Raw genomic sequence first — 261,821 nt, forward strand, 5'->3', positions numbered from 1 at the left:
TGCATCTGTACTCAAAGCTTCCACATTAACACTTCAGATGCGTATAGATTTCAGTGCTGGAGAACTTGTGGGTGAGGATGCATGTAGGTTTTGAAGTCAGAGAATACAGGCACAAGAGAAGTTGGCTCCTAAGGGAGAAGACACACTAACAGGGGAATGGATTGTCAGAGATTATTTTCTCCTGTTACTTGTAGAAATATTTTATAGAGGCAAAGACTGTTGGTAATTATCTATTTCTCACTTGTGAGCCAATAGGCTGCTGAGCATGAAGCATGTCTGCGTTCTGTGCTAGATCATTTGTTTTCCTGACTCTGTGTTGATTCTTTTAAGTACTATGGGAATTCAACATTTCCAGTCTATTTACCCTTTGTAAGAACACTGTATGTCTGTCTGTTAATCAGCAGTATGTAGTCAATTTGTAGACAACAAGATAATGCCCTATCCAAAGGAAATCAGATCATTCAGCCAATGAGCAAAGGGCAGTGCTGAAATGTGAAGTTTCTTGACGCAGCCCCTTGCACAGTGGCAAAGCGTGGAGGAATACTGAATCAAAATGTTACTTTGCAAGGCAGGGGGCCAGCGGCTGCTGAAAACGTGATGGTTTTTCAGATGTCTTAGCTTAAGGGAACTTGGAGACTTGCAGATTTAAAACCTGAAAATGTATAACTCGAAAGTGCAGTAGTGCTCCAGAAAAGGCAGAATGCCTAATAGAGGTAGAGCAACAGTCATAAATGTTAAGCACACCAAACAGGAAAGATCAAGGCACTATTACTTTTATCTGGAGACCACATAGTTTCAAAGAAATAACAATAATGTACTTTCATAAGATATATACACTTTGCCATGCAAAAATTGAAAAACTGATACCCCACATAACAAGACTGTAATTTGTCCAGGTATTGTAATAATTTGACTAATAAAACCAAACTTAACAGTAATGCATGTATCCAGAAGCGTATAGGCATCTGCCCATTATAATTAATTTATATTATTAATTAATTAATTATAAATATTATAAATAAAAATATTGCTATAATAATTATTATTAAATAATTAATACATTATTAAATAACAGAGTTTGGAGATTGCAAGGTCAAATCAGAGCAAAAGATGTGAGGCTGATGGTTTTGGAGCAAATGATCTCATTTCATTCCCAGAAGGGTGGAGGTCTAAACAGTCTGGAAGTGGATATAAATGTTACAAAATATACTGAAGGCAAATGCATTCTTGTACTGAAAGAACAGCATGCTTAAAACATAAGATCTGCAATAGCTATGTGGGTGATGTCAGAGAGACAACTTAGATTTGGCTACATGTGTAATTATCAGTATGTATCTCAAACATTCATTTCTAGATCCCTGTGGCTGCAGTTGTAGCAGAATTTGACAGGCACCATAAGGAAACTAGAAAGCTGCTCGATTTATCTAGAGTCAGTCAAAACAACTAGCAGGAGCTCTGGTGGTGCCCCATCCGCACAAGCCTGTAAGACCATCCTGGGCACGTAGGAAGGAGCAGATTTTCTGGAATACCACAGGTGACGTTTTTGAATGGCAATGCACTTTTGATAAGATACCAAAGCTTATTCCAGCACAGCTGTGCAATACTATGAGGAAGTGCCATGCACCCCTTCCCTTTTAAATAGTGACATTCTTAGCAAGCTCGCCTTAGAATTACAGCTAATAACCTCAAGTGAGCAGTTGCACTAGACCCTGCCTGGTTCAAAATCTCTGGCTGACCACACAGAACCTTCACTTCACTCAGTCCATTTCAGATGTTACATGCAGTGAACCATGACAGGTTACCATTTTAGACAGTCCATTTGAAGAGTCTTTGATGTGAGTTTCACTTCACTGTCAGAAAGCAAAAAGACATTTTATATTCAAATACATGTTATGTGTGCTGCGTCTCAGCAATCCTACTGTAGCCTCTCCTTCCAATGCAATAGGACCCTAACTTAGTGGTCAAATCTGGAAAGACTATGACCCTACTGCAGTTCATGAGCTTGAAAGTAAATTGAAACAGAAGAAATGAACTCTTCAAACGCTTTTGATTTCTTTCTCTTTGATCATCCATTCTACTTCCTTTTCCGTTGGGTCCTCTGATTGTTAATCTTACAGGTCATGGAACCTTTTTTAAATAATACAGCAGGAAGATGCTACTAATGATTAATAAAGTCTTTATATATTTCTTTTCAATAATTTAAGTTCACTATGGTCAATGCTATTACACTAAATACCAGATTAATTAGTAAAGATAGGATTGCTGACAGGAAATTGTCACTGTAATGTTATCCTGCCTTGGAAGTTGCCCATTAATTAACACTTAAAACCCAACTTGGAATCGTAATAGACTTTATTATAGTTCTTGCCATTCTCACATATACTGATTAATTATCTCTCATTAACAATGTTACTGGAAGGAGTGTTGCAGAGCAGATGACCCAGTGCTCCCCACACACAGACTTTTTATCAGCCCTCGCAGGAGGGGTCACAAGCTCCTCTAACCCCTGCCCCGTCTCCCTGCAGCATCCTGCAGTGCTAGGCTCCAGCGCCTGCCCGTCATTTGCACCCAAAGGCTATCTCTTGCTGGGCTGGGTGGCAGAGTCAGGCTGCAGTTGAGCCTGAGGACCTCAGTGCCCCAGACAGCAAGAGCACCAAGGCAGGGTTTAGACAGCTCAGGGAACCTTTTCCTCATGCTGTTTTTCTTTGACTTAAATCAGCATTTTCCATCAGAAGTAAAGATCTCCTGAGCTCCTTACAGAGACCATAAACTCGCCCTGAAGGAAAGCTTGGAGTCCTGACAAAGCTCACAGCGGGCTTGCTCTGAGTCTCTCGGTGATGGACTTCACAGTTAGAAGAGGTCTCAGAGCGCTTCCAAACAGAGTAACGCGGGCTTATCGAAGCAAACCTTAATGTCACATTCACTGCCATCCAGGCTAGCCATCAAGAATTGCTTTTTTTTCCTCTGCCTTTCCCACTGGAGAAATCACTTGCATGGCTTTTGTGGCCAAACTGAAATCCTCTACAATTAATTGGCCACTGCACTGGATGCACAGGCAGGGAATGAATCCGAGTGTGCATGGCAGCTCAAGAGCTGCTCTGACATTTAAATTCACGTTCTAGACATGAGCCAGAAAAATGTTGCCATACAAGAAATTATCGAGCAACTGGGGCCCTGCAGATAAAACCCATTACTACCATGGAATGTGATTATTCCTTAACCACAGTTAACCTCGACGTCAAAGAACCTGTTGTATTTATAATTTCTTTCAGCAAGCATCCAGAACTGTTAAAAACAGGTAATCCTATTGAAAATGGGAGAGGCATCTTCTTTTAACAAGCCCCACTTGTTGAATCAGTGACTTTACAATATCACCTTTTCCAAAGTCTATGGACATAGTGAAATCTCACATGAGAAAAATATTTCCAGTATGTTACAGTCCTAAATTATTTTTAGAGCTGTATTTTATGTATTCTTGTCAGATAATGGCAGATATTGATCTATTAACTCAATAATATTTGGCTTGTAAAGCAGAGTTTCATTTGAACAATGGCAGCTTAACTCTGGACAAATCTGTGCCATTTCTTTGCTGCAGAATCAGCTGCGGTGGAAGACATCACACCCTAGACACACAGGCTCATTCTTAGGCTTGACTGAAATTAATGGCAAAATTCAGGTTGATTCCTGAAAGCAAATATACCATTTTGGCCTGTGCAGCAGCCAGGTGGGGTCTGGAACTGTCCTGCATTATATCAAGAAACAGTGCAACGTTTTGAGCCTCAGAAATGCATTATAGATCACATTGTTACTCTACTGTATTAAGGTTCTTTTTTCACTCGCTCACGTGCTGATTGCTTTAGAAGGCCGCTGAGGAGGAAAGAGTTTAACAAAGCAGAGTAATTTCTCCCGAGCTGTGATCCGCCCCTGAGTGCTCGTGCTGTGCTGGTCCGGGGTCCCACTCATGCAGCAGCCGACCCACGAGCTGGGGCTGCCGGGGAGGAAGAGCCACCCTTCGGAGATCCACTGCCAGGGCGCAGGCTGCACTGCAGTTACAGCTCTGGTGTCGTACCAGCAAATGCTCCAGAAGTGCTGGTAAGGGATGAAAGGAGGAGGGAAGCTGCTGTAACCAAATCTTGCTGGAGTGAAGGACTGCAGAGCCATCAGCCTTGGGCAGCCTTTGCACACAATTCTGGTCATCCGACGGGGATGGGGTGGATGCGGGCGCGGGCAGCCTTGGAGATGCTCTCCTTTGCCCAGCCACAGGGCAGCTGCCAGCTCGTTGGAATGATCCCAGGCTGTGAGGGGCCTGCCGGTGCACAGACCTGCGGCACTCTGGGGGTGGATGCTCTGTTTGGAGCCAAGTGTTTCTGCCTGGTGACAGAACAAGCAAGCAAACAAAAAACATTTTGCATGCCCTGTACTCTGAATAGTTTGGTTGGTTTCGTCACTTCAGAGCTGCGTGGCCCAAACTAGCTCTAAAGCTGTTCAGTTATTGCCACACTTGACCCAAGCCTAGCACCTGCAGTGACCCGCAGGCAGCTGCAGTGACACCCACGCAGCTGGAGTGACCCACAAGCACACAGGGCTGACCCAGCCCAGCCCAGGACAGCCTGCCTGCCGCACAGGGATGCTTCGGCTAGTGTCAGTGCAGCAGCTGGCCCCTGCGCCAGCAGCAGTGGAAGGCAGCAGTAACACCCATGTCCTGGCTGGTATCTTGTCTTAGCTCACATCACTGGGTGGGACTGCCGATGTATTTCATACTATCGCTAAAGCACTGGCAACTGAAAACTGGAACCAAAAGATTAATTGAGACAGTCCTTCTCTGGACTTCAAGGGAATGGTGTTTCTTTTAGTATTTTCCTTCAAAATGCTTTAGTCATTCACCAAAGGAATGATGTCCCTACCATTTATTACCATTTTCCAGTAGTATCTTTCCTGGTGACTCACGCACTGTGTCTTTATAATCCAATTAATTGTTTTCAGTTTCCCCATTGTGTCAGAATTATTTATATCTCTGGTATTTAATCCAGTGATTTAACTCCTTCTCTTTGGAATCTCTATTTTCATTACTTAGAGGCAGATTTAGATGTGCAATGTGCATCATAGGTCTTTAATATTGAAGGAAATATCCATTATTTTTTATTTAGGGCTTCCTAATAAGCAGTCAGGCTGTGGATGTCAGCCAGAATTACAAGTTTCTCCTTACCATATCAGCTGACATGCTATTAGGAAGTTTGGTGGGTTTGTGTGTTGGGAATATACCCTTAATTGTCCGTATGACCTTGTATTTACTAGTCCAAACTAGATGGATCAAAACACCTCTTTGCTGATTGTTCATAACATCTTGCTCTTTTTTCTGTAGGATAAAAATAGTTTTGTATTAGTCTGAACCATATTGGTAGTCTCTCAGGGATTCTGGTAAAATAAAGATACTTTGAGAGCTTGTGAACAGCAAGGAAGGTACTCCTGGAAAAGATACAATGCATCTGTTGATGCAGAAGACTTACAGGCACAACTACAGACAAGGTGGCTGATTTCCATTGCTTTTCAATGGAGATATAGGCTGCTGTCTTTGGGAATTCCTAAAAAAATACTCTGTTTTAGACAGAAAACTTAAGATTCAACTCAGAGTTGTCTGGAACTCAGATGATGATGATCAAAACATTTGTAAACCCATAGGAACCCTGTTGTTTCAGTTTCTAAGAAAATCAGTATCACCTGATTTTGCAATTAAAATGTCTTGCAGCTGCTCTGACTTATTAAATAGATAGGTTGCAGCATAGGTCTTCTGGGAGCTGTCATGTGTCCTTCAAGTTCTTTTTGGGTCCTTGAGGGAACAGGTGGTTGGTAAAGGAAACTTCAGAAATCTTACGTTAATGGAGAGAGTCAGAGTTAGATAAAATACCAGCCTAATGCTTAAATGAAGCTGCAAGTTTCTTAGCAGTTTGTGGAGATTTAGGAGCTTCTCCTTTTAGAAGAAAAAAAACCTTTTCTTCCTATGTTCCCTGTTTTCAGTCTTTCTAGGAAGTAGAAATCCTATGGAAACATGCAGATGTGCTTTTCTTGTGACCTTGCCAGCTTCTGAGTCTAATGGGAAGCCTATATAGGTAATGGGATGCTTTATCAACTCTTGGGATCTCTGCATCCCCAGCAGAGGCTAAATAAGCAGAGAAACATATTTGGGCAGGCTATAGCAGCCCTTCTGATGCCTAGTAAGAGTTGGGGTGTTAACAGTAGTGGACTGACAAAGGGTAAATAAAGGGTAGATCTTGCCCATTTGTATTGCTGCAGTATGTGTTCTGGGTCAAGTGTCTGCGGAGCAGCTCTGCTGCTTTGTGATCCCCTGTCACTGATGCACCAGCAGCTTGTCCTAATCAACTTGCTTCTAGTGTGCATAAGGAGCTCCTGTGTTGTATCAGGGATATAAATCCAAGAAACCCTGCACAAATGCAGAGAGAAAAGACCTTGTTCCCTGTTGGGGGCAGGCACAGCACTGGGAAGCTGCTTGGCAGTGTGTCACTCTTCCCTGGGTGACATGAGGGGTAGAGCAAGAATGCTGATTTCTACATGCTAATTAGCTACAGCAGCCTGGGCTTATGGGCTGCAGACAATAGTGCTGTTGTGAATGAATCCAGCACACACTAATGCGCTTTTCTCAGCATGCGAGATAACTTAGCAGCCTTTGCTCATCAACGGCCCCTCTCGGGCTGGAAGGCTGTTATCAGCATTGGGGGGGGGCACTCTGCTCTCTGTGCAGGAGGGACCAAAGCAGCTCTGTGCTGCCAGCTTTCTCACATCAGGCTTCCCGTTACTTTCAAGAATTAACTATTTATATACCTGCCAGTCTTATACCATGAGATGAGAGAAGCAACACACTCTGTGCCTGGTAAAAGTGCTTCAGTGATGAAGCCCTGGGAACTTGTGGGTGCAGTGGCCAAGTGCTAGGTCTGTCCCTGGGGCGAGCCACAGCCTCGGGGCTTCCAGCCCTGCAGAGCTGTGGCAGGAGGAGCAGTGCTACCCCAGCACCGGGTCTGTGCTCCAAAGAGTGTCTGCAGATAGCTGAGTGGAGCTCAGGTCTCCCAGACAAGCACCACCGCTGATCAGGCTAAAATTCATCTGTTTCAGTCTGGCTTCCCTAGCTGCATACCTGTACCTGCTGGAGTTTGGGCACAGTCAGGGGACTCAGCCACATGCAGGAGTAAGAAATCCCAGGGTGTTGTGCTAGACTAGGGAGGGCTGACTTTGAGGACAGTTTCTTCTCCTGGCTCTGCCATACATACGCTTGTCACCTGAAATCAGATTTTTCTCTGTGCAACTACTTTCTTCACTTACCAGTACATGCTGAAACTCCCCTCCTTTTCTTGGCAGTGTTAAGCACCTTTGACTTACTTGTGTCCCAACAGCTCTAAGAACAAGTTAAAGGATCCATCTCTGTGCTGACACAGAAGACACTGGAGGAGGATATTCACCCAGATCCATCAAGAAAGACTAGACCCTCAGTGTTCTGTTAACACAGTCTAAAACTCCTCCAAGTCTCTATACATTTATAAAAGAGGACTGTTTGGGGGAAGAATCTGTTTCCATGTATACAGATGCATACACTAATTCATTTACAGGCTTGGGACTGTGAAAATCCCAGACATCAATATTGATGCTCAGTAATAGAAGATAGTGATACATAATGAGGAGCAAGGAATTAATTTACCTCTCAGGTGTTCTTAATAATGGGATATTAATAGTTACAGGGCATTTGTTGGTATAGATGCCCTCTCCTTTCCTATAGGTATGGTCTTGCCTTTTCTGTAGCAGACATAATTGCTCTTATTTTTCTGAGATGTGACTATTCCCTGTAGTAAGATCCTGATGACAAGAGTAATGAGTGAGTTACGTACATAGGATGTAAACATATTTTGTGAGGAAGCTAATTTACTCCTAGATACCCTGACTATCCAGAAATCACCCCAACAGGAAAACAGACCTCCTGTGGAGATGGGCAGGCAGCCAAGGACACAGGTTACTAATGCAGGCTGGCAAGAAGCACCCATTCCTCCACGGCCCTGCAATTATTGCAGTTAGTCATGGGAGTGTGGGATCCAGAAGCAGCTGCTCTGCCAGTTCTTGCACCTGTGCTTTGCCTCAGTCACTTGAGTCATCCCTCTGGTGACCCCCAGCCCAGGGATCCATGCAGCCTTGGTGTCAGACCTCATATTTCCCAGGACATACCCTCCTCCAGTGGGGCATTGCCTACTGGTGCATGGACACCTGCATCCTTCCTCGGAAGCTGCAGCTCCTATGATGGGGCGCCATCCTTGCAGAAGCAGCTGGTGCAGAGCTCTCCTGGGAGAGACCTGGGCTTTTAAGAGAATTATCAAGTTACCACTCTCAGGAGCAGAATGTTTTCTGTCATGATCCAGACTGAAGGGGCTGTCTGTCCGAGTCAGCTAGCTGCTTATCATACCCCATGGTTGTGGAATGCTTTTTTAGGCAGGGCACCTGCACTGGCAGTGTTGCTCATTAATTTTTCTGCAGGCACTAATTAGAGGCCTAAAGTCCTCCTTGCTTGCTGTGTCTTTCATGTGTCAGTTCCAGTTCTTCCATCTGCTTGTTTTTGCTTCTCTCTTTTCTGTGCTGACTCATCTGCTGAAGACAGCCTGCGCGTGTCAGGAGAGTCCTCGGGTGGCCAGTGGCCGTTGTCCTGCCATGAGCTCTGCAGGCAGCCGTTCCTTCTGTTCTGTGCCTGTGAGTTGAAGATTTGCTCCATGCCAGAATCGGGAGGCAAGGTGTGAAGCTGGCATCCAGGCAGCCTAGAGGGAGCGGAGGGTTCACACCACATAAGCTAGAGCCAGCTTTCACAAGGTCCAGCACTCCCAGTTGACCAAGAACTCTCTAGGCTGTGATTTAGACCAGAAGCTAGCTTTGGCGATTTGAGTCATTCTTTTGGGGAACCTGATTGTTGTGGTTTCAGCCCAGCTGGCAACAAATTACCAGGAGGCTGCCCATTCACTCCTCCTGCCCCTGTGGGATGGGGAGGAGAAAATAGAAAGAAAAGCTCCGGGGTTGAGACAAAGACAGAGAGAGATCACTCACCAGTTACGGTCACAGGCAAAAAACAGACTCAGGAAAAAAAAAAAAATCAATTTAATTTGTTACCAATCAAATCAAAACAGGATCATGAGAAGTAAACCCAAATCTTAGAACACCTTCCCCCCACCCCTCCCTTCTTCCCAGGCTCAACTCCGCTCCCGATTTTCTCCACCTCCTCCAGCACACCTCCTCCCCCTCCTTCTTCACTGGCCTTGCTGTCTGCACAGGGGTTTCTCTCACATCCCACTCCCCTCCCCTACTACAGGTTTCCCCTCTTAAATACATTCTCCCAGAGGCACTACCACTGTTGCTGATGGGCTTGGCCTTGGCCAGTGGCAGGTCCGACTTGTAGCTGGGGAAGCTCCTAGCAGCTTCTCACAGGAGCCACCCCTGCAGCCCCTCCCCACTACCCAAACCCCACCACACAAACCCAAAACACTGATTCCCTCTGTTGAAGATGCTGCAGTCTAGGGTATCTGGTCTCCTAAGCTAACCCCCATCCCCACTTGACCGTAAGATCGCCCAGCTTGCAGTCAGCACGGTTCCTGCCCTCCTCACACGGTCTGGATCCATCTTTTGCACTTGGATGAAGGTGGGAAGATCCATGCCTTCCATGCGTCTGTAAGGTAGCATGCACTGAGGTTAGGTCCCTGTGCATTTCTCCTGGCTGCAGAAGCTGAGAATTAGAATCCCACACTGTGGCATCCAACTGCTCTGTGCAGCTGGTGCACCAGGTTGTCATTGCTTACAGAATTACCGGGTGCTTTTTAGCAGAGATGCAGTACCTGGCACTCTGACTGCTAAGTGGTGAGGGCCACTGTTACATCCCGTGCACAGATGTATTGTTGCCTTTTATTTATTCCAAAATTACCTGCCATTAACTTCAGCAGCTTCCTTGGAGCTGTTCCCATGATGAAAAGGGGAAAAAAAACCCCAAACCATTTTCATTGTCCACTTTTCCATCTACTCCCTTACAAATATATATATAAAAAAGAAATCTTCCAAACTGCTCCCAGGCAGGCTGCTGGCTTGGTTTGGAGGAGTAGGGACCCAACAATGGTTTTATTTGGTCTGTTCTGTGTCTGTGGTTCTCCTTTCCTCCTTCAGATTTTTTTTTTTTTTTTTGCCTTTTCTCTACTTCTTTTGATTTTGCTTCCTGTTTTATCTTGTTTATTCCTCTGCAGAGAAGGAGAGCGAGGGAGAGGGACTCCTTTGAAAAGTCTGGTTAAATGAACCACTGTGGGAGTCCAAATACTCTTTATAGTCAAGCAAGCTGGTGGAGAAGTAAGTGCCAGAATACTAAGCTACATGCTGAATGGTGACTGCAAAGAGTAGCCCTCGCAGTCCTCTTAGGAGGGGGAGAGAAAGGGATGGGGACACTCATTTGCCCAGAATTCAATCCCACTCTGAAGTTACAAGCCCAAGCCTTCAAAGAAGGCTTCAAAGAGTTGATGTCTGGGTTTTATATGAGTGTGGCAGATGCATGTTTTGGGTTCAGTTCAGCCATGGCAGCCATCTACATTTTGGTTTTCATTAGCTTCTAGCGGGCTGTACATTTCCATATCTAGCTCCGCTCTGGCAAGATCTGCATCTGACCTCTAGTCCTGCTCACTCTGGCAGAATGCACATTTTTTGGCTGCTACATGTTTTTTCATTTTAGTCTTTTTTTGGCTGTTCTAGAAGCAGCTGGGCACAAATTACTTTCATTCCAATATCATTATTTTCATACCACAGGCTTCCAGCTTGTTAGAGCTATACTGGGGGGGGGGGGGTGGGGGGATAGCAATGACATTTCCCTTCAGTACAGAAAATAAACAAATTCACAAAACCAGAACCAGAAGCTTTCAAGAAAGATCCTGACACTTTTTGTAACCTCAAACACCAGCTGCTTTTCTGGCACTGCAGCTTCACCTGCAGTGCCAAGTGCTGAATATGCCTGGGAGATGTCACCTGAACGTGTCTTGTGGAAAGCAGAGGGAAGACCATATATAATACAGCTGCCTGAATTTTGAGTTTCATGTCCTCCTTCCCTTACCTGGGGGGATCTTGTGAGAGTGGGCACTGTGATTGCTCTGACTGTAACAAACCTTGCTCATGCAGCCCACTACTTCTGAGCTGCAAGTCTTGAGCAACACATTTGTTCTGTTTTCTCTGGTCTTGACAGCACTGTAAGCCAGCATACCTACACCAGCACAGCAGCATTCAACACAGTAGAAACAGCTCCGTAAATTGAAACAGGTGATGCTGAGGCCCCCACATCTCCCTTAAGGTGTGCTTTGGGAGGTTCACTTTGGGAGGTTTAGTCTGGTGTGCTGCACAAATGCAAGTGGTTAAAGCTTTTGGGGAGGGGAAGCTGCCCTGCACAGCTCTGCTCTCACAGCTGTGGCCCCTCAGGACAGATCCTGGGGAAGTGTCATGCTGTCCCTTTGTCTGTCTCTCAGCTCACAAGGGATGCCAATACATCCTCATCCCTGCCAGAGCCCCACCACTGCTTCCAACATGTGGAAGTAAGCCTGTATTTGTTCCTGCTCAGGCTGCTTTGGAGCAGTGCCGTGGTGGCCCTTGCTCCCTCCCGCCCTGTCCAAGACAAGGCAAAGCACAGGGGCAAGAGCTGTATGGACAACCAGCAAGATTAATCCCCCCTGTCCAGTTTAACTTATTCAGGCACTTGCCCATACAACCTTTGCAGTGCTCTAAAAACATGGTGCCTGCAGACAACAGCAGCACTGAGGGAGTTAAGGGGCTCAGGCTCCCAGGTAAATGCCCTGTAAATGCTCTCTTGCCTGATCGCCCCTCCTCTACAGCTCCACGTTTCTCCTCTCTGATCCCTCTCACTTTAGAGGGCAAATAGGCACTAGATACACTGTAGAGGAAGTAGCAGAGTATTGACTGCTTGCCACTAGGTCGGAAGGACCATCAGCATCCTTCGTTCTCTGCATTTCTCAGTGACTGTGAAAAGACAGGCTGCAGCGTGAAAGCTGTGATTACCGCCGGCTCTCACTGCCCTCTGCCCCCCCCCAGCCCCATTGCTGAGTCACAGAGGTCAGGCTCTTTCCTGCCTTGTGCTTTTATCTATAAAGCTTTGCTTGTCAGCAGTGACCCAGCCACATGTCTGCGCACTTCCAGTACGCTGGGGAGCCCTTCATGAATATCAGTTTGCATTTGGTCCTGGGCCTGTTAACCTTGACCCCTGGCCCCAGCGTGGGCTATGGCCTTTAAACCCAGTTGTCCGCGGTTTCATCACCATGTGGATTGTTTCCGCAGCACTCTGGTGCTCGTGGCTTTCTGCTGGCGGGATGGCTGGGGCCATGCAGGTCTGCACAGCAGCCGTGCGTGTGCTGGACAGGCCCACTGGCACCACAAACCCACCTGAGCGCCTGTTCCCCAGGCACCGCTCACCTTCGGGTGTCGCTTTCTCCCCGCAGCCTGTGCTGCGGCTAGCTTTTTCTGAGCCCAGAGCTTTCACAGTGCCTTTTGGCAGCTCACCTCACCGAGCAGGGTGCATCTTTCTCTTCTCTCATGGCTTCCAGTTCACGTATCGCTGGGAATCCTTAGGCTGTAGTAGTAGCTTTCTCTGGCTTTGCCAGTGGCAGCCTCCTGCCCCTCCACATCTGTCAGCTGGGAGTGTGTCAGGCTGTGCCCTCTAAGGCAGGCGTGAAGAAAGCCCTGGTCCCACATTAAGATGCTCCCAGCAGCACATGGCAAATGCCCCAAGTGTTTAGAGAGATGTTGGGTACCGTGCAGAGGCAGGTGGATGTAGTAAATGCACTGACACAACAGGACTGCAATGCTCCATCTTCCTGGAAATGACTTCCTTAGAGGTCAGCACCCTAAAACACCTTCGGCTGTCCTGGGTTCTGTACTTGGGCTACGAGCAACAGCAGAAATGCTCACGTGCCTGCAAGAAACAAGCCTGCTGATGGAAACTGAGGATGTAAGAGCTTAGGCCCATGGGCTTTAACATCTTTACTTCACCCTGGCCAAGGATCCAGCTCAGATATTTCATGATAAATGGTCTTGGAGGCTGTTTCACTTGCCTTAGTCTCTTGAGAGGTTTTGGTTGCCATTAATTCTGACTGGTTCTTCCAGAGCTGCTGCTGAGACGTGTCTTTACACTGCCACAATCCATCCCGGAGGGCCATTTGAGCAGCAAGAGCCTGGGAAGTTCAGTGTACAAAAAGAAAATCACGAGCAGCAGCAAGGGAAGTGTTGCTGTGGTCACAGCAGAGCTAACAGCCAGGGCCACTGGGGGCCCAGTTATCTTTCCGCACCAATGACCCAAGAAAACAGGACAGCATTGCAGGGAGCTGCCAGGCAGCTCAAGCCTGTCTCCTTTGAGGACCAGCTCTGCACAAAGGGCAGCACAGCACCGTCAGCAGCTGCGTCTCCTCCCGAAGTGAGGAAGGGGAAGGTGCTGCTGCTGCAGCCCCTGGCCGGGGATGGAAAGCAGCCAGCACCTGGCACTTCAATCCTGCTGCTTCCCAGATCACTGTGCAGGTAAATGGGGTATTCTCTCTCCTGCCAAACTCGTGTGTTTGGTCCGTCACACAATTCAGCCATCGCCCCTTCTGCTTATCTCCACTCTGGTTGAACAGCCTGACACCTGCAGTGCCTCTGCAAGCTTTGCTGGTTTTTTTTTGCATGTCTCCGGATCTCTCTGCAGGAGTTGGAGGGGAACAGGCACCCAGCTGACATCTCAGCGAGGCTTACAGCCACCTCCTGTAGCAACAGCCCATTCCTTCACGCACCTATACTCGACACAGCTAAGGTTTGACAATTGCTGCCCATTACTGGAGATTTGCTTATAGGGTGAACTAACAAGTTAACATAGAGCCACTGGGAGTTTAAACTAATTAGTGGACCAGAAACTGCATTTGTAGAGACTGCCAGATTAAATTCAAAAGCCTAAAAGATGCTAGATGACAGAAAAAGGGAGATGTGCTTGCCAAATACTGCTATGCTTACGTGGAAAGAAGGAAGACACAGTGATTATATTACACGAGGATGATGAGAAGAAATGCACACAGGTTACCAGGACTTGGTAGTGACACTTGTGAGCCACTGATTGCTACTGTTCAAGCAGGGACATGGTTTTGATCACTGATGTTCGCAAAGGCTCTGGGGACCCTGCAGAGTAAGAGAAAAGCATCGTGCCGCTGAAGGCTGTTCTTGGCATGGTGCCTTGCTCAGTTTCTTTCCTCCCAGGCTGCAGATGGGCATTTTCATGCTCTTGCAACCTGCACCCAGCACAACAGCATTCAGTCATTGCTTGAGCTTTCCTTGTGCTGGTAATTCAGCTGCTCCAAGTCCCCGAATAGCCTTCCTGATGCAGCTGAAGTCTAAGACCTGGGTGGGAGAGCGGACACAAAATATTAAGTCAAAAGCTATCTTCACTTGCAGCTATTGATACAATGAGGACAAGGGCAGCTCGTGTCAGCTTGGACTGGTAGATCGGGCATAGACAACCTGCAAATGCTCCACAGTATTTAAGGATTCAGGACGGAGTGAGAAGTTATTCAAGGCAAGTGTTTCAGCTCCAAAATGAATACATGTAACTAAAAGTCCTCTGCGTTTTTCACTCAAGTGTATGTGTGAGTGTATTTCAAGAGCTAGAGAGATACATTAGGACACAAATAGAAGTTAGGCAGTAAGACATTTTGAGAGGATGCCTGGTTTGAGGCATCAGCACTCAATGATGATGTGACAGAGACTCAATGACACATGAACGGAGTCAAGCACTATGCATTTTCCAATGATGTTTATTTGTTTTCTGTAGCCCACTGACACAGCTGGATCTGGCAATGGAGCAGATTCTTTTTTCCTTAAAGTGTCTGTGACATTAAGTCAAGGCTAACACTGTAGTCAAAGGCATTTAGAGAGGGCAGCAGCAGAAGCAATGAGAGGTGTTGGGAGGAGGCTGTACAGCAGGGCAAGAGGGGCAGGGAGCACCTTCCCTCCACTGCCACAGTGGAGACAGGGTGCAGATACACATATAATCTTTTTGGTTATCTGTACCAGACAAACACAGCACCATGCAACACAATCTGCAGCTGGAAATGGGTGGAGAGCAGGATATGGATAGTTATTGCAGTCTGCTTTTTCGGAAGCCATGTGCCTCGGAAGCACAGCTGCCCGTGGCAGGGAGCAGTCTGATGAGTAACCAGGCTGTCAGCAGCTGGGACACAAGCTCCCAAGTGGCATTTGCTTGCTGAAGGAAACCACAATTCTCAGGATGCATCTACTGGCATAGACCTCTCCCTTGGAGCCAGATCCACTCTGCTGCATTTCAAATGGAGTTCAAGTATCTAAAATACCATGTAAGGAGCCACCTATCTATTTTCTTCACAGGAGGTGGACTACCGTGATGTCTCGACAGGTTAAGGTTCCTTCCCAGGGTGCCTTCCCTCCCAGCTCTGGCCCAGACCTGCACCTTCCATGGCAACTTGCTGTCCAGCCTAGCTGAAGGCAGCACCACCTCAAACATCATTTCTCTTCCAAAGGAAGATTGGAAGAATACCTTCTCCTGATTGCACTCTGCTGCTAGCAACTCCACCCACCTCCCACCTTCCAGCCCAGGTCCCACAGAGCCCACTGCCCCACACTGTGTGTTCTGTATAGCTGCACACAGGCACAGAGGCTGGGCCATGGGTACAGGAGGGTGGCACACACACAGGATCGCTCCCTTTTACTTTGTTTCACCCAGTCACAGACCTTCCAGCACCCGAATACTCCTCTGCCAAGTGGTTCCTTCACCCCAAGCAATCCGCACAGCAGCAGCCAACCCAGAAGTCTCCACGGTGGGGGGGCGACTCGGCACCCCGGTTTGCAGCTGGGACCTTTGCTCAGCCCTAAAGACTGAGCGAAAGGCTTTGGAAAGGAGGGCTGGCTCCTGCAGCCAGCACCATGCCCTTGTCTCAGCCAGTTACTGTACAAAATGGACAACACACACACATTATTTACAGCCTGTTTTTCACATGATGGAGCAGCTCTTGGCTCGGTCTTTCCTGATCTCTGTGTCATTCAGTAAGTCCGTCCTGCCAGGCATCTGTGATGCCCGCTTCAGTCCCCGTTTGGAGTTGCTGCGCTTCAAGTTCTTGTGCACCCTGTTGATGGAGGCAAGTGTGGTCACATGAAACACATCCCGTACGCTGTTCTCCGAGACCTTGGAGGAGCACTCTGCATAGGCCACCGCGCCAATCTGCCGTGCCAGCGCACTGCCCTGCAGTCCAGAGAGAGTGGGAGGAAGAGGGAAGAAGGTTAAAACACCAGCGCTCTGCAAGGAGCATCCCTTCACATCACCATCAGCCCTGTCTGTGCTGGCAGCCGTGTCAGAAGCACCGTGGCACAGCCAGGAGCAGCTCTCTCACAGTGTTTACTCATCAGTTCTGTAAATAAAGTGCAAGCATCTGTGAGAGCACCACACATGAGCATGGCCTCCCAAGCAGACAGTGCTACCGGGCACTGGACCCTGAATCACTTGCACCTTCTCAGTAACGTGGTGCCATCCCTGCAGCTGAGGGCCTGGACAACTCCTCTCACCGGGACAGTCATCTGGGACCTGCTCTGCACAATACGGAGCCAGGCACAGAGCAACCCAGAGTGCAGCCACCCCTGCACTGCACCACAGAGTCTGGGTCTCCAGGCCAGCGTGGAGACACTGCTGTGTTCACTGGTGGCTGCAGCAGCCTGGCAGCAGACCCTCAGACCCCCCCAGCTGTGGCTTGCCCCCCCGGCAGTGTTGTCCCAACACAGAACCTGACCAGAAGAGTCACTCGGAGCAGAAAGCTGCACTGAACTAGGAGATGCAGAAGCACAACACTCTCCTTCGGCCAGTCCAACTTGTCAAATCAGGCATGTCCGCCACCTTTGAGGAAAGACTTTTCAGCTACTAACCAGGAGGCTGTTCAACAGAGCATCAGGAATAAGTTAAGGTCTGCCAAAGCTGGGGAAAAAAGAGTGCTGTAAGCAGGAGCAGCTCAGAGTCCATGAGCCAAGATCAAACCAGCTTCAGACCAAGACCTGGGCACAGTGGGTCATTTGCTGCTGAGCTTCCTTGTACTAGTAGGTCCTGCAGAAAAGTGCCCACCTCACCTCCCTGAGCCCTATGGGGACGGCTGCTGAAACACACCTGCTCGTGCGTCACAGGGATAAGGCGCTGCTTGGAAAGCTCCCGGAGCGTGTTTAAGTCTGTCCGCATGTCCAGCTTGCAGCCAACCAGCACAATCTTCGCGTTGGGGCAGAACTCCTGAGTTTCCCCTTGCCACTGCAGAGGAGACAAGAAGGAGAAGACGCTCAGGGGCTGCTGGTGTACAAGACACTGCAAGAGGCCCGATGGCACCTCCATGTCAGTTAATTTGGGCAGCCTGCGAAAGGGCCAAGGTTGGAACAACAAAGGAAATCACAGGGTCTCAGCTTGTTGCTCCCAGCCCCTCTCCAACCAGGCCAAGAGCCCTGTCCAAGATTCCCCAGCCCTGGAGGGAAGGACAGGCCAGGAGACTCATGCCATCAGTTCCTACCAGACAGCATCATCCAGCCAAAATCCTCTGTGCCTCAGCGCCACAGCAGAGCCCATGAGTCTGGTCCGTAGCTTCCCCTGCTCTCACCAGCAAATGGCACTTCCCTCTCCCACAGAGGAATGATGACTGTGGCAGCCCGGGGTCCCAGCACCTCCTGACCACCATCACACGCTGCCAAGCCATCCCGGCATGGCTTGTCTCTGCACAGGACCCGGAACTGGACCAGTCAGGGCAGCAGGACTGCTACTGGTAGCCACTGCAATGCTGCTTTTAGGTCTCTTGCCTTGGACCTGTGGTGCCTGGCACCAGCACTGAGGCTGGTTTTGGCCCCGCTGCAGACTGCACGCCCCAGATTTCAGGAAGAGGGGAAGGGGCACAGGCAATGGTGGTCACCATGATCGGCGGGGGCTCTCAGTGAGGACGCAGGCCAGGAGTGGCTCTGGAGACTGTGCTGAAGACGGGACACACAGGGACAGCCAGCTTTCAGTGTTCTGAATGTAACATGAGGCTCTGATGGGATTGGGTTTGGAAAGCAGACTTCAGAGGCCAAGACCATGCACTCTGGTGTGTGTGGCTTTTCCAAACGGGGGTCACAGCTGTTCAGAGACTGATTAGCCTCATCAGGGCACTTTAATGACTGCCACAGGCAAGGACGGGAATGGTCAGAGTGCCTCTCGGATAACATTATGCTCGCTTGTTCCAGATATGCCCTGCAAACCCGTTAAATCTAAGCTGCAGTTCCCTGTGCTAGGTCATGGGAGACCACTCGTGGGTATGAATGTGGAAAAATAATGACCACACAGTCTGGTACATAGATCTGAGACTCCAAAGGTCAACCTTGCTGGACCTTTTGAACCATGGCTGGCGGGGAGGTCTTTTCACAACACACTCATTATTTGTTTATTATTGGGAGCCACATGTTAAAGACATTAAGACATTCAGAGTGTAGCTACAGCCAGGGAAATAAAGAATTGAAGCAATGGAAGGAGAAGGCCAGGGCAAACATCCACTTCCTTGGCACTAACGATCCCTTTCAGAGCTCCAAAAATGAATGCCCAGTGTGCAGCTAAGTGTCCACAGCAGTAAATAAAACAATCACCTGTGACCTCACCCAGGGGAAATTTGTACAGCCCCATCAGCATGTCAACACCTTGGTTACTTATCTAGTGTTTCTGAAGTAGGTGGCAGATGATAAATAGAGATTACCCCCCGCCCCCCCCCCAACTAAAGATGTCACTTGGAATTAGCAATTTCCTGCTTAACTGATGGTTAAGCATATACCCTAGGCAATTAGAAGGGGAAAGAAAACCAAGCCCACAACCCAGTGTTTATAACCTGGTGGGGAAAGGAAGTGCCAAGAATGACCCAAGTTTCATTCAACCAATATCAGACCAAACCAACTGCAAAATATGGAAAAATCTTATCTTCCACCAGGAGATGGGCTCAAGTATCTTCACCATGAAATCCCCTTCCCTGCCGCCAGGGACATTTGTCCACCAGGACTCACACACATCCCCAGCAGCTGGGCAGCACTCCAGGCTGCACAGCATCTGGGACATTTCTGGTGTCACAGCCACACAGCATCAAGGGCTAGCATACCCAAAAGAGGAAGATGATGCAGTTCTTTTGGAGCTGGAATTCAAGCACCCTAATTTACCTGAAGGATGAAAATCCCCAAAGGGATTGAGCTATAGGGTCTGTTCTTACCAAGCAGAGGTCATGGCTGGCTGTAATGACATAAGGCTCCCTGGTCTATGGACAGAGGTGCAACCCTCTTCTTACATGACTGACACCTTAAGGAGCCTAAGATTTGCTGCGCTATCAAGACTTGTCAGAATGAAGGCACCACCCCATGAAAACCTGCTTTGTATGAAATGAAGAGCTACTTGTGTCGTGGTTTAACCCCAGCCAGCAACTAAGCACCACACAGCCGCTCACTCACTCCCCCCCCCACCCAGTGGGATGGGTGAGAAAATCGGGAAAAAGAAGCAAAACCCACGGGTTGAGATAAGAACGGTTTAATAGAACAGAAAAGAAGAAACGAATAATGATAATGATAACACTAATAAAATGACAACAGCAATAATGAAAGGATTGGAATGTACAAATGATGCACAGTGCAATTGCTCATCACCCGCCGACCGGCACCCAGCTAGTCCCCCAGCTAGTCCCCGAGTGGCGATTCCCCGCCCCCACTTCCCAGTTCCTATACTTGATGGGATGTCCCACGGTATGGAATACCCTGTTGGCCAGTTTGGGTCAGGTGCCCTGGCTGTGTCCTGTGCCAACTTCTTGTGCCCCTCCAGCTTTCTTGCTGGCTGGGCATGAGAAGCTGAAAAATCCTTGACATTAGTCTAAACACTACTAGCAACAACTGAAAACATCAGTGTTATCAACATTCTTCACATACTGAACTCAAAACATAGCACGGTACCAGCTACTAGGAAGACAGTTAACTCTATCCCAGCTGAAACTAGGACAACTTGTTTGCATTCTCTCAGATGGCTCCTTCCCTTCAACTGTACATGCTGTACCGGCAGCCCAGGCATCAGAAGGGCAGCAATAATAAAGATTTCCTCTGCTGAATTAGCATTTTTGCCTGAGGCTTGAATAGGGTGTGTTAGTTTCCTTATCTGCCTGATATCAAAAGCTGAAACCCATTTCAACTTCATGGTGTCTTAGGAATTTTCCTCACCTCCATAGGCTGCAAGCCTGCACCAAAGGAAACAAGGCATCTACTCAGAGGCACTTAAGAAATCCCCTGTGATTTAGGGTTTATTTTAAGTCACCATATCAAAAAGACATTGCTTAGCAGTACTCAAAGCATCTGTGAGGCTGCACAGGGAAGACCGCGCACTGAGCAGTGTGGACTCACATGAAGAGTGTGCAGAGAGACATAAATAAATCCCAACCCCAGCTAATTATTGATGGGTTTGCATCTTATTAAGGTATAAGTGATTTGCTTGCATTATTATTCTGCTGACTCCCAAGCTGAGCAGTGAATTCTTTCAGTCCACATGAAACACGCCTCCCTCCACCCAGCACGCTTGGTACCCGGGACCTGCTTTAGAAACGAACACTGAGCCATTGACCGAGTTATCTGAAGGGTCTTTGTCCCCTCACCAGGACACTTCTGAGACACAGACCCACTTCTCAGCCCTCCTAGCAGCTGAGTAAGAGGCACTTGCTTCAGCACAACATTTGGCAAAATGTGGAGAGGCCAAGAGGGCAGTCAGTACAATGTGACTTGTTCAGACAGTGGCCAGTCCAGCCCCGGCAGCTTGGGGCTCACTGGGAAGAACAGCTACAGGAATCACTATTCTGTAGTGCTTTTCATGCCTCAGTGTCTCAGAGAGCTTCACAAATGAGACGCCAGCCAAGACTCGCCTCTGGGACAGGATGCAGCCGCCAGTGAGCTCTCTGCAGCTTTGCTGCACAGCGGTGAGAGCTCACTGAAACCACAGCTGCCTGAATTTCATGGAAGGAAACAGGGTATGGCCAGGACCAAGGGATGCGAGTGGCCAGGAGGCAATTTACCCTCTCCCCTGAGCAGCATCCTTAGTTGCTGGACTTCATGCCATCTCAGAGGAAAGCCTTGCATGGGGACCTCTCCCTGGGTGCCACCTACTAGCCCAGAGCGTGGCAGGCAGGGACCTGCTGGGACACCAGCCAGCGGTGCTCCACAGCAGATCCCCAGCCCTGTGGGGCTCTCTGGGACCTGCCAGACCTGCCAGCTGGAAATATCTGTTTTGCTGAAAGGCACTAACCCGCAGGTAGAAAACTCTTGGCTGCTAACGCAGAGCATGGCCAGTCAGCTCTGCCAGGGCAGACAGTGTTCAGGGCCCTGCATGCTATCCAGTCCAGTGGCATTGTGCCATCTCATTTTATTCATTCAGAGGCTTGAAATTCAGTGCCACAGCTCATTATTCTTGTTGTCAAGCTATAGGGAACTGATTGCTGTCTTTCTTACTGTGCAGATGCTGAACTGAGGGGACAGCCAAAAAACTGAGCTCTCTACTTGCATGGAAACAGGCACCAGGGGCCACTTCTCAACTGCTGCAAGCAATCCACAGCACACACCCTGGTGGTTACACTAACGAGATGCACAACGCTTTCCAAGGTCTTCATGAAAAACAGAACAAATGCCCTACATTTCTCTCTGTCCCCACATTTGTATGTGTGCATACACACAGACCCCCACACATGCTGCAAGCTACCACCATTCATTGGGCTCCTTTCAAATGGAAATATCTTGCTTTCTGCACAGACCATGTAGGGATCAGCAGCAGTCGACCATCCTCATCTAAGCACACAGACTCCAGCCAAGGCTTGGCCACAGGGCCAGAGCTTTTAGCCCAAGGAGCAGAGACCCCAGGGCGGCTCCATGTGCTGCTGCAGAGGACCCATCTCACCAGCCAGAAGGCACACCGGGCACTCACCTTCTTGAGCACACTGTCCAGGGTCTCCGGGCGGCTGATGTCAAAGCAGATGAGCACAGCGTCTGAGTCCGGGTAGGCCAAGGGACGGACGTTATCATAATACGCTGAGCCTGCAGAGAGGAGCGGGAGGAGACTGGTGAGCAGGAAGTCTCATCCCACTGACTGCTTATTACCCAAACGGGCAGACTAGGACCCCCAGCCCTCTCTGCCAGGCAAAGAGATCTTTAATTCCAGCAAGAAATGGAGACCTTGCCACATGATGCAAACTGCTCTGTCAGAGATAAAGGATGTTGACCCAAGCTTTTGACCAGTGACCAGACACCATTAGGTTCAGCAGAGTTTGGTTTGCAGAGGATATGGTCCCTTTGTTTAAGCGTGGAAGTCAGAGGTTTTTGTCCTTGTGCTCTTACATGTATCCCTTTGCAGAGTGGAAATAAATGCAACTTTTGCATCCCTCTCCCTCCCTAGTAAGCATCTGGCACGTAAGAGGCGGTGGAGCTGTGCTGCCAGGGCATGCTGGCTCACTGCAGAAAAGGAAGCTTGGAAGGGCTGTGATACTGTAGAGCAGCACATGCCTCTTTGCACCACTTGCATATGTATCCTATTACTTGTCATGCAGTTGCCGTACCACTAACGGTGGAAAGGTGTGGCTGAGAGAAGACAAGGAATGCTGCTGCTGTTTTTTATCCTCTCTTGCTATCTTTATATAGGAGAGCTTGCTCACACAGACTGTGAGAATTTAAGACAGGCAAAAAAAAGAATTGCCTTTTGCTCTGGATTTGTACTGGAAAAAGTCAGACAGATTCTTTTTGGTACATAAAACATGTGACAGGATTTGGTGAACAGGCTATAAATTGGAGGGGATGAGTCTGTATTCTGCAGGATTTCTCAGTGAGCAGGCAGAGAGCCCAGCCTGAATCCTGCACTTCTGCCACGCACACACACGCATGCACATGCACACACCTTCGATGCAAATTTCAGGCATTAAAGTTATAGTCCCACAATGTTTTTATTTTAAGTGCATTCGGTGTGTGATCGTAGATACCTCAGTAAACAGTAATGGAGCAATCAGCTCATTGCTACTTAAAAACACTGTTTGGGTTTTATATTTGGCTTTACAATGGCTGAAACTTCCTGGAGGGATGAGAAGCAGATGTTTATTTATGAAAAGGGGAAGCGGAGACACCAGAGTCCTTGTTGAATCTGCCTCCTCCGAAAGAAGGATCACCCACCCCGAGGCCGAAGAAACCGGACGCGCTTCCTGCCGTGGCCCCTCGGGACACCCAGACCCAGCACTTTCCCACCCTGGGAGGAGGGTGGAGCACCCAGCCCGGGTGTCAGGTGGCTCCTTGATGAAGTTCAGCACCTGATGAATTATGGATGATGGTGGCTTATGTTTCCGGGAGGATGGGAATCTGCCTGGGATAAGCATGAGAGGAGAATAGGCTGATTCTCCTCAGGGGCTCTGACCCTGGCTCTTGTCTGCATGGGGGCTCACAACTGATGTACGGCACAGAGCGGGTATGGCCCCTCCAGCACAGCTCTGCAGGCCAGGTGCTTTGCCAACACCCCAGATCCCTCTGCAAGGCTCAGCCAGGAGAGCAGACCTGGCTGTGACTGCTCCTTCCTCCGCCCAGAGCCCACACAGGGCAGGCTGAGGGCTGAGATGTGTTGACTTCCCAAACCCTGCCCGGCTCCAGAGACTGGCCACCCACTCTCCCCTTGACGCCAGCTCACAGCGAGATACCAGTGGCAGCCCCCACTGGGACCTCCACAGCACAGAGCTCAGGGCACGCTCCAACCAGCGCAGCCCCAGCCATGCCCGCGCAGCCCCCGCTGCTCTCACGGAGCCTCCCAGGCAGGCACCCTGGGATTCAATGCGCATTTGGATTCTCAGCAAAATCCGCTACAGGTATCTCCAGCTCCTACAGACAGCCACGCTACTGCCAGCCCGCAGGAGCAAAGGCACCTGCACCCCCTGCTCCCATCAGTGAGAGAAGCCGCAGCCTGGGTCTCTGTCCCTGCAAAGTCACCAGGAAGAGAAGCCGTTGGGATCCAGCACAGCAGAAACAGACCCTGATCTCTGCAGAGCCCAGCCCTCTTCCTAGAGGTAAAGTCATGTTCCCTGCATGGAAAGGAGCCAGTCCCTGTGGTGCCTTGGCCAGCTCTGGGGACAGGGGATGCAGGCTGGTGCATAGGGAGGTACAGTGAGCCAGGGCAGCCCTGCATCCCAGGCGTGGAGGTTTCTGACCTCACTTCAGGCTCAAGCTGCTTCAGTTCACGACTGGCAGAGCTGGCACCAGTGAACCACTCCCTCCCATGCTCCTGCAGCGCAGCAAGGTGACCGACCCAGTTCCCGCTGAGGATGAGGCCGCATTCGAAGGCGGCACCGAGCTTAGTAGCGCTGAGCTCCCCTTTGAACTGAGTTTTCAGCCTCGTGCCTGGTGTGGGTGTACCGGATGGGATGTGAGCTCCAGCACTGGTCTGCATGCTTGGATTTGCTGGGTCCTTTATCCGAGCCATGCCCTCTCCCTCATGCACATAAGGGTATCTGCCTCCAGACAGGGGCCCCCAGCACATGCTGGAGGAAAGCGTTCCCACACACATCCTCTCCCTGCTGGTCCTCAGCTTTACATAAACACTGCAGATAAATCTGCCCCCTCCCAGCCCAGGAATGCTCCTTTTGTAGAGGTGGTTTTGGCTCCATTCATCACAGACATTGCCACAGCAAACTGTATCATAGCAACCTGCTGCTCCTCTCAGCAGCCAGCCAGCTCCTCAGCGAGAGCCTGCAGCGGCAGTGCGCAGTGGAGCATGGCCCCTTGGTTATCCTGCAGAACCACCACCGTCCCCACCCCAGTGCCAGGAATCGTGGTCTCACCACCTGGGACCACGGGAGGAAAGACCCTTGTGCTGGCAGGAGGAGCTGAGGGAAGGGATGCACTAGGTCAAGAACCTCATTTTCTTAATGAGATCAAAATTGCGTTCGTATTCATTAACTTTCTGCTCCAACTCCAGAGCGCAGGAGCAGCCCCTGGCACCTTCACTGGTAGTTCTGCTCACCAGCTGCTCTGGCAGTGGGTAACAGCCAGTGCTCACAGCCTCAGCTGCAGAAGCCTCTGCCCTACCCCAGGAGCCTAATGGAGACCAATGGTCAGCACTGCCCAGCAGGGCAGGAGAGCTGCTGTGCTCCAAACTTAGCTAATCTCCAGGTTTCTTTGGAGATGTCTCTACTGAATCAGGAAATTCTGTTTGGGGGATTATTCTTCTAGTTTTTGCATCTATTACTTTTTCATTGAGTATGACAATTAAAAAAAAAAAAAACAAAACACAAAAGCCTCAGTTCCCTCAACTCCAGGTCTTCAGTTTTATCAATTCTGAGCACTCAACACCTTTCAGATACTCCAGCAAGACACCCCAGAGACCCACAGTCTGGCACTTCTGAACACACGCACATGCACCCAAGGCTTGTGTGTCTGCAGATCCAGCCTTCCTTCACTGCATGAGTCATTCTCCCACTTGGCACCCAGGTTTGCAAGAAACAGGACCTATGTGCATCTGTTCATGACTACAGAGAGAAAATTGGAGCTAGCCAAAAACCAGCTTAAAAATAAAAGCCACACGGTTGTCTGAAATGCAGGGGTGGATACAGCCATGAGTAGCTCCTCTTTCTTATCAGCTAGCAGCCCCTCAAAATGCCTGCCACCGTGACTCAGAGATGTCACTCTCGGGCAGGGGACTGAAATATGCTGTTTCATCTATACCAACATAGTGTTAATCTTCATTTGTTCCTTATTAGCTGTTCTGAGAGATAATGAGCATCCTCACATGGGCACCCTCCATCCAACAATAGCACATTACAAACCAGGAAAGAAAATATGCATGCAGAGCCATGATCTGCTCTGCAAGGGGCTCCTGCAACCCCAGCCAGCTCTGGCTTGAAACAGAGATGAGCACTGCCAAGACCTAAATTTTTCAGCACTTGTCTCAGAGGGCTCACTGTAAACTCTCCCCATAGAGCCAGCAACGCTGCGGCGCATGCTGCTTTCTGCAGGGACAGCCAAGAACATCCTTCACAGAATGAAGCAGAAATTCATCCCAGCTTTCTGGAGTGCTGCATCCACAAGCCCAAAGAGCTTCAGGTTACTTCCCCGTACAGCAGTGCCAGACAAGCAGCGGCCTTCAGAGACTACAGAGGATGTCTTCTTCGCTAGACAAATCCCACCGCCAGTTCAGCCAAGCCGTTGTCCACAGAACAAAGCTGTCAAAGCAGGACCAAGGTGCAGCTGTCTCAGCATCCTCTCCCCATGCGTGGCAAGAAGCCTGTACCACCTCTCAGCCAGCATCAGACATGAGGAGACTATCCCCTCTGCTGCCACAGGTCCAAATCCCCCTTCACTGAGCTTCACCAGCTGCGTGGCCCTCCAGCACTTCTCAAGATGGGGGCTCAAACCGTTCGGGGCTGCTGTGTACCAGCACACGTGCTCGGCGTTTCCTGAGGTTAAGCAGGGCTTTCTGGAGCTGAATTCACAGATCCAAGTGGCCTTTTTGTTGCAGAGCAATTTATCTGAGTGACTGCTTACTAGAGGCAAAGGCCCTGCATGCAGAGGCATGGCTCTGAGCCCCATTCTCACCTCCCCAGGCCAGGCAGGGATTCCTCAGCACAGCTGCAGCAGAGGTCTGGCGTGGGAGCAGGATGCTCCCATTCAATCACCGCATGCCTTCCCCACGTGAGGGCTCCAGACCCGGTTAATATTACATGAGGTGCCAGTGAATGCAACGGCTTTCATGGTTAGTCGTTCCTCTGCCAGGGCAGATGATGATGAAGGTGTTAATAATAATATATTTTATTTATACCACACCTTTCAGACCGAACACGAAATCTCTGCACCATTCACAGCCGTGCCGGGCAGGAACAACCCACCCAGCTGCTCCTGGGTCGGACTGCAGCGGTGCAGAGAGCTGCTGCTGGGCAAGGGGACTGCAACAGCCGCGCCGGCCGGGTGCCCCCCACCCCTCCTCCGGCCCCTCACCCAGCTCCGCCGGCGAGGCTGAGCTCCGGGCTGAGGCTTTGAAGGGGGTCTCCCCGTGCGGGCAGCCATTTGCATGAGAAAGGCACGCATCCCCTGTAACAGCCCGGCTATTGTCTCCTCCCAGGGCCCATCAAGGGGAAAGCACAAAAATGCTGGGTTGAAAACCTGGCCGTGAATGAAAGGCCAGAAGTGGCAGCTCTCCCAGACACCCCAGTACAGAGAGGCGAGGCCAGTCCCCATGGTGAGCCCGCAAAAATCTCGGCTGGTTTTCTGAGGACGCTCCAGAGCTGCCACTTCCTCTGCAGATGCAACAAGAGGGCACGGAGTCACCCTAAAATATTTCCCACTGCTAGAAAAGGGGAAATCGGCCCAGAGAAACAATGGCAGAGTTTACGGTGGCGGGTGAAGAGGAATTCAGCCTCGGGGAATACTGCAGAGCAGCAGTTAAACAGCCCCAAAGGTCATGCCCAGTCCCTTTATCCTACTGGAGACAGACTAGGAAGGAAATTTGTCTTCCGTGCTCCTCTTACTCAACTTTTAGCTCGACCATACAACGGCCCAGCCAGCACCTGTGGGACCAGGGAGGTCCTGGACCCAGCACAGGAGCTCCCTGACTGAGCACACAACGGGCTCAGATCTCTGCGAGGATGAAGCCACCCATACTGACATGTCGCTCGTGTTCACTGGCAGCCGCCATGCCCACAGCCACCTCCATCCACCTCCTGCATGGCCCACGACAAGGCTCCAGCAGCAGTCTCCCTGGGGTTTCTGCAGGTGTATCCTGCTTGCAAGGTCCCCCAAGACATCTCCTGCAAGGCAGGAGCCAGGGCGATGGGCCTCCCAGAGCCCTGGAACAGTCATCTCCACAACAAAGGGCTTCTCAGAGATGATCTCTCACTTAGGAGGAACCACGAGCATGGTAAACTCTGCATACACAGGTCCCTGCCCTGAAGATTTTAGCTGCCTTTATAAAGGCAGAAGGCAATGTTTGAAGAGCAGTAGCTCAGTGTGCCTGGCATACAACAGACCAGAATATGCAAATGCCCTCCTCATTCCCTGTATCATTAGTGCTGATGGGCTTTATAAACAGAAGACCAGGAAATGAGCCACTGCAGCCTCCCAGACTGCAAAAGCTGCACATCAGGGAGACAATGATCTGAACCATCAGGAGTTCAGAGACTGACTTCATCCTCCCAGTGTGAAATCAGACCCTCTCTCCTGAAAGAAAATCAGAGGACTTTTTTGTTTGAAGATTGATAAACTGCAGCAATATTCCTGAGCACCCTGCAGGTCCCTGCTCAGCCAGGGCTCAAAGACAGGTTAAGGATCCCTGACCCTGCCTGGCTGATTATTGTCTGGAAGGGCAGGACAATGCAGATCCCACTCATACAAAAAACATGTTTCTGACACTAATACAGTGCTCATTAGAGTCCAGCCCAGAAGAGTGACAAGTGGCAGAGACAGGAATTAAAGCACTGGTGACAGACTCAGAGATACTGGTAACGACGGGCTCTGGCAGTACCACGGTCTGAAGCCCAGACCTGACAACTCTGGGGTCACAATTACAAAAGAAGCAGCAATTAGTGACATTAGACATTAAAGTGAGTGGCACTAAGAGCAAAGCAGACTGGTGAAATAGAGTCAAACAGAGCCGCCATCATGCCAAGTTGCACTCCGCAGCAAAGACCTGTCTGTCTGCATGCGAAATGCCAAGCTGATAAACACGTACTGCTACCCCTGCCAGCACCAAGGTGCTGCAGCAACACCACAGCCAGGCAAAGCCAGCTGCGGTTTCTCTCCGAGTGGCCATCCCCATCACAGCCCAAAGGGCAGAGCTTTTACCAGTACATCCCCTACAACTTCTCACAGAAACCCCTCCAATGGCAGGCTTTGCCACAAAAGGAGATCCCACCATCCTTCCAGGCAAGGCCTCAGAAAGGTTTTACCCAAGTGAAGGTCAGTTTGTTCTTCAGAAGTTAGGGTATGACAGAGCCTCAGGATGGGAAGGGCCCCACCTCCCTGACCTTGACGGGCAGCAAGGTCAGGGTCAGAGAGTTGTCTTGAAATGACACAAAGCCCTGCCTGCCAGAGAGAAAGTGGGCAAAACAAGGAGAGATGAAGCATCCCACCAAAGCTGGAGGGAGACAGAAAGCAGCAGAGGGAACTGCAGGTCACAACTGCAACTACCCCTAGTCCAGCCCTCCAAGGGACACTGAATGTGGTACAGCCACCAGCCCCAGGACTTTTACAAGCTTCTCTCATGGCTGGACCATGACATTTCTCTTGCTTGTGCAACACCACTGCAAACCCCCAAAGCGTAGGAAAGAAGGAAACTGTTCTGTGACATGGAACAAGCAATCGTCTGGAAAGCGCATGACAGAAACAACAGCTAATCAGCTTGGACAATTAACCTCTGCTCCTAATTCTTACAATACACATACAAAAATGAGTAAATTACTAAACAGCCCAGCTGGCATACCTTCAGGACCAACATGATCAGGATGAAGGGAATGGTATTTGCACAGGCTGAGGTGGCATTTCTGGGCCCCTCTCCAGATCTTTATTACCAGAAACCTGTCACTCAGGAGGAGGCTGTTCTGCTGGATTTACCAGCAGAGGAACCCCCAGCTCAAGCAGGCACAAGGTGCTTCTGCCTTACCTAGATCCTGTGCCCTATCTCACACATGCAGCTCACAGAGGTTCAGAGGAGCTTGCTCAGATGCAAACATCACTCTGGCAATCGGGAGACAGCTCTGGAAGCTTCTTGCAGAAGTCACTGCTGGCATCTCGGGGGGAGCATCACTGAGTGTCTGGGGTGGGAGGGCTGAGGCTGCAGAGGCAGCCCGAGTAGCTCGTCCAGGCTTCTCACAAGCATGCTGGAAATCACACCTGTAGCAGCTGACAAGGGAGAAAAATGGGAGCCAGAACTCCCTTCCTGGCACTCTTGCCGTGTCACAAGGGGAGTTGGCATTGGCACAACCTGCCTGTCATCCTTTCTATGGCATACAACAAGGACTAGGAGTGGCAACAGGTTCCCACAGCACAGCCAGTGCATGCTCTGGCTTTGGGGAACATGTCCGAGGGCTGAACGAACACAATTATCTTTATGCAATGTTACACATTTCAGGTTTGCTGTGCATAAGCAGCAGATCCCTCCCTGACTGCTTGGCTACCAGATAAGGTTTCTCCCCACAGGGAAGGCTGGGCCTGTACACTTGTGAAGTTTAATCGAGTGGAGATTTTATCTTCAGAATCTGGGGAAAAAGGAAAGCTGCATCCATGTCCTCACTGCACGCATGGGGCCCAGGGTGCGTGACAACCGGCTCGTTCAGAGCTCTCCCTCCCACAATGCCTCCTGTTGTCCCACATCAGCTGTCCCAAAGCATACTAGCACTGTTTGGTGGGGCAAAAGGGGCATCCTTGGCACCACGCTCAGTGAGGGCTATTAGAAAGGCAAGCCATCACAGGCAGAGGATGGGGCGTGACTGCCCTGCTCCAGGGAGTTTCTGCAGGTCTGTTTATGTGACCGCCTCGATAAGGAACTTCTGCTTGCCCTAAACATGCGTTACATCGGCATTAAAGCAGCATCGGGAGGTGCCACGGGTGCCACAGAGCAGCCAGAGTGAAGAATAAACAGGGAGAGCACAGCGCTGCTGTCCTTGCCCACAGGAGAGAGCGGATCACCTCCATCCTGTGGGAAAGGGGTCTGCATCAGAGCTGGGAACAAACCCACCCCACAGAAAGCCCTTCCTTGCCTACAAGGTCACAGCAGCCAACAGGGTCAGCTGGTTGTTGCTAATGGCACCATTCCTACTCAGCGCCCCCCATGACTGCCAGGACACCCCACAACCGCACAGAGGCTAAGCCTCCCAGGACTGTAGGGGCGAAAGGACAGATGCTGCCACAGGGCATGCTGCCCATGCTGCGGAGAAGTGCAAGAGAATCAACCTCCATCCCTGAGTCACACAGCATCACAGCATCCCCACACCATGCCCAGCCCAGTGAGACAATCCTCACAGGGATTGTCATGTCATGTCATGTCATGTCATGTCATGTCATGTCCATCCTCCACCTACTCCAGCATAAGCATTTCTGCTGCTGTTTCTGCTGCAACTCTTTAAAGTTCTGTCCGACTGGTTACTGACATGCCTGAGAATGTGACCCAGCTGCACATATTTTTAGGCTTAACTTTGTATTTGCGCAGAGACAGAACACAAGTATGCTGGTTTCAGGCTCCCAGCCTCAACAGGGAGCATGAGAGAAGCTATTTTGGTATGGAAAGGGCAGCTCCACGGTTTTTCTCTGCCTCAGAGTACAAGCGGCATTGAACTCTTCCCAAGACAGAACTGGCTTTTGCACTTTGGAAGAGGCAGCCACGGTAATCCTGGAGCCGCACGCTGGGAATCCAGGCACAGACAGCCTCAGCATCCATGGAGATGCCATCGCTAAACTCGGCCCCTTTCAGCTCTCTAATCTCATCAACATTCCTCAGTAGCTCCCCTAAAGAAGGATCTGTTACCGCAGCCTGTAGGTTCCCACACAGGCCATACCAAGGCAGACTGTTTGCTGAGCACAGGCAAAGAGGGAGGTGGAGGGGGATTTTCAACTTACAATGTTATTCTTGTCTTGAAAGCACATCTGCCTAAGAGACAGAAGCCCCAGCAAAGGACTGGCAGCTATGCAACTCCCCTGTTGTGAGCTGCAGCATGGAGGGGGACAAAGTGGCACTGCTGAACCTGTGGGCACTGATCTATGCAACGTTGCAGGCTGTGGTAGATACTGCAGCTCTCAGCAGCAGTGCATCTTGCTGGGCCACAAAGGACAGAAAAGTCCTCTCCAGCAGCGTTCCAAGATGGCAATGATCATGTGCAAGGCACAGTGCCAGGCCTGGGCCTCCCCCTGAGCCGCTGGCACAGATGCCTGTCCAGAAACAGGCAGCTCTACTCTGCACCGGGTTCTGCATCAGCAAAAGATGCACCATGCAGATAAATGGCCTCAGGTCACATCACTGCTCTGCCTGCCTGCACTTAAGAGGCCACAGACACAGAAGGCTGACAGAGCCTCCCAGCATAAAGGGGGTGTGAACCAAAAGCAAGGAACTGAGCCCAGGCCGCCATGCACAGAGTAGCTTCCTCCCCATTATTATTGGAAACAAAACAAAAACCCCACCTAGGTACAGGGCAAAGCCTTGAGCCTGCCAGCACTGATGCTGTAGCACCCTGGCCTTGCTGAGGCATTGGGCAGCAGCACTGCCTGAGCCCTTCTTTCCTCCTGCTGGTACCCAGCCCTGAGAAAAGGGCTCTGTGGGGCTGCCAGTGCGGCAGGCGGCAACGTTGGGCCAGTCCGGAGGTGTGGGCAGCAAGTCCACCGGCAATGCCTGAGTCACCGCAGGAATGCACTGAGGTGCGACACCTCCCAGAGCAGGACAGACCCACGGACACTCCCTGATCCCACAGGCAACACAGCTATCGCATCGCTGAGGGAAACCTACCTGCCTAGTGCATACCTGGTGGAAACTGACTCCCTTTCACACCTCTGAAGCATGGAAATGAAACCCGCCTACTCTTTGCAAAGCGTTGCTAGTGATCACAAAACCATCTGTCTTTCCTCCACCTGGCCGCAAGGAAGAAAGCTCTTCCTGACGGGTCTGGGGCACCGGCACTGCGGGTCTGGGAGGCACCCAGCCCTTTGGGAACAGCACTCCCAAGCCATCAGGCATCCCGTCAAACAGGAGTTTCCTTCCGCCACAAGATACCGCTGCCATGCAGAGGAGTTGTTTCTGTGCCGAGCACATTCAGCCAACAGAGAGCAAAAAAAGAATTTGCCAGAATGGGAGCACGAAGAGCAGCAAAGCACCGTGTCCTCTGTAAGGCTCACGAGCAGAGGTGCCAGAGCACGGCAGCTTGCTGGAGCCAGAGCCCTGTCCACCCGGTACAGCAGGCAGGCTCCACACCTCTTCCCTCACACACAAGGATGTCAAACTGCGTTTTAATGGAGGCTTTAGAAAACAGCATGTAGCGCAGGCTTTCAGGGGGATGGGAGGGATGGGACATCCCTCCTGTGCTATAAAATGACACCTGAAGCAATTTCATTCTCACAGTGTGCCCGGAGCTGGGACTAACTTAAAAAGAAACAAACATGAAATGCAACCAGCACCTGCAGATGACAGGCAAGGGGTCAAGCTCAAACTTGGTTCACTTTTCTCCCCAGTAGGTTCCTAGATCTGAGGCACTTCAGATGGTGCAGAGTCCTCACATTTGCCCTGTCTGAGTGGCACAGATTTCATCCTCATGACGGATTCTCAGTGCTGGAAACTCTGGAGAGTCACCCTCCAGCCTTGGAGAAACTAATCAATGGACAAAGGGTTAAAAGACATTTAAAGGAAATCAGAGGTCCCAATACAATTTGGGAGCCGTTCAGTTCTCCATGACTTCTGTCCACCCTATGGCAATATTTCTCTAACTAGAATTACTGCCTGCCTGCCAGCTGCTAATGCCATAGCCTGCATTCGCCACTTAGCAGGAGGGGCAAATTCAGCCTGAAAGGCTGCATTTTCCAACGCACTTATATCAGCCAGTACTACAAGCCCCAGGAAGCAGGCAACATCCCAGTTTGTACAGAGATTATCAATGGGACTTGTGAGCGGCCAGGTAGGCTGTGGCCACACTGAGTCGCAATAAAAGGAGTTTTCCAGGCAGACTGCTCTTGCCCCAACACCCATTGCTGAAAGACGCTCAGCTCACCCTGCGCAGCTTCCAGAGTCTCCAACCACTTTTCACAACTAACTATGGGGTGGGGGGGAACTAAAAAAAGAAAAATAATAATAATAAAAAAAAATCAATAGTCAGCTCCTCTGTTCAGGTCTCTTTTCTGATTTCTGAAGGAGACCTTCAGTTCCCATTACTTATCTAAGAGATGGCGAGTGTTTAAAATATAAAGGGTGATCTTGACAGGAGGAGGGGAGCAGTTTCTCAGCACCTCCCTTCCTGCTCTTGCTAGGATGGAATTTATCATGAACAGTAAGCCCCTGCGTGCAAAGCTGCTTAAAACAGACAGGAGGTAGCACAGGGACAAGGGAAACTGCACCCCAGTGCCTGTCATTCTGCATGAGGAGGGCAATTAGCCACTCTCAATCCCTTCAGCTCAGCTGGTTCAATTCACTATTGTGCAAAACTTCTTTTACCAAAGCTCCTGTTTACAAGTGTCTCTGAAGGGTAGTGGAAACTCAACAGCAACTTCCAGTCTACAGCTAAAAATATCAGTTTGATTACTAGGGAAAATTGCTGTGTATTGCTTTGCAGGACTGTTTATTGATGAACTAGCTCCTGTGTATTTCAAATCAAAGCTGCAACAGAAGGGAAACTATCTAGCGAACTCTATCTACATCAAAGCTGTTAAAAAGGTCTTATATTTTTCATAAGGAGAAGGGAGAAAGAATCAAAGTCCATTTCCTCTTGACTATAGAGATAAACATTAGACAAACTTATATCTTTGGTTGAAAAGGATAAAAATTAACGCATGACAGCATCAGATGCAGGCATCAGATACGTACACACAGCTTTAAAGACTTTTTATCATGTCCTTTTCTTTTAACGTTTGTAAGATCAAAGCCAAACATTCTGGAGAATTCCTAAAAAGCCAACAATGCATCAAATGTGCTCCCGCACCCTCAAAAGGTGAAGTTTCTCATGTCAAATACAGACACTCAGAGCAAAGCCATTCAGTGCCTAACAAAGATACTCCACCCAGTCCCTTTTCACAGGCTGCAGAAGTCCACAGTTTGGAAACCCCCACAGCCACAGGGGTGACCAAGCTGCAGGTGTATGTGCAAGCGCGCCCGGGTGACAGGAGAGGTTGGCCACCACTCACTCCCAGCACACCTCGATCTGGACTCACCCTGCTGGAGCAGCTCCAGGGAAACCTCTGCAGGGAAGGCCCCCGGGTCGACCAGGATGGCTTCGCCATTACCACATCTGAGGGACTTCGTGCAGACACATCAGCCTGGCACCATCCACTGTGCAGTGAATTCCACGGTGTAGCTCCCATTCTGTCCTTCAAGCACAGCTCCCAGTCAAATGCTGAGAGCCAACGCTTCATTCACAGCTCCAGTACCAAGAGCTGCCCTAACAGCCAGCATCCTTGTGGCTCACATCACAGCACACATCATGCGGGCAAAGCAAAAGACCCCTTTTTGTCTCAGGGAACAAAAAGCAGCAAAAGCAAGGTCTCCTGGGTCAGGAAGCTCCAGAGCAGACTTGATAAACACATTTTACACGTTAGAGCTAGTCCAAGACTCAGTAAAGCCACTACTGTAGGTAGAGCTGTGCTGATGCTACAGCTGTAATTTGATGGATGTAAAATTACAGCAAGGAATCAGAGCGTACAAGAGCAAAGAAAGTCCTAGGTCTTCCTCCTAGGTCATGTTTTAATTTACTATTGCTCTTGGACACCAAGAGGACTTCATCTGCCATAAGGACTCCAGAAATTATGAGAAAAGAGCATCAGCAAGCCTGTGATGTACGTACACCGACAGAGCACAGCATTCAGCTGCACCATGTGTACACAGCGGTCCAAAAAGGCTGTCAGAGGTAAATTAAAAGGTGCACATGAACTTTGCTGGATGCCAATATTTTGATTAGCTCTGCATCAAGCACGTCACTTGCAATTTGCGCCTCCACAGAAAGACAGCATGAAGTTTGGGAAGGGTCTCGGTGGGCTGCGACAGGGGTGCCTACGGCTTCATGCAGAATCACAACTGAGGACACAAAGAGGCAAAACCAAACCAAAAAAACCCCAAAGGACCCCAGACGCGCTCTCGCAGAGAGCGATGAAAGGACAGCACAATCCCTCAGCGCATTCCTCTCCAAGGTGAGGTCTCCCTCCTCGACCTGCGCCTCGCCTCTTCCCCGCTCCTCCCCGGCCTCACCTCGCAGCCCGGCGCTGGTCCGCTCGATACTCGGCCGCGTCCCTACCCGGGCACGGATGGAGCCTCTCCCACGCGAAGGCGGCACCAGAGCCGGAGCTGGGAGCCCGCACCGCGGGCTGCAGGAGAAGAGACCGGAACGCCCGGCGCGGCGATACCGGGCAGTCACCCCGGAGCGGCGGCGGAGCTGCCCGGCGGCGGCCCGGGAGCCGGCCGGGAGCTCGCAGGCTGCTGGACCGCGGGGCGCAGCCGCAGGGCGCGGGGCCGCTGCTCCAGCCCCGGCCCCGGTCCCGACCCGGCAGCCCCGGGGAAGGGGAGACCCTCGACCGGAGGGACGATCCCGGCGCCGCCGCCCCCCGCGCAGCCCCCCGGCCCACCTGAGGTGTCCCACATGTTGAGCTCGGTGCGCTGCTTGTCGATCTCGAAGCTGGCCGTGTAGTTCTCGAAGACGGTGGGCACGTAGCTCTGGGGGGACGGAAGGGAGAGCAGAGGTGAGCCCAGCCCAGCCCGGCCCGGCCCGGCCCGGCCCGGCCCGGCCGCCCCCGCCCGCCGCCCGCCGCACCTCGGGGTAGCAGTCCTTGGCGAAGACGTGCAGCAGCGCCGTCTTGCCGCACTGCGTGTCCCCCACCACCACGATCTTGCAGCGCGCCAGGTGCCCCTCCATGGTGCGGGGCCGCGCCGCCCGCGCCGCCGCTTTACCGGGACGGCCCCGGCCTGGCCGCGCCCCCGGCCCCGACGGCACCAACCAGGCGCGGAGCGGAGCCGGCGCTGGGCAGGGCCGCGCCGCCACGGCCGCCCCCGGCCGCCTCCCGCCGGCCGCGGCCCCGGGAGCCGCCCCCCCGCCGCCCCCCTCGGGGCGTCCCCCCGGCGGCAGCCGCGGCTTGTCGTGAGTCCCGCGGACGCGGCGTGGGGGCCGGAGCGGGGCTTCTGCCGGGACCGGGCGGCGGCCCCGCCGCGGGCTGCCCCCGCCCGGCCGCGGCACCCCCCCCGGCACCCCCTCCCCGGCCCGGCTCCCGCCCCGCCGCCCCCGCCCGCTGCCCCCCGCCCGGCGCCTCCCACCGCATCGCGGCCCAGAGGACCCGGTCCGGAGGCCCGGGGCGGCCGGAGCCCGCACCCCGCCGGCGCCCCCCAGCACCTGCCCTCCGGCACGCGGGCGGGAGAGAACGACCCGCAAGGACGGGTTCCTGCCCTGCGTGGGGGATGCCCCCTGCCCACCGGGGTCTTCCAGGCCTGGCACTGCTGAGGGAACGGGGCTCGTTCCCCTGAGGAATTTCGCAGAAATGGGAACACCCAGCGTTTTAGCCAGCTCTGCGCGAGTTTTAAGAATCCTGTACCTCCGACGCCCACCGCCAGGTTACATCGGCGAGGGCAGGAGACCTGTCTGTTGTAGAGGCTGCACCACCCCAGGCCTGGCTGCGCAGCCTCCTGCAAAGAGGGCAGCGATTTCTGCTTTCCATTCCTCCCCGAGTACAGACAGTGCATCTAGAAAGTACAGGCAGTGATTTTAATTAGCAGAATTATTGAAAAAGGAGAGGCTTCTCTACTGCTAGTATTTTGCTGGCCACACTGCAGAAAGATTTACCATAATGGCAAACTTTCATTTGTCACAGACAAGCTGGCTGTGACAAAATGCAGCAAAAATAGAGACAATGAAGACAAAGCAAGTCTGAAGAAGTGGAAATTAAAATGTTTTGGCAGTGAAACAGGATTTATTAATGGACTGAGGGGGCAGTTTGTTTTTGCTGAAATCACAGTCATTTTTCACATATAAATATTGGTGCTGTGCAGGAAGTCGGGATGAGTAACGAACAGAGACGTGGTGCAAGGCATGGTGCCATACAGGTACCCAGTGGTACCTCGGGATGCACCCTCAGGGAAGGGGCCAAGTGCAAGCCAGGCTGAAGGTGTGTCCTTAGCACATTCAGCTGGTCAAATGAGAATTCAGGTCCCCCCTCATCTTATCATCAAGTACCAGACAACACCCCAGAGCCAAGGCGATGAGGCTGTCCTGGAATCACAGTAGCGTAGCTCACGTCCTCACCTGGTCTGACTCCTGCATTATATAGGCCAGGAAACTGTTGTCAGTCAGTTCCTCATTCTGTAGCTTTGCGATGTGTATTGCTGCAGCATCTCTGTGCCTCCCAGTCTTGCCTTAAGCAATGTGATGAGTAACTGTCACACGCTTGTTTCCTTCCAGCCTCCCCAGGGAAAGGAGCTTGTGTAGCACTGTGTCATGTTTTGTAAGCCCTGTAGGGTTTTTTGGCCTTCTTATATGTGTGCATGTTGCCCAGCTTTTATGTGGAGGAACAGAAAGAAAAGTTCCTTGTGCTTGTGACTGCAGGTAAAGGAGTGCTGGGTGGCCATAGCTGTCACCTGGAGCAAGCTGCTCCCCTGGCCAATACCCTTTCTTCTGAAAGCTTTTCACCATATTTCTCAACAGGAATTAGTTTTTGCCTCCAACCAACAGATTATTGTGCCCCTGCTTCAGAGGAAGCCGGCAACTTTCTGTACTGAATACTCAAGACCCGCGTTTCACTTCCCCCGGGGAGGGAAAGCAGCTGAGAGTGCCTTTTGCTCAGAGCCACTTGGGGCACTGTCACTGCTGAGCCTTGTGTCCCATTTGGTGCAATGCACCTTTTGGCAGGCAACACTTGCAAAATATGTTAGGCAACCTACAGTCACGGTGTAAATTTTCAGAATAGGATGCAGAGAGAGACATGCTGTGACTATCACCACGTATGGTGAGGCAACAGATGGCTCCCACACATTTGCTCCTGAAAATGCTTCTCCAGTGGCTAGATCCTCCCTCACTGATCCATGCTCTCAGGGCTTTTGATTGCTATTATGAATGAACTTTATTGTGTTATATTTGTGTTATTTCCTGTACAAAGAAACTAGAAGACATCCTCAGGACCTGTACTAGGGAAATGTACCGGGAGAAACCAACCTTTACCGAAGGACCCACAGCCTGAAACCTGGAATCTGTGACATCTTTCTTGTGCCTGCACAGAGCCTCAAAGTCTGGTCCCCTACAGCCAGTCACAGGCTCTGGAGCTAATTTTAGACCTCCTGAAACAGGTGAATGTAACGAGTGAGGAATCTCCTGTACTCTGTCATATGGCCATGCCCGCCGCAACATGCACGCATGTAACTAATGAGAGGTGCATGCGTGTCACCCCTGAGGACACAGACAGAGCTCATGCCCATCACATTATGCAGTGACACTTTCTCTGGATTTTTACGGTGTGTGCATTGTTAACTTCGTACCTATCTTTTCTGTGCCATTTATCTCAGTCTGCAACATCTTATTTCCACTGGTAGGCCTCTAAACTGGGACAGAAGTAAGGGACACACTTTAATTTCTCATCAGATCTAGTCTTAAGTATCTTCTTGGACTTGTCAAATATGTGAAAGAGCTAGAAACCTGCCAGGCAAAACTGCACAGTATTGCTAACTGTTAACACTGAGCAGTTAAATCATTCAGTCCTGAATGGCGTGTTATTTGATGGTTTCTCCTAGAAGATGAAGAGGTGGAGAAGCAGTAGAGTTTGAACACACGCAGCAAAAAGATACAAATCAACAGCAATTAGGAAGGTTAAAAGAAAGAGAAAAAAAATCCCAGCCAAATCCCCTTTCATGTGTCCAGCCGGTTTACATTCTGTGCTAGAATAACGCTGATCTGACTCACTGCTGGCATTAATGAAGTTTGCACCTCTGGGTGAGCAATTTAATTTATCTCAGCAAGCCAAAGCTCATTATAACAGTCCATAAATGCTATCAGATGAGAGCAGCATCCTTCAGCAATCTCGGGGATTAAAGCAAGGAGGCACTCAACTGACAAGGCTTCTGCTGGAAAGACTGCAGTCGGAGCATGTGTGTTACAGGCTGAGGAGGCACAATACCTCAATTACTGCTGCGGATTTCTCTGTATCAAGAAAGTGATCTGGAGCCTCTGCAACACTCCTCAGGAGGCGAGCAGCTCCATTTTTTCCCCTCTCTCTCAGGACAACTCTCCTTAGGATTTATCAGGCCCAGCACCAGCTGGCGAGACATGTGGGCGGCTGGGGGGACTCCACAGGTTGGCTGCAGGCTGATCGCTCTCCTGCAGGGAACAAGAGGCTCTTCGGAGGGGCAGGGACTTGCAGCACTGAAGGCACACAAAGAGGGTCAGGGTGGGAGGAGGAAAATGGCTGGCTCTCTGATTCTGTCCCCTTGGGTGTGGAAACCTCCTCGCCACACACATCCCCTCCCACACCGGATCCAGCTACTTGAAATGCAGCTTCCACTGCTGCGCTGGCCTTCCCCTCGCCTCGCTCCGGGTGGAGACAGTGCAGCACACACACCGTCGGTCCCATCGCACCCTTTCTGCCAGGGCTGCCAGCGCCAGCATGGCCGCAGCTCCGGCACACAGCACCAGCTGTTGGAGCGACTGAGCGAGCCCAGCTGGACGCTCCCTGGCAGAGGTTCTCAATGGAAATAGTTTCTCCAGCAGTAGGAGTGATCTCCACCACCTTCATGTTTGAAATCACTCATCAAAATGAAGTATTTTCAGTTTTGCAATTCTTTTTCATGCGGAGAGGGGTGGAGATGGGACAGGCAGGGAATGAACAGAAATGAACCCTTAAAACTTCAGCTTCTTTTCCATTTAATTTCCAACATGAATTGCGTATCCCAAACACAAATTGGGGAAAAAAATGGTTTTCTTTTTAAAGTCTTCCTTTAAGCAAGCCCAACACAGTGAGGCAGCATCCTATGGGCTGTGTGTGCCCAGGCTGGGTTGGGTCCCTCCCTTACACCCAGTGGGGCCGCAGGCCAGTGGGAAGGTCCCTGCTGCAGTCTGAGGGATGGGGCTTCCCTCGGGGGCTGCTCCAGCTGGGCTGGGTGCAGGTGAAGGTCTCGGCCTCAGCTGCCCCACTGCTGCACCCTGCTGCGTTTCAGTACCGTGCTTGCTTTTCCTTGCAAAGCAGCTTACGTGCCAGGGGTGAGCCGGGTGAATGACGAGCTGCTGGCACTGTTGGTGCGCAGCAGTGCAGGGACTTGCCAGGAACTGGGACCCTTGAGCAGCAGCAGAGTTTTCAATGGTGCAGAGAAAACCATCTCCCATTGCAATACACACACACACACACACACACACACACACGATGCTACCTGGTCCTGCATGTCATATGGTTACTTAGTCCCTTGAAATCCACGATGAGCACACTGAAGGGAAGTTTGTGCGTTTTCAGTGAGATAAGACATGCTGAACAAATAATCGGCTTCTAATGGATGCACAGCATGTGGATGTGCTAAGCCGGTTATTTTGGGACAGTAATTGTCAGTAAATTATTGATGCTGTGGTGGAAGGTTGAAGTTAAGGAGAAAGATTCTCATTTCACAGGATTTCTCCAAGGACCCGCAGTAGAGAAGGTGCCTGCCTCCAGAGGGGCACATGGTGGGATGCTGTTCTGTGCGCACCTGGAATCTGGCCTCGCATTAACTGTGCTGCTTGCTTGTGCTGCGCTTCCGCAGCCTCTGCTGTTTGGGTTTGTGCAAGGAGAAGATGCTGGAGCAGTCTTAGCCCAGCTAAGGCAGTGTTCTTTGTGGGAATGATACTCTGTGCTGGGAGGATTTCTTCAGTCTGCTGTCACTATGAGAAGTGAACTGACGTTCGCTGAGCATCAGTTACCACTTGACAATCGCCTCCATTGTTACTGTGATCAAAACAGCAGCGCAGGGAACTATGGCTGTGAGTGGCAGGTATGTCTGAGGCGTTGTGTCAGATCTCTTCCACCTGCTGTTCTACCTGTCAAATCTAAATGTAATTTACTGTGATACAGGCACGGTGTCATCCAGGAGGCACAGCATTCCTGGTACATGTGATGCGGCTGGGAGATCTCATCTGTGTCTACCTCTGCGTGCAATCCAACACTCCGCAGACACAGGTGAGAAAAAGTCAGAACAGAGGCAGGAGGAATCTTTCTCTCGAGTTCCCAACAAACCCAGATAGATGGATTGAGGTCAACACTTGCTGTAGATCCAGGATGCCAAAATATACAGCCCTGAAAACATCACCGTGGGCCCTGGCACCCTGGGGTCTTACCACAGCCCCCTCCAGAGCCAACCCCCTGCGCTGGTCTGCAGCTGGGGGTGGCCTGGGAGCGGGTGGTCTCAGGGAACGTGGGCAGCACCAGCAGAGCAGAAGCAGGGAGATGGTGGCATCAGGTCAAGGCCTGAGTGGGAAATGGCTCCGAGCACTTCGCCTGCGGCCCGGTGTGGAGACGTCCCACGGCAGGCAGTCAGCCGCCGGCCCCGAGCAGGGTCGCAGGCAGCCTCACAGGGTGAGGGAAGGCTTTTGTGGGCCTGGTCCTGCCGGGGTCCATCCTTAATAAGCCCTGGGGTCAAAGCCGAGCTCCCACAGGCAGCTGACTGCTGACCGGCAAACCACAGCCAGGCTTTCTTATCTCCTGCCTCTTTGTTGTTCCAGTGTCTTGGGGAGCGGAGGAGAGGGAGGTAGAACAAAGAGCTGCGCAGGGCAGGCTGGCACTGCTCCTGCTGTGGGCACATCCTCCTCACCGCCCTGCCAGAGGCTCAGAAGGAGCAGCAGGAGGCTGCAAAAAAAGCAGGCAGGGAGCTCAGGGTGAGGTGCAGGGCTATTGGAAAGCTGAGCATCTGGGGGAGAGATAATGAGAACAGTTTCCTCGGTGGCCTGTGCCTACCTCTGGCTGTAAATCACAAGTCACCACCATTCAGAAGGCCCCAGCGCCTCAGCTGTGTGCTCCTGTGCAGCGAAAGCCCACATCTGGGGAGCTTGCTGAAAAATCGGCTGGAGGAGTGAGCACCAATTCCACTGGGAAAATTTATTGTTTTCTCTGGCTAATGCTTCCCTTGCTAGCCCACGCCAGTGACCCATACCCAGTAAGCAGCAGCCAGCTGCCATGCTGTGCTGGGGATCGCAGATCTGCAAGCTCAGAGTGTGCCAGCTGCGAATGCCCAGCCCAAGCACGCGCAATGGCACATCCCCATCAGCTCCCCGCAAATGGCAGCGCTTCACTCGCACTGACGCTCCAGAGCAGTGACTAGCCAGAACTGTCCCTCTTAAATCTGCAGCTTAAGTACAGTGGAAAAAGTACCAGAGCAGAACACAAACTGAACTGGGTAAAGTAAGATTTACAGGGAAAATGTTACTAAACTGAGCTGATAAGGAAAGATTGACTCAGAAGCACAAAAGAGACAAAGGCAGCAAGAGCAGCTTGCCCAATCAGACAGACTTGCCACTATGCAAAAATACCCCTATCTAATCTGCTTTAGAGCTGCATACAGCTGGAGCAGTCTAGCAGAAGAGGACTCTGACTCCCCAAACCCACTGCCTTCATCTACCACTCTCTGAGCCTTTGGGAGTTATCCTCTTACCTCAGGTGTCTATAGCGGCTACCTCCTGGCCAGCACGTTTCATCCACCACAAGAGCCCTGGCAACTGTGAAAATAAACCACTGAAAGGACAAATGCTAGGAAAGCTCCTAGGAAGAGCAGTGGGAGACAGAGGATTGTGATTTGACTGCTTCTTCCTAATTTGGGGCATGGGAGATGCCCAGACATCAGAAAGGCACATCTGTATTTCTCAGAGTTGAGCAACAGCAAACAAAGGTGTAAAGTAACTGTCCAAGCCAGACTGCGGTCCTGTCGTGCAACTGGACATGCACCTCCTCCTTTTCCCACTGCAGCCATCCAAACACCCATAAACATGCCACATTGCAGAGCCAGATGATGTGCAGCCTGCTCCAGGCCTCTGCCCTCCTGGCTGCTTTCCTGCCTTTGTGCTCCACTTCCTGAGCAGCCCCAGCCCGCGCCCGGCTGACACGGCTCCAGGGCCAGCCCAGCCTGGAGAGCAGCCCTGCAGGACAAGGCCACATTCATGCAAAACTCCTGCTGGCCTCGGCCACATTCATGCAAAACTCCTGCTGGCCTCGGTCAGCAGACTGCATTTGCGTAATGAGCGGGACTGCTGTCGCAAACAAAGCCCCTGGAAACGCTGGGGTTTGCGAATCTGCCGGCTGGCCAGAGCCTTACATCAAATGCTGTCAGCAGTGTTGGGAGTGCCCTGCCCAAAGCAGGCACTGTGCCGGGTTTTGCTTGGCTTGGGAATTCTGGAGCACTGGACTGACACAGACACTTCCCCAGTACATGTTTTGATTATCCTTCAGGTGGTCTTTGCTTTTTTGGGGTGGATGTTTTTCAGGGGCTTTTTGACTTGTGTGCTGGAGCAGTCACCCTGCAACAGCTGTGGGTTATTAGGGATGTGTCCACCAAGCAGCGGACAAGCGAGGTGTGGATCCAACTGCGCTTGTCACACGCAAAACTGCACTGAATCAGCAGTCTTGATGGCAAGCGTGATACAGGGGAGCTGGACACAGATCCGAGCAGTGAATTCATGGAGAAGGCTGCTGTCTGCTGGCAGATGCGTCACGAGCAGGAAGGGAGGCTGGTTCCATCAGTCTGTCTAACGCACCCTCCCTTCTTTATTTGTTTTTAGTTACAGGACTAGAGCTCTACTCCTCCCTCTTGTCTGTGAGCCAGTCCATGCCTCATCTCCGCTACATGCAGCCATTTCAGGGCTACGAGCAGAGAGATGTTTATTAAACCTCCCTGCAAGTGACATCCGTTACTCACAATAAATTGTAGAAGTAATTCAGCGAGATGACGCTCCAGCAAAACAGCCACTTCAATCGTCTCCAGAAAAGGTGCAAGCAGATTGCTTGAAAGGGAATCATTTAGCCAAAAAAAAAAAAAAAAAAAGAAAAAAAAAAGGCGGTGCGGAGGACGAGAGATGCTGCGTGCACGACCCGCGGCCGGCTGGGCCCCACCGAGCCGCAGCCGCCGCCGCAGCGCAGATGCCGAGGGCTGCGGCCTAAGGAGCCTTCGGGAACTACCGCCCCAGCGGGGGGTGTACGGGCAAATCTCCCCCTGCTCCCTTCTCCCCCGGCATCGGCTTCAGACCCGCCGGGGGAAGCGTCCCCGCGGCGGCGGGGCCGGGCAGCTCCCTCGGGGCCGGCCGCCCGGAGGGAGCGGCGGCGGCGGGGCCCCGGCGGCACGGGGCGGGGCGGGGCGGGGCGTCCCCCGGGACGCCGGGCTGCGGAGGGGCGGCGGCCGCCGGGCCGGGCCCGGCAGCGGGAGGCGGACCGGGGGACAGCGCCGCCCCGCCCGCCGCGGCGCCGCTCGCCCGGCCCGCCCCCGGTGTCCCCCCCCCCCCTCCCCGGCCGCGCCCCGCGCCCCGGCTATTCCCCGCCCGCCGCCGCCCCGCGCCCGCAGCCGCTCCCGCCGCTCCGCTCCGTTCCGCTCCGCCATGTCCGCCGAGCCGGCCCCGGCCGCCGCCGCCCCCGCCCCCGAGCAGGCCCCCGGCCCCGCGCCGCCGGCGGGCGGCGGGGAGGCGGCCGAGCACCGGGCGCTGGTGCTGACGGGCTTCGGCGGCTACGAGAAGGTGAAGGTGCAGGCGCGGCGCGGCGGCGGCCCGCGGCCCGGCGAGGTCTCGGTGCGCGTCCGCGCCTGCGGCCTCAACTTCGCCGACCTGATGGCGCGGCAGGGGCTGTACGACCGGCTGCCGCCGCCGCCCGTCTGCCCCGGCATGGAGTGCGCCGGCACTGTCCGCGCCCTCGGCGACGGCGTCCGCGACCGACAGGTGAGGGGCGGCGCGGCCCGGTTCGGTTCGGCTCGGCCCGGCCCGGCCCCGCCGCACTGCGGTGGCCGCGCCCCGCCGCCCAGCAGGTGCGGACCCGCCCGGGCCCCCTCCGCCGGCCTCCGGGCCGCGCCACCGGCGGGAGGCGGCGGCGCGCTGGTGACCGTCCCTCCGCCGGGGCAGGGGCGGCCCGGCGCCGGCAGAGCCGCGCTCCGTGCCCGGGGCCGCGCGGGAAGCGTCCTCCGGGATCCCGCCCGCGGGGGATCCCGCGGCGGACGAAGCCCTTGACAAAGGGGCTGCGCGGGCAGGACGGCCCCGGCGCGTCCCTGCCCGGCCCCGGCCGCCGGGGGCCCTGGCTGCCCTCGCCCTGCCGATGCCGCGCCGGCCCCCGGGACGGCAAGAGCATCGCTGCCTGCCTGCCCTGAGGACCGGGGTCTTGCTCTGGAGTCGTGGGGCAGGGCTGGAGGCGGTCGTGTGCTTGGGGACCGCCAGCTGTATTTGCACCCACAGAATTTTCTCGTTAGGGGCGACCGCTAGTAGGATGTTGGGCTGAAGCATGACTGTGCTCTTTCTGAACACGTTTGTGACCATCCCCTTAAACTCCACGAACGTGGCAGTTCCAGCTGCTGCAGAGTTGTGCGGAGCCGTCTGAGTGAGGGTGGTGAGGTGTGGGCACGAGTTGGTTAGTTGCTCTTGGTGCTGGGTTTGTGGCCCGCCAGCGTGCGGCTGCTGCGTTTCTAGCAACTCGGGGGACAGAGGAGTTGGCTCCGCATGTCCTAGACCTTTGCACCTCAGGGCTGTTGCAGTTATGGTGCTTTAAGATGATTCTTGGGCGTGCAACTAGCAAAACACAGCGTCTCAAAAAAACCCCAGTGTGTCAAAGATGATTCCCTCCGCTCCAGGAAAACATCTTGATTTATTTAAGTGTAAATGCTGAACCCACACACTGAGGAGCCTTTCTGCTCACTGCCTTGGCTCTGCCTCATCTCTGCTTGCTGATATGACCACTTGGTGTTTTGCCGTCTCTTTCCCATTGCATAGCGAGCAGATGTTTCTTGCCCAGTGGGATAAGAGCAGATTTTGGGGGATGCCTCAGACTTCAGGCCTGATGCTTAGACCTGGGAGGTTTTCCTAAGGTTTTTCTGGGGCTGATCCTATTAAGCATTGCCCCGAGCCTCCTGCCTGTTGGCAGAATGATCCTTATGAGGGGCAGCGGTAATATTTCACGGTGTTCAGACTCCGTCTCCCAGCTTGGGCAGGGAAGGCAGGACATGGCCCCCATCCCTCTTACCTCGTTGGGGGTCCGTTGGTTTGGGCGGCTGGCAGTCAGGCAGCACGCTGGGTGCAAGCCAGAGCCTGGGGCGCCTGCTGTCCCTCGGAGGCTCGTGGCCTGTGCCCAGCTCTGTGGTGAGAGGTGCTGTTGTGCGGTTTGCCTGACAAGTGGAGCGCAGGCTGCAGGCTCCCGCCCAAGCCCAGGGGTGCCATAGTCCCTGCAGACTCTGCACAGAGAATGGCACACGTGTACCCAGTTCTGGCATACGGAGGGCAAGGGTGTGATGACTTCTGCTAGCCTGGGGCTTGTTTCAGACCGCCTTGTCCTCTATTTGATTTTAGGTTGGTGACAAGGTAATGGTCCTGGCTAGGTCAGGGCTCTGGCAAGAAGTCGTGAACGTGCCAGCCAGTCAGACTTTCCTGATGCCTGAGGGGATGAGCTTTGAGGAAGCAGCTGCTCTTCTTGTCAACTACATCACTGCCTACATGATCCTGTTTGACTTTGGAAACCTGAGACCCAACCAGAGTGTCCTCATCCACATGGCTGCAGGTAAATAGTTCTTGCCAGCCCATGCTGAGACTCTTGGCCTCAGCGTGCAGCTTCTGAATGGGTGGCATGGGTGAGGAAGCGATCAGAACAGGGCTGGACTGACAAAACATCGCCTGCCAGAGATGCAGGCTTCACGCTGACCCAAGTGCTGGCAAATGCTGAACCCATTTCTCAGCAGCCAGGGTTGGTGTCCCCTAGCATGTTACAGGCATCAGCCTGCCCCAGGCAAAACCTTTATTCCAAACCCTCCTGGCGCTGTGCAATCGGTACAAGCAGGGATAATTTACCTATCCAGAGGCTTTCCTGACTGCTGGGGCTGTCTGCTTCTAAGTCTTTCTCACTGCTGGTTTTCAGGTGGTGTGGGAACTGCTGCCATCCAGCTGTGCAAGACCGTAGAAAACGTCACCATTTTTGGCACAGCATCTGCTTCCAAGCATGATTCACTCAAGGAGAGCGGAGTTGCTTATCCCATTGACTACAGAACGATGGATTATGCAGAGGAAGTCCGGAAAATCTCTCCCAAAGGTACCGTGTGGTGGAGGACTTCTACAACTGTCCTGCATTTGTTTCAAGTGCAAGGAAACTTCTAGTTACTTTCAATTCCCTCTAGGTGTTGACATTGTCCTGGACCCCCTGGGAGGATCTGATACATCCAAAGCATTTAACCTCTTGAAGCCGATGGGCAAACTCATCACTTATGGTAAGTGTGAGCAGTGTGCCCAAACCCCAGCTCCGGCGTAGGAGGGACTGTGCGATGGCAGGGTGGGTGTGGATCTGCGTGGGAATGCTGCACGCTGCTCCGTGCCTGGATGCACAGCTGTGAGGGAGCATTGCTGCTGCTGACTGCTGTGTGTGTTGTAGTTCTGTTATTTCATGACGGTCTTTAGGATGCTTCGACTGGGTGAGGCACTGAGGGGAGTGAGATTTGTGCCTTGTCCCAAGAGCTCTGGTCACAGGCTTCAAGGCTTTTCCCTCCCATGGTGAGATCTCTTCGAGTACAAGCCGGTGCCTGCAGGGGAAGCTGGAATGTCCTCATGGAGGAACGCTGGCACAGCTGCTTTGTCTGGGCTGACTTAATGCACAGCACTAATAGAGCCTTGCTTTTCTTCTAGAGGATGTGTGGGTGATGAGGTTTGAGGCTACTGAATACTTATCTCTCCATTCCCCAGCCCTGAAACACTGTGATTTTTGTCTCGTAGACAAAGCCCTCACACAGCCCCCAGTGGGATTCCAGATACTTGCACCAGTGTGCTGCTTCTGTTGTCCCAGCCATTGCAGCATGTGGCTCCCCTGAAGAAGCCTGGCTGTAGGAGAAGGGGAGTGCTGTCCTGCCAGCCTGGCTGGATGTGACTTGTAACCCTCTCTTGCCTCTGCCTGCACTCCAGTCTAGCTGTGCTTCTGCTGCCCTCCTAAAAGAGGAGTTGTTCTATACTTTTGCAATATATGGGTGCTGATAATCCAAATTCTGCATATCTTGAGGCCGAGGCAGGTACTTGTTTCCATTGAAGGTTGGCTGGGCAGATCCTGATGTGATCCAGCTCTTACCTCTGTCCTCCATCACTGTGTGAGCGGCTGTTACCCTGCGTATTGTCTGAGCTGTTACATGGGATGCTTACTGCCTCTCGTGTTGATTCCAGCTCACCTGAGGATTGCCTTCTTTTTAGGGGTAGCAAACCTTCTCACTGGACAGAAGAAGAACCTCATGGCTATGGCTAAAACCTGGTGGAACCAGTTCAGCATCAATGCCTTGCAGCTCCTACACCATAACAAGGCTGTGTGTGGCTACCACCTTGGATATATGGATGAAGAATTTGAGCTTGTCGGAGGTGTTGTAGCCAAGCTGGTTAACCTGTACAGTCAAGGAAAAATCAAGCCCAAAATAGACTCTGTATGGCCCTTTGATCAGGTGAGTCTGAGCTAACATGTAGGCTGGCAGCACCCAGAAGTTACTGGGTGATTGTTTCCTGCACAGTGAGCTCTGGTTCAGTGTGAGCACCTTGTTCAGGGGAGCTGAGCCGTTGCAGATGTTTAATAACCATCTATTCTCAGACATTCAGTGCCTTTTCCCTTTTAAGTTATTAAAGGGGAGTAAAGTGGCTGGGCTCCTCTGCTCCAGTGCACAGAGCTGGGCAATGCCAGACAGCATCCCTGTGGAATAGGGCAGGTGCTCAGCTGTGCTCGGTGGGCAGCAGCAGCAGCAGCAGCCCATGGAGGGGCTGGGTTATGCATCAGACTGGAGTCTGCCCTGCATCTGCACCCTGTAATTAAGCAGAGAGCTGGGAAGGTTGCTGCTACCCTTCCGCGAGTGAAAAAGAGCCCAGGCAGTGAAGCAGAACGAGGATGTTGGAAGGGAGCGGCAGGCTTTTCAGCAGCTCTGCTGTGCTCAGTGTTGTTGCATTGATGTGTCCAGGCAGAGTCAGGTTCTTGCCTTGAAAATCCTTTGCTGGGGTAGGACTTACTGCAGGGGAGCAAAGGACTTGGTAATGATCAGTTGGTGTTAATACCTGAGAATGAGTCTGATGCAAATGCTTAAGGAAAACTCTGTTGATTCCAGCCTGGCCCAGGTGCTGTTTTGCTTAAAAATAATAATAAAAATCTGTGCATGTATTGTTCTGTGGTTGTGTAGATGGTAGAAGCATTGTCATTCTGGCTGTTAGCTGGGTTTCTGCAGTGCTGCCCTCTGTTTGGAAAGGAAGCTGTGGTGGCACACACTTCACTCTTCCACAGTTCGCGTAGCAGAGCATCCTTGTGTATGTTACAGTTGGTCTGTCTGAATTCTTGAGGATGGTTTCCTATGGGCAGGCTGGGGTAGCTGCCCAACTCTGTCCAAAGCGCGTCTGTGCAGAGGCACCTGAATGCTTGGCACTTGCTTGGACTGCCGGGAAAGCTACCTCCTGGGTGGCCCTCCAACTAGTCTGGGTGGACCAAGGGGCCCACGAAGGGCATGACTGCACTGCAGGGTGGGTGTGGGTCTCACGAGATTCCTGTTGCTTCCAGGTGGCAGATGCCATGAGGCAGATGCAAGAGAAGAAGAATGTTGGAAAGGTCATCCTGGTTCCTGAAGCACCCAAGGAAGAATCCAAAAAAGAAGAGAACTAAGGAGAAAAGATGTGTGCAGATTGTGAATTCATGGTTTAACTCCCTGATCTCTTTGGGACCTGGAAATGGACAGATCAGTAGCTTCCGTCTTCACCAGTACAAGAACATTGTGGTTAAAGTTCAGATGAGGTTTGCATGCTCTTGTTGTGACTGACCCTTTGCCAGATATGCCTCCTGCCCTAGCTCTCTGTTTTGAAGCCTGTTTATTTCGTACACTTTTTCTAATCACTTGCTTCTCTACTGAATTTCCAAACTAACCTTATTTTTCTCCAGCAGTGCAGCTGAAGCTTCCAGGCAGTTAACAACTGAATAGCCTGTCACTGTAAAGTCAAGATGTAACATACTGTGGCAACTGCCAAGTATCTCCACAGAAACTGGGCCCTGCTGAAGCATTTGCACTGTCACCTTTGAGAAGCTTGTTCAGCAGGAGAATGGGTGAAACTTAGGATGTTTCCTCAACAGCCAGAGGAAGAGCATGGCTGGCCTAGTTTAATTCTAGCACGGGCTACTCTTCTGTTTACAGTAACCCCGTTCTTTCCCCTCTGCTTCCATAGGCTGCTAACACCAGTCAGATGGCAACAGGTCATGTTGCCTTTGCCTTGTAAATAACAGTCCTGGCATTTTGGAGTCTATGGCATATTGCACTTAATTTGCAGTCGCTTCTCTGTGCAGTCGGCAAATAACTTGACAGGCTGGACTGGGCTGATCTGTGTCTGAATACAGAAGAAAAAGTTTCAATTAGGTAACTTAATCTTGTCTATTTTCTGATTCCAAACTGTATAGGGAGATCTAAACTGTGTCTGATTTTTAGAGACCATAAGGACTCAACTGTGTCTCAAATGACTGGAACAATTGATGTTGGCTCTGTGCTTTATTAATGTTGGGCTCCAAGTTGGTATTAAGGCTAAACTTCACCCTCGTGTTTGTATTTCCAAGGGCTGCAGTGTTAAATCGGACTTCAACAAGACGGGAACAAAATAAGCTCCGGTTAATGCTTGCTTTGTGCTGTGCCCTGTGTGCTGGGGAGGTGTTGCAGTTTGGGAAGTAACTTGCAAGAACCAGTGCTGTAAGCCTGCTTCCCAGGAGCCTGGGCTGGCTCTTTCTGTGGCACACCACTCAGTAAAGCTATTGCCAAGTTACCAGTGTAGACAGTAAACTGCCCAGCTCTGGGTCAGGCCTCTTGGCCTGGGCATTGTGAGCAGTTTAAATTGTGCTTTCCATTCTCTTCTAGCTAGCTTATTAGATATCCACTCAAACCAGCTCTCAGCTCGTGGTTCAGTGCTGCAGTAGGACTTGGCTCTTCCTCCCCTGAAACTGCAAGTCTTGGGACCCTTGGGCTCTCTTCCAGCACCGGGGGTTTAAGAGCTGCCTGGGGTGCTCCTCCCAGACCAGAACTCAGTTTCTCTTCCTCTTTTCTTTTTTCTGTGCACTTGAAAATGGACCCGTGCAGAGACCCAAGCCTAGTTCTGTGAGCACTTAATGAGTGGTGTCCACCTTCCTGCTGGACCCTGTTTTCAGCCCTGAGTGACTGTGGTGCTGTTTGTGCTTGCTTTGAGGCTTTGCCATGGATTGTAGGTGCTGCAGGCTTTTAGGCTTCATTTTGCATTTGAAAAGGTAAACCTGAGGGCACCAAGAAGAGCTGCCCATCGTGGCAGAGCTCAGGCTCCAGGAGCAAAGCCTTGCTTAACCAAACCCTGAGGAGGGAAGGCGCCTGCTGGGCAAAGGCCCCTCTGTGCGAAGCCCCTCTGCCACTTGAGAGCAGCCAAGCATGGCACAGGGCTGGGGGTTCCTGTGCAGGTGAGGAGTGTGGCTTCTTCCTTGGCGAGCTCTATCCTCCAGTGGGCTCCTATCTATCAGTGCAGCTTGTATTTCAGGTGCTTGGGCTCAGACCCTAGTTCTTTAGAAACGTGTGGCCACAGCCTCCAGGGGACTTGCCTTGGCTAACTTTAAGTATTAAAACAACCCCGTTCCCTAGAACCTCAGAGGAGGGCTGGAGCCTTGTCACAGATCCTTGTCAGTCTGTCTCTTGCACTTGATATGTGAACTTCATAAACATGGTCTGATGAAACTCACAAGCACAACTTTTAACCTTTCTGAATCCAAAATCTTGCTGCTTCTCTTTTCAACCTGCCCTGTCATGCTAATTTAGATTAAATCCAACAGTCTCTAATGCTGCTTTACCAGGTCTGACAACAGAAGGACTGTCTAAATTGCTGAAATGGGAAGTCTGGACCCGTTCCTTCAAGAAACGGGACTTCGGCATGCTCAAACGTCACATAACCCCACGCATCTTCAGGTTCTGCACACTTGTAAAGGGGAAAACTATCAAATTGTGTTTCACAGTAACATCCTCTCCTTGCTTTACTCTCGGCTAAGCGCATGCTCAGTGCCTTACTTGGATGGCCTTGGATTAGGCAGCGTAGCGAGGCTCTCGCAGTCTGTCCCTCCCAATGCAGCGTAAAGGAGGAAAGTGGGAGTCTTGCAGCTTCCCGTAGGACACCTCTGACATGCTGCCTTGTCGTATGCCACAGAAAACAGTATCTCAGTGCCTTCTTCTGTATGCCTGTAAGGACTAGGAAGTCACTGGAGCCTTTTCCATTCTGGCCTTTCAAAGTGTTGCCAAAAACCTGTCTTGCTAGCTCTGTTTTTGAACACTGGTGATGTAGTCTGACTTACTGTGAATAAGATGCTCCCTTTCCATGTATTACAGCCTTTCCAGGGCTGTCCTGGTGATTCTGTGCTCCCCAGTCCAGAAGAGCTATTGTAAAGCCCTTGTCTCCCCCAGGGCAGCTGTTTGGCTCCAGCCAGACCCTGAGTGAGGCTTTATCTGCTGCCCCAGCCTTGGCTCTCTGGAAACAATCCCAGCACCTGACTCTGTTCGGGTAGCTGCTCATGTATCTTCTACCTACAAATTCCTGAAGCCCTTATCAGGGCAGGAGTGCTAAGCAGTTACTATCTGTAGAGTTTAGCAGTGACTGTTTTATGTCCCTTGGTAGCAACAATGTTTTTTAGAGAAAGACCAAGATTAAATGTAATCTTGCTTTCTACTGCCTCACTGATCAGTGCTCTGCTCCAGGTGGTTGTGGTTGGTTGTTTTTTTGGTTTTGTTTTTATACTCTTTCTTTTTTTTTATGGACAAACATTTTATGGGCCAATAAGTATAGAACCTATGTAAAACAACTTCAAGTGTCTTAACTCAAAGTTAACCAGCAGGTTTGTATACTAAGGACCAAAGCAAAAAAAACAAACAAAAACCCTAGGATAAAAATCATTCCACTCAATGTTGCTTAACTGTTTAGGGCGAAGTCATGCTATTGAGGAAATGGGAGATTCCTGTGCTTAAATTGCATGTGCCATTCCAGCTATCAGAAGTGCAATTTATTGTTTATTTTACTGATTGTCTGACCCAAAGGTTGTGCCGTGAGGAGTCCAAGTGGAAAACGTGAGTAAGGAGTTCATGAGCAGAGGAGAGGCATCCCTGGCCCTGCCTGCTGCCATGGGGGGGCTGCCCAGCACAGGGGAGCCTGTGCGAGTGCCACTCCTGTGTCATTACTGCAGTCGCCTTCCCAGGCTGGTACTGCTGGTCTTGGACAAAACGCAACTCCTCTGCTATCACCAGGCAGCTTTTGTCATGTTTTTCTCTTTGGTTTCTCTCAAGCTCACTTGTGTTGCACGCTAACTGCAGAAGGAGGAGGGAGTGGAAGCAGCCTTGGCTTGTGCAGAGGAGCATGGCCCCTGCCAAGTACTTTGAGACGGGGGAAGGAGTTTAGCTGTACATTTCATTTTGGACGCCTGTATTAAACTAGAATTGATTGACCAGGGAGAAGTAAGAAGCATTGGGGGCCTCAGGCTTTAATCAGTGCAGGATCCTGGCCCACTTACAGCTGCTGTCATAGGTGTAAAACCACTCTTGTTGCCTAATGAAGTCTCTAGTGTGCTAAGCCCTGGTGCTGGCAAAGCGTGACTGGCAAGTAGTACATGAGCGTGATGTGAAATGCATTAGACTGAGCCTCTTACAACATATGGTCTGGTCTGTACTGTCTGAGTTGTTGATTTACAGGTATGTGACATGAGTGATACTCATCCTACAGACACACGGAAAATCTTTGTTTAAAAAATATATTCTGCTTTGTGCATGTAACCAAGCTGGACAGAAAGCAAGTGTGCCAATGCTGTTTACATGACTATGATGTGTAATGCTCCTCTGTCTAATGTTACCATATGCCTTATGTGTTTCAAATGTTAATTAAAAGCATAACAAAACCCTCAGTGGTGTGCTGCTCAATCATCTGTTAGAATGAACGCTCTGCTCCCAGCTCAGCCTCTGGGGCACTTTTATTGCTTCTCCAGGCAGTCAGCAGGTGGACGCATTCAGTTTATAAATTCTAACTTTCCCAGGGTGAGAAGATGCCTCTGCTCTCAAGGACAACTGTTAATTGTTGCCTCAATTGTTCCCCTGTTCTGCAGGGCAGCTATGGTGATTTTGTTTGCAAAACCCTTAGCTGTCTTCTGCACTTTACTCTCTGTCTGGGTGTCTCTGTAGCCAGTTGGGATTGAAATGGGGGCCTGGGGTGATGGTAAGACAAGGCGTGAACAACCACTACTAAAAATGCAGGATAAATTTTATTTGTGTTTCTCTGCTTAGAGACTGCCTCCATGCCTGTATATTCTCATGGGAGGCAGCTGTCCTGGACGCTGAAAGCTGTTAATGCTCTCCCCAAGAGAGCATTGGGTTGCCTGCTGGCTCCAGAGCAGGTGGTGGGGAGGGGCTGTAGCTCAGGGCTGTCTGCTCAAGGACTGAAATGTGTGACCGAACAGCTGAAATTAGACAGCTCGGCTCTGGCAAAGGCTCTGGTGGTGGCTGAGCTGGAACCTGCCTGTAGCGGCGAGAGGTGCAAGAGGCTTCCAGAAGCTGGGGCTGGACTACATGCAGGCTCCCACCCAGGTTTGGGTTATGCTGCTGAAAGCCACACCAGGGCTCAGCCAGGAGCTGTTGTTGAAACAAGCTGCATAACTGGCTGGTGAGGGCACACAGCCAGGAGGAGCTGGAGTTTCAGGGAAGCTCTGCTCCATGCTGAGGCTTGTGGGGGGCAGGGGTGGAGGTGCTGCTGTCACTAATGAGCAGATTTCTGGCTACCTCTGGGAACACAGGAGCTCCTTGGACAAACACCTGCTTTTTCCTGAGCTGTCTGTGTTAAGCTGCAGTTTTGTCAGCTGGAAAGGAAGGGGAAGCGAAGGCATGGGCTGTGGCCGCTCAGGCACGGAGTCTCACGCAATGCCCAGTTTCTTCAGTACTGTGCAAACCTCACGGAGATACTGGGCATCTGGATAGCCATTCCTGTGGGGCAGAGAGGGAAGTGGTGTAAATCCTTCTGATGGTACTAAAACCACTGAGGGGAGCAGCAGTTTATTTTTGCCCCATCCCTCCAACAGGGGCCGAGGGTGGAAGTGCTGCTCCCTGGGAGCTGCTGCTGTCCCCAGGCACAGCTTGCACCCCGCACTGGCTGCAGAATGCTGTCACAGGAAAAGCTAGGAAAGCTGTAAGTGAACAGGGCCCAGAATTCTTGTCCATGGGGAACTTATGGGTGTGGGATGGGCAAGGGCTTTATCTCCAGCTGGAGTCTGCCAGGACTGGCCTGCCACACCACAGCTGCCCTGCAGACTGGAGCAAAGGGAGGCACCAACTCTGCCACTGTGGGAGCCTGGAAGAGCCACCCATGCCAGGATATGTTGAACTGGAGCCCATGGTTCTCCTCCTCTGATTGCTAAAAAAAACCCCCACACCTGGGAGCGTGGGATGAGCTGGGCCATACCTGGCTTTGCCTCCATCCCAGGAGGTTTTGTGTGGGATAAGGCCCCATGTCACTCTTTCCTCCCCATTGCAGGACTTGATCTGGAATGTCAGCCCATGCTCAAATGCTTTCTTCAGCAGCATTGCTGTCTTCTGCCCTTCCCTGTTGTCAGGCAGGAAGGCATAGAAATCCCCCCCTTTGTAAGGCTGTCCTGGGCGGGGGTCACCAACCTTAGAACAGGGAGAAAGCATTTTATTTTAAACAACCACCCAAGTCCTGTGCCTCAGAGCTGGCTTCGGAGATTCTGTCCAGCTTGAACATACACAGACGACTGTGGCCCCCATGGGCTGCTAGTCACTTTGAACTAAAACAGGAGGTCACATACTCTTCAAAAGCAGCGAGCTGCTCCCAGACTTGGTGTGGAGCTTTTTGCATTCCACAAGTCAATACCTCTGCTGCTTTGCATGTGGGCCATGGAACTGTAACTACCCTCTCCCCTCCCCGCCCCAAACACACGCTCCCCCCGAACCCCAGCCACACTGACAGAACCCATTGCATGACCTGCAGTGGGATGGGGAAGCCCCCGTGGTGGGTACCTACCCCTTGCAAGCCATCAGGGATGTTGTAGGCAATCTGGAGCGTTAGGTCTCGATAGTAGCCAGGCAGACTCTGAGACAGGGAGGAGATCTTGAATGTCCCTGAGATCTTGCGGCTCGGGGAACCCAAGGAGGAGCTGCAGCAAGCTGGCTGCATACTGTCCGCTGCAAAACATGTCCTGCACAAGGCATGACCGCAGGGAGCCTGGCAGGTCACACCTGAGCCCTGGCAAGCATCACACTGGCCCAGAGGGGCCTTGCCACTTTCCTGTCCAAGGCTGGGGCCTCTTGTCTGCTGTGACGAGAGGTCAGGCTCCTCCTGCACATTGCTCCTGCCGGTTGAGAGCAGGGCCCTTTCCTGGCCCCTGGGCTCTGCTGCAGGTGATTGTTTGGCTGCAGCCTCAGGTGGGTCAGCAGCCGTAGCCCTGTACAGCCAGGTGGGCAGGGAACGAGGAGCACCGTCTGCTGCAGGAGCTGCTGAGCGCAGCTGTCCCATCGCTTCATTGTGGCCTCCTTTGTTTTTGTCTCTTGCAAACTGGAATCTGTCTGGCAAAACCTGCTTTAGCCGTGCAACGTCAAGGTCCCCGCCAGGCAGTTTTGTCTTTGGCTGCTCCTGGGACTCCCTCAGACCGGCAGGACTTGGCTTATCCGATACACTAGGGCTCAGAAGGCAGCTTCCTCCTTGCACAGCCCCAGAATCAACATGGTTATTGGCCTCCTCCTGCCCCAGTGCCTGCTGGAACCTCCAAGGACTGGGGGACCTCTTTTCCTCAGCCTCTGGCAGCCGGAAAGCCCTGAGCACATCTGCGTGGTCTGCTTTATCGCTTATGTTCAGGTGCTGCATGGACTCCAGGCTGCCAGGAAGGGCTGCACCCAGCACCGTGTCCTGGCTTCTGCTTGGCTGGATGACACTTGAGGGCCCTGTACTCTCTGGTCCTGGAGACAAGGATGAAGACTTCAGGGCATGGAGCCTCCTGGAAGAAAACACGTGGAAGGCCTCAGTCACTCCCGGCAGCATCTCCTTGGGGCAGGCAAGATAGAGCTTGTACTTGTCTTTGCTGAGTCCAACCTGAGGGGAGTTTCCTCGCAAGAGGCTGCACAGTTCACTCAGGGCACTGTCATCTGGACCATCTACAGCGAGCTCTGAGTAGTTCATACTCTGACACACCAGGTCAGGACACTTCTGCACAAGAGCTTCCACCTTCCATTTAGCCTGGAAAAGCTTGCTCCTCTCCGCTGCCTGTAGCGTCAGCACAGTGCAGTCCCCAGTACGATGCTCTGAGATCTGCACACCTCCATGCCTGCACAGTTCATCAATAGCAGCACGGCAAACGTCTTTCAGGTAAGACCACTGCAGAGAGTCCAGGCTCATTTCTTCACTCACCTTACTGCCTCCACTGTCTACCCTGCCAGTGTCTTGGGACTTGTCGCTTTCCTTTGACCTTGGCAGGGAGAAGCTGTTGGAACGTCGCAGCAGAGGCCTAGATTCAGAGGGTTTAGGGTCTAAAGCAGAAGAGGTCCTTGTCGTGTCAAAGGTACTAGTTGTGCTAGCGAGGGGGTGGTGCTTGATGGGACCTGAGCCTTTAGAGTCCCCAGGATGCTGCAAAGTGCTGTTTTCTTTGTCCCCAAAGGGAGACAGAGTCTTGTGTCTTGTAAGCCTGACACCTCCTTTCACATGGTCCCATTCTTTGGGATCCTTCTGCCTAGACTCTGCTGCTGACCCCAAAACCACATCTGTTGTAGAGACATAAGGCTGGTACTGCTGGGTCAGTGCTGTTGGGTCACTTGGACCTAGAGCCTCTGTCTCTGATAAGTGTTTTCCAGAAAGCTGCGCCTGTCCCACTGGTGGAGAGTCCTGATTCAGCAAGAGGCCCCAGCTGGCCTGAGACCTGTCAGCTTTCAGAGGGCTGAAGTTGGCAGCTAGCTTGAGCTCACCCTTCAGCTCTGGCCTGCCTGGGCTGAGCCTTGAGGTTGAGGTGTCCACAAGCGCTTTGGGCTTGTGCAGTGCAGCCTCGGTGGTGCAGGAGGTTGCTGGGTGTGAGGGCAGGGACCTGCTGAGCATGTCAACTGTGTGTGTGGCACCTCTTCTGGTGCTGAAATCCTGAAGGTACTGCTTGGCCTGGGACACATCAACAAGGTTTCCAATAAGATAAAGCTGCTTCTCATCCTCATGGCAGAGCAACTGGGGATACAGTTTCTGCAGCTCACGTGTCAGAGCCCTGAGTGCCTGGCTGTCCATATCCAGTCCTCCCTTGGTGATCTTTTCCTTGCGCAAGCTCACCTCCAGCTGCTGGTAAAGCTCCTGCAGGGCCAGGCGGGCCTGTTGCAAGGCGTCCATGTCCCCAGACATACCTGCAGATGGTTGGAGGTACAGTATGACGATGCCATCGCTGCTAACATCTACCACATCCACACAATGCTGGCGTAGCACACCTTGGTACTCGGCAGCACAGAACCGCTGCAAGTACAAGTAAATGTCTGAGTCCATCACTAGGGAAAAGTCCTCCAGCTGTTCCACAGCTTCCCCATCCTCTGGGTCCTGAGGTGATGGGACTTTAACTGCCTTTTCACACACCTGGTCCCAATTCGGCAGCTTTGCTGTCTCTCGTGCTGACTTAGTGGAGTCAGGCACTTGCTGATGATCATGCCTTCTGGTCTCTTTGGCCACATGGCTGGAATCTGGAAGGAGGATCTCTCCAACGGCTTGGCTCTTGAGGTTCAGGCTGCCCAGCAGGTCTCTGCTGAAGGCCTGCAGCTCAGTGAATTGTCCCTTGACTATGCAGTGTGTGTTCTTGGAGTCGAAGTCGAACTGCACATTGCTGTAGCCTTTATGCAAGTTCCTCAGGAGGGTTTTGCCAGCAGGAAGCTTGCCATAGTCAACTATCATGCAAGCACGTATGAAGATCTGCAAGTAGACAGCAAGGGAGTGAGAGAGCAAGGACCAAAAATAAACCCCCTTCCAAGGCACAGGGGCAGCAAATGCACCTGACGCCACAGCCCCTGCATTATTATGACAGAAGAGACAACATGACCCACCACCTCTCTCTCTCTTAGCATCCTGCTTTCAAATGAGATGGGAGCATAACACAGGCAGGACTGAAAGACCCAGCCAGCCCAAGCAACTCTTGGACCTTGTACACGAGTCAAAAGCTTTCTGCAAACAAGGAACGGAAGGGGCAAATTGCACAGAGATGCAGCCCCACTTCTACATCCTGAGAGCTCTGCAAACAGCCCAAACCCAAAAAATCCACACTAGCCCTTCTGCACCTGAAATGCAGTTGCCCTCTTCCTCTCCCAGAGCTTCAGCTGCAGACCTTCAAGCAGTCTGGCACTGCAGGCTTGCAGAAAGGTCTGCAATGCCAGGCTAACTCCCATGTCCTTGTTTTCAGTGCTCAGACATGAAAACGTGAGACATGGCTACTGCAAACTGGAGGAAGAGGCAAGAACTCTCCAGTGCCTCCTAGACACCAGCATGTCAGTCTCCTAAGCTCTCCTGAGAAGGAGCGTGTCCAGCTAATGACATGGTGTCCAGCTAATGACACGGCAGCGGCATTAACAGGATCCCCTGTGTGTCACCAGATGGGCTGGGGAAAAGTGCCCCTTCCCTCCAGTCTGACTATTCTTCCTTGCTTTGACAGGCACAAACACCAAACAGCCAAGTGCACAGCCTGCCTGGCTGTCCCTGTGCTATTAGCACATAAAAAAAAAAAATTCCTCATTTGAATATGAATAAAAGTGGATTTGCTTTAAGTCTAATTAAAATTAAAGGAGAGAGTGAAGTCTCCCTTCCCGAGCGTGTCTGCCAGGCACAGAGCCGGTCTGGGAGCCAGCTGGGGCTGTCACGGCCGCATAGCCAGGAGCCGTCTGCTCCTTGCTACCTCATCGGGGCTCAGCTCCGCAACATGCGCCGTCACTTCCAGCGGGTACTTCTTCCCTCCGATCGACAAGACGTGATTCTTCGCCTTCAGGATCCTCTGGGCCACTGGGTGGGAAAAGCCATCAGGCACCCGCGCCAGCCCAGCCCCGTGCCGGGGAGCAGCAGCTCCGACCCTGCCCTGAGCATGCGGGGACACGGGGTGGGAGGGCAGGGGAGGCCGGGGCAGGGTGCTCGGGAGCGGGCAGAGCCCACGGGCCGTGCCCAGCCGCGGCGGCAGGCGTGGCCCTTCGCGGCCATTACCTTCCAGCGCCTCGAAGGTGATGAGGGCGCAGGCCTGGGAGCCGGCCAGCACCTGGACGTCGGCGATCTCGCCGCCGCCGTTGCGGGAGCGCAGGAAGTGGATGGTCAGCTTGTCGGCCACCCTGTCGGGAGGCAGGTCGGCGGGGAGGCCCCCCACCCGCACCGTGCGGCCCGCCATGCCTGCGCAGAGAGGCCGCGGGTAGCCGGGCCCCACGCCGCCGCGCCGGGGTGCGCCGGAGCCCCGGCAGCAGCTTCCCCCGCCCCGCGGGGCTGGGCCGCGGCCCGGGTGCCCCTCGCCGCGCCGGACCCTCACCCGCCCCGGCCGAGGCCCCGGCGCAGCCCCTTCCCCCGCCCGCCGAGCCTCGGCCCCAGCGCCGGGCAGCCCCCGGCACCGCGGCCCGGCCCGGCCCGGCCTCGCTACCTGCGCCCCGCTCCGGCCCCACCCGCCGCCACCGCCGCCGCCGCCGCGGGGAAACGAAAGCGAAACCGGGGCCGCCCTGCCTCGGCCGGCACCGCCCCCGGCCCGGCCGAGCGCCGGGCCCTGCCCGCCCCGCGCCCCCGCTCAGCGCCGCGGGACGGCCAGGCCCGGCCCCGGTGCCCACAGAGCCCGGCTCAGGGGCCCGGCGCCCCGCCGCCCCCGTGCCCGTGCAGGGCCCAGCCTCGCCCACCGCCCTTGCACGCCGGACCCATCCTCTCCTCCCCGTCCCATCCCCGGCATGACAGACACGGCGCTCCCTGTAGATACTTTAATTCTCACTGTGCCCAGGGGCCAGCGACCACGCGGAGTTCTGCTCCATCAGGCTGGCGGGGCTGGCCAGCGCTAGCCCGCGTCCTCTGTGAAAACGGCCACCCCGTATTGTCCCACTGGGACGTAGGCGAGGGCATCCACCTCTCCCCCGCCGCGGCTGGCCTTCTGGAAGTGGATCTCCAGGGCATCCCTCATGGGCTCCTCACCCAGCACGTCCGGGATCCCCGAGAGCAGGACGGTCCTGGGGCAGCGGGAGGGCTGGAACTGGGCAGAGCCGGCGGTGAGCTGCAGCAGGCCCCGTGCTGCACGGGGCGCCGGGAGGGCACGCAGGGAAGGGGTCCCCTCGGGGCACTTGCTGAGCAGGGTGGACTGCCGCTCTGCTCAGGGCCGCTCGCAGGAACCGCACCTCGGGCTACATGGCAGTGCGGGGAGTGGGTCTTCAGGAACCCCCACCCGTGCTGCGTCACCCTGGGCTGGCAGGTGCTGCTTGGCACCAGGGTTCCTGCCCTTACCTGCAGGTTAGTGATGTCTCCACTCACACACGGTGATATTTTGAGCTCGTATCTTCCTTTCCCAATAAGCACCTGGATGTGTCCTCTTGCAATTAGCGGCTCTGCCACTGCAGATGAAGGGGAAAGCCCTGAGCCACCCAGGCCCCTGCTGAGCTCCAGGGGAGGTTATGTCCCTGGCACAGACACCAAGGCTGGCACTGCCCAGCTCCAGCTCACCTGCACCCACACAGTCTCAGGGGAGACAAGACAGTCTGGGCTCACTCTGCCTTCCCCGCTCCCCACAGACACAGCTCCATCTGCTCTTGGGAGACAACCTGTGTCTCCCCCGGAGCCAGCAGCCTGACCTCAGTACACCCCACGCACCTCCGTCCTCCGCAAAGGTCAGAACCACCTGGCCAGAGTCGTCTAGGAACTCCCTGCTCTCCACCTCGCCACCCCCATTCTTCGTCTTGCTAAAGAAGAGCTCCAGCTTGTCCAGCAGTGCTTCCTCGGGGATGGCCAGGCTGGGCAGGTCAGACACAAGGATAGTCCTGCTGCTCCGAGTCAGCCCGATCTGCGGGTGGCACAGGCTGGTCAGTGCCAGGACAGGGCAGGGCCGGGCCCACAGCTCGGCAGAGCTGCGGCACTAATGCGCTGAGCTGGGCTGCTACCAGTCACCTGGCAGAGGCAAGCTTGGGTAGTGGCGGAGCAGGGCACAGCAAAGCTGGTGCGTGCCCAGGGCAGCTCTACGGTTCTCTGCAGTGCAGGGAGCAGTGGGCCCTCGGGACCTACCTCCAGGGCAGATGGCAGCAGTATATCCACTGGTGCTGCCTGCACTCGCACTCTGCACCGGTCGAGCTCCTCCAGGTCCTCCCCGTAGCTCAGCTCAACCACGTGTTCCTTCGCCTCTATGATCCTCTGGGCCACTGCAAGCAGGGAGAGCCCCCAGCACAGGGGATCAATTGCCTGCTCCATACGCACTGTGGGACAGGACACGGGGCAGCTAATGCCCAGGGGACAGGGGCATAAGACCCGTGCAATGCCAGCAGAGGGGGCAGACCTCCGAGCCCTGGCCCAGGGAGGGGATACAGGGCAGGCCCCAAAGCCGATCGAGCAGGACACCTGGCTGTGGCAGTACTCTTCTCACTCTTACCTTCTGCCTTCTCAAAGGTGATGAGAGCTGAGCCCCCCAGCAGAGGGTAGCGGATCAGTGGGGTGAGCATCAGCTTGTTCATGTTGTCCTTGTTTGTCACAAGTCCCTTAAACACCATTTTTTTCTCTGGCAAGGCAGGCAGCATCTAGGTTTGAGTACACAGACAACACCTGTAGGAGACTGGACCCCGCACAGGGCCTGTCCCTGCCAATCCACAGACTAGAAACAAGCTCATGGCTCAAAATAAACAGCTGGAGAGCCTCAGCAGAGTCTCTCCTAGGATCTGGCTGCGCCTGGAGTCCCAAAGCCATGACTGGAGCTTCTGGCCCTGGCAGAGGAGACACCCACTAGCAGGAGATGTGTCAGTTGTCACACAGTGCCCAGCTGCATTCACCTGCAGCCTCTCCAGCGAGGCTCGCACCCCTTGCCAGTGGACCCAAGCGCCCACACACACTCTGTTACCATCACTGGATCCTCCCAGAGGACCCTCTTCTTCACTTCTTCCAGTTCCTTTTTCAGCACCTGCTTCTCCTGCCTCAGTCTGTTCATCTCATCCTTTGCTAAAAAAATGCCCACCTGGAAGGAAAGAAGGAGGGGGCAGTAAGGGAACCACCAGCCTGCGAGGGGCTGCAGCACACTCTCTGTTTTAAGCACAGCAATGCTCTTGGACACGGCTCCACCCACACCATTTTTCTGCTCTTGACTGCCTGCAGCCCTGCCCTGGCTCCTCGTGTTCGATTACAGCCCTTCCTCCTCCGCTGTGGCACTAGCTCACTCCTCAGCACAGGCCTGATGTATGTGACATCCTGTGAAACCTCCACCGGGTCCAGAGCAAAGTGATCTCAGGGCAGGGAGCAGAGTGATGCAGCCCCACCACCCACCGCCACCATTCCAAGCCCAAGACGAGTCCTCCGACCACCAACCTGGCAGGATCTGTCTTCATCTCTGTTTAAAGACATTTGTTGCTCAATATTTTTATGAAGAAGTTCTCCCTCTTTCCTCAGCTCTCGTGTCCTTTGCTCTACAGCTTCCTTGGCCATTTGTAGCTTCGCATGCTCTTGCTCCAGAGCACTACAAAGTTCCTGTGAGAGATGCCATCAGACGGTGAGACCCTGCAGACTTTGCGCCCTCCCCCATTGGCTCTCCAGCCCCAGCACATGCAGCTCAGTTGGGAAGGAGGGCGGCTGCTCCCCGTGCAGAGCCCCGGACCCCGGTACAGGGTCTCTCAACCGTGGCATACCCCCTTTGCCGCCGCTCCTGGTCCAAGAAAAACCAAGGCACTCAAGCTCACAGCCTGGCCCGGCCAGGGCAGGTCCCGGGTCCCGGGGTGGTTCGGACCCGACCCCACCCGCCTCGCACGGATGCAGCAGGACCCACCTTGTAACACTCGATCTGCTGCTGGACTTGCTCGGGGGTCACCTCCGGGAAGCCGTCCTCCAGGCTGCCGGGGCTGGGCAGCCGGATGAAGGAGTCCTAAAGGCAGGAGGGGTCCTCAGCCACGCTGCGCCGAGCCCCTCCGCTCCCGCCCCCCAGGTCCCAGGGGCTCGGCTCCTCACCTCCTCCGCATCCATCCCCGCGGCGCTGGTGGCAGAACGGCGGCGGTGTCGGGCGGCGGCAGCGGCGGAAGCCCTGTCCGTGGGGAGGGCCGAGCACCGGGGCTGCCCTGCCTGCCTGCGTCTCCGCGCCCCCTCCCGCCCTTCGCTTCGCCTTTCCCTTTCCCTTTCGCTTTCACGGCCCCGCCCCGGCCCGCCCCGGCCCCGCGTTGGGGGGCAGCAGCCCCAACCGAGACAGCCCGCGGGCGGGGCTGACCCGAGAGCCCCATCTTCCCACCCGTTCCCCGCGGGGCCGCCGCCGGCCCAGCCACCCCGCGCTCACCCACACCCTCTTTCCCGTGGAACTCGCTTCCCCGCAGCGGCTCAGCCGCCTTTTCCCTGTATCCCCCGGGACGTGACAGCCCGAGCCATCCTCGACCCCCACCCCGTCCCTGCTGCAGCAGAGAAGGCTGGCGAGGGTGACCAGACATTGAACAGCCACTGCCAAGTCACCGCACAAGTCACCCTCTGTCTGGCTGCATGTCTCAGCTGGAGAGGAGAGCAGGAGGCACCTGGGACGAACCATTCACCTTCCCTCTCCCAGGGAGCACCGGCGTTTTGGGAATGAGCAGTTTCCAGCAGGGGCTGGAATGACGGAGATCACCTTGGGCAGCAGGGAGGGGAAAGAACGAGGGTGCCTGAGGACAGTCCCACAGAGGCGGCAGGCTCACCCACAGCTTGGGCCCTACAATGCTCCACAGACGCTCTGAAGCTCGCCTGGGCTGCAACGGCTTTCCCAGCTCTTATGGACACGCAGAGCAAGAGCATCCATGCCAAAGAGAAAAAGGCCTAGCAATGCTTTTTTTTATACAACAAAACAAAATGGTTTTTCATAAACATTTATTGATGCAACCTTGTTACACCTTTAGAACCGCAGCTTCTGGAAGAACCACTTATTCTTGCCCGTCTTGTATCTGAAAGAAGGGGAACACAACAGTTAAGAGAACGCTCCGTACCAGCGGGCAGCAGCACAAGACCTGCACCTGAGCTGTCCGTATCCTCCCACATGGGCAGGATGCAGCGCCTGGCTTACCCGGAGTAATGTGCCTGGTCTCTTCAGCTTGGGCTGCAACTAGACCCGCTCTAAACCTTTACACTGTCAAGGGAAGGAAACACCAGCTTCCAGATTTTCTCATGAATCCACCTCGTGAAGGACACCCACGCTACGGTGGCTTCCACCCCAAGAGATAAGAGGGCAGCACACAGCAGTCCCGCTAGACATCTCATGTGGGGGGCAGCCATCAGGAGATGCCCTTGGAGAACAGCCTATGATCACGGGCAGAGCGCTTTCTAACAGCCAACACCTTGGGCTGCCCGCGAGACACCCTGTGTCCCGCTGAGGCCGCGCAGCTCCTTCTACTAAAGGAGTTTCTGAACAGAAAACTGAAAAGGACTCTTAACCTGGAACACTCCTGGGCAAAGCCTCAGCGCTGCCCTGTCCCACTACGCCCAGCAATGGACAGCCAATGAACTCGTAGCGGGATGCCAAGTGATCTGTCACCTGGCACCCAAAAGGCCCCACTCGTGCTGGCATGAGGCTGCAGCATCATCATAAATGTCAGCCTGGGTCTACGGCTGTTGGTAAACTGTTCCCCATCTCAACCCACCAGCTCCCTGAACAGACAGTTGTGTCAAGACACACACAGAAGGTGAGGAGGAATGTACTCAACCAAAAATATATTCAAGGAGGTTGGGGCAGAAGGGTCCAACCTGGGACTCCCCCAGGCTGTGGCACAACCACGCCAAGTCCTCGCCCCAGGGACAGGTGCTCACACCACTGAAGAGATGAGCTTCCAACTCACCTCTCCTCAAATTTCACCTTTGCTTCACGTCTCGCTTTGCGTTTTAGAGCGGGGTCCCTGAACACGTCCTTATTGACGACTGTTTTGTCCAGAGGAATATCAACGGAATACCTGGGTGAGAGAGCGGCAAGGTTCAAAAGAGTCACGGTACCTAGCACAGGGATGAAAGCACAGCAGGCAGCCCGAACCGGTCAAATGCACGTACTAGTGCCAGGTTAAGGGACTACAGCTCTTAAAGTCGTCTCAGTTCAGGAAATCACCAAACCACCACAGCATCCAATGACATTTAATTCAGCCTACACAGGAAACAGCTACACACTTCCCAAGAGATGAGCAGCTCTATCCAGCACATTGTATTTGGCAGCCTGCACCAACAGGAGCTCCAAGGGGACGGGAAGAAATGTCACTGGGCCACACCAGCTCTGCCAGCACCCCAGACCCTTATGACTGTCTCAAAGGCTCACCCACTGACACCCTGTCATCAAGAGGAAAGCGAGTGTGGCTGAAATAAGAGCCAGGTGCCTTATTTCAGAAGTTCACTAATATTTCCCCTCAGCTTCACACCCCCCAAGTCCCTGTTTTTGCAGAGCACATGCCCCGCGTTCGTTCAGCCGCCTAATTAAGAATCTCAGTGACTCCCAGTGTTCACCGGGGAGAACACTGCAGAACTATGATCACTGAAAGCAGACGAGACTTCTCTGGCCCTGCCAGCAGCAGGCTGCAGCCCCGCTGGCGGCACTCCTGTGGCCCCACTCACCGGGTGGGCATCAGGTGGTTGTAGTTGTAAACCTTCACGAAGGACTTGATCTTGGACCTCTTTGCGATCTTCTTCTTGCCCATGGCGGCAGTCACCTTCCGCGGGTAGCGGTCAATGCCGGCCACCAAGGCGTGGCTGTACGGCCGGTCGGAAGTGCCATCGTCGATGTTCTGAAACACACCGACCACAGCCGGCGATGGCACCGCGGAGTGCCAGCCGCCGCCGCGAAAGCCCAGCAGGGACCCCCGTTTTGTGCGGACGCCTCCAGAAACTGAGAGCAGCGGCAACGCTCCGGCCTCTTGCCCGCTCTGCAGGGCGGCCCCGCGCTCACCTTCACGATGACGGCCTTGCGCCCCGAGTAGCGGCCGGCCAGCACCAGCACCACCTTCCCCGGCTTCATGAACTTCCCCATCTCTGCGGAGACAGCGCGCGGCAGTCACAGCCGGGCCCCCGACACTCCCCCGGCCCGCCGCCCCCGCGGATGGCGGCGGATCTCGCGGCCGGCCCCGCACTCACCAAGACTCCCGCCGCGATGGCTCCCAGACCGGAAAAGAAAGCGGCCGCCGCGCCGCCGACCTCTCACCTCGTGTCACTGCGTCACTTCCGCTTCGCCGTCCGGGAGAAGGCCGCGCATGCGCCGGACGACGCCACCGTTGCCGGGCAACAGGCGGCGGTGCCGGGTGTCCGCCTCCGCCCCCCCCCCCCCGGTCCCCGCCGGTCCCGTCCCCTCCCCTCCCCTCCGGTCCCCCGGCCACGCGGCCTTCCCCGGTGGCCGCGGCAAGGCGGGTGCCGCCCCGGGCCCGCTGCTGCAGCCAGCAGAGAGCAAATCCCCATTCCAACAGGAACCGCGGATCATTTAAACTCCGATTATAAATATTACAAACCAAGCGAGCTAGCACAGCCGCAGCACAAAGGCTAGTAACGAACGCGAATTAAGACACAGTCACTGCAGGTGGATTCTCCACACACAAACACTTGCTAAAGCCATTTAATGCCTCCCTTATAAAACACCGGGCTGCCGGTGCGCTGACCATTGCACAAAAGCTTCAAAAAAGGAGCTCGGGGACTGCTGGACAACACCGCGGGTGCCAGCCCCTCGCCCGGCAGCTTGGAAGAACATGGCCACTTCTGTGCACTGGGGAGCCACCGGAGGGTCGCAGCCCCCCACACCTGCGGCCCAGCAGATCTGTCCCAGTTTTCTCATACGTTCACACTGGGGAGGGCAAGTCGCTCACCACTGGGTGACCCCCGAGGCAACTAAACACCTGCCAGCCTGCCTCTCTCTTCCCGTGAGAGGTGTCTCATAGGGGCATCATTTAGAGCACAAACTTTGAGAAATAACCATGCGGACGCAGCACAGGAGCTAAGCTGCACCTTCAAAAGGGCTTTCCCCCACCTGCAGGCTCCATGGCCAGGCCTCTACCACACTCAGGGCAGCCAGCCCCACACACTGAATGCTCACCGGCATCTGCTTGCCAGCAAAGCAGTTTTGCTCTTCAGAGCTGCATAAAAGGGGCAGGGTGAGGTGCTGTAGAGCGCACAACCTCCAGCAGCTTTGCAGTGGCAGCCTTGTAAGACACAGATTTCCAGCATCAAGACACAGTAAGATTTCCCCAAAAGCAAATACCAATTTCAAAGAGCTAAACTTGGTCTTAAAAAAGCCAGGCTTCTTGAGCCCAACAGCTGCCTACTTGTGGAAAATGGATGATCTACAATAAAAATACATCAAAAAGCATCTTTGATGTTTTTCAGCTGCCGGACAGCCAGGTCAACTGGGAGGTTGAATTTCAAGTTGCTCAGGCGACTGAGAATGTTCAGCGCGCTCTCAAAGCCCGTGTTTGCCATGTAGCTCCATGGCTGGTAGTGGGACTGTACCAGAGCTCCAGATTTGCAGATCAGATTTACCCAGGAGACCAGGCGCTGCTCGTTTAGTGCCATACACACCAGAGCTTTCAGTTCAGAGTCTGCACTGCGCTTGAAGGGGTCGTGCTCCGTGAGGACAGTGTGAATCGCTGTCAGCAGGCTCTGTTTGGGGGTAATGGCCACTCCTCCTGTCACAGGCAAGGCAAAGGACTGGGAGAGCTTGCGAGCCGGGGATTCCACAAAGGCTTGTCCGTTCTTAGTGTTGTAATACTTCACAAAGAGCTCCCAAGGGTGCATGGTCTGCGGTGACGAGGTGAACGCAGGAATCAAGCACGCAATGGGTGCCAATACCAGGCTCATTCCTTGAGAGGAGGCATAGAGCCCGTGAGCCATCAGGTCTCGCAAAGCAATGGTCAACTCCTTCCGCACAGCTAGAGTCAGCTCATCTCTGCCTCCTAAGGGAATGTCCTGCAGATCGGAGGAACTGGTAATGTGGTCTTCCTGCTGGTGTTTCACAGCTAGCTGCCTCACCCGCTCTACTGACAACTCCAGTTTCTTAATTAAGGGGGAATAGTCCTTGTTGGCTTGGTCCTTCTGCCAGAGGGTGCGAGGAATCTGACCAGTAGCACAACCAAACTGACTCACAGCAAATATTTGTAGCACAGCAAGCATGCGACGCATGAGGTGCAGGCCCGTTTCTCGCATCTTTCTGGCATCTTCTGGGTTCACTGATCAGGTTAGAAAAGAGAAAAAAATACTCTCATTAAGGAATCAACAGATCTGCTCTTCCATACACACAAAGGGAGAGCAAATGTCTGCTCGCCCTCTGCCAAGGACTCTCCTCCTCCTTGGGAGCTTTTGTCACCAAGACTGATGCTACTTTTTCTAGTTTCAAAGCACTGAAGACAACCAGAAAAGCAAATATTTGCATGGCCTGTTCTTGACAATCAGGTCATCTTACAGAGAAGAAATCCTACAACAGCTTTCCTAGTGGGCATATACACAGCGAGGAAAGATCATTCTTTAGACACGACGACATCACACGGGTAATTAGGAGATACCAAAACCTTTGCTGAAGAAGATCACTGCCTAATTTCAAGAAGCATCTTGTCTCAGCAGGCTAACATACACTGCTTACTCCTGACGCCACTACTAAATTCAATTTACAAGAGTAAGACCCAAATTCCATCTGGGCCAGTATTCTATCTCTGACTAGCAGCAGATGCCTCAGATTACAAAAGGTAAAGGTCTTGTAGTATTTTCTCTAGTATATTATTCTAGCTCCAATAAATTCATGTGGTAAGTAGGTAAGTCTCAAATTATAAAGAACACTGGATCCATCCAGCTCACTGCACCTGCTCGCAGAGCTAAGAACTCAAAGAGCATTAATTACAGTCCAGCCCAACAGCATGTACAAGACAAGGCTGCTCAGTCTGTCTGCATTTTGCACTAAGTATCCAAAGTCCCTTCTATTCCTGATCTCCGCTGAGGACCAATCCCACCCTCTAGGCCGCACGTTCAGGTTCTGTGACTACTCTAACGAACCCATGGAGGTAACTGGACACAGGCCTTCTGTCAGTGGGAGCAGGAAAGCACAGAAACCAACTGCCAGGAAAAAAGCAAAGCAGCCTAGCATGACTGGATGCTGGTTCACCCTTGCTGAACCTCAAGTAAGAGACGGCAAGAGCATTGCCAGAAGCTCTGAGCCAAGCAGTGCCCACCTCTATTTCCAGAAGGCCGTGTATTTGGTTTGTAGGAGCCACCGCCATCTTTTCTGCCTGCACATTCACAGTGTCCGTCTTCCGCCTTACCAGAGCTTCCAACTTCATCTAGAACAAGAATTTCATGTCACACTATTATTTCACACTTGTGAATTTAAGCTGCATATCCCAAGTATTAAGGTCAATATTCCTTAGACCTCTCTGCACCGTTTTTGTCAGTCTCTCATTCTCCCCACCATCAGTTCAGAGAGACCTGTACCTCCCTGTGACCCAGAAACTCTTCCTGCATCCTCTGACATCTGTGACCTCCCTCCTCATGACTTTTGTCAGGGAATTACAAAGCAATTCAATCTGCTCATCTAAAAACTCAGCACTGACCCTGAATGAAGTTGATGAACATTTCGAGGTCCCTTATCTGTGTCTTAAGTTGCTCCACCAGCTGCTCCTTCACCCTGGCTGGATTAACAATCTGTGCTATGGCAGCATCCACACGCTGTCGCAATTCCTCTGGAGAGAGCGTTGCAATATCTTCACTCAAGTCCATGTCCAGCTTCTTTATCAACTCATTTATAATCATCTGCAAAACACAAGTTAGTAGCATGATCTCACCATGTGGCGCTGCTGCCCATGAGCTTCAAAATACTCCTTTACCCACTCATTGCCTTGGAGACAGGCCACCTTTGCTGCACATAGAAAACTGCAAAAGACGACAGGTTTACACATGCAGACGAACTACTGATACTCTACTACAGCCACTGGTGAGAATTAAGGACTGACCAACTCCCACAGTCAGTAAGAGGCTCACAAATGCTAAGAAGAACAGGCAGAAGGACTTTGCGAGCCTTACCCGTTGTCTTTCCATAACCACAGACTGTGGCAGAGAATCATAGCTGCCCTCTTGGTAAGCAAACGTCTCCAGGTCATCCAGCTGTGTCTTGAGCTGCAGGATCAGCTCTCTCTGCTTCTCCTTCTGGACCTCAATTTGCTCCTGCTTCTCTCGCTCGCTCTGAAAAAAAGTTACCAGTAAATAAAATTGAAGATTTATTGTCATAGCCAAACCCCAGAGAACAGGATCATGGTATGAGGAGTGTTTCCCTCAGTTCATACACTTAACTAGCGAACACTGCCTACCAGTCTGAGAGAAAGATGTGCCTGAACATCAAGGAGAGGTACCAGCCGCACCACCTCATCTGACAAAGGAAAAGCCTCTCCAGACCTCCCGCACCCGAGCCCCGTCTCACAAGGCTGGGATCCAGAAGCACTGTTGCAAGTCGCCAAATAACGTGTACGTATCAAAGATCCTCTGAGTCACCACCGTGCCTGGGAGCGGAGCAGTGACACCCAAAGCAGAGCTTTAACGCACGTCCACGCCAGCCGGCTCCAAGTCGTCAGGGACCCACACACTCCCGTGACTGAGCTTCGTGCAAACCTGCCAGCCCGGCCTCTCCCCAGAGCCGGCCGCAACCCGCAGTGGAGCATGAGGTCCCTCCGGATGGCACGGCGTTAGGTGGCCGCAACGGCTGCCGCTCGCCTCGGCCACCGAGCTCCCCCTCTGCGCGTCCCTGCCGCGAACAGCGGCACGGCCACCGCCAACGGGCTCCAGCCCGCCGGACGCACGCACTGACCCCGGGGCGGGCAGCATGGAACAGAAAACCGCCCCATGCCGCCGCCCCAGAGGAGACGGTAATCTCCTCGCCCCGGCAAAAGCCGTCGCTCTGCCGGCACCGGGGCCGCAGAGCCGGCTCGGCACGGCCCGCGCCCCCCCGCCCCGGCAGCGGGTCACGGCGGGTGCACTCACCGGGGCGTCGCCGAGGCCGTGGGCCAGCGGCGCGGGGCAGCCGCGGAAGGCGAAGTCCTCCAGGTCGCGGAGCAGGCGCTGCTGCTCGGCCGGCCCGGCCCGCGCCACCTGCCGCAGCCGGAACTGCACCTGGGCGAAGTGCGAGGCCAGCGCCAGCAGCGCGGCGTGCAGGCGCCGCCGCTCGGCCCGCAGCCGCGGCACCGACTGCGGCGACTCGCCCGCCGCCGCCGCCGCCGCCTCCTCCTCGTCCTCGTCGTCCTCCTCCGTCGCCGCCGACACGGCGCCCACCGGCGCCCAGCGCTCCCCCGGGCCCAGCGGGCCACCCTCCGCCTCCATGGCTGCCGCTACCAGCGCCTCGACGCCGCCGCCGCCATCTTGCCGCCGCGACACGGCGCGGGGTGGGGCCTAGCGAGGGCGGGGCGGAAGCGGGGCGGGGCCTGCGCGGCGCCAGCGCGCCCCCCGGCGGCCTGGCGGGACGGCTGCGGCGGGGCCGGGGGTCCCGGGGGTCCTGGGAGTCGCGGGGGTCCCGGGGCGCGTGGCCCGGCGCGGTGCGCGCCCACCGCGGGGCGGCGCTGGGCCGGCGACCGGGCCGCGAGGTGGCCGCGCCACGCCAGGTCCGGCCCGGCCCGGCCGATCCCCGCTCCCGGCCCCCGCTCCCGGCCCCGCCGACAGCCGCGCCCCCGGCCCGAAATAGCGCGGGGCGGGGCCGGCACCGCCATGGCGAGGTGAGCGCGGTCGGGCCGGACGGGACGGGCAGCGCCCGGCACCCCCGCGCGGCGCCCGGTCCCCGGGACAGTGTCCGGTCGGGGTCTCGGGGACCCGCCCAGGTCCCGGAGCCTGAGGCAGCACCGGGCAGGGCCCAGCGCCGCGGGGCCCCGGCCGGGACCCTCCAGCAATGGCAGGGGAGAGCGAGGGCAGGCCGGCCTGCCGGGCCTCGCTGGCTGCTGAGGCGAGGGGCCGTCTGGGGGGTGAGAGGGGAGAGCTGCGTGCCCACCACCCGGGCCCTGCACCCACCTCACTCTTGCTGCCAGCCCCGGAGCTCGGCCCAGGCAGGGTACATGTTTGGGGCACTTTCCTTGCCCCAATTCCCACCCCATGCCTTGCGTGGTCCCTGTGGAGTGCTGCTGGGCACCGCAGAAAAACCTGCTGGTCTGCTCTTTCCCAAGGCAACCGGCAAAGACACTGTGGTACGACCGCCCACGGTACGTCTACCTGGAGTTCTGTGTCGAGGACAGCACGGATGTTAAGGTCATCATTGAGGACCAGCGGCTGGTGTTCAGGTGAGCTGCCACTGCCCTGCCGACCAGGGACGTGGCCCTGAACTGGTGGTGGTCTGGGGGATGGGGCACGCGTGGCCTCAGCCCTCTCCTAAGCCAGGCTGTTACGGTGTTTTGGCAGTTGCAAAAATGTGGATGGTGTGGAGTTCTACAACGAGATCAACCTGTATGCCAGGGTCAACTCCAAGGTGAGGCTTCCGCCCAGCAAACTGTTCTCTGACAGCCTGCATCGGGCTCAGAATTAAATCCAGCCTGTGCAGTCTTGAGCAACGTTGCTTAGCATTGAATCCTGCCCCTTTCCCAAGAGCCTGAGCGGGGTCAGCACAAGCCTGTGAGCCCTGACCCTGGGCCGGGCACTCGCAGTGCTACCTGGGGCCAAAAACAACCTGTCTCTGTGGTTCTGTGTCCCCCACAGCCTGAATGTGGCTGAGCTTTAATCCTGTGTGTGTCTGCAGTGGATTACAGAGAGGACTCCGGCAGACACTGAGGTGTGGCACCCCCAATCTCTTGGCAGGACTCACGGGAGAAGCGCTCCGCCCGCTCCATCACGTGTTTTATGAGGAAGTGGAAGGAGAAAGTGGCCTGGCCCCGTATCACCAAGGAGAACATCAAGGTGTGTGTGGCCCCTGGCAGCCAGGACCAGCCTCAGTGCATGTGCTGTCCCCACACAGCACTTCATGGCTCCTGGGGACCAACCTGCCCCCAGGACAGACACCAAGGGCCCCACGCGGGCATCCCAACAAAGAGCTCCCAAAGAGCCCAACCTCACGGTCACTGCCAGTCCATGGACCTCTGCCGTCCAGGAAGGACGCAGCACCCCTTTCCCTCGACACAGGCGGAGTCAGGACCAGCACCCGCAGATGAAGGGACACACTCCCCTTCCTGCCCTGCCCCAGCCTGCCCAGTCCCCTCGCCTGAGCAGGAGCAGTCTGCGCTCACCCCACAGAGCAATGCCTGGGCTGTGAGGACGGGGCTGCCCGGTCCCCTCCGTGCTGCTCCCTCCCTCAGGCGATGTTCTCTCTGCCCACAGCCAGCCTGGCTCTCCGTGGACTTTGACAACTGGCGAGACTGGGAAGGGGACGAGGAGGTGGAGAGGGCCATGGTGGAGCAGTATGCAGAGGTGAGCCGGGCTGCAGGCCTCGGTGTCCCGGGGCGCGTGTGGGGTGGGTGCTCGGGATGGGGGTGGAGCTAGGGATTCGGAGTTCCCACAGCCGTTTTTTTCCCATCCAGCTCCTGGAGAAGGTGACGGACAAAGGTCCCCCTCCGGCCATGGACGACCTGGATGTAAGCATTGCCCGCGAGCTGCTTCCCCCAGGCGCTGCTACACGCTGCAGCCGCCCCTGCTGCGCCGAGCCTCTGGCCCTCCGCTCGCTCCGGGACACCGGCAGCCGCTCCAGCTGCTCTCCTCGGGCAGCCCGTCCCGGGGCCCGCCGGGGACATGCTCCCCAGGGCTGCCGGGGGCTGCCCAGCCGGTACCGGCCGCTGTGGCCGGGGGCTGGCCCCTTCCCTGGCACCTCGCTTCTCCCTCCCGCAGGACGACCTCTGAAGCCCAGGCCCCCGGGGACGCCGCGGCCGCGGGAGGCTTCCCGGTGCGCCGGCAGCACGCGCCGACGAGCAGCGCGGGCAGGGCTCTCCAAGGAAGCGGAGCCGCCCCGGCCGGTTCCCCGCCGAGCGCAGCGGACCCCGACCCAGGGCGGCGGGAGCCGACCGGTCTCCCCGTGCCGGTTACCCGCGGGGGGCACAGGGCAATAAACGTGAGCTGCCGCCGCCGTCTGCTGTCCGCTCGGGCCGCCGCCGCCGCGTCCTACCCCGCCGCCGGCACCGGCAGCGCGCGCCGCGCGTCACCCTGCAGGCCCCGCCCACCTGCGGCACGGCGGCCGCCAGCCACGTGTCCCTGCTCGGCCGCCGTCGCCGCCAGGCCCCGTGTCCCTCCCCGGCCGCCGTCAGCCCCGTGTCCCGGCCGCCGCTCCGCTGCCGCCATGGTGTTCCAGTGCCAGCGGGACAGCTGGGCCCGGCAGGTAGCGGCGGGACGGGGGGGGCGCGGGGCGGGCGAGGCGCGGGCCGGCCCTCACGGCGCCGCCGCCTCTGTCGCAGTTCGCCACCAGGGTGGTGTCGTGCCGGGCGGCGGAGCTGCGGCCCGAAGGCGGCGGGGAGCCGGTGCGCGGGTTCCAGGTGGTGCTGGAGGACACCATCCTCTTCCCCGAGGGCGGCGGGCAGGTACGGGCCGGGCGCGGGGCCGGGGCCGGGGCTGGGGCCGGGTCGGCGGCGCTGACGCCCCTCGTGTCCGCAGCCGGACGACCGCGGCCTCATCGGCGATGTGCCGGTGCTGCGCGTCACCCGGCGGGGCCCCGAGGCCGTCCACTTCGTGCAGGAGGCGCTGGAACCGGGCGCCGAGGTGCTGCTGTCGCTGGACTGGGACCGCCGCTTCGACCACATGCAGCAGCATTCAGGTCCGTGCCCCGGCCCAACCGAGGGGCGTCCGGTAACACCGCGCTGCGGGGGCGGCCTCGCCTGGCTTCACCCGGGCCCCGGGCGGGGGGGCCCTCAGTGCCCAGCTTGCCCTTACCCTGGTCGGGGATGGGGGAAGCCTGACAGCTCTGCACGCCCAGTCCATCCCGGGGCTCTCCTCGGCCTGGAAGCAAACCCGCCACGAACAGGTTTGGAAGGAAGAGTTCAACCTGCTTCGAAGTCTTCAGTGCGCGCCTTGGTGCTCTCAGGGTCCCAAGGCCCACGAGGCAATGGCTGACTCTTCTGTCTGCTCCTAAGCAGTAGCATAAGCCCCACAGAACCGAGCATGTGGCTGGGCATTTGCAAATATCAGGGGGAATGTCAGCAGAAAAAATACAGTCTGACTGAAAATCTCTTTTCCTGCGTCTGGTGGCACTCGAAGCTGTTGCTTGCACCTCTCTTCCAGGACAACATCTCATCACTGCCATCGCAGAACATATGTTTGGATTCAAGACAACTTCATGGTGAGCAGGAAAAAGGCTTCTTGTTTGGCCTGTGCCACTGTGCTGGTCTGCAAGGAGCTGAACATTGATAAATCAAAAGCAGTTTGCCCTTGGACATTTCACTCGAGCTCAGAGGGCCTGGGAGAGGTGACTGAACTGGAGAGAAGCTGTGCAAAGTATTTGCTCTGTCTTGTCCTCCTCCAAGCATATGCATCTGGTGATCTGTAAAAAACAGGGAGAGGAGTGAAGTATGTTTTGTTTCAGTCACCACGTTCCCAGCAGTGGGATGGCACTTAGGGCTGCACAGAGGGACCTTCCAGCTGGCCTTAGCTACAGCAGCGGATGTTCTTCATCGCTGCAGGGAGCTGGGCCGTCAGCGAAGTGTCATTGAGCTGGACACCCCCTCGATGACAGCAGAGCAAATAGAGGCCCTGGAGAGGAGTGTGAATGAGAAAATCCGGGAGAGGGTACCTGTGGTGGTGAGGGAACTGGCTGCAGATGACCCTGAAATTGAAAGAGTGAGTGGTGGGGAGAGAACGGATGATATCTGTGGGACTGAAATAACTGTGGCATGAATGTCACCTTGTTTGCCACTGTCCTCCTTTTGCTAGGTGAGAAGCCGTGGTTTGCCAGATGACCACGCGGGGCCAGTGCGAGTTGTTGACATCGAAGGCATAGACTCCAACATGTGCTGTGGGACGCATGTGTCCAACCTGAGTGACTTGCAGGTGGGGGGCTGCAGCTGAGCTGCCTTTGGGAGCCTCGCTCCGCACATTCAGACCTAGCACAGCAGCAGTCCCTGAGATCCAGGGTCTGCTGGAAATTGTCCTGATGGGGAAGCCCTGTGCTGGGTGAGCCCCAATAGGGCCTCACACAGGTCAGCAGCCTTTGTCCAATCAGGCTCCTTTCTTTCTTTGTAAAAGAACTCAGCCCTTGTCTGTAGCGATGATATTTTCTGAACTGCCAGTGCCTCTGCAGAGGGCATATGGTATATTGCCAGTTTGGCGGTGCATTGCTGGGTTGCTAGCCATTTGTTCCCTCTGCTTAAAACTCTGATATTTTTGAGTGTTTGTCATGAATGAGAAATCCTCTGTGCAGAGAGGTGGAGATAAAATTCTAGAGCTGCCTTTAAGTGCTTCTGTCTTTTCAGTCGTTTGTTGGAGTCTGTATCCCAGCAGAGACGTCCAGATACACTGCAGAGTGCAGCCCATGACTAGCAAATTGTATTAATTCCACTGTATTGCCATCCTTTTTTTTGTGCGTATGTTGATCTTATGGCTGATTTTAATCAGTTTATTTTCACTGGCAGAGAGCCAATATGCACAACAAGGCATAGTCTAGTAGGAACTGACCACCTGTGTGAGTACAAGCAAAGTACAGTCCTTTTCTGAACAGGGTGATTTTCTTTTTAAGGTTATTAAACTCCTTGGCACAGAAAAAGGGAAAAAGAACAAAACCAACTTGGTTTTCCTGGCAGGAAACAGAGTGCTGAAGTCAATCGAACAAAGTCACAGTACTGAGAAGGCTCTAACGTCACTGCTCAAGTAATATCCTTTCCACTTTGATTATTTCATCTTTACTATTCCGTCTGACAAATACCACATAAGACTTGGGGTACATCTACGCGGTGGTTTTTATGATGTTACTTGCTTTTGCTCCTTTAAGAAATCCTTTCTTTGTCCTCCAGAGTGGCGATCCAAATTCTCCTTTTTCTTTCAGAAATGGACCAGGTGAGCACATAGAGGCTGTGAAGAGACTGCAGAGTTCTGTGAAACTGCTTCAGAAGGTATGAGGATGGCTGAGAAAAGCAGATGGTGGCTGCTTCCTGTAGACTTGCGCTTTAGTCGTGATAACTGGGAATTGAATCGTAGACATCAGTTTTTGTCGATATTATGAAAACTGCTCCCATCTCTGGGAACACAACTCAGTGTTCACACTGACTTCTCCATCTGCAGTACAATTTACTTGCTTTTCTTTCAGAATAACTTGAACCTGCTTAGAGACATTGCTGTTTTGATAGCCCGGGACTTCAAGAGCAAACCTGTTCAAAGTCAGCTGTTCGTGTTACACAGGTATGTGGGAGTTCAGGGAAAAGGGTAAAATGGTATCTTACACATTTATGGCAGTTGCATCTCTCTGACACCTATTCAGGCTTGTTTCTCAAGAAAGAATATAAACAAGGTGAATAGAATATTAAACTGTCTCACCCTGCTGGAAGGTTGTGTAATTAAAGGAATGAGTTAGTAATTCAGTCACTGAATTCTTCTGGTTTTATAGCTAAGAAATAACTGTGTCTATCTGATTTCTCTCTGCCCTTGATATTTTCAAATAAAGCTAAGGAGCTTTATTTCTTAAAGATAAACACTTAAATAATTTCTAATATGTCCACAGGAACACACAATGACAATTTAGATATATAGAAAAAACCTAATCTGCATCCTAACAGCAAGAGGCCAAAATCCCAGGCCTGATCAGGCTTTTGGTTTCTGATTGATGTTTTGGACTCTAGAGGGGATTTTTGCTTCTTTATGAAGTGTTGTTTTTACCCATTCATACAGGAAAGAGGGTGACTCTGAATTTATGAATATCATCGCTAATGAGATTGGATCAGAGGTGAGTCACTGATGAAGACTAACCTGACACCACTGGCTTTTTCGTTCAAGCTGTAGCACAGGCAGGGCTCGGCTTCTGTTTGAACTATAGTCAGAAGGTACAGGTCTGTTTCCTTTTAAAAGTTACATGAGGTTATTGTCCCCAGCAGCCTCAGTCTGCAGGAGAATCCTCAACAGTCAAGAAATACAACAGTGAAAATTCAGAGCACTGTGGAAGAGCCTGTCCCTCAAAGAGCTGTACAGAACCTCATCAGCTGTTTTAGAATAGAATAGAATAGAATAGACTATTTCAGTTGGAAGAGACCTACAACAATCATCTAGTGCAACTGCCAACCATATCCTTTTAACTTAGGATACCCCAGTACCCATTCTGTCCCCTCCAATATATGATTGACCACAAAAGGTTCAAAAGCCCCCCTCCCTTTTACTTTCTTCAAATTGAGTCTCTGTCTCAGTAACACACAAAAACTTCTGAATTGTTTGCATGCTTGGATGGGTCCTGTGGCCAGTGTCTCTGTCCTCTTCCCAGACAAAGGCGGCACTGGTTATTCTGGAACAAGGTCCATCTCTCTGTCCACAGGAAACCCTGCTGTTCCTGACTGTGGGAGATGAAAAAGAAGCAGGACTGTTTCTTCTAGCTGGACCTGTTGAAGCAGTTGAGAATTTAGGTCCCAGGTAACATGTTCTATGGTTTCTTTAAAATTAGTAAGAATTCTAATGTTGCAGACTAAGCAGCCGAGCAGTATAATTAGGGCATGGATCCTTGTTTGCTCTCTGGAGCACATTCATAGAATCATAGAATGGTTTGGGTTGGAAGTGACCTTAAAGATCATCTACTTCCAACCCCCCTGCCAAGGGGCACCTTCCACTAGACCAGGTTACGCCAGGTCACTCTCTTCTCTGCAAGTAAGTGGCCTTCAGCCTGTACTGTTGTTACTGCAGGGTGGCAGAGCTGCTGGGAGGCAAAGGAGCTGGGAAGCGAGGCCGCTTTCAGGGCAAGGCAACCAAGATGAGTCAGCGAGGAGAAGTGCAAGCTCTGCTCCAGGAATTCATCAGCCGTCGAAGCCCTGAAGCATAAGAAACAATGCTCAAAGTAGGGTTGTCTTCCCTGCTTTGCATAAGCTCCACTAACTTCTCTTCCAGAGAATAAAGACATAAAAACAACAGCTGGTGTGCATATGCTCTGTGTGAGCTGATTTGGTGCTCATGGAAAGTTGGGGGAGGGGATCTGCTGTCCACACTTTGCTGCAAGGGTTCTTTCATTTCCCCAGGCAAATGGTACCCATTCTAAAAGTAGTCATTATTTAACCATTTTGTAGGCTTCCTAAAACCAAGAGAGGGGCCCTCCTATTTGCAGTACACTGTGGCTTTTTACTTTGTACCAGTTGCTGAGGAGTAATTGATTTGTGAGCGTATTTATTTATAATAAGCTGGATGCATTTTAAAAAATCGGAATACTGGTAAGAAGCAGAGGGTTTGAGTATGATGTTTGCCAACAAGTGCAGAGAAAATGAATCAAGCTTTTGCTGCTGAAATTTTGTAGGGAGGAGAAGGAATGAAATGTGGCAGGAATTGGAAGGATGCTCAGATCAGTAAATCCCCCTTAAAAGACCAAACTAAGCTGGTCACCAGTTATGGCTGCCTGAGATAGAATGGGGAGGCAAGAAGACAAGATGCTGTTCTCAAGCCTGTGAGCAAGGAAAGGAGGGGGCACCAAAGGACAAGTCTCTGTGAGCCCTTTTTTAAAAAAAAAAGATCTGACCTTTTTTCCTGGCTACTCAGAAATCTGTAGGTGCTGGAGGTCTGAAGATGTTTGCGCTAATGCCATTGCCAGGGCCCCTCACTGCTGGCCAACACACAGGGCTGCTGCTGACCTCTGGACTTGGCGGTTCCCTCGGGCAGCAATTGCTATTGACCCAGCTGTGACATTGATGGGAGCAGCTGTCAGGTAACTCCGGCTTCATCGCTGCAGTCCCAGAGCTCTGCTGCGGTAGCATCAAGTACATTACTGCAAAAGGGAATTTCATCCATTTGTAGTTGGCCTGGCAGAACAATGTTAACACACACATGCTGACTCTTTGTATATGAGAATGAAAGGCGGATAGAAGCAGCCACCTAGTGCTTTGTTTTGCAGGCAGACGGAAAACCATATTAAAGTCATTTGTCTGAGCTGTACATTGGGCATTTCTTGTAGGTGTGTGCCTGAACACTTCCTTCACTTCTGTTGCCACAAGCTTGAGCTTTCATTACCATTCTTTTCTGCCCAGCAGTGGCCTTTCCCCTGCCTCTGCAATAGTATCTTGTTTGGCTCTTTTACATGATAAGAAATAGCTCTACAGAAAAGCAGTCGTCTGGCCTGAGCATTACTCTGAACAAGGCCGGCTAGGTTGTACGGTTTCAACTGTCAATGCCAGATTGGGTCTTGGCATACAGCTGACTCGTGGTGCTTTCTGTGCTAGTCTGCAAAATGTGACATCGTCCAAGCTCAGGCCTAGAGCTCCTGAGCATTCGCCTTTGGAACAGCAGCTGTTTCTGAAGTCCCCTAAGTAAAGACAGCAGCTTTCTGTGCATGGGTACATTGGCACCAGGCTGGCGTCTTCCTGGTCCACTACAGCACTACACCTGGTCTACTACTACACCTGGACTTTGCTGTGGGGTAATGGCAGAGGAACTGAGCCCTGAGCTGTCCTCCAGCAGGGCAGCCCTCAAAGAGAAGAGCAAGGTCACGATCATCCCCACTCTCATCTCCCATCCCTCTGCAGCTCTGTCAGTTCCCGTCCTCCTCTCGACGTCCCATCACAAGAACAGTACCCGAGTTTGGGAGTCTCCAGCAACCAAACTCATTTACAAGTGAGTATCATCACGAATGCTCAGCAAAAGGAAGCTGTTCCCCACCTGACATCTCGGCCTGGATAGTGGCAAGCTTTCCTCAGGCTTGATCAAGCACAGCAAAGGATACAGTCTGGAATCAGCTGGGGCAGAGAGCAGCTGGAAGGGGGAATGGGTGCCCCACAGGCAGGAAATCATTCAACTTCGTGTATCAGTCCTTTCCCTTGTTGGGGTGCAGTTGTTACTGGTCCATTTTTGAACATCAGAAGTTTCTCCTGCTAATGCAGATGTAAACTCCCTTGGGATCAGGCAGAGCTACTCCCCACTGTTTTTCAGCTTGCCTCTTCTGCCAGGGTGGGTCCGGGAGCTGTTGCAATCTCAGCTGCAGAAACTAAAGGGCGCTGTGGAGTCACGGTGTGAAAAAGCACGGCAGGTAATTTGGGAATTTTTTTTCCCCTTCTTGCTGGAAATGGCATGACAGGTTTGGTTCAGATGTTGGTAATAAACCGAGAAATAGAAGAAAAGAAACCTCTATCCTAAGGAGGTTTATCTATCATGAACACAGACGATAGTAGCAGCTCCAGCACACAGGGTTTCCATACACAGCTGATGCAGGTACCATTCAGCCGAGAGACCTTTGCCAGCTGTTGGTGAGCAGCAGCAGCAGGCACAGGGTCACGACTGCGGCACCCATCAGCGCCTGTTGGGACTCTGCTGCTGGGGGGGACCAGCAGCCCTTGTTCCCACCGCGCACAGCAGGCTCCCAGAGAGGAGCTTTCTGCACTTGCCTCCGTGGGGTCTGGCTGCCCCATCCTGATCCTTCCGGGTTGGAATAACCACTGGGCCAAGCCTGCCCACTCCCCAGCTGGAGGAAACTTGGGGGGGGGGGGGGGGGGATGTCTGTGTGTGTGCGCACACATGCGTGTGCATCTAGGTAAACTTTCTACAAAGAATTAGGTCCACGGCTGAGCTCTGTACTGAGCAAGCTTTACAGCAAACTTTGCCGTGGAAGGCATTCTAGCGTGGATGGGTTTTAGCATGGGGTTCTGCTGATGTGCAGTTTGGTCAGAAGGCAGGTGCTCTCTCACCTGATGGCTCTCAGTGTTTTGGCAGTGGGAGGGCTCCCATCAGATGGCTGGGAAAGGCTGCAAAGCCTCACACTCTGCTGCCACATGTGGTAAAGGCCATCAAAACCACAGCAAGACAAGGGACATTACCATGGCTCTGCTGGACACCGTCTCCTGAAGGCATTGCAAGATCTGGGCAGGGGAGATGGCATTTCTCAGATGCACCACACCAGAGAACACTGCTGATGCTTATAGCTGGGTATGGGGTAAATGCTGCAGGAACTGGTGTTTTGGGGGAGATACTGCACATGCACATGTAGAGTCTGGCAGGAAGAAAGTATCTGTACCTTCGTATCTATTTTAAACTATATCTCAGACTGAGAGAGGATGTTTACTAACTGAGTTAATTGGCTGGCTGTACAGCCTGTACGGCTTTGAAGTCAGCAGGGCAAGCCCACAGCCGACTTCCTGCTAACGAGCACGGCGCCAAGGCAGGGACGAGTCCGCCGAGCCGGCAGCAGCGAAGCAGCTTGACCCCACGTTGACGCAGCCGCTTCCTGCGCCCTGGGCAGACCCGGCGTTCAGGCGAGCAGTGCCGGGAGGCCGAGCCAGCACTGACCACCGGGTCCTGACCCCGCAATGCAGCCAGCAGCCAAATGGCAGCTCTGTCCCCGCAGCCTGGGGGCTCAGCACAGCCCCAGCCGAGCCGGTTGGTCTCAAAGCCATGCTTGTTTCTGTAACCAGTGAGGTGACGCGAGTGTGTCCCTGTTCCTGGCACAAGGTGCATCCAGAAACCCTGGATAAACAGTGCAAAAAGCAGCTCGTCCCCCCGCACTGTGCTGGCCATGTCCAACTGCACCTGAGGGTGAAAGGTGACGAGGACTGGGGGAGCCTGGCGCTGCCTTTCCCAGTGGTTTGCCCATGCCTTGCAGGTGATGGTAGGAGCAGGACCCCATGGGAGATGTCCTTCCTCCAACACCACCAGCAGCGTCCACCGCAGTCCCTGCACGTGGGAGCCAATCCCCCATCCCACCTCACTGGCCAGCGAGATGTCCAAACTCACCAGCTAAACACACCTTCAGGTTTAATAAAATACCTCGTTTACAGATACACCCATATGTATATGTGTATATAGCTATGCATTATGTATGTGTACACACATATGCAGATATGTACACCATGCCACTTCACACGGCAGTGAATACTGAACACCTCAGGACTGGGATGGGGCTCCCACAAGCCGGTGCTTTACCTCCAAATCACAGTGTCTGCCCATTGCTGTAACAGAGCTGCCTCGCCAGCAGACCCCGAGCACCCATGGGTGAGCACCCTGCTCCCAGTGCTGCTGTCCCCAGCCCTGCAGCATGGAGGTGGCGCATCCCCATGAGCTGCAGGGGAGCGCAGGGTCTTCCCTCTGCTGCCACTGGGTCCCAGGCTGATGAACCCCACCTGTGGGTGCGGGAAGGGCGGCAGGAGAGCCCTGGGAGCACAGGGCTCACTGTGCCATTGGCTGGCCACAGACTGCCCCAGCTTACAGCATGACCAGCATTGCGGGTCCACGCCACGGGAGCCATCTGGCAGCACAGCCAGCCCAGCCTTCACAGTCTGCTCCCAGTGTGGAGTCAGTCTGTGCAGATTTAGCGGGGAGCAAACTGTGGCTGGGGTGCACCTAGGGTCCAGTGACTGTCCCTGAGCCCAGAGCTGGGGGGGGCCGCCTGCCCGGGCACACCATTACCTGCAGGGACGCCCCTAGACAGCCTTCTTGTCCTGTGTGGCCCGGAGCTGGGAGATGCAGTAGGGGATGAGGCTGACAGTGGCCAGCGGCACGGCTGCGCTCTTGCAGAAGGAGAGGACGTAGAAGAGCAGCTGCATGTGGGAGGGCGGCTTGAAGGCGTCGAAGAGGTGTAGGATGAGGAGGGACGTGGCGATGCAGCCCAGGCGGAAGGGCAGCTGCTGGCCCTGCTTCCCCCGGCAGCTCTCCAGGTACATGTGGGAGTTGAGGGCCAGCCCCAGCCCGAAGAGGATGCCCAGGTTACGGAGGAGGCTGGCAAAGGGGGTGGTGTCAATGTGGACCCACTCGGGGTGGGTGCACCACCTCCGCGCCCTCTCCAGCGTCCAGAGCAGGTCCACGCCGAGCACCCGCAGCAGCAGGTAGAAGCCCAGGGCAAAGCTGAAGAGGAAGAAGGTGATGCCCAGGTACCGGCGGAGGCTGGCGTGGTAGATGCAGCGGACATGCTGGAAAGTCTTGGCCACAGCCATCCCTGCCAGTAATGAAGCAGGAGAGGAGGCGGTGCTGATCAGTGAGTGATTGCCTGCCTCAGGGTGGTGGAGCTAAGCAGATCCCACAGCCCTGGGTGCTCTGGCGGGGGACACGTGCTGGGGGCTACCCAGTTGCTCCCATGCAGTGCTGACTGCCCCGACGGCCACCACTGTGCCCTGTTGCTCACAGACAATTGATCCTGCTCTGTTGCCCAGTGACAACCCTTCCACACCCCAGGCCTGCCCTGCCTGTGCCTTTGGGCCACATTCACTGTCCCTCAGAGCCCAGCAGTGGCTGGCAGCGCCCTGTCTGCCTGGGACTCATGCCTCAAATGGGATAGGGACAAAGGCATGTCCTGGTGGGCATCCTGCCCGTGACGATGAGGGCAGTAACTGCAGAGCCACAGATACAGCTTTGTCACAACCCTACACACTTCTGTCAGGCTGTGCACTCTTCCTGGCCGGTGCTGCAGACCAGCACGGCGGTGCTGTGGGGAAGGGGATGGGGGGGTCTGATGCACTCACCTGAAATGACCCCCGCAATGACCTGATGGGGGAAGTGGGCAGCAATGAAGACTCGGGACAGGCAGACGCAGACCTGAACTGCCCAGAACCCTGTCCAAAGCACCATCCACAGCACCCTGCAAGGGGCAGGCGGCCACATCAGTGCCAGGGCCAGCTCTCGCTGCCTGGAGCGCTGCGGTCGCACCCTGAGCAGTGCCTGGCTGCCCACCGAGCACGTCCTGGTGCACACCCCACCTGGGGTGCCATGGCCTGGCTGTCTGCCCACAGCCTTGTGCCTCAATGGGCTCAGCTGCAAGCCCATCGGCTCTGGAGCACCCTCTGCCCAGCACAGGTGATTTTGGCAAACAACTTACCAGTATTTGAGCGTCCTCAACTGCTTCTTCCCCATGGCAGTGGAGAGGAGGGCTGTCACCATGACATAGTACACACCTGCTGCGCCCATGGCGTGGCCAGAGGGGCTCCCTGGGCAAGAAGAGAGACCCAGGTCAGACTCCCCTTCAGAGCAGGCTGTGCCCTCATGCCTGGGGGGCTCCCAGACAGCAGCCCAGGCTCCAGGGGCTGCGGCACTGGGTGGCACTGCACCCAGCACCTGTCCCCCAGCGGCTGCGGTGTCACCTCTAAGGCAGGCGCCCAGTTCCGTCCCTAGGTGCAGGCAAGGCTGGAGCAGGAGACAGCACAGCAGGGGCAGTGTGGGAGCATGGCTCTGGCTCTGAGGCCCATCCGCCAGGCAAGACTGTGCAGAGGGCACTGACCATTCCCGACGGCTTGTGCTGTGTGCCAGGGACACCTGAAGCCCTTCCCTGGCTCTGGTAGAAAACCCCAGGCAAAGTACAGACAGAGCTGCTCTGGAACCAGGCAAGCCCCTTCCCCATGGAGTGGCTGCCCGCAACTGGGGCTGGAGGGCAGAGCACACCCCCAGCACGGGCCAAGGCTGTGGCCGAGCACAGGCAGGGGTTTGTGCTGAACCGCCACGTCTGTACCGAGGGTCAAGGTCTGCTCCATGCAGGGGCTGCCCTGCCTCCACCCGCTGCAGGCACAGCCGGCGTCCCCGGGGACCAAGGCAGGGGCCAATGCTGCGGCTCAGTGATAACAGCCCTCTCTCAAGAGCTAGCTAGGGGTGTGTGCTGCTGGTGGGCTGCCAGCTGCGGCCCCAGTCATGCCAGCACCCTCCTCCCTGCAGGGACCAAGACCCGGAGTGGGGAGCTGAGTGTGCAGGTCCCCTGGGCAAGCGCCTGCTGCCTCTGCCAGGGCTGGGGGGTCCCTACCAGGGCCGGTCTCGCAGGTGAGTGGAAACTGCTGGATCTCTGGGGCGGAGGTGTTGCTGTAATAGTCCGTCTCGTGGACCCACCAGTATGGTCTCTCCCCAAAGAGGATCCTGAAAAGAAAGGAGAACGGGGGCTCTAGGGGTCCTGGGCACTAGAGCAGGTGGGCACCGCTGTGGTTTCTGCTCTGGCCCAGGAGCTGGAAGAGGCAAAGGACCCATGAGCCATCCAGGGCATCCTGACAGACACAGCATCCAGCTGGTCGCTTGGTCCCAACAGCTGACACTGCCTGTCCGTGTCCCCATCCCTGGCCCCTGAAGGGGAAGAGCAAGAACTTCCTGGGAGCAAGTCAACACGCTGAGAAAGAGGAGCGGTGTCTGCTCCCTCTCACTCTTTTTCAGGCCAAGAGCAACTGTCTCATGGTGGCATCAGAGGCAGAGGCCACCTGCCCCTGTCACATGTGCAGGCAGCGTGAGCATTCCGGGTTATTCGAGCTGCGGGGCAGACGCAGAGCCGGGGCAGCCAGCACAACCCCCCCGACCACCCTGTTGGGTTCTGCTGCAGGGACGTGGGGCACAGCCCACGCACATGGGTGCATGCAGCCCCAAAACCTTGGGACGCTGAAACGCAGCGGCAAGGATGGCACTGTGCTGGTCCACTGCCCCTGCAGCCACTGGTACCACAGCCCACCACCCACAGGGATGGCACCCATGGCTACCAGCTGACACTGAACCCTGCTGGGCTGTGATGCCAGCGTGGATCGGCCCCATGGTACAATTGACACTGCTGACAAGGCCATCTCGTGCCTGGAGCAGTGTCTGGGTTCCTTGCGTGCTCCTTACCATGACTACCTTTGCATCAGCGTTATCAGCCGTGGAAAGGAAGGGGATATCAGTGTCCTGGCTTACCCATGGGAAATGCTCGCCTAAAAGATCAGGGGAGCACCAAGCCCTGACCCCGCATATCAGAGCCGTGCCAGGCCATCCCAGCGGCCTCCCGTGGTGAGGGGCTCCGTGCAGCCCCCACGCAGAACTGCAGCCCCAGCTGACAGCAAAGGGATCTGTTTGCAGGAGGGTCCATCTCTCTGCCTGGCTTCTGGGAAGTGGGGAGACCTGCTGCTGCACGGTTCAGGAAGGAGTGACTGTTACCACTGGCAAGCTGGGGGCCAAACTCTGGTCTTTGTTTTACACCAGTGTCAAGGTTGAGAGCGCACATCTGGCCTGCATCAGTCCAGCTGTGCCAACATGCCCAGAGGGAGCCGTGGCGCAGGGCCACTCACCACTTGAAGACGAGGTTGAGCCAGTCACCGATCACGGCCACCCAGATGAGCCTGATGCCTACTGACTCGCTGAAGTGGAACCAGATAGGGAAGAGGACGAAGAAAGTGTTCCTGAGGTCGGCGGCAAAGGAGATGAAGAGGAACCAGTCCTGGGAGCCCTGGAAATGTTCCTGCAGCCAGTGGGTCGCCTGGATGCCCATGTCATGCAGGAGGTTCATGCCAGTCTCCATCTTCCTCTGCAGCCACTGCCCTTCAGCGCAGCTCAGGCTGTCCCACGCTCCCCTGTGCCGCTGGGGTTTTATACTCTGTGGGCTCTTGTTTGCCACAGGCAGGTCGCTTGTCCCAGCACTGATCTTTGGACCCAAAAACACTTTTGCCAAAGGTGCATCACCGGGGGGTTGTTACAAACATGTTTGGAACAACTTACGTAAAAGGGAAAAACAGGCTTCGAGGGCGCGTGGACCGTGGGGTGCTCCAGCACCAGCACTTTAACCCTTCCCCGCAGGGTCCAGCATGCGGGCAGCTGCCTCACTCGGGGGGGGGGATCCTGCAGCCCCTGCTCCTCCTGCTACCCAACACAACAGTTCAGCTGCTCCTACTGAACCTCAGTGTTTGCTCTGTTATGAGGAAGGAGATTCAAGCACCCACACTCTGCATGAACAGCACTGCAGAGCTGCCGCAGCCCCAAACTGTGACATTTCTCCCATCCCTCTGCCATCACCCCAAGCACCACTGGAGCATCACAGGGATGCCTGGGAGCATGGACTGGGTCGTGCATGGCGTGGGGGCCAGGCTGCCCACCACTCCCTTGTCAGCTGAAACCTCCAGCTGACGAAAAAACACCTCTCTGCCATGGTGTTTGCCAGGCTGATTTAATGAGGACTCTGCGTAATGGGAAACTTTCCAAGCCATTTCTGGAGCTCCCTGCAGCCTCAGACAGCGAGGCTTGGGGAGCTCCTGGCTGCCATCGATGTTTTTCTGATCTCTGGTGTGGGGTTAAAGGACCTTTGCAAATGACATTCCCAGTGAGGGAAGACATTCCTCCCAGCACAGCTCCCCTGGGTTAACCCCCTCCTGCACAAAACTGCCCTGTCAGACCCCGGCTCTGGGATAGAGCCGAACACACCACTCATCCAGCCGGTGCCAGGTCCCTGCCTGTGGCCTTTCCCCATCCCAGCCACACCACGCTGTTGCTGGCAGCAGTGCCGGCACCGCAGCTTTATCCTCCTGTTCGTCCCCAGGAGGTAACGGTGAATGAGCAACATGGAGAGCTATTTCCAGGAGCCTGAGGACACAGGATCAGCCTGGCAGGAGAAACCTCCTTCCCCAGCTCTGGCTGACCATCATAGGTGCTGGTGCACAGACATGCAGCCCCATGGCAGTGGTGTGGCTTGCCCAGCCAGAGCCCGCCGCAGCAAAACAGGCAGCTGCCCTTTCATGGGGGAACAGGCAACAAGGCGTTAATGATTAGCAGCCAGTGAAAATGCATCACTTATCTCTCTCCTCGAGAAAGTTCAGGTCAAGATCCTTGAACTGCCCATGTGCCGTTTGCTGGTGCAGAGCAGGCAGAGGTCGTGTCCAGTGCGGAGTCCTGCCTGCAAAGAGGGGGCTCTGTGCAGCATCCTGCCTTCTTGCCTGCACAACATCTGGGGAGCCACAGGATCTAACAGGCAAACACAGCAAACCTTCCTCCCTGGGATACAGGCATAGACTGCTCTTGGAGCTGCCAGGCCAAGGAAAAGGGACCATATTCACAAATGCCCGTGCTCTGAAGGCAGTTGGATGATTAGAGCTCTGCCTCAATCTGCCTCGCAAGGCTGGGACTGCCAGGGCAGATCTGCAGTTGCAGACCAGCGATGCCTGTGCTCTGCAGGCAGCTTGTCCTTGGCCCCAAGGACCTGCCTGTCGGGTGGCAGCAGCCAGGATCCCTCCCGGTGTCCTCGCTTCACACCAGGGCTGACGCTCCTGGGCAAAGGGAAACATGGGCACAGCCAAAGCCTGACCCTGCGCTCAGCATCCTTGGCCCAGGCTGGCCTGATCCAACCCTGTTCCCGGGGACAGAGCACAGCCAGAGCAGCCTCACCGTGCTGGGGAGTGGGGCCAGGGGAGTTCCAGGGTGGCCAGGGCCATGCACGGGGCGGGGAGGCAGCACCAAGGGCTCACGCCGGTCCTGCCGAGCGGCAATTTCCCAGCTGCCTGCCGTCAGTGAACTGGAAATGCATGTGAAGGAGAGGAAAGTTGAGTGCCCGAGAGAGAAATGGTGCAAATGCTGCAGGATCAGCCCCAGCCGCAGGCGCATCCCTGCCCAAGGCTGCTCCTCCGCGTCCCTCCCAGCCCAGGCTTGCTGCGCCCAGGGGAGATGGACGCAGCTGCTCCAGCCTCCAGACTGAGCTCCCAACCTACAAAAAAAAACCAACAAAGCAGAAGTTTGCACAGAAATGGAATTACTCTTGCAAAACAAATTCCCCAACAGCTCATTCTATGGTCCTTAACAGAGAGTGGCTTTGGGCCAGTGTGAAGGAATGCAACAGACTTGGCTTCTGCATTGAAAATGTTTTGAAACAGTCAGCAATAAATTCTCCCTAAGAGATTTCACAGCAGAAAATGGGGGCAAAAGGTGCTGGGGGATGGGGACTAGCATGCTCCAGTCCCCTTGGAAAGGGTCACTGCAGGAAAACTGGGGCCGCAGCAGGGACATGCTGGGAAACGGGACGGGAGCAGCCACCTCCTCCTTCCCAGCACAGTGAGGGCTGGAGCAGCGCGGGAGCGCACATGAAGCGCTGTCGATGGAGCTGTGCTGCTGACAGCACCTGGGGTTTTGCATCCTGGCCGGGTTGGCCGTTGGTTCTGGGAGCGCCATGCCAGGCTCTTGCTCGTCCCTTACACTGGGCAGGCACGCTGGCAGCCCTGCTAGCCAGCGATGTGCATTGCAAACTGACCAGGGTGGCTTTCCCAGGGGAGGAATAGGGCCAGGCTGGGGGTGCTTTATTTCTGCACTGGGGTCTGTGTGCAATGAGCCCAGGATCAGCTGGCAGCCCAGAAGCTGTGTGCCTGCAGTGGCAGTGGCTGGCTCCAGAACACAGTGTCCCTGCGGTTCCAAGGCACCAGATGCAGCTGCGAGAGGTGCAGCGCGCGTGGGTGCTGTAACGTAATGTGCCACACACGGTGCCAATGTTTCATCCAGAAAGTTCCCAGCCTGCTGCAAGGTCTGGGGACAGGCAGTGGGCAGCAAGCTGGGTCGCTGCCAGCATGGAAGCACATCTGGTCTCACCTGCGTCAGCACACGGCCAGAGTCCAGGCAGCACTGGCGAACACATGGGCAAACAGCGGCAGGCAGGGAGCCAGCTTGCTGCTACCTTCGCCTTGCAGGAAGCATCCCACCTGCTCCCCCCGAGCCCCGGGAGGTGCCTTTGGGGCAGGGCCCATCCTGGCACCCTGGGACCACTGCAGCCTCACACTGAGCCATCCCTCCAAGCTGCCCACTCCTGCCCAGCATCCCTTCCCTGCACTGCCAGCGTGGCCCTGGGCAGACCCAGCACCCAGGCGAGGGGTCAGAAGGGATGGACACCCACCATGCCCCTGGGGATATGTTGGCCAGCGCTTGGCATCTGCAGCCACGTGCCAAGGCCAGGCTGTGAGGCTGGAGCTGAACTGTCCTCACTAAGCTCCTCAGTGTCCCCAAGCCCAGCCTGGCACAGGGGGAATGGGCTCCGGAGGCTGCGGGATCCTGCAGCCCAGGGCTGTGCACGCAGCTGGGGGCGTGGGAGCAAGGGTCCCCGTGGTGGTGGGGGCTGAGTGTGCTGGGCAGCAGCCAAGGCCAGAACTGATTAATGTGGCTCAGTACAGCCGTTACACATTAACTCCCTTGTTTGTCCCATATTCCCTGGCAGGAGCCTCCTGCCAGCCCCCCGCGGGTCCAAAAGCACAGCCGCTGCACGCTTGCGCTGCTGTGCTGGGCGCTGTACCAGTCCCTTGGACCCCCGTGAGCACCACAGAGCTGAGCCAGGACTGTCCGTTACAGGGCACCAGCACCCACAGCATCAACAGTGCCGGGGCTCTGGCCACCAACCGCAGAAGCCGCAACAGCATTCATGAGCTACACAACATCTTGGTCAGAAAAAGCACCTGAGTGCCTGTTTATTGGGGAAGGGCAGACAAGGGGCAGCTCACCCCAGGGTGTGCCTGTTCCGCTGCCCTGCAGTGTCTCCTGCAGGCTCCCGGTGCAGCCCAGTACGCTGTCCCTGTCCCCAGAGCTTGGCACTACTGCACCAGCCAGAGCTCAGCATCGCCTGGGCCTCAGCAGCCCTGGAGCTGCAGCGGCCACAGGGCTGGGGTGGATGTTTCAGGCATCCTGGAGCTGCTGGCTCCCCATGGGCCAATGCCCCCGGGATGCAGCTGGGCCACAGCAGCCACCATGCTGCCCGCTCCTGCCAGCCTGGGCAAAACCTTGGCATGGACCACAGCTCCAAGGGGAGCTGCGGCTTTGTGTAGTGCTCAGCCCTGGCCGGCACCATCGCCTTGCGTGCACTGACCTACCTTGGGGAGGCAGCGGGAGCCCTGGTCCCAGAGGACGAGAGCAGCTGTGGGGTGCCCACAGCACTTTGGGTAGCATCCTGATGGAGTCTCCAAAAATCACTCCTAGGGGCTGTTTTCCAGAGGCTTTGAGTCTGCCTTCGGCAGCATTGCGGTGCTGAAATGAGAGCTGAGCTCCTCCAAAAACCTGACCCTGAGCACAAGACGTCCCAGGCATGAGGAGGGCAGGTCCTGGTGTGGCTGCAGAGCCCTTCCAAATACGCACTCGATGGCCGGACACAGACTGCCTGCACTGGTGGGGACGGGGGCAGCGGCAGCCCTGTCCCCATCAGAGCCCACCGGGTGGCAGCGCCAGGCTGAGGTTGAGGAAGCCCCCGTAGCGGAAGGGGGGCAGGTGGGGGGCGCAAGCGGCGGCGGGGGGCAGGCAGGCGAGGGGGTTGGCCCCGCATGCCCTGGCATCCTGCTCGCTGCTGAAATAGATGCTGTCGGGCGAGTCCACCGAGGGGTCCTCGTCGAAGTAGTTGTAGGGCCTCAGGAAAAAGCCAACACCGTTCCCCACGGTCACCGTATTGGGGACATCTTCAGCATGGGGGACGTGCAGGAACCCCACAGAGATCCAGGCAACCAGGTCCTGGGCAGGAGGGGAGCCAGGCACCCTGTCAGGCTGAGCAGGACCTTTCCAGCCTGGCAGCCGCCCGGTTTGGCCACAGGACGGGTGAAGCCTCTGGCTGGGGCAGGAGCCGGGGTGGTACCCACGGCATTCAGCTCCCCTCCGCCCAGGGGAGCCCGGCTCACCTCGTTGGTGATGGTCTCGTTGTCGATGAAGTCAGCGAAGGCGACGGTGGGCGTCCAGGGGTCGTTCTGGTTGTAGATGCTGGTGCTGGTGGGCTCCTCCTCCTTCCGCCGGGTGACAGCCAGCTGGTACCTGCCAGCACAGAGAGCAGAGGGGCTCGTCTGTGCCGGCGTGGGGCAGGGCAGCCATGGCATTGCCACCGAGGGATGCACTGGCAAACTGGGGCTGGATGCATCCCCGGTGTGTGCCAGGGGACCTGGCCTGCCCTGGGTCAGGCAGGGAAGGGGCTGGCAGGGACCAGTGTGGCAGTAACAGGCAGCAGCCCTGGAGCCTTCAGGCTCACTGCCTGCGGCTGCTCCAGCATGGCCGGGAAACACGAACGCGTCCAGGCGCAGACGCTGCTGCTCGCTGCCCAGCACGCTCACTTCAGCCACAGCCACTTTTAACTCCTACAGCCTCCCCCAGAACGTGAGTTGTTAAATTTCACCCTGGCAGTGAGCCAGTTCCGTGTTTATCCCAAGCATTTCAGGACATGGTTTAGTGGGCATGGTGGTGTTGGGTTGACAGTTGGGCTCGATGATCTTAAAGGTCTTTTCCAACCTAAAAGATTCTATGACTCCATGATTTTCCAAAAGACATTCTGTCCTCACGTGAAGACGTCAAGACCTGGGGATGCCCGTGCTTCCCCTGGAAGTTCGTCCTACAGCCTGGTTATCCTCACAGGGAAAAACACATGTGATTGCTCTAAATTAATCTTATCTGGGGTCAGATTCCTGCCTGTGGAACTAATGTCATTGAGCAACTTTTCAAGGGATTTTCAGAGCCAAAAAAATATGCATGGTCGCTGTTTAACCCTTCCCTGCAGCCTGTCACAGGCTTGCTGGGAGGCAGCAGCCCCGGCTCCGTCAAGAGGCAGGGGTAGCCGGGGACGTGGTGGCAGGGTGGGAGGAGAGCGGGTGGGGGCCGTGTGTACCCCAGTCCTGGCACCCACCTGCCCCAGCTGATGGACCTCTCCATGGAACTGCTGGCGGGCAGGTGCTCCCCGGCGAAGCTGGTGATCTGGATCCGGTAGCTGCGCGGATGCCCCCACTTATTGGGATTGGGAGAGGCAAAGGAGAGGTAGCGGGGCATGGGGGTGTTGAGCAGGAATGCTGCCTTGTCCTCCCTCTCCAGCCTTTCCCTGCGGAGGTAGAGCCGTTCAATGGTGTTCTGCATGCTCCAGGGTTCTTTCACGATCTTGTACGCCATGTCCTGGGTCTCCAGGGAGTTCAGCTGTCCTGTGAAGCAGAAGGGAAAACCCTCTTGAGCTCCACGCCCCGGGCAGAGCCGCAGCCCAGAGTGAACCATAGCCATGCACAAAGGCACCCAGACCTACCGTCAACATCCAGGTCCACCTTGTAGTGGATGTGGTGGAGGTGCATCGTCCCCAGCGTGTGGGGCCCAACCCTGTTGCCGTAGTCAGTGCCTTGGCCGTGGAGGAAGGAGGAGCTGATGTAGCCAGTGGCATGAACCCGGACCTCCACGGCCCCACTGCCATGGAACATGAAGTCCCAGATGTAGTCGTAGTTGATGAGAGTGGAGATGGCACGGATGACCAGCGTGTTTTTCCGCAGCCCTCCGTAGTACAAGGACTGCGAGTCAGAGAAGTGGCGCCGCAGAGGGAGGGCAGCGTCATGCTCAAAAATGCAGAGTGAATTTTGGTTGGTTTTGGGGGTCTCTGACTCTGCCAGGTAGTGCCGGTCCACGTAGGTTGCTGTGTAGGGGCAGTCGAGGCCCCGGACAAGCTCATAGGCAAACCTGCCGATGCCAAAGCTCCCATCGAGGTAGCGGGTCAACATGCCCCCGGGGCAGTTGGAGCCGTACAGGGCTAAGGCTTCCTGGAGACTCAGCTCATAGACAATCCTCTCCCCACGGTACCTGATGTCAAAGAGGCGCGGGCCAGAGTTGGGGTTCATGCCAAAGGCAATGCTCCAGCCCTGGAAGGTGACACGGTTGCCCCTGATGCTATAGCGGGGACCCTGGGGCTCATACTGCAGTGGACCTGGGGAGCCGGGTGGGCGCTGGGGTCTCATCGAGCCCAGCACTGCTTCAGTCTGGGGCTTCGGGATCCTGACGACTTCCAGCAAGCTGGCCACAAATGCCTCCTCTAGAACTCCCATGCTGGCAAAGTACCGACCATTGTAGAAGACTTGGCGCAGCTGCCAGTGGGAGACACGGAGGTCCCTGTGCTCCACCAGCACCTCCAGCCCCACCGGCAAGAGGTAGTAGCCGGTGCCGGCCATGCTGTGGAAGAGGACAAACCAGGTGGCACGGTCACCGGACTTGAAGCCCCGCGGGGCCGTTGTGAGGATGGCCAGGTCGGTCCCGTCAGACTCACAGCATGTGGCGAGGAAGCGTGGTGCCTTTCTCAGCTCCTGCTGGATGAGGGCATTGATATCCATGTACTCCTTGCCAGTAACAGGTCTGCGGTGGTACGGCACCTTCCCCCTGTATTTCTGCACCGTGACGTCCCGGTGATATGCTGGCGTCGGCAGCGGACCCACCACGTACTCGGTGATGTTGGGGTCTGGCTGGTTCCCAAAGTACAGCACAGCCAGTGCCTCTCGGGGGGGGCGAGCCCCTCCACCATCCAGGAACCGCAGCACCTCCGCCTTGGCAGGGACCTGCAGGTCAACGGAGGCGATGCAGTTGTCGGAGGGTTTTGCACGCGAGGCATCAACCAGCTGCACCCCAAGGTTTCCCTGCAGGTACCGCACCACTTGCGCCATCTCTTCGGGCGTCAGATCGGCAAAGACCAGGCTCTGGCCATCATCGGTGTCCTCCTGCTCCGGGGGCTGGTCCTGGCAGGTGCTGGGGGCCCTTCCTCTTATCAGCAACACACAGACTAAAGCAAATATCGTGGCTAAAGCCAGAATGAGGAGGATAAGCGCAGTTTTCACGTTCATGTCTGCTGAGCCACTGAGAGTTCCCACAGTCTGGCAGGGTGGGTTTCCAGCTGCAGGATCCTCCCAGTGACTCGCTGACAGAAGGGGCTGGGTTTGGTTGGGTTTGTTTTTTTCCCCCGTTTTCTCAATAGGGAACAGTCCAGAGAAGCTCTCAGGGAGGGTGCAGAGGGATGTTCTCAGATATGCTCAGGATTTGCTGGGAACCATAAAAGGCAACTTTGCTCTGCTTCCCCAGTGGGTCATAATTTTAAGTAAACTTAATGCTTCTGCATCTGTCCTTCCCCTCTTCTCCCACATGCTACCCTGCAGACCTTGGAGAGGACAGATCCGGTCACTTGGAGGAAATAAATGCATCTCTCTGCACCTCCTTCTCTTAACCCCACAGAGGAAAAAAGCTGGGCAGGCAGCAGACACCGCAAGGACAACGCTCCTCCATGTGGAGCAGCACCAAGCACAGCACCACGGCCCCACGTGCCACAGCTCCGCCATCATCAGCAATGCCTCGACAGCCTGTGCAAGAGACATCGAAGCATCGCAAGCTGCTGCCAATGACCCCACACCCCACGTATGGGAAGGCACCAGTCCCGCAGCCAGGAGGGAGGGAGGGGACAGCTGCTCGTCACCCCCCCCCAAGGGCTACGTCCTAGCATAGACAGGGCTGCGAGGAGGGGGACAAGGGCTCCAGAGCCCACCCAGCATCCTGGCAAATGGGCAGTGGCACTGGCCATGCAGCACCACCAGCAGCAGCGCGGCTCCCGCACCCTGGCCCAAGCCCAGAGGAGGGCTCTCATGTGAACCTGGCCAGCATCGGGCTGCGAGGGGCCGAGCTGGTCCACGTGCTGCCTGTGGGGCTGAGGTTCAGCTGATTCCCACAGAGACACCTGTGGGGACGGTGCTGGCACAGGGGTGGCGAGACCCATCCCTGCAATAATCCCCTCCGCTCCCCTCACCTGCACCCAGCGGCAGGTGCCCAAGAGCTGCAGCCCAAGCGGCTCCTGGCTCTGTCCCCAGCCTCACCCTGAGCACCCGCAGAGCTTGGTGCCAACACCTGCCTCGGTCCTCCTCCCAGAGCCCTGGGACTCCCCAGTCCATCCCTCCTGCCCTCCAGCTGGACCATCCCTGGGCATGGATGGGTGCCCAGAGCCTTGCTGCTGGGCTGGTTTGTGGATGCAGGAATCACAGCAGAGACCCAGCATCATCCCCCCAGCAGACGTTGCTGTAAGTCGTAAGAACGAGACACTCGAGAGAGCACTGGACCAGAGAACCATTTTCATTTTTTTAACCTGAGATAAACACTACACAGCGCTTGCTTCTACAGCAGAGGAACAGGATTTTCTCCTCACTTTCCTCCTGCAACAGACTCAAATTCAGCAATTAACAGAGATAATGTAGATTCCCATCTGGCATCATGCCAGGAAGATTATGCTTCCCTTTTAAAGAGCACTATTTTAAAAAGCAATGATAAAAAGTGAAGGCATTGCACAATGGGAAATTGAGACAACTTCACTAAAAAACTGAAAATCTGAGAACAGTCAACCTGGTGTCTCTGACTGTGTCTCCTAACACTGTCCTGTAGCGTTAAAGCCTGCTTATATTTTGGAAACCATCAAAGGTGAACGGGGGGAAGTTTGGCAAACAAGAGGCAGTTTTGGGCAGGCATGCAATAGGGTTGATTTCACATGCCGTGAAGTCTTGCTCACTGGTGAAAAACACGCCATCATGTGAGTATATGGAGGGGTCCAAGTCATAGTAGTTGTAGGGTCTCAGGAGAAAGCCAACCGAGTTTCCCACCGTCACAGTGTTGGGAATATCCTCAGAGTGCGGGATGTGAAGGAAACCAGTGGTTATCCAGGCAACCAGGTCCTAGGCAGGGAAGAGCCACAAGACTGCGGTTATTTCAGAAGCCTGCAGTGGCAGCGACTGAAATCTGCACAGGGGCCATGGAAAGTTACAGGAGAGCAGGAGGGGACCTCCACAGGCACCAGCCTGGCCACATTCCCACACGCCAAGCTTCCTGCTCCTGGGAAAGATCCCCTCCCTTCCCCAAAGACCTGCCTGCAGCCCCAGCCGCAGATGTCCACCCAGCGGAAGGGCCCTTGCCCTGACCCCCACAGCCAAGCTCTGGCCTCGCAGAGATTTTCCTGACGTTTTGCCAGCATTTCTCCACAGGGAGAAACGAGCTCCTGCTCTGCACTCTGACCAAAGCACCAAGCAGATACACAGAAAAGGGGATGCTCAAACCCGCTTTCCTCGCTCCCCGGGGCTGCTGCTCTCCCAGCTGAGCCCGCTGTCCTGCAGGGGATGCTGGGGTCGCTCAGCCCCTGGGGCAGCCCCAGGGGTCCCGCTCAGCCTGGGGCTGGGTATTACAGCTCCAGCCCAGGGGAGCCCAGCCCACCTCGTTGGTGATGGTCTCGTTGTTGATGAAGTCAGCGAAGGCGACGGTGGGCGTCCAGGGGTCGTTCTGGTTGTAGATGCTGGTGCTGGTGGGCTCCTCCTCCTTCCGCCGGGTGACAGCCAGCTGGTACCTGAGGACAAGAAAAGAGATGGGAGCGGTCCCCTGGGGCAGGGCAGAACTAAAAACCAGCTCCCCAGAGAGTCTGCAGAGCACAAGCCTGCTCCTACGTATTAACCCCAGCCCAGGAGGGCGTTTGCCCTGTGCCTCCCCGTCAAGGAACATCCAAGCGATGAGTCTGCAGCCGGTGGGGCTGGGGGTGTCTCTGAGAATGTGCCATCCCAGCCAGAGCAGCCTGACCTTGCCCAGCTGATGGCCCTCTCCATGGAGCTGGCTTCGGGGACATGGTCCCCTGCAAAACTGGTGATCTGGATCCTGTAACCACGCTGGTGGCCCCACTTGTTTTTGCTGGTGGCTGCGAAGTAGATGTATCTGGGCGTCTTCGACTGGAGCCGGAAGGCAGCCTGGTCCTCCGTGTCCAGGACTTTCTTGGTGAGTCGTGGCCGCTCTATCTGCTGCTCCGGGCTCCAGGGAGCCCGCACCATCTCAAATGCCATGTCATGGGCCACCAGGGAGTTTTTCACCCCTGTGAAGCAAAAGCAAAGTCAATGAGGAGTGTCCCTGCAGTCCCCAGTTCCCCACGGACATCAGTGCAGCCAGAGCTCGCTCTCCCCACCCTCTCTTCCTGCACTCCAGGCTCCGAACCCTGGCTCCTGCCCATGAGAGCAGTTACCGCTCTGCAGCTCCACTGCACTGTGACTGTACATGGTGTATGTTTATCTATGGCTGTACGACTGTACGATTGTCTGACCCAGGCAACACCATGCTGTGGCAGACACCACCACTATCCACGCGGACTCTGTCCCTCTGCAAGGGACAGGAGGGGAGCCTCATCCCAGTGCAGAAGAACAGGTTTGCATCCCAGTGCAAGCACAGTCTAATTAACTCAAGCGCCTGATGGCCCAGGCACTGTGTGCTCATCAGCATGCATCCTGCGAGCTGGAAAGCACTAGGAAGAGCCCCGGCTCTGAGCACATTTGCACATCACAGAACTGGAGCAGTGCTGCGCAGTTCAGGTCTTTCCACAAACAGGAGTCATGAGCCAGAGGCTCAGTGCAACAGGAGGGGCACAAGAGCAAATAAATCCAGGGACAAGATGGCAAAGAGCTGGCCGAGAGTGCTCGATGGCCAGCGCCAGCACAGCTCTGGTAGAGGGGCCAGTGCTTATCACCCGCTGCCTGTCCCGGCCAGAGCGCATGGCATAACACCCTCCTGGGCTCCACTCCCCTCAGTCCCATGCAAGTTTCCAGGTTGTGTAAAGGGCATTTCAGAGCTGAAGCTCTGGCCATGCTGGAAGGTTTGAGCAGCATCTTGGGCCTGAGCCCTGGGGCTGCCATCGAGGCCAGCACCAGAGCCAGAGCCCCATGGAAGAGGAGCCATGCCCAACAACTGCCACTGTGCTCATTTTCTTCCCTTTTCTCTTGTGAACAAAACTTGTAACCCCACACCTCCCCTTCCAGTAACAGCAGTGAGTCTGATTTCATCTGCCTTTTCCCTGTTCCTGCAGTTTTGCAATCCCCCATTTTTACCTAAGCACTCAAAACTCATCCTAAAACCACATGGACAGCCTTTAAATTTCTGTCTCCCAATTAAAAGGAAATGGGAAAATTTTTAATAGATGGCAGAAGCGTGCAGCAAATGCAATTTCAGCAGGAGTGCAAGGACAGATTTGTGGCATAAATGGTAGGGGAATACTAAGAAAACTGCAGCCGATGCTCCAGTTGCTGCTGTGAGCTAAGGATCCCTTGTACCCCCAGCAAAATGCAGCACAGCCGTAAGCTCAGAGCTGGCTGCCTGCCCAGCATCTGCCTGCTGTGCCCACAGCCCCATGGAGGGGGCAGCTGCCTGTTCCACTCGCACACGAGCAGTGGGAACAGCTCGACAAAGCTGTAGGAAGTAGGAATGCAAGCTGGAAACCACATCCCAACAAACCAGCCTGATCGACTCTAACTATCATTTGGGACTCAGGACAGGGGAAGGGGGCCAGAGGGAAAAATCCCAACTTCTGCAGAGCCCCGGAGGCATTAAGGCTGACGGGGCAAGGGCAGGGCTGGGTCTGCCTGCGCAGGCAGGAGGGGAAGGACCCCTGCCCATTAGGGGCAGGGGCTGGGCACACGGCGGAATTGGCATTACCCAGCCCAGGAAGCCACAGCTCTGCATGGCGCTCAGGGGTAACTGCATGGGACAGAGGGGGAACCTATCCCTGTACCACAACAGCTTTTCGCTGCTCTAAAAACAGAAGGGAGGCAGCTCTGTGTGAGCACACCATCCTACCCCACATGTGAAAAGAAAAATCTGTATAAGGACAAAAAACCATCAAGTTTTGGGAGTCTACAAGTACTCAGGGAGGGCACAAAGGAGTGACAAGACCCAGACCTACCTCCCACATCCAAGTCCACTTTATAGTTGATGGAATGGGTGCGTATCGTACCCAGCGTGTGCTCCCAAACCCTATTGCCGTATCTCAGACCGTCCCCATGGAGAAAGGACGAGCTCGCATACCCCGTGGCCTGCACCTTGCCTTCAATGGCCCCGTTCTGGTAGAAGATGAAGTCCCACACGTAGTTGTGGTTGCCAACAGTCGCAATGGACCGAACGACCAGAGCAGAGTTGACCAGCCCCCCGTAGTAGAGCGACTGCAAGTTGGAGTAGTGGCGCCTCAGAGGGGAGCCCAGGTTCTGCTCAAAGATGCAGAGGGAAGCCTTTCTCTTGCTGGGCCTCAGGGTCTCAGACAGAGAGTGTGTGTCAATGTAGGTGGCCGAGTACGGGCAGTCAACCCCTTGCACCAAGGGGGAGGTGTAGCGCCCAATGCCAAAGCTCCCATCCATGTACCTCGTTGACATCCCTCCAGGGCAGTTGGAGCCGTACACCGACAATGCCTCTTGGATGCTGATTTCATAGGCAACCCTCTCCCCCTTGTGTCGGACGTCAAACAGGCGCAGGCCTGTGTTCACGCTCATCCCAAAGGCAAAGCTCCAGGCCTGGAAGAGGACGTGGTTGCTCCTGACGCTGTAGCGGGGACCCTGGGGCTCGTACTGCAAAGGGAACAGCACAGCCGAAGGTGCTCGGGGCTTCATGGACGAGAAGTCCCCATCCCGCGGTGCTTTCCTCACCTTCTGCACGCTGATGCGACCCTGCACGTAGGCGCTCTCCAGCTGAACCATGTCCCTGTAGTACTGCCCGTTGTAGAAGACCCTGCTCACAGCCCACTGGGAGATGTCCAGGCTGCTGTGGTCCACCAGCACCTCCAGCCCCACTGGGTGCACAAAGAACCCGCTCACGTTCTGAAACACGACAAACCAGGACTTACGGTCTCCAGACCGTAACCCATGAGGGGCTGTGGTCTGAAATGCCACGTTGGTGCTGTCATACTCAAAGACTTCTTTCAGGAAGGTTGGGGCTGCAGCAAACGCCACGTTCTCTAAGAATGCTTCCACCTGCTCGTACTCACTCCCCAGCATCGGTCTGCGGTGGTACGGTACCTTCCCCCTGTACTTCTGCACCGTGACGTCCCGGTGATATGCCAGCATCGGCAGCGGACCCACCACGTACTCGGTGATGTTGGGGTCTGGCTGGTTCCCAAAGTACAGCACAGCCAGTGCCTCTCGGGGGGGGCGAGCCCCTCCACCATCCAGGAACCGCAGCACCTCCGCCTTGGCAGGGATCTGCAGGTCAACAGAGGCGATGCAGTTGTCGGAGGGTTTTGCACGCGAGGCATCAACCAGCTGCACCCCAAGGTTTCCCTGCAGGTACCGCACCACTTGCACCATCTCTTCAGGCGTCAGATCGGCAAAGACCAGGCTCTGGCTCGTGGATCCCGTCTTCTCCACGATGCGGGGCTGGGATTCACAGCTGGGTGATCGCCTCCCCCTGCTCAGCAGCATGCAGGAAAGAATGAAGATTATCACTGCAGCCCCAACCAGGAGAACATAGGGAAGTTTGGGGTTCATCTCTCCAAGTGCAGAGACAGCGTGCAGTGTTTGGCTGCAGCATCTAGAATACGTCCCTCACCTGCAGACGAGGCTCTTAATTCATTTGCTGACTGTGGGCGTAAAGGCGTTTCTTGCGAGGTGGGGAGGGAGCCTGGAGCTCGCATGGGAGTCCGAGTGGAGATCACAGGTCCCAGCCAGTTCAGCCTGTTTCCTCCCCACCCCAGACACACCGAGGAAGCCAGCTGGGGAGCCTGTGCCTGACTCACTCCCCAAGCTACTGATGGGTTTCTCCGCTGCAGGGTGACACCACAAAGAGCCCCAGCCTCAGTCTGCCCAAGGGGCCTTTGCTTCTCCCAGGACACCCCATCCCGTCTCATGTGGAGTTCAGCGATGCTGCAGGGGCAGGCTCAGCTGGCCTGGTCCTTCTGCACCCTGGTGCCCTGGGACCAGCCCTGCTCCCCTGAAGGGCCGGTCTAGGCTGGCTCTCCAGGAGCGCCCAAGACCAGCCGGCTCCCCAGCACCTCCACATGCCAGTTCTCCCTGTCCCCATCATCTGTTGCCTCCAAGTCCCTCCCAACCCTGAGGGAAGGGACATGGCAGCTCCAGCCTGGCTCCAGCTGTGGGCAGACTAGCTGAGACAGGAGGAAGCTCCCTGGTAAGAACAGGCAGATGCTCTCTGAACCCCTGGCAGCAACTGCAAGTGACAGGCAGCACCCAGAGTGGCTGCACCAGGAAGAGCAGAGGCTGCAGGACGACTAACAGGACACATCTGTCCCCATTCAGGCATTCCCAACCCCACTCCAGCAGACATGATCCTTGGACAAGAGCTGTCACAGACAGAAATGGTCACTGTCAGGAAACTGTTCAGTACTCCTGACTGTACAACAGACCTTCCCTGGCAAGGAGAGCAGCGAGCAGCCCTTCGGAGGCAGTGAGCAGGGGGCTGGGGCCACCCCACCATGTTGTGAGGCGGCTGCTCCTGCATGGCCACCAGCTTCTGCAAGGCTGGCCCCACTGCACCCAGCCCCGTGCGAGGCAGCAGCGATACATCACCGACAGCCAAGGATGGCTTTCCTGAGATTGTGGTCGACTTCACACCATTCTGGTAGAGATGGTTTGCAGTGCAGGCAGAGAGGCTGGGCAGGGGCTGAAACCACTGCAGCACTGGATCAATTTACCGCTCTTGTGATCATGTTAATTTAGGAACTTATGTTTTCATTCTCACTTCCAGCCAGGGAACAATGGCCCTTTTTCCCTGCAGGTCCCCCACCAGCCTCAGATCAGGATCCAAGAAACCTGTGTGGGAGATGACCCATTTTTTCTGTGCTGCAGTTTTGCCTTCCCTGCGCTCGAAGGTGGGGATCCCGCAGGGCGCCTCTCGAGCACCCGGCACGGCCCCAAGCCCTGCTGCTTGGGACAGGGCTCCCCTCCCTTGCTAAGGGGAACAAGTCTGGGATTTTATACAACTCTTCTCAAGAGCATTTTGCAGCAGCCAGGGCTCACTGTCTGTAAACAGAGCAGGGAACTGAGGTGCACAGCAGTCACAGAAAAGGACCTTGCCACCACTATGCAGGAACTGTATTTTAGCACGTTTCTGAGGCTTGCTTACAGGAAGGGAACCAGTATCAGTCCTGTTTTCGACTGTAATGACAGCAGCAGCACCTTTCAAGGCCACACAAACCACTGCTGCATCACAGGCAGGTACAAGAGAGGATACATGCCAGGACTGAATGCTTGCACTGGAGTCAGCTGCAGCTTGACATACGTAGCTCTCCGATTACTCCCTGCAATCCAGGAGACAGCACGGGTTCCTGGAGCTGCATTTATTTCTCCTCGGGCTGGTACAGATGCAGTCCACTGCCCACCAGCAATCTGTTTGGTCCTGTGGAGGTGTGACACATTTTTTTCCCCTACCTTTTACGGGAGCAGGTTTCAATAACAGACACCTAATGCTGCCAGCCTGTGGCCACAGCACCACCACTGCCCTTGCACCTTCTGGGACTGCAGTTACTGGAACGGCCTTTAAGGGGAAGCAAAGCTGTCCTTTCAGGCTGAGCATCCTTGCGCCTCCCAGGGTGGAAGCCAGCACTTCACTGCTCAGCCCGCCAGACGGTGCAGCAAGAGGCTGCTCCTGGACTCAAATAACCCTCCGCAGGGAACCGCCGCCAAAAACCGTGACTCCGTGCAGGAGCAGGGGAATTCACTGGCTGACTGCAGCGGCTTTGCAGCCCGAGACGCAGGATCCAGCTTCCAAGCGTTTCCTCAAAAGAGAAGCGGGGATAAAGCTGCACAAACTCAGCCCTGCAGAGCACCAGTCCAGCTGCCCTGCTTTACGCTGGGCAGTCGAGATACAAAAAGCACTTTTCCAAGTTACAAGAAGTGCCAGGACCAGCATCAGGTGCAGCAACAGCAGGCTCAGACCTTCAGTCCTGCAGACAGGGCTGTGTCTCCCCGTCTGCCTGGCCTTGCCTATGGCAACACGCACCGTGCCAGACGTGAGGCCTCAAGGAAACACAAACATTTTTCAGCTGCTACCTTTCATACTTTCCCTGGGCTGAACACAGAGCTCCCAGACAATTCCCACTGCCTTCAACTCCATGACCTTGACAAACTATCTTGTACACAGAAAAATAATTTTGCAATGAAAGAAGAGGTTAGGAGAGTGAAAAAGCAGAGTTCTGATGTCAGTTATTAGGGACTCTACAGATGAGGAAGCAATCCCCCCAAAGCTCTGGGGTTTACCAGTATAATAGAAAACATTAAACGAAGACCCAGACCTACCTCCCACATCCAAGTCCACTTTATAGTTGATGGAATGGGTGTGTATCGTACCCAGCGTGTGCTCCCAAACCCTATTGCCGTATCTCAGACCGTCCCCATGGAGAAAGGACGAGCTCGCATACCCCGTGGCCTGGACCTTGCCTTCAATGGCCCCGTTCTGGTAGAAGATGAAGTCCCACACGTAGTCGTAGTTGCCCACGGTCGCAATGGACCGAACGACCAGAGCAGAGTTGACCAGCCCCCCGTAGTAGAGCGACTGCAAGTTGGAGTAGTGGCGCCTCAGAGGGGAGCCCAGGTTCTGCTCAAAGATGCAGATGGCACTTTTACTAATTCTGGAGACCTGGGAATGAGCAAGGTAGTGCACATCCAAGTATGTTGCTAAATAGGGGCAGTCGACCCCTCGCACCAAGGGGGAGGTGTAGCGCCCAATGCCAAAGCTCCCATCCATGTACCTCGTTGACATCCCTCCAGGGCAGTTGGAGCCGTACACCGACAATGCCTCTTGGACGCTGATTTCATAGGCAACCCTCTCCCCCTTGTGTCGGACGTCAAACAGGCGCAGGCCTGTGTTCACGCTCATCCCAAAGGCAAAGCTCCAGGCCTGGAAGAGGACGTGGTTGCTCCTGACGCTGTAGCGGGGACCCTGGGGCTCGTACTGCAAAGGGAACAGCACAGCCGAAGGTGCTCGGGGCTTCATGGACGAGAAGTCCCCATCCCGCGGTGCTTTCCTCACCTTCTGCACGCTGATGCGACCCTGCACGTAGGCGCTCTCCAGCTGAACCATGTCCCTGTAGTACTGCCCGTTGTAGAAGACCCTGCTCACAGCCCACTGGGAGATGTCCAGGCTGCTGTGGTCCACCAGCACCTCCAGCCCCACTGGGTGCACAAAGAACCCGCTCACGTTCTGAAATAAAACAAACCAGGTGATCCGATCTCCAGACTGGAATCCACGGGGAGCAGCTGTCAGGGCTGCTAGACTGGCTCCATCATACTCCATTACTTGACGCATGAAAGATGGAGCTGTGGGGAACACTTGGCTTTTTAAAAACCCTGCAATCTGTTTGTATTCAACAGCCAGTGTTGGTCTGCGGTGATACGGCACCTTCCCCCCATACTTCTGTACCGTGACGTCCCGGTGATATGCCAGCATCGGCAGCGGACCCACCACGTACTCGGTGATGTTGGGGTCTGGCTGGTTCCCAAAGTACAGCACAGCCAGTGCCTCTCGGGGGGGGGCGAGCCCCTCCACCATCCAGGAACCGCAGCACCTCCGCCTTGGCAGGGACCTGCAGGTCAACGGAGGCGATGCAGTTGTCGGAGGGTTTTGCACGCGAGGCATCAACCAGCTGCACCCCAAGGTTTCCCTGCAGGTACCGCACCACTTGCACCATCTCTTCGGGCGTCAGATCGGCAAAGACCAGGCTCTGGCCATCATCGGTGTCCTCCTGCTCCGGGGGCTGGTCCTGGCAGGTGCTGGGGGCCCTTCCTCTTGTCAGCAACACACAGACTAAAGCAAATATCGTGGCTAAAGCCAGAACGAGGAGGATGAGCAGGGTTTTCATGTGCATGCCTGCTGCTGGTCCTGAGGCATTCACAGCAGCTTTCAGAGCAGGCTTTCTAGCTGCTGCCTCTGTCAGTTTACGCTGCACTGGATGGATTAGCACGGAAAGTACAAAAGACTGGGAGAGGCTAGGGGAGGAGATCTGAAATTCGTGGTGACCAGAAAGGGCAGATCTCCTCTCTCAGCTGCAGCCTCCTCTGTCCTCTGCCACGAGCAGTGCCCTGAAAGAACTAGCGGAGATGCAGGGTCAGTGACTCAGACAAGTTTCACGTAATTCTGTTACTTTTTCAGTCCAACCTAGCTTCCTGAGGCTGCCTGTAAAAACGAAGATCCTGTAGCCAGCCTGAGGTGGCTGGGACCACTGTGAGGCTCTGACAAGCTGGGAATTGTTGCCACACTGTAGAATTTCACCTCTTTGCAACTCACCAAATTTCCTTGTTTATCAGGCTGCTTCCTTGTAAACATTCTCCCTGGCAGCATGATTCCAAGCTTGGAGTTACTTTTTATTTTATTTTTTTAAATCTTCCACATGGAAGCCTTTGCTGAAAACACATCCATCTGTGTAGTAGTAGAAAAACTTTGGTGGGCATGAAGAGATGTAGTTCAGGATGAGACTCAGGCCCCAATGTGCTGTGAACAACTAGCTCTTAGTTTGCACCTCTGAACAGCTATGAACTAATTAATCCCCCAGCATTCTACTGAAACAAGATCACACAGCTTTTGTCTCTGCCTCCAGTTCAAAGATAAACTGAGGTGCAGCTTCTGAGAAGTTCCCTCAAGGACAAAACCACCCCCAACCTGCGTCATCCAAGCAGGCAGCTGATGGCCAGTGCCTGCTATCACTGTGCTGCCAGGCTACCACTGCCCAGGCTGAGCAGCCACCTCCAGGATTTCTACCAAAGGTTGAGATAACTGCCCTCTGCCACCCCCACCGAAGGTCTCTCTGCTGGTCTCACAGCACTGTTGAAAGGCCTTGGCAGGATGAGGCAGCCAGACACCAGGACTCGGGGCTCCATCCTGCCACGCAGCAGATGCTTGGGGTAGACAAGATGTACCACTTTAGATACTTTATCCCTGCCTGTCCCTGAGCTGGTGCTGAGAAGCACAAGGCATCCAAGAGAACCAGGGCTGGAGATTCAACCCAACATTTCCACTCCTGCTGCCAGCCTCACCTCGCCTCACCCTGGCCTTCTCCTCCCGTCAGAGTTTCCTGGTGCGAGACGGCCCCCCTCAGCCTCAGCACTGCCTCCAGTTCTTCCTCTGCAGCAGCTCTTGCCCTGGACTCAGTCCCTCTGCGGTCCTCCGGCCGTGCTTACCAGACACCACACTGGTAAGCAGAAGGCCACGTGGCCATAGGACTCGCTCCATTATCCTCACCACCACTGGCAGCCTCGGCCTTCTTTAGCCCAGGCTGCAGCTGTGCAGGCCAGGGACACGCACATCCACTCTGTGCCAGCACGCGTCATCTCTGCCTCACCGGCTGTTGCGCCAGCAAAGCCTGCAGAGCCACAGCAGTCAATTCACATGGCCACTGTGCCAGAAGAGGGGCTCACTCTGTGGCACGGACACAAGCAAAGGGGAGAGACAGGACAGATGAGAGGAGAGCCTTAGCTACAGGGGATGCAACAGCTACAGGTTTCAGAGGTACCCTGCTCTCATCGACTTTCAATTGGCCTCCAGTGGCAGAATCAGATGCCCCTGAGTAGCCCCAAATTAAGCAAAGCAGCACCAACTTCCAAGTCAGTCTTTCAATCCATGAAGTCAACAAGGCTTCGAGGATTACCTGAGTTTAGGCTTGAAAGAAAAATTCCCTTTTGGTGTAAGCCTAGAGCATGCTATCCATTTCACTCAGTGCAGAGAGGAAGCACTGTTACCCCAGTTAAGGTTTAGAGCAGAGCCAGGACCTACCTCCTGCCTCCCAGGAATTTAACAAGTGTTCTGTTGCACCACGCACCTACGCAGCTGAGCCGAGACTACTGCACGACCCTGCGAGGCTGCATGCAAAATGCTCACATTGACATTTCCTTAAAAAAAGTACAAAAAGAGCAGATCGTTCAGTTTTGACTTCGCCTCTTGGTTTTGCATCCCAAGTCCCTAAAAGTCGAGGCACAGGCTGCAATTACAGACGGTCATTTTCTAAGCAGCACAGCAGCAGTTTAAGAGAACTGGATAAACTCCACAGGCCTTGCTGCCCCACAAATCACAACTCAATCCTGCAGCTTTGCCTGGGAGATGTCTGAAAATAAAGTGTGGGAACACTCTTAGTTCTGTGCACATCGGGTGTTTCAAAAAAAAGAGAAACCCTAACCTGTAATGACATCCCCATGACAAACCAACCCACAGCCCACACCCCAGGTCTGCAGGATACAGATGAGGCAAACGAAGCTTTGTGCACTGCCTTTGCCCCACTACAGGATACGCGCCATGGATGCCATGTCTAATACCACGTTATTTAATACTGCCCATTTCTGCTGTACTTTTCAAGCTGAGGACTTTTAAAGCCTATGACAAGCAACACAAGAATCAGCCTGCACTTTCTGGGAGCTCTGTTTCAGAATAAACAGAACAGCCCTAAATCCATCTCCATCTTGCAGTAGAAATTTCAGGAAGCAGAGTAATTAACTGAGCCTGCAGACCCAGGAAACCTGTGTCAATACCTTACTGATGAGAAGCAATCGGGGATCTTTAAGGGCCACACATACCACTGAACTGCTTGTGTACCTTCTCCAAAAGAAGCCTGCAGCAGCTTAAAGCTAACCTAGAATTTAAAAAATTACATGTCTCACTAACAGCAGTGTAACTTGTTTATGACCTGTTTAGTGCACATACCTCTTCCCACAACTCAGCTCCCAAGCCTGATTAGCCCATCACCCTGCCCCACACCTAACATGGAGAATTCACATCCTACCAATGTTTATTTTGGCTACACAGTTGCTTTTAGGTACTGCCCACCAGCACATCTTATATTTGCTAAATTGCCCATGTCTCCCAAACAAAGCAAGGAAGAGAGGAGTTTGCTGGTTTTTGCTCGGACAGAAAGGTAGAGGTGGCAAAAAATAGTCTCTGAAATTTATAGAAACCAAAACCAGAGACAGACAGCTTTTGGCTCAAGGAAACTTGGAGTCAGTGACTGCCAGACAGCTGGGTAAAGAGTACGGTACAGAAACCCCCTTGCCAACAATCCTGACACAGGCAAGTCTTAAGCATACCCCAAGCCAGACCTCAGACTCTGGAAAACCCCCACTCCCATTCTCTCATCTCATAGGGTCAGCTTGTATAAAACAGAACAGTGGAAATTGCTTGACCCTTACCCATGCCAGCTGCGTTTCTGGCAGTGTTTGCGTCTGCACACAACTGCTGTGCCTTTATTCTCCTCTCAAGGTTTTAACAGTCACTGCATATAAGCTGGGATGTCTCAAGAACCTGTGAATTAGAGCCGTGGCGGCACGCTGCCACTTCTCCCGGAGAGCAAAGCAGAAACCATTGCACTGAGACTGAGGGGTGAAGATCACAGACAATAAACCCTCCCCTGGCTCCTGCAGATGAACCACGCTCCCTGCCAACACCCGCTGAGACAACTGTCCTGGATGCTCCGTCCTTCAGCAGGACCGCTGGCACAAGCCTCCGGGGAGTTCAGTTTCTTCTGGTTGCAGCGAAGAGGAACCCCTCGTGCTGCACCACATCAAGCCCTGCCAGCAACAGCCCTTCCTTTGAGCTCTGGCTCCAGCTGCCTCAGCCCCCAGTGACCCATTTCCAGCTCAACTCCCACCTTGCCCGGAGTGGCTGGGGCACCTGCAGGACTTTCCCACACGGCAGGCAGCACCGTGGGGCAGACGGCCCTGCGGGGGGCAGGAATCGTCTGTCCGCAAGCAGCTGCTCCTGCTTCTCAGCAGCTGAAGATTTCAAGGCTGGATGTGCCAGCCAGGAGCCCCAGCCTGTGGTGGCTGCTCCGGGGCCAGGCACTGGCCCCACCTAGCGGCACCCTGCCTGGGAGGGGTGGCTCGGGGACAGAACACTTAGGGAACAGGAGTGCCACTGGAGAGCCCTCTGCACCCCGGGCTGCGGTGCAGCGGACACGGGCGGGGGGGGAGCGCAACAAGAACGAGGACGATCCCCCGGGGAGAGCAGAGGATGCGTTGGCTGGGGGATTGCTGGGCGGCCGGAGTTTTCCTTTGGTACCAAGAGCATAGCGGACCACGCGCTGAACACACGCACCAGTTGTGGCCTCCAGCCGCCTGTCCCAGGACAGCGCTGCAGGCACCTGCTTGGCAGAGGTGCAAGAGCAGCCACGGAACAGGCTGCAGACCCTTCGAGAAACACCACGCAAATCTCTTGCGCCTGTTTTAACTGAGACGGCCTGAGTCCCACACACTGGGTTGAGATGGGATGGATCACATTAAACCCAAGACCATGGGCCCAATGTAAGGCATGCTAAAGGAACAGAAACAACCGACAAAGTAGTGCACAGCAGTTTACAACACAGTCGAAGAGAGGAATGAGGAGAACGCAGGGAAGGAGCAACTGGATGCGAGAAAGGCAGGACCAGAACAGACGTTAACACTGCGCAGCCTAAGAGCTCAGTATCACACACAAGGGGCTACCTTAAAAGAATTCCAAGTACCTTATTTTAATTTCTTGACATGGTAAAAGTTTACATACTTTCATCTGGCAAAGAGAGCCGAACAAATTAAAAGGAATCAATACAAAGAAACACAGGGGGAAGTGCTGCTCCCAGACAGCAGCTAGAACGCAGTTGGTTTGTTACTGAATATTTATTAGCGGGAAGACTAAGAGTTGACTTACTACAAACAACAACAGAAGAGTCTATAGCAAGGGCCAGCAGCCCTCCACACTCTGGGCAAATCCCTGGGAAACCAGCAAGAGACAACATGGCTCTTAGATGTGGAAGCAGAAGAAACAAAAACAAAGTAAAAAAAGAAGGGGAGAAAGTTCATTCCATTTGTCACTGTTGTTACAATGAGGTTAACACAACTATTAAGGCTACTGCACAATAAGAATATACAGGTGTAACAGCGAGACCCAGGAAACAGCGAGGTTCCTGAAACAAATGATTTAACGTTCCCTGAATAGGGGACTTAAGTAGAAATACTATAAATAAGAAAATTCTGGAGCCTGCAGCGTTATGGGCCCACTTGCCACACACAAAAACTGACGCAACACAACCAGTCATTTCCAAAGGGGTTTGTAATGGACCATGAAACGTTCCGGCAGCTTAGGGGAGTCAACAGGCACACAAGCGTGCCCTTTTCAGGGGAAAGGCTACAAGGTCTGCCATGGTACCAGGTGGGTATCGGCCACCCTCACCCCCAAGCCCCAGCTGTCGCAGCTGGCCTGCTCTGCCCGGGCAGCGGGGAGCACTGCCAGGAGACAGCAGGTCTCAGTCTGACCATGTGCGGAAACTATCAGGACTTTAGTATCGGACCTCCGGCCCCTCCCTTCTCTCAGCCTGGGCAAAAGCATCTCATGCTGAAGGGGCACTAGGACATATGTGAAGTAACATTGGTGGTAGCCAAGAAAGTGGCTCTAGTCAAATCGCAAACAGGAGCACAAGTCACCTGAGCTCACGACCAGCCAGGACAGCAACCAGCCCTAGTTTTCAAGCACCACTTCGTGCTCTGCACTGATCTAGCCAGAACTGACAAGGCAGAGACAGATGGGGCAGGCTCTGCTGAGTCAGAAGAGAGCCAGAAAAGGAGTGCAGACCGCTCAGCAGCACTGGAGCGTGGCTGCTGCCACCAGCCCAGAAGGGGCAGGTTCCCCTGTCTTTGCAATGGGTCAGTGCAGAGCACTGGCGGCAGAGGGGCCCAGCTACAGCCAGCAGTGGAGAGCGAGCTTCTCTGCCACTGCACCACCACCTGAGCTTGCTCTCATGCTGAAGACTGTCTGCCCCATTCCCAGAGAAGCCTCCAGCCAAGAGATGGGACAGGACAAGGGCTTGGTCTCTAATGTGGTTCCTACTCAGGTAGGAAGAAAGGCATGAAGGAATGTTCCTGCCTGGCTGGTGCTCTCACTCTGCAGTAGCCTCTAGGGCACCCCAAAGCAGCACAGCCTTCTCGTTACCAGTTACTAGAGGGAGGGAGAGCTCCTGAGACCTGAACAAAACCAATCACAAAACTAGGTGAGAATTTCTTTAGAGTTTAACTAAGAATGCGATACTATTTCCAGCCAGTTTCCCATCTCGATAGTCACGTAACAAACCAAGGCAATGACGGTCTTTAGTTGACTGAACAGTTCTCAAGTTCAAATGTTGACACTTAATAGAGGGTCTCAGCGTTGCTGCTCCGAGGCCTCTTTATCTTCTCAATGTTTTTAAGGATCATGTCATGCAAAGTGACCTGCAAAAAGGGAGAACAGGACTCAGACAAGAAGGGTGAAGTCATCCAGTGTTCAGCTTTCACAGTGAGCACTGGTTAAAACAGCAGTACAGCTCACCTTGGCACTACCCTCAACCCCTGCATGCAATCACACACCTAGTTAAGATAAGGGCTTCTTTCAGCCAGACTTTACAGAAGCCACTGCATGTAACACCACAGAGAGACTTCTTTACAGACCCCAGGAATGGCTTACACTGCATGAAGAGTTTAGGATCACAGGTTCCCACAGAGGTGGAAGGAATATTTTGTGCTAGACTCCTGTGAACACTCAGTTGGAAACACCTGAACCTCTAGGAGGTGGTGGAGGGGCAACAATCGGCTCTTCTCATTGGAGCTGGAGTGGGGACAAGAGGCTTCTTGCCAGGACCAGGCGTGCTCACAGGGAAAGGGGGGAGCAGCAGCAGGATCAAAAGGGCTCTCCACTGCTGTGCAAGGAGCCAGTGCGAGCTCTGGTGTTTCACTTACATATTGATTCCTCAGCTCTGAAATGATCAGGCGCAGACTAATGTACTCCTTCTCATCGATCTCTGTCACTGTGCGGCGGTAGTCCTCCTACAGAGAGCAGACGCATAGCTGAGCGGCCTGAGCTCAGCTGTGCCTCCCATACACCAAGTGAAGATCCTACCTTTTACAAAGGAATCCCCCCTTCAGCTTGCTCTCCTCTAATGCAGATGTCCTGCATCCTTGTATGATCCCCTCTTTTCCCCCCCAGGACCCTCAGCTCAAAAAGGACAGCGATGAAGCGCCCCAAAGAGTCCCAAAAAGCAGCAGCACTTAACATGTAAACCTCCACTTCCCTGTTTACTTACCACATGAGGGTACTTAGCTATTTTGGAAACCAACTTTGCTCTTGTGATATAATATCTGGTAGGAAAAGGGAGAGACCAAAGGTCAGATAAATAGCAGCAAGATTTTTTTTCAGGCCCAACCTGCCCTAGAAAAGCTGGGGGACCTTCCCCAAGCACTTTACTTTTCCCAAGGGGATTCTGAAAAAAGAGGTCTGTTCTTGCACGCCTACCTAGAAATCTGGTCCAGGTAGGATGCTGCCTCACTCTCCACAGTTCGAAGCTCAGCAACTGTTTCCTCCTGCAGGGAAGACAAGGAAGCCATTAGCTTCATAAGACTGCAGCTGGCCTTCAGGGCTCTGAAAGCAACACATCTCAGCAGTGCCATGTCAATTTCAGGTTTAGGTTTTAAAACCTAAACCAACCCCATGACTGCAGCTGCTGGATACCATCACATGAAAGATTCAGAGGAACCCGAGAGATCCATGTCCCTGAAGCACAGCTCTCTCCTACAGCAGGGCACAGAGCCAGTGGTGCCTTACCTGAATAGAAACACCAAAGTTGTTTCCATCTTCTATCCTGGGGATGAGAAGCTGCACCCACATTTTGACCTGTGGTGGAGCAATCACAACACTGATCAATGCCAACATCTCCACAGACACCTCTCTCAAAAGTTTTACCAAAAGCCCCCCGGGACCCTGCCTTTGCCATGCAGTTCATGATAAACTCCTGCAGGTCCTTCACGCTCATGCAACACTTCTGAGGAGATCGTTTCCCACATGGCTGGGATGCCACACAAGCCAGCACAAGCACAGCTTCTCATGGGAAGCTCTCCTGACTGTGCCACAGAAGCTCTCAGCAGGGGTCTGTGACTGTGCAAAAGGAGGGTGAAGAAAAGCCTCAAGTAAGGAGCTGGTATAACAGACAAGATCCTCCTTCAGGAGGTGAACTGCAGAGCTCCTCAAGGACTCGGAAAAACATTATTTCCCTACACCTAACTCCCAGCCACTTTTAGATGCTGCAGTACGAATCCTGCCTTTCCTCATCTACAGAATACAGAGGGGCCTGCTCCTTCCACTCAGAGCAGCTTTGCCTCTCCAGGAGCAAAAGCATCCTACTGTCTGTCTCCACTTGCTCCAGCGCGCATACCCACCGTATTACACTTCTCAATAAGCAGCCTGATTTCTGGTTTCACTTTCTCAATGATGTCCACCAACTGCTGGTTGCTCTTCAGCATCCCATTGGGCATCACAAACACTTTGGTACCTAGCAGCAGAGGAGAAAAACACCTTGCATCAGCGACACGTAGGAACAGCTGCGCCAGAGGATCAGACCGAAGGTCCACCTGAGCGTCTTATCTCCCGCAAAGGCTAGTAGTGAACACTGAGCCAGGCTATAGCTAACCTGTGGGGAAGGGGAAATTTGACATGGGATAACAGCAGTTACCACAAAGGAAGGAAGGAAAAGAGAAAACACAGAGCGGAGACGAGAGCTGAAGAACTCTAGGCTGCTGAGGCTGGGCACAAAGGATTTTCCTGATGCACGTGTATGAGCCGTTTCTTTCTGCCTCAGCTTAATCCAAAGCCTGGTATCTTCCTCCAGACAAGGAGAGCTTTCAGCACAGAGCCACAGGGAGATCAGCTGTCTCTGTCAGCAGGCCAAGCTCAACCCATTACTACTTATGTCTATCAGAGTAGTCCTAATTATGCTTCTAAGAGCTGGAACCTGACTCCTCCACAACAGAACATCCATAGCTCAGGCTCTGAGAGGTTGTGGGGAGAGGCCTGCGTGAGCAGCAGCTGCTGTCAGGACAGGGCAAGTGGGGTTCATGTGAATTCATAACCCTAAGGCATGGTGCACTGGTTCAGGGGGCAGGCAGCAACACAAGAGACTTGGGGACTCTTACCCTGAAAGGTCTCTTCGCGGTCTTCCAGCTTCCTCTTTTTCATATTTGGCTAAAATATACAAAATGTTTTACTCACAAACTAGTCGTAAGCTTTAACAGTGTTGCAAAGGAAATAAGGAAAACTTTAGAGCCTCTGCCACGCTCCTGGTTTCTAAGCATCCTTCTTTAAAAACAAAGGAGGACTGCAGAGCACAGCATTACCTCCAGCAGACTTCCCAGGCCTGAGAGACCAATTCCTAAAAGCCTTTGGGAGAGCCATAGCCTGTTATTAAATAAGAATATCCTACTCCAGCACAGAGCAAGCCATGCAGCTTTAATTAACAGAAATAGGGATCACAGCCAAGAGAGTAACCTTACCCCATCCAGTCCATCATGGCTGTTCGTGAGAAGAATTGGGTCAGGCACTGGGAGGTTCATGTCCGAATGGATCTGAGTGAGATCATGAATATTCAGGATGGGCTCCTGGAAAATAAAGCAGATTTGTTATTTAATTATGAACTAACAAATTCTGTCACACCAAACACAATGAAAAGACAAAAGATTCAGACCTCCCTCTTCTCCAACTATAAAATAAGGACGGATGAAAAAAAAGTCTAACAATAGGCCTGTGACGAGACCTCCCTCCACCCAAGAACAGTGTGCCAGCTCCAGACTGTGATCAAAGCTATCAACTGTCTGCAACGCTGGAGTCCCTGTGAGACTACAGCATTACGAAGGACAGCCCAAAGTTGCCAAATACGTAAGAAAGATAAATGCGACACTCACGCAAAGAAAACTGAAAAGGAAGCACCCCCTTCTAGAGCTAACAGCACTCAAATGCATGCAAGCGACTGAGCCACTCCTTTGTGTCTTTGTAACGAGATGAAATACAGAAGAAAATACACAGGACGAGACCCGCCACGTCACTTTCAACACGTGGCTTGAAAATGAAAGAGGATACAGAGGACAACATACAACTTACCTTAAGGAACCCATCAAGTTCTAACAGCTTCTTTGGGAAAAAGTTTGCCACCAGGTCTTCAGCCTGAGAGAGAAAGAAAGAACAGATGATGACGCGAAACAACGCCGCGAGGTTACCACTAGCAGGCAAGAACACCAGGAAAATCAACTGTCCAAAGGCGGGAGACAGGAGAGAACAAAAGTTCTGCCTGCTGCCAACTGTCACACTAAGCCACGGTGAGAAGATGTCAGGAGAGCCACGAGGCTACGTAACCTCACTCCAGTTGGTGACTGATGCCCTGAGCGCTGCTAAGCTTCCAGGAGAGGCTCAAATCGCAACCAGGTCTATCAGAAAGATACGGCCAAACGGCCTCTTTCCCGTCCTATAACGTTCTGGGCCAGCGGCAGAGGGATACTCACCTCGCTCGTGATCCGCTCCCTGAAGGAGTCAACCTGCGGAAGGAAAAAAGCAACAGTTCAGACTCACTCTCAAAAAGCAGGGCTCTGTGCAAGCCAAGCGCTGCACCCCGCAGCTGTGGAGTTCAGCTACGGCCTGAACGCAGGCTCTCTCCGGGAACAGCTCCCATCCTCGCAGGAAACGCCCGAGGGCTGGAAGAGCCTACAAACACCGAGTGGCAGCCGCCCGTCCGCCTCGCCTGCAGGCGCCGGACTCGGAAGGACGCTCCGGAAGCGCGAGGGAAGGCGCAGAGCGATGGCGGGGAACGGCGAGCCGAGCGGCTCCTGCCGGGCCAGCGGCGGCACGGGGCGCGGGGAGGAAGAGCCACTGGGCCGCACACGCCCAGCCCGCGCCGGGGCCAGCGGCCACCCTTCGCCAGGGAGCCGGCCGCCCCGGGGGCGGCCCCGTCCCCGCCCTCCCGGCGCTCCTGCGGAGCCGCGGCGGCCGGGCCCGCGGGGGCGGCGGCGCCGGGGGGTGGGGGGGTGGGGGCAGAGCCCGGCGGTTGGACCGCGCGGGCGGGCGGGCGGCCCGCAGCTCGGCGGCCGCCGCCGCGACCAACGGCCGGGGCGAAACGGCCGGGCGGCGCCCCGGGGCGGCCCCGAGCCCGCCCCGCCCCGAGGCCCGGGCCGGGCCAGCCCGACGGGGCCGCGAGGCGACGGGCCGCTGAGGCGGCGGCGGCGGGGCAGGGCGGGCCGCGCGGAGGGCGCACCTTGAGCTTCACCTCCGGGTCCACCTTGAGCAGCGAGGCCATGGCGGCAGCGGGCGGGTCCGGGTCTCGCTCTGGCGCGGGGCCGCGCTGCCGCCTGCCCCACCACCGGCGTCGCCGCCACCGGAACTGACCTCACGCGGCGCGCCCGCCAATGCCGCGCGCGCCCCGCCGCCCGCGTGACCCTCCCGCCGCGCGCACGCGCCGCCGGGGTCCTGGCCGCTCACACGGCCGGGCGGGGCGGGGCGGAGAGAAAATGGCCGCCGCGGCCCCTACACCCCTGCCAGGACCGTGCCCTGCCGCTCGCGTCACATCCGTCGCGCGGCGATGGCGGAGCGGAGCCCGGCGGCGCGGCGGGGCTGAGCGGCGGCATGGAGGGGAGCCGGCCGCCCGCCTGCACCACGCAGGTCAGCTTCGTCTGCCAGCGCTGCAGCCAGCCGCTGAAGCTCGACACCTCCTTCAAGATCCTCGACCGCCTCACCATCCAGGAGCTCACCGGTACCGGCGGGGCGGGGGGGCGGGGGCCCGGCACCGGGGCGGGGGCCCAGGCCCGGGCCCGGGTGACGCCTCCTCTCCCGCAGCCCCGCTGCTGTCCGCCGCCCCTGCCCGGCCCGGGGACGCGCACGAAGAGGAGAGCGCGCTGACGGAGGTACGGCAGGGATGGGCGCGGCGGCGGGCCCCCCAGCAACCCCTCCCCGGCCCCGGCGCCGGTGACCGCGTCCCCTTGCCCCGCAGGAAGCCTTCGCCGAGAACCGGCAGGATGGCGTCTCCAGGAGGTTCATCCCGCCTGCCAGGTACGGCCGCCGCCGCGCTCCCGCCAGGCCGAGCCGGCGCCGAGGGGCTGCCCGGGGAAGGGCCCCCCCCCCTGCCCCGCGGGGCACCGCCGCTGCCGGCAGAGCGCTCGTCAGCGCTGCACTTCGCGACCCGTTTGCGTGACCACCTTAGAGATTCCCCCGAGGGATCCCCCTCCGCGGGCGGCCGGCGCAGCACGTAAATGCACGATATTTGGGACGCTGGTTATTAGCTGCGGGTTAACCCCAAGGGCTGTCCCCATAGAGCTCCTCTCAAACGCAGGCTCCCCCGCCCGTCTGCAAGTACGTCTTGCGTGTTCTTCCTTTCCGACTCTTGAGCTAGTCTCAAATTGAAGTCTAGCGCTAGACCCGGCTCCCCGAGGCCCTCGGCACTCAACTCTCAATAAAATTCTTTCCAAGAATGATGTCAACAGAAAGCGCCAATAGTTTCACACTGATCGGAGAGGCGTCAGATGGCGGCACGATGGAAAACCTCAGCCGGAGACTGAAGGCAAGTTTTACGTGAGCTGGTAAACTCACTAGATGCTCTCCAAGATTAAACTGCAAATTTCCCCGTAGCACTGGCCTCCCAGTATTTTTGTGGGTGAGTAGTTCAGTAAAGCTTGCTTATTTTAAATCAAGATTTGACCTGCAAAAAATACTGTGCCAATTGAAGAAGCACAAGCCTGTCTGTTGGAAACCAGCCGGCAGCTGCCCGTGGCTTCACCTGAGCTAATGGCGAGCTCTTCCTGCAGGTCACCGGCGACCTCTTTGACATTATGTCTGGGCAGACAGATGTGGATCACCCTCTGTGTGAGGAATGCACAGACACTCTGCTAGACCAACTAGACACCCAGCTTAACATCACAGAGAACGAGTGCCAGAACTACAAGTGAGTGATCTGCAGGTGATCTGAGACTGAGTTGCTTTAGCTTGAAGCCTAGGGAAAGAATACAGCCTTCATCCAGCTTTCCGTGATCAGTAAGAGACGTCCCTGAGTTCAGCACTTGGGGTTTTCTTTGTCTGAATGAGATGAAAAATTTTGAGGGTCCTGTGGTACACAGCTTTGCCAGCTGAAGTCTGTGAGCCCATCAGAATGACTGATACCACCTGCCCGCAGCGCCTGCGTGGCAGCGTTCCCGCGCAATCGAGGGCTTCACAGAGATGGTTACTGACAGGCAGCAACAGACCCTGGGTCACCATCGCGCTCCCCTGTTCTCCTGGGTGTGTTCCTGACTCACAGTGCAGGATCAACGCGGAGAGCTCGGGATTAACGAGAGGTGCATGTGAGATCAGAGCCACTGTTTGCATTTCTGTGCACGCCCGCAGGCTGTCGCGGAACTGGGGACTGTTGGCGGGGGGTTTCCCAGGATCCCTGTTTTGGTAATCCTGTCACTCTCCTTTAGGAGATGTCTGGAGATACTGGAACAAATGAACGAGGACGATAAGGAGAAACTGCAAACAGAACTGAAAGAACTTGCACTGGAGGAAGAGCAACTGATTCAGGAGCTAGAGGACGTTGAGAAGAACCGCAAGATTGTGGCTGAAGACTTCGAGAGAGTCAGAGCAGAGGCAGAGCGGCTGGAGCAGGAAGAAGCTCAGTGAGTGAACTACAACTGCAGGTTATGCCCGGGTTTTTAGGTAACAGATAAATGAGATTATAATGTGGAGAAACCTGTAAATAATGCCCAAATATGAGTGGCTTGTTCTTTGCAAAATTGAAGTTGGCTAGACCGAAGAAACCTAGTATACCGTGTGAGCAATCACTTCTCTGTAAAAGGCTGCACTTAGCAGTTCTCGACTTGCTTTTATTAAAAGGTATCAGAAAGAATACTGTGAATTCAAGAGGCAACAATTGGAGCTAGATGATGAGCTGAAAAGTGTGGACAACCAAATGCGCTATGCCCAGATGCAGTTGGATAAATTAAAGAAAACCAACGTGTTCAATGCAACCTTTCACATCTGGTAACGTAGACGCTGGAATGTTGTGTTAGTTTGCTAAGAATCTGTAACGTAGGGCCGTTAAAGTAATACTGCGTTTGAGAGGAAAGGTGCTAGTCAAGTTATAGTTACGCCACAACAAAGCAACTGGTCACGGCTCCCAACAGCATCAGCTGAGAGGTTTGTGACGCTGTGCAGATGTCAGAGTAGACTGTGAAATGGCTCTTTCACTAACCCTGTTAACAAGCTGGGATCTACTCTGCTAGCCAACGGTAATGCTCTAATGTCAGGTGTTACAGAACAGGTAGCTCAGGGGGTTTGGGTATTTGGTTGGGGATTTTTGGTGTGGGTTTTTTTTTTTTTTTTTTATTAACTCTGTCATAAGAAGAGAACAAGTGGTTGTTATTTATATACGCTTTTTAACTAGAGCCCCCAAACCCTCCTTTTGCTTGGCTAGCAGTGTGCATTCTGCAACTGTTAGGTTTGCATGCTAGAAGCTGTTCCTGCCCCAGTGTGCTTATTTATAATTCCTTTTATCGCAGGCACAGTGGTCAGTTTGGCACGATAAATAACTTCAGACTTGGCCGTCTCCCCAGCGTTCCTGTAGAATGGAATGAGATCAATGCTGCCTGGGGGCAGACTGTGCTGTTGCTACATGCCCTTGCTAACAAAATGGGCCTGAAGTTTCAAAGGTATATGCAATATAATACACATTTCATTTATGGCTCGGATAAAGGCAGTTAGACTCACCTGCCTGTGAATCATATCTCCTTTCAGATACCGTCTTGTACCATATGGCAACCACTCGTATTTAGAGTCCCTCACAGACAAATCAAAGGTAAGAGATCCTACACAAATTGGAGGACACTGACCTTGAATGCCACAGTGCCCTGGTCACGCTGGGGGATGCAGAAGACAAGCTCAGCTCTTAACGAATTTATGGTACAGGAGAGCTAGCTGCCCTGACTTCTCCAACATAATAATCTCACTCCATATCCTATATCAAGCCACTTGTTCTGCTGTCCAGTAGCATTAAAACCAACAGGACTCTTGAACTCTACACTGCAGCTGGCCAGAGGACGATAGCACGATTTGGATGATTGTTGGTGATTAGGAACCCAAGCCTGCATGCGGTAGGCACTTACCACAAAACAAGTCAGGCTTATGTGCCACAAACCGTTTCTAAGCATCCTGTGACAAAGTTAAGCCTCACACAACACTGAAGAGCTGCAGTGACCATATTTAAAATGGAGTGCCTGCGGTGCCTGAAATGAATCTCTTTTCCAGGAGCTCCCCTTGTACTGTTCTGGAGGCCTAAGGTTCTTCTGGGACAATAAGTTTGATCATGCAATGGTGGCTTTCCTGGACTGTGTGCAGCAATTTAAAGAGGAAGTGGAAAAAGGCGAAACTCGGTTTTGCTTGCCGTATAGGTGAGTGTTGCTATGTCACATGTCAAATTAACACCTCATACGCTGTCCCGAACAGCGCTAACTGACCTCTGGACCTGTCTACAGCACTGCTTGCTGTTTCAGTCCTGTCTTTCTGAAATCATCCGGTGTTCTCTATAATATGCAGGATTACCACATTTGCTCTTAGTTTAACTGAAATCTAAAACTAGTTCCTCAGGTGAAGACCTGAGGCTTGCTAGATTTCCTTTAAAAACAAAGTATTCTTACACAGAATAATATGAATGTCAGATTTCAATTTTAGTACTTGACATCATACTGAGATTAAACGCTTGCAATAGTAATGCACTAATAAAACTTTGTGTGTGATACAGGATGGACGTGGAGAAAGGAAAGATTGAAGATACAGGTGGCAGTGGTGGATCTTACTCTATTAAAACACAATTTAACTCTGAGGAGCAATGGACAAAAGCACTAAAATTCATGTTAACTAACCTGAAGTGGGGTCTTGCCTGGGTCTCATCCCAATTCTATAACAAGTAACCGTGTAAAGAACTTGTCCTGGCAGCTGTAGAGTGTCTGCATTTCATTGGAGAAAGTCAAATTAAGATGTCTCTTAATATTAACCAGTACAAAATGTTTACAATACCAAAAATCCACAAGACACTTTATTTAGAATATCATTATTACAAGTAGTATATAGAAAAGCAATATGTAAAGTTATATCATTGAGCTGAACAGAATAAAAAAAAATTAGCTATTAAATAGATGCTAAACTGGTACTTTTGGGGTTTGTAGATACGCATATAAATTACTGTTGAACTTCAAAACACCAGTGAGTTTGATACAACTCTGTTACAGCTTAACACATAGGTTAGAAAAACAAAATGTTACAAACACAGGGAATAACAAGAAAGAACTCACTGAAGCTCTGCTTGGTCATTAAAGAGTAACTACAGTTTGAAATAAAGTATTTTCTAAGTCATATCAGCACTTCTGTGTGTCACTAACTTAAGGTTTGATCCTGTTTAGAATACTGTTAGCTATGATGATATTAACTACTTGTAATACTTCCTGCAGCCTGTTCTTGCACAGAGGTGCACTGAATAAATAATAAAACACTATTCTACACAAAGAGTGCTTTCATCTAGCATATGCCAGGCACAGCATAAACAGCCCCAGGCACTTACAGGGACATGCTGAACAGGCACCTGCTGTCACAACAATTGCATTGCTTTCAAAACTGGTGGGATTCTGTCCTTTTCACAGCACTGGTCAACTAGCTGGCTGTCATAAGGTAAGAGCAAACAGGCTCTGAGCCCTGGCAAAGAGGGAACACAGTAACAAGCAGCCTGGCTGCAGCAGGCTGCCCGACACAGTAATTTCTTAAAAAGCAGTAAGTGGAGAAATAAAGTACAGCCCTGTTTGTAATGATTGAGCGTGCAAGCTGCTTCTAGCCAAACTGATTACCAAGCAGAATACCACGCACATTAACACCTTTTCAAAACATGACACTTCTTAGAGTTATCTCTTTATTCAAAGGAAACTTCTATTCATAACTTAGAAGATGTAGCCCTTACAATAATTTTTTTGGTGCTGAAAGAGGTATTTCTAAGTGCTGCTTTCCTCCTATGTGCCTCCCATCACAGCACTAGCCTGAAAGGACAGGCTTTTCTAGTTAACACGTAACATACAAAATGTTACAGAACACCTGGTGTTCAAAACTGAAAGTAAACCCAAATTGCGTTGGGTTCCCTGTGCAGTATTGCAGAAGATGGACTATTACCAGCAGCGTAACAGTTTGCTACTGATATGCTAGCGACTGGCCGTAGGAGATGATAGTTCTATTTAAGAGGCATAATTCTGTTCTCTGGAGCTTTTGTTCCACAGTTCCTGTAGTGCTGCTTTGGAATGGTACTGCCAATGATGTGTTTCAGTACTGCGTAAGAAAATTCTAAGATACTTTGTGAAGTAATGCCAGTGATACAGTTTAAATGCTCCACAACCTTAAAAAAAAACCAACCAACAACTTACTTACAGTGCCTTAAGAGACATTAGTTTACAGACATACTTCTTCATCCTCCAAATCTAATGAGAATAATAGTGCTCCATGGGTGCACTTCAACAAAAGTTGAAGCCTCAGTATGTTTTTTTATTTGGTTGTTTTTTTGTTTACTTGCTTGCTTTGCGGTGGGTTTTTTCTGTTTCGTTCTTTTTTTTTTTTTTTAATTTAATTGCTTCTACTAAAGAAGTAAAATGAAAAAGCTACTATCTGTAATAGGTTATTTATTACAGTATTCAGTAGCAGTTTGGGCAGAAAGTTGCCCCATGGGATTGCTTCTCCAGCTGTCAACGAAACGATGTCTGTGGGGATTTGTTCTGGCTATAAAGAAGCTGAAGCGTGAGGATACGCTCACACTAGCACAAGCACAAGCCTTCTTGCAGAATTGCCCATGTACCCTCGTAATGCTTTTACAAAAGTACACATGCTTCCTGCTAAAAAACCTGAAAGGTGTCACCTCCCTCATGCTATTCCCAGTAGAGTCCACCTGTCTTCTTGCTGTGCTTAAACATATAAACAACCTTTGCATTTTTTTCATGTAGAGCCAATGCGTTTAGAAGTGACTGTACCTGCTTCCAATGCCCAGGGTTTAGTATGAACACGCTTGTGCTGATGATTCCAACAGCCAAGAGCATGAAATCTTCCTTTACTGTCAAAAACTTTGCTCTGCAGAATTAAAACCGTCTTCTGGTGTAAAATGATGCTAGCGTTAAGTTCAAAAGCACCTACTTCTGTAATCGCTGTACAACCTACAGACATGTTGGCTTATTCAGCCTTTCAGTCCAAGTAAAGCCTGATACTTTTAATTTTAATTGGCAGTGCTAAAGCACTACGATTTCTACTAAAGATTTCTATGATTAAGTTAAACACTTTCCTAGCTTGCCCCTAAAGCAAATGTGGTGAAACATGTTGCTTTGAAGTGGCATATTAAGATCAATAAAGCTGAAAGCCCCCAAAATTAAAATTTTTTCAAACATGCCCAAAAAATGGCATAATGGAAATTATGCTACTATTTCGTAGGTTTTTTTAGGGTTTTAATTTCAAACAGTTATTTTAAGCAATAGTCACGCAAGCTACTTACACCTGCAGTTTGCTCGGTGTTGAATTTTCAATGGCAATCTTCAACAAAGTGTCATAGATGGTATCTCTTGTGAGATAGGAGAAGTCTAGTAGTTGCATACACATCTGATGTAATGGTTTTGCAGGAAGCAGGCAGCCGTTGTGTCCTAGCACAGAGATCGTAGATAATCAGCCATGCATTTTGAGTCATTAAACTGAATTAGAAAGAAGTGCTAGTTACTGTTAAGCGAGGGATGAAGATTTCTGGTGACAACTGCCCTTTGTTTCTGAATGCCACAGGCCTTCTCATGCCATAGGCTTTCTCAATCTCAGTATAATTTCACTCATTCCGAAATTGAGGTTGTCAGACCTGGGCCAAAAAAATGGTAAGTCATTGGAGAAAATGTGGCCTTACACTAGGTTTTGGGGGTTTTACACTCTTAATCTTTTACTGAATAAGTCACGACTGGCTGTCCAACAACATTCATCAGATTCTACCAAGGACAAAGTTCTCATCCAAAAAGTAAAGTCCTGGACAATCTGAAATGTTTCACTTGCCATCACAGTATGCAAAAATCTGTAGTATGAGACATTTTGGTTCAGATCAGTAATAGCTCTATTATGCTTTTAAAAAAATTCTTTCCCATTCTGTCCTATTAATACTTTTACCTAAAACCTCTAAAAGCAATTCCATGTAAGCCAAAGGAGTTGACATGTTGATCTGGAAGTGCAGAGTTTTTAAAACAGCAAGCTCCGACTCAAGCAATTCCTGTTTAGTGTATGAGTATTTTAAGGATTGCAGGAATTTTAAAGCTGTGTCACTGTTAACTATCTGAAGAGGAAAAAAAAAGACAAGTTATTTTCTAGGCAAGAAGGCACTTGCTAAGAACAAAGGACTTTCTTGTTTTACTCCTCCCACTGAATTTAAGCATAAGCCACTGCAGTGGTGATGCTGCCCACTAACCCAGGTCTCTTAACTTGTCTTTTAAGCTGGCACGAGAAATCCAGCTCAGACCTTCTTTCCTGCAGGTTTCCTCTACTCCACAAACCTTCCCCACACAGGGGTGAACCCTCTGTAGCCATACAATTTTCGACAACCACAGGCCGAGTTTTCCCACTACCTGTACTTTTTTCCCCTAGTACTGGGAACATTTCCTGGCAAATTGTTTGATGAGTGACAACTAACATGCCCTAAATGGAAGGGATTTAGGTCTCCAACATCCTTTGCATTTCATTATCGCTATTGTCTTTAAAAGAGGAAATCTATTTTTTTAAGAGAAATTAATATACTACATATTTTACTACACTGCTAAAAAATGGTATAAGAAAAGGTTTAGCTGGCTTACATTATAGTGTAAGGAAAGTTTGCTTGCAAGCTGGATGCACGACACAAGTCGCAGGACAAACGTGTCGTATATCTGATCTTTCAGAGAGCTCCAGCTGCTCCCTTGTCCTTGTTCACGACCTTTAACGTTCTCTCTGGAGGACTTACAGATGTGTTCTACTTGCTTGATCATAAACCTACAAAACCCACAATTGCTCAGAAAACAGTTCTCTGCTGCTAAGAAAATCAATTCTGCATGTACTCAGAATATACGGATAGCTATTAATTTGAAATAAATGAGTCAAGAGCCAAAGCTCTAGACATGCTAAAAACATTATGCACGGTTTGAACGAGTGGTATGGAACACGCACAGCGTAACCACGTGAGAGAAATGAGAAATGCACCAAGCATTCAGGACATTTATTACCTTTCAAGTAACTCCACCGCTTGGTACCTTGCCGATTGGTCCAAGTGCCATTTTTCAGACAAAAGGAATATAAATTCTGCAAAAAAGTGCAACAGTCGTTCATTTCAGTCAACTGAAGCTAATCATATGGCTACTAACCACCTCAAGAGTTAGCTGTAGTGGAGAAGAGGAGCCTCACCCACAACCTGGGTCTCTTTGAAGCATCCAGCCCGATCTGACAGTTTGCTCAAGTACTGTTCGTTTTCCGTGGCCAAATGGATCAGCGTATCCTCGATAACCTCAGGAGTGACCTCGCCAAAGACGGGGCCTGGGTCACGGCACCAGGATGCCACTTGCGCCTGGGACCCCATCCAGCGGTTCAGCTCAGGAGCCTTAAGGACAACAATTAACTTCAGCGGCACCCCAGCGATTCGTCATCGCCAGCGGGGAGGGGCCCCAGAGCCCAAGAGGCGCAGCCGGACAGCCGTGGCCCCTCGGCAGTGAGGCCGCTCCCGGGACGAGGCCGCCACGGCCACACCTCGGCGCCTTCCTGGTCACGGGGCCCCGGCTGGCCAATCAGAGTGCGCCTCCGCCGCGCGCCGGGCCTCATAGCCAACTGCTCGACGCCCCGCTCCCGCCGCCGCCGCTGCGCTAGCGAGCCTGCGTCGCCCGCGCCCTTCCGATTGGATGCGCCCTCCCGCCCCGCCCCTTTGCCGGATGTGGCGTCGCCGCGCCGTGCGGAAGCGGCGGCGGGGAAGATGGCGGCGCCGGGGGAGCCGGGCCGGGAGGCGGCGTTCGCGCGGCGCATCGACCCGGTGCGGGAGCCGGGGCTCAGCTCCGAGCAGCGCCTTTTCATGGCGCAGGTGGAGCGCGCCCAGCGCCAGCGGGCTCTGCAGCGGCGGCTCCGCAGCCGCAACGCGCTGCTGGCGCTCGGCATCGGCGCGGTGGCGTTTGGCATCTGTATCCTCCGGGGCCGGGGCGGGGCGGGGCCGGGGGAGGGCCGCGCCGGGGCTGCGCCCGCTCTTTTCCTTAACACCCCCCCCCCCCCCCAGACGGCTACACCTTCTACTCGGTGTCGCAGGAACGGTTCCTGGACGATCTGGAGCAGGAGGCGGAGGCGGCGCGGGCGCGGGCCCAGGCGCGGGCCGAGAGCGCAGCGAGCTGAGCACGGAGGGCCCAGCCCAGCCCCGGTAAACCCCGTGAGTGCACTGCAGCCCCCGCGGGGCAGGACAGGCCTCGAGCACAGGGGATGCGCCTGGCCCTGAGCATGGGGCAGCTGCCTTTACGGGGGTCTGGGCCTGCACGGCGCTCAGTGCACTGGGGTGGCTCCCCTGCAGGCAGGGCTTCCTCCCCTGCAGGCAGCCGCCTTTGTCCTGGAGAGCAGACAGGGTCTTTGCCAGGAACTTGTTCCTGGGAAGGGCAGGGGTGCCCAGGTGCCCGTCACTTTCCACAATAAATACCCTGTCTGGAGACTGCGTCAGCGCCTGTTGTTAAAGCAGCTCGTGGCCAGAGTCCAGCTCAGGATCTTAATACCCACTCAGGTGTCTGCTGAGATAAAGCAACTTTCTATTTTGCTCTTTATCATCTTACTCAGTTTGCACTCTTATCGCGAGCCAACAGCAAGGACAGTGTCTACGAGTCCCGCCAGACAGACACAGAGAGACCCCATTTGTATTTAATTCATATTTATGAAAACACCTTCCAGACATCAGTTTGTAACAAAGTGCACCCACTGCCATTCCTGGTGCACCAGCTCTATCGCCTTACGGGGCTGAGGGAAGCTTCTTCCTACTCCGCAGCCAGGTCGTTCTGGGCTGTGCAGAATGAGATGAGGGTGGCAGCAAGCAGGGCAGCCCCAGGGCAGTGGGCTCAGCCCCCGCGTATGTTGTCCCATGCAGGGAGCAGGCCTGGAGCAGCCCCAGGGCAGAGCTGGAGGGTGGCGTGGTGGCCGGGATGGGGATGTATCATGGCTGGGACGCGGTGGGGGGAGGTGGTTCTGCTCAGGGCAGGGCACCAGCGGGGCCCGGTTCTGCCTGCGTGGGTTCAGCTCAGAATAAAGCCATGAAGGATGGCGGCGCCTTGCATGTGTCCTGCAGCTGGGGCCGAGCTTGAGCAAACGGGCTGGGAACGGCAGGGAGGGGGCCAGGGGGCACAAGGAGGGAGGAGATGGGAGGACAAGCATGGGACAGGCCTGCCCTCCCTCTGATACAGAGGCAGCAGGTATCCTGCCGCGGGCGCATAGCCAAGGGGCACAGGGGCCAAGGCAGGGGCCAGGCACCCAGCTGGCTCAGCCCGAGGGCGCTGGTTGCCCCCAGGGCCGGTGCTGTCCTCCCAGGAGGCACAGAGGCTCTCACCCACCCCTTGGGCAGCAGGCACTTGGTTGAGGTAGTTCATGAGGTCACTCCTGGCCAGCTGGCTACTGGGGAGAGAAGCAGTGGTGAGCCGGGGCCCGTCGGGAGCGGCACGGGGCCACCAGCAGCGGGATCAGCCCTCCACCTCTTCCTTACCATCCGGCCGAAGTCATCAGCGAAGGTCACCCCCTTGCTCAGCCGCTGCTCCTGCGAGCCGGTGCTGCTGCCGCTCAGCGAGTTACGGCGCATGATGCCTGCTGGGACAGACCGGCCCTGAGCAGGGGCACCAGCAGGGGTGCAGACACGCACCCCTCGTGGGCCTGACCCCCGGCCCCGGGGGTCCCCATCCCACAGCCCCCACCCAGCCTGCAGGGGCCCCGGAAGGGAGCTGGGGGACAGGGGCTGGCACCTGGGGGCTGCGCCAGCTCCAGGCGCTGCAGGCTGTTGCGGCGGGAGGGGTTGAAGCTGCCCTTGGAGAGGCGTCGCTGGCGGCTGGAGAGCATGGCAGCAGGGGAGACGATGCCCAGCGGCGGCTGCTTCCCCATCCGCAGGTACAGCTCCTCGATCTCCTTCTTCTGGGCACTCTGCAGCAGCTGCACCTCAGCCAGGTGCCTGGGGAGGAGATGGGGGCTGACAGCTGAGCCCTGCAAGCCCTGCGCTGCACTGCGCCAGGCCAAGCCAGGGCCTCCAGGGAGGGCTGTCATCCTCCCACCTGGGGAGGGTGGGAAGACCTGTCCCCTCCTGCAGCCCCTGCTCTGCCTCCCAGGTGCAGCCCACCACCCCGCTCCCCCTCGTGCCGTGGGGCTGCTCACTTCTGGCGCAGGTTCTGCAGCTCCTCCCAGATCTCCTCGTCCTCGCTCTCCGTGTCATCGCTGCTCAGGTAGGACAAGCTGCGGGAGTAGCTCAGCCACACCTGGCTCAGCACCGCCTGCGGCGCGCTCTCTGCGCCCTCCTCCCCGGGGCCCTCCCGGTCGCTCTCCGCCGGCACCACCGTGCCCTCCTTGGCCAGCGCCTCCTCAGCCTCGGGGTCCTGCTCTGCCATCTCCAGTGCCAAGTCCGAGTCGCTGCTTGAGCTGCCCCCTGTGTCAGGGGCTGCGGGCAGTGGGGAGCTGCTCACCGCCGGCTCCGTGCCACACTGCTCACCCTCACCGGTGCCCTCGCTGCTGCCTGGCAGCGGGGAGGTCGCGTCCGGGTCCTTGGTCGGTGTCACCTGGAACCGGCCCAGGATCTGGGGCTTGGCTTCTGCTGGGGACAGGGGACAGTTGGTGGGGTTCAGGGCCCATGGGCTAGCAGGGACATCGCGGTGCCCCAGCACAGACAGGGGCCATATGGCGCAGCCTTGGCCCTTCCCCACCTCACCTTCGTTGATGGGCGAGAGCCGGGCCTTGGGCACGCCAGAGGCTGGCGACTCTGAGACAATGAGCGAGTGGCTGGGCTTGGGGGAGCCAGGCTGCACCTGCAGGCACCCGAGCGCTGTCAGCTTCCCCGCCCCGGGTCCTCCCACGTCACCTGCTCCCCCCACTGTTGCTCCCCATGCCATGGGGCTCCCTGTCCCATCCCAGGGCAGCATCTGCAGCAACAACCTGGCCCCCCCCAGTGCTGAGCCCCACCTCAAATGGCCCCAGGGAGCCCCTGTCACCCTCACACTCACCGCACTACCCTCCGGGCTCCCCGGCGTAGATGTGCTCAGTGATGGCAGGAGACTCCTTGCAGCCTCGCTGCCTGCGGGGCATGGCGAGGCTGGTGCCGGGGGAGGGAATGGCATGGGCACCCCAGCAGTGGGGACATCAGCCCCCGCTGACTCCTGGGTCCCACCACGGGCCGGGGCTGACTTGGCCATGCTGGCAGGGTCAGGGTAGACGAAGCGCGGGGGCCCCAGGACAAGGCTCTGTGGCCGTGGCAGCAGTGGGGGGTAGAGGTGCCCGCCGGAGCCAGCAATGGAGGAGACGGTGGGCAGCAGCGTGTGGGCCACGCTCATCACTGCCAGGGAGAAGACGTTGGCCAGGGACAGGAGGGGGGTGGTGGGGGACCAGCACGTGCTGGTCCCAGCTGGGCTCAGGGGGTTGCTGGGCCCACTGGGGACAGGGGATGTGGGGAGTGGCAGTGGGGACAGAAGGGCTTGGGACAGGGCTGGTGGGACAGGCCCCCCCGGGGTGCTTGGGGGGGTCTGCGGGAATGCCGGTGAAGCCGTCAGCCAGGAGGGAGCCGTTGAGACGAGGGGCCAGGTCTGCATGGAGCCTGCAGAGAGAGGAGCACCAGGAGTGGCCCCTGGCCCTATGAGCCCCCTCCACCCGCTGCCCAGGCAGCTCTGAGCCCCACGCTGGCAAGGGACCGGTCAAGGCACAGCGGCTGCATGGGCTGCGGGATGGACATGCCTGGCCCCACCAGGGCTGGTACCTGTGGGGGAGCCCATCAGCGTCTGCTGCAGCTCATGCGCTGGGGCTGCCGGCAGCTCTGTGGGGCTGACAAGGTCATTCTCCAATGGGGAGCTGCTCAGCGACGGCAGGATGGGGGACTGGACCGAGAGGCTGGGACTGGTGCAGCCCAGGTCTGTGGCACAGGGGTGACAGCCGATGTTCAGCCCAGGCAGGACGTGCTCTGCGGGACCCCCTGGGCTCAGCCAGGGCCATCACCCGCCCGGCACGGGGCTGGGGGGGGGGCAGGAAGGGCCCGCACAGGGGCAGAGACGTACCACTGAGCGAGGACGAGGAGGAGATGGAACGCGAGAGCTCCAGCAGCTGCAGGTCCGCCTGCCAAGGGGGATGTGGCTGAGCCCAGCACCAAGGCAGAGATCCCAGAGAGGCTAAGCCAAGCCCCCGCTGGCCCCCACCCCAGCCCCACTGCGTGCAGGGACAGGAGCCGGCGGCTCCGCTGGGCAGGGGGGCACCACGACCCATCGCAGAAGCGGGCAAGTGACCCAGAGCTGCAGGCACAGAGCTGCTTCTGCCCGGGGCTGGAAGAACGCTGCACCCCAGTCCCCTCCCCACTGGACTCCCTGTGGCCAGGCAGCACCCCCAGCCGTGCTCAGCATCAGCAGCTTCCCCAGTGCTGGTGGGGCCAGGCTGGGCACTCACGGGGCTGCCCGCGCCACGGTCAGCCTCAGGGCTCTCGGGCAGCTCGGTGGTGCTGCGCCCGTCCTTGCGGAGCAGGGTCTCCACGCGGTGGATGATGTCCCGTATGCGGTGGATGAAGCCGTCCCGCTCCGACTTGAGGATGAACTCGTTGTGGACCTGGAGGCGGAGGGGGCCGGTCAGTGCCCGGCACGGCCAGGCAGTCCCTCACCCCTGCTCTGCACTCACCATGACGGCCGCGATTTCCTCCGGATTGTCCCCATCCAGGTCAAACTTGAAGGTCACCATCTTGTTGTTGTAGGTCTGCAGCTGGCACTCCACCACCCGGTCGTTCTTGTCGGAGATCTGCAAGCGGCAGGGCCAGCTTCAGCCTGGGAAGCGCCCGCCCGCCCGCCTGGCACTCATGGTACTCACGTTGGTGATGCGCAGCCTGGACCGGGCTCGGCGCCGCAGCAGCTTTCCTGAAGCCCGCTTGGGCGGCAGCTTGGCGCTCCGCTCACCAGCCGAGAGCCCCTCGCAGCTGTCGCTCATGCCAGATGCCACATCTGAGGCATAGCTGCAGGAAGCCCCAGCGCTGGAGCATCAGCATGGCTGTTCCCAGCTGCTGTACTCCCTGTCTGGCCCCCACCCGGACCCCTGCAGCCTCACCTGTCCACTGGGGAGGAGAAGCCGCTGGCTGGGGGCAGGCGCTCGGTGGGCAGCTGCACCGCGATGCTCTGTGGGGAGAGGATGGCATGAGCTGGTGCCACAGCTGCCCTGACCCCCGGCCCGTGGGGCCCCGCTCACCGTGGGGAAGCAGCGTATGGGGCGGGTGGGCGGCGGGCTGGCAGGATCCCCCACCGAGAAGCTGTGATGGGCCAGGTCCGGGGAGTCCAGGAAGCCAGAAGAGCTCAGGTAGCCATCCGTCTCGCAGTCAGCTGTGGAGGAGCGCTCACATGAGCGTGGCCAGAGCAAGCCCCCCTCCCTGGTTTGTGCCTTTGGGAAATGGCTGTGGGGCTGGGTGCACGGCACAGCTGGAGGTGGGGAGGGACCCGCTTCCTGCCCCAGGTCACCCCACTGTCCCCCCTGTTGTCCCCCCACCCCAGTTCGCCCTGCTGTCCCCCTGCCTGACGCCTACTCACAGGTGGCCGAGGAGTAGCTGGTGTGCCGGTAGGCGAAGTGCTGGTGCTGGTCAGCCTCGGGCTCCTCGGGCTCCGGGGGGAAGGTGCTGCTGAAGACAGAGTCCCCAGAGCCGGGGGTGGCTGGGGCAGGCACAGGGACGCCAGGCGGCAGCGGGGACTTGAGCTCCTCCAGCAGCTGCAGGACACCCGGCGGCTGCTCTGGCTCTGCAGGCGACAGCATGTCCTGGGCACGCTTCAGCTTCTCTCGCTTGCGCTTGATGGCGACCACACGGTCCCGCACCGCCTTGGCCACCAGCTTGTAGTCAGCCTCGCAGACGAAGCCCAGGACCACCTGCACGGGAGAGGGCTCATTGAGTCAGGGCACAGGGACCCCCGTGGTGCCCAGGGTCCCTCCATCCCTGTACCCACCATCTCCTGGGCCACCTCCTCTGCCACATCCTTGTAGAGCTCAAAGAGGAACTCGATGGCGTTGTTGTCTTTGTACTTGCCATGCAGCTTCTTCGTGTCATCCATGCGCAGCCAGAGTTTGAGCCCAGACTTGACGCCGTCATCCTCCTCAGCCAGTTCCACATGCACTCCCGTGTCCTCCTGGAAGAAGGAGTGCTCCAGCAGGTCCTGGATGGTGTACCTGCAGGGAGCACAGCTCAGTGTGGGGCTGGGACCTGGGGGGGGCTCTGCCACCCAAGCCCCCGCTCACCCCCCACCTCTCGTTCTTGTCCATGCGGATGCAGCCCTCGATGATCTCCTTCAGCTCTGGCACCTTCACCTTGTAGAAGCTGCTGGGCTTCAGGCCCTGGGGGTGATGGGCGTCAGTGCCTCCTGTGCCAGACCCTGCCACAGCGCCGGGTTTCCAGGGCTTGGGGCTGAACCCAGGCTCTGCGGGGCCATGGTGCTGCTGGATGCTCCCCAGGCAGCCGCAGCCCCGCAGTCCCCGGTGCCCCCAAGCACAGCCTCACCGGCAGCAGGGGACATGTGGGGACAGGGCTCCCAGCCCGGGGCCCCACCAGCCCAGCAGTGGCTCCCGCAGCTGGGCCACGTGTGCCTGCATGGGCGGCCGGGGCCAGGATGCCCCGCGGCTCCAAGTTTCCACCCCAGCAGGCAGGAGCAGGCAGGAACCAGCCAGGACCAGCTGGGGCAGCCATGGTGCCCCAGGCAGGGGGTGCCCAAGCAGACCCGCTCCTGTTCCACCTCATTAATGTGCTGGCAGCGCCTGGCGCAGGGCAAGGGACACGGGGTCTGGCCAAGCCACGGTCCCCCCGCCCCCCACGGGCCCCAGCACAGCACCCTCTCACCGCCCAGACTATTTTTAGCTGCTTGCACAACCTGCACGGTGACACATTTCAGGGAGCAGCGAGGCACAACAGCTCCATCTGACCGCCCCCCCCCCCCCCCCCCCCCCAGCCCCGGTCCCCTCACCCCAGCTCCCGTGCCCATGGCACCAGCCAGCAGCATTGCCCCCAGCCCAGGGGCTGACGCCGCTCACCGAGGTGACCTTGCGGTAGATCTGGGCGGCGTTCTGGCACTCGGAGTAGGGGTACTCCGAGGTGGCCATCTCCAGCATGCACATCCCGAAGGCGTAGACGTCCACCGCCTCGTCATACTTCTCCTCGTACATCTCTGGCGCCATGAACTCGGGGGTGCCTGGAGGTGGCAGCGGGGCTCAGCACCCCTGGGGAGCCAACCCACCCACAGCCCCCGCAGGGCAGCCGCAAGCCCGGCCCCACTGGTGCCGTACCAGTACCCCACCTATGACACTCTTGGCGAAGGAGGCTCGCTTGAGCGTGGCCAGGCCCAGGTCCCCGATCTTGACCGAGCCGGTGGGGCCCGTGATGAAGATGTTGTCGCACTTGAGGTCGCGGTGGATGATGGGGGGGGAGCGGGTGTGCAGGAAATGCAGCCCCTTGAGGATCTGCCGGCTCCAGCGCTGCAGCACCTTCAGCTTCATCTCCTTGAACCGCTTCAGATAGCTGCCAGGAGACCCACGGGGCTCGGACCCATGGGCCTTAGCCCTCTGCTCCAGCCCCGGCCCCATCCCCAGCCCACCCGCCTCCCGCTGCCACGCCAAGCCCGTACGGATGCAGGTGCCCGTGCAGGGTGAGCAGCAAAGAGCGTCTTGGAGTCAGGGGCTCCCAGTTCCCTCCCCGGCTGGGCTCTGCAGAGGCAGCACAGAAAATGCAGCCCAGGAGGAGCCGAGCTCCCTGAGCCACCAGTGCTGCCACCCCAAATGGCATGAGGGCGCCTGGGCCACACTGTCCCCACGCAGGACGGTGCCAGTGAAGCTCCTGGGTCTCCAAACATCCAGCAGCAACCCCTGATTTCTGTCTCCAGCTCCCAGCCCTGCCCTGTCATCTGCCCAGATCCCACCACAGCCTGTCATCCCCACCCAAATGCCCATGTCAAGTGCCCAGCCGGGGGGTGCCAGCCTGTCCCTCGCCTCCCTGTCACCGCAGAGACCCCGTCCCCTCCCCTGCACACCCCAACCTGGCAGACCCTGCTCACGTTTTCAGGGTGCCAGACGTCATGAGCTCTGTGACGAGCACGATGCAGATCTGGCCTTTGATGGATGACTTCCAGGAGTCATAGAAGCGGACGATGTTGGGATGCTGCAGCCCCTTCAGCATCTCCACCTCCTCGCTGAACCGCTGCCGCTCTGTCTTCGACAGCTTCCGCGTCTGCAGGAGCCGGTGGGGAGGTGAGGGGGACACGCAGGGTCCATAGCGAGCACAGGGGGATGCCCTGGCTTACAAGGGACCCTCACATCCTCGTCCCCACACCCTATGTATGAGGCAGTGGGGGCTGCTGTGGCCCCAGCGCAGAGCCAGGGTCAGACCTGCTTTCTCCCAGCACAGGGGCTCATGCGGGGCTGGGGCTGTCCCAGACCATGGTCTCACCCCACCTGGCCATTCCCCACACCCCAGCCCTCCGCAGCGCTGCTCTGGATGGAGCCACTCTCCCCTGGTTTGGGGAGGGATGGCCAAAGTCTCCCATGACAGCTGGTGCATCGAGAAGCCCATGTTGCTTCCCTGCCATGAAAGCTGCCCTGTGCCAGGGCTGCCTGTCCCCGCTCCCATTGCTCTTAGCCCCCAGCTGGTGCCCACCACCCCACTGCAGGACAGGGAGCCCCAGCCTGCAGCCACTCAGCGGAGAGGACACGGGGGGGCTCTGCAATGGCTGCTGCCCACCGTGCAGACCTGACGGCCGTGGCCCCTCTGCCCCCCAGGACAGTCCTGCCCCCCCACCGGGGCACCACCGGCTCCCAGCACTGGGCACCGGCATGGCAGGGTGCCGGGCCAGCCTCAATGAGGCCTTTGTTGGGGAAAGCAGGCGGGGGAGGCTCCAGCCCAGGTTTTTCCATGTTCCTCCTGCTCGAGTTAATTAAAGTGGAAACCAAAGCCGAGCACTGACACGGGCACTGAGCAGAGCTGGAGCCAGCAGGGAGGACACAGACCCCTCGTCCTGGAGGGACACAGCCCCGAAGTGCAGGAAGGGGGGAGCCGGCCGGCCGGACCCAAGAAGGAGCTGGGTCCTGCCCCAAGCCTGGGCAACTGCGAGCGCTGAGCCCCGGGCAGGAGCAGGAGCAGAGCAGTGAAAACTCCACCACAGCCTGGGATCCCAAAGGGCCCGGCCGCTGCAGAGCCTGGGGGCCTCCCAGCCGGGACCCCCGTCCAGCCCACGCTTGCGGAGCTGAGGAAACCCGAGCTGCTGCAGGCAGCCACTGCGCTGCCAGAGCCCTGCTCAGCTCCTTGGCCTGTGGCCGCCATCCATCAGCCCAAGCAGCTTTCGTAATATTTTCATTGCATCACAGCCGGCCCCACGGCCAGGCTGGAGCCGCTCCATAATCCCCTCTGCTTTTAACACACGCTCAGGGACCCGGCTCAGCCCAGATGAGAACCTGAGCCCTGCTGCAGCGGGATGAATGGGATCTTTCATACCCAAGGAGGAAAACAGCGACCAAAGCCCCTGTGCAGCCCGGCGGCACACCGGCTGCCCTGCCCAGCGCCAAAGCTGCCCTCGGACCTCCTGGCCCCCCCACTACCCACCGAGGAGCCTGGAGGCTTCACAGCATCCCACAAACCTGCAAGGGCATGGGGAAGCCGACAGGCTACGAACACGGGCAGAGAGGGAGTCATGGGTGGCCACGGCTCTCCCAGCTTGGCGAGAGGGGACCCCACTTGGAGCAGTTGTGCCAGCGCAGCCCCCACTGTGCCACCCCCAACCCCAGGCAGGACCCCTGGCACAAGGCCACCTCTCCCAGGGCGCCTGGAGCAAGGCCTGGGGGAGCCAAGCTCGTCCCCTAAGCCTGTGCCAGGACTGCTGGGCTCACCCAGCACCATTCCTCCCACACGACCAAAGCAGCGGCCGGTCCCAGGTCCAGGCATCCTGAAGCTCTCCCCACTGAGCACTGGCAGCGGGGAGCAGAGCCCAGCCCAGCCCAGCCCAACCAGAGGAGCTGCTCAGCCCGGCACTGGGCACCAGGGAGGGGAGGGCAGGGCAGGCAGGACTGCCAGCAGAGCCCCGTCACCCTGCACAGTGCGCGGGGACACCGTGTCCTCTCCTAGCAGCACCTCGTGCAGGGCAGAGGAGGACGCTGGGGATGGCAGCGCGGGGCCGCGTAAGAAGCTGGGTGGCAGCGGTCCAGCCCCATCCCACGAGCCAGGAGCTGGCTGCTGGGGAGCCCAGCATGGCCAATGGCAGGAGCCAAGGCCAGCGTGGGAGGAGGTAGGGCCAGGCTCGGTGGCAGAGGACAACTCTCGCCTCTGCGGCAGGAGGCTCTCCCCAGTGTGAGGAAGCGCCAGTGCTCTGCGGAGAGTCCACAGCCCTCACAGGGTTCTTCCACTCCTGCAGCCCTCACAGGACCCTGGCTCTGTGATGCCCCAGGCAGTGGGTCCCAGCGGCCTGCGAAAGCCCCATTGTGCAGGACTGAGAGTCATGCCTGGAAAGGGGGGCACTCGCGCTGGAGGGATGTTCATAGCGACGCCATGGCAGGGCATGGAGCACGCGCTGGAGACCACCCAGCACCCTCCCTCTGGCCACGGCCACAGCACCTCCAGCCGCAGGAGGCTCCAAGCCCAACGACCCCCCAGCAGAGGAGCTGGCACTACGGCAGCAGCGAGTGCCTGCGCCCCACTGCTCCTCCCCACAGGTCTGCCCCTCACTGCTTGGCGAGAGGTGACCTCATGCACGCTCCCAGGCACACAAGCATGCACACACTCAAGTACCCAAGCCTGCAGGACCCCCGTGAGCAAATCCGCCCAGTCTCCTCTGTTCATCTCCCAGACAGGCACAGCTCCTGGCCCCATGCAGGGCTGAGTCCCAGGTGCTGCCCCAGGGCCTCGCCAGGCTCAGTCGAGGCTAAATTCCCAGCCACAGCGCAGGCAGGATGGGCTGGGCATGCGATGGACAGGATTTTGAGAAGATGCAGGAATTTGGGAAGAAAGATGCCCTGCAGGCCCTGGGGCAGCCAGCCGAGGTTACCTGCCCGACCTGGGCGTGGGAGCTGGGGGAGGCATGGCAGTGCCCACCACCCAGGCTGCTTTTGCCTGCAGGGAGCCTGAGGGGACCCACAGGAAAACCGCTCACGGCCAGGTATTTACAGCTCGATCCTGCTCTGGGCCTCTGGTTTCCTCCCTGCTTCCTCCTGCCCTACTGCCCGCAGCACCTATCAACAGAAATAGTCCCCAGTCTAAAGCTGGAAAGCACAAACAGGTCACAACAGAGCTGCAGGACGTGGGCAGGAGGCAAAGACAGACACTGCGTTCAGGACTGGGGGGACTGGGACGGGCAGGTCCCCAGAGGGGTCCCACAGGAAGGCAGGGAACAGGCAAAAACGACCTCCAGGTTGCCAGGCAGTGGGGAGGGAAGGGCAGGGCAAGAACGGCACGGAGAGCTAGGATTTGGGACTGGGAGCCATCACAGCAGCTGGACAAGGCTCTCTGGACCGGAACAGGTCAGGGCTGAGGTTAGGTATTCATTTAGAGTTGAAAGGCAATACAAGGAGAACTGTGAAAGACACAGGACAAAGCTATTTTTAAAAGGGCAGAACCACAACCATTTTTATTTGCGGTTCCAAATCCCGTATTTGTGTCACAGTGTCTGATTCTTTGCATGATTGCTGAAAAAAACCAAACTTTTTAAAGTCTGCTTCTGTGCTCTCAGCCCCTCATGGGACGTGGATTTTGGGACAAGAGACACTGGATAAAGAGCAGTCAGGGGGATGCAGCTGAATACTGGGTGGGGAAGGGAGAGGGTTGGGGGGAGGGATAGAGAGCAGCGCAGGCGTCGGGGCTGCGCAGGACTGGAGTGGGGCCATGGCTGCCCATGCCATCCGGCCCTTGAGAGGCTCTCAGCTACAACCAGGCTGCGCTCCTCTAGGAGGGTGATGGCAGGCAGCAGAGGGGAGCCAGGTCTGCCAGACACCATGGGATGCTCATGGGATGGTCCCTGGCAGGAGCTCAGCCTCTCCGCAATGTCCCCTGCCAGCTCCCCGTGGGCCAAGTGAGTGGCTCCTGCAGCTCCAGCCCACGCCGGCCTGGCAGGCTCACAGGGCAGGCAGCGGGGCCAGCATGTGCCTGCTGGACTTGGGGCACAGGAACATTTTTCTTCCCAACTCCCTTTCCTCCACCTGGGACGGTGCCGCCTTGTTCCCCCAGCAGCCACCTTACAGGACACCAGAGCTGCCCGCACGCAGCCGCAGGCACGCCCTGCCCGCACCGCTGCCAGACCGTGGCCAGCTCTTTGCCAGAGCCCCATGTGCACACGGACCCTGCCCTGGGCTGCAGGATGGGTGCCAGGGGCTGCATCCAGCCCCAGTGGACATGTGGGAGCCACTCTGACAGCAGGGTGGGGACTGGGGTCCTGCAGAGCAGCGCAGCCCGGCCGCAGGGACAAGCAGGAGGGCAGGGAGCAAGCTGTGCTGCCAGCCCCGCCACACATGCCGGCTGCCAGCACAGGGGAGCTGGGGCACATCTGTGATGAGGGGTTGAGGCCTGGAGGGAGGGACACGGAGCCAGCCAGGCGGGAAGTGCCGGGCACGGCTGACTCATCCAGAGAAGGTCCTGGGCTCACCAAGGAGAGCCCTTCCCTGCCAGCCATAGACTGGCGCTTCCCTCACTGCCCAAAAGGGACGCGGGACCCAAATGGATCTCAGGAGCGTTCGGACAGAGCCACAGGGCCACACAAGGGAGGGAGCCCTAAGCCAGTTCTCAGCAGCCAGCTGAAGCAATTGTGCAATCCACGAAGGCAGGCAGAGGCCCAAGACCTCACCTTCTTTGCTAAGAGGCCACAGTCAGCCTCTCCAGAAATCACCCACCGCTATCTCAGGATCTCTTCTTGCACTACTGGGCTGCAGCCGCTCCAAGGACCCAGCCCAGGCAGCCACCTGCAGCTGCACCAAGGTTTTAGGAACAAGACAACAAACTCGCAAGACACGTTTTTCTGTGTAAACAAGGACTTGGACCTTCCAGCCGCAGCAGCCACCCCAGGGTGAGGAGCCTGTTGGAGACTATGGACTTTGCCGAAGCCCCTCCCCAGGGGCTCCAATGAGAAAAGGGAGCCCCATAGGACAGCTCTCCATCTGCATTTCCCTGGACACGATCAGGCCCATCAAAAGCAACAAGCAGGAGAAGGCATTGCAGAGGCAACACCTTCACCACTGCCCTCAGCGTCCTGCTGTTAGCGTCCTGCTGCAGGCAGCGAAGGGGATGGAGAGTGCGGCAACAGAGAGGAGATGCGGATGCTGCTCAGAGACCTGGAAAACCACAGGTCCAGGCACTCCCAGCAGAGAGCCCGTGGCAGCATCATAGAAACCACACACAGGTGCCCACAGACACCACTTCAGCCAAGGTCAAGCGGCCAAAGCGCACCAAGGTCGCACCGTACCCTGCTCCCAACTGATGCCCAGCCCCAGGCTCGCCACAGGCACGTGCTCCAGAGCACGTTGAGGGCTATCAGAGCAAACCTCAGAGCCAACTCCAGTGCTGGCACAGGCACACGTGCAGAGGCTGGCACCAGAGAGGGCACCACTGCCCTCGCCGCCCTTCCAAAGGGAACGCTGCAAGCTGGTGGGCACTGAAAGGGCAGCGGGGTGCTCAGCCCCAGCAGCTGGTCCTGGATCCACCTGTAAGCTCCCAGAGCGGGGACTGGCACCCGGAGTGCGGGCATCCCGGTGTGCTCCGAAGCACAGGCAGCGAGAAGGCAAATGGAAAACAGCACGTGATGGGCAGGCGGGCCGGGAGCAGCAGCGTTAAGCCGGAGCCTGGGCCCGGGCCAAGAGCCCCGCGCAGCGCCGAGGCACCAGCAGAGACGGGCGCAGCGCGGGGAGACTGAGACCGAGCCCGGCGGCCGGTGCCTGGCCCTGCTCTGCCGCTGCAGCCCGACTGCAGAAGGGGACCGACGTCCCTGGCAGAAATGGGGGATCGTGGGTCCCTGCCCTCTCTGGGACGGGCTCCAGCCCCGGGGAGATGCCCCGAGGCTCCCGCACGGCAGCGGCGGGCAGAGGGGCTCCGGGCCGGAGGGGGGGGGGGGGGGGGAGGGCTGCCCACGCCAGGGGAACGGGACGGAGAAGGGTCCAGCTGCCCCTGCCGACACCCCCTCCCCCGGGGCGGGGGTCTGCGGGAACTGGCAGGGCGCGGGCAGAGGCACGGGCGGCCGGCCGGCCGCCCGCCCACCCGCCCCCGGCAGCGCGGCCCCGCGGGCGGCCGTACCTGCAGCTCGCACCAGGCCACCTCCACGGTGGTCTCCGTGTCCAGCCCCTTGTAGACGGTCTTGAAGGAGCCGCGGCCGATCTCGATGTCGAACTTGAGGAACCGGCCGTCGGGGGAGGTGGCGACCGCGCGCGTCTCCACCTCCTCGCTCTCCGTCTCCTCCGGTTCCCGGTGCCCCGCGGCGCCCGGCGGCGGCGGCGGCGACCCCCCGCGCCCCCCGCCCGGCGCCGGGTAGCCCAGCAGCTCCAGCTCGGCCGAGCTCCGCCGGTTGAAGCGGGAGGAGGCGCGGCGGGAGTCGCGCCCCGAGGGCCGCCGGCCGCGGCTGCGGTGGGGGGCCCGCGCGGGGAGCCCCGGCCCCGGCCCCGGCCCCGGCCCCCGGCTCCGGCTCCGGAGCGGAGCCGCCGCCCGCCCGCTCCGCCTCGGGCTGGGACATGGCTCCGGCGGCGGCGGGCTCGGCCGCCGGCATCGGCTCGGCCCGGTCCGGGGCGGCCGCTCCCGCGGAGCTTCGCCACCTGGTGCCGCCGCGGCCCCGCAGCCAGGAGCGACCCACGGGCACGGGCACGGGCACCGGCCCCGGCACCGGCCCCGCCGCGGCCCCGCCCGGCGGCACCTCCCCCGCCCCGCCCGGGCCCGCCCCCGCGCGGCCACCGCCCCCCGCCTGCGCTGCGCCACCGGCCCCGCCGCCGGGCACGGGCACGGGCACCGGCACCGGCACCGGCCGCGGCACCGGGACGGGCACCCAGCACTGCGGCAGCAGACACGGGCTGCGCGCAGCGGGCAGAGCGCTCCGCACCCTGGCACCGGGCACGGCGGGCCCGCCGCCCCGGCTCGGCCAGCGGGGACGGTGGGCATCCCCCCCCCGCCCCGTCCTCCCCGCGAGGCCCTGGCCGGGGGGGACACGGCCCGGCTACCACCCGGGGCCGCGCTGCCGTGGCGCGGCCCCGAGGGCTCCGAGCCCTCCCCTCCCCGCAGGGCAGCCCCTTCCCCGCCCGCCGACCCCCGCGGGGCTCCGGGCGACGGGGCCGCCGTGAGTGAAGCCCCCGGCGGGGCGAGGCAGCCTAAGTGGAGCCGTAGGAAAGCGCCTCGTTCAGACAATTCCTCGGCGGTTCTGGCGCGGGGTTCCGGAGCGGCGTGTCCAGGAGAAGCCCCGTCCCGCTCCCCAGGCTGCGGGACCAGCCCCCGCGCTGCCTGCGCCGTCCCAGGCAGCCGTTCCTCTCCGGGTTTACTGCGGTCCGAAATCCTCACATGAGGGTCATGCAAATAGGAAGGATACGAACGTGTGTGTCAGCCCCGCGCGAGCCAAAAGCCCGGACAAGAGCTTGTTGTCTCTCTGGGTTAAACGAGGAGGTTGTTCTGCCCGGTGAGGCTGTTTACACAAAACACAAAGCAATTGAGGCCGGCGCTAATTTCTGTTCCCTAAGGTCTGATTGTTTCTACTCAGCGATACCGGAAACATTAAGGAGGGGATCAACACGGGACCACAGCCACGTCCTACTCAAACGCTAACCTGGCACACACAGGGTGACGCCGGGTGATCCGGGGCTGCTGGAGCCACAGTACAGCTGCAGGCCACGTCTCGCACAGCTGCAGCCCCACAAATCCCCATCCGGCGGGAGAAACATTTAACGAAACGTTGTTCCTACAGTAGCTCTGGCTAGGCTGAGTGTCACAGTGCTGATCTCCCGCGCAGGCAGGCTCTGCTCCCTCCGCATGACCCCACTCGTCCAGCCCTGCTCTCCAGCTCACCGGAGGAGCCAGGTACCACCTCCCCGGGAAGGGGTTTGACCGACGTCTCCCTGCCGAGAGCCGCTCGCCTGCAGCACAGGCGGGTGAGCAGAGAGCAGTGACTGCATCCTCACCCAGCACTGTGCTCCTTGGAGCGTGCATGGGGCACGGTCCCCGGGGGAAAAACCACCGCTGGCTGAAAGACACGTGTTCAGCACTGCCCGCCCCCCCCCCAGGACTCTGCCTACTGTCTGCGGGAGAGGTGGCCCCTCTGCCAGAGCACTGGGCACCCATCGCTGCCAGAGGCATAAGGCCAGGACAGATGCGCTGATGGGCACAGTACTTGCGCTGGCCCTGGCCTGGGACACTCTCATGTTGTAAGATGCGACATGGTTTGACTCAGCTCTGCCAAACAATGCGTTTTGTTCAGATGAACCCTGCTCCAGACCTGCTGAGAACCTGCCCGCTTCTCACTGGCTCCATTGCCCGAAAGGGGTGCACCCCTGCTCCTGTCACAGCTGCCTCCAACACTGCATCTCTCGGGCTTTCCTGCTCCTGTTGAACTCTCTTCTTGAGCACCTCGCCGGCTGCACAAAGTAAGGAGCCCACGCAGGAGCCAGGTGATCGCTGTGCCGGCCCGGGAGGGCAGGAGAAGGCATGCGAAGAGCCGTCTGTCAGGCCCCTTCAGCCTCTGCCTCTCCTCTGGAGCCCATCACAGGACATGAGACTGTGGCTTTTACTCATGTAACATATGTCAGGTTTAAAAACCTCCCTTCTTAAAAAATAATTGATTTTATTTTTATCCTGTCCTGACTACAGCTTCCAGCAGAGATGGAGATTTCAGTCCTTCCCAGCTGAAAATCCCCGGCCTGATCCACAGGACAGGCTGCGCCGCACCTTGTTCTGCAGCTGCCGGACCAGAGGCAAATCTGGCAGCTCAGGAAGCAGTGGGGCCTGCTGGAGGATTGATCCCAGCACCGGCCAGCACACGCTGATGGCTTCCTAAATTAAACAGGACAGCAGATTTGTCCTCAGAGAGAAAGAGTGCTGGGTGGGGTGGGAGCTCCCACTGCCCCACGACAGGCGTGTGCTCCAAGCACGTCCAGCTCGGCTGTCCCCAGCCTGCGGAGCCCAAAGACAGAAAACCAGTCCCAGCTCCTTGCTCCCTCCGCACAGCATGGAGCAGGGTGGCCACAGGACAGACCCGGCACATCCACGACAGGAGCCCAAGGGTGGCCAGCCCCAAGCTGGGCAGGGAGAATGAACCGGTGAAGCTTCGAGCAGCGGCATGGCTCCTGACCATGGCCAGCTGAAATGCTGCCTGAGCCCCTGAGGGTTGGCTCTGCAGCCAACCCCACCCGGGGGTCCCTGCCAGGGGCCCTGCACTGCCCAGGCACCGGGACACGGCCCAGGCTGGCAGGGAGCCCCAGCTCTTCAGAGACACGGAGCCAGGCAGGGATGTCGGCTTAGTCTCTGGTAGGCTCACGTCACCTAATCAAGTGTTTTCATCGTGAAATGAGATGCCTCGGAAGATCCCAGAGGAGCAGAGGAGTGTCCCGGTCCTGGTGAGGCCCCTGCAGACAGGAAAGGAAATTAGGGCTGAAGTTCACTCCCACTGCTGCCCTCCCACACGTCCCTGGTGAATGGCCTGAGAAGTTCCCCAGCCACCGCCCCAAATGCCATCCCACACCGTGAGCTTGGCAGGGGGGAGGGCAGCTCGGGCAGGGGAACAGATCGCCTACTGACCTGGCCCAGGACACCAAGCCAGAGCCAACTTGGCCCGAAATCAGAAGGTTCCTGCTCAGCAATCAGCTGCCCATCGTAAGCACTCTGATGGTGCCCACAGCTCCCCAGCCGTTATCAGGGTGACATTTCTGGGCTCCGGGTGCCAGCGCCAGCCCTCCGCTTTGAGGAACCGCTGCAATCAGGCAACGTAAACTATTTCTCACTTGCATTTGGCTGCCAGGAAGAGAACAGGGGACTCTAATCGCTCTCCTCAGGATTAGATCATGAATCAAAGTCCTGCTCAGCTCCTTGCTGCAGCAAGCCCTGCCAGGAATTGTCCATTCTGATCCCAGAGCTCAGGGCAGGATCACAGAGGGGCCAGGATGGGTCTGAATGCAGGCATCCCCCGCAGATGGGGGATGCACAGCTCGGGCTACGAGGCATGGGGTGCCCATCCTGGGAAGGGTCAGTGCAGAGGAGGGCTCTGCAGCAACCCAGGGCTTGTTTCATGGTTGGTTTCAGCACCCCGTGCCCACAGGAGCCCCCAGCCTCCTCCTGCCATGTCCCTCCTTGCCCTAACGCACATGAGTTCAGGGAGGAGGAGATGTCACCCAAACCTCAGTTGTGGCTTTAACCCCAGGCAGATAACTTTGGAGGATTTCCTTAGCCCAGAGTTACAGATGTAACCCGCCTGCAAGTTTATCCCAACATATAAATTTATCAAACTGAAACAACTCTTGCTCCTAACCAGTCACATTAAATAAAACCCCTCTTGGCGTTTTTCCTTCCCTGACCAGCGGGATCCAAGTATGCATCAGCCTGATAGCGCCTTATCTCAGCACCAGCCCCCTGAGCTCTGCCTCGCCCTGGCCAGCAAGCCCTAATCACCGTGGCCAGACGTGGCAACCGCCTCAGAGCAGCCATGGGCCGGAGGCAGGGGCCTGCGCCCCCCCCCCCCCCCCCCATGGAAATGCCACCATCTCTGGCGAGCCCCTCGGCAGGGCTGCGTGGCCAGGCTTGAAAGCACCGGAGCCTGAGCCGTGCCCATGATGGTATGCCTGGGAGTGTAGAGAGGTTTGGGTTTGGTTTTTAAACTCTGTAATGCCAAACCCACGTGAGGAGGGATCGGCCCTGCTGCAGCGATGGGGCAGGGGTCCCCTGCCACAGGCAGCGCCAGGCAGCACGGCGGAGGCAGAGAAGCGGTAGGCGAGGGAGCCGCCCGGATGGGCTTCAGCCATACTCCTGCGTGAACACAGGCCTCCCCTGCCCCTCGCTTTGCTCCGGGAGTGCCTGCAGCTCTCGCGCTGTGCCTGAAGCATTGGGAAGAGGCGTGACTGCTCCGGTTCACGGGAACATCATGGCTGGAGGCTGCCACGCTCTCTCCCTCTGAGCAGTCTAATTATGTCTCCTCCATCTCTACTCGGCACCCGAGGGCTTCTGCACCAGAGCAGCCTCATGCAGCATCTCTGGGCTGGCTCTGGTGTCCCAATCCCATGATTACATCATCAAACATTATGAAGCACTGAATAAAGATAAGGAAGCCGGTTTCATAGGACACTTAAAAGGCTCTGTTTTACCTGCTGACAGGAGCTTACATCACCAAGAGCTACAAATTGCCACCATCCCCCACGCAGAAGGAACAGCCAGGGAGTATCTGCTCCCTCCAGGGTGGCAGCACCAGCTGGCAGTGGGTCTTCCAGCCCCAGGACCCATCCCATGGCTCTGGGGCAATTGCTGGCAGACAGCTGCTGCTGCTGCCGCGCTGCCATAGTGCCCGGCACAGGGAGTCGGTCCCACAAGGACCTCACAGGCACAGCTGGATGCAACCTTTCATAACTGGCCGAGAGGGTGCGGAAAAAGGAATTTTACACCATGTCCATTCTGAAGGGGGGGACATACTCTTCCTCCTCCTCTCACTAAGTAAGCAACTAAATAGGAAGCTGAAAAAGAGCAGTGAATTGCTGCCCGGAGTGCCTTGGAAAGAAAAAGGCTGTTTTAGGCTTATCTAATGTCACATCAGCCATTTCCTTAGAAGGGAGCAAATTTAATTAAGAACACAGACTCACTCAAGGACAGCCAGGTTACATACAGCACATGTACCTCAGAACACAATGCTGAAAGGTCGGCATCACACATATGGAGAGCAAGAAATACAAACATCCTGCGCCCAGCTGCTAAAGGCTCATTATTTGGGATCAAACGCAGATGCCATCAGGCACAGAATAGCCAGCATAGAAACACGGCTCACTGCAGGGGTACAAAAGCAGCAAGAGGGGACAGCGCAGCAACCAGAGAGAGAAGGAGTCAATGTGCGTGGCACGAAGAGGGAGGAAGAGGAAGATCTTGGACATCAAAACAAGCCCAGGGCAGACACCGGTAGCAGACAATTCCTACACAGAGACTTTCCTGGCTGCAAACACAGAGGGAGGACCCCCGTCCAACCAGTGAGCCCTGGTTTGAGCAGAGCCTGTAACAGTTGTGGGGACACATGTTCTGCCTCTGCCAGGACATGCTGTGGGGCTGCCGGCACATGGCACGGCACAGTCTTTGCTTCTGCAAATGTGGCTGGCAGCGGCTGCGGGGAGCTGGGCTTGCTCAGCCACCATCAGACATTCCCCAGCAACTCAGTGCATGGTGGTACCAAAACAGGTCTTTGCATCCCCAGCGTGTCCGTCCCCAAGGGCTGCCACATCCATCCGCTGCCCTCAAACCTCACAGCTCAGGTGAGGACTGAGCCTAGGCTGTCAGAACAGGCACCTGAGAGCAGGGCACGTGAACCCAGCCTGGGCTGCCCCCAGACTGCTGTAGCACCGGGGGGCAGGTATGCTCACTGCAGGCTGCGCCATCCCATTCGCTCAGGTAAGTCATCTCAATGCTCACAGGGATGATGGTCTCCAGAAAGTGTTGGAGACCACAGTAGCCCAGTGTGTCAGTGACTCGGCATGAGTGCTGCAAGTGCCCTTCTCCAGCAGAGGAGTCCTGGCACACAGCAATCCCTCCACAGCACTGCTGTCACCAGCACAGAGAGGAACCCTAGGCACCAGCCTCCAGCCACAGCTCCAGAGTGACATGGCCAGATCAAGCCAGCACATCCCACTGAGTTCAGGTCAATGGGCTCCTGCTACAAAAGGTACATTTTTAAGTTTCACAGCCCCACAAACTCAGCCTGGACTCCAGCATCCTGTCTACACTGAAAATTACCTACTATCGATGATGGCTGTCAGCAGCACTGCAGCTGAACCAGTGCCAAGTCATCCTCCAAGGGCAGGGCAGGCAGGACAAGCTGTTCAGCACTGGCTGGGGACAGACAGCTAAAGCATGCCGGGAAGCAGGCACCGTCTGCTCCGTCAGATCCTGAGAACGACCACACTGGGTCTGATCAAAGGTCGCTCCAGCGCAGCACCCCACCTCTGCATGCAACAAGCACTGAATACTCGGGCAAAGAATGGGAAAGGTGAGCGTGATCCTTCCCCAGCACAGCGGTCCAGCTTCCCCTGGTCAACAATTAAGGATTTACTGGGTCAAAGACTGTACCTGGGTCGTGTTTTCTGACCAGCTGGGTACTTTGTTATCAGCACTGAGAATCTAAAAAATTAGTCATACCCTCTACCAGCCACTGTTGCATAGCGCTTACCCCACCACCTCTGCAACAAACCCATTAGCTTTCAGTGGACTGCACGTGGAAAATGAAAGTAAATGTTGCCCTGAAGACAGGCAGCAAGGACCCACATGGTCTGTAGCTCTGGCATGTGGAAAAAAGCACTTGTGCTGCCTGCTTCCCACTGGGGTGGGTGGGGTGGCTTGGCAGGCCCACCCTCCCCACAGCACACTGCTGTGTTCATCTGGTGCAGTAAGGAAACGTGGCTGAAGGGCAAGAATCTGGTACGTTGCTCTGTTTTGTTTCTGATGGAAAAATAAAGATAGACGAAAACACCCAGGGTGCTCTATAAATACATCTCATTTTAATTACTTCAAATTAGTTCCTTGGCATCCACTCCCACCCTGCTGCACAGCCTGCTTTGCAGCAAGCCCATATCATTCTGCCGTTGAGGTCTTCTACAACACAGCAGCGACAGCGAGCTCCTTGTGCTTGCTTTCACCCCACGTGGCAACGCAGCGGGGACTGCAGAGCCCAAGCACATGGTTGGCAGGAGGGAAGGAGTTGCCCTTCGAGGCCAAGCTCGACCAGCCAGCTGAAGAGACCGCTCCGTGGCCTTCACAGGAACAGGGATCAGCAACAGGAGCAGTCCCATTATCTAACTTCTGGGTGGTCCCTCTCAGAACTGCCTAGAGCAGCTTTAGCCTCTCAAACACCGTCAACAGGGAGAAAAGACAGAGGATCTCTGAATACTTCTAAGAAGTCACGTCTTTGGAAGGCTTTGCAGATTCTCCTTGCCCCAAGAAATCCCGAGTATGCAGCTGCTTGCAGTCACAGCTTGAAACCAGGCCAGGAAAACAAACCTTCACAGCGAGAACTGCTTCAGCAGCCAGGGAAGAGGGGAGGGGGCTCCTATCAGAAGAACTTGACGCCTCGGCCATCATCCAGCGTGATAATTTCAGCCTTGTGCTCTTGTTGCAAGGCTTGCAGGGCACGGAGCAGCATAGTCTCATCTAAGCCGTGGAACTCTAGGGAAGGACAGAGATCCCCATCAACAGGAAAAAAAAAAAAAAATCACATCAGGAAACAAACAGGCTTACAAAGTCCAGGGACTGCTGACAGTGAAGCAGAGGGCTCTGAAGAGCACCTTTCAGACTCCAGCGCCGTAACGCTACGACAAATCCAGAGTCACGGCTACACTGACAGACTCATCACTACATTGCTGCATCAGGAACAAAGCCTGAAGGTCAACAGACAGAAGGGAATGAGTCACAGCAGTCTCAAAGGCAGAGCAGAAGCTAGGCACAAAACCAAAACACCCCACACCTCACGCCAGATAAAGAGCTGGGTGCTAGGGAGGCTTGTGGAGTGGGGGGGAGGTTTAAAAAGCAAACAGTGATAACAAAGGGAGATGTTCCTGCAAAGTGGTAAAAAAGCCTTCAGAGTGGCGTTTGCCAGTGGTCACCAGTGTGAACTTGCATAAGCAATTTTAAAACATTTAATCTACAAAACTATAATCTGACAATCAACTGTTTATGCACTCAAATCAAGTGTGCTCTGAAAACCTGTGCCAGAACATTACACACAACATTACCTTCATTCTCTGTATCATCTCCACTGGCTAATTCGTACAGCGTGAATACGGAGTTAGTCAAGCCGTTCTTTGACACCTGGAAACATAAGAGCAATATAGCAAATCTTGTCCATGTGATTTAACATCCTTGGCAAGATCTTCTCGTACATCTCAGCGCAAATGAAATGGAATGCGGACAGCACTTGATGAGGAAAAATACCCTGGAAATGCTCTAGGGGCACTGGAGAGTCAAGAAATGACGCCTAAGGAAACTAACACGGTTCTTTTCCCTGCCCTTCTGCTCTTTCTGCCCGTGTGTTTCGCAATAAGGACTTGTGCCAAACGAAGGCAACGCTGCTCTGTCCTCACTACAGAACAGCCAACTGCAGTGGGAGCAGACGACTGCATCTGCTGCTCAAACTGCATCTTACAGCAAGTAAAAAGCTGTTAACATCTCTACGCTTCTCTGCCACAGAGAAAAATGGAAGAAGAAACGCAAAAGCAGTGAAGAAGCAAGAGAAAAATATCACAGTGGTCTTTTTCACAAATCGCGGCCAATACCACCTGTCCTCCCGGGCACAGAAAGCCTGGTCTGTGGGGTGAGACAGCTTCTACGTTCTCACCCACTGATAGATGAGCTTTCCCCATTCTTCTGGTCTCCTCCACATGATCAGAAAACTGGTTTTGTTCTTATCTAACCATTCCAGGTTCCCTAAAATCAACAGGGAAAAGGTATTTAATCAGAGCACAAGTCTACAGTAACGATCAAACCTGCAGATTTCAGGACACATGCTGGACATTACACCCACAGGTACCTTCAGGTACCTGCCTCTCCCCGCCCCGTGACCGCTCGTGCTAACTCCCTAACTATCTCTACCTGTACAGAAATTAATTTCTCCTTCAAGCCCCATCTTCCTCCCACAACTTCACCCACCCCGGAAAGGCAAGGTCCGGCTCCCACGCGTGGGCGATGCCAGGGGGCCGTGGTGGGCAGGGAGGGCCCCGGGACCCCGCTCAGGCAGAGCGAGGGTCCACGGCAGCAGGGCGAGCCCCGGGTCCAGCTCCCGGCAGCAGGACGGGGCCTGCCCAGCTGCTGCCACCCTTCCTGCCCCGCTAACTACGGGTCGGGCACCGGCCGCAGGCGGGACGGACGGACGGATGGCACCCACCGTTCTTGCGGAGCTCCTCCAGCACCACCTGGATGGACTCCAGCGGGAGCTTCCCTGGGTGGGGGTTAAGGAGACGCTCACCGACCGCGGAAGGCAGGGAGGGAAGGGGGCGGCAGGCGGGGGCACGGGCCCCGCAAAGGATACGCTGGAGGCGGCGGTTAGCGAAGAGCGGGCTGTCCTGGGCCTCCCGCACCGTCATGGCGGGCAGCCGGTGCCGCCGGCTGTAGGCGAGTGCCAGCGCGCACCAGGCCGAGAGCTGCTTCTGCCGCGTCTCCCCGTTGGGCTGCAGCCTGCGGGGCTCCGCTCAGCGGCCGGGCCGGGGCCGGGACCGGGGCCAGGCGGCTCCGCGGGGCACCCGGCGCTCCCGGCCCGGCCTAACGCCAGCCGCGGCTCGGCTCGGCTCGGCTCGGCTCGGCCCGGCCCGGCCCGGCCCGCCCGCCCCCCCCCCCCGCAGCTCCCGCACCCCCCGGTCCCCCCGCCCCACCCCACCCCGGCCCCGCTCCCCCGGCCCCGGCCCCGGCCCGCGCTCACGTGAAGAACGGCGGGAAGCTGTACTGCCAGGGCCACGCGAAGCTCATCGCCGCCACCGGAACCGCCGCCGCCTTCCGGCCCGCCCCGCCCCGCTTCCGGCCCGCTGCGCGGTGCCCCGCCCTCCCCGCGAGGCTCCGCCCCCGCTGAACCCCGCCCCCCACAGACCCGCCCCCCGGAGCCCCGCCTCTCCATGACGACGACGGCGGCGGCGGCGGCCCGCCCCCTGCCCGGTGCCCCGCCGGTCGCGTTCCCCGCGGAGGGGTGCGGGCTCCGTCCGCGCCCAGAGCTGCCCGCTGCCGCCCCGCGGCGAGAAGCTGCCGGCGAGGCCGTGACGGGTCGGTGCTGGCGGCAGGAGCGGGCCCGGGGGGCCGCGGCGGGAACGAGCGGCGGAAGAACCAGCGCCACGCGTGGGGGAAGAAGCGTTTAATCCCCAGCCGCGGGGCCGGCGGTGGAGCGGGGAACGGGGCGGGTAGGCGCCGCCGGCGGCACACCGGGAACCGGCCGCCCCGGCAGCGTGTGCCGGTAACCCCGGGACCCCCCCCGGGGCTGCTGAAGCGACCGGTGGCCCCGCAGGCCGGGGCGGGGTGGGGGGGGAAGCGTGGGACAGCGCCCGGGCGCAGGACCTGCAGGGCCACCGCTGCCCGCTTTCTGCCCGCCGCAGGCAGCAGAGCGGGGCGGCTGCGGGTGCCCGGGCAGCGGCGCTAGGGCTGGGCTTTGCCGTCCTTGCTGCGCCAGATGACCAGGGTGACCAGGAAGGGGATGAGGCAGATGGGGGCGATGATCATGGCCAGCAGCACGTCCTCGGGCGGGTCAAAGTAGACCTGGTGCTCCAGGGTGCAGTTGTGGAAGTAGCGGTGGTGGCTCTGGAAGATGTACCGCTCCGCCAGCGCATTGGGGTAGCCGTAGTGCAGGTGGTCAGCCCAGGTCTCCAGGCAGGTCTGCAGGAAGCTGTAGGGCCTGGGAAGAGAGCCGCGGCGTGCTGGGAGAGAACGAGGATGCGCGGGGGCACGGGGTGGCTGCGGGACACCAGAGGCACAGACCCCCCCCCAGGTGCCCCCGAGCCCCCTGCCCTGGCCCAGCAGCACCCCTCCGGACTGCCCGGGGCTTGCCCTGCGCCCCTCTGCCTGCGCCAGCCAGCCCTGCGCAGGCAGGAGCTGCTGGAGGGGAATGTGGCCCTGGGTCCCTCAGGCCAGGAGCTGGTGGCCCGTCGACACAGCCCGGGGGCTCTGCCCCAACCGAACACTTTCTGCTGCCTCAGGAGCTGCTCCACTCGTGTGGACCTGGGGATGGAGCAGCCACAGGGAATGCCCCCACCAAAGGGTCCCCATGTGCGGCTTCCCCAGCCAGGGACGTCCCCGGAGCTGGTCAGAGCCCCCTGCACCCCCTGCACCCCTGCAGCGCTGCCCGGGAGGGCTCTCCGGCCATCCCACCGCCCTGTACCTGCTGATGACTTTCCACTCGCACAGCTCCGACGCTGTCACGTTCTTCATCAGGTCAACGAAGAACTCCCAGCACTTCTGCGTGATGTTGGTGTACGTCTCTTCTGCAGGGGAAAGGCACTGAGCGTGGGCAGCACGCCCCCGCCAGAGCCCGTCCCTGCCCACGGCTGCTGGCAGGTGACACCCGGCACCCGGACCCGCGCCCAGGCTGGCAGGGAAGACACGGGCACGGTGTGGGGCTGCATCCCGCAGCAGCCCCGGGGCGATGCCTGGGAGCATGGCAGGAGGACACGCTGCTGCTGGCTGCCCCCACCGTGGCCAGTGCCGGGGAGGGCTCCGTGGCACAGGCTGGCTATTTTGGGGATGGACAGAGATCACACGGCCAGGGGAAAGGGGGTGTCACCCTGCGGTGCAGAGCTGGCCCCGGCTAGGGCACCACCGGCCCCGGCTAGGGCACTGTCGCCCCGTAGTGCTGCCCAGCCCTCACCGAGCCCCGGCACTCACCAACGAGCTGGGCCGTCCAGTTGAACACGGCCACAGGTGGGCTCGTCCTGGCATCCTGGCCAAAGCCCTCCACCTCAGCGCCTGTGTGGCAGAGCCCGGTCCCCAGGAGCGCTGCGGAGGGGAGGGGACAGGGTCAGCAGGGGACGGGCGCTGGCAGGGGTCCATGCACGGGAGCTGCCCTGACAGAGGCTGGGTCTGCAGGAGGGAACTGGTTTCGGGTGTCCCTTGGGGGCCGCTGGAGCCGGTGGTCAGGGCACAGGGAAGTGTGCTGTCCGGAGCCCAGCACGCACCTGGGGCCAGGGTGTCCAGCCCCCTTACAGGCAGGGGCTGTGGGGATGGGGCCAGGCTGCGGGCAGCTGCCCGACAGCTTGGAGGGACTGTCTAGGGCCTCTGGGCCCTGGGCTGTGGGCCACAGCATAGGGGCGAGCAGTGCTCCCCACCCATGGGGAGCCGGCGCGGGGGCCGCCCCATCGCCCCAGGCAGCTGCATTGCAGCCGGACGGGGCTGGGGCAGGAAGAGGAAGCGCTGGCCACAGCACAGCACTGCCAGAGAGCCCCTCTGCCTGCCATCCGCCCCACACCCAGCACAGCCCACCATGGCCGTGGGGCACGTCCCGCCTGGCCCACTGGAGCCCCACAGCCCGAGGAAACCGCCCTGTCCATCTTCTGCCCTCAGCTGAGGGCCCACGGCGTGGGGCAGCGATGCCGGTCATGTGGTGAACCGCACCGGTGGGCTCTGCCTGGGCCGCTCGTGGGGAGCTCCGGCACGGCCGGGAACTGGCCACGGGGTGCTCCCAGGCTGGCACGGTGGCTGCAGCGAGGGCAGCCTGCCCTGTCCCGGTCTCTGTCCCCGACGGCCCCGTCCAGCCCCTCTCCGCACGGGCACGTGTGGTGCCGTGGCTCCCGGCCTGGGGCTTCGCAGGGCTCCCCAGCCACTCTCTTGTGGGTCATTTGCAAAAAGATTGGGGACGAGCGTGGTGGGGGACGCCCCGCAGCGCCCGTTGCCCGCCTGCCACCGGCCCCCGGCCACGCAGACGACGGCCACCATGGCCGCCCTCGGTTCTGCCCGGCTGGCCCCGTGCCGGGGTGGGCGGTGGGCCGGGCTGAGCCAAGACCCCGGCCCCGGGCCCCACGCGCGGGAGGGCGGCCGCGTGCGGGGTGGTGCGAGGCACGGAGCCTCCCGCCGCCGGTGGCCCCGGGGCCGCCCCCCGCGCACTTACCCCAGAGCAGCAGGAGCCCTCGGGAGAGGCGGTCGGAGCCCGTCTGCGTGCACGGTGCCATCCTGCAAAAGCCTGCCGGCTAACGACCGGGACAAGTATTTCAATGGAAATAACAGGAAGCAACTCCTTTCCTCTGACAGGGGCAGTTTGACTACAGGAGACGTGTGAAAAATGAGATTGCTTAGCTCTGCTTTAAAGCGGCTCTCCCGGCGGGACCCCGCCGCCGTGCGGCGCGGTGCCGGCCCCCGTGGGCATCGCTCCCGCGCCCCGGCACCCGGGCAGCCCGCGCCTCACCCAGCGGCCCAGAGGCTCCGCTCCCCGCGCAGCACGTCCAGTTTTACGAGGCCGCTATTTGTTTACTTGTGTATTTCTCTTTAATCCTGTCTGGGCTGGGTTGTGAAATCCCTCGTCTCCTGCGTGGAGGGCAGGCAGCCCGACAGCCGGGGGGGGGAGTGGACGGGGAAGCGTAATGTCCCCGGACAGGCGCTGCCGCCCGGGCGCTGGGGCGGCAGGGGGACCCACAGTCCCGGCACCCACAGCTTCTGGCTCACAGGGCCACCTGCCCCGTGGTGGGCATCGCCAGAGCAGCCCCCTGGCCCCTGCCTGCAGCCGGGAAGGGAAGGGCGATGGTGCGACCTGCCCACGGGTGTGAGGCCCACGCAGGCGGGGAGATGGGGAGAGGGCAGAGACTTGGCTGACGTTGCCAGTCCTCCGCCCCGACGCCTTCCTCCCGCACCGCCCAGCCCGGTGCCTGCCCGGCTCTGCTGGAGCCCCTCGGTCCTGGCGCAGCTCCCGCCTGCGGGGCCTGCATCCCCCCGCAGAGCAGCGCCACCGAGGACGAGCCCAGCCCCGTGGGTCTGCAGCGTTCCCACCTGAGGACCAGGCTGAGGCTGGTTGAGCTCATTTCACCTCTGGCCCCAGGGCAGAGCACGAGCCCAAAGCTGCCCCTTTAACAGCCTGCCCGCGGGACGCACAGAGCATGAATCGGAGCATGATGAAGCGCAGCTCGGAGGGAGCCTCCCTACTGCAGAAAGACGATCTCGCTGGGCTTCATGCTCCCCGGCAAACATCCTGGCAGAGCCACCCGACCCTCCCCAGGCAGCGGCAGCCACCGCTCCAGGGCACTGTGGGACCTTTTGCGGGCGAGTGACCGCATCTGGAAACCATCAGGCCATAGCGTCCTGGGGGCAGAAGGGTTGGAGCCCCTGGTCCCGCTCTTTGTTGGAGCCACTGGAGCCTCCAGCCGGACGGCAGCAGCCTCTGCCAGGGAGACACCCAATGATCTCAGCACGGCCCTGGGGCTGGGATGGCCGCCCCCCTCCTGGGGCGTCCAGAGGGGACGGGCAGGGACAGGACAGGCAGGGATGAGACAGTGGCTGCCAGCCAAGGCCTGGGGCTCCCGCCCCCCTAGCCAGGCATCCCTGGCGCTCCCTGCCAGCCCCCATCCGGGGGTGCCAAGGAAGGGGCTTGGCCCATGCAGGGTCAGGACCCCAGCGGCGCCTGGGACCCTTCTCCCGACGCTCCCTGCCCTGGGGCAGATGCAGGCATCCGGAGCCCTGGGCCCAGCCTCCCCTGGTGCCACGGGACCCACTCCATCCCCAGGGATGCCCAGACTCCCCTACCTGCTCTGCCCTGTCCCCCTCACCCTTGGCCCACTCGTCCTGCTCATTAGTTCCCAGGGCTGGGAGGGAAGGGGGCTGTTGCCAGCCCCTCGCAGGCACAGAGGCAGGCAGGGGCTGGGCAGCTGCCCACTGGGGTTTGAGCCCCTTTCCGGGCTCTGGTGAGCGTCAGGGCGGCTGCAAGGGGCACGAGGCAGCTGAGCCCCACAGCCACAGCCACAGCCATCCTGGGGGGCAGCCCTCCCAGCCTGGGGGGCCTGGCCCCGGTGCAGTTGGTGAAGTATTCGGCGTGGACCTGCAGGAAGAAGGTGTCGAGGATGGCGCTGGGCCACGGGCAGGAGAGCAGCTGGGCTAGCAGCTGGGTGCAGCTGGAGAGCTCGCTGTAGGTGCTGTGGAGGGGACGGCATGAGGCCGGCCTGCTGGGACGGGGACACGTGCACCACGGTGGCCCCACAAAGGCCCCGCTCCGAGCATGCATTTGGCACCGCTGGGGCTGATGCCGACCCACCTGCTGATCTGGTCCCAGCAGCAGCGGCTGCCCTCGGGGGTGGCCATGAGGGCAGCGTGGAAGGGGGCCCAGCAGTAGAGGGAGATCCAGTCCTGGTAGGTGTCCTGGCAGCGGCCCGGCCCCCCCAGGACCTCCAGTGGTCCTGCAGAGCACCGGCCAGACCCTGGGATGCCACCCCACCCCTAGCTCTCCCCCCCAAGCCCGCTTTCAGGAGGGCTGTTTGGGGTCACCCCTGGGGAACACTCCCAGCTCTCCCCAGCATGGGCCAGGCACCCCATTTGCCATGTGGGAGTTCAACACATGACCTTGGGGGTCTCCACGCTGGGGCTGCCTGTGGCCGCAGGGGCCCCATGGGCTCAGCCAAGCCGGGACCTGGGCTCTTGTGAGCCCCTGCACAGACCACACGGGGCCCACTGAGGTCTGTGGGTGGATGGGGAGGACAGCCAGGATGGCAGGAGGGCAGGTCTACTCACCATCCTCATCCAGGTACAGGTAGTGACCTGGAAGGACAGATGGTGCTATTGGTGCCAGCAGGACCCGCGGGGCCATGTAAGGGCAGGGCCCCGTCCACCAGGGGTGCGGACACCACCTCCACCAGCAGCAGAGCCCATGGCCATGGCGATGCTGCTGCAGCCGGGGCCAGAGCCACACTTGGACGATGGCACCAGGGTCTTACCTTCGTCCTCGAGGTCCCCGTACTCAGCGTCCCCACGCCCTGCAGCAAGGACACACAGGGTACCAGGGCTCCACAGCCAGGGAGTGCCCAGCCGGCTGTGGGGCACAAGCCAGGGTGGTCCCAGCACACTGGAGATCCCTCCTCCTCCCTGGCCAAGCTAAGCACAGCAGAGGTGACTGGGCCGAGGGGAGGGAAGGGGAGCAGGAGGCTCCTGGCTCTGCCTCGGCCTTTGCAACCGGGGCAGGGCAGCTTCTGAGCAAACACTGACCCCGTGGGCAGGGAAGTGCGTGGCAAACCCTGTCCAGAGCATCCTCCAAGAGGAGACCAGGAGGGGCCAGGGGAGCTGCCACCCAGCATGGACATGTTGGGACGGAGGGGAGAAACAGGCCAGGGACCCTGTGGGGACTCGTTGCCTGGCCAGACCCTGTGCCTGATCCCCCAGGCGCCTCCATGCAGCCCCCCCCCCCGGCTGCCACCCCCACGCCGCACCGCGCAGCAGCAGCCCCGGCGGCTGCGGGTCCGGGCTGCCCTTACCCCGCTGGAGCAGAGAAAGGAGCAGGCAGCAGAGCAGCCGAACCCCGGGACGCATCCTCCCACCACCGTGCCCGCTGCGGCCCGGCTGGGGCTGGGGCTGGGGCTGTGCCCGGGCATTTATCCCGGTCCCCGGCCCGGCCCAGCGCTGCCTGCCTGCTCCCGAGCCAATGCCCGGGAAGGTCGGGGGGACGCCGGGCTCCCGCCCCGCCTGACTCAGCGAAGCTCCAGAGGGATCAGATGCGGGGCTGCGGGTACGGACCGGCCCTGCTTGTCCCTCGCGGTCACCCTGGCGGGGCCGCCCGCCTCCCTATCCCCCCCGCCGGGAAGAGGCGCCCCGGAGCCCGGACGGCCCGGGGGCGCGGACCTGCCTTCCCGGGGCAGCCCCCGGCCCCCGTCCGGCGGGGCCGGGGCAGCCGTCGCCCCGCACCGCGGCGTGCGGCGGGGAAGGACGGGGCCCCCGCCGGGGCAGGACCCAGCACCGCCCGCTCCCCGCCGCCGGGGCCCCCAGAGCAGGAAGGCCGCCGCCAACAGCCGCTTCCTGCCCGGCGCCGCCGCAGGAAGCCCGGGGCCCGCCCGGCCGCGGGGACCGGCCCCGCCACCGTCCCGCGGCGAGGCGGCACCCGCGTCCCCCGGGGCGCCGGGCCCGTCCCCGCCCGCTCTGCGGCCCCGGCGGCGGGGCCCAGAAGGGCCGCGACCGCCGGAGCCGGGGCCGCCGGGGCGCCCCGTCGGGGAGCGCGGCACCGCCGGCCCAGGCTGCCCCCGGGCCCGGACGGCGGCAAAGCCGGGGCGGGGACGGGCGCTGCCCCGCCAAGCGCTTCCCGCGGGACCGGGCTGGGCTGAGCAGCAGGGTCGGGCCGGGGAGAACCCGCGGGGAGAGACGGGGCCGGGCGCACCCGAGCGTGGGCGAGCACCGGGGCGGGCTGGGCACCGGGCTCGGAGCCGCCGGGCGAGGCCCGTTCCCCGCGGCCGGTGGCGGGGTTGCTCTGGACTGAAACGGGCCCGCCCCGCGGGGCTCCGCCCGGGTCCTGCCGGTGCGGGTCCGGGTCCGGGTCCGGGTCCGGGTCCGGAGCGCTCCGACGCCCGCGCTCCCCGCCCCGCCGGGGGAGCCCCGTGCGCCCCCGCCCCGCCCGGCACCGGCGGGAGCGGGGCGGGGCCGCGGGGCGGGGGCGGGGCCATGAGGCGGTGCGGAGGCGGGGCCGCAGGCGACGGGGGCGGGGCTGTCCCGGGGCGGGGTCGGGCGCGGCGCAGGCGCGGCTGCGCAGGGGCGCGCGGCCTGCCCCCGGCGCGATGGCCGAGGAGTGAGTGCGGGGCGGGGCCCGGGCCGGCGGTGCGGAGCGGGGCTGGGGGGGGACACGGACACACACGGGCCGCCGGGGGCTCCCCCGGAGGACAGCGGGGTTCCCGTGGTACCGGCTGGGGCCCGCGGCCGCCTGGGGCAGTGGCCGCGCCGGGCGGCGGGGCCGGGACCCGCTCCCCCGCTCCAGCGGCGCCGGCCGGCCTTGGCCCGCTCCGGTGCGTGTCACCGGCGCAGCCGGGCTGCGGGCCCTTGCTCGGCGTTGCCGCCGCCTCCGCCGCCGCCGTGCGGCCCCGCGGGGAGGCGCTCGGGCCCCGGGGCCGGGGCGGCGGTTCGGAGCCCCCAGCGCCGTCGCGGTCCGAGGCCGGGGCGCCCCGGGGCCGGGCGGGGGGAGCGGCCCTTGGAGCGGGGGCCGGGCCAGGCCGGGGCTGCACCGCGGCCCGCTCCCGGCCCGGCCGGGGCGGGGACCCGGGAGCTGCCGCTGCTCCCTCCCCCGGCCCCCGGGCTCTCCAGCGGCGTGTGCCTGGGGAAGGCGGGGAACCCAGCGGCCCCCCCCCGGGGCCTCTCGGGGCTGCAGCGGGGCGCCGGGGCCGCCGTCCGTTGCGCTGCCCGCGGAGGGGTCGCGGGGGTTCCGGGGGGCAGGAGAGGCCGGACCCCAGCCAGGCTTGGTTCCCCGCTGTGGCCGACGTCCGCGAGCTCCACGGGCTCTTCAGTGCGCTTTGTGCCATGGTTGTTCCCTAGCCAGGGCTGGTGTGGATTTACGCCGTTATTTTTTCCTCGTTAGTGTCTGTGATGCGTTTAAAATCCACAGGGATTTTTTATCCTAATAGCACTTGTTTACAGGATTAAGCTCTCCATCGTTTGGTAATTTATTCCTTCTGTACTTTTATAGAAAAATGGAAATCGCCACTCCTCCAACATCAAAGTGTATTATATACTGGAAAAGAAAAGTCAAGTCTGAATATATGCGTCTCCGGCAGCTCAAGAGGTTTCAGGCGAACATGGGAGCTAAGGTAAAGACATATCGGTGGTAGCTCTAGCTGAAAGGGTATCTCCTAAATGCTTCGCTTTAGCTTATAGTATTTGGGCAGCTATCAGATGGGTGCTTCATCCTGTGGATTGATAAGCTATGTGTTAGTTGCAAGCTGGATAAGTTGGAAGAGAGATTACTTCTCCTCACGCTCCATTATTAGCCTCAAGCCGTGCAGTCAGTGTCTGTTGTACGCAGAAGTCTGTTGCCTGAGTGCTTGCATAACTGCAGCAAGAGGATTCACTTCCACTTGTTCTTTAAAGTATCTCCCTGCTTGAACCCTCTCTGTGCTGGTGGGTTTCAGATGACTTACTCTGATACTCCTCTCCTTGGCAGGCAGGATTTTAGAAGAGGTCAGCTGGGATCAGGAGTTATCAAAAGCTACTGGCTCTTGGGTAGATTTTCAACACAGCTTTGTACCAATACTGAGTTTAATTAGAATTCCATCTAATGAGCATCATCAATTTGAAATGCTCTGCCTTGCATACATTTTGATGCTTGAAACAAAATCTCAGGAGGGGTTTTAGTGTTCTCCACATGATTTCTTAAATGTTGAGTGCTGCTTTCTCTCATTTCAGGCTCTGTTTGTGGCCAACTTTGCGAAGGTTCATGAAAAGACTCAGATTCTGAATGAGGACTGGAAGAAGCTTCGAGTCCAGCCGGTGCAATTGATGAAGCCAGTCAGCGGGCATCCATTCCTAAAACAGGTGTGGAGAGGAAAAGGGGCACAGCAGCAGCAAGTGTGAACTAGAACCAGGGCTTTGCAGGGAGCTGTGAGGATACGGGACTAGTTTTTGTGTGTGCTATCCTATGTCAGTGTCAGGCCGTGCCTCGCACTCTTCTGGGATGCAGAAATGGGCAGAAAAACCCTCCAAAGGCTTTTCCTGTGAAGGAGTCCCAAAGAGTGAACGAGGGGCTTCATTGTGTTTGTCCTGAAGTGCAATTTCCCTCTGGCTGTGAGTGCCTCCCAGGGGCGGTTTCCTCACTGCCCTTCTCTTTACTTGTATTCCAGTGTACTGTTGAGAGCATTTTCCCGGGATTTCCAAGCCAGACGCTGTACATGAGGACCCTGAACACAGTGGCACTGGTGCCCATTATGTACTCCTGGTCCCCTCTTCAGCAGAATTTCATGGTATGTAGGAAGGCTGTGGAGCGTGAGGTCTTGGTGCAGTTAGTGTGTAAGCATTACGTGGTTGTGGAGTGATTATGCCTTCTTCAACCCACTTGTTTCAAGCAGTGTCTGCTCAAGAGATGACGGAAGGTATCGTTTTAGTTGCTTGTTTTGTTGAATCCCATAGAACAGCCTTGTATCCACAGCGTCTTGCCCAGCTAGTCTCTCCTTTATACCTGACTCCTTGATAGGGTCACCATTATTTCACAGGATTCAAAGACTAAATATGTTTTTGGGGGTTTTTGTTTTTGTTTTGGGTTTTTTCTTAAGATTTTTCTTCCCATTTAAATGAAGAATTTTATTTCTTAGGCAGGTCCTTTCCTTTGTGACTGGATTACCCTGCTGGTCTCATTGTAAGGATGCTACTGAGGATTAGTTCCTCTGTCATAGGAGTGAGGGGAGTGATTTAAATGCAGATTTTGGTGTGGCATAGTTAAGATTATTTGTTAAACAAACAGGTGGTCTGTGGCTAGCCTGGCTCGTTGCCTGGTGTGGGGTGTGGATATGTTCCTGCAGCCTGCAGGGCTCTCTGAAGCCTCCGGTAGCAGACTGGGGGAGTAGTGTGACACCAGTGGCTGTAATGCAAAGAGTCGGTCGGTGGTGCCATGGCAATGAAGGTCTAATGTCCTTGCTCCTGTGGTTAACGGGATAATGCTCCTCAGCTTTGGCTGTGTTCCTCTGGGGAGTGAGTTACCGGTTTGCCTTTCACTGTTCCAGTTCTACTCTGTCTTGAACACAATCTCACTGACATTTTTTGGCTGTTTATTATTCTTGGCAATGTGTGTGTTTCTGAGTTTCTGTAAGCCTTGAAGGCACTGCTCTTCTTTTTCAGAGCAAATTGCACTTTCAGGGGTCGGTCAGAGTTATGCTGCTGGCATGGGATAATGAAATATCAGTGATGAGACATCTGAAACTGCAGCCAGGGAGGCTGAACCTTTGCTTTGCACTGTGCTGTCTGCAGGTCTGAATGGACAGGAGCAACCTCAGACACACAGCCTGGCTGGGGATTGGCAAGGACTGGTTTGCTGAGTTGTCTCTGATCTCTTTTCAGGTGGAGGATGAAACTGTTCTGTGCAATATCCCTTACATGGGAGATGAGGTGAAGGAAGAAGATGAAACTTTCATTGAAGAACTTATTAATAACTATGATGGGAAAGTTCACGGAGAGGAAGGTAACCTGGGAGCAGGCAGCCCTGTCCATTCAGTCTCTTGCAAATAACATATCAAAGTAGTTAAGAAGTCAAAAGGTGGCAGCAGTAACCAGCTTTTCTGTGGGAGCTCTTAGAGCAGAAAAACAGGATCATGCCTGCTGTTCTAGTTTGCAAGGACACAGTCCTGCCTTTTGATATCCCACTCCGTTCTAGGCCTGGGGTGCTCTGGAGCCGATGCTCTTGTTCACAGGGTTTCACAGGCATGCTCTGGGATGCTGAAAAACATGGTAGAGGTTAGGAGGCGCTCTGCAACCTTGTTTTGCTTGTGACCTTAGCCAAGACTTTAATCAGTCTTTTCAGAATTGAAAAGCTGGTGTGTTTCCCTACAGTGCTGCCTACCCCGTCATAAAACTCTGCCTGGAGGGAGGAAGACAGTGGAAAACTCACTGGTATGGCCTGTCCTCAGGTTGCTAAAAATGATACACGACTCTTAGGACTCTCTAGCAGTAAAATCCCACCTATCCCTACAAAATGGAGAGAAAGGTTCTGGTTGCTAATAATGTCGTCTGGCTGGCTTGTGATTTACCACCATGAGGCGTGTGAAAGATGATGGCACTCCCACAAACTGGCTGACATATCTGTGTTTCAGAAATGATTTCAGGGTCAGTCCTCATCAGCGATGCTGTGTTCTTGGAGCTAGTGAATGCCCTGAATCAGTACTCGGATGAGGAAGAGGAAGGACACAATGATTCTGAAGTTAAACAGGAGGATGGGAAAGAGGAGCTGCCAGTCACAAGGAAAAGAAAGCGAATTGCAGCGGAAGGTGGGTTTGGGCTACAGAAATTGGGGTTATGTTGGTCACATTTCCATCCTGCCCTGCCTGACTAGCTGGCCACTGCTCTCCTGCCATCGCTCTTGCTTATTAATGTGTCGTTAAGGGTAGTGACCAGCTTGGCAAGTTCTGGTACAGTAGTTGAAAGCAGAAGGGAAATCGGTTGTTCTCACTGTCCCGTGTGGACAGGATAAGAAGTCACCAGCTTAAAGTGTGGTGAGGAAGAATTTAGATGAGTCACCTGGAAAACTATTTCATGGTAAGATTAGCAAAGTAGTGGGGTATTATCTGAGGAGACTGCAGGATCTCTGCTCTTGGAGTGAGATCCCTGCTCTTTTAAAGTGCCAGTCTGGCAAACGCCTGTCAGTAAATTTGTAGGTAGATCTGATTCTGCTGTAGGCCAGGGAGGTGGACCTTTTCAAATCCCTTCCAGACGCCTTCTCCATATGTTTGTGTTCCTCTTCCCCCCCTTCCTGTGCCACTTGGAGCTCTTGTTGCATAGAGAAAGCTCTGGTTTGTGGGATTTTCATGTGTCCTGCATGACCTTGGGAGTGCTGACTGGTAGTTTCATCTTTGTCTTTGGTTTATAGTGATATCGATAGCACAAATACCAGGACCTTTCATAGATGTAGAATAGCATTGTCTGCAAATCCTGTCTTGGTAAAAATAAATAGTAATAGTCCTTAAGAAATTGTTAGCACTTCCATCAATACATTATGCTACTCTGAAAGTGGCAGAGTGTACTGCATCTGGAAATGCCTTAGCCTAGTTGCAGGACAAAAGATTTATCTGTTGTGTATTGGATTACATTTCTGTCTCTTAAAATACAACTCTGAACACCTACTGGAATCGCTCCCTGTGGAAGAAGGAAAGACATGTTCACATCCAGCTTAACTGAGGAATTGTCTCTCTTCTTTTTCTCAGGTAACAAGAAGGGTTCAAAGAAGCGGTTTCCAAATGACATGATATTCACTGCTATTTCTTCTATGTTTCCTGAATATGGCTTCCCAGATGATATGAAAGAGAGGTAGAAGATCTCTACTTAAGTTGTCTGTTACCTTTCTTAGCAACAATTGAAATTTGTATTTCAGAAAACAGCACTGTGCTCTGACCAGAAAGTAGAGCTCAGCTGGCTGCAGGCACCATGAGCAGAGTGGTTTTTGAACGTTAGAAACTTTAGTTTAGCCTCAAGGTATCTGGGCCAGTAGGACGCTGGCCCAGATAGTAATGTAGTCGTGTAAAATGTCCCAAATTAGGAAAGCTTGCACATCTGTGGGTGTTTCTGTTTATCGAATAGGTACAGGGAGCTGACGGAAGTGTCGGACCCAAACGTGCTGCCGCCGCAGTGCACTCCCAACATAGATGGGCCATGCGCGAAGTCTGTCCAGCGGGAGCAGTCCTTGCACTCCTTCCACACCCTCTTCTGCCGCCGCTGCTTCAAATACGACTGTTTTCTGCATCGTAAGTGCAGTCTCGGCCGGACGCTTCCCTAGAGCCCTTTTCTCCTCATTTTTCCTCAGTGCTTCATACCTCTGTCCACCTTGCTTAGTGTCTGTGCTGCAGTCTTTAGAGGGTGGTGCCTCCCCGGAGTTTGGAGTGGAGCCTTAGGAGCTGACAGGTGCCCAGAAGCCTTTTATAAAGATGGCTCCACTCATTTCCTCAAACGGATGGTAAACCAACCTGCGTGGCCGTCCCCTCTTTCTCACCATTGTTCAGCACGCTGCGTTCGAGCCTCCTGGCAGTTTGTGCCACAATACTGCCGCGACTAGACTTTACTCTTGCTTTGCAGAAGCTCATCAGGGAAAGGCATGAAAGTTTCACTTCCAAAGTCTGGACATGCCCCTGTGTTTTGTTGCCTCACTGGAACTTACAGCTTCTTCTTAGTCATGTTCCTGCGGTTTGTCCTGCCAAAGCCTTTTGGATACTGATTAGCTGTTGGACCTGCTGTTTCCCAGGTCTAAGGGCTTCTTTGGAAAGTCACGAGACTCTTTCCAGTGAATTATTTATTAAAAGATATAATATTAAGATCATGTGGTCTTTTTGTTTCAGTCTGAAAACAGATCTTTTTCCTATGGCCTCTCCTTCCTAAGTGTTCTCCCACTGCTGCTGAGTCCCTGTCATGGGTTGGAGCAGGGCTGGCCAGGAGGTCCTGCTGCCTTGTTCCCTGCTGCTGGGAGAGCTGCTCGGGCACTCTTGCTGACTGTGTCAGGCTCCCACTTACCTTCGTTGAGCTCGTGCTGTCCCTGTCCCTTGCAGTGTGGGGGGAGACTCTGGGATGATGCTAATAGTAAAGATAACTGTTATTTTTTCAGCTTTTCATGCTACTCCTAATGTGTACAAACGAAAGAATAGAGAGACCAAGATCGAGCCAGATCCTTGTGGAGCAGACTGTTTCCTCTGGCTGGTATGTTTCTGTGTTGCTGGTTTTGAAACCACGAGAGAAGTGGCCTGGGCAGCCTTGCTCTGCAGAACTCTGTGGGTCCTTTTCACAACTTTGATGATTTTTCAGAATTAGTTCTAATCCTCATTGGATTCAGGGGAGTGTGAATCCAAATGCAGACCTTGCCAGATGCATATTGTAGTGAATCTCCGACAAAGACTGATTTCATAGCTAGCAGATGGGAAAATGTGGTGACAAATTATTTCTCTGGACTCGGTGCAGCATTTGAAAAATGAAGCCCAGGTTAAAAATGCTAGGGAAGGAATCTAACACATGTGGGGAAGGCTCGAACTATTTTAAAAATGATCTTTCAGAAATGCAGCCTCGCTGTGTTACTGGGCATGAGAGCTGCAGATCGGAAGAGCTGGCTGCAGGGAGGCGGGTGCGCTTGGTGGTGTTGGAGCTGGTCAGTTGGCTGAGATACAGGGTGTCCCAGGGAGCTGCAGGGCTGGAGCAGAGGGAGAGGCCAGGATAACTTCATTGCCAGGGCAAGAGGCTGGGGAGCGGACTGGAGGGCCAGGGCCAGGGAGCCTCTTCCGAGCGGGCAGCGATGCTGAAGGAAACAAAGCGGGAACGTGCGGTGGGGCAGGCAGCAGGGCCTTGGCAGTCGCTGAAGTGACCACGCGTGGCGGGTCTTCCACCCTCCCTTGGTGGTGGCAGGGCAGGGCTTGTCCCAGGGCCTGTGGAAAAGCCTTTCTGTGTTCCCTGGTCATCTGCCATCCGCCTTGTCTTCTGCTCTGGTTGCAGGAAGGAGCCAAGGAGTTTGCTGCGCTGCACAACCCCAGGTCCAAGTGCTCAGGCCGGCGCCGCCGGAGGCACCACGTGGTGGGTGCTTCCTGCTCAAACACCCCAGCTTCTGCCGTCGCTGAGACGAGGGAGGGCGACAGCGACCGAGACACGGGCAACGAGTGGGCCTCTAGCTCCTCGGGTACGATGCCAGCCCAGAGACACCCCACTCCCCTCCGGCGGCATGAGCAGTAAGGCCAGGCGCCACCTTGCAGCTGGGGCTCTCCCTGGCTTGCCTCTGTGTCCCACACAGGGGTGTGGATTTCGGAGTTAGCAAAGAGAGTTGGTGTTTCCAGCTGGGCTTAAACAAACATGAGGGACACCGGGCCCTGCCCCTGCTGCTGTGGGGTTCGCTGTCCTCGTCCAGGAAGGAGGAATCTTGCCAGGCAAAGTGAGAGCTTTGCTGGGACCTGCAAAGCCAAGAGCCCTCGGCTCTGAGCACCTTGCCTGGCGGTGCACGAGGAAAGTGCCCAGGCAGCACCGGTCTGCGTGCTTGTCCCTGCTGCAGCACAGAGCAGTGGCCAGGGAGCTGTCGAGGCGGGGGGCTTGTCCGTGGACCTGCCAGGGGTGAGCACTTCCTCGGTGCTGCAGATGAGCACCAAGCTGCTCCTGTCACGCCAGGGGAAGTGGTGGTGGCCAGGGCAGAACGAGCTCCCGGGGGGCAGAGGGCTCCCATACATCTGGGTCCCATTTAGGGTGGGAGAGGAGAGAGCGACTTCCTTGTCTTCGGGCCTCTCTGGTGCTGCTGCTCTGGTCAGGGGGCTCCGTCCTGGGACAGCCCTGGAAGGGGAAGGTGGCATGGTGGCTCTGGTGCTGCCTTGCTGTGAGGGGGCCAGTGCCACCGTCCCAACCAGTGCTGGTGCTGGGCTGCCTGACTAGAGGCAGGAGCGTGCGGCAGGGAGCATGGTGCAGGGCTGCCGGGAGGTGTAGAGGTGTCCTGGTTTCAGGTGCCGGGGTGAGGCAAGGTGTCAGGCACTGCTAGGGGACCGCTGGCCTCGGGAGCTGTGACAGCAAGGGTGCGTTCTCCCATGCTGTGTTTGGCCTAACATCTGCCTTTTCTGCCAGAGGCAAACTCCCGCTGCCAGACCCCCACCAAGCAGAAGCTGAGCCCGGCTTCCTCCCAGCTGTTTGCGGTGGAGACACCGCAGGAGCCCGTTGAGTGGACGGGAGCCGAGGAGTCGCTCTTCCGCGTCTTCCATGGGACCTACTTCAATAACTTCTGCTCAATTGCCAGGCTGCTGGGAACAAAGACATGCAAGCAGGTGGGTGCCTGGAGAGGGCAGGCACTGCAGTGCCTGGCCCAGCAGCAGGAGAGAGCTTGCCTGTTGTTTTTTCTTCTCTGCCACAAACCACCTTGAGGAATGTGTTGCATCAACACTTTGTGGAGTTCGGTGGTGTTATTTTGCAGTAGTGCTGCTGGTTGCAGAATGAGCCCGGCACATGGCCGGTGCTGTTAGCTTCTTCCAGTGTCCCTTGTCTGAGGCTGGGCACCCTGGCAGGGCAGGTGCTCTTGTTTCCCAGGCAAGAGAAGCAATGGCACCTGTGGTCAGTGAAACTGGGGGCAGAACTGCCCACTTACTGGCCCCAGGACTGGGACACCCACTGTGTGCGTTTGCTTGCACTCTCTCTGTTTATGCTTTAGATAAAACCAACCTGAGTACACTGAACTTTATTCTTTTTTTGCTTCTGTTCTTTGGTAGGTCTTTCAGTTTGCAGTGAAAGAATCGCTTATAACAAAACTGCCAACAAACGAATTAATGAATCCATCCCAGAAGAAGAAAAGGAAGCACAGGCAAGTGTTGGACAAGCTTGTTTTGTTCTTAAAATGCAACCAGATCCACTGCTTTCTGTGCCAGCACATTCCTGGTAATCCCCATCTGGCTCCCATCTGTGCGCACATCCCACTGTCGCACAGGGCTGCTGGCTGGGCGCTGGCCCCTGGCCTGTCTCCCCAGTGCTGCTGCGCTGGCTGGGGGGCTCTGCAGCCCTGGGCTCAGCCCCGAAGGAGAGGGCAGCACAGTGCCCAGCTGTAGTGCCGCACTGCTGCAGGAGGGACAGTACTGCTGTCCTAACAGCACCCTTAGCCTCAGCTCCCTGACTTAGAACCTACTTTTTGTGTGCTGATCCCAGTGTGTCCAGTATTACTCTGGCTCTACTATTTGTCTCAAATAACTTCTGCTGTAGCTGCATCATTCTCATCTTTCTCCACTTTATGGCTGTCTGGTGGTTATTAATGCATGAAGCTGCCAGACAGCCTCGCTGGAATCGCCTGTCTCCCGCTGCCGCGCTTGACCGGTGGTGCCGAGTAGTCGTGGCCAGCTCTTCCTGACAGAGGCTCGCACGTCCCCTCAGACCCTCTCTGCTTCTCTTCCAGGCTGTGGGCTGCTCACTGCAGGAAGATTCAGCTGAAGAAAGGTAGCGTTTGCTGTGGCTGCGTCACGTGAGGTTTGCGTGGCCACTGCCCCGTGGGATCGAGTTCTCTGTCTCTGACTCATGCAACGGGACGGCTGCATCCTGCTCTCCAGCCTGGCAGCTGCAGCAGAGCAGAGCAGGAGCGGTTTCCCCCAGCCAGGCTCCTTGGGGTGCCTCGGGCCAGCCCCGCTGCGGCTGTGCCATGGGAATCGCCGCCGTGCCAATGCTCTCTCTGAGGCTGTGTGTGCGGTGCGGCCTTGCTCCAGCCAGAGGGGAGGCTGAGGTTTGGTGTGCAGCCCCGCTGTAAAACGGGCTGTTCGGGGCAGAGCAGACGTGTGCCATGTGCAGGTAATCACAGCCATGTGTCTGCAGGAGCTGTGCACTGGGTGCTGCTGGGCTCCCTGCCGTCTGCAGGCAAATGGGAAGCTTGCACCCCTCCCTGCTCCAGAGCCCTGGGCGTGTTGCTTTTAAACGTTTCTGCAATGTGCAGCTTCTAATCTGGGCATTTCTCCTCTTGTTCTAGATAATTCGCCTACCCAGGTATACAACTACCAGCCCTGTGACCACCCCGAGCATCCCTGTGACAGCTCCTGCCCTTGCATCATGACTCAGAATTTCTGTGAGAAGTTCTGCCAGTGCAACCCTGACTGTAAGGAGAAACCTGGGATTATCGGGCAGGAAAGCAGCCAGCTCTCCTGACACAGACCAGAGGGAGGGTGCAGAGTTGGGACTTGCTGGAGGCCTGCTTTGTGCCTGCTTTATTCCTGCATTCACTGCTCTGTCCGTCTGCAGCAGTTTGATTAGCAGTCTGCTAAAGTCCAAGGGGAAACTGTTCCATGCTGCCCAGTGACTCTCAGCAGCAGAGATACGTGCTCTTGTTAGAGAACACTTGTCCACATGTCTGTATCCAGCATCAACAGCCCCTGGCTGATGCTGCTGGTTCCCTGAGAGCAGGATGCATGGCCAGCAGTTAGGGTGGGAGTTGGGTCACTGCTCTGCCGTGGTTATTTTTCCTCTCTGGGCTTCCATTCCCAGCTCTGCAATGGAGATAACTGCACTTGCCCACACCAGTGGGGCTTCTGAGTGTGGATTTGTTAAGGTTTATGACACAGCTTGGGGCTGGAAGGACTACAGGGTGAAAGGGAGCCAACTCAGGCTCAGTACTGATCTGTTTATGTTTATGTTATCCAAGTAGTTTATTTGCAAACTGCACATAATTAGTCCCAAGAGGCAGAGCAGCGTCTCCAGCCATGCAGATGGGAAGGACCCTGTGCATGGTCTGTGCTTTGCTAGGTGTGAGCAGTGATCAAAGCTCCTGTGCGCACAGAGTGTTTCTGTGATTTACTTCCAGCTCCTGGGTGCCTAGGCTGCCTCGCGTTCACCTTGTCTCATTGTGTGCTTAGTGAGCGCTGTCCTGGTGACTTTGGGGGGCAGGAAGGCGGGTTGGGGGCTCCTGTCTCTGCTGCCCAGTGCAGAGTGAATGTGGAGCTCTTTATTAGCACAAAGGCACCTTCCTTATGTTCTTATGTTAGCAGGGTGGTGGGCAGGCAGCGTAGCCCATCGTCACAGGCTTAGTTCTGTACCTGCCCAGGGCCTGCCAGGGAGGACGTTTGGTGGGGCAGGGACACCGCACGGCCCCTCTATTCTCTGAAAAACCTCATGGTGCAAAACCATGGGCTGTGTTGCTGCAGGTCAGAACCGCTTCCCGGGTTGCCGCTGTAAAACCCAGTGCAACACCAAGCAGTGCCCGTGCTACCTGGCTGTGCGGGAATGTGATCCGGACCTCTGCCTGACCTGTGGGGCTTCAGAGCACTGGGACTGCAAGGTGGTCTCCTGCAAGAACTGCAGCATCCAGCGAGGTCTCAAAAAGGTACTGACAGCAGCATGGCTCTGGACTGCTGGCAGGGGGCTGCCTCAGGGTAGAGCTGATAACCAGAGCTCCTGCTGTGTGGGGGAGAGTGTGTGAGCCACCCGCAGCTGCCTGAGTGAGGAGGTCTGGGAGAGAGGCTGCTCTGCCCCAGGCTTCTGTAGCACTTAATCTGGAATATGGATTATGGATGTGAAAATTAGGAGATGGGAGTTGCATCAGGAAGGGTGAGAGCAAGGGCGTGTAAAAAGTGACTGCAGAGAGAGGTTTAGTCTTGAATTCTGCTGGTCAGGGCAAGGAATTGCATGTAAAAAAGACAAAAATTCAGAGAAAGATGCAAATTAGTGGGTGTCAAGTAATGTGCAGCTCCAGCCTAATGGTGCTATGATATGTAAGTCTGTAGGGAGCTGTGTGTCACCTTAAACCAGGGGATGCTGACCCTGTGATGTTGGGACTTCAAGTGTGGCAGCCAGCACAACACGGCTGTTCCTGGGCACTTTCCTGCCTGTTCCTGTAACCCCAGCATGTGCAACAGTTCTGGGAGGTGGAGAGCTCTTCACTGTTGCTTTCTGGTCTGCCTGATGCATGGAGCCTGACCTGTGTGCTGGGAGGTGGTGGGCCTGCTGACCATAACTGTTTCCTTTTCACCTTGGCTTCAGCATTTGTTACTGGCACCATCAGATGTTGCCGGCTGGGGGACTTTCATCAAGGAATCTGTGCAGAAGAATGAGTTCATCTCGGAGTACTGTGGTGAGGTCAGTGCTTCTGCCCGTGGTGGGGCTGCTGTGGTGTGTGCTTGGGAGGCTGCGTTTAGTGGAAGTGCTTCCTTCGGCTGCTGGTCTGGCGACAACAGCATGCCTTCCCCAGCTTGACCATGGCCGTGGGCTCACTCTGACCAGGTTTAGAGATTGAATCTTGTACTATTTTGGGACCCATTTCAGTAGTACCTCTAGGCCCTCCACTGTGGAGGAATGTGTTGTGTATGTGCTGCTTCCTGAGAGCCCAGCTTTTGCCTCTGCTCCCTCCCTGGGAGCCCTGGCAGGCTCATGCCCGTTGGGGTGGGAGGGCAGGAGGGTGTTTCCAGAAGGTGGCTGAGCGCTGCTCCTCACAGCGATCCTCGCTGTGCCCTCAGGCGCCGAGTCTCTGAAGGCATTCTCCTTCTCCAGCTTATTTCACAGGATGAGGCTGACCGGCGAGGGAAGGTCTATGACAAGTATATGTCCAGCTTCCTCTTCAACCTCAACAACGGTAACTCGTCTGGGGCTTCAAGGGGTGGAGGAGACTTGGGCTTCCTGGCAGGGGGCTGGTGGCTGGGCGGGCGGTCTCAGCCTGTCTGTCATCTGAGCGGCAGGCCTCTCTTTACACTACAGTTTTCTTTTTCATTTTTTTAAATAGATTTTGTTGTTGACGCCACCCGCAAAGGAAATAAAATCCGCTTTGCCAATCACTCAGTGAACCCCAATTGCTATGCCAAAGGTGAGATATCCCTGCCCAGTCAGACCTTGGTGGGGGATGGCTCTCTGGGGTCCTGCTCAGCTCCGGGATTGCAGTGGATTCTCTGGGGTTCCAAGTGACCCTGAGCCTGTGGGAGCAGCAGAACTTCAAAGACCTGGACAAAGTCTCCTCCTCTCTGCAGCAAATCACATTCCTGCTGGTGAGGGCCCCGCTCAGCTCTGTGGTGGCCCCGGCCTCACAAGGAGAGATTGCTGCTAGAGGGTGGCTAGGAGCTCCCCGGGGAGCACCCCGTTGCTGCTAGGCAGGAGCTTGGGTACCGTGGCCCATGGGAGGTGGCAAGGCAGGGCAAAAGTGCTGCGAGACCTCCTGGCCTGAGCTGGAGCTGCAAGTCTCTGATGTTGTCTCTCTGGTTGCAGTTGTGATGGTGAATGGAGACCACCGGATAGGGATCTTTGCCAAGAGGGCCATCCAGGCAGGAGAGGAGCTCTTCTTTGATTACAGGTACGTTGGGGAGTGGCTGGCTAGGAACTGGGGTGCAGGGTTGTCCCCACTTTCTGTGCACACGTTTGTGGGCAGCGCGGGAGGTCATTACAGCAGCTGTGACTTTCCTGTCTTGTAGGTACAGCCAAGCAGATGCCCTGAAGTATGTCGGCATAGAGAGGGAGACAGATATCATCTAGGCTCTGTGTGGGGCGGTTACCAGCGCACCTTGCTGCTGCACCTTGTAAGCAATGCCATGTTTGCTTCACGCTGACATGACTGCTGCTGTTCCCGTTGCTGTGTGTGTCACAAGTGCTACTTTCCATCCAGACGCCCAGAGAGAGACTCGGGGCAGGAGTGTGAACAGCTGCTGCTGGGGTGGCAGCTTTGCCAGCCCTGGGCTGGGGCAGGCTCTGGAGCCTTGCTCTGCGAGCAGTCTCCAGGGCTGGAGGGAGCCCATGGACCAAGGCAGCTGGGGCTTGAAGAAAAGCTGTGGTGCAGGAGGAGGGACAGCTGCAAATTCTCAGTCTCTTTCCATTTTCTGCCGACTGCTGGAAGAACAAGAGCGAGTGAGGTACTGCCAGCACCGAGACCTGGGGCACAGCTGGGAGGCAGAGGGGCTGGTGGTCCCCTCTGGCCCTGTCCCCTGGGATAGGCTCTTGTCTTGGGTGCTACCTCTTGCTGCCTGTTTTGTCCTGTTGACAAGGACAGCAACAGGGTTGGAAGCCATAAAGACACGGCTGCAGTGGTCCCTGGGCCCCAGGCTGCTGTTGCTGAGGCTCTGTGTCCCCTCTGCCCCAGCTGGCTGGGGGACAGAGACCGCCTGGCCGTGACTGGCATGGCACGATGCCTGGGGATGGGGAGAGCAGCACTATGCAAAAAGTCACTTTGGGTAGGGTTGCCACTGAGCTGGTTAGAGACAATGTTACGGGGGTGCTGCTGCAAGCACAAGAGGAGTCCAGAGGCAGCAGGAACCCGTGAGCCCTTCCAGCCCATGGTGTGGCTGTGGCATGGCTGGTTGGCTCATGCCCGTCCCCAGCTGCTCTGCTGTGTGGCCCTTCTGGGGCTGGCGCATGGATGCTTCTGCCGGGCAGTTTTGGGGCTGCGGGGGGGCGGGACTCCTGCTGACCGGCTGGGGCTGCACCCAGAGCAGGAGATGGGCCTCGGCCACCCTCTGCTCCGGGCAGGCATTTCCTGACCGTGCGTTACCAGAGCTGGTTCCTCCACCCTCCTCTGTCAGGACGCTCCCTTTCAGAGCAGCACAGGCTCTGTGGGAGGTGTCGGGGACTTCAGGAGCCAGCAGAGTGGGTCCCCTTGGGTTGAGAGCCTTTCGTTGTGCAGGACTTGTTAAACGTTGCTGTGCTGAGGTTTGAATAGGGTGCAGCAGACCTGCCACTGTCTGCGGTGACCCAGGGAAGGTTCCTCAGAAACCTGCCTAGGGGTTTCTGACACTATGGTCCTGGTCCTGGCCCTGGAGATAAAGGGGAAATGTTCTCTGGCAGGGTGAGGTTTGGCCTTAGCACCCCATGCAAACAGAAAAAGAAAAAAGCACTTTAAACTAATCCTTCTCAGCTGGGAGCTGGGCCCCAGGTACCACTCTGGTGGTGAAGGGACCATGGCTGTCATTTCTCAGCAGCACCTTTGCAGGGACGTTGCTCTGGGCCTGGGATGGGGCAGTCTGGATGAGGGGGCTTTTCCCTGAGCAGGGCCTGGGGTGACCTGAAGGATGGGGCTGTCCCCTAGGAGCCACGTACGCTGCCAGCCGACTGCCCAGCCTGATGCTGGGTGCCGGAGGGTGCTCCGCCGGGTGTCCAGCGCTGGGCTTCCAGGATAGCGCAAGGAGCCCAGCTCAGTCCTGACATGGCATTGAGGGGGCCAGAGCCCCTCACCCCTGTAGGGTGTGAGGAGGGTGGGTAGTGTTTGCCTGGGGGCACCGCACAGAGGTGAGCAGCACTGAGGCCCTTGCCCTGCTCCTTTGAGGAAGGAACCGCGGGGCTCCTAAGGCACAGCCCCATCCCAGCCCTGTGGTCCACAAATGCAGGGAGGTGCTGGGTCTGCCCCAGGAGCCGAGCCCTCCCTGGCACAGCCCTGCGCCATGCTTTTCCCAGCCTCCCCCCATGGCAGGCGAGGCTGCCCGTCTGTCCTTCCTGCTGTCTGTGACTCCCTCCTGGGGCTCGGAGGGGTTTGGGTCTGTCTGGAGCAGCACTTGTACCCTGGCACCTGCCTGAGCCCCACTCCCTGTCGCCTCCGTCCGCCCAGCTCACCCCGACCCTGCTCTCAGCTCAGCGTCCTCTGCCACTTTGGCCATATCTGCACTATGCCAGGCTTGTGTCTGTGGTTTGTTGACGGTGAATAATAATGCACTTTAAAAATAATGTGGCTTGTAGCCTTTGTCATAATAAAGTGGTAGTGAACATCCTCCTGTGGCTTGCTGGCCTCTGTTACCCCAGGGAGCAGCTGGCAGCAGCATGTTCTCTGCCTGTTGTGGGCTCAGTCCGGCTACCCCCTCCATAGCAGTCGGCACCCTGGAGCCCAGTGGGGCTCGTGAGCAGCCTGGTGCCACCAGCTACCCCAATTGGTGCCGGCTGAGGGCTGGGAGGCAGCAGAGGTGCACGGTGGGGAGAGCAGGACATACTTATGTATGTACAAGCATAGCAGTGGGCTGAGCTGCATCCAGCCCCAGCTTTCTACATCCTGCATCCTGCTCCAGGAGTGGGAATTGCTGTTGGCTGTGCTGGTCCCTCACCCAGGTGCAGGCTGCCCCTGTGTGCCCAGGCTGCCGAAGCAAAGGCTGGGGAGTGTCAAACGCCATCATTCTGCCTTTATTTGAGTATCTTCACATCTCATTCAGCAAAACGTTTTTTTTAAAAATAAAGTGCCCAGTGGAGCTAGGCCTTTGGGTAGATAAATGCATTTCTGTAACATCGTCTTACCACAATACAGCGAGTGAACAGGAGATTTCCCTGGGCTGGAGGTAATCGGCAGGACCGGCACTTCATACAGAGAAGTAGCAAACTACAGACCACGTACCACGACACGCGGAACGTAACACCCGACAGGAGCTTCCATTTGGTTTTTTATACAAACCGATAGAATAAAAAAATCAGAGTGTAGTAGAATATCCAGCAACAAAAATGGTAGAAAGGATCCGTACCTGATCGTATGAAAGCAGCATCTCAGCAAAGTGCAGTGGCGTCATGCGCGGCAGCCGTTGCCCGCACGGGCAGGGTATTGCTTGGCGTGCCCTGGGCTGTGCCCAAGGCTGGGTATTGCGTGGCTTCCTTCGTGGCTCTGGCTAAGCGAGCAAAGCGGTGGGTAATCTACGCGCGGGCATCGCTAACGGGTCGGCAGCAGCAGGGCACACCCGTGCGCTCCCCTGCGAAAGGGAGGGTGGGCTGCCTGGCCCCGGGGCTCCCCCCCGGAGGCAGGGCAGCATTTGGCAGCTGGTGGGAGGCAGCAGCCTGCCTCTGGTGTGGGGTCTGCCGACATGCCCACCCGGGGCGAGCGGGACTGGGGCTCGGTGGGTCACAGCCACGCTCCAGGGCCGGGTCGGTGGCAGCCGCGGGGAGGAGCTGACGGTCGGTGCAGTCCGGTCCGGAGGTGGGTGTTGGCAGTTCAGGTGCTCGGCCCTTTGGTCCCGCGATGCTTGCTCGTCCCCAGGCGGCTCCCAGGGCTGCGGGGGCTGCGAGCCCATCCCACACCCCGGCCCCACTAGTCCCCTTTCGCCTCCTCCAGGATCTGGGGCAGGTTCTGGTCCTTGCGCACCGACAGCGGTTTGCCAGCGCTGCCGTAGTCCTGGATGGCCTTGGGCTCATTGGTGTGGTAGGAGCCCTTGTAGCGGTGGTAGTAGAAGTACAGCAGCACCAGCAGCCCCCCGAGCAGCAGGAGCAGGAAGGTCACAACTGCGGGGGAGAGGTGGTGTTGAGGGGCCGGGGGGGGCACAGGGCCAGGGCAGAGGTGGGGGGACACACCGGCCAAGCGCTTCACTTACACCCAATGATGATCCCCATCCAGCCATCATCGTGCACGTGGGGGAACTCTGCAGAGACAGAGCGGGCGCCTGAGACTGGGCTACAGGGGGGTCTGGTGCTGGAACGTCCCCTCTGCAGCTGATGCTTGCCGGGGGCTCCTTCCCAACTGGGGTCCCACCACCGCACCTACCTGTGCCCATGTACCAGGGGTCCATCTCAGGAGGGATGAGGATGGTGGTGAGGGGGAGCATGGAGGCACAGCTCGACTCCACCAGCTCCCCCCGGATGCTGTAGGGCCGCACGACACTGGTGGGACGGAAGATGGCTTTGAGGGGGACGAGGCTGTTAAACTTCACCCCTGAGAGGCAGCCTGAGAAGCCGGGTGTGTTGTAGCGCTGGATCTCGGGATCGATCACGCCGGTCTCTGTGGGGGCACAGAAGGAGAAGGCTCATCCCCTGCAGAGGGCAAGGACCATGCTGGGCAGAGAAGACCCTGGAGATCCCAGCATGGGGTGGGGTGGTCGAGGGCAGGACCCAGCTCACCCATCACACGCCCCAGGTACAGGTTTTTGGGCGAGTCCAGCTTGCTGTCCACGAACAGCGAGAACTGCTGCTCCATGACAGGGAGATAGTCCACCTGGGAGGCAGGCGCACGGTGTCAGCACCCGCTGAGCCTCCTCTGCCTCCTGCCACCCTGCCCATGCCCCCTCCTAGCCTGACCCCCAGCCCCGCAGTCCCCCAGGCCCCGGCGGGGAGGATGCCCCTGCCCCATACCTGGGTGTACAGCGTGCGGTGCAGGCGGGTGATGTTGACTCGGTGGGGCCTCCCGTCCGTCACTGGCTTGGTGGTGAGGGCAAAGACGTAGGGGCTGGTGCCCAGCTGGTAGCGCAGCTGCAGGCTCCCTGCGGGCCAAGCGGGGCCGTCAGCGGTGCCTGGGCTCTCGGTGGGCGAGCCCACCCCCTCCATAGGGCTGGTGACTGGCATCAGGGTGGAGGAGGGTCCCCTGCGCTGGGGAGGTCCCCCTGCCCTCACCGTCATCCTTGATGAGTACGGCCATGTAGTCCTTGACGAAGGAGCTGACGTACAGCAGCACGGCAGGCGCTGAGGTGGTGCTGAAGCTGAAGCTGACCTCCTCACTGGTGAGGTTGTAGCCGGGCAGGGGCTGCCAGGGGCTGCTGATGATGCTGGCGAACTCGCGGGCGGCATACAGTGACATTGGCAGGATGTTGTACCGCACCCAGGTGCCCTCCTCGAAGTACCCGCCGATGTCTGCGGGGGGACCGACAGGGTGACGGGAACACCGGCTCCTCTCCCCCATCCCGGCCCCGAGGAGGGCCCCCACCCTTGGTGCAAGCAGGTGCACTCACTCACCATGGTTGCAGAAGGGCCCATCGAAGGCGGAGATGCTGCAGTTGCAGCTGTAGTGGCTGTAGCGCTCGACGCAGAGCCCGCTGTTCTGGCAGGGCACCGGCGGGTCCTGGCAGTGGCCGGTGCAGTTGACCCGCACACCTTCCGTCTCATTGGCTTTGCCCTCCAGGTTGAGCGTCACCCCATTCATCCGCAGCGCCCGCAGGCACCCCAGGAACGGACGCATCTTGTGCTCTGCTGCGCCTGCGGCAGGGCCGAGACTCAGCGCCCTGTGGCACACGGGGACCTGGGGACACGGGGACGCAGCCGGGGGCTCTCACCGACGTAGAGGGGCCTGTCGAAGTTCAGGCGGACGAAGCTCTGCGGGGGGGCTGGCCGCACTACCCAGGGCAGCTTGTCCACCCGCAGCCGTGCCAGCTTGACGTTGAGCTCAGCCTTCACCTGGTGCCACTCATCATCGTTCCAGGGCACCGCCGACCGCACTGTCAGGTTCTCGTCCCCGTTCCCGATGTCGTAGGCAAACACCACGTCCCTGGTGGCTGCAGGGACAGGGTGTCAGGAGGAGCCCCCAGCCCCACCACCCCCTGCACCCCTGCACCCCCCGCCCGCCCATACTGTTGAGCTCAACGCGGATGTAGTTTCGGGAACCGGGGTTCTCTAGGAAGACACCGGACAGGGCGGTGGTCTTGAAGTAGAAGGAGATGTCAAGGCTGTGGTTGGCCTGGAAGGTGGGGAAGAGCAGGGCTGCACCCCTGTTGAAGGAGACGGTGTTCCAGGTGTTGCCTGTGGGGAGCAGGAGGGGCGGTGAGGGATGGGCAGGGACCCTCCATGGGCATAGGACCCCTGCAGGCAGGGGACCCTCTGCGGATCTGATCACTCACGGTCTCCATAGCACCGCAGGGGCCCCAGCAGGAACTGGGCTTCAGAGCCGGAGCGGTTGGTGTCTCCGACCACAACCTGGGTGACGGGCAGGTGGTCCACGAAGGTCAGCAGACCCTTGTCCGTCCTCCTGCAAATGGTGCATGCATTGGAGGGGCTGTGAGGGGCTTCTGCCCCTTCGCCAGCCTGCACCTCTGCTGAACCCCCGCCTGAACAACCCAGGGTCTGTGCCCCCTTGTGCCCACAGCCCCCGCCGACTCACCACAGCGCATGGTCAGCGTCGCAGTTGCAGAAGTACTTGGGGTCGGCGCAGTTCTTGTCCAGCCCGCAGGCACAGCGCTGGATGCCCGGCCGTGAGCCCCCCCAGTAGTAGTGCCGCTCGTCATGTCTGCCCATCCAGAAGCTGAAGGGCAGCCCAGCTGTGGGCACAGGGGAGGGTGAGGACACGGTCCCACAGTACAGCCCCGCGGCATGGCCCCACTGCCCCTGGCACTCACAGGGGGTGTTGAGCAGACGGGAGCTGTAGCAGTGGAGCTCAATGCGCTGCTCGCAGTACTCGGAGGCATTTGCCAGGGCTGAGACCTCAGCCCAGGAGGCGTTCCAGTACTCCACGGCCCCCAGGTAGGGCTGGTCCACACTGGAGCCTGTCACCCGCGTGGCGTAGTGACGGTTGTGCCGGATGATGGTCCATGCTCGGTCCTCTGTGGAGGCGGGGGGGCTGTTAGGACCGGCCCCCCTGGACACCCCTGCTCCCTCCATCCTGCTCCAGCCCTGATACACAGGCAGGGGCTGGTCCCTGGGGGCACCGGGCAAAGGGACCCCCATGCCCTCCCGCCGCCCCCACCTCGGATATCGCAATACACCGTGAAGGGCTTGAGCGGCCCACTGCCATCTGGGTCAATCGTGTAGTTCCCTGAGGTTTTCCCGCTGACCCGGTAAGCATCACACGACTCCTTGTAAAGGGCTGGAAGAGGGAAACAGGGCTGGGGTCAGTGTGAGCGGGGTGTCAGCCAGCGGGAGGAGTTGCAGATGCCCATCCTGACCCCCGACCCCTGAGGCCCCAGGCTCACATTTGTGGCAGGTCTCCCCCTTGTACCCCGTCAGGTCGCAGATGCACATGAAGTCATCCCAGGACTGGACGCAGCGGCTGTCGTGCTCGCACAGGTTGGGGGTGCACCTGAGGGCGCAGAGGGCTCCTGTCCTGGCACCGGCACAGTCCCCTGTCCCCCGCCCGCTCCCAGCCGGTACCCCTGTCCCAACTGATACCTGTCCGTGATGCCGCAGACATTGAAGAGCACGTTGAAGTATTGCCCCAGCCGGTGCTGCACCAGCAGCTCCACGTCCACGGGCTGCAGGTCCACGTTCAGCATCTGCAGGCAGCCGTGGAAGGCTGTCTGGTTCGACCGGCAGCCAGTGACCGAGGCCGGCTTGGGGCAGCCTGCAAGGCACAGTGTGGTGAGCAGCCTCCAGGCACCCATCGCCCCAAACCCCTGCCCCGCCACCCACCTCCGAAGAAGTACTGGCTGCCGGTCCGGAGCTGGAAGGGGTGCGCCACCCGAAACTCAGCGCCGTCGTCATCATCAATGGTCACCACGGCTGAACCGTCCCGCGCCACCAGCTGCACCGAGTGCCAGAAGCCGTCGTTCAGGCGATGCCCTGTGCGGGGAGAGGAGGGCACATGGGGAGGCACTGCCGCCAGACCCGCCTCCAGCCCCACGCCGGCTCCCCAGCCCACCTGCAGCAAACTCCAGCTTCTTCTTGCCAGGCTGTGCGATGGAGACATTGACCTGCCCCTCGCTTAGCACCACCTCGAGGGAGCCCAGACGGTCGGCGAAGCTGGTGTAGAGCAGGAGCCCGGCGGTGTCCCAGGAGCGGAAGCGGAAGCTGACGGCCAGGCGGTTCCTCCGTGGGATCCCCGGCACCCGCACGTAGTTGTTGATGCCGGCGAAGGTGATGGGGGTGTTCAGCTGGTCCTGGCAGTAGTGGCCCACGCTGCCCTGGGGGTGACCGCGGGAGGTGGTGAGGAAGAGGATGCTCCCATAGTGGGGAGGCCCCCCCCATCCCCACAGCCCTGGCCCCAATAGCCCCCGCTCGATCCCATCGCCTGGCAGTGCCGGGCAGGCGCCCCGGGCCAGGGACGACCTTGCCTGGTCGATGTGGCGCCACTCAGCTGAGCACGGCCGCTGCCTGGCCTCATGTCACCCCACATCTGGGGGGAGCCTGGCCCCAGGGAAAGGGTCACCCCACAGTGGGGCTGAGGATGTGGCCCTCCTCCAGGAAATGGGTCCCCCCCTGGCAGAGATGGGACCCCCAGGGAAGGGGCCACCCCCCAGGGCTGGACCTCGAAGCGGATGTTGGGTCTCCGGTGCCGGGCCAGGTCGGCGATGTTGACCCCGTTGAAGATGATGTTCTCCACGCAGCCCCGGAAGTTTTGCCGGTAGGTGAGGTGCTGCTTGTCCTGGTCGATCACCCCCCCCAAAGAAGATCTGGGAGGCAGAGGGGGGGTTTAGCCCCTCATTGGGGGATGTTGCGGGTCAACATCCCGGCAGCTCCCTGCCTGCCGTACCCACCTCGGTGTCAAGGTCGAGCTGGTTGAAAGTGCCGTGGCAGCGGAAGCGTTTGACCTCCCCATCCAGCGTCAGGTTGACATGGTGGCCGTAGCGCTCGATGTGCAGTGAGTGCCAGTGCTGGTCGTCCAGGAGGCTGCCCACCGCCACCGTCGTGTGGCCCTCGCTGGCATGCAGCGGGCTGCTGCCTGGGGAGGGGCAGCCTCAGCCGGTGGCCCCCCAGCCCTGCATCCCCCAGCCCCCCGGCCCCAGCTCACCTAAGCTGATGTGCAGGAGGAGCTGGGCCTGCTTGAGCTCCACCGTGATGTAGTCACCCTGCGAGCCCTCCCCGTGCATCAGCACCCCGTCCTGCTCCAGTGTCTTGAAGTTGAAGGAGATGTCATCCTCGAGAGTGCTGATCCTCTTAGCCCGGAAGCGGTAGGAGATGGCGTCATCCCCATCGAAGTAGAGCACGTGGGACCCTGGGGAGAGCAGAGCAGCCCCAGCCACATCACTGCCTGCAGCAGCAGGTGCCCCAGCATGGGGAACTCTCCTTTCTGCTATGGTTTATGCCAGAGCTAATGACTGCAGATGGCTTGGACACAATCCCCTCTGGGAAAGGGTTTTCTGGCATGCAGAGCCAGGGGCTGGTCCCCTGCCACGTGGGTGGCTGGGCCACGATACCACCCTGCGCAGGGCTGCTGGAGCCCCCAGGCCGGGTACTCACGGTAGGGGCAGCCGTAGAGGCCCAGGCGCAGCCCAATCTTCCCGCGCGGGTTCCAGGCCACCGGGATGATGCGGACGTAGCGTGCGAGGATGGGGTAGTGCAGGTCATGCCGCACCACCCCACTCTCGTTCACATTCCCGAAGAATGTCTGGGGACGAAGGGCCACCATCAGCACCTCGCTCTGGGCCAGGGTCTCCGCTATCCCCAGGGGACCCCCTCCCACAGGGACCCCTAGGCACCTCCCTACCCAGTTGCTGCCCTGCTGGAAGAAGGGTTTCCAGCTGGTGGGGTGGTCTCCGTAGAGCACAATGTAGCGCGTCAGCCAGTCGTAGGTGTTGAAGGTCCCCTGCGTGGCCACTGCGTTTATCCGGTGCTTTTGCATCAGGTCGATCTGGAGCCAGGGCTGCTTGTCCCGGGGGTCAGGGGACCAGCCGCTGGTGCCTGCAGGGGGAGAGGCTCAGCCGGCCCCACAGCCTGGTGCCCAGTGGCTCCTGGCTGAGCAGGGCTGCTTGCTCAGCCCCACTGCAGCACCCTACTGCGGGTGGGAGCTGGAGGGCTGCGGGGCTCTCCCCCACCCCTGGGGGATGCTGAGGGCTCTGCCGTGGGCACCCGAGGACCCCTCAGCCCCACACGAGGCAAGACCTTGCTGGGGACACCACCTGCCCACGGCCCCCTGCCCCATCTGCACCCTGGTCCCATGGGGGGACTCACTGTGCAGCCGGGCAAAGCTGGCCGAGTAGAAGATGTTGTATCTGGAGGAGGCACCAATGGATGAGGAGTAGAGGGGAGAGACGAGCTCATCATAGCAGGGTCCTGCAGGGAGAGCAGGGCTCAGGGCTCTGAACTGGGCGGTGTCCCCGCGGCAGCCCCCCGGCCTGGCCCTGCGGGACGCCACGGACCCTGCGTGCTGTGGGGACCCTGCGCACTCTGGGGACCCTGTGGGACCCCGCGGACCCTGTGGGGTCTGGGGACCCTGCATGCTCTGGGGACCCCGCGGACCCCACAGACCCTGCGTGCTGTGGGGACCCTGTGGGACCCCGCGGACCCTGCGGGCTTTGGGGACCCCGTGGACTCTGCAGGCTCCGTGGGCCGGCGGCGCGGCGGGTCCAGCTCCCGCTCTCCCCTCCCACTGCAGCGGAGCTGACACACCTCTGCGGGCCCCGGCGCCCGCACCAGCCGCCTCCGCACTGACGTGGGCGCCGGGACCCCCCCCTTTGCCCCGCCCCACCCCGCTGGGGCAGGGTCCCGCGTGGGAGGCCGGGGGGGCTCCGTGCAAACCCTCGCGGCATCTCCAGAGGAGGCTCCGGTGGGGCCGAGGTCCCGAGCCCCTCGCAGGGCCCTCCCCGGCCAGGTCGGACGGAGCCCCAGGAGCGTTTGCTGCACCCCCAGCCCTCACTGCAAGGCCAAGGGCAGCTGCGCTGCGCCCATGCTGCATCACCCCCTGCCTCCATCACCCCCTGCCTGCATCGCCCCCTGCCTCCATCACCCCCTGCCTCCATCACCCCTTCCCTGCATCATCCCTTCCCTGCATCACCCCCTGCCTGCATCGCCCCCTGCCTGCATCGCCCCCTGCCTGCATCGCCCCCTGCCTCCATCACCCCCTGCCTCCATCACCCCTTCCCTGCATCACCCCCTGCCTGCATCGCCCCCTGCCTGCATCGCCCCCTGCCTGCATCATCCCCCGCCTCCATCCCCCGCAGCCAGCGGGTCCCCGGGCCACCCCGGCCCTGGGGGAAAGGGCCAAGGGCCCCGGCTCAGCGGGGCCGCAGAGAGCTGCTCGGTGAGGCCAGGCCCTTGCCGGTCCCCGTCCCCGGGCAGCCGCCCCCGCCCCTCCCGCCCCAGGGCCCGCGTCCAGCCCGGGGCGGCCCCGCGGCGGGGCCGGCCCGGGGCGGCGGCGCTGGCCGAGGTGCTGGCGGAGCCCGGCCAGGTCCCGCGGGGCTGCTCCCGCTCGCCGGGCTGCCCGGACACGGGGCCGGGCCGGGCCGGGCCGGGGGGGGCCGGGGGCCCGAGCCCCCTCTCCGGTAGGGACAGGGGGCCGCGCCGGGCGCGGGGATGCGGCGCAGCGGGGCGGGTGCCCGGGGCGTCCCTGGGCATCCCCGGGCATCCCGGATCCCCCGGGGCCCCGGAGGCTCTGGGCGGGCGCGGTGCGGCGGGCGGAGGGGCTGCGGCGGGGCGGTCCCGGCCAGGGCGCGGCGGCGGGGGGGGGGGGGGGAGCCGCGCCCGGCCACCCGTGTCCGGCGGTGACCTTGGGGACGACGCGGACCGGGGCGCCGGGGGGGTGCCGGGAGGAGAAAGGGGGATGCCCGGGAGAACGGGGGTGGTGGTGGGGGGTGACCGGGGGGCTGGGGCGGCTCGGGGGTGCGGGGCCGGGGTGCGGGTGCGGTCCCGCAGTGCGGACCGGCCGCTCCCGGGGCTGCGGCCCCACTTACGTGCGAGGCAGCCGGGACCGGGGCGCAGGAGGCTGGCGCAGGCGGCGAGCAGGAGCCCGAGGAGGCGGCGAGCGCCCATGCTGGAGCGCCCCGAGCGCCCTCGGCGCCGCCGCTGCCGGTGCTGCAGCCGCACGGCGGAGCGGGGCCGGCGGCTCCGCCCACGGGGCGGGGGGGGCGGCGGCGCCGGCGGCGGCGGCGGGGGGGGGGCGGCCCCGGGACCGGGAAGTGGGGGGGCGGAGGGGGAGAGCGGGGGCCGGGCTGGGCGCAACGCAGAGCCCCGGTCCCCGCCCCAGCCTCCCCCGCTGCCGCGCTCCCGAGGGATGCTCCCGCCGGGAACCCGCGGTTTCCCCGGTCCTCGGCCCCATCGGCCCCGTCCTAGAGCGGGGCAGGGGGGGGGGACGGCAGCCCCGGGCTGCAGCCGGGCCACGGCTCGAGGCCTCGGTGGGGTCGGGGCGGGGGTGCGTGGGCAGAGCGGGGCACGGGCAGCGCGCGGCGTGGGACGGACGCGAGTGGGGCCGTGCAGGGAGCACCCTGGGTATCACCGGTTCCCGCGCGTCCCCCGGGCCTCGCCATGCCCAGCCCCGCCCCGAGCCCCCGCCGGGGCAGGCAGCATAGCCCCCTCCGCAGACCCGGCCCCCCCAGACATGGCCCAGGCGCCCAGCTCCCACGGCGGCAGCGGCGGGGGGGGGGGTTGGAGCGGTGCCCACCAGCCCTCCCGCAGCAGATGTGGCAGCAGTTTGTAATCAAGCCACAGATTAAGGCCTGCAGGTTTCGGGGTCGCCCGTCTCTCCAGTGGTGCCGAAGACAGGATTTAGCCTGTGCCGAAGATGGGATTTAGCCTGTGTCTGTTCCTAAACATCCCCAGACATCCACGGAGGGGACGGGGGGGCTCGCAGCCGCGTGGCCTACATACGCTGCCTGCCTCCCAGACCCTACAATGCCCTGTGTGTGTTTCCCCCAGCTCTGCAGGGAGTCCCCGTCTCCCAGGAGCCCTGTGCAGCACCCCAAGCCCAGGCCCAAGGGATGGGGATGCACCGGGGGCCACCGGGTCCAAGCAGGGTCCTGGTGCCGGGCAGCAGCCTGGCCTGGCTGTGCTCAGCACGGGCAGCTCCACACCGCTGGCATGAGGGCACTGCACCAGGCCTGGCAGCATTGTGCCGGGCACCTGGCTGCCGCCGGGCAGGGCAGTGCGGCTGTCACCTGCGGGCAGTCGGTGCCGGGGCCGCTTCCTGCGCAGGCAGAGCTGAGGCCGGGGCCGGCGGGCGAAAGAGGGAACAGAAAGCCCCAGGTGTGGCAGGGCTGCAGGGCAGCCGACAGCACACCAGGAGTTCTGCTACTAGGAGCTGGAGCTGTATGCCAGGGCCATGGGTGCCAGCCTTCCTGTCCCCCAGACCCTCACAGCACGTGCAGGTCCATCCCCAGGAGAGGCACAGCCCCACCTGGCCTTATCCTGACACTCCAGAGGTGCTGCCTGCTCCAGCCACAGCCCCATGTCCCGTCCCTGTGCTGGGTCAGGTCTGTGACAGCCCCAGCAGGGGCATGCAGGGTCCCTGCTGTGCACCCATAGCTGGCCGTAGGGCCAGCATTTGCCCCAGGACCCTCCACCCTCCCCTTCCCCCAGGATGCAGGATGACCCCCCCGAGCCAGCACAGAGTGGAGGTCTGCAGCCAGCGTCCTTGTGCTGCAGGAAGAGCAGGGGAGGGGGAGAGACCCTCCAGCAAAGAGCCCTGGGGACACCCCAGGGCCCAAGGGCCAGGCTGCCTCTGCCCAGCTGCTCTCCAGCCAGGCTGCAGCAGTTCCATGGTCCCGCCACGCCACCGGTGCTGGCAGTGAGCTCCCAGGGCTGGCAGGGATCCTGCCTGCTCCCCACGCCTGGCTGGAGGCAGCAGGAGGGCTGAGGGCAGAGCTGGGATAAGCCACAGCAAAGACAGCTGTAGCAGGGAGAAAGGGGGATTGAGGGATTACCGCAGCAAACAGCCTAAAACCAATTAAAGCCGGGGATCAATTTGCTCCCCCCTGGGGAGAGGAAAGTGGGGCCTCTGCCCCACAGAAACTAATCTGCCTCTTAATGAGGAGTTGGGAATTTTCTTGTCAACAACCAGCAACATGCCTGCCCAGCGCCGCAGGGGGTGCAGGGGCACGGAGGCATGGGGGTGTGGGGGTGCAGAGGCACAGGGGTGCAGTGCAGGGCTGGGACCCCTGAGCGAGGGGGGCACCCTGCACCAGCAACCGCCCCAGTTCCTGGAACCACCACACTTCCCATCAGGACTGTTCCTGGACCGGACGCGGCTCTGCTGGGCCTGCCGGACCAGTGTCCTGCCCATGCCCCTGCTCAGCGACGGCCCACACTCTGCTCCTTGGCCCTCTTGCCTCCAGCCTCCCCTCTTCCTCTGCAGAAGCAGTCCCTGCGGGGCAGGAGCCGCAAACAGCCCCAGGGCGGGCTGGGGTCTCCTGCATGTGCTGGGTGCCCTCAGCCAGACCCCGCTTCCCCCAGCTGGGCGCTCCCGGGCTTGTCCCCCAGCCCTGCATGACAGGGGCTGAGCAGAACTGCTATTTCTGTCCCTGGTGCGCAGATGCTAGCCACAAAGTAAAACATGCAGGACGGGCTTCGGAGTGGGGTCGCATCTGCCTCCTCGCCTTCTTCCCCTGGGGCTGGGCTTGTGCTCTGCACCGCTCTCAGTATCAGGAGAGGCACGTGGTCAAACCACAGGTTGCAAAGTGCTGAGACACCGGCAGCTCCAGACCCACTGGCCGGGGGGAAAGGTCCCACCACGCAATGCAGGAGCAGGTGAGGGGCCGCTGGGTGAGGGGTTCGCTGGGGGTCAGGCAGGGACCCCCCCTCGCTGGATTTTCTTGTTGCTTTTAAATGGTTCTCTTGTGAGTTGTGTGGGTTTGGGCTGAAAGACAAAGCCCCAGGGAATGCAGGGCAGCACCTGGTGCTCCAGGTCCCTGGGGCCCGGAGCAGGGAAGGGGCTGGGGGAGCTGATGGGAAGTCAGCTTGCTCTGGCACTGGGTTCAGATCCCACCTGCAGCGCCGAAGTGGGTGGGGGGATTGGACCCAGCCGCCTGGGCTCGCTGACGGGAGCCAGAGGGGAACTGCTGTCGTGAGGCTGCTCTGAGTGAGAGCCATGCTGGATCCTGACCTCCGTGGCAATGGGGTCCTGGCTGTTCACTGCCAGGCTGCAGAGCTGTCCCTCCGCTCCAGAACAGGGCTGAGAGACCGGGAGCTGGGAGCACTGTGCACAGCTGCCTGCGACCTGTGCAAGGCAATGGGATGCCCTGGGACCTCCCTGAATGGGAACAGGACCATGCAGTGTGGGGCTGTGCCGGCACTGGGTCCCCCAGGGTGGTGCATGGTGGGGGGGGGGGGTGCTTTGGACACGTCCCCAAGGGTGTGTGTGGGGACCTGCCCAAAGCAGCCACCTGGGGATGCCGGCATTGAGCCCTGAGGCCTGGCTGCACAGGGCGACCGGGGCCATGGGCTGGGCGCTGAGCCCCAGGGGACGTCAGGAGCAGGTCCCCCACAGTGGGTGCACAGTTAGTTTGTGGGACGTGGTGCTGTGCTGGGGCCGCAATGGCTGGGGTCACGTCTCCCCACCAGTTCTATGTTGCAGGCGGCTGCTCGGGAAGTGTGTGGTCGCTCTCACAATGACTGAGCACGGCAAACCTCCCACTGCCTCGGAGTGGGTGTGAGACAGAAACCACCCCGAGTGTGGGGTCCGGGGCCGTGGCACGCCCGGGGCTCCCCGCAGCAGGGCTGGGTGGAGGATGGCTGCCCTGGGTGCGGTGCACTGTATGCTGCGGCCAGGCCGATGCCTCCCTCACTCAGCCTCCCTCTGTGCAGGTGACCCCCAGCCCCATCTCAATGGAGCTGACCGCCACCACTGACTTCTACCCCTGGGAGGATGGGTACTCATGGGAGGACGGCATGCTGCCCGAGCTCTGTGAGAAGCAGGCAGTGCAGGGCTTCGCCCGCACCTACCAGCCTGCCGTCTACCTGCTGCTCTCGCTGCTGGGCACGGTGGGGAATGGGCTGGTGCTGCTCACGCACACCCGCTACCGCCAGGCACACAGCATCACCGACGTCTGCCTCCTGCACCTTGCCCTGTCTGACCTCCTGCTGCTCCTGACGCTGCCCTTTGCCGTCACCGACACGCTGCAGGGCTGGTCCACGGGCACGGCCACCTGCAAGGCGCTGCAGGGCCTCTACGCCCTCAACTTCTACAGTGGCTTCCTCTTCCTCACCTGCATCAGCGTGGACCGCTACGTGGCCATCGTGCGGGTGCCGGCCGCCTGCCGCCTGCGCCCACGGGCTCGCCGCCACGGTTGGCTGACGGTGGGGCTGGCCTGGCTGCTGGCCATGCTGCTGGCGCTGCCCCAGTTCATCTACAGCCAAGCGGAGCAGCACCAGGACCTCCGGATCTGTCACGTCGTCTTCCCCCGCGCGGTCTCGCGGGCGGCCCGGGGGGCCACCAACCTGGTGCAGGTCGTGCTGGGCTTCGTGGTGCCCTTCCTGGTGATGGCGAGCTGCTATGCGGCCGTAGCCCGAACGCTTCTGGCGGCCCGCGGTGCCCAGCCCCACCGGGCGCTGCGGGTGCTGCTGGCCCTCGTGCTGGTGTTCGTGGCGCTGCAGCTGCCCCACAGCCTGATGGTGCTGCTGGACGCGGCCGAGCTGCTGGCCAGCTGGGAGGTGAGCTGTGCCCAGAGCCGCCGCAAGGACCTGGCACTGCTGGTCACCGGCGGGCTGGCGTACCTGCGCTGCTGCCTCAACCCCCTGCTCTACGCCTTCCTGGGCCAGCGCTTCCGCCGGGAGCTGTGGCTCCTGGCCAGTGATGCCGGGTGCGTGGGGCCCCTCGAGCCACGCTGCCCCAGCTGCCCCAGTCCCCGCCAGCGGACATCGCTCTCCACCTGCCAGGACGTGGTGTAGGGACACAGCGCCCGCGGCCGGGGCAGGGACCGGTCCCCCGGGCTCGGCCCCCCGGGGAGAGCCTGCTCCGTGCACGGACCGGACCCGGGCCCCGGCAGAGCGGCCTGGCAGGGGCAGCACCGGACAACCCGCACGGTGCCTGCACACGCGTGGGCAGAGTGAGCCCCGCAGCACCCGCACGCCCTGCGAGCACCTCTGCTGCCCCGCGAACGGCCGGGCCGGCGGGACCGTGCAATGTCACGCGTGATCTAGGGGGGGCGTGCAATGTCACGCGTGCTGCGGGGGGCCATGCAATGTCACCCGTGATCTGGGGGGGGCGGGGCGGTGCCGGTGAGCTCGGCACGGTGGGTGCACGCAGCAGGGCCCGGGGAGCTGGTTCCCACCCTCACAATAAACCGCAGTTGAGCCCCGCTGGGCGAGCGCCGTCTCCGTGAGGGCCGGGGCTGCCGGGGGGGGGGTTTGCTGGGCCGGGGCCGGGGAGCAGGGAGCAGGGGGGCGGCTCCGCGACTGCCCCTGCCCACCGGCGCTGGCCGGGGGATGCCTGCAGGCGGCAGCAGAACCCCGCGCGTCCTGCCGTCCGCTGCCCGTCCCCTGCCTGTGCCCTGCCTGTCCCTGCCGTCCCCTGCCTGGGCTCCCCCGGACACGGGGCGGGCGCCCAGCCGGGGCTCCGGCAGCCGGGGAGCGGGCGGGGGACAGGCTGGGGACGGAGGGACCGGGCCGAGGAGCGGGGGCTCCGCGGGGGCGTGTGGGGGGCGACGGCCCGGGGACCGGCACCGGCACCACGGCGGCTCCGGGGCGGGGTGGGGGCATGTCCGGGCCCGGGCCCGGCAGCCCCAGCCCCGCGGTGCCCCCGGCCTGGCCTGGGCAGTCGGAGGGGGCGGCTAGGGGCAGGAGCGGGGGTCACCCCCCCCCCGAGCACAGCACAGCCCCTGGCCGAGGCGGCAGCAAGAGACCAGGCAAACCGTCCCCGCTGGCAGGGTGCCAGAGGGGCTGGGAGTCCCCGGGGTTGGTGACAGCAGAGGCCCCCCCTGGAAAAATCTGCCCTGGGTCTGGCTGGAAACCCCCTCCCAGGGCGGGGGGGTCGGAAGGGCCAGAGGGACTTTCCTCCCTGCTCCTCACCTCCCCCACGAGCTCCTCTGCCCTGGCAAATCCCAGCCCAGTGGCTCCCACCTCCCACGGGGCCAGGGCACTGCTGCTGGGACTGTCACGGCCCAGACAGCCTCGCCCCCACAGGGCTGGCACCATGCCGAGTGGCACAGGGCCAGGGGCTGGCAACGCCTGGGGCTGTGCGGCAGCCCCCCCCCCCACCGGGCCTGGCTGAAGAAGCGCTCCGGGGTCCCAGGAGCGGAATGGGGCATGGCTGTGGTGCAGCTGCTTATGGGGTCTCCACAGCAGAGCTGGATGTGCAGGGAAGCACCTCCCGGTTCTGCCAGGGCTGGAGGCCGCTTCCCACTCACCCCCAGGCTCCTGCTCGGGCTTAGCCCAGTGCTGAGTGGGAGAACCCATCCTGGACACTTCATCTGCTCCTGGGCCCAGAACGCAATTACCGCTGACTCAGGAGCTGCAGCTGCATCCCCACGCAGCAGCCGCAGAGCCAGGGTGATGGGCCCCCGGCCCCCGCAGCCCTCCGCTGACCCTGCCACTGGCAGGGAGCAAGGGCCGGATTTGGGCAGTACCTGGCCCAGCAGCACAGCTGCCCCTGCTCCCTGCCCAGCCCGCAGCCTCGGGTGGCCTCGCTCCCTTCCTCTGCTGGCCCCATGGCAGTGCCGGGGTTGGCCCCAGAACCGGCCCCACAGCCGCGCCTGGGGCTGCCCCACAGCTGTGCCACCATCTCCCCACATTGCCCGGCCCCACGCTGGTTCCTTCCCACCCCATGGCTGGCGGGCTCAGCCCCGGTGCCCATGCCTGCCCCAGCTGCCCTGCCGGCCCCACAGCAGGGCTCAGCCCCCGGCGCAGGCCCGGCGCTGGCTGCGTGGGAGGAGAGCTGGCAGCCGGCGCTTCCTGCGTGCGCATCCCAGCACCACGGGCTCCCAGAGACAGTGTTGACCCCAACAGCTGTAGCAAAGCCAGAGCTGCGGCTGATGTGCTTAACCCCTTCTGGGGCTCCAGGAGTGGGGCCGGGGCACGGGCACCGCCACGGCACCCACGGCTCGAGAGTGCCACGGACCCTCTGCCACCGGGCAGGGCACAGGGCTGAGCCGAGCCATGCCGCTTCACTGCGGCACCGGGTGTGACCCCACCACGAGCCCCCTCTGCCAGCCGCTTGCGTGGGAAGGTGCCACGAGGCCCGGCAGGACAGGCCTGCCTGCGCACGGTGCCCTCCTGCCCGCGGAGCCCCTGCCTGCACCAGCAGCCCGTGGTGCTGCCCGCCGGCACACGGCTCGGCACCGCGCCGGGCTGAGCCGCCTTCCCGGGCCGGGCGTTGGTGCTGCAGCGCGGAGGGGCTGGGGCAGCACGTGGCGCCGGTGCCGCGGGGCAGCTCGACGCCGTGGCCAGTGAAACCCCGGGGCTGCTGGAACTAGCGCGCTCCGCCTGGCACGGGGCCTGTGCCCGGTGCTGGTGCCGGTGGGCTGCACGCGGTGCCGGTGCCCACGCCGGGTGCGGGCGGTGGCCGGCGTGCCGTGCCGGCGGTGGCTCCGGTAGCACCGGCCCTGTCGCAGCCCGGCCGTGCGGCGCCCCCGGAGCTCCCCCCGTTCGGCGCGCGCGCCCCCGCCCGGCACATGACGCAAGCGGCGGCCCCGCCGCCCCGGGCGTGCTGGCTCCGCCCCGGGCCGCGCGCGGCGATTGGCGGGGGCCGGTGACGCGCCGGGTCCGGCCCGCCCGGGGCGGCGGCGGCTCGGCGGCGGGGGCCGGTCCCGGCGGCGGCGGCGGCGGCCGGTGCGCGGCGCGGGCGGGCCGGTCCCGTCCCGTCCCGTCCCGTCCCGTCCGGTGCCGGCGCGGCGATGCCGTTCCCGGGCGGGCTGTGGTGGCTGCTGTGCTGCCGGCAGGGCTTCACGCTGCTGCGGCGGGACTACGGCGAGGCGGACCGGGAGGCGGACGGCGAGGCCGAGGAGGAGGAGGAGGCGTCCTTCGAGCTCCGCGCCCAGGGAGACCAGGTGGGGCCCGGCACCGGCTCCGGGACGGGCACCGGAGCCGCGGCTGGGCACGGCGCGGCGGTACCGGCGGTGCGCGGCTCCTCCCGCCCGGCTCTGCCCCGCTCGGCGCGGCCGTCCGGCACCGGGCCCCGCGCTCGGCGGCGCTGCCCCGGCCCGGCCCGGTCCCCGTCGCCCCGGCGAGCCCCGCCGCCGCCCTGCCCGGGCACGTCCCCGCCGGTGCCGCCGCCCGGGCTGCACTTGGCGCGTCCCCGCCGCCGGCTGGGGGGTCTCCGCGGGGCGCGGAGGGGGCGTGGGGGGGGATGTCGCCCCGGGGCAGCCTCCGGGCGGGCGTTGGGGGTCCCGGAGCCCGCGGGGCAGAGCCGAGGGGTGCGGGGGCCGCTGCCAGCGGGATCCCGGGATGCCGCGGCGATGGGACCCGGGCGCCCATTGGGTGCTGGGGTGCAGCCGAAGCTGAGGCGCCGCAAGGCTGGCGGGGCAGCGGAGCCGCCAGCGGAGCCGAGTGCTGCCCTGCCTGCACTGCCCTGCCTTTGCCTGCTCCTCGGGGCAGGAGCCGTGGGGCTGGCGGTGCCAGATCCCGCACCGGGGCTGTACCTGCCCTGTGCCGCTGCCGAGGTCAGGTTGGCCGAGGTGCGAAGGGACCGGCCACGGCTCTGCACAGGCCTGCCGGAGCAGGCCGGGACTGTTCCCGGCAGCCAGCGCCTGGGGAGCACGTGCCGGGCGCGGGGAGCAGGCCTGGATCTCCCCGCTCCGGCTGCTTCCTCTGTTTAGGGAAGCTGAGCGGCGGAAACCGGCGCTTCCTCCGGCTGGGCTGCGTGGAGGACGGCTGATAGCGCGGGGTGGCGGGGGGAACCCCGGCTCCCAGGGGTTTCCTCCTGCCGGTCCCGGCTGCCTCCTGCACCTGGAGCCATGGGGCCATGTCCCTGCCTGGAGGGGACATGGGGGGTGGTGACAGCCCCATCCCACTTGCTGTGGCACCTCTCCCCCTGCCCGCCGCAAGGTCTGCAGCATGGCCCTGCTGCCGCTGGGCTGCCCTGGCTGTGCAGGGCTGGGGGCGTCCCTGAGCCCCCCACACTGGCTGTCCCCTGGCAGCGGGTCCCCTTCCCCTTCCAGCAGAGCCCGCCCCACGGGACGGTGGGCAGCGGGGACAGTGGCAGAGCTGGAGCTGGGCCCTCTGGGCACCAGTGGCAATGCCAAGGGCACGGCAATGGCAGGAGCCGTCTTTGGGCTTCCTGTGTCCCATGGGCCGCGGTAGCTCCGGAGGTCCAGCCTGGCGTGGGCGGCTGTGACGCCAGCTCCCCAGGGAGCCTTTCTCTGTGGCCGGGGGGTCCTTGGAAACCCGCACTGCTGGCCACCCCTTCCTGGGAGCGTGGGAGCAGCTACGCCGGCCCTGCTGCCGTGGCTCCTCTCCTGTTTATTTATATCCCCAAGAAGGAGCTGGCCGCCACCGCCGCCTCCTCCTCCCGCGGGTGAGGAGCTGGGCACCGTCTCCGTGCCCACAGCTGTGCAGGAGTGCGCGGGGCCCTCCCCGGCCTCGGCAGCAGGACGGTCGCTGGAGGAGCTGGCCCCGTGCACAGGCGCCGGCGCTGCGCGACAGGTGCCCTTAATGCCACGGGTCAGCGGTGCCCAGCCCTGCCCCGCGGCGCAGCCGTACCTGCAGCAGCTCCCCCCTCCCTGCCACTATTTTTAGCAGCTGTCTCTTTTTCTTGGCGTTTCGTGGCGTGCTCTGGCCTGTCGCACCTCCAGCTGCCCTGTTGGGCTGCAGCTGGCAGGAGCGCCCATGCATCTCCCGGGGCACCATCCGCCGGCGCTGCCACATCCCCGCACCCCGCTCTGCCGGGGCATCCTGCCCAACCCGGTGCCTGCCCGTGCCTGGGCTCTGCCTCGTGTCCCAGCACGTGTGCCAGGGTCATCACGTGAGTGGCACCGTCCACGTCAAGTTGTGCTGCGCGAGGAGGAGGAACCGGTCCCCATCCCGCTGCAGGGCCAGGGACTTCCCTGTGCCGTGTCCCACCGCCGCGGGCAGGAAGTCAGCGGCCCCATTACAATGGGACTTTGTGCCGTAAGCGTATTACTCAGCACTGACCTTGTGCAATTCTGCACGGTATTCAGCCTGCCAGGTCAGCTGAGGACACGCAGCCAGCATGCCCGGCGGCTGCCCCCGCGCCCCTGGGGTGCCCCAGCTGCAGCCCTGGCTCCTGCCGTGGCTGTGGGGGCACTGGGGCTCCCTGCCCTGTGGCAGCAGGATGCAAGCCTGTCCTGGGCCTGGCACTGGCACTGGGCTGGTGAGGAGGCGAGCAGTCACTGGGGGGATGTTCGGGGGTGCCAGGCAGTGACTGTGGGTCTGAGACATCTCCTTCCTCCCCAGGGGTCCCTGGAGGTGAGCCTGAGCCAGCCCACCCGCAGCAGCAGTGGCTCGGAGCGGTGAGTGAAACCCTGCCTCTGGCGCGCTGGACATCCCGTCGCGTCCCTCGCATGGTGCTGTGGGAGCTGGGGTCCTGGCACGCGGTGGGAAGATGCACTGGTGCCGTTGTGCACCGTATCATCCTGCCCATGGGGCCGGCACCACGCTGTGCCCGTCTATCGGCTAGAGCAGAGGATGGCACAGCCGGGACTGCTGCACTCCGTCCCCATCCCTGGTGCATCCTTGGGCACGTCTCCATCCCTCTGCCATGCCAGATGGCTTGGCTGCCACATGCTTAGCCAACGGGGGCCGTGCATGGCTCCTCCCGGGCCAGGAGGCTCTGTTGGGCCAGGAGGCTCTGCCGGGCCATGTCCCCAGCGGAGGCCATGCCTTGGGGCAGTGTGTGCCCGGGGCGATGGGGTGCCGGGGCACAGGGGCCTGCTTGCTCCCCGTCCTCCCAGTGCCGACGCTGCTGCCAACATTCCTTCCTGGTTGTTCATTTTCCGAATTCCTTGGCAGGGCCGTGACTGCAAACAGCTTATTTTTAGCCAGGGTCATCTGCACCCGATGGCTCTGCTGCATTCCCACCATGGGGTTGTGGGGTGCCTGGAGCCCCTCAGGACCCGGCTCACCCCAGCCCCCGGGCCAGGTCCCCACTCGGGGGCCATGGGAGGCACCCTCAGGCACCCAAGCTCAGCCCCGTGTCGTCCCCAGGTCCCTGCTCGTTGCAGAGGAGATGCGCAGCCTCATCGTGGAGAAGGGCCCAGGGCCAGTGGAGGATGACCATGATGCTCTTGTGAAAGGTGGGCACAACCGGGCTGGGGCACTGGGGCCTCTGTCTCCGGAGCAGCTGGGGCACAGCCAGGGCTGGCAGGATTGTGCCCCGACTGTGGCTGGATCCTGCCCCAGAGGGGCAGGGGGCACCAGCTGGGCTGGCAGGGAGCGGGCACACCCTGCCCTGCACCGGAGAGCCAGTGGGGCAGATGGTGCCAGTGGCAGGGGCTGAGGCTTCCCCTTCCCAGGCTGGCTGCAGCGGGAGGTGCGGGGCGGCGTGAAGACCCCCTGGATCCGGCCTCGGAAGTACTGGTTCGTGCTGACTCCCGACTCCCTGGACTACTACAGCAGCAATGAGAAGGGGGCCCGGCGGCTGGGCTCCCTCGTGCTCACCAGCCTCTGCTCTGTGCTGTGGCCGGACAAGCAGACCTACAAGGAGACGGGTAAGGTGCTGGCACCCCTTGGTTGGGCTGCACCTTTGCAGCCCCTCGTGCCCTGCGTCGCCCTCCCAGCCCCAGGAGGCCTCCATCGCCCGGAGGAGGGGTGTGCTGAGCCCCGGGGTGCCGAGTAGCCCGGCTGGAGCGGGGGTCCTTGGGCAAGGGTGCCGGTGGGCAGCGGGTGAGCTGTCTGTCCCTTGCAGGCTACTGGAGCGTGACAGTGTTTGGCAGGAAGCATTGCTACCGCCTGTACACGGAGCACCTGAACGAGGCTGTGCACTGGGTATGCGCGGTGCAGAAGGTCATCGACAGCAAAGCACCTGTCCAGACGCCCACCCAGCTGCTCATGCGTGACGTTGAGGTGAGCCCATGGCACAGGGCTGCTCGCGCCTGCAGCGGTTGGCAGAGCCGGGACCGGGACGGATGGTCGGGGCCTCGCCTGCCCTGGTGCAGGTGCCTGTGCTGGGCAGCCCCTCGGCAGCTGTTGCCATCCCTTCGCCCTCCCAGGAGAACTGCAGCAGCCCCGAGGTCCTGGAGCAGATCTACCGCTGCAACCCGATCCTGCGCTACACCAGCAGCCCCCTCTACGCTCCCCTGCTGCCATTCCCCTACGGCAGCCTGGACCAAAGTGGTGAGGGATGGGCGGGGGGACGCAAAGCCTGGTCCCACAATCCCGGCTGGCAGGAGCAATGGCTGGGCTGGGGGCTGCGCAGCGCGGGCAGGTGCTGGGCTGGGCCCCCTGGGAAAGCCCACGGGACTGTTAACCCCCATCCTGTCCTGCAGCCCCTGGCCCCCGCAGCTACACCACGCTGCGCGACGAGGCTGTGAAGCTCTTCAACTCGCTGCAGCAGCTGGAGTCGGAGCGGGACCCAGTGCCGCTGATGCAGGGCGTCCTGCAGACCTGCCTGGACCTGCCACCGCTGGTGGACGAGATCTACTGCCAGCTGGTGAAGCAGACCACGGAGCCGCCGGCGCCGGGCGGGCAGGGCGACCTGCACTACTGGCAGCTGCTCACCTGCATGAGCTGCACCTTCCTGCCCTCCCCGCCCATCCTGGGCTTCCTGCACTTCCACCTGGACAGGCGAGTGCCAGCAGAATTGCCGGGCACCAGCTGCGGGCAGGGAGCTCACTGGGTGCCGGGACCCCCATCGGGTCAGTGCCGCTGTGACCGTCCTGGCATCTCTTGCAGGACAGAGAGCCGGTTCCCTGCCTCGGAGATGGCCAAGTACGCCTGCTTTATCCGGGAGGCACTGGGGAAGACAAAGGGGCGGGAGTGCGTGCCCTCCCTGGAGGAGATCCTGGTGCTGATGCGGCGGCAGGAGATGATCTGCACCGTGCACTGCCCGGGGGCGCCTGCCTGCAGCGTGGCCATCAGCTCCCACACCACGGCCGAGGAGGTGAGGGGCCACATCTGTGCCGGGCAGGGGGCTCGGGACATTTCGGCACGTGGGGCTGGGTGGGCAGCGTGCCGTGGGAGGCGAGGGGCTCCTGTGGGTCTCTCCCAGCTGAGCCGCAGCGGAGAGGGGCCAGGGGCCACTTGCCTTTGCCCGCCATGACCTGTCTGTGTCCCTTTGCAGCCCTGAGCGCCGCGGCCAGGGACGCGCAGTCATCGTCGGTTGCCTTTGTCTCGCCCCAGGTGGCCCGGGAGCTGGTGTCACGCCTGGGGCTGTCCCAGAGCCCCAACCTCTTTGCCCTCTACGAGCAGTCCCGGCGGCGGGAGCAGCCCGTGGGCAGTGCCACGCTGCTGGCTGACGTCCTCACCAAGTTTGAAAAGTAAATGTCCCGCTCTGCTGCCTATGGGGGAGAGGGGCCGGGGGGTCACAGGCGGGAGGGGACGGTGTGGGGGTGCCTCCCCCCACCTGCCCCCACGCTGAGGGGGCCGGTCGCTTCTGCCGCAGCCTGGCCGGGGAGGAGCGGGAGCAGGACCCGCCGTGCCGGCTCTGCTTCAAGCACTACGGCTTCCTGGACACGGACAACGTCCCGCGCGACAGCCTGGAGTTCGCCCTCCTCTTCGAGCAGGTGAGAGCCATGCCGGGCTGGCTGTGCTGTGCCACGCCGGGGTGGCCGTGCTGCGGTGGCCGCGCCGCGCCGGCTCACCCCACCCTCCCGCAGGCGCACGAGATGGTGCTGCGGGGCTACGTGCCCACGTCGGAGGAGACGCTGCAGACGCTGGCGGCACTGCGCCTGCAGAGCCTCAACAGCGACTTCTCCACCCACGCGCCCTTCCCGCGCCTGGAGGAGCTCTTCCCGCCCCACGTGCTGCACGCCCGCCTGCCAGCCCCCCGCCGCCGGCCCCCCACCAAGTGCCGGGGGGCCCGGCTGCGCGCAGGGCTGCTGGCCGGCGGGCTCTGGGGCCAGGCGCTGGCCAAGCAGCGGGCGGAGCGGGACCAGCGCCTGCGGGGCCGCCTGCGAGAGGAGGGGGCCAGCACCATGGCCGCCATCGTGGAGAAGTGGAAGCTGCTGCAGGGCATGGGCCGGCCCGAGGCCATGGCTGCCTACGTGGCGCTGGTGCGGGAGTGGCCTGGCTTCGGCTCCACGCTCTTCGATGTCGACCTGCGCGCGGTGAGGCCCCGGGGGCGCGGGGGCGGTGGGCGGCCCTGGCGGCGGGCAGCACTGACGCCCCTCTCCCCGCAGAGCCCAGTGGGAGCTGGGCCCCAGCGGCTGTGGCTGGGCATCGGGGCCAAGGCTGTCTCGCTCTACAAGCCAGGGGAGCCTGAGCCCTTGGACAGCTTCTGCTATGGCCGCATCTCCTCCTTCGGCGCCTCCGACAGCAGCACCTTCCGCCTCTCCGTGGAGGACAGGGATCTGCTCTTTGAGACCTCCCAGGTAAGGGGCAGCCGTCCCTCCGTTCCTTCTTCCCTCCAGGGGCTCCAGCGTGCCGGGCACCCTGGGCTGAGCCAGTGTGTCCCCTCTGCCCCGCAGGTGGACGAGATCGCCCAGCTCCTCAACACGTACCTCGCCTCCGCGGGTGCCCGGCAGCCGCCCCAGCCCCAGGAGTCGGCCACCAGCCCCCCTGCCTCGGACCCCGCTGCGCTGCCCCAGGGGCTCTGCCCCACAGCCGGGCCCTGGCAGCACCGGCCGTCGGTGGGCTCCTTCCACAGCTAGCCTGGCGGCCAGTGGCAGCCACGCAGGGTGCTCCTGACGGACGGCATGGTGGGGGGCAGCCGGCCTGGCAGTGAGCGGCAGGTCAGTGCTGGTCCCCAGCCACTCCCTGGAGCAGGGGGACAGGAGCTCGTGCTCTCCACGCCGCTGTTGCCTTTCTGGTTATTTCCTTAATTTATTTCGAGACACCCGCACCCCCCACGTCTCCCAGCACTTTCCCTGGAGGGCAGCAGGGCCGCCATGCTGCGGACCCCCCCCCCCGTGCTGCCCCCAGGCCTGTCCCCGTCCCTTGTATCCCGGTGCCTTCGCCTCCAGCACTTGTGCTGCCTGGCAGCTCTGCCGGTACCCTGGCTCCTGCCGCCCTGGGGGCTTTGCCTGGGGCAGGGGGTGCTGGGCAGCGGTGCTGTGCCACCGTCTGTCCATCTGCTGAACCCACCCCTCCTGGAAAGCTGCGGGCGGCTTTTGGCCTAGCTGCCTTGGGGACCAGCAGGCTCCGAGCGGCCGAGTCCTGCTGCTTCGTGGTGGCCCCGTGGCAGAGCTTGTGGTGCAGGGGTGGCCGGTGGTGTGGCGGCTGGTACGGCTGGGGCTTGGCCCCTCAATGTTGCCTCTGTAAAGTTTGTCAGTTCTGTGTTGGGGGGGGGGGGGGGGGGGTGTTTGTTTGTTTTTCTAAATAAATGCACAAAGGAATGGCTGGGCCTCCTGTCCTGGAGCTCGGGCCCGTGGTGGGAGGCAGGGACAGTCGGATCCCTGGGGCAGCGAGTGCAGCGGGGCCTGGGACAGGCAGCGGCGGCGGGGAGGAGCAGTACAGCATGTCCTTGGGGGCAGGGACCGCCGTCCCTCCGGCCAGCGCCGGCAGCCGGCCTGCTTGCTGCGCCCTTTGGCATTTCATCAACAGCGCAGGCAGCGCTCCGGCTCCGCTTCCAGCTCCCCGGCACCCCCTGGCACTGGCCGCCCCGGGGGGGGGGGGGGGAACTGCCCCAGCAGCGGGCGCCTCCGCGGGGCCAGTGCCAAAGAGGGCGTGGGAGCCCGGCGCTGCCATGGCGGGTGGGTATTTTTAGCCTGCTCCTCTGTGCCACAGGGTCAGAGGAAAAGGCTAATTCTCACCTTGGGCTGCCTGGGCTTGGGCCAGTGCCAGAGCTGCCCCATGCCCCGCCATCCCCGTCCCTCGCAGCCTGAGTCACGCGTGGCAGGACCAGAGCTGCCGTGTCTGTGTGTCCCCCTCCCACCCCGCATTGACACCAGCCGGCCCTGAGCCTGCATCCTTCCCCAAGATGCTGTCCCCTGCCTCGGATCCAGAGCGGCGAGGGCACCCCCAGTCCCTCAGGGGCCTCCCTCCTGCACGGGGCCTCGCCCCTGTGAAACATTAACGCGGCTCTGCAGGCAGGGCAGGCAGGGTGGTGCCGGCTCCTGTCCCTGGTCAGCCGCGCAGGCAGGTCCTTCCAGTATTTCTGGCTCTGCCGCAGCGGTCGCCCAGCGCTGCCTGGGCCCAGACAGCATGCTGCCGGCTGGCTCCTGGCCGGGGCAGGGCCAGCCCTGCACACCACTGCGACGTGCAGGTGAGCAGCGGTGCCAGTTCAGCGTTCCCACCGAGCCGGGACACCGGTGGGCTGCGGCTGTGCAGCAGGGCCGGCCAGCTGGCCCTGCAGTGTCTGCAGCTGCTTCCCTGCCCGGCTGCTCACTCCAGGAGCCGTGCAGGCAGCGTCAGTGCAGGAACAGCCTTTATTAAAGCAAAATAACCTACAAAAATATAGATACAGCCTGTGCCCCAGGCCTGATCTGGCGAAGGAGGAACAAGGCGCTCCTGCCCAGGGCAAGGACTAGCTCAGCCACACAGAGCCTTTGGCCACAGGGGTCACATGCACCCAACTCTTCGTCCAGGCCTGTTCCAAGCCCCCGGGTTCGCTCTTCTCCTCCTCTGAGCGAGCGTTGCTCCAACGGGCAGAGGTTCCCTACCAGCACAGAGTGCAGCTGCCCCAGTCCTGTCCTGGGCCAGGGCACATGGTGGAGCGGAGGCTGTCCCCCGCCAAGGGTCTTCAGGGGCAGCGCTGCGCCCTGCAGAGCTGCTTCCGCTGAGGAGCGCAGCGTGTGTGTGCAGCCGCTGCGACGACTCCACCACGGCCGGGCAGCGCTGAGGGGTGCTAAACGTGGGCACGGCAGAGACAAGCCCTGCCGATGTGCGTGGAGGTGGCCGTGGGACCCTCCCGTCCCCTGGCAGAGCACTCACTGCTCCTGCGTGCCCCAGGAGATGTAGTCAGGGCGCGTGGCCGCATGGTACTCGTCGATCAGCTGCTGCACAATCTCCCGGGAGTTGTCCAGCTCATCAAAGTTGTCCTTGAAGATGTCCTCCTTGCGGAACTGCTCCAGGAAGGCCTCCCGCTTGCGCAGCTTGTCGTATTGCCGGCACGTCCGCTCAAACAGCTGGAGAGCAGCGCAGTGGTCAGATGGGCCAGAGCTCCCTGGGGATCCCGTGGGGCAGGGCAGGGGGCCCGACCTCCTCAGGCTGCTGCCTAGGAGGAGGCAGGCAGGCAGGCAGCCTGCCCCAGGCCGGCAGGGCAGTAGCTGCTACCCTGTACCCAGCCAGCACTCGGGATCAGCTCGTGCTTCCGAGGCTGCCTTTGGCCAGGGAGAGGGAGTCCTGCTGCAGCCAGCTCCTGGGAGAACGGCACCAGGGGTGCAGCAGGACTGATGGGACCCCAGACCAGACCTGAGCCCTGCTGTACCCCAGCTGGGAGCTGCCCATCCTCCCCTTGTCTGTAGGGCTTGCCATGGCTTTGTTAAAGCCCCCAGAGAAGACATGTTTGCGACTGAAAGGACGTCAGAGTTGCAGCTGTGGGGCCCCAGCGCTGCCCGCGGTGTAGAGGGAAGGCACTCACCGAGGAGATGTTGGTGTGGTTTGCCATCATGAGGCCGCTGACTCGGTGTGCGGATGGCAGGTAGGGGGACTTGCGGGACAAAGCCACCTGGATGCTGGCAGGACCCCAGGGGATGAAGTTGGCCAGCTTCCTCTCCCGGATCCGCTGCAGACTCTTGTGAACCTGGCAGGATGAGAGCAGCAAGGGGCAACAGGGTGATGGGCAAAGCAGCCTGGTCCCAGCAGACCCAGGAGCTGCTCCTCGCAGGGCATATGGCCTCAGGAAGGTGGACTTCAGCAAATGGCAGGCAGGGAGGCTCCTCACGCCAAGGGACTAGCAGCCCTTCCACAGGGCCAGGGCCCACACAGGAGCAACTTGGAGCCAGTTCTCGGGCACTGCTCAGTCTCGCCCCAGGATCCCTGCACAGGAGGACAGTGACCGTGCCCTTCCCTGGCAGGCCACACCATTGCCATCAGTATCTGAAACGGCTGTGGGAGCTCACCTGTGTAGGATCTACCTCCCCCTGGATGATGTTGAGGATGGCAATGTAGCAGTGGTTGGTCTGCCTGTCTCGCCCTGTGGACACCATCACGTTTTTAGGCTGCAGCAGTCTTCTCATCACATCCAGGACTGTGGTTTTCCTCACACTGGCCACCTGCAAATGCCAGCTGGGGGTCAGAGGGAGTGGGCGTGCTGCTCCCTTGCCCTCCTGCTGGCCTGCACATGCACACGCACACAGGAGTGGAGGGCAGCTGTACAGAGAAGCCCTCGCCATGGGGATGGAGCCACATGCAAAGCCGCATGCAGGACAGAGAAATCCCAAAGTCACACAACAGGCGCAGCCAGGCTCAGAACTGGAGCATTGGCAGAGGCTCCAACACAAGGGTGCTGAGCTGCCCCCCCTGCAGCAGCACAGCAGGGGCTGGGGGCAAAGCTCAGCTGAGACCAGAGTGACAGGGATGCGTTTCATGTTGTGCTGTCAAACTTCTGTCCTGTTCCACTGCCGAGGCAAAGAGCAGGGCTGGACGACAGGGGAGGGGTCGTTCCCTGTTGCACCCCCTCCTCACCTCGCCCTGCACTGAGCCCGTGGGCAGACCAGCCACTGCAGTCCCCGAGGGCTGTCACGGGCTTTGCCCAGCTGCTGCCTGCCAAGGGTGCCACAGCTAGGGCCAGCACCCGAAGGAGTGCCCATAGCAAGGACAGCTTGGTGATGTGGCAGCCCTGCTCCGGGCACCATCTGAGCTGCTGGCTGAGCCCTTCCCGCACTCCTCCCTGGGAGGACAGATCACACACTCGATACCCTTTTCAGAGCCAGCAGTTTTTCACATTTGCTTCTCTGAGTAACATCCTGAGGAAATGCACACAACGAGAGGAGAACAGCAGCTGTTAGCTCCCAGCAGAACTGAGACGCGGCCAGCGCAGGTGAGTGCCTCTCAGAACTGCCCCATTCTCACTGGGGGGGCTGAGGGGGCACTGGCTGGGGACAAGCTAAACGCAAGCAGTAGTGTTCGATGCAGCTGAGGGGTGGCAATCCCCTTCCAGTACACAGACTAAGCCTTGGGAAGGGGCTGATGCCTGGAGCCCACAATCAGTCTTGGCATGACAATGACCAAGAGTGTTCTGACCCAAACGGCCTAGGCTGGTGGCCCACCGGGGTGGCAGGACTGGCAGGGCCACTTTGCTGGGCTGGCTCTGATCGTTTCTAAGGGTGGCTTTTGCCAGATCAGATACTGTCAGCTCTCTCATAGCTGCCGCAGCCATCCTGATGCATGCAGCAGGTAGCCCAGCACAAGCACAATTGCCTGCTCACGTCTGATTCATATCACACGCGGCTGTCACGTGGTGTAGGCACACAGGCCTGGGATTTGGAACACACAGTTACAGCTCACACCAAGACCGTGGGACTGACGAATGTTACAAGGTAAGCAGCTCCTCCTGCCCTCGGGGAAGGGGAGGAGTGCCTGGCGGGCTGCCTTACCGACTGGTCAGTGGTGAGCGGCGTGTACCCCGTCATGAGGAAGTGCAGCCGGGGGGTGGGGATCAGCGAAGCAATCAGCCCGATGAGGTCGTTGTTCATGTATCCGGGATACCTGAGCGTGGTGGTGCTGGCAGACATGATGGTGGAGACCTGGGGGAGAGGACAGGGTCAGCGTCCACATCACCACACGGTCGCAGAGCACATTCAAAACCTGCTTCACACAGCCGTGCCAGGGGAAGCTGGAGCGCCTGTGGAGGCTGCCCCTGGGAAGGGTGGAGGACCCTTGTTCACGTCTCCAGGCTGCCCAGCACCGTGCCCAGCCCATGGAGTAGGTTCAGACCGAATCGAACACAGCAGGGAAGCCCCATGCCAGCTTCTCCAGAGGGAAGAGCCCTTCTCACCAGCTGGTTGATCTGAGAGAAGGATGGGTTCTGAATGTGCAGCCGGTCCGTTGCGATCCGATTCAAGGCTGTGTTGTCCAGGACCACCTGCAAGAGAAAAACCTCTGTGAAGAGGCAGCCTGAGGACGGGCAGCCCCGGCCACGTGTCCGAGGGCACCAGATTGCCCAGCACAGGCCCCGAGCGCCACAGCCTGGCAGAGCCCTCCACGGCAGGTGGCAGACACTTGAAACCACAAGCTGACTCATCTGTGGAGCGTAACTGACACTGTCAATGGAAGCTCTTCCCTCCCGTCCTGGCTGTGCTCCCCAGTGCTCTCCCAAAGAGCACTGCCTCTGGGCCACCAACTCACAGCAACCTTCAGCCCCAGCAGCTCTGGCACAGCTGCTCTTTCCCTGCCACGTGCAGAGATAAGCTGGGAGGGACAAGCAGTGTCTTGGTTAGGACCTGACCGAAGGCCCTGGTGCAGGCTGAAGACGCTGCCTGGCTGGGGCTTGTGGGTGCTGAAAGTGATGCTGGAATCAAGTTCAAGCAGAAGGCTGCAGTGCAGCTATGCGGAGGAAGCACAGCCACTCCTTGCTGCCATGGGAAAAATCTGCTGGATCCTGGAGGCAGAAATGCCAAGCCAGACAGCTCAGCAGGGGTTAGTGCAGTGCCCTTGTCCCTGGAGCCACCACATCTGCTCAGTCCTTCTGGACTGGGATGCACTCGTTGCTGCGCCTGGGGCTTCACAGGCACGTTGCACGCTGTTGCGGCACTCACCCCACACAGCTATGGCACTTGCCCCAGGAAAAGCTGAGTTTTTGAGCAGCTGGGGACAGGGCTGCCATGCAGGAGCGGGCTGCACTGCTGGCCTGACACACAGCGGGACTCTTACCACGCAGTCAGCATTCTGAGTCAACCTCTTCAGCGTCAGCAGAGAGTTGTATGGCTGGACTACAACATCACTCATCTCATCTTGGTTTGGGAAAACTGAGTAGGTCTCCACCAGCTTCTTGGGATACCTGGTGAGAAAGCCCAGCCATCTCAAGGGTTAACACCACCAAGCCAGCACTCTCTCCTCCCACAAGCTCCCTTTGCAGTCTCCAGGGCTCAGGACAGCAGTGAGTCACCAGCGCTGCATGCCAGAGTCAGCTCCCAGGGAGGGAGAGAATTTGTCCCAGCAGTGCCTACCCTAGCAGTACAGGAGCACGCTGCCAGACAGAGCTATAGCCGAGGCTCAGCCATCCACAGGCTGATTAAGCAGCTGCTTACAAGCCTTTTCAAGAGGCTGCAAGCTGAAACAGGCAGGGATGGTAGCTCAGAGCCCACAGCTAGAGCCTCCCACCCTCCCTTGCACAGTCAGGGTGTCAGAAGGCAGCTGCCTGATAAGAACGGCTGAGGGAAGGCAGAGTTTGGACAGCCTGAGTCCAGTTTCAGAGGCTCTGAAGTCCCCAGGCATATCAGGAGCCATCCCTTCCCCGGGCAGTGTGCCAGGGATTGCACAAGACAGTGTTTGGGTGGGGGCGGTGGCTCTGAGTCAGCGCTCTCCAGCTCCCCACTTTGGCAGGGTGCCCAGGCTGGGCCAGACTCTGCCGTGAGGGAAGGGGACGAGGCTGAATGCTTACCTGTCATTCAGTCTCTCCAGGAGGTACGAGCCTAATCCGGAGCCCGTTCCACCAGCAATGGAGTGGCAAAGCACAAACCCCTGGAAGGAAGCAGAATGCAGGCAGCTCAAGGTCCAGCTCAGGCCCAGGAGCAGGCAGAGCAAAGCATGCTGTGCCACTGCCACCACCTCCAGCAGAGACTTGCCAGCCAGGGCGAGAACTCCCCCTGTGACAACTGAGAGCATGGAGCTGATGCCTGTGGATGGAGTGGAGGTTAGCCCTGGCTCCTCCAGACCACAGTGACGGCCACACACTCATCAGGCCACTTCTGCCAGAGTGGGTGGAATCCACGTCTCTGCACATACCACAAAGTGCAACTGCTGCTCAGGAGCCTCCTGGATTCCTCCCACCCCAGAACAGCCTTCAGAATAGCTCCAACGTCACCTTCGGGGTCCAGTCAGTCATACAAAATGGAGGTACATGTTCTCAGCTCTTTCCCTGGGTCCTCCATGCCATTCCCCTCCTTCTAGAGTGCCCAAGGCCAAACTCCCTCTACCTGGCTTCAGGACAGTTCCCACCTGCTGCAGGTCCCACAACCAGCTAGCTCTTGGATCTTCTGCCAGCTTATTTTATGATGACATTTTCCCTTCCCCTGTTGCCATGTGACAGCCTGACACAAACACCAGGGAGCCCTGTCTGTCTATGCACAGGGAACAGGTTTACAGGGACGGTGGCCAAGGTCCTGCAGAGGCACACGGCAAAGCAGCTGAAGAGCTGTCGGTACCCCTGGTGCCCCTTTAACCCGGCTGGAAAGAAAACGAAGCTGCAGCTGCCTGCGCTCATTCCGTGGATTTCAAAGCACTCAGCAACTTTGGGTCTAAACACCTTCCTGCTGGCAGCCCATGGCTCCCTCTTCTGCTGCAGACAGAGGAGCAGCAGGTGCCTTGTTCCAGCACAGCCCTCCCTACCCATGAGGACCTTCACCAGAGGACAAGCAGTGTGTGTCCTGCTTCAGCTGATGCGGGGGAGAGCCATGGGATGGAGGTGGAACAGGGAAAGGAAAAAGCACCATAATGCCTGGAACTCTTCCTGCAGACTGTATCCTACAGGAAATGCCCAATGCAAGCAGTATTTGGGGCAGAAAAACGCCCTGCTGAGCAAAGAGTAAGAAGACTTCTGGGGAAGCCTGGCAGATGTAGTAGTGATGGGAAAGACCTCCTTTCCCCGCTTCCCCTCTCTACGTGTTCTCTGCTCAGCACCCAGAAGCAAGTTGAGGAAGTCTGCGTACACCAAATGGCTGAGCTCGACCTTATAAAACAGCAGCTTGGCTCTGAAAATATCAAGCAGGGCAAATGGATCCAAATCCTCTGGCTTACGTACTTCCAAACTGTCGCTCCCATCAGCCTCTCTGTCTATTATGTCAAAAATGTCTTCATGGATTTTTTCTCCCTGCAAGAGAGACCAGATCAGGATTTGTTCCTTTCCCACAGAAAATGAAGAAGAGCTTCTCAAGCCTGGTGTGAAGCCAAGTCAGATTGGCAATGTGACCCTGCGCCCAGGGTGCCACAGTGTCAGGCGTAAGTCCCTGCTGAATGATGAGGTATTCTTCAGAAACCGCACACTGAGCCTGACGTGAGAGAGCCACGATAAAGCCTCACACCTAACGAGCTGACCTGTGTTTGCACCCAGAAGCACTAGAGCTGTTACCTGTGAGAAGCCACTGGCCCAGTTGTTCCCAGCTCCCCCTCCGTGCTCAGACAGGTAGATGTTTTCTGGGTTGTAGAGGTTAGCGTAAGGGGAGTTCAGGATGGAGTGGATAACTCGGGGCTCCAGGTCCAGCAGCACAGCCCGTGGGATGTAGTGCTCATCGTCTGCCTTTAACAAGGAGCAGTAAGATCATGATGCAGTCGCAGCTCAGCGCCGCTTCTTACTGCAAGAGAAACTGCAAGTGTGTGTGCCACCCCCTGGCTGTGGGAGAGCACAGCACAGCTGGCGTCTGACAGGGAAGAGGAGGAAGGGAAACTTGTTATGTACGGCCTGTCTGTAATGCAGCATCTTTATGAGCCCCAGAGCATATCCTGAATGCTGGGCAGGTGGGGGGGGCGGCTCTCCCCCAAGGGGCCTGCACTCGTGGTGGTTACATAAGGTGGTCTCTATGGCAGCCTCAGCCTCGTGTTTCTGCCTCCACAACACATCCATTTCCAGAAACGGGAGCAGAGATGGGAGCCCTGGCATCGTGCTGCCTAGCAGGAGCGCATGGCTGAGGCTGCCACTCAAACCAGCCCGGGGTCAGCGTCAGCCCACCAGTCCCTGAACGGGGCGGGGGCTGCCGGAGAGAGCCAAAGCAGTCACAGACAGCCCTGCCGGCATTCATCCAGGCGTGGCTCAACCCGGCGACGAGGGCAGGCGCATCCCGCAGCACAGCGTGCCCGCTCCACGTCCCAGCGCGGGCAGGGGCTGGGCGGGCAGGGGGCAGGGGCAGCGCCCGGCAGTACCTGGTAGAAGAAGACGTCCTTGCGGTCGGTGCCCTCGGTGGCGAACTCCTCCACGATGCCCTCCGGGCTGATGCCGTGCTCGGCGCAGAGCTGCTTCCAGAACTCGAACCCGACTGCGGGGGGACGCGGTCAGACGGGCCGGGGCCGGGGCCGGAGCACCCCCGGTCCTGCAGGCCCCGCCCCGCCCCCGCAGGCCCCGCCCCGCCCCCGGCAGGCCCCGCCTCGGCCCCGGCAGGCTCCGCCCACGCCCCCCACAGCATCCCGGCCCCGCCCGGGGCGCGCTCCCTCGGCCCGGCCCTGCCGCCGCCGGCCCCGGTCGCCCACTCACTCTGGTTGCCGCACTGGCCCAGCTGCAGGGTGATGATCTCCCGCGGCATCGCGGCCGAGGCTCCGCTCCGGTCCGCTCCGGTCCGCTCCGGTCCTCCGCCCGGCTCCCCGCTGCCCCGCCGCGTCTCCCGCCCGGCGCCAACGGCACTGCGCGTGCGCGCGGCGCACTTCCGGGAGGGCGGCGCCAGGGGCGGGGGCGAGCGGCGCCCTGGCAACGCGCGCGCGCTCCGGCGGACGGGCGGCGGCCGCGCCTGCGCCAAGATGGCGGCGCCCGGCGCGGCCCTGCCTCCGGCGGCGGGGGCCGCCATGTCGGCTGCGGCCGTGCGCGCGCGCGGGGCGGCCGGATGTTGATGCCGTGCGGGAGCCATGGCGGCGGCGCGGCCCGGCGAGCGGCAGCGGCGGGTGCAGGCGCTGAGCGCGGCGCTGCGCGGCCGCCTGGGGCCCTACGAGCCGCTGCTGAGCGCCGCGCAGGCCGCGCTGGTGTGGGAGCGGCCGGGCCGCAGCGCGCTGTGGTGGGCGGCGGCGCACGGCCTCTTCTGGTGAGTGGCGGCGGCGGCGGCGGGGGGGCCCGGGCCGCGGCTGGCGGGGAGGCGGGGGCCTGGGTCGGTTCCCCCCTGCGGGGACGCCGGGCAGCGGAGCGGTCCCTGCGTCGGAAGGGGCGGCCCGACGGGGCCCCTGGCGCGGCGGAGGGGCCGCGGGGGCGGGCAGCCCCGGGTCGGCTCTCCCCCGCGGCCGCTCGGTAGAGCGGGGGCAGGCGGAACGCCCTGGGCGGCGGGGGCCGTTGTTCGCCGCCGCAGCTGCCCTGACGGGCTTTGCCCCCGTGGCGGTGGGTCTCGAGTGGGCGGAGGCAGGCGGCCGGAGGGCAGCAGCGAGCGGCGCCCTGCCTGCCCGCACCCTCACGGCTGCCCAGAACTCCCTGTCCGGGGAGCTGGCGAGCAAGTCCTCCAGGGAGGAAGGGTCCCGCTGCTTCCCGCAGAGGAGCCGGCTCCCCCGGGCTGGCTGGGAACGGCTCACGGCTGGGAGTGGGACCCCAGCGGCTGGCGTAGGAGTTTGAGCCCCTGACCTCTTTCAGCAGGCAGGAAGGAACCTGGGAGTGCTGATGCCTGCTTCAGCTCTGTTGCTCTCAGCGTGTTTTCCTTGTTATCTGAAAGCATGAATCTAATCGGCAAAAGCCAGCCTGTTCTGTGCACAGTGGAGGAAGGGCAGCAGGTTCTGCTTGCCTCCAACAGGTGAGCTGTAAAGCCGGGCTGTCGTGCTAGAAGTGACATTAACAGATAAGGGTCCCTAAGGCAGCCTGACGGCAGCTGCCTGATAAGGTCCCCACCAGGCAGCACCGGCAGGCTGGATGCTGACTGATTAGCCCTTGCTTACTTTTCTCTGGCTATAACTGTTACTGAGTGACTGATTTGTTTTGAGTGAGTTAGTGTTATCCCTTTTGTGTGTGTCGCACAGAGCTGGTTGGTACCGATTTGTTCGTTTCTTCCCCATAGGTTTTTTGCTCTGACTTCTCTTCGCTTGCTGTTCCTGGTTGCATTTACCCTTATAGTAGTAGTTTGTCTAGATCAGTGGAAGAACAAAATCTGGCCTGAAATTGGAGGTAAGTTGCAACATTTGAGTTGATACCAGCAAATCAAGTGCTGTTTTTAGCCCTAGAGGTACATAGGCTCTGCACTGCCTGGAGTCAAATAGTTAAAATCCTGGAGTTTTTGCTCTGTGAGCCTAGAAGCAGGCAAAAACACTGTAGGCGTGTTCTTCCTGGAGTTGGAAAATCCTAACTTATATAAACATAAGAAGAGCTTTTCATGCTTGTGACACTGGTATTTCTCTCATAATCTTGAAACGTCTGGTGTACGTGAACCAGTGCAGGTTTTGAAGGAATGATTCACCTCCCCAGCATTCAGTACAAGCACAAGAAATTGAAGCATACGTGGAATCCATCTGGATTTCTCGTCAGAATCTGTAATAAACCAGCTTCATGTTTTAGGACGAAGATGAGTCCCAGCCTTGCTGTTGAGTAGAGATTTGTTTGAAAGTAGAGATATCTTAAAAGCTGTTAATGAAGTTAGTCTTAAGCTTTCAGTAAACAAAGCAGTTCTATCTGTCATTTGTGATATTAATATACTCGTGAATACTGCTGTTCTTAGCAGCTCAGGATTTCGTTGGCTTTGCATGGACAGGTTGGTTTTGAAGCCGTTTGGATGGTTTGCATGCTCCCAGAGGTGGTTCCCTAACTAACTAGCAAGTACAACTCCCAGCTTTCTGCTTCAACTTGTGTTCTGTGTAGTTCTTGGGAAGACATTAAAGCTTTCCTCAGTTTCTAGCAGCAGCTTGGCTCAGGCTTTGTTGCTGAAGTGATCCTCCTTAGGAGGAAGTGTCTGTCCAGTTCCCTTATAACCTTGATTTTGATTCGTCAGGATAACTGGTACCTCCCTGGGTCACTTTTCAAATCCCAACCTGAGTGAGAAAGTATCAAAAGACTTAAATCTCCAGTGCTTCTCAGCAAGCAAGCTGTTCTTCCTTCACCATCTGCTTGTGTGTAGGGGAAGGGAGGGAGATGAAAGTGGTATTTTTTGCTATTACGTGTCAGTGTAACCAGAGCAGCCTTCCAGACAATGTCCAACAAATATTGAGGAGCAACAAGGAGACTCTCTTGCAGTCTTGTACTGTCACACGTATGCATTAAAATTGTGATGCATCTCCAGTTCTTAATTACAGTTAATGTCCTTTCCAGGTATTCCCCAGCTCATTAAAGCTTTACTTAAATCCCAAGAGCTAAGCATTCTCATGGCAAATTCCTTGCAACTAATGTAGTGTCTGTTCTTAATATTTTAGTGGCAAGACCTGACGAATTAGACAATGAGAGGTAGGAAACTAATTGAATCCTCTGCTGTTTGGTACTTTGCTGTGATACCGTGTAATTATTACCTGCATGTGCTTGTAATGTTGGCTCCTTTGAGCGAGGAAGGAAGAGGGAGAAGGGTGCTTAGTGGAGGGATAATGGAGCCCTGGACTCTGTCAAGCAGTTGTGAAAAGTTTTTGACTTGCCCAAGCCATTATATTATACTTAATCTTTGCCTTCATACTGGCCTCCAATAATGCTTGCTTGAGTGTTGTAAAAATTCCCCTGCCACTTGCCCCTGCACCCTTAACTTAGAGGTGCTGCCTTAAAAGCAATTCCTTTTGTATGGTCCTCCAATAGCAGGAAAACAGCATTTCTTTTGGAAATAATGAAGACTTCTAAGACTTGATAGGGAATGTTTAACAAGCTTGTTCCAGAAGTTGTTACTGCATAGTTATGATCTGACTGCAGTATTAATAATGGGTTGAGAAATGTTGGGGTGTTGTCTTAATAACACCTTCCTCTCTCTGGGCACACCTTTCTGCCTGCCTGTGCTGCCAAGCCGCACTGGATGCTCAGCTCCTGATTAAATCACTTGAGCTGTTGCCAAATGACAATTTAAAAAAATTTTTTTTTTTTTTGCAAGAGGCCCAAGTACAAAAGGAATTGCTCTTCCTAACCTTCAAGTACTTGCGACTAGCAGTTAAGAAGCACTAATAGAACTTGCCAAAGACAATGCCTCTGAAGTAACTGAATATATTAAGGTACAAGGCTGCTTGTAGACCTCTTGCTGAATTCTTGGAGGCGTTGCAGTTGACCAAATAAATGCAGAAAAAGCAAACGGATTCGCTTGATTTGTTTCTGCACTGCCCTCTCCTTCCAGTAGCATGGAAACTAGTCTAAGCCAAAAGACTGAATGACTGAAATTACTGCTCCTCAGCTGCTATGGGAGAACTGGGGTGCTTGTAGAATGGTACAGAGAAGTGCTGCTTTTGGCAAGGTGGTGTTTTGGAAGGCAGGCTGATCCTCATCTCTATAGCTCAGCAGCTGGGGGAGAAGAGAAGGTAGTATTGAGACAAGTGTTTGTAACAAGTGACTTCTGCGCTGATGTCAACACAGGTAATATCTGTTCCCAAATTCTTCCCTTCGCTGCAGCTGGGGATACGTTCACCCTCGGCTGCTCGGAGTGCCAGAACTCTGTCACCATTTGGCTGAAGGATGGGTGGCTGGGACCAACTTCTTAAGTAATCTCTTCATTTTCAAGAGGCAAAACCCTGGAAAGGTAAGAATGTACAGACCTCAGCAAATAAAATATTTGGTGCGGAGCCTCTGCTGACCACTAGTATCTTCTTGTGGTGGCATCCAGTGTTGGCTGAATGTATTCAGACATGAGAATTTACCACAGGAGGTCTCCCGCAACAACATGGCTATTAAGTGGTGGAGAGTAATAGAAAGCACAGGTAGAATAATCAGGTTGTGGAGGAGGGAGGAGAAAACAAGTGTCGGCATGTTGATTGCACTAGTGAAGTGAAAACGTAGCTGCTCCTTCTGTAGGTTTCTAGCTTTTCAAAGTGTCTGTCAAACTCATGTCCCTCATTGGACTTTTAACAGTTTGAGAAAGTGTGTCAAGCTTTTTTTTCTTTTTCTTCTTTTTTTTGAGGCTTATGCAAAAAGGAACGTGTAACACGGTGGTACTGTCCTTGCCCTTTTCATCTCAAAGAGTTCTGTCTTTAGCCTCTTCCTTGCTTTTAGCTTACCTGCTTTGGGAAGCTCCTCGTATTCTGAGGCAGAGGCCTTGGGACACTGCCTGTTGCTCTGAAGCCAGATACCTCCTGTGTCTGTGCTAGCTCTAAAGTGGGGTAATTGAACGTTAGGAAGGCTTTGCTGTCATTAGCATTATGACTTGACCTAGAATCTGCAGAGAACAAGACAGTCAAGAACTGAGTGAATCCACTGCTTAATCTTGGAAACTCACTGTCTCCCATGTCTTCAGTTTTGCCTTCTAGTGTGTGGAGTCTTTACTTTCCTGGCTGTCCTGGGCCGGTATATCCCTGGACTCTTGCTCTCATACTTGCTGTGTAAGTAGATCTCTGTGCCAAATACAGACTTACAAGTGAAAAGGGGTAGAGATGAGTGGGATCTGAATGTCCGAGGGATGGGGCTCTTCTGCTTAAAAGGGAAGCTTGTGTGAATGGCTTTAAAATTTAAAATAATACATTCTGCCTGGAATGTGGTGTTTCTCGTCTAGGACTCTAAGGCTCTGGTCCAGAGAGAACATGTTTGAGTGTTTAGTAACCATAGATCTGAGCACTAACATGTTGGCCTCTCAATTTTGTTAAATTGGCAGAGGTGATTGCACCAATTCTAACAGCCTCCCACACCATTGCCTTCAGTACTCAGATCTTGCATACTGTGTACGTGTTATACTGCATCACAAAATGGGCAAGATGTTTGCCAAGTAGCATCCTGAACCAACTTCTAATTAGCGTTCCCACTTACCACAGTGCTCTTTATCCTGCTGTGGCCCCTTGCTGTGTACCACAGACTGGGGCAGCGCATGTACATGAAGCTGGAGCCAGCTCTGCAGCGGCTGGATTTCAGTGTTCGAGGCTACATGATATCAAAGCAGCGAGAGAAGCAACGTAAGTTTCTGTACTGTGTTTCTGACCCTTGGTACCTGAAACAGCCTGTGAATTGAGCCCCTGGTCTTGGAGTGGGATGGGGCTGCATGTATGGCATGGCAGTCACTCCAGCGCCCTTGGCAAATACTTGCAACTGCTTTGGGAAGGAAGCAAGGCAGCTCTGCCTCCGCAGGCCTCTCCCAGTGAGTGGTTGGTGTAAGCTCTTCACGGTGCTGAGCTGGTCTGTTTCTCAGCTGCCAGCACTGTGTGTTCCATATTGCAGTTGCACTGAAAAAAAAAGGAAGGACTCAGTGCAAGGTAGCTGCTAAACATGTTCGTCTCAGCAAAAGATCTGCAGCAGCCCAAGTCAGAAACAGATCACGTTGCTCTGCTGCGGAACAAAGCATGCTGTGTTACATTATGTCCAAGCTTGCCAGTTTAGGGTTTTTCTGCTCAACATAATGCTGGTCCTGTACAGACCCCTGTCCTAGCAGCAATAATAAGCTTTGACTCTGGTTTCTGGCAGTGCGTCACCGATCCCTTAATCAGGAGGCTGTGGACGATGGGAGTGACAGCGAAGAGGAGCTTGCTGCATTCTGTCCCAAGGTAATGAAATTTCTTGGAAATATAAAAGCTCAGCTGAATAGAACAAACTCACTGCATTGCGTGGACATGCAGTGCATGGCTGCGTATCCAGCACATTGTAGCTGAGTTGTGACGGAAGATCAGATGAGGATAGTCTCCTTTTAGAGAGGTCTTTCCTATTCTGTCTCACTTGTACCAACTACAGTCTCCTAGGCTGGGAGTAAAGTGTGAAATGAGCTTCAGATACCAGCCTTGCATGCAGACTGCGTTTAACTGGCAGCCACTGGATCATGTGTTTTGTCTTGAGGCAGAGGAATAAGCTTTCTGGTATTTGGTGTTTTCAATTTTATCTCCTATTTCAAAGCTGGATGACTCTGTGGTCGCCAAGGAACTAACCATCTCTGACTCGGAGCATTCGGACGCTGAGGTTTCCTATACTGAAAATGGGATGTTTAACCTTTCAAGGGGCCAGACTCCCCTGACAGAGGGATCAGAAGGTGAGAGGAAATGGGAAGCTTCTGGAAGGTGTGGAAGGCTGAGCAGGTGCCAGTGTGACAGGTTGGAGAGAGGAGGATGCATTGCCTTCTGTCCTTGAGGTCTAGCTGTTTGATGTCTGTCTTGCTGCCTAAGATGAGATGCAACTACCTGTTTTTTCAGAACTGAGCTTCCTTCTTAATTCCTGTGGTGCTTTAGTAGAGCAATGACAGCTGCTCTTCAAAGGCAGATCCAGCTCTGCCAGTCTCTGGCTATAGGGATACAGGCTGCAGTGCAAGCCTAGGAGGGGGTGCTTTCCTCTGGCAGAAGGTGTCTGGTTCAGCATCCGCATTCTTTGCGAGTGAACTGGGAAGTCAGCAGGCATCCCAAATAGCTGTGTGAGGGGGAGATTAAAGAGTGTTTGGTCTGTGAGATGACAAGAGACAGTCTGTCTTGGGGAGGTAATGGCCCAGCTTTTGTGTGCTGTGCTGCCCTTGCCTGCAGGGTGTTTGGTGTGTGCTGTGTATTTAAAGCACTTTCTCCTCTTCTAGACCTGGACGGTCACAGTGACCCAGAAGAATCTTTTGCCAGGGATCTCGCCGACTTCCCTTCCATAAACCCAGAAGCAGCTGGCATAGATGATGAAGATGACACCAGCATTGGGATCCCAAGTCTGGCTTACCGCCCACAAGTGGCAGAAGATCTGCATCTCCCTTATGACCAGGAAGAATCTGGTGCACTGCCATCTGTACAGAATCTTACTAACGACATAGCCGGATTTGTCACCAGAGGGATGATACAGTTTGCGCTGTCAGGAACCCCTCAGCCAGGCTTCTCACGCAGCGACAATCCCCAGAGAGGTGCAAAGACTTATCTTAGAACGGCCAGCTCGGACTTGGACACTGATGCGGAAGGGGATGACTTTGAACTGCTGGATCAGTCTGAGCTGAACCAGCTGGATCCTGCTGGCTCACGGGGCCAGTAAGCAATCCCATCACTTCCCTCTGGTTTTCTATTGTGCATCGTGGAGGGAATCCTGGAAGGAAAAGCCTTGCACAGTTACCTAGATTGTCTCCTGTGTGAGTATGACTGATGTGACAGCCAGTCCTGGCTGGGAACACCACTGTGACTTGTGACTCTGTAGCCTCGCTTGGATTTTAAAATAAACTACACTGGTAATTCATAGGGAAAAGGCGTTGATGTGATAGTTCCACAATCACCCATGCGTTGCCCTGCACTGTCTGCCAGGATGCTGCTTGCTCCAAACTTCCTCACCTAAGACAATAAATCTGGTGTCTACAGCTCTAGAGACCACCGATCAGACTGACTTAGCATCACCGAGGACAATCTTGAAGCCAACCTTCCAGGGCTGATGCGTAACCAGGTGAACTGGATTGGTTTCCCCTCAGACTTTAGTGTCTGGGACTTAATGCTATTCTGTCTTTAAGACAACTGTTCCCTGCTCCTAAAACATGCACAGAATCCAAGTCTTCTCTCCCAGCAATATCTAGCTCCGGATAGAAACAAACCCCTTGCTCCTGTTGTGGACATGACGGTGTATGACCACAATGTTTGTACTTGCAATGACCACTCATCTCCGGTTCCAGCTTTCTAGTGATGCTATTTTGTAAGAGACGTGATGGCAATAAGACATCTACTGTGATGACTAGAGTCCTGCAAAGAACATCTACATGTGGCAGCTGCTCTTGTGTTGCTTTCCTAAAATAACGGACTAACACTTTGCTAAAAACCCCCTGTGCCCCTCCAGCACATGTCCGGCATGGACAGTGGCAATACTGCACTTCCCCTGACGCTGCCTCTGGGGGAACTGCTAGGGACGGGTTTTCTGGAGGAGGGAAGAGGTGGAGCTGGTCTGCCCGGCCAGTTTTGTTCTGGCCCTGGGGACAGCCTGCTGCTTCCCAGCCTTGTGCAGTTGAGAGCCCGCCGGTAGGAACCGAATGGGGAACGCCAGCCTGAGCCACCAGTGACCGAAGAGCTTGTGCCCGTTGTGGTCCCATAAACAAACCAGCAACCTACAGGGGAGAGATGTTCTGTCAGCTGGATGGCCCGAGCCCTCCAGCCCTCTGCCCCACTGAGCTTTCCCATTGCTTTTTCTAAGCCATAGAACCTGACTCCGATCACGTTTGTGCAGCAAAGAACGTACCTCTTCAGGGAAACCCCTTTATCTGCTTCTTTTTGTCTAAATCTGCTTGCCTGGAAGTGTTGGTGGCTGTACGGGTGCTCGTGCTGTCCTGGGGGTCGGGGGTGTCGTTAACGGGTTGTGTTGTACGAGCGTAAGCCTCGGCGCTGGCCTCCCACGGTCCTGGGGTGCCGTGGCAGTGGGCAGGCAGGGGGAACAGCGGGCGCTTCTCGCCCCTGCGGGTTTAGGACTGGTTCCCGTCTGGCCCGGGGGTGCGGAGGCCCTGGTCCGGCCCTGCCCGTTGGCCCGGCGCTCTCCGGCCACCGCTTCGCCCCACGGCGGACCGGCCTGTCCCGGCCCGGGCACGCCGCGCTCCTCCGGGTCGGGCCTGGCCCCGCCCACTGCTCGCGCGGCACCCCGCCTCCTAGGGGCGTGGCTTCGAGGCGAGGCCCGGGGCCAATGGGAGCCCGCCTCTCTTCCCTCGCCCCGATTGGCGGGGAGCGGGCGGCGCGCCGGAAGTGCGTCAGCGCCGCCGGTCGGGAGCGGAGCGGGGCGAGCGGAGGCGGAGGATGAGCAGAGGCCGTGAGGGCTCCGCGGCGGGCGGTGAGTGAGCGAGCGGGGGCCGGGCGGCTGCCGCCCTCCCGTCGCGGCCCCGGGTGGCCGCGGTGACCGGCGGGTTGTCCCGCAGGAGGCGCCGCCGCCGCCATTCTGCTGCGGTACCTGCGGGAGCAGAACCGGCCGTACAGCGCCCAGGACGCCTTCGGGAACCTGCAGCGGGAGCACGGGCTGGGCAAGGCGGTGAGCGGGGCCGGGCCGGGGCCGGGGCGAGGCGGGGCCCGGCCCGGCTGACGGCGCTCGTCCCGCAGGCCGTGGTGAAGGCGCTGGAGCAGCTGGCGCAGCAGGGCCGCGTCCGTGAGAAGGCCTACGGGAAGCAGAAGATCTACTTCGCCGACCAGGTGAGCCCCGGCCCCGGGCGCCGCCCCCACTGGCGCCCACCGCCGCCGCTGACCTGCCGCCTCTGTCCTCGCCGCAGGAGCAGCTCCCGGCCGCCAGCGAGTCGGAGCTCCGCGGCCTGGACGGGGAGATCGCCGCACTCTCCACCAAGGTGCAGGCGCTACAGCAGAGCTGCCGGCAGATGGAGGCGGGTGAGCACACCCTGCCCGCCCGGCGAGCCCCCCCCGCGGCACCAGGAACGGCTGCGCTGGCTGGGACCCCGCGGGCATGGGCAGCTGTGCCTGGCCTGTCAGTCCCGCCAGTGATCGGTGCCTGCTTTCCAGAACTGAAGGACCTGAACAGCTCCATGACAACCCCCGAGATGGCCGGAGAGATCGAGGAGCTGAGGAAGGACTGCGCGAGTTACGCAGAGAAGCTGGAGAGGATTAAGTCTGCTGCCAACCACGTGACTCCAGAAGAAAAAGAGAAGGTAAAGAGCTGCCAGGGGCTGAGCCGAGCACCAGCAGCAGAGCTCAGGCTGGGGCTGGGCCAATTGTACCAGACCCTTCGCTGGCTTACCTGGTCTCCGGTCCGACTGATACCAGTACAGGGGGTTGCATGGGACCTGGGCTGCTCCACAGAGCCTCTGTGCGAGCCTTGGCTGTGTGCGTGATGGTGATGACTCTCGGGGCATCTTTAGGAAACAGCCTGAGCTGCCTCTTCCTTGCAAAACTTTGCTTTGGGCAGTCATCTGCCACTTGGTCAATTCATCTTTTCTTGTCTTGGGTGATGCGTTTCGCAGGGAGGTTCACGTCCCCGCAGGGGCTTCGTGAGCCACTTGTGCTGTTAAATAACCCTCTGTCTCCCGGCCTTGGGCTTATGGCAGCTTCGTGGGGCGGCTGCTCGTTCTCACTTTTGTCTTGCTGTTCACAGGTCTGTAGCGAGCAGAAGCTGTACTGCAAGGAGTGGCGGAGGAGGAAGCGAATGGTAACGGTCATGCCATCGAGCGGGGCAGGTGGGCAGTGCCGGGGAGGTGGCGGTGACAGTCCTGTGGTGGCACTGGCACCCTGCCGGGGACATGGGGTCTGCTGGGCAGCTCGGGGAGCAGCCCCTGTTTGAGTGGAACGGCTTCCCACTGCTGCAGAGCCAAGGGAGGAGACCTTGGGTGATTGCTGTAGCTGTGGAGCCGGGAGTGCTGCCCCCGGGGCCGTATGGGTTTGGGGAAGGCTCGCGGGTACCAAGATGATCCCCTGGGAAAAGGCCGTGTTGCTGCAGCACCTAAATACATGAGTCCCTGTAGAGCTCTGTCTGGCCTCAGGAAACAAACCAGACTGTTCTCACATTAGAGATGGCTGCTCCCATGCTGTCACCTGAGCTGCGCTGGCTTGTGACGTCCCTACGGGGGACAGTCCCCAAGAGCTGTGGCAGGGCTGCCTGGTGCTGGGCATCTCGGCACGGCCGCCCTGCAGCCCTCACAGTGCCCCTGTCTTGCCAGGCGACTGAGCTGCTGGAGGCCATCCTGGAGGGGTACCCCAAAAGCAAGAAGCAATTCTTTGTAAGTACTGAGGCTGGGCTGGCCCTGTGGCCCCAGGGTGGCAGCGGCGGCTCTGCCTACGCTGCCAGGCTGGGGCAGCTGCCCTGCTGAGACGCTCTGCGCCTGTACAGGAGGAGGTTGGGATAGAGACGGACGAGGACCATAACGTCACACTGCCGGCAGCTGTGTGAGGCACTGAGGGAGCCTTTGCCCCAGGAAGAAGGAGCTGATGCTGAAATGCAGCTGTTGGGGTTTTTTTCCTCTTTTTGCAGGGGTTGGGCTGGTCCTGCATATTTATGTGTGTTTGTTTTAAAATGCTTTGCAGCTGGAAGGGTGGCTGCAGGGATTGACTCAGCACTGGGCCCTCTCACTGTCTCATGTGCAGAGGGAATGTTATTTCTTCCTGCGCTTTGGTGCAGTGAGCTGTCATGGGGAAGGTGTAAGTACACTGTTGTAGAGTCCCTGGTGTTCCAGTAAGAAGAGAGTGCCTCAGGAAGGTGAATGAACTAGTGACTGTTAGGGCTGCAGAGCTCTATGTGTATTTCAGCCGCTTCCCGCAGTGTGACCGAGTGGTACAGGAGAAAACAGCCCATTAAACACCAGGCTTTTGGTTCAGCTGTGCTTTGCTGTGGTGCTTTTCTGTTCAAAGGGCGTCAGGGCAGGGCTTGGGCTCTGGGTCACAGCAGCCCTGAGGGGTGGGGAAGGCAAGAGCCAGGAGCAAGTAACCTGAGCCACGATGGCTGGGCCAGGCTTCCAGAAACTACCTCTCTGTCTCTGACCAGTTCTAGGGGAAGGGTCCAGGAACTCGGCAACAGAAATAAAAGCAGAAAAATCATTAAACCATTCAGCAAAATTTATTTAATTATTTTTCACAATAGAAAAATATGTCGCTTTCACATGTGAGGTCTGTAAAACTCCATGTCCTCCTCCCAAGGCAGCTTCTGGCAGAACATCTCCAGGGGTTCAGTCTGTGCCCCTTGTTCAGCTGCAGAGCCCTAACCCTAACCTGCTCACCTACAACAGAGGATTTTTTTCATCACAAAGCAACATCTTCCAGGCTGGACACAGCTGACCCCGTGCATGCTTTATCAGTGATGTGCATCACCGCAGGGTTTGACTCTTTGCATTGCCTTGGAAAGGACACCCAAAGGCAGGGTTTGAAGAATAATTCTGTATAGAAATCATACCCCCGAGTGGGTTCTCCACTACTAAATGAAGTGGAGCAGTAGCTTTAAACATTCTCATGCTGCAGCATTCAAACCATGTAACCTGGAGCCAAGTGCTACCTCATCGACAGTGGAAAAACAGTGTAAAAATAAATATCCACTACCCTGGAGCGGGAGCACGAACATGATTACAGAGAACAAATACTGCTGCCAGCATCACCATGCGGGAAGACCCTGATACAATCGCTCTGTGCGGTGAACAACCATGGCCTGGGCAATGGCTACACCATGCCACAATGTATTTGTGTTGGCCAGAGCCATGAACCATACTGACAGCAGCAGCATGTGACAGGTTAAAAAGTGTTCCAGAGAGCATCTGTCTGCAAAGCTGACACTGATAATACTTCAGGATGATTTCAGTGATTTATAAAAACAAAAAAAATAAAATCAAATCAAGGCTGATTATGTATACATGTGCGTATATAAAAGTTCTAAGGAGGAGCAGCGTGAGCTTGTGGCAGTGCTGTCCTACAGCTGCTGAACTGCTTTCCTGTTCAGTACGGCCACATCAAAACCCAAAGACATGAAGCCACACACGTTTCAGCACTCGCTCAGGAAAAGCCGGCACAGAAAGCTCACTCCCATCTCCCTTTCAGGGGAACTACAGCTACAGCAGAAGAGGTCAGGTTTTAGCAATCCCCAGCCCGTGCTGCCAGCCCTGCACCAGGGAGGTTGTGGCTGTGCTGAGTAAGGGTCTCCCTGGTGGTGAGGGGCTCATCCTTCAACCAGCTCTGCCAGCTTCTCCAAAGCATCTACACAACTTAACTTAAAAACCCTGCCCTGTAAGAGCTGGTTCAGAGGGAGGTACAAGAAAGCCTGCAGTTACAGGAGAAGCCTATTTATAGTCTGTTTTTACAGAAACCAACAGCTTTTAGCATCCATTCTTGTTTCATTCCCCCTCCCCCAGGATCAGAAGGGGTTGTGTCAGAGGCCTGAGGTTACAAAGCAGATCTGCTTCGCAGTGGAGAGTCAGTGACACAGGCAGACCCCACCGTGCCTGCCTGAGCTAAAGACTCTCTGGCACCATAAAAGACCTCTACTCAATACACGCTTTTTTTTCCTCTCTTTGCTAAGTCCCTACAAATATTTGGTAATATCAACTGTGACAGTACCTGTGGAGCAGAGGTGTCTGCACAGCCTCGTTTTGGTTTCGTAGTTAATACAATAAATAATTCAGAGAAGCTTTAAGAACAGCCATGAGGGAGATGGCCCAGCCCTTCCTGGCACCCATCACCCAGGCCCCCGGGCAGGAGGTGCCCCGTCCCCGTGGGTGTAGAGGCGGCGGCAGCCCCGGCGCTGCTGGCACTGCAAGGGGAAGGCTCAGTAGAGCTGACTCTTCAGTTGGTGCAGGACCCCGATCACAATGTCCCGCAGCGTCTGGGGCAGAGAGGAGACATGGTCAGTTCCCAGTGCGGGAACGGCCTGTCCCCAGTGAGCGATGCCCACGAGAGGCTCGGGCATGTGCCGCGGCCCCGGGGCCAGCACACGCAGTGCTCAGCACCACAACACCTGTATGGGAAATGCTCCCACCTCTGTTCCTGGGCCACAGGATCTCAGGCAGCTGCAGCAGGGCAGGGACCCGGCCCTGCCTCAGTGCCTGCCCCCCTCAGTCGTTTCTTAATTCCCAGAAAAACTTTAAGTGTCCTGAAGGAGCGATGGGGAACCAGCAGGACTCTCCTGAACCCTGTTTCACCCTGGCCAGCTTTCAGCACCAAACCAGTCCAGCAGCTGGAGTGGGACGTGCTGGAGCTTGGGCCCCAACTCCTGTCCCCCCCACACCCCCACCCTGCCCCAGTCCAGCACTGGTCACATGCTGCACTTTTGGAAGCCCCAGGAGAGGGGACAGCCACACCCAGTCCTGCACTGGGCGCAGATGTGCACAATGGTCTCTGCCGCATTTCACTCTGCCATCTCAGCAGCCCACCTGCGCCTCCTGGGCTCACCTGGGGTTTGCAGTGCTCCTCAATCCAGCTGAAGACGCATGCCGAGAGCTCCTGAAAACTCGTTACTGAGATGGAGGCGTTAAAGGACTGGAACAAGGAATCCATAATGCCTTGGAAAACATTGAACTTCACCTCATCAGAGACCTGGTCCTTCCCCTCGTTTGGGTTGTCCTGATGAGCTTTCACAATCTGCTCGTAGTTCCTGAAACAAACCAAGCACCCCGTGTTCAGCAGCAGAGTGAGGCCTCCCACACCTCGCTTCTGCTCAGCTGCGGGGGCAGAGCTCACTGCTGGTCACTGGCCACTAAGAACCACTGCAGGGGTGGGGAGGACCAAGAGTTTGTGGAAGATCCTGCAAGTAAAGAAACACTGGGGAGCTGCAGCCGCTCATGACACTGGGAGCAGATTCATTTTCTGACTCAGATCCACGTTCACACTAAACTCCACCAACTGACTCGAGACAGACCCACACTAACGAGCCACTGGAGGAGAAACAATGACAGCAGGCAGGGACAGGTTTGGTACTCCGGGTGCCAGGCTGCCTGTGAAGCACTGAGTGCATCCACGGAGCCTTGCAAGGACAGGGCAAAACAGCAGGAAGAAGCGGGCAGCACCCCGACAGCTCTTCCCTTACACTTTCATGATCTTCAAGGCCATTACGTCTTTCCTGAGGGTAGAAACTTCCTCCTCTTGCTTCTTCTTTTCCTTATGCAGGAACTGGATGTAGTCAATGGCTGAACATGAAAACACACAGTGAGGATTTTGGAGTAGACACAAGACCCCAAGATCCCCACAGAAGGTGCCTAAGCCTGGGCAGCATCAACTCCCAGCTGCCCCGATTCTCCTTGGGGAGGTGGGTGGGTGGAGGTGGCCAGCACCTGGGGTCCCCCAGAGCATCTTCACACCAGAAGGTCCCAAAGTGCTGAACCTCCATGCTGCACGGCTCTAGCGAGGTGTTTTGGGGGTTGACAGCACCCCCTTCCCTCTCCCCACCCTCAAGACTGTCCAGGTTTTGGCTGGGATAGTTAATTTTCTTTCTAGTAACTGGTACAGTGCTATGTTCTGGATTCAGTATGAGAAGAATGTTGATAACACACTGATGTTTTCAGTTGTTGCTAAGTAGTATAAACTCTAAGTCAAGGATTTTTCAGCTTCTCATGCCCAGCCAGCAAGAAGGCTGGAGGGGCACAAGAAGTTGGGAGGGGACACAGCCAGGGCAGCTGACCCAAACTGGCCAAAGGGATATTCCATACCATGTGATGTCATGCCCAGTATATAAACTGGGGTGAGCTGGCCTGGGGGGGATCGCTGCTCGGGAACTAACTGGGCATCAGTCAGCGAGTAGTGAGCAATTGCATTGTGCATCACTTGTATTGTATATTCCAATCCTTTACTAGTATTGCCATTTTATTATTGGTATTACTATCATTATTAGTTTCTCCCTTTCTGTTCTATTAAACTGTCCTTATCTCAACTCACGAGTTTTACTTTTTTTTTCTCCCGGTTCTCTCCCCCGTCCCACTGGGTGGCAGTGGAGTGAGCGAGCGGCTGCGTGGTGCTTAGTTGCTGGCTGGGGTTAAACCACAACAAAGACTCACTTTTCTGGAGGACGATGGCCTTGCTGAGCTTCTGGGAGCCTATGGAGAAATCCTGCTGCTCACAGGTAGGAACAATGGCCTGCAAGTCATCATAGCCTTTCTGTGGGGAAGCAGAGCCACGGCACATGTATTTGGAGTTCAGCAGTGTGAGACTGGTTGTTTCAAAATGTGTCAAATCCCAGCTCCCACCAAGCAGCCAGCCAGAGCCAAGGTGGCTCCCAGCACACTTGTGTCTGGGGAGGGTAGGTCCAGTGGCAAAACAAAGGGGAAGGTGCTGAAAACAGCAGGCGCAGGGCCCCGGGAACCAGAAAGTCGCTGTGCTCTGACAGCACACGCAGCCTCTCAGGTTACCTTGATGGCGTCTCGCCTCTTCTGCTCCGCCTGGGTGTGCGCCCGCCTGCGCCGGTCCTTGTACGACTCCTTGTAGGTCTCCTGGTGATAATCGCTGTCCTCATCATCTGTGTGGAGAGAGCTCGCGTGAGCGTGAAGACGCCTGACTGGTGAGCTCCCGAATCACAGGGGGCAGAGGCGCAAGGAGGGGGCGACAGCCAAGGTACCAGGTGGGCCTTACGGGCTGCTGCCAGGCCCAGGACCACCTGGTGCCCCCAGGGCGGCACTCAGCTCCAGGAGGTCGGGCCAAGGACAAACACTCCCAGGGGCCCTGACAACCCCTTCCCTTTCCTTGCAGAGCTGCGCGGGCAGAAGACGCCTGCAGCTCCCTTGAGAAGGCGTCAAAACCCAACCGACTACCTACCCCAAACGCTGCCGGAAACCACAATGCCCCGATGCTGTTCCCCACCACCTTCCCTCCCCGCCTCGGGGTGGGAATCCTGCCCAGCCAGCAAGAGGGGCAGCCGCGCTCACACCCTCGGGACAGGGGTGAGAGCTGCAAGCCCTGCTACGCGCTGGGCACCACAGTGAGCAGAAAGACCCATGGTCACAGAGAACAAACCCCACAGGCCCACCTGTATTGGGGACAGAAGAGGCACTGGTGGAGCCGATACTGTTGGCTCGTGACACTATGCTTCCTTTCCTCGCGTTTTCCATAAAGAGCGCTGGAAGAAGAGGGTTCACGGAGTAAGCGACAAACCCGGGGTGCGTGACCGGGCGCAGAGGGATGGGGTGGACGGGTCACCAGGCAGCCGCTGTCGCCGTCGTGCTCACGACAAGCAGCTGCTGCAACCGGAGGCGGGGGTCGGGGGGGGCTGCCGGGCACCTACCTGAGTCCAGGCCATTGTCGCTGTAGGCAGCGTCCACCTTGCGTGGGGCCGGCGGTGGAGCCACGGCGGGCCGAAGGAGAGACGTCAGCTGGGTTGGGGCAGCAAACCGCGGCCCCCCCACCCCCGGCTTCGCCCGCAGTCCCGGTCGCCCAAGCGGTACCCCCCCCCCGCCCCTGGAGCTCCGGTCCCCGCGCGCTCGGTAACCTTTGGCCTTCGCCCTTCGCCTTGACGCTGCCCCTCGTGCTCTCCTCGACCCTCGACCCGGCGCTCACCCCGCCCGCGGCCTCGGCTCCGCCGCCCCCGGCGCCCCGGCCCAGCGCCCCCGCCCGCAGCCCCACACCCGAAGCGCCCTCAGGTGCCCCCAGCCGGCCGGCCCGGTCCCCCGCCCGCAGCCCGGCGCGGAGCCCGGCGAACGGACCCACCTTCCCCCACGAGTCCTCGGCCGCGGCGCCGGGCGGCTCCGCCATCTTCCGCCCGCCCCGGTCATGTGACCGCCGCGGGGGCCGACGGGAAAAGCAGTCCGCACCGCCGGTCCGCCAGGGGGCGCCCGCACCGGCACCCCCGGGGCAGGCGAGAGCGGCGCGGCCTGCGGCACCGCCCGCCGCCGCGGGCCGCGCCCCCGGCCCGGTCGATGCCCGGTGCTTTCGTAACCGCCCTGACGTCAGGGTGACGCAGGAGCGCCGGGCCTGGGTGAGAGTCCGCCGCCCGCGTGGGGGTCCCGGTCCGGCGAACCGGGGGTCCCGGCGTTCTGCCTCGGGCCGGGCAGAACGCCCGGGCGGAGCTGCCGGCGGGGAAGGGCCGGCGTCTCCGGTGAGGGGGCGGAACGGCAGCCGGTGGTGCCTGCAGCCCCGGCGGACCCCGCGCAGGGGGAGGCACTCGCCCAGAAGTCCAGCAAGCAGGCGTCCGTCTGTCCATCCGTCCGGGCCGCCCTGGCCCGAACCGCCACAGCAGCTCCAGCTGCCTGAAGGAGCGGCGGCGGCAGTCCCGGCTGCCGGCCTGCGGCACCGAGACGGCGCTGGGGCCAGGCCGGGATGGTCCCAGCACCGTGTCCCCCCCAGGCCCCCACCTCACGGAGCTGTTAGGGTCTCTGGCTCCCTGGGTGCAGCCTGACACCCCCCACCCCAGCAGGAGCCGCAGCACCCCAGTCCTGCCCTGCCAACCCGGATCCGCTGGGAGTCCGGGAAGACCTGGGAGATGTAGCGCTCCCGGAGGAGCGGGAAGCCAACCTCAAGCTCTGCCCACAGCACCTGCCCGCAGTGGGGGAGCACATCCAACTGGTTGCACCAGGGCTCGAAGAGCCGGTACTCCCCCACGTCGGCCACCAGCCCATACATCTGCTCTGCCGACTACCCGGGCCAGAGACACTGGTCAGGGCGGGGGTCAGGGCTGGGGGCTGCAGGGAAGACTCACCCCAGGACCCACCACTCCCGGTGCCCGCCAGGAGTAGGAACAGCCGCATTGGCTGCACCAGCGGGGAATGGGGATGCTGACACACCTGGAGGGGCCAGGGGATCAGGGAGACGGCTCTGCCAGCACACTGGTCCTGCCACCCGCAGCGCCCCAAGCAGCGCCTGGCCGTGGCTCGTCTCTGCCCCACCGGTACCGGGGCGGGATGGTCTCATGCTCCCAGTGACATCACAGGGTGGCACCAGCAGCAGGACCAACCATCCCCACCCTGCCCAACTGGACCGACCCGGCAGCACCATGCAGGGCCCCAGCTGTGGGGACCCCCAACGGCACCAAGTGTCTTGGGTGCTGCGACCCGCTGCTGGCAGCAGTCAGGACCCCCCTCCGCCGTGCCCCAGAGCCAGGGGCGATGGCCCACAGTGGGAACCAGGCAGGGGCTCAGGCAGGGCAGGGGACGGGGGCAGCAGAGCCAGCTGCTGGGCGGCCTGGGGGGTACAGGGGACAGGACCAGCAGACAGACACTTAAAGAGGGAGAAGGCTCTTTACTGTCCCACAGGGAGGTCCAGGCACCAGTGCAGGCTCAGCCCTTTGGCCTGAGGAGCTGCTGCAACGTCCCCGTCCCCCCATCCCGTCACCAGGGGATGGCAGGACGCCCCTGGCCCCTCCATGGGGCTGGACAGGGTGGGTGGGTTCAGGCCCCGCACTGCGCTCCTCCCCGGCACGGCTGGCTCACTGCCGGCGTGTGATGCCAGGATATGGACCCTCACCTCCCATCCCACGGTGTGGGATCCACGGGGTTTGTGTGTGATGGCCAAGAGGAGCGTGACCCCCTCACAGGCTGCGCTCCTGGCTCAGGCGCTGCTGCAGGAGGTCCCAGGCCTTCTCCACCTGCCAGAGAGCCCACGTGGGGCAGCACCTCAGAGCCCGCAGCCAAGCCGGGGCAAGGCGAGCGGCACCATGGCAGGGGCAGGAGTCTCATGCGAGGGTCCCACGCTTCCTGCCCCTTCCCTGCTGCATTTACATCCCCGAATTCGTCCCTCATGGCTCTGCACAGAGGCAGCCTCGATGGTGAGCAGCACGCCCAGGCACACCATGCGTGACCTGGGCACAGCACTGAGCCCTGCGGCACACGTCAGTCGCCTGCCTCCGCCTTTGCCACCTGCAACAGACCCCAGTGCTGCAGCCAGCCCGGGGCTCACCTGCTTGCGGGTGACATCCGGCTCCCAGAGCGTGCACAGCACCACCTGCGACTGCTCCACCCTTTGGCTGTTGGTCATCTGGCTCTGCAGTCGGCTGCGAGCAGCCTCTTCGCTCAGCCCGTCCCTGGCCATGATGCGCTTCACAGCCTGGCAGGACCAGAGGCGACACTCAGTTGCTCGGAGGGGAAGCCAGGAACCAGCCCCAGCAGCAAGCGACGGGCCAAGGGGCATCGCCCACCTCCTCCTCTGGGATGATGGCTGTCCACACCTCATGGACCATGTCTTGCCAGCCAGCCTCCAGCAGCACGGCAGCGTCCAGCACGCACACGGCCTTTCCTATGGAACAAGGCCATTCCTCATTACCTGGCAATCGCAAGGCAGCGCGACTGCTCCTCAGAGTCCAACCCAGCCAGTCCACTTATGCTCGTAGAGTCACGCCTTCCTGCAAACTGGCAGCACAGATGCTTCACTGCTGAGCCAAAGAACCTCCCGTGGAAAAGAGAGCAGCAGGCAAAGGCTGTGTTTGCTTAAAGGGCACACCTGGGATGGCAGGTCTCCCAGGCACGGCAAACCAATGCCTTCAGCCAAATGCCTATCAAGCTACCAACAGCACCTCCCAAGAGCTGGAAAAAGCCTGCTCCCAGAAGGAATACACACCAGGCTGGCTGCTGGAGCACTACACCAAAAATGAACTTGAAGCCTCTGTGAGAGACTGAAAGAGTTAATGTCTCAAACATTGTGGTGGGGCAAGTTCTGCTTAAAGACAAACCCTGCACAGCAAGGAACCAAGGTGAAAAGGCCATCAGCTCAGACATCAGCAACAGGAGGGGGAGGGCATGCTGGAGGGTGTGCAGCTCCCTGTTCTGATAAGCTGTTCTGATACAAAGATCAAACAATGGCCGTGTCTGCAGGGAAGGAGAACAGCTCACAAACCGCTCATAAACCTGATGAGTTCGGGTGCCTGCCGGAAGGAGGGGCAAGGATGATAAAAGGACACAAACTGAAGCCCCGGGCACGCAAGCCCACCGGGACTGGACACCTCGGCTGACTGAACCAACGCTGGGCCCAGGATCAGTGAAATCTTTCTCTCTTCCTTTCTCTCTCTCCGTCTTCTCTCTTTCCTTTTCTTTTTCCAAATCTCTACACCTCATCCGTTTCAAGATATAAACCGTTGACCAAGTCTGAGACTAAGAGTGGATCCAGCCGCCCCTAGACCCTTCTCTGAGGAGGAGTCTGGAAAGCAAGGGGGTCTGCTCTGAACCTCGTGACTCGACGGGAGGGATCTCCTTATTCCCTGAATTGATGTATATGGTTACACGGTTTACAGCAGTCTTATGCCAATTCCTGTTGTGAGAAACCCTGCCACCTACTACCATGCCTCCCTAGTTCCACTTGCTTCTGTCATAAATAAAATCTTTAACTGATCGTTTGGTGTCGTTTCACCTTAATTTAGCCCGAGGGAATTTCAAATTAAACACGACTCCCTGGTCTGTCCAGTCTGGGTCGTGACAGCCTCGTGGGAAAGAGAAAGCAACCTCCACCCTCCTTCAGAGTAGGAAGCTTGAGGTAAGCCTGTCCCAGCTGCCGGCCCAGCTGGGTGGAGGGGTTTGCTCAGAGATGTGCCAAGTGAAAATCCCCAGCAAGCTGCCCAGCAGAGAATAGGGGTGTCTGAGCATCGAAAATATTCACGGTGCTGCCAAAAGCAGCAGATTCCCAGCGGCTCTGGGTTGTGGTGTGCTGCACAAGACCATGCACCCAACTCCCACCTTTGTGCTGTGATGGGAGCTGCCCCAGTTACCTTGAGCATCTGCCTCCCCGATCTGCTCCTTGACCATCCGGGCCATCTCAGGCCACACAATGTCCGTGAGACTCTTCAGCCGCTCCTAGAAAGGACCACAACGGGATTCAGTTACTTGCCCTCAGAACCCCTGGGCAGCCAACAAGAGGATCGCTGGTGGCAGCAGCAGTCACAGGGGGCACCCAGAAAGAACCTGCTAAAGCACAGGGGATGGACCCAGCCCATCGCCAGCTCGCTAAGCACAAGGAAGGAAAACTTCCACACTGCCCAGAGGCTCCCATGCCCGCTGACGGGGTCAAGGCTCTTTTTCCTATTATTTTCCTTGCCCTGCCAGGCACAGCAGAACCTCGGTCTCTGCTGCGAGAGGTGCTTTGCAAAGACCCACCCCACAGCACAGCGAGCTCTCCACGCAGCAGCACCCACGCGTGACCCGTCTGTCTTGGGGGAAGCCCTTGAGCTGCCTTCATGCTTGGGCTGGGGCAGCCCGCAGGACCTGAGCAAAAGGCTGAGCACCGGCCTGGCCAGCAAAGCCAGGCGCAGAGGGTCAGGTTTGGCTGCCACATCACCAAGCCTCACGGGGTACAAGCCCAAACCACACAAGGGTCAGAGAGCACCAGCTCCGCATATGTCCAGCTGGGTAAAGGACAAGCGTGGGACAGAGGGGATGAGGATGGGGATGGGGAGGCAGCAGCAGCTGCCAGGGTGAGAGGAGCATGTCCAGCATGGCTGCTGACTCAGCTACAGAGATGGGATCTCTGTGTCCTGCCCTGTCCATGCATCACTACCAGAAAGTACAGTCAGGAAGGCATCATCAGCTCAAAAGGCTGAAAAATAAAAATCCTCAGCACAGATGGAGAGCTCCCTGCTCACGAGATTAAATATTGACAGTCTCTGTGCCGCTCTTACCTGGTTCCCAAACACTTTGGCCCCAAGGACTTTCCTGTTAATTGTCCCATCTTCATTCAAGATTTCTGCAAGACAGAAGCAGAACAGGCTTGGGAAGAATTAATCGCACACTCTTCCCTGCGGCAAGCCTAGGTCAGAGTGAAAGGATTTCAGCACGGGGCTCTCAAAGGGACCCAGAAAGGAGCTGTAGGACCTGACCTGGCAGCTCTTCACCTTACTCTAGAAAAGGACAGGGAAGAGCTTTTCCTAGACAAACGGCAGCCCAGTTTAGCCTTCCGCACCAGCCAGTTTACAGTAGCTCTGATGTGGGATGTGCAAGACTTGGGGAAAGCAGTGGTTTGCCCCGCTCGGGGCCAACCATCACCGAATCAGCTACAGAGCCCCATCTGGGTGGTGTGGAGCCCAAAACCCCCGGGGAGGGAGGGGAGCACAGGCCAGGACAGCTCCCTGGGACGCTAGGACAATGGCACACCCCTCCCTCCTCTTCCTCCTCCCAGTCTTCCCTGTAGTCTTCGGTGGCTCTACCTGCCCCAAAGGCTGCCACCACCTGCTCATAGGCAGGGCCACCGGGGACATAGACGGCATGGCCCAGCTTGTCAGCGTCGATGAGGAACGCTCCCAGGTGCCCCAGGAGTTTGGCGATGGAGGTTTTCCCACTACCGGTTCCTCCAGTCAGGCCGATCACGTACGGGCGCGAAGGCAAGGCAGGGTGTTGCTAAGGGAAGAAGGAAAGCCATTGCCAGCAGACAGAGGACGTGGGCTCTGCTGGAGAAGGATCCCGACTACCTGGCCTGGAGATGGGTGTGAAAGGTCCTGGCCCTGCAGAGCAGGGGCCTGCTCCTGCCGGGGGCCAGTACAGGCAGCAGGCAGGCAGTCCTCCGCAACTCGTCCCCCTGCAGCAGGGAGAGGAGCTGGCTCTTCAGTTCCCGAGGCTGCCACCCCTCCTCCCAGGCACTCTCTTCCCATCACAGGCCACGGCTCTCCGAGCAACCCCCCTCACCCGCGGGGGCCGCAGCAGTGTCCCCAGCAGCCTCTGCCGGAGGCTGGAGGAGCTGATCTTCTCCTCCTCGTTCTGACTGTGTTCGGGGTCCTTCATCAACAGGATCTCGTAGAGAGCCAGCTCAGGGAGCCCCTGGCAAGAGAAGAGAGCAGCGAGGGCCGTCAGCCCTGGCAGCCGCAGCGGAGGGAAGGGCGCTCAGCGGGAGGTCAAGACCTGAACGAAACAGCGCAAATGAGGCTGCGGCCGCCCCCAGCGTCCCCACGGGGCAGCTCCGTCCCTGCGAGGGGCATGTTCCCGGCAGCCAAGAGGGGAAGGGAGCCCACAGAGCTGCCCGTCTGACCCCAACCCTCCGCCCGCCCGGGGTGATGCCGCACGCAGAGGCTACTGCACCACCCTTGGGGCGCACACGGCCGGGACAGCTCGGTGCAAAGCACCCATCTGCGGGGTGCCGGCAGACGTGCACGCTGGCATCCTGCTCTCAAGCCCGGGCCACGGCACCGAGCAGCCGCAGCTGCTCACCAAGACCCGACTTGCCCACGGGCAGCGGCAGGCAAGGGCAAGAGGGCGGGAAGGGGCAGCCCACCGGGCTCCTGCGCAAGCATTACATTTTCAAGTCTCTTCTTGTTCACGGCCTCCCCTCCTCTGCGGGTCTCCTCGCTGACCACCAAGCACTGCAGGTCAGGGTCCGTGACCGAGGGGCCGTAGGGGTCGACCAGAGGCACGATGTCGTAATGCAGCGAGGGCTTCACGTCCTCCAGGAACTCACGCAGCTTCGCCGCTCGCAGCTCATACGGCTCGATCAGCTCCGTCAGGAGCTTGTCTGCCGGGCACCAGTGGGGAGAAGCAAGAAAGCGGTCCGTTCAGCAAGGCGCAGGTCCCGGAGTGGCGGTGGAGAGCAAGACCGGGAGACAGAGACAAAACCCGTCCGTGACTTTGGGAGGCCGCCTCCTCCGGCTCCCCTCACCCCCGCTGCGCCCTCAGCTCCGCATCAGCTCGCCTCCCTTGCTGTTGCGGACGGGACGCCGGGTCCCCACCGTCACCCCACCCCAACAGCACCGCCTGGGCGCTCTGGGCGCATGGCTGCCGGGACCCCGCGCCCCACCGGGCCCCCAGGCCGCGGCACCGGCCCCTCTCACTGCCCTGTCCCGCTCGGCACCGGGCTGGCCCCTCGGCCCCATACCGGCAGCAGGGCTGGCCGCCCCCGGCCCCCCCCCGGCCCCCGCCCCGCACCCCAGCGCGGTACCGGCCGCCCCGGGGGACTCACGGCGGAGCAGGTCGCCATCGGCCACCCCGGCCAGGAGCCGCCGCCGGGCCAGGAGGCAGCAGGCGCTGAGCAGGAGGCGGTGGGCGCCGTGCAGGCGGTCGAAGGTGCCGCCGACCGCCACGTCGGCGAAGTCGGGGAGCGCCGCGTCGGGGTCCTCCCCGGGCTCCTCCTCGGGGCCCCCCCCGGCCTCCTCCAGCAGCACGGCGGGCAGCCGCGGCGGGCAGCCGTAGGCGGCGGCGGCCAGGCGCTGAAGGCCCAGCCGCACCGGCCCCGGCGCCTCGGCGGCGGCGGCGGCGGCCAGCAGGACGCAGGGCTGCCGGGCCAGGCGGCGGCCGGGGCCCAGCAGGACGCGCAGGTCCAGGCCCCGCTGGGCCGCCGCCGCCGCGTAGAGCGCGGCCAGGGCGCGGAGCAGCGCGGGGCAGGCGGGCGGCGCGGCGGGGCGCGGGTCGGGGGCGGCCAGGCGCAGCCCCGGCTGCAGGTGCACGTACAGCGGCCCCGCCACCACCCCCGCCGCCGCCGCCAGCGCCGCCGCCGCCCGCCGGGGCAGCGCGCCCAGCGGGGCCGTCAGCACCAGCAGCCCGCAGGCGAAGGGCGCCATGGCCCCGCCGGAAGCCGCCGCCCCGGAACCGACCCGGGCCCGGGCGCGTCTGGCGGGGGAGCCCGGCCGCTGCCCGGCCTCGGTGCCCGCCAGCGGGGAAGGGAGGTCGCGGGGTGCCCCGGGACCGGGCGAGCGTCGGGACCGGGCTCCGCCCGCCGAGGGAGGAGACGGAAGGAGCCGGCCCCCCGCCTCTGCCGCGGGCATGGGCGGCAGCGGGCCGAGCCCCGGGCGCGGCCCCGTGGCGGCCCCCGCCGAGCACGGCCGGATCGCGGGGATTCCCCCCTCCCCGCCCCGCCGCGGGACCCCGGAGCGGAGGCGCGGGGGGAGCCCCCGGGGACCGGGCTGAGCCCCCCGGCAGGGCTGCTGGGCGAGGAGGGGCTGCGGCGAGAGGGACGGAGCCGGGAGCCGGGCGGCTGCAAAGGGCTTTATTGGCGACACGGTGGGACCGAGACACCCCCCCCCCCCCCGCCCCGGCCGGGAGGGACACCGCAGGGCCGGGGCGGGGGGCGGTCCGCACGGCAGCGCGGCTCCCCCGGGCCGACGGCGGCTCTGCTCAGGGCTTGTCCCCGCCGGCCTCACCGCGGCCGAACACGAAGTCGTGCATGGCCCGGACGTACGCGGAGCCGTCGGGGCTGGCCAGCCGCAGGCGCGACAGCGGGGCGAAGAGCTGGGTGGTGACGCAGCGCAGGGGAGGGCAGGGGGTCCCGATGGCCTCCACGAACACCTGGCACCGCAGAGGGGTCAGACTCGTCCCCGGCACGGCCCCACGGCCACCGCCCCGGGCACGGACCCCTCTCGGAGCCCCTTACCCCCATCCCACAGGGACTGACCTGCAGGACCTCTTCCACCTCCTGGGCCGCGTCGTGGAAGAGGCTCTGGCAGTGCCGCAGGTACCGGTGGTAGAGGCCACGCGTCTCGGCGTCCAGGCCCTGCAGCTCGCTGCCCTCGGGGTCCGGGCGCTGCAGGTTGGCCAGGAAGCTGGTGTTGACGGGTCCACACTCCACCAGTGTCAGGCTGCGGGAGGGAGCGGGGCGGCAGCTCTCAGCTGAGCGCATGAGCCACCGTGGTACCCCCCGTCCCGGCATCCCTCCATCCCGGTGCCTGGTGGGCAGGAGCGCAGCCCCCTGCGCTGCTGCCGGCACTCACTGGATGTTGAAGGGCCGCAGGACGATGGCCAGGCTCTCGCACAGCCCCTCCACCGCAAACTTGCTGGCGCAGTACACAGAGTTGAAGGGCAGCCCTGGGGCAGAGCCGCACCCTGAGCACTGGGTCCCTTCCTTGTGGCTCCCCATGCCACAGGGTGCCGGGCTTCCTGCTGCAGCAGGGCCAGGTCCCACCTTGCAGCCCCCCGATGCTGCTGGAGACGATGATCCGCCCAGCCCTGCGGCGCTTCATGGCGGGCAGGAATGCCTGGATGGTGCGGATGGCCCCAAAGAGGTTCACGTCGAAGATGGTCTTCATGGCTTGGTCGGAGCAGGTCTCCAGGGGGCCCATCAGTCCCACCCCCGCATTGCAGACTGCTGGGCACAGCGCCGGTGAGCCAGGCACCAGAGCCCCCCTTGCACTCCCTGGCACTGTCGAGGTGCCAGAAGACAAGAACATGGGGGTCCTTCCCTATGGATGGGCCAGTGACTCTTGGCACCCCTAAACCCAGCTCCTGCACCCCTGCCCTGCTGAACACGTCCCATCCTAGCCCCCGGACTGCGGGCACCTCCCATGATTTGGCATCTGCTCCCGGTGCCCTAGGGAGGGCTGGCAACCCCAGAGAGGCCCCCCCAGCCACCCCGGGGATAGTGGGGGCACCGGGAAGAGCCGTACCCAGCACGTCCAGCCGCTGCCCCTGCACCCGCTGCGCAGTGGCTGCCAGCGAGCACGGGTCAGTGACGTCGAGCTGCAGGACCTCCAGTGTGTCGGGGCAGCAGCCCCCAAGGCGCTTCAGCAGCCGCTCGCCCTTGGCCAGGTCACGCATGGTGGCGTATACTGGGGGAGAGAGTGGGGCAGCGGTACAGCCGAGCTGCTCGGCCAGCGCCGGCCCCAGCCCAGCCCCGGGCACCAGCTGTCCTTGACGAGGCGCTGCCTGGCCCAGCCCGGGAGACCCCGAGGGGTGCTGCCCCCCTCCCCCCCCCGGCGCAGCATCACCCCTTTACCTTTGAACCTGCGAGCGGTGTCGGCCGCCAGGCGTGCAGCCAGCCCCAGGCCGATGCCTGAAGAGCAGCCTGTGATCAGCACTGTAGTTTTCTCCATGAGCAGGCAGTGCCGGCCAAGGGGACTGTACTGTTTAAGAAGGCTGGGAGGGGGGGGGTCCCCCCGCCCCACGCCACGGATGTTGTGTCTGCCGCCTTATCTCAAGGCCCCTCCACCCACCTCCCTGCACCTCGATGCTTGCGCAGCTGCTGCGATAAAGACCCCGAGGAGCCAGAACCCCCCCGTAGGAGGAGGCTCTGGGGCACAAGGGGAGCCACAGCCCCAGGGGTTGGCACCAGCCAGGGCCAGCACCAGCCGCGCCGTGTTGTGCCAGGCACCCCGCTTGCCGGCACGCATCTGGCAGTGCATTTTTCCTGCTATGCAGGCTCAGGGGCCGAGCACCGCTCCTCTGCCCCCCATTTTGCACAAGTCCCACGCTGGGGAGAGGAGATGGACACAGATGGGAGAAAAGAGTGCTCAGCAGCCAGGCCTTTAATTGCTCCGCAGGCTGGCAGCACCACAGCCGGGCTCTGCCTGAGCCCCAGCTGCGGGTGGAAAGGCCTAGAAAACCCTGTCCCGGGGAGCGCACCCCAGCAACACTGCAGAAAACTCCACAAAGTCTCTTTTGATACAACAGCCACCAAGCATGACCAGGGCTTTGCCCATGGGGTGGGGAGCACCCGGCACAGGGAGGCCCAGGACCCCACCAGGGGTGAGGCGTTCCCCGCTTCCCCGGGGGCAGGGGCTGCTCTGCCCCCCACACTGCTGCAACCTCCCTGGCTGCTTCTCCACCATCACCACCCCCCACCAGCCAGGGCCCCGTGGCAGGGACACGTGTGCCCTGTCCCTCTGCACAGTCCCAGCGCCCGCAGAGCTTCCAGCTGGGAGCACTGGGGCAGCAGAGCCCTCGCCTCCAGGCTCACACCTGGGGCAGCCCAGCTTTCCCGGGGACAGGCTCAGGGCAGCCAGGCAGGGCCGGCAGGGCTGAGAACAGAGTGTGGCACAGGATGGGTCCCTGGGGCAGAGCCTGTCCCCCCATCCGGCTGCCAGCCCCCCTCGGGGCGTGTCCTGCCCATGCAGGGGAAATGGTGAGTCCAGGCTGGCTGGGGACCACCGAGGCTCTGCGCCTTCATTCCAGCATGGCCAGGACGCAGCCGTCAGGCCAGGGGCTGGGGGAGCCTGGACACGGGAGGGCGCAGGGTCTCTGCCCTCCCTCCTGGGGGAGGCTCCGGAGGCACGGCCCAGAGTCACGCCGGCCCAGCCCGGCTGCGCCGCAGGGCGCTGGGGTAGTATTTGAGGAACAGCTTCCTGGAGATCTCCAGCGTGTCCCCAGCCGGCACGGCCGGGTAGCGCTTCTTGTTGTAGACAAAGCCTCTCTCCACCTGGAAGACAGCCTGGTTGAACTGGTCCTGGTGGAAGGGGCTGCCGGAGTTGAGGCTCTCCACCAGGGCAGAGACGAAGAGGCTCCAGCGCACGCCGTAGTAGTCCAGCACCAGCCCCCCCAGCTGCTTGTTGGCATAGTCCAGGATGTTCCCACTGGGCCCCCAGAGCGTCACCTGGTTCCGGGCATTCAGCTCGTACTGCTCGGCCTCCTGGTCGCTGGTGGCCACGGCGCGAGCGCTCTCCAGCCAGCGGCCCAGCAGGAAGAGGCTGTGGCTGGAGAGGAGGCTGTCCAGCTCCGGCAGCAGGTCGTAGACCAGCACGCCGCCGGCTGTCAGCAGCTCCGGCAGCGCGTGGCTCTGGAAGGCCTGACGGATGCTCAGGTAGTAGTTGCTCACCAGCTGCTGAGCCGCCTGCCGCGTGACATCCACCAGGTCGTAGCGGAAGGTGGGGCTGGAGCCCAGCTCTGCGCCGGCGCTCAGCAGCAGGCGCCAGGCCTCGTACACGTCGCTGGCATTGTACCACAGCTCCGTGTCCATGTGCAGGGAGGGCCGGCGCACCAACGGGCTGCGGTTGTGGTTGACGCAGACGCCGGTGCAGTTGTACACGCTGCGGAGGAGGAGCCTCCAGGCACTGGCTGCGGCGGGATTTGGGGTGCCGTAGCGGCGCTCGGCGTAGCGGGTCACCCAGCTGGGGAGGTCGAGGGGCTCCTGGCGCCAGCCCAGCTCGTTCATCAGCTCGTACACCATGTCGTTCTGCTCAATGCCCTCCGGCACCAGGCCAGTGCCCACCATGGTGGAATTGGGGAAGCGGCGAGCTGCGAAGGGGCCGTGGTTGATGGCCTCCACGGTGCCAAAGAGGCCATGATTGCCCCCGAAGTTGTGCAGCATGCACCAGATGAAAGGCTGCCCGTAGAAGGACTCTGTCCACTGGTAGACGGGCTTGGACTCAGCAAAGAGGTCAAGAACGATCATTCTGCCGAGGGGCACACCGTGCAGCAGGGCCCGCACCTGTGCCGGCTGCCAGAAGTCTGGCTGGTGCTGGAAGAGCCAGCCCTGCATCAGCCACAGCGCCTCGGGGTCAGCTGGGGACAGAAGTACACAGAGTGAGCTCCCTTCCAGGCAGGCCCCGTAGGCACAGTGGGCATCCCGCAAGGCCCCGGGGCCACCAACCGCCCCTCTTAGAGGGGGCTTTGAGGGTCTGGCGCCAATGAGGTCTGCCAAGCGCAGGCAGCTCGGCATTCGTGTGGGGCCCGCAGCCTCCTCCCCACCGGCCTCCAGCTATCCCCACCTAGAGCCCCGTGACCAGGCTGGCACCGCATGCTGACCCACCTCCTGTCATCGACCTGAAGACGGCATTGCTGACCCTCGAGAGATAAGCAGGGTCAGAGAAGAGGGGGGTCATCTCATTGAAGGTGTCAGCGCTATAGATGTGGTCTGTGCCAAATTCCTTGATCAGCTCCTTCAGGAAGAGGGTCCCGATCACCTGGAACATGGGGTCCTCCGGGTCCAGCAGGTAGGTACACGAGTAGGTGCAGTCGAAGTGGCTCCAGCCCCCAAGGCGAGTGGCATTCACATGCGGGAAGACCCTGTGCCGGAGGGCAGAGATGGGGATCAGGAGCGGGACAGGACGGTTGTGTCCTAGCAGGGACAGGGCAGCCTCCCGGGGAAGCCGGCATGGGCACAGGAGGGCCGGGAGCTGAGTCGGCCCCAGGAGCACACGGTGTAGCCGGCGCAGGCTGGAAGCAGGACCCTGCGAAGGGCCCAGGGCTGAGACACCGGGGAGGGAGCTGTGGCCAGGGCTGATCTGCCCTGGGGGGGTCTGCACCTACCGAAGAACCCCCTGGGGCACGTGGCCTGCGAAGGCTGGCAGCACCGTGATCATCCCCAGCGAGCGCATCCTCTCCACGATCCGGTACTGGGAGAGAGAAGGAGCGAGGGAGCAGGGGGAGAGGAGCCCCCACCTCCCCGCAAGGGGCCCCCGGGCGCTGCTGGAGCTGGGGGAAAGGAGCGGTGGCCCCCAAGCCTCCGTGAGCGCGGTGTCAGCCTGGAGGACCAGGGCAGGGGGTCGCACGGGTCTGCCCCGGGTGGGCAGGCGGGCAGCCCCGGTGCCCCCGGTACCTGCAGGTAAAGCTGTTTGAGGTGCCAGGCCGGCGGCAGCGGCCCTGCCCAGCCGTGAAGGTTCCCCATTCGGTTCCAGGCCAGGAACGCCGGCCCCGTGAAGTACCCGTCGATCTCCGACTGGTTCAGCCCCAGGGAGCGGTACACCTGCGCGGGGCGGCGGAGGCTCAGCCGGCCCCGCGGCCGCCCCGCTGCCCTGCCCGGTCCCGCCGTCCCCGATACTCAACCCGCTGCCAGGCCGCCTCCTGCCCCGCGAAGGCCGGCGCCAGGTTGATGCCGCTGAGCGCCATCCAGTCGATCTCCCGCTCCCAGCGCGCCCAGTCCCACCAGGCGTAGGAGTAGCTCTGGGTGCAGGCGTTCTGGTAGTAGCGGTACCTGGGGGGGGGTGGGGAGCGGGCGGGAGGCTGCGGGCTGGGCCCCCCCGCCCCGTTCCCGGCCCCGTTCCCGGCCCCGTTCCCGTTACGTAAGGGCGCCTTGTCCCGGGCTAACGAGGCGTGAGCAGCGCCCGGCGCCGCGCCCGGCGCCCAGCCCGTCCCCCGCGGGTCCCCGCCGCCCCCTTACCTGCCGGGGGCGGAGGCGCGGATCTCGGCCCGCAGCCGCGGCAGCGGGTCGGGCAGGCGGAGCTGCGCCCCGGACCAGGAGAGGTGGCAGCCGCAGAAGTCGCGCAGGTAGCGGTACAGGCCGGCGGCCGCCGCCACGCCGCTGGAGCCCGTCACGGCCACGGCCACGGCGGCGCCGGCCGGCGAGCGCAGCCGGTAGGTGTCGGGCCCGCCCGCCGCCAGCGCCGCCTCCACCGACAGCTCCACGGCGGCGGCCCGCGGGCCCAGCAGGCGCCGCGCCAGCGCCCGCACCGCCGCCTCCTGCCGCGCGTCCCCCGCGCCCGCCAGCAGCGGCGGCGGCGGCAGCAGCAGCAGTGCCAGCGCCAGCCCCAACGCCGGTCCCGGTCCCGGTCCCGGTCCCGGTCCCGGCCGCGCCGCCATCGCCGCTCCCGGCCCCAGCGCCGCCGCGCTCCGCCAATCCGCGCCGCCGGCCGCCGATGGGTGGGCGGGGCCGGCCGGGGCGGAAACGGCGGTGGGCGGGGACGAGCCGGTACCGGGAGCGGGGCTGGTTCCGCGGGCGGGTTCCGGACTCTCGGAGCGGAGGAGACACAGGGACGTTACCGGGCGGGGATGCAGCAGGCAGGGTGACAGCGGGCAGGGCTGGTCCCGGCAGCCGGGACCGGCAGGCGCTGCCTGCGCACCGGGAGCAGCGCGGCCCCTTCGCCGCCCGCTCTGGGTGCCCGGGCCGGGGGCTGGCGCGGCCGGGGCTGCAGCTCCCGCCTGGGACAGCGGGAACCCCCGCCGGGAGCAGGAGCCGCCGGGGCTTGGCGGGGCGGGGCGCAGGTACTGGGCAGCGCCGGGGCTGGCACCGGTGGCTCCGGGCTGTTTTCATATCACGTTTTCCACCCGCGACGGCTCCGCACCCGCGGTGCTGCCCGCCTCCGGGCTCCCGGGATCGACCGAGACCCGCTCCCGGGGCTGCGCCCACCGCGGCCGGTTCAGCCCCGCTGGGCCCCCGCAGCCGCCGGGCCGGGCCCGGCCCGCTCCGGCCTGTAGGGAGCGCTGCGAGACCGGGCAGCGGGGCTCCGCCGGGCTCCCGGGCCCCAGCCGGTGCCCCGGGGCGGGGGCGAGGCCCGGCCGCCCCCAGCAGCGGCCGGAGCAGCCCGGGACCCGGCCCAAGCCGCCGCTCCGGCTGCCCCCTCGCCCCGGGGCGCAGGCAGGCGGCTGCTCCGCGCCTCGAGGGGCCCAGGCCTTGCTGCCGCGGGAGGCGGGTGGGTGCAGACCCCCGGGGAGCCGGGGGAGAACCCCGGGGGGAGGCTGCACTCCGACCCCAGCGCACGCCCGCGGCCATCGCACCCGGCGGCTGTTTTGCACCCTCGGTCTTCTGCATCAGCCGGGGCGGAGAATGTATGGGCAGGGCTGCCTGCGGCGGGGGGGGGCTCAGGGCAGCGCCGGGGCAGGCAGAGCGGGGGCGAGCAGGGCCCCAGCTGGGGAAACGGAGAACAACGGCGGCTGGGAGAGGTCCCGCAGGGCTGCTGGGCCTCCACACAGAGCTGCTGGGGGGCACAAACGTGAATCCCTCCAGGGAGCAGGGTCTTGCCCAGGTTGTGCAGGGTCTCTTTTGGCTCCAGGAGGGCTTCGTGGGTGCTTCCCAGGACTGGCTGCAAGGGACAGCCGTGCCACCTCCTTTGGTGCAGAAGGGAAGGACGAGCTCAGGGTTGCTCCACAGCAGGGCCGAGGCTCCCCCCAGTCTCTCCAGCACAGGCCATGGAGGGGGTCGGGGGCTCCTGCCCTGCCAGCCAGCAGCAAGGGCTGCCCACATGGCCCCTGAGCCATGAAAGCAGCCAAGCAGGGCCATGGAAACAGGCAGAAATGCTGTGATTGCACATGGGAGTGGTGCAAGAGAGCAGGGGAACGGGTGAAAGGGGAGAAGATCCCCTGGACACAGCTGGCACTGGCAGCAGCAATGAATCCATCTCCTCTTTTGAGGGGTGCGGAGGACAAGGAGCAGGCATCCTGCGGCTGTGGGGGCAGCACAGACCGGCTCCTCGCCCTCCCTGAGACATTAGGAGACGGGAAACACACTGGGCTGCAACAACCTCAAAAACAATCGCCAAACCCCCACAGAAACCTCCCTTCCGCCCCTTCCGGGCATGTGGAAAAACCCCCTCAGGCAGCTCCAGGCTCTGCAGGAAAGGCCTGAGTAAACACGTCCCTCCCGGGTGGGGGAGCAGGTTCCCACGGGGGATGCCGCATGGCTCGGGGGGCTGGGAGTGGGGCAGCAGCCCTGAGCAGGCAGAGCATCTTTGCCCCAGTCCCCACCAAAGGGCATCTACAACACCCGGGTTTGACCAAGCCTTAGTTTTTCCTCCTGCATAACCACTTGTTTCACTCAGTTAATGAGTTTATCCAGGCAGGGAGGAGGCTCCAGGACAAAAACAGCCCCTGCTCGGTGGCCCTGTTCGGCCTTCACTCAGGATGTCAGCCAAGGCTTGATAAACACAGAGACATTTTAGCCCAGGCACGGTCATGCTGGTCTCATTTTACAAACCAGCTCTGCCCACCCCATTGTACTGGCCATCAAGGTGACAGGAGCCCAGAGCAGGAAAGCTGAAGGTCCCAGCTCCCCCCAGGCAGCTTTCGGGGCTCTGCCCAGTGTCAGACAGGGCTGCTGGGGAGCCCCCTTCAGAGAGCACAGGCAAAGCAGAAAAGAGGCCACACCACTTGTTGTGCAGTTAGTTTAATTTTTACAGTGACTGCAATGCATTTCACCTGGGCAGCAGGACTGGTGTCACTGCTCCACGCGTAGACACATTTTGACTTCGTCTTTTGTCTGCAAACACCATTGTAAACATACAGCTGAGCATACCTGTAAACACCACAATTACCCAGAAGCTGCCCATGCGCAGCACAAGGATCCCCGTGCTCCGTGCACACACCCGTTACAGTGCACAGTGCACATGCACCCTTCTCACATAATTTTAAACAGCCCTGCACTGTGTGGCATTGCCTCCTCAATTCCAGGTTACAATGATTCTCATTATTGTTCTAATCTGTTCATACACAAATACTTCAGATCCACTGTGAGAATTAAACACGACAGTTACACACAGCACTAACACACACCCACCCCCCACTGCTCCTATAGCTACATCAAGTTGAGGAGGGCAAGAAATTATTCACATCTGGTACTGGAGAAAAAGCAACAGCTAGTGCAGGGAAACACCACTGAGACTCCACTGCCATGGGACTATTTTGGCAAGACTCAGCCTCAGTTCTCCCTTAAAGGGCTCCCAAGACCCCAAGCATACATGACAACATATGTCACTAGTACCTCCACCTTTGCAAAAGCTGCCTCCACCGATGCCAACCCTGCATGGGCATTATCTGGATGCACCTCTAGGGCTTTGCAGCCTCAGGGCTTCCTCTTTAAACAAGAAATGCAGGAAATTCCATTGCCAGTGGTCAGTACCTGAGATGACAGTTTGCACTGCAGCTTGTCCCTCCTCCATCTCACCCCAGGCCACAGCAAGGCAGCCAAGCCCGCTGTGCCTGAGCCCCCTGTTCCCACCACTGCCTCCAGAAACAAGAGGTGGAACGGGCCTTTGCTGCTGGACATAGGGCTTTGCCTGGGATACGAGTGTGCAGGTGCACAGTTAAAGGAGCATCTCTTCTCCAGGGAAGACAAGGTCTCTTGCAAGGACAAGGTATTTCCCCGTCGCTAGAGCTAACGGAGAGCCACCATACACTTAGCTGAGGCTGAGTCCTAACCCTTCACATCACCTCCCCAAGCCCCAGCCAGAGTTCAAAGAGCTGAATCCCTGCACGGGATGAGACATTGTTTTTGTCAGATTAAAACGTGGCACACGTGGAAGCCCTGGAGGTAGAAGAAGCATGCCCTGGATTGTCAACTGCCCACTGCTCATAATTTGTTTAATCAGAGGCAGAGACACGTAGGATCCACATGTAAAACTTTCTTTAAAAAAATCTCTTCCCGAGCAGCAAGCTTTGTGCAAGCTGAAGTTGTTAGGCCTTTTCTCCATGTGCTTGTATGCCCACTCAGCCATAGCTGCATTTCTCTCACGCTGCCCTGATAAGCCTGCCAGGGAATTCACAACACGAGAAGTACACTATTATACACCAAACTCTGACACTTCATGCACGTGGTATCTTCAGTGGTAAACTTAAGGAACGAAAAGTTTCTTTGATCCAGTGTCACTCATTACCCAAGAATGTCAAAGCTCTTGGCTTTGAAACGCCACAGTAACACTCGAGGGTGCTGCAATAAGTTATTTTCACTACGGGAGAATTACATGCAACTCAGACACGCAGGAGAGGTCTAACCATAAACACACAACATTTAACACTACTTGAGCGGAGGGATCTTTAATCGTCAAACCTCCCCTCACGGATGGTATCAAAGGAGAAAGGGAGAAACTTGAATCCAGTGCCAGTGTAGAACTTGTTCTGGAACTCAATCCTGCAAGAGAGGGAAGAGCGATTGCTCATTTAAAAAGGCAGCTCTCAGATACGAGTTAGCAAGAACTCCATTAAAAGTATGATTATTGACTCTAAAGAGAAAAAGTGGTATTATGTAGTGTATCTTTTGGCACAAACCCCACATTTTTGTTTGATGTTTCTGGAGCAGAGCAGAGGAGAACTGTCTAGGTACTTCGATCCCACCCCCAAAGGCAATAAAAGGGCAACAAAAATAGGATGAACTCCCTAACTGTGGTATCACTTAGAAGCACCTAGGAGCACAGAGCATTTCCTACAAGATGTCATTACTAAAGTTCACATTTCAGTTAGAACAAACCTCAACCGCGTGATGCTGCGCTCAGACTTTCTCCATCAGCTACTTCTATTTATTTACTTCAGCATATTTGGTTTATACCCACATGACTACTTCAGCTGAGCTAGAGATGTGCCTGTTGTCTCCAGCTGAACATTAACTTAGACTTGTTTGCCTGCTTCCCCTAATAAACTCAGTTTAAAAAAAGAATTATTCTAGAGAACTGCCCAATGGTCAGCAACAGCCAAATAGGGAAAGAAAAAAATAATCCCATGATTCACAGTAAAAACAAGCACAGTGTTTCATGAGCCTCATGAGAAACACTTTCCATTGCGTGATCCACTAAAAGAACGAAGTCTCTGTAGGAATCAAGTGACAGCAAATCATAGAGCAATTTAACACAATTCAGAAGTATTTTTATGAAGAACAAAAAGGCAGACTTAAATTATTTTCTTCTAAATCAGGAATCGCAGCAAACTTCAGAGCTGCTGGTATTTCAGCTGGCAAAAAGTGATTTCCCAACAGAGCTCAGGAGGGAAACATTCAGAAAAACAGCTTTCTGCTCATCTCTTCTGCTGCCTGTTCATGCAGATACACAGACTTCCCTGCAGAGGAATCCCTTGGATGAGCAGGATTTTCCATGTGGGAGGAAGGGCTCCTTGCCAACATGCTCCATTTTTTCAGGAACCCTGATAATCTCCATAAGTATCCTGTGACTAAGTAACTATTCTGTAAGCAAAGGGAAATAAAGAAGCAGAGGGTTGGGTATCTGAGTCACACAGAACCAACCCACTGTAAATGAAATTTTAACCCTGATGATTAACTGTTCCAGCTGGCCCCAACATCTGAAAGCTCCTTTTGGACACACTCAGTTACAACTGGCCACAACTGGATGCCTGAAGCTCGAGGAGAAGCTGTTGTAAGGTTAGGGAACTAGTGAAAAAGTTTAGTTAACCAAATAATCATGGCTTAAATGTTCTGTGTGTTTTTTCTGCAATTGTCTACAGGAACACCCAGAATCCAAGGTCCTTTTTTAGTATGAGACACTGCTGTTTTCCAGGATCACTGGCTGTCATGTACCAGCTCTATTGCTAAACTTTGCACTGCGCATCTCCCATCAGTGATCAAGTTCTGCAGAAGAATTCACTAAACAGTTAGCACTGCACTGTAAAACAGACTAGAAAGCTTTCTGGCAGTCAGTGTTAAAGAAAACCCACTCTTCAGGTTTTTTGTATTAATAATTAGCTTAAGTGTTTGTTGGACTGTAGTTATGTGGATTTTCCAACCCGAGTCATAGAGTACCCACACTGTATGGAAAACTATGCAGCTTGCAGTCCCATGAGAAGCAACAGCACAGTCAGTTGTTGAACAGGAACCCTAACTTTCATTTAGTACAAGTGCAAATTCCTGCTTGGTGTTTTGTTTGTGTTCTTAAAGGTGTGTGCCAATGCCTGGGGTCGGCTGTGATTCAGAGCACACCTCGAAGAGGGCAGCCTACAGCGCACCTTGCAGTCAGAAAGCGATGGGGTTGTTTGTGTAGAGGTTGTTGCAGTTACTTTTTCCCAAAAAGGACAGCAGTTTCATATGCGGCACCGTGGGTCATTCTGTCCTGCGCTTACAGGAGACTGCCTTTTAGAGCAGTAGCGTGCTTTTATGGTCGCACTACAGACAAGCTCTGGCTCATGACCTTTACAAAGAAAAATAAAATTCTGGCAGGTCGGGTGGGGAGCTGGATTGTGAGTGGGATGCAGCTCTGGCACACCCACGCCTCTTGGAAAGCAGCACTCCCCCTTGGGTGGCAGCGGGCCAGGAGCTCTGCCCGGGCAGAGGAGGGTCTGCCTGTCCATTCTCAGTTTACAACCGAGAACAGCCGTCCACAAAGTGCCACATAACTGCTGATTTTTATTTATTCCACACAGTTGTTGGAGATTGACCACATTTGTTGTGTTTGAAATCTATTTTGGTGTCCCTGCGCAGACCCACAGCACTCTCCAAGTTTGCCATTCAGAACAAAACAGACATCACGTGAGCTTGTAACGCTGCACAGCTGAGAGCACTGCTTCAGATCCATTTCACTGCCTCCAAGAGTCTGAGCTCATTCTGGGGATGTTTATGGACCAGTGGCAAACAGCTCAGGCAACTCATGATAAAGAAAAATCGCGTTTGTGTCCGTCTCAAGTATGGCCATGGTGAAGTGCACACACCTGTGAGGGAAGCTGCTGATGCTACACCTGAGGGAGAGAACAGACTGAAACCTTTAGCAAGAGCAGACAAACACAGTTCTCAGTGTTTGCCAAACCTATAGTCACGTATCACCAGGACCCATGCTCTCTCCACACTGATGGACATGGACTGAGGGATGGGAGACTGGCTGAGAGACACTCGGGTAACCAGAGCCAAGTCTGAACAATGTGGTTTGACTGCTCTGAACTCTGGAACTGAAGCCCCTACATCACGATGCTAATTTAACACCAACCTCCCTCCTACACAGCAAAATAAACCCCACTCTTCACTGATCTGAATTAACCTGATTTGCTCTGTATTATGCCTAGTGCTATCCTTTCTTTCTAGCTGTGGCCTGGTCTTGGGACATAGTCCAGGGACATAGCTTCTGGTTCCAAATCCAGCCTAAAACTGAGCCTAAAATACTGCTTTACACAGGAAGACACCTCCACTGAAACTGTATTCCTGCATCAACCCATGATGTTGGGACCCTACTTTGAATTCAGTTATGAACTACTCCTTTTGGGCGAAGTCTATGTTTGCTCATATTAGAAGACCTGACTAGCTTAAAAAAAGGTAAGCTACTTTAATCTAAACATGCATGTCAAACTACATTACTGAAAAGCAAATAGAAAAGTAAAGTATTTCAGAACAGTGATGTTACAATAAAAGGAGTTAACAGCACAATGTGGGGGTATAGCTCAGACAGCTACCGAGCTCCAGCAGACCTCCGATACACATGCCTGCATCTTGGCAGCACTCAAAGAGTGCTTCCTCCACCCCAGAATGCCCCAGAAAAACCCAGCCTGCTGAAAGAATGCATACTTTCTGAAAAAGCACAAAACAAATCTTCCTCATTTGGGACTGATAGGCAGAGCACATGGAACAATCTGTGCTTTCCTTCCCCACCAGTAAGACACACGCTAAATTCCTCCTCCTTTCCGGGAAGGCTGAACAACCCACACCTTCAGAATTCCTGATAGGTGACTCTTCTCCCACAGCCAGAAAATCTGATCTGTTCCTCCCAGGACAGCTGTATTTGACACCCCCCCCCCCCCTTCTAAAAAGGGAACACCTACCATTGGAAACATCCTGATTTCACATTCAGAAGCAAAAAGGAATGTTAACAGTATGTTCTTTTGAACAACTGCAGATGCCTTCCTCTCCACTGTGGTAACAAAAAATCCAACAAATCCAAAATAATTTCAGCAGATTACTTGGAGTCTGAAATATTGCCTTAAACTTGCTTTTCAGGCTCTAAGATTGAACACATTTTCTCTTAGGGTATGTGTATTAAAGTCTTACAAGTTTGAAACATATGTTTAGGTAAAATATGACTTCATTAAGAGCTTCAGTTCTGCAGCTCCCCAGCAAATGCTTTGTACTGGTCTGCATGGTGACAGTGATCCATGTGCTTATTGCTATGGCCCAGCTGGGTTTCTCTGTTCGCTTGCCATTTCAGTGACATGCATCTTCCCTTGACACATTTCCAGACAATTTTTTCATCACCCTTTAGAGACAGCCTGGCAATGTGAAAAGCCACCTCTTGGCTGAACTGCAGCCTCCAGTTCACACTTGTTCCAGGTGCTCTGTGAGTGGTATCTGTAGGTGCAGTTTGTGGTTATTGACACAAGACAAGTGTCTCCAAAAAAACATGCTTTCTTATCTTAACCCATCCCTTTGGGTAAAAAAGAAAACACAGAGTCTGCCAAGAAGAAAAGCTGTTTAGAACTGTTCATCTGCTATTGTTCAGAAACGTTCCATGCAGCACTGCAGTCCAGTGAAGCAAGACTTTGAAAATCCACTAATTCACAAGCAACTGCAGATCAAAACCACCACATACAGAGTTAGAGTACTGCTTACTCTCTGCTCTTCTTGGACTGCTAGCAATAATACCAGGCAGGTCTTGCAGAGCTCCTTCTTTCACACTGATGCAATGGTGTACTACAGTGACAGCAGGATGAGGATGCGGAAACACCAGCCAGTCAGCAAGAAGTTCTCAAGTGACTGGTATGAAGATTTCTAGGCTGGATGCCAGGAAAAACAGAAGCACCATCCAGCAGCCATTTTCAGCAGCGGCCCCCCCACGGGCTCCCTCGGCACAAGATGGCTACACCTCTGAGCCCCTGGGTGAAGCTCGACTTGCTTGAGCTACAAAGACCCAGGCACTCCAGGACACTCCAGCCTGCATCCCCACAGGCTGCCAACGCAGGGCAAAAGGACAAAGTTTTCCTTCCCCTGAAGCAGGGCAAAACTACAAGAAGGCTGATTTTCTTTCTTTCCTTTTTTTTTTTTTTTTTTTTTTAAAGGCACCGGCTTACTTTTCACTTACAGAGCTACTTTTTAAAAGTGCTCACAACCTTTTATTCCCATTTAAGCAAGACAGAATATTCCATGTGAACTTCATGGGACTTCACTTTGGTCTCCTGACCTAGCAAGAAGCAAGCTACCTTAAGAGATGGCAGCGACCTGAACTCTACAGAGGCACAGACATACTCTCCTACACTTTAGGCTGAAGAGAACCCAAGGCAAGCAAAACCCATTCCCGCATTGCTCCTTTGATCCCCCCAGTGCACTAACCACAGAATCTGAAGTGGAACAATGAGCACTCTTAAATACGGATTAGAGAAAGCTCTTGAATACTTTCCACACTTCAGTGCAGAGAAAGGGATGAGCACTCTAGTGAGTAATTCCTTCTTGTTTACTGGCTGCCTGCATACACAGGAGCTTAATAATCACAGGAAAGGGGCTACAAAACCATCTGCTAATAAGCAAGAAGAGCAAGAAATAGCTACCATTCCACAGCACCCCAAAGGGCAGAGGGGCAAAGCTGCTGCTGTTTAATGCAAGGTCTTACGAAGACGAACAAGACTGCATGAAGGAAACTGCAGTCAGTAGCTATTGCACATTAAGGAAAACAAACATTAGAACCAGGCAAAAGACCAAAAGACAGAACAAGCAAATCCTACTGAAAGCCACAAGCACACTCATCCATCTAGCACAACTTTCCCATCCCACTGTTCACAAAGCTTTAGTCTAATTTATTTTTAAGCAGAGATCACTCTCCACAATTTCTAAGCAACATGTATGCATAGGGTCAGGAGAGAGTGGTGTATCACTAGAAACAAGACTGAAATCTGACCCTTTTAAAGACTTTCTGCTGTTAGAGCACATCTGCTGTAGGACATTTAGATGTTTAGCTAGATTTGTGGTACTCTGGCACTTCTGAACATTGCTGATCCTGGCTCAATAGTATCCACCACCCCAATTTTAACAGCCTTAGCTTTCCTGTGTAAGGGTCAATATAATTTTCTAGAAGATGGCATTTCTGCATAGTCCAGGTGACATAAATTTTCTTGCTATGAAGAGCTTTGAAGTTTCTGCATGTTCCAGTAACTCACCAGTGCAAGCGAAGAGCATGGAGGAAAGCAGACAGCCCCTCCATGACCAGGAGAATTGCTACTGTCAGGGTAGCGAAAGCAGCAAATATGAAGAAGAGGCCAAAGCCTCCACCCAGACTCCTCACGCTGAGGCCAATGTGGATCACCATGGTCCAGAGCACCTCCGAGAGCTCTGCCAGGAGAAAGGGGAGAAGGGGGCTCATTTCAGAGCATTCAGCAAGAATGGAGGGTTGTTACAGTTTACTGATAAAGCAAAAACTAAAGTCAAGCAAACTCCCACTACAATGGGGTGGGAAACTTAAGAGGAACACCTTTTGCAGCCAAGTAAGTCAGGACATTGTCTCCAACTGTTGCACACAGACCAGGGCAGAGTCCTTGCTCAGCAGCTCTTTGCTTTATTCAGTGCTTTCAACTCCATCCCTCCCTTTTAGCAGCACGCTATGCAAGCAGACATGGGTGTTTAGACTTTAATTACTCCCAGCTAATGCACACACAGCTCTGCCCTTTTCCAGCAGTGCTTGACAGTTGAGCTCTGAGAGGCTACCTGCTTTCCTGCCTTTCACCTACTGCCTGCCCAGGGTGATCAGACACATGGATCCAAATCTCAGTTCCATAAGGAATACTCACGTGCATGGGCTAAGCTGAGAGCCCAGAGCCTCAAGTAGGATGCAGTGTTTGAAATGCACCCCAGGCAATATTCAATGGTGTGGATAGCCTGGTACACCACAGTATCACCAAAGTCGAACTGGAAAGAGAACACAGAAAATGAAGAGAGCTGCGAGCCTTGCAAGCAGCAAGGGTTGGCCAACTGGGGAAAACAAGCACACTACCTGGTGCTATTACCAAGGATATTATGTTTGAAGTTAGACACTGATACTGTCTTCTCCTGGTTTAGCATGTCAGTTTTATGAAAGAAAAATGAATTCTCTTGTCTTGCTAGGTTTTGTAGAATTATAGTTCACTGCTGCAGCTTGAATATTATTGTTGTCACATTCTAGCATATGAAAGTAAGATATTTCAAATTCAGCCATGGACTTGTCCAGGAAAAGACTGTTCAGCAACAAGATGGTACTCATACGAATTCACCAGTAAACTGTATGTACTGCTACAAAAAAGGAGACAGTATTCCAAGTTGATACTGTGTATGTACCTTTGCTACAGGATCAACAAGAGCATTTTGCAAGATACGAACTTGGCCTTGAAAGCAAAAATAACGCATAAAGCAATCTTGAAAAAGTCACATCTATGCACCATTCATTGGCAAAGTCTCTGTGTCTTGGTAATTTTCTAAAATAATAAAAGAACTTATAAGGAAGTCTGCCATGTAGGACAGTTTCTTATTTTGCAGCTTGGGAATGCATTCCCTGCATTTTGGATTTAATCCATGCTTCAGAAACTGCTCGTATTTAAGTTAAGTGAACATGATGTTTTAAATACATCAAGTGACTAATGCTCTAAGCATGCTCAGAAAGCTATTTATATTCTTATTTCTCCCCTGGTATATCCAGAGCAATAAATATTTCAAACAATTAAGTTAAATTAACTGTCAAAAGCCTAATTCTTTCTCCACAGAATGTGAACTGCAAAGTTCTTTAATAAAGCCTGCCCTAGGGAACCATACCATCTCCCAGCATACACGACAAGTCAGTGTGCAGTAAATGGAATGTGATATTTAAACAATGACAATTTACAGCCATGTGCAACTGCTGGAGAGAGTTACCACTATGCTAGGGAGCGGGAGAATCAGCAGGATTGCTATGGCACAGTATTTGTAGTTGTACACATTTTTCACAAGTTTAGTGATATATAGAATTAACAGGTACACCAGCACCCTGTTTCTGTGCCCTCCTCAACTCCAGATGGGCCTATGCATAATAGATCTCTAAGCAAAATCACTTTCAGCACAATTTACAACAGCATCACTGTTGTGAAGCTACTCTAATTTCATGGCATTTATATTTTTTGTAATAAAATTGTTTACCTGATAGCGCTGAAACCTACAATCAATCCTGCATGAGTATTCCTAAAAAAACCATTTCTTTAATACTAATACTTGTTACAAGTGTTTATGAATGAGCAGTTTCTCAGAACAGAGCTTCTCCTTTACAGAAAGATACTGGTTAGTTAAGTTGTTGGACTGTATGAAACTGGACTGGTTTTGCTGTATTTGCTGACTGGCAACAACCAGTATCATCCTTAAAATAGCAGACAGTTTGGGAAAAAATATCTTTACACAGTTTGTTGCAGTGCAGAATTACCAAAGACACAACATGAGGCAAACGAGACTTCTTCAGAAGTTTAAAAGCAAAAACTTTTCAGTTTCAGACTTCTAGCTTTAACAGCTTTCCAGGTAAACTAAGAAAGATCTGCAGACAAGGGATAAGACAAACAAGCTGTATAGATGAAGTAATTAACGGTCTGTTAATGGGCATGTACATATGAAGAATTAAAAATGGCCTGTAACATGTAAATAGCTAGATCTTTTGGAAAACAAGATGTCGTGACATAACATGTTTACTTCAGCATGTGTTTTACACCAACGGGAAATGGTCCAGATACACATGAATGCAAAGCTGGCTGTAGTCTTACCACCTCATCCTCTGTAGGCTTGAAAACATAAGTTTACATTTAGTGTGGTGTCTCAATCACATTAATCACGAACACATTTAATAATTCCCTCCTAAACATGACACAGTAAAGTGGTAACACATCACATGCACTACAGAGGCAAGATACCGCTGGAGAATTGTTAAGAGGCATCAGAATACTCCCAAACTATGCAAGATCGACTCCTTTTTCTTCTCTACCAGGTAAGGCAAAGCAATTAATATTACCCCCAACAGTCAAAATGAATATAGAAACAAGATTTCACTGCTGCAGAAATACAGCCCCTGGATTTTTGCTGACACTGGAGAAGCAGGTAGCACAAATGCCCTGCACTTCAGCCGGAGCGTAAGCTGTGTACGCCATCTGGGAGTGCTGTGCAGCTCTCACTGTGTAGCCTCTAAGATAATGGTTCTTTGTGATGGGGACAAACAGAGCCACATTTCCCTTTATATGCAAATTATACTGCTTTTTCTGGAGTCCTGGGAATGGCAAAGAGATAGTCTGTATGAAAACTGCTATGAAAACACTTCACTGAAAATGTTGCTATTTAAACAGCTTGGAAACCAGCAAATACAGTCAAAACGCTAGCACTTTCTGCTACCAAGTACATTGCCCTGAGAGAGAGGATGGTCAGGTGCTGCTTACCTCTTCCCCCTCCTCGGAATGGGTAGATAGCTGGTCATGTTGAATGATCTCAGCATCCTCCTCAGTTGGTCCATTGCCCACCCGGATCCCACCGAAGTTGTGCGTTCCCTAACACATGCAGAAAAAGAAAGAGCAAAGTGTTGTTTGTGTTTTACTGCAAGAGTACATGTTTCTTATGACTCCATGTGCAGCAGCAGCTCACAGAAGAAAACAAAGTATTAAGACCCAGGTTAAGCCAGCTGTACAATTCTATTTCCCAGCTTGGATGGGAAAGATGCTGATTCCTGCTAGGGCTGGAGAAAAAAAGCCTGTCTGAATGAATACTTGATACATTTCTACAAAGTAATTGCAAGCCTAAGCAAAATAAAAGGGACATCTCTCAAGAGGACATTTGCTGGCACTGACGTGCAACAGACCAACGTTTTGCCCAGCAGCTGTTGAACAAGCACTGAAACACCACTGCTGTTGTAAATGAAACAAGTCACATAGTGGCAACTCAAAGCAGAATAGACTGACACAAATACACGTATGCACACTTGCTCCCCACCAGTGTTAGGCATACTAACACCACACACGGGAAATCAGACTTTCCCTTACTTGGAAATTCTACGTTGTGCAAACAGTCCCTTTTATAGACATTTATTCTGACATTCAACATCTGACTCTCAGCCACAACTCCATTGCACTCCAAACAGAAATGAATAATCCACGAACTGAGTTGGAACTTTGAAAGAATCAGCTCTTCTCACTTGACAACTGTAATCATTGCACAGTTAACATCTGATTTACAGCAGGCTTCCTCCTCCATACCATCTTACCACTGAGAAAGGATGCACAAACCTGTTGATCATCTGACAGTGCCCTCAAGCAGAGCTTTTATGCATCATAAATGCATATTGGACAAAGAAGGCTTAACGTGCACATCACTATCTTTGGATTTCTGTTCAGCAAGCAGCACTGTGCACTGTACAGCAGGATTTCTATCTCCCTCCAGATATTCCAAAGACAGAAAATGCTCATGACTGATCTGAGAGACTACAAATTAAGACCTGTGAATCTGACCCACCTAGAGAGGCAAACTGAAATGCCACAAATGGAAAGAAAAGCCCTGCATTCAGCTTTAGCACTGTACTGGGGTCATCTGTGACATGGAATGTGAACGGGCTAACTTGGCACATGAAGACTTCAGAAGTTGAGGGGTGACTATGCAAACAAAGGAGGCTTAAGATCCCATGACCTGTCTGCTTTCACAGTGTATCGCTCTGGCATACCAGCAGAATAGCTGCTTGATGTTCTTTTAACTGATTTGTTCTTAGAAGCCTACTTTTATTTTAGGCTGAACTATAAATTTGCCCAAAATGCCAGATGTGAATTAAAGATTTGTCAGGTTTCTAAAAACAAATTAGGTAGACATTTAAGCATTGAAAATAGAAATAAAATGAAAAAAAAATTATAATAAATTTATAAGTAAGACAATGCTTTTATTAGGATTTTCAGCATCTTTGAAACATTACAAGTTACTGATGACTAGTATCAGTATTCTATTTATGTATTTCTAGCCTGTGTGAATTTGTACTTTCGCAGCTTTTCCCTTGCACTCAACTTGTATCCATTCTCTGTAAACTATCCAAGCTAAACATGGCTCCAAAAGCTCTAATCATTTACTTTATACTTCTAACCACACCTCATACAAAGACCTTCCCTCGCTGCTTCTTGTATTGAGATGCACTTAATACGCTGGATGGATTATGCACAAAAGATCCATTTTAATTTCTGACATTTCCATGAGGCTATTTAAAATGACATGATAGAAACACTGGCGAACAGCTAAAAAGTGCCTCAGAGTACCTTCGACATGTGGAGTGTACAATGTGCTTTACACAGTTTGTGAGATTTACACTTCCTAGTTAGACAGGCAGCATTCACAACTAAAACCAAGTTGAAATATGCAATACTGGGGAAGGGACCAAGTTCTGGGAGCTGCTGCAATCTTCGCCAGAAAGCTTTGGCAGTAAAGGGCTGTCTATAGGTTTAGACACAAATAAGTAGAAACAACTGCTGCTGGGAGGCTTATTTGTGCACAACCATTTTATAAGAGTTTCAAGTCAAAGTGTCTACGAGGGCACAGGTGTCAAAAATCCAGTAATTACTGATATGAAGTTGTTGGGAGGCCATCACATATACATGATGTTCGGGAACACATAATGCAAACAGAAATGCTTCACTGAGAAGAATCCTAATCTACCTTAAACAAATATGCAAGAAAAGGAAAAAAGGGGAACTTAACCTGGGGGGATGTGGTAGCAAGGTATTCCTGTGCTGCTCTGCAGGTTTTGATTTCAGCAGCACTCCTGCAAAGAAGTGTCTCTGCATTCAGCACACATAACTATTATCCTTCAGCCTGGTAGTTCTTCCAGAATGTATCAATTTTGCTGAACTTTGCTCTTTCCAAGAGAAAGTGTCTTTCACCCTAAAGGTGCAGTTGTCATTCACTTATGAAATTCAGATACATTCCATGCTCTCTCGATAATTAGATAGAAAGCCAACTCCCATCTTTAAATCCATCAGGTGATTTTTTAAATCCACTCACTGTTGCAGCCGCTGCTGCCTCTAGTGCCTGCTCGTTCGGGACTGTGCTGACTTGGGCCTCCGCGGGTTGCCCTTCCTGATAGTGAATGGAAGAAAAGAAAGGGAGGAAGAAGAAAACAAAAAGAGAAAGGGGGATGAATGGAGGGGACATGGGAGGATGAAAGATGGTCAGAGAAGGGAGAGGGAGTGTCTTTAACTGAACTGATCTTTGACTCACTTAACATCCTAAAACCTGTCTGCCATACATGCAGGGAGAATTTTCAAGTATCCTCAGTGCACGTGTGCCAGGTTCCTGCATTTTATATAAAGATACTTTACAGTACAGTTGGAAACCTAGAGAGTACCCCAGAAGACAACCTCTCACTTAATGACTGCGTAAGTCTATTTTTTTCCTTTTAATTGTTACTTTTTACCCTCCAAACTGCTTTAACAAAGACAGCTGATAAATCTGCCAGCCAATTAAGCTTACATCTTTGCTTTTACGTTGTCAGCCTAGCAAAGGCACAGAAGTGCATCCAGCAACCAGTAAGACAGTGTTCCTAAACCAGCTGACAAAGCCCAAGCCAGATACATTGTTTTTATCGTTACCAACATAAAGGGTTTTTAAAAGCAGGTTTGATGCTGGATCCAGATCTGAGAAGCAGGCAGGCAATACTTTGTCTCCAGTAAAACCCACCTGCTTTTATGCCGAGGAACATGCAAAAACGTTTTACAGGTCACAATGCAGTGTGAACCTATGTATCCAAGATCAAGATGGAGAACATAGCTTTTCAACCATAATTAGTTTTCATATGGAAAATATAAGAGGTAGTCACCCACCAAGTGCTTTCTCCTTAAATACTGATGGCGAAGGACCAAGGGTTTAGCTACCAGCATCCACGGCACACACAGTAACGCCACCACCACAAGGAAACATTGGAGCCCTTGCTGTAAAAGAAACAAGTCTCAGATGATTTAGTGGCAGTCCATGCTCAAACAAACACACAAAACCTAGCAAGAGGTCTTATGCAACACTGAACGACTGAATTCCCAGAGTACACGGACACTTCACTCTCTCTCTCTCTCTCTTCCTGGAACAGCAAGATGTGCTGTACTTAATGCCTGCTTGCAGCTGCCCCATCAGCACGTAATGCTGATAATGGTTTAGATTAGGGAAAAATCCAGAAGATTCTGCGGGGAATGAAAATTTGGCAGATGTCTGATAGTGCTGGGAGGAAATGGCATTAGTGTCTTAGCTAAGCTTAGAGGCACCTCATTGCAGATGCAGGACAATATTCCTAATCACTTTCCACTATTAATCTGGATCCAAATGTTCTGGAGCCACAGCCGACTTATGTTCAGACTGATATAAATTCCTGGTATAGGGATTATTCCTTCCTTCTTTAACATTACATAGTGTCAGGCTTTGGAAATGATGCCACATTTCCTCTATCACAGAGAAAACATCTTTCACACTTGATTTCACAATTATTATAAGGTCAATGAAAGACTCTAATATCATCAAGCATCTATGATCTTATTCTAGCAAGAACACGCACCTGCCCTTTATACAGCATCTTATTACTGGTATCACTATAGGAGAACAGAAACATGTTGATAAAATGTATTAAAAGGCTTGGTGCATCCTTTGATGTGTGAGCATCATAGGCTGTCCATTTGTAGAAAATGAGAATAACAAGGTATCCAAACAGTGATGACATGAAAATAATTTCTGGAATAAATCCAAGGTATATGTTCAGTGGCTTCTTAAAATAGCTACAGGAAAAAAAAAAGGAGAGTTTAATATCACATTTGGTTAGCATTAGGCATATGTAGGGCAAAAACTTTTAATGAGAATGTGAAGAGTGTCTTTGGAACAAAATTGCAGAGGCTCAGCATTTCAGCAATAGCTGGGACTTAAACACAGTAACTACTTGACATACATAGTTCTCCATACACTGACAGAAACAACTGTATTGCACCCTTCAGTCAGAAGGTTAAAGTCTGATAGGCTCCTGCATCTTGAACTGATACACACATTACACCCAAAGAAGTTCCCCCCCCAGCTATGAGAAAAACAGAGCAAAGTACTTACATATGGTTGAGAAGACTCAATGTGACACCAAAGAGCATGTGGATAATGCCAAGAATCACAGACATTTTCATCTTAAACGAATTGAGGAAGGCCAGCTTATTGCTGGCAATATTCCAAATCTGTGAAAAAAACAACACTGAGTCAGCCAAACACTGAATAAAAGAAAAACAGAGGAGAATGAAAATGTTCACTTTAAGCTAAATGGTCTTAACCATCCAGGAAGTATTAGGCTGTAAGAGCAGGGGTTTTTTTAAAGATGTGTTTGTTTGTCACACGGATATCTTTTGGGAAAATGAGCAGGCAACCTTTTCTGCTAGGAACACCATCTTACAGCAACAGATCCCACCATCAGA

At 57.5% G+C, this 261,821-nt stretch overlaps 31 protein-coding genes and 1 long non-coding RNA gene across 68 annotated transcripts in view; 10 read left to right on the forward strand and 22 right to left on the reverse strand.

The window, feature by feature from the left end:
* Window positions 1-14,827: 14,827 nt before the first annotated feature.
* On the reverse strand, window positions 14,828-36,736 carry RND2 (Rho family GTPase 2). Its single transcript, XM_030023001.2, has 5 exons — window positions 36,558-36,736; window positions 36,373-36,460; window positions 22,040-22,149; window positions 17,213-17,347; window positions 14,828-16,303 (listed from the first exon to the last, which is right to left on the reverse strand). The coding sequence occupies exons 1-5, from the start codon at window positions 36,657-36,659 to the stop codon at window positions 16,055-16,057; spliced, it is 684 nt and encodes a 227-aa protein (XP_029878861.1). The 5' UTR covers window positions 36,660-36,736; the 3' UTR covers window positions 14,828-16,054.
* A 948-nt stretch (window positions 36,737-37,684) lies between these two features.
* LOC115344499 lies at window positions 37,685-45,044 on the reverse strand. The gene is made up of 2 exons (XR_003924536.2): window positions 43,388-45,044; window positions 37,685-42,585 (listed from the first exon to the last, which is right to left on the reverse strand). It is a non-coding gene; the product is annotated as an uncharacterized LOC115344499 (long non-coding RNA).
* Window positions 45,045-45,304: 260 nt separating this feature from the next.
* Window positions 45,305-54,837, forward strand: VAT1 (vesicle amine transport 1). The gene is made up of 6 exons (XM_030021914.1): window positions 45,305-45,650; window positions 47,262-47,469; window positions 47,824-47,994; window positions 48,080-48,169; window positions 49,134-49,375; window positions 50,467-54,837. Exons 1-6 carry the CDS (start codon window positions 45,318-45,320, stop codon window positions 50,566-50,568), a joined length of 1,146 nt encoding a protein of 381 aa, XP_029877774.1. The 5' UTR covers window positions 45,305-45,317; the 3' UTR covers window positions 50,569-54,837.
* Window positions 54,838-54,885: 48 nt separating this feature from the next.
* Window positions 54,886-61,573, reverse strand: LOC115344497. 2 transcript variants are annotated; one of them, XM_030021912.2, is made up of 6 exons: window positions 61,555-61,573; window positions 61,134-61,313; window positions 60,835-60,938; window positions 56,961-59,861; window positions 56,382-56,590; window positions 54,886-55,906 (listed from the first exon to the last, which is right to left on the reverse strand). In XM_030021912.2, exons 2-6 carry the CDS (start codon window positions 61,309-61,311, stop codon window positions 55,837-55,839), a joined length of 3,462 nt encoding a protein of 1,153 aa, XP_029877772.1. In that variant the 5' UTR covers window positions 61,312-61,313; window positions 61,555-61,573; the 3' UTR covers window positions 54,886-55,836. The 2 variants fall into 2 exon arrangements, with proteins under 2 accessions (XP_029877772.1, XP_029877770.1); XM_030021910.2 differs by lacking the exon at window positions 61,555-61,573 and having other exon boundaries at window positions 61,134-61,391.
* Window positions 61,574-61,865: 292 nt separating this feature from the next.
* On the reverse strand, window positions 61,866-65,236 carry IFI35 (interferon induced protein 35). Of its 2 annotated transcripts, XM_030023530.2 has the most exons (9): window positions 65,082-65,236; window positions 64,903-64,998; window positions 64,449-64,607; window positions 63,988-64,101; window positions 63,526-63,670; window positions 63,165-63,298; window positions 62,757-62,946; window positions 62,394-62,500; window positions 61,866-62,145 (listed from the first exon to the last, which is right to left on the reverse strand). In XM_030023530.2, the coding sequence occupies exons 1-9, from the start codon at window positions 65,094-65,096 to the stop codon at window positions 61,954-61,956; spliced, it is 1,152 nt and encodes a 383-aa protein (XP_029879390.1). In that variant the 5' UTR covers window positions 65,097-65,236; the 3' UTR covers window positions 61,866-61,953. The 2 variants fall into 2 exon arrangements, with proteins under 2 accessions (XP_029879390.1, XP_040981510.1); XM_041125576.1 differs by lacking the exon at window positions 64,449-64,607.
* A 704-nt stretch (window positions 65,237-65,940) lies between these two features.
* Window positions 65,941-68,379, reverse strand: RPL27 (ribosomal protein L27). 2 transcript variants are annotated; one of them, XM_030023321.2, is made up of 5 exons: window positions 68,193-68,379; window positions 68,008-68,090; window positions 67,677-67,846; window positions 66,920-67,030; window positions 65,941-66,031 (listed from the first exon to the last, which is right to left on the reverse strand). In XM_030023321.2, the coding sequence occupies exons 2-5, from the start codon at window positions 68,086-68,088 to the stop codon at window positions 65,983-65,985; spliced, it is 411 nt and encodes a 136-aa protein (XP_029879181.1). In that variant the 5' UTR covers window positions 68,089-68,090; window positions 68,193-68,379; the 3' UTR covers window positions 65,941-65,982. The 2 variants fall into 2 exon arrangements, with proteins under 2 accessions (XP_029879181.1, XP_029879183.1); XM_030023323.1 differs by lacking the exon at window positions 68,193-68,379 and having other exon boundaries at window positions 68,008-68,091.
* Window positions 68,380-68,633: 254 nt separating this feature from the next.
* RUNDC1 (RUN domain containing 1) lies at window positions 68,634-73,453 on the reverse strand. Its single transcript, XM_030022093.2, has 5 exons — window positions 73,059-73,453; window positions 72,108-72,266; window positions 71,639-71,837; window positions 71,261-71,368; window positions 68,634-70,267 (listed from the first exon to the last, which is right to left on the reverse strand). The coding sequence occupies exons 1-5, from the start codon at window positions 73,392-73,394 to the stop codon at window positions 69,402-69,404; spliced, it is 1,668 nt and encodes a 555-aa protein (XP_029877953.1). The 5' UTR covers window positions 73,395-73,453; the 3' UTR covers window positions 68,634-69,401.
* A 146-nt stretch (window positions 73,454-73,599) lies between these two features.
* Window positions 73,600-75,985, forward strand: PTGES3L (prostaglandin E synthase 3 like). The gene is made up of 7 exons (XM_030022671.2): window positions 73,600-73,783; window positions 74,225-74,338; window positions 74,457-74,523; window positions 74,850-74,948; window positions 75,366-75,455; window positions 75,566-75,619; window positions 75,870-75,985. The coding sequence occupies exons 1-7, from the start codon at window positions 73,776-73,778 to the stop codon at window positions 75,879-75,881; spliced, it is 444 nt and encodes a 147-aa protein (XP_029878531.2). The 5' UTR covers window positions 73,600-73,775; the 3' UTR covers window positions 75,882-75,985.
* LOC115344567 (alanyl-tRNA editing protein Aarsd1-like) lies at window positions 75,392-81,062 on the forward strand. The gene is made up of 14 exons (XM_030022091.2): window positions 75,392-75,455; window positions 75,566-75,619; window positions 75,870-76,353; window positions 76,430-76,552; window positions 76,626-76,785; window positions 77,250-77,307; window positions 77,648-77,804; window positions 77,898-78,014; window positions 78,700-78,830; window positions 79,006-79,072; window positions 79,267-79,358; window positions 79,845-79,899; window positions 80,479-80,573; window positions 80,841-81,062. Coding segments are annotated over exons 2-14 (1,677 nt in total). The 5' UTR covers window positions 75,392-75,455; window positions 75,566-75,617; the 3' UTR covers window positions 80,977-81,062.
* On the reverse strand, window positions 77,488-89,411 carry G6PC1 (glucose-6-phosphatase catalytic subunit 1). Of its 5 annotated transcripts, none has more exons than XM_041125585.1 (6): window positions 89,120-89,411; window positions 87,844-87,953; window positions 86,932-87,040; window positions 86,579-86,694; window positions 85,530-86,055; window positions 77,488-77,508 (listed from the first exon to the last, which is right to left on the reverse strand). In XM_041125585.1, the coding sequence occupies exons 1-5, from the start codon at window positions 89,347-89,349 to the stop codon at window positions 85,544-85,546; spliced, it is 1,077 nt and encodes a 358-aa protein (XP_040981519.1). In that variant the 5' UTR covers window positions 89,350-89,411; the 3' UTR covers window positions 77,488-77,508; window positions 85,530-85,543. The 5 variants fall into 5 exon arrangements, with proteins under 5 accessions (XP_040981519.1, XP_040981520.1, XP_040981518.1 ...); XM_041125586.1 differs by lacking the exon at window positions 77,488-77,508 and adding an exon at window positions 78,543-79,139; XM_041125584.1 differs by lacking the exon at window positions 77,488-77,508 and adding an exon at window positions 84,117-84,590.
* A 3,816-nt stretch (window positions 89,412-93,227) lies between these two features.
* Window positions 93,228-98,533, reverse strand: LOC115344291 (membrane primary amine oxidase-like). Its single transcript, XM_030021313.2, has 4 exons — window positions 95,821-98,533; window positions 95,437-95,722; window positions 94,448-94,577; window positions 93,228-94,283 (listed from the first exon to the last, which is right to left on the reverse strand). The coding sequence occupies exons 1-4, from the start codon at window positions 97,388-97,390 to the stop codon at window positions 93,981-93,983; spliced, it is 2,289 nt and encodes a 762-aa protein (XP_029877173.1). The 5' UTR covers window positions 97,391-98,533; the 3' UTR covers window positions 93,228-93,980.
* A 109-nt stretch (window positions 98,534-98,642) lies between these two features.
* Window positions 98,643-103,852, reverse strand: LOC115344292 (membrane primary amine oxidase-like). 4 transcript variants are annotated; one of them, XM_030021315.2, is made up of 5 exons: window positions 103,661-103,852; window positions 102,283-103,567; window positions 100,143-100,428; window positions 99,786-99,915; window positions 98,643-99,253 (listed from the first exon to the last, which is right to left on the reverse strand). In XM_030021315.2, the coding sequence occupies exons 1-5, from the start codon at window positions 103,850-103,852 to the stop codon at window positions 98,969-98,971; spliced, it is 2,178 nt and encodes a 725-aa protein (XP_029877175.1). In that variant the 3' UTR covers window positions 98,643-98,968. The 4 variants fall into 4 exon arrangements, with proteins under 4 accessions (XP_029877175.1, XP_040981514.1, XP_029877176.1 ...); XM_041125580.1 differs by having other exon boundaries at window positions 102,283-103,186; window positions 103,340-103,852; XM_030021316.2 differs by having other exon boundaries at window positions 102,283-102,883; window positions 103,016-103,852.
* An 81-nt stretch (window positions 103,853-103,933) lies between these two features.
* Window positions 103,934-112,635, reverse strand: LOC115344293 (membrane primary amine oxidase-like). Its single transcript, XM_041125581.1, is given in 3 exon segments — window positions 103,934-104,127; window positions 106,616-107,841; window positions 107,843-112,635. Coding segments are annotated over 3 exon segments (1,761 nt in total). The 5' UTR covers window positions 108,184-112,635.
* Window positions 112,636-112,787: 152 nt separating this feature from the next.
* Window positions 112,788-119,512, reverse strand: PSME3 (proteasome activator subunit 3). Its single transcript, XM_030021323.2, has 11 exons — window positions 119,368-119,512; window positions 118,622-118,654; window positions 118,224-118,286; window positions 117,620-117,724; window positions 117,263-117,311; window positions 116,510-116,622; window positions 115,899-115,967; window positions 115,590-115,657; window positions 115,381-115,435; window positions 115,037-115,123; window positions 112,788-114,532 (listed from the first exon to the last, which is right to left on the reverse strand). Exons 1-11 carry the CDS (start codon window positions 119,407-119,409, stop codon window positions 114,452-114,454), a joined length of 765 nt encoding a protein of 254 aa, XP_029877183.1. The 5' UTR covers window positions 119,410-119,512; the 3' UTR covers window positions 112,788-114,451.
* A 151-nt stretch (window positions 119,513-119,663) lies between these two features.
* On the forward strand, window positions 119,664-124,487 carry BECN1 (beclin 1). The gene is made up of 11 exons (XM_030021320.2): window positions 119,664-119,862; window positions 119,946-120,013; window positions 120,100-120,158; window positions 120,576-120,666; window positions 120,911-121,047; window positions 121,562-121,756; window positions 121,974-122,120; window positions 122,639-122,788; window positions 122,874-122,934; window positions 123,384-123,526; window positions 123,877-124,487. Exons 1-11 carry the CDS (start codon window positions 119,736-119,738, stop codon window positions 124,043-124,045), a joined length of 1,347 nt encoding a protein of 448 aa, XP_029877180.1. The 5' UTR covers window positions 119,664-119,735; the 3' UTR covers window positions 124,046-124,487.
* CNTD1 (cyclin N-terminal domain containing 1) lies at window positions 124,160-129,023 on the reverse strand. Of its 2 annotated transcripts, XM_041125582.1 has the most exons (8): window positions 128,892-129,023; window positions 128,553-128,745; window positions 128,375-128,450; window positions 127,970-128,144; window positions 127,293-127,455; window positions 126,646-126,790; window positions 126,134-126,230; window positions 124,160-125,508 (listed from the first exon to the last, which is right to left on the reverse strand). In XM_041125582.1, exons 1-8 carry the CDS (start codon window positions 128,961-128,963, stop codon window positions 125,347-125,349), a joined length of 1,083 nt encoding a protein of 360 aa, XP_040981516.1. In that variant the 5' UTR covers window positions 128,964-129,023; the 3' UTR covers window positions 124,160-125,346. The 2 variants fall into 2 exon arrangements, with proteins under 2 accessions (XP_040981516.1, XP_029877182.1); XM_030021322.2 differs by lacking the exon at window positions 128,892-129,023 and having other exon boundaries at window positions 128,560-128,687.
* A 47-nt stretch (window positions 129,024-129,070) lies between these two features.
* On the forward strand, window positions 129,071-129,823 carry LOC115344904 (cytochrome c oxidase assembly factor 3 homolog, mitochondrial). The gene is given in 3 exon segments (XM_030022915.2): window positions 129,071-129,103; window positions 129,106-129,313; window positions 129,406-129,823. Coding segments are annotated over 3 exon segments (354 nt in total). The 3' UTR covers window positions 129,519-129,823.
* Window positions 129,824-130,021: 198 nt separating this feature from the next.
* On the reverse strand, window positions 130,022-144,111 carry WNK4 (WNK lysine deficient protein kinase 4). The gene is given in 20 exon segments (XM_041125386.1): window positions 130,022-130,772; window positions 130,861-130,958; window positions 131,114-131,316; window positions 131,517-132,160; window positions 132,356-132,942; window positions 133,102-133,254; window positions 133,397-133,454; window positions 133,779-133,934; window positions 134,004-134,120; window positions 134,190-134,331; window positions 134,424-134,491; window positions 134,562-134,692; window positions 134,897-135,227; window positions 135,305-135,524; window positions 135,601-135,689; window positions 136,380-136,537; window positions 136,643-136,863; window positions 137,396-137,568; window positions 143,599-143,964; window positions 143,966-144,111. Coding segments are annotated over 20 exon segments (4,017 nt in total). The 5' UTR covers window positions 144,065-144,111; the 3' UTR covers window positions 130,022-130,769.
* Window positions 144,112-150,988: 6,877 nt separating this feature from the next.
* On the reverse strand, window positions 150,989-154,023 carry VPS25 (vacuolar protein sorting 25 homolog). 2 transcript variants are annotated; one of them, XM_030023082.1, is made up of 6 exons: window positions 153,920-154,023; window positions 153,533-153,678; window positions 153,389-153,442; window positions 152,843-152,931; window positions 152,241-152,316; window positions 150,989-151,674 (listed from the first exon to the last, which is right to left on the reverse strand). In XM_030023082.1, the coding sequence occupies exons 1-6, from the start codon at window positions 153,964-153,966 to the stop codon at window positions 151,562-151,564; spliced, it is 525 nt and encodes a 174-aa protein (XP_029878942.1). In that variant the 5' UTR covers window positions 153,967-154,023; the 3' UTR covers window positions 150,989-151,561. The 2 variants fall into 2 exon arrangements, with proteins under 2 accessions (XP_029878942.1, XP_029878941.1); XM_030023081.1 differs by having other exon boundaries at window positions 153,389-153,678.
* A 304-nt stretch (window positions 154,024-154,327) lies between these two features.
* On the reverse strand, window positions 154,328-160,409 carry RAMP2 (receptor activity modifying protein 2). 7 transcript variants are annotated; one of them, XM_030023426.2, is made up of 5 exons: window positions 157,082-157,648; window positions 155,863-155,973; window positions 155,360-155,462; window positions 154,612-154,876; window positions 154,328-154,522 (listed from the first exon to the last, which is right to left on the reverse strand). In XM_030023426.2, the coding sequence occupies exons 1-4, from the start codon at window positions 157,140-157,142 to the stop codon at window positions 154,621-154,623; spliced, it is 531 nt and encodes a 176-aa protein (XP_029879286.1). In that variant the 5' UTR covers window positions 157,143-157,648; the 3' UTR covers window positions 154,328-154,522; window positions 154,612-154,620. The 7 variants fall into 7 exon arrangements, with proteins under 7 accessions (XP_029879286.1, XP_029879287.1, XP_040981468.1 ...); XM_030023427.2 differs by having other exon boundaries at window positions 154,328-154,876; window positions 157,082-157,232; window positions 157,376-157,644; XM_041125534.1 differs by having other exon boundaries at window positions 154,328-154,876; window positions 157,082-157,644.
* Window positions 160,410-161,662: 1,253 nt separating this feature from the next.
* On the forward strand, window positions 161,663-177,754 carry EZH1 (enhancer of zeste 1 polycomb repressive complex 2 subunit). Of its 3 annotated transcripts, none has more exons than XM_030022236.2 (20): window positions 161,663-161,716; window positions 162,605-162,725; window positions 163,321-163,449; window positions 163,755-163,874; window positions 164,965-165,085; window positions 165,714-165,887; window positions 166,821-166,923; window positions 167,194-167,357; window positions 168,209-168,300; window positions 169,084-169,264; window positions 170,188-170,384; window positions 170,823-170,914; window positions 171,497-171,537; window positions 172,058-172,183; window positions 173,226-173,404; window positions 174,061-174,156; window positions 174,568-174,649; window positions 174,797-174,877; window positions 175,273-175,357; window positions 175,476-177,754. In XM_030022236.2, exons 1-20 carry the CDS (start codon window positions 161,706-161,708, stop codon window positions 175,534-175,536), a joined length of 2,256 nt encoding a protein of 751 aa, XP_029878096.1. In that variant the 5' UTR covers window positions 161,663-161,705; the 3' UTR covers window positions 175,537-177,754. The 3 variants fall into 3 exon arrangements, with proteins under 3 accessions (XP_029878096.1, XP_029878097.1, XP_029878098.1); XM_030022237.2 differs by lacking the exon at window positions 161,663-161,716 and adding an exon at window positions 161,723-161,745; XM_030022238.2 differs by lacking the exon at window positions 161,663-161,716 and adding an exon at window positions 161,798-161,930.
* A 388-nt stretch (window positions 177,755-178,142) lies between these two features.
* CNTNAP1 (contactin associated protein 1) lies at window positions 178,143-187,424 on the reverse strand. Its single transcript, XM_030022232.2, is given in 25 exon segments — window positions 178,143-179,238; window positions 179,328-179,375; window positions 179,498-179,731; window positions 179,851-179,944; window positions 180,082-180,209; window positions 180,340-180,576; window positions 180,679-180,918; window positions 180,996-181,214; window positions 181,291-181,458; window positions 181,557-181,684; window positions 181,817-181,973; window positions 182,052-182,255; window positions 182,399-182,518; window positions 182,625-182,731; window positions 182,821-182,992; window positions 183,061-183,210; window positions 183,290-183,551; window positions 183,896-184,030; window positions 184,032-184,040; window positions 184,125-184,309; window positions 184,379-184,582; window positions 184,828-184,975; window positions 185,075-185,268; window positions 185,539-185,640; window positions 187,257-187,424. Coding segments are annotated over 25 exon segments (3,915 nt in total). The 5' UTR covers window positions 187,336-187,424; the 3' UTR covers window positions 178,143-179,047.
* A 2,046-nt stretch (window positions 187,425-189,470) lies between these two features.
* Window positions 189,471-192,560, forward strand: CCR10 (C-C motif chemokine receptor 10). Its single transcript, XM_030022249.2, has 2 exons — window positions 189,471-190,044; window positions 191,101-192,560. Exons 1-2 carry the CDS (start codon window positions 190,033-190,035, stop codon window positions 192,181-192,183), a joined length of 1,095 nt encoding a protein of 364 aa, XP_029878109.1. The 5' UTR covers window positions 189,471-190,032; the 3' UTR covers window positions 192,184-192,560.
* Window positions 192,561-195,026: 2,466 nt separating this feature from the next.
* PLEKHH3 (pleckstrin homology, MyTH4 and FERM domain containing H3) lies at window positions 195,027-202,674 on the forward strand. 2 transcript variants are annotated; one of them, XM_030022234.2, is made up of 13 exons: window positions 195,028-195,278; window positions 197,644-197,699; window positions 198,394-198,482; window positions 198,702-198,896; window positions 199,094-199,251; window positions 199,398-199,521; window positions 199,674-199,971; window positions 200,080-200,287; window positions 200,527-200,663; window positions 200,789-200,909; window positions 201,003-201,452; window positions 201,525-201,716; window positions 201,813-202,668. In XM_030022234.2, the coding sequence occupies exons 1-13, from the start codon at window positions 195,126-195,128 to the stop codon at window positions 201,993-201,995; spliced, it is 2,364 nt and encodes a 787-aa protein (XP_029878094.1). In that variant the 5' UTR covers window positions 195,028-195,125; the 3' UTR covers window positions 201,996-202,668. The 2 variants fall into 2 exon arrangements, with proteins under 2 accessions (XP_029878093.1, XP_029878094.1); XM_030022233.2 differs by having other exon boundaries at window positions 195,027-195,278; window positions 201,003-201,716; window positions 201,813-202,674.
* A 358-nt stretch (window positions 202,675-203,032) lies between these two features.
* RETREG3 (reticulophagy regulator family member 3) lies at window positions 203,033-220,325 on the forward strand. Of its 2 annotated transcripts, XM_030022242.2 has the most exons (10): window positions 203,033-203,036; window positions 211,994-212,168; window positions 213,120-213,226; window positions 214,462-214,492; window positions 215,624-215,750; window positions 216,462-216,546; window positions 216,973-217,110; window positions 217,616-217,695; window positions 218,039-218,171; window positions 218,700-220,325. In XM_030022242.2, the coding sequence occupies exons 2-10, from the start codon at window positions 211,996-211,998 to the stop codon at window positions 219,131-219,133; spliced, it is 1,308 nt and encodes a 435-aa protein (XP_029878102.1). In that variant the 5' UTR covers window positions 203,033-203,036; window positions 211,994-211,995; the 3' UTR covers window positions 219,134-220,325. The 2 variants fall into 2 exon arrangements, with proteins under 2 accessions (XP_029878102.1, XP_029878103.1); XM_030022243.2 differs by lacking the exons at window positions 203,033-203,036; window positions 211,994-212,168 and adding an exon at window positions 212,501-212,858.
* TUBG1 (tubulin gamma 1) lies at window positions 203,694-211,795 on the reverse strand. Of its 2 annotated transcripts, XM_030022240.2 has the most exons (11): window positions 211,631-211,795; window positions 211,303-211,415; window positions 210,515-210,682; window positions 210,188-210,256; window positions 208,829-208,908; window positions 208,099-208,225; window positions 207,224-207,310; window positions 206,823-206,972; window positions 205,347-205,499; window positions 204,866-205,027; window positions 203,694-204,410 (listed from the first exon to the last, which is right to left on the reverse strand). In XM_030022240.2, exons 1-11 carry the CDS (start codon window positions 211,677-211,679, stop codon window positions 204,213-204,215), a joined length of 1,356 nt encoding a protein of 451 aa, XP_029878100.1. In that variant the 5' UTR covers window positions 211,680-211,795; the 3' UTR covers window positions 203,694-204,212. The 2 variants fall into 2 exon arrangements, with proteins under 2 accessions (XP_029878100.1, XP_029878101.1); XM_030022241.2 differs by lacking the exon at window positions 210,188-210,256 and having other exon boundaries at window positions 211,631-211,780.
* Window positions 220,326-220,720: 395 nt separating the features above from the next.
* On the forward strand, window positions 220,721-223,370 carry LOC115344625 (PSMC3 interacting protein). Of its 2 annotated transcripts, XM_030022253.2 has the most exons (8): window positions 220,721-220,891; window positions 220,977-221,086; window positions 221,155-221,244; window positions 221,322-221,433; window positions 221,566-221,711; window positions 222,155-222,208; window positions 222,717-222,776; window positions 222,887-223,370. In XM_030022253.2, exons 1-8 carry the CDS (start codon window positions 220,858-220,860, stop codon window positions 222,944-222,946), a joined length of 666 nt encoding a protein of 221 aa, XP_029878113.1. In that variant the 5' UTR covers window positions 220,721-220,857; the 3' UTR covers window positions 222,947-223,370. The 2 variants fall into 2 exon arrangements, with proteins under 2 accessions (XP_029878113.1, XP_029878112.1); XM_030022252.2 differs by lacking the exons at window positions 222,717-222,776; window positions 222,887-223,370 and adding an exon at window positions 222,568-222,710 and having other exon boundaries at window positions 220,736-220,891.
* Window positions 223,371-223,590: 220 nt separating this feature from the next.
* On the reverse strand, window positions 223,591-229,261 carry MLX (MAX dimerization protein MLX). Of its 2 annotated transcripts, XM_030022250.2 has the most exons (8): window positions 229,165-229,261; window positions 228,743-228,779; window positions 228,488-228,577; window positions 227,874-227,980; window positions 227,523-227,622; window positions 226,559-226,658; window positions 225,925-226,126; window positions 223,591-225,358 (listed from the first exon to the last, which is right to left on the reverse strand). In XM_030022250.2, exons 1-8 carry the CDS (start codon window positions 229,207-229,209, stop codon window positions 225,302-225,304), a joined length of 738 nt encoding a protein of 245 aa, XP_029878110.1. In that variant the 5' UTR covers window positions 229,210-229,261; the 3' UTR covers window positions 223,591-225,301. The 2 variants fall into 2 exon arrangements, with proteins under 2 accessions (XP_029878110.1, XP_029878111.1); XM_030022251.2 differs by lacking the exon at window positions 228,743-228,779 and having other exon boundaries at window positions 229,165-229,223.
* A 1,415-nt stretch (window positions 229,262-230,676) lies between these two features.
* On the reverse strand, window positions 230,677-237,051 carry COASY (Coenzyme A synthase). Its single transcript, XM_030022239.2, has 9 exons — window positions 236,317-237,051; window positions 235,658-235,872; window positions 235,053-235,184; window positions 234,578-234,767; window positions 234,053-234,117; window positions 233,147-233,231; window positions 231,587-231,684; window positions 231,349-231,495; window positions 230,677-231,037 (listed from the first exon to the last, which is right to left on the reverse strand). Exons 1-9 carry the CDS (start codon window positions 236,912-236,914, stop codon window positions 230,981-230,983), a joined length of 1,587 nt encoding a protein of 528 aa, XP_029878099.1. The 5' UTR covers window positions 236,915-237,051; the 3' UTR covers window positions 230,677-230,980.
* Window positions 237,052-237,302: 251 nt separating this feature from the next.
* On the reverse strand, window positions 237,303-239,462 carry HSD17B1 (hydroxysteroid 17-beta dehydrogenase 1). 4 transcript variants are annotated; one of them, XM_030022248.2, is made up of 6 exons: window positions 239,062-239,462; window positions 238,733-238,894; window positions 238,252-238,431; window positions 238,061-238,154; window positions 237,745-237,928; window positions 237,309-237,638 (listed from the first exon to the last, which is right to left on the reverse strand). In XM_030022248.2, the coding sequence occupies exons 1-6, from the start codon at window positions 239,156-239,158 to the stop codon at window positions 237,468-237,470; spliced, it is 888 nt and encodes a 295-aa protein (XP_029878108.1). In that variant the 5' UTR covers window positions 239,159-239,462; the 3' UTR covers window positions 237,309-237,467. The 4 variants fall into 4 exon arrangements, with proteins under 4 accessions (XP_040981552.1, XP_029878106.1, XP_029878107.1 ...); XM_030022246.2 differs by having other exon boundaries at window positions 237,304-237,638; window positions 238,061-238,434; XM_030022247.2 differs by having other exon boundaries at window positions 237,306-237,638; window positions 238,061-238,431.
* A 110-nt stretch (window positions 239,463-239,572) lies between these two features.
* NAGLU (N-acetyl-alpha-glucosaminidase) lies at window positions 239,573-243,578 on the reverse strand. Its single transcript, XM_030022673.1, has 6 exons — window positions 243,160-243,578; window positions 242,826-242,973; window positions 242,599-242,745; window positions 242,310-242,395; window positions 241,810-242,066; window positions 239,573-241,562 (listed from the first exon to the last, which is right to left on the reverse strand). Exons 1-6 carry the CDS (start codon window positions 243,576-243,578, stop codon window positions 240,346-240,348), a joined length of 2,274 nt encoding a protein of 757 aa, XP_029878533.1. The 3' UTR covers window positions 239,573-240,345.
* Window positions 243,579-245,861: 2,283 nt separating this feature from the next.
* ATP6V0A1 (ATPase H+ transporting V0 subunit a1) overlaps window positions 245,862-261,821 on the reverse strand; it is a 30,674-nt gene continuing 14,714 nt past the window's right edge. For 4 of the 9 annotated variants that reach the window (XM_030023594.1, XM_030023598.1, XM_030023596.1 and 1 more), the window contains exons 15-23: window positions 261,469-261,587; window positions 260,933-261,149; window positions 260,214-260,321; window positions 259,396-259,470; window positions 256,806-256,913; window positions 256,143-256,160; window positions 254,181-254,298; window positions 253,554-253,725; window positions 245,862-247,617 (exon numbers count right to left, since the gene is read on the reverse strand). In XM_030023594.1, the coding sequence (XP_029879454.1) occupies window positions 247,524-247,617; window positions 253,554-253,725; window positions 254,181-254,298; window positions 256,143-256,160; window positions 256,806-256,913; window positions 259,396-259,470; window positions 260,214-260,321; window positions 260,933-261,149; window positions 261,469-261,587 (1,029 nt within the window). In that variant the 3' untranslated portion in view covers window positions 245,862-247,523. The remainder of the gene's footprint in view (window positions 247,618-253,553; window positions 253,726-254,180; window positions 254,299-256,142; window positions 256,161-256,805; window positions 256,914-259,395; window positions 259,471-260,213; window positions 260,322-260,932; window positions 261,150-261,468; window positions 261,588-261,821) is intronic. The other 5 variants (XM_030023599.1, XM_030023601.1, XM_030023600.1 and 2 more) reach the window with 3 other exon arrangements.

Source organism: Aquila chrysaetos, chromosome 8 (assembly GCF_900496995.4).
Source record: "Aquila chrysaetos chrysaetos chromosome 8, bAquChr1.4, whole genome shotgun sequence".
Lineage (NCBI taxonomy): Eukaryota > Metazoa > Chordata > Aves > Accipitriformes > Accipitridae > Aquila > Aquila chrysaetos.

Coding starts and splice junctions, on each gene's coding strand:
- MLX (XM_030022250.2), bottom strand. CDS start 229,209: ATGGCGGAGCCGCCCGGCGCCGCGGCCGAGGACTCGTGGGGGAAG. Junction 228,578..228,742: donor CGACAATGGCCTGGACTCAG/GTAGGTGCCCGG, acceptor CTCTTCTTCCAG/CGCTCTTTATGGAAAACGCG. Junction 227,981..228,487: donor CTCTTCTGTCCCCAATACAG/GTGGGCCTGTGG, acceptor CTCTCCACACAG/ATGATGAGGACAGCGATTAT.
- LOC115344497 (XM_030021912.2), bottom strand. CDS start 61,311: ATGGCGGGCCGCACGGTGCGGGTGGGGGGCCTCCCCGCCGACCTGCCT. Junction 60,939..61,133: donor CACCTTCGAGGCGCTGGAAG/GTAATGGCCGCG, acceptor TTTCCCACCCAG/TGGCCCAGAGGATCCTGAAG. Junction 56,591..56,960: donor TCCCTGATGGCTTGCAAGGG/GTAGGTACCCAC, acceptor CCCTGTTCTAAG/GTTGGTGACCCCCGCCCAGG.
- PLEKHH3 (XM_030022233.2), top strand. CDS start 195,126: ATGCCGTTCCCGGGCGGGCTGTGGTGGCTGCTGTGCTGCCGGCAGGGC. Junction 199,522..199,673: donor CGGCAGCCTGGACCAAAGTG/GTGAGGGATGGG, acceptor CCTGTCCTGCAG/CCCCTGGCCCCCGCAGCTAC. Junction 199,972..200,079: donor CTGCACTTCCACCTGGACAG/GCGAGTGCCAGC, acceptor CATCTCTTGCAG/GACAGAGAGCCGGTTCCCTG.
- LOC115344625 (XM_030022253.2), top strand. CDS start 220,858: ATGAGCAGAGGCCGTGAGGGCTCCGCGGCGGGCG. Junction 221,087..221,154: donor AGCACGGGCTGGGCAAGGCG/GTGAGCGGGGCC, acceptor CTCGTCCCGCAG/GCCGTGGTGAAGGCGCTGGA. Junction 221,245..221,321: donor AGATCTACTTCGCCGACCAG/GTGAGCCCCGGC, acceptor TCCTCGCCGCAG/GAGCAGCTCCCGGCCGCCAG.
- LOC115344291 (XM_030021313.2), bottom strand. CDS start 97,390: ATGAACGTGAAAACTGCGCTTATCCTCCTCATTCTGGCTTTAGCCACG. Junction 95,723..95,820: donor GGTGGACCTGGATGTTGACG/GTAGGTCTGGGT, acceptor TCTGCTTCACAG/GACAGCTGAACTCCCTGGAG. Junction 94,578..95,436: donor AGGTCCATCAGCTGGGGCAG/GTGGGTGCCAGG, acceptor CTGTGCTGGCAG/GTACCAGCTGGCTGTCACCC.
- NAGLU (XM_030022673.1), bottom strand. CDS start 243,578: ATGGCGGCGCGGCCGGGACCGGGACCGGGACCGGGACCGGGACCGGCG. Junction 242,974..243,159: donor CGCGCCTCCGCCCCCGGCAG/GTAAGGGGGCGG, acceptor ACCCCCCCCCAG/GTACCGCTACTACCAGAACG. Junction 242,396..242,598: donor TCAAACAGCTTTACCTGCAG/GTACCGGGGGCA, acceptor TCTCTCTCCCAG/TACCGGATCGTGGAGAGGAT.
- VAT1 (XM_030021914.1), top strand. CDS start 45,318: ATGTCCGCCGAGCCGGCCCCGGCCGCCGCCGCCCCCGCCCCCGAGCAG. Junction 47,995..48,079: donor CCGGAAAATCTCTCCCAAAG/GTACCGTGTGGT, acceptor AATTCCCTCTAG/GTGTTGACATTGTCCTGGAC. Junction 48,170..49,133: donor GGGCAAACTCATCACTTATG/GTAAGTGTGAGC, acceptor CCTTCTTTTTAG/GGGTAGCAAACCTTCTCACT.
- LOC115344292 (XM_030021314.2), bottom strand. CDS start 103,852: ATGAACCCCAAACTTCCCTATGTTCTCCTGGTTGGGGCTGCAGTGATA. Junction 100,429..102,282: donor AGTGGACTTGGATGTGGGAG/GTAGGTCTGGGT, acceptor TTTGCTTCACAG/GGGTGAAAAACTCCCTGGTG. Junction 99,254..99,785: donor ACGAGACCATCACCAACGAG/GTGGGCTGGGCT, acceptor TTCCCTGCCTAG/GACCTGGTTGCCTGGATAAC.
- HSD17B1 (XM_030022246.2), bottom strand. CDS start 239,158: ATGGAGAAAACTACAGTGCTGATCACAGGCTGCTCTTCAGGCATCGGC. Junction 238,895..239,061: donor CACCGCTCGCAGGTTCAAAG/GTAAAGGGGTGA, acceptor TCTCTCCCCCAG/TATACGCCACCATGCGTGAC. Junction 237,639..237,744: donor AGGTGGAAGAGGTCCTGCAG/GTCAGTCCCTGT, acceptor CTGCGGTGCCAG/GTGTTCGTGGAGGCCATCGG.
- RPL27 (XM_030023321.2), bottom strand. CDS start 68,088: ATGGGGAAGTTCATGAAGCCGGGGAAGGTGGTGCTGGTGCTGGCCGGC. Junction 67,031..67,676: donor AACCACCTGATGCCCACCCG/GTGAGTGGGGCC, acceptor TCTCTCACCCAG/GTATTCCGTTGATATTCCTC. Junction 66,032..66,919: donor AAGGTGAAATTTGAGGAGAG/GTGAGTTGGAAG, acceptor CCCTTCTTTCAG/ATACAAGACGGGCAAGAATA.
- EZH1 (XM_030022236.2), top strand. Junction 171,538..172,057: donor GAAGATTCAGCTGAAGAAAG/GTAGCGTTTGCT, acceptor CTCTTGTTCTAG/ATAATTCGCCTACCCAGGTA. Junction 175,358..175,475: donor GAGCTCTTCTTTGATTACAG/GTACGTTGGGGA, acceptor CCTGTCTTGTAG/GTACAGCCAAGCAGATGCCC.
- RND2 (XM_030023001.2), bottom strand. CDS start 36,659: ATGGAGGGGCACCTGGCGCGCTGCAAGATCGTGGTGGTGGGGGACACG. Junction 36,461..36,557: donor CCAAGGACTGCTACCCCGAG/GTGCGGCGGGCG, acceptor CCGTCCCCCCAG/AGCTACGTGCCCACCGTCTT. Junction 22,150..36,372: donor CAACATGTGGGACACCTCAG/GTGGGCCGGGGG, acceptor TCCTCTCTGCAG/GCTCAGCGTATTATGATAAC.
- CNTD1 (XM_041125582.1), bottom strand. CDS start 128,963: ATGAGGCCCGGCGCGCGGCGGAGGCGCACTCTGATTGGCCAGCCGGGG. Junction 126,791..127,292: donor ATTGCTTTTAGAGGTTTTAG/GTAAAAGTATTA, acceptor TCTCTGTGCTAG/GACACAACGGCTGCCTGCTT. Junction 125,509..126,133: donor ACCCTGGGCATTGGAAGCAG/GTACAGTCACTT, acceptor TTTTTTTTTAAG/GTTGTGGAGCATTTAAACTG.
- RUNDC1 (XM_030022093.2), bottom strand. CDS start 73,394: ATGGAGGCGGAGGGTGGCCCGCTGGGCCCGGGGGAGCGCTGGGCGCCG. Junction 72,267..73,058: donor ACGGCCTCGGCGACGCCCCG/GTGAGTGCACCC, acceptor ACTTTTTTTCAG/AGCGAGCGAGAGAAGCAGGA. Junction 70,268..71,260: donor ACGGCCTTCTGGAAATAGAG/GTGGGCACTGCT, acceptor TAACCTGATCAG/TGAACCCAGAAGATGCCAGA.
- TUBG1 (XM_030022240.2), bottom strand. CDS start 211,679: ATGCCGCGGGAGATCATCACCCTGCAGCTGGGCCAGTGCGGCAACCAG. Junction 208,226..208,828: donor CTGGAGAGACTGAATGACAG/GTAAGCATTCAG, acceptor CTTTCTCACCAG/GTATCCCAAGAAGCTGGTGG. Junction 205,500..206,822: donor CGCTCACCACTGACCAGTCG/GTAAGGCAGCCC, acceptor TGGCATTTGCAG/GTGGCCAGTGTGAGGAAAAC.
- IFI35 (XM_030023530.2), bottom strand. Junction 63,299..63,525: donor CACCTTTGAGAAGGCAGAAG/GTAAGAGTGAGA, acceptor CCCTGCTTGCAG/TGGCCCAGAGGATCATAGAG. Junction 62,947..63,164: donor TGCTGCCATCTGCCCTGGAG/GTAGGTCCCGAG, acceptor TGCCACCCGCAG/ATCGGGCTGACTCGGAGCAG.
- COASY (XM_030022239.2), bottom strand. CDS start 236,914: ATGGCGCCCTTCGCCTGCGGGCTGCTGGTGCTGACGGCCCCGCTGGGC. Junction 234,118..234,577: donor GGTGGCAGCCTTTGGGGCAG/GTAGAGCCACCG, acceptor TCTGTCTTGCAG/AAATCTTGAATGAAGATGGG. Junction 233,232..234,052: donor CCAAAGTGTTTGGGAACCAG/GTAAGAGCGGCA, acceptor GGTCCTTTCTAG/GAGCGGCTGAAGAGTCTCAC.
- VPS25 (XM_030023081.1), bottom strand. CDS start 153,966: ATGAGCTTCGCGTGGCCCTGGCAGTACAGCTTCCCGCCGTTCTTCAC. Junction 152,317..152,842: donor GAAAGCTCATCTATCAGTGG/GTGAGAACGTAG, acceptor TTATGTTTCCAG/GTGTCAAAGAACGGCTTGAC. Junction 151,675..152,240: donor AGATGATACAGAGAATGAAG/GTAATGTTGTGT, acceptor GTCCTTCCCTAG/AGTTCCACGGCTTAGATGAG.
- PTGES3L (XM_030022671.2), top strand. Junction 74,339..74,456: donor GACCAGCGGCTGGTGTTCAG/GTGAGCTGCCAC, acceptor GTGTTTTGGCAG/TTGCAAAAATGTGGATGGTG. Junction 74,949..75,365: donor TCACCAAGGAGAACATCAAG/GTGTGTGTGGCC, acceptor CTCTGCCCACAG/CCAGCCTGGCTCTCCGTGGA.
- RETREG3 (XM_030022242.2), top strand. CDS start 211,996: ATGGCGGCGGCGCGGCCCGGCGAGCGGCAGCGGCGGGTGCAGGCGCTG. Junction 212,169..213,119: donor GCGGCGCACGGCCTCTTCTG/GTGAGTGGCGGC, acceptor TCTTCCCCATAG/GTTTTTTGCTCTGACTTCTC. Junction 218,172..218,699: donor CCTGACAGAGGGATCAGAAG/GTGAGAGGAAAT, acceptor CTCCTCTTCTAG/ACCTGGACGGTCACAGTGAC.
- RAMP2 (XM_030023422.2), bottom strand. CDS start 160,247: ATGTCCATGCTGGGTGGCAGCTCCCCTGGCCCCTCCTGGTCTCCTCTT. Junction 159,709..159,884: donor CGGGGACCTCGAGGACGAAG/GTAAGACCCTGG, acceptor CTGTCCTTCCAG/GTCACTACCTGTACCTGGAT. Junction 159,351..159,681: donor CCTGTACCTGGATGAGGATG/GTGAGTAGACCT, acceptor GGTGCTCTGCAG/GACCACTGGAGGTCCTGGGG.
- PSME3 (XM_030021323.2), bottom strand. CDS start 119,409: ATGGCCTCGCTGCTCAAGGTGGACCCGGAGGTGAAGCTCAAG. Junction 118,287..118,621: donor GGGAGCGGATCACGAGCGAG/GTGAGTATCCCT, acceptor TTTCTCTCTCAG/GCTGAAGACCTGGTGGCAAA. Junction 117,725..118,223: donor AACTTGATGGGTTCCTTAAG/GTAAGTTGTATG, acceptor TTTATTTTCCAG/GAGCCCATCCTGAATATTCA.
- BECN1 (XM_030021320.2), top strand. CDS start 119,736: ATGGAGGGGAGCCGGCCGCCCGCCTGCACCACGCAGGTCAGCTTCGTC. Junction 120,667..120,910: donor ACCTCAGCCGGAGACTGAAG/GCAAGTTTTACG, acceptor CTCTTCCTGCAG/GTCACCGGCGACCTCTTTGA. Junction 122,935..123,383: donor CCCTCACAGACAAATCAAAG/GTAAGAGATCCT, acceptor TCTCTTTTCCAG/GAGCTCCCCTTGTACTGTTC.
- LOC115344567 (XM_030022091.2), top strand. Junction 76,553..76,625: donor TCCCCGAGGGCGGCGGGCAG/GTACGGGCCGGG, acceptor TCGTGTCCGCAG/CCGGACGACCGCGGCCTCAT. Junction 80,574..80,840: donor GTTGAGAATTTAGGTCCCAG/GTAACATGTTCT, acceptor TTGTTACTGCAG/GGTGGCAGAGCTGCTGGGAG.
- G6PC1 (XM_041125585.1), bottom strand. CDS start 89,349: ATGGAGACTGGCATGAACCTCCTGCATGACATGGGCATCCAGGCGACC. Junction 87,041..87,843: donor CACCTGCGAGACCGGCCCTG/GTAGGGACCCCC, acceptor CTTCTTGCCCAG/GGAGCCCCTCTGGCCACGCC. Junction 86,056..86,578: donor CATTGCGGGGGTCATTTCAG/GTGAGTGCATCA, acceptor CATTACTGGCAG/GGATGGCTGTGGCCAAGACT.